General features: G+C 45.5%; 5 protein-coding genes across 8 annotated transcripts in view; 1 reads left to right on the top strand and 4 right to left on the bottom strand.

The window, feature by feature from the left end:
- The window catches only part of MAP2K5 (mitogen-activated protein kinase kinase 5), a 133,695-nt gene extending 109,955 nt beyond the window's left edge, over positions 1-23,740 (bottom strand). For all 3 annotated transcript variants that reach the window (XM_058846791.1, XM_058846790.1, XM_058846792.1), the window contains exons 1-6: positions 23,515-23,740; positions 16,359-16,407; positions 13,139-13,206; positions 8,516-8,585; positions 3,536-3,576; positions 2,786-2,853 (exon numbers count right to left, since the gene is read on the bottom strand). In XM_058846791.1, coding sequence (XP_058702774.1) covers positions 2,786-2,853; positions 3,536-3,576; positions 8,516-8,585; positions 13,139-13,206; positions 16,359-16,407; positions 23,515-23,649 — 431 coding nt within the window. In that variant the 5' untranslated portion in view covers positions 23,650-23,740. The remainder of the gene's footprint in view (positions 1-2,785; positions 2,854-3,535; positions 3,577-8,515; positions 8,586-13,138; positions 13,207-16,358; positions 16,408-23,514) is intronic.
- An 8,448-nt stretch (positions 23,741-32,188) lies between these two features.
- C11H15orf61 (chromosome 11 C15orf61 homolog) lies at positions 32,189-35,095 on the bottom strand. Its single transcript, XM_058846915.1, has 2 exons — positions 34,724-35,095; positions 32,189-32,859 (listed from the first exon to the last, which is right to left on the bottom strand). Exons 1-2 carry the CDS (start codon positions 35,061-35,063, stop codon positions 32,732-32,734), a joined length of 468 nt encoding a protein of 155 aa, XP_058702898.1. The 5' UTR covers positions 35,064-35,095; the 3' UTR covers positions 32,189-32,731.
- A 4,642-nt stretch (positions 35,096-39,737) lies between these two features.
- Positions 39,738-90,287, bottom strand: IQCH (IQ motif containing H). Its single transcript, XM_058846913.1, has 22 exons — positions 90,062-90,287; positions 89,807-89,948; positions 89,488-89,601; positions 89,043-89,140; positions 88,611-88,719; positions 86,979-87,101; positions 81,261-81,372; positions 80,451-80,597; positions 79,852-80,066; positions 77,784-78,308; positions 77,076-77,142; positions 72,248-72,331; positions 69,956-70,131; positions 66,550-66,822; positions 64,359-64,550; positions 53,485-53,605; positions 52,247-52,533; positions 46,726-46,884; positions 44,282-44,407; positions 43,689-43,750; positions 41,110-41,218; positions 39,738-39,869 (listed from the first exon to the last, which is right to left on the bottom strand). Exons 3-22 carry the CDS (start codon positions 89,575-89,577, stop codon positions 39,768-39,770), a joined length of 3,177 nt encoding a protein of 1,058 aa, XP_058702896.1. The 5' UTR covers positions 89,578-89,601; positions 89,807-89,948; positions 90,062-90,287; the 3' UTR covers positions 39,738-39,767.
- Positions 90,288-90,421: 134 nt separating this feature from the next.
- On the top strand, positions 90,422-108,660 carry AAGAB (alpha and gamma adaptin binding protein). Its single transcript, XM_058847142.1, has 10 exons — positions 90,422-90,536; positions 95,840-96,030; positions 96,548-96,644; positions 97,299-97,388; positions 99,628-99,711; positions 104,392-104,474; positions 104,864-104,957; positions 105,623-105,727; positions 106,012-106,061; positions 106,626-108,660. The coding sequence occupies exons 1-10, from the start codon at positions 90,461-90,463 to the stop codon at positions 106,701-106,703; spliced, it is 948 nt and encodes a 315-aa protein (XP_058703125.1). The 5' UTR covers positions 90,422-90,460; the 3' UTR covers positions 106,704-108,660.
- A 1,422-nt stretch (positions 108,661-110,082) lies between these two features.
- On the bottom strand, positions 110,083-178,240 carry SMAD3 (SMAD family member 3). 2 transcript variants are annotated; one of them, XM_058846835.1, is made up of 9 exons: positions 177,728-178,240; positions 129,814-130,007; positions 128,017-128,121; positions 127,243-127,317; positions 126,431-126,481; positions 120,938-121,150; positions 118,994-119,131; positions 116,682-116,826; positions 110,083-114,346 (listed from the first exon to the last, which is right to left on the bottom strand). In XM_058846835.1, the coding sequence occupies exons 1-9, from the start codon at positions 177,931-177,933 to the stop codon at positions 114,223-114,225; spliced, it is 1,251 nt and encodes a 416-aa protein (XP_058702818.1). In that variant the 5' UTR covers positions 177,934-178,240; the 3' UTR covers positions 110,083-114,222. The 2 variants fall into 2 exon arrangements, with proteins under 2 accessions (XP_058702818.1, XP_058702817.1); XM_058846834.1 differs by having other exon boundaries at positions 127,987-128,121; positions 177,728-178,238.
- Between the last annotated feature and the right edge of the window lie 106,885 nt (positions 178,241-285,125).

The following is a 285,125-nucleotide window of genomic DNA, read 5'->3' on the forward strand; positions in this document are numbered from 1 at the left end:
GACTGCACAGGCTGGTGAGATACAACCTGCTGGTCACCAGCTCTGAGAGGGGAAAGTTTAAAATAAAGCTGTTCTCACATGTCAGGCGGTGCAAAAATTACAGGGAAATGTGGTTTATGCCCAGTTTCCACGGGCCATATCTGGTTTTAGAGCTCCCCAGGGTGTTATTCCTCAGGAATTCCTGTGGATCTCAGCTCCAGGCTGAGAATCCTGAGCAGAATTCCTGATTTAGGAATCTCAGGATGTGGCTGAATCCCTCAGCTTTCCGTGGGCACCCATTCCAGGCCAATCTGCTTTTCCAGGAGGATCTACTCCCAAAACAACGCAACAAAACTCGTGTTGATTTACAGAACTTCACCAAACCCCAACTCCCAGCTTGGTGAATTAAAGGGTAAAACCTTTCATGGCTTCAAACTCCTTCAAAAACTCACAAAATCCTGGTTTTTGGGGTTTTTTTTTTCCTCCTCTCCTTTCCTGACAAACTCTGTTCCTTGGAGCTTCAACACAACAAACTGCCCGGGCAGCAACATCTGCAAAACTTTATCTCAAAGGGACATTCTGCTCTTATTACTGAAGTTAAAAAAAAAACCAAAACACAAAACAAAAATAAATAAATAAAAGTACAAAATAATATATTCTTGAAAGGCCTGTGCACGTGTCTTGATCACAGATCATTATTAACAGGAACAGTGAAAAACACAGATTTCATATTTGGTGGCTTTGTTCTTTAATAGGCCTCTTGTTCCCACGACTGCTTTAAAGAAAAATTAAGTTTTCCAAGGAAACATAAGTTGATCTTGTCATCTTTCATGACTAACAATTTGTGAACATGAAACAAAGAGAGACTTTCAATTACTTCAAAAACAAAACTCCTGGTGCAGAAGGTTTCGGAAAAGGAACGGCAATTAACCACCAGATAAGGTGACAAGAATCTTCTAGAAGCTTCATTTTCAATGCACTTGAAGAACAAGCTCAAAGTACAGGGAGTACTGAAAGCCAAGCACGCAGCAGTGACAGAAAAATCAGCTTTATTTAGCTTGGACTGCAGAGCACAAAGATATTCAGATTTATTTTCTTGTTTTAAGAGTTTTGTGTTGGCTCAAACGTTCCCTAAGGGATGGGGCAAACTTGGCCAGGATTGGGTTTTTTTTTAAATTTCCACCATTACAGAGCCTACAAAACCCACAAAACTGGGTTTTAGTGGTTTTTTTTGGATGAGATTTCCAGTGGGGAAAAAAACTCCAGCCCTGCTGTTGGAATCTCCCGCAGTAAAAATGGGATTTGTGGCTTTATCCACCCAAAATTCACCTTAAAACCGTGCCCAAAACACCACAAACCTGCCCCTCTCTGATCATCTTAATCTGCTGAAATTCACCTTTTTAATCTTTACAACATTTCTTTTTTTTTCTTTTCTCAGAGAGAAAAGGCAGCAGGATGCTGATGCACAGATAAATGGAATATTATATGCTTATTAGAATAATTTAGGTTGAAAGGAGCCTCCTGAGAATTCTATTCCCGTGGTTCAGATATTCTCTTGTAGGAAGAAGATGGAGCCAACCCCTGCTTATTCCTTTTTAAGAACACAGAAAGGTTTTTTGGGAGGTTTTTACCATCAGTGTTACGACTTCCTGTAACAATTCACGTAATAAAAAGCATTTGAAAAATTAATCTTTAGAAAAAAAACAGAGAATGAATTCTCTTGCATTTGAAGACCTTAATATTGAGTTTTCAAATGAGGGCTGGAATGTAAAAAGCAAGATAAGGGGGATGGACTCCAAAATTTTGCTGGAATTGTAGGAAGCGGGCACCTAAGTGGAAAAGATTTTCAAAAAATCCTACCCCACATTAATAAACCTGAGTAACTTCATTATTTAGGCTATTTATTATTACAAACCTATGAATTCTCACCAATTCCTCATTTTTTTTCCCTGGAATTCCCATCAATCTTTCATTTCTCCAGTACCAAACCCTCCTTTTTCCCCTGGAATTCCCACCAACCCCTCCTTTTTCCCTGGAATTCTCACCAACCCCTCATTTTTCCCCCACCAACCCCTCGTTTTCCCCCTGGAATCCTCACCAACCCCTCATTTTTCCCTGGAATTCCCACCAACCCCTCATTTTTCCCTGGAATTCCCACCAACCCCTCGTTTTTCCCTGGAATTCCCACCAACCCCTCATTTCTCCCTGGAATTCCCACAACCCCTCATTTTCCCTGGAATTCCCACCAACCCCTCGTTTTTCCCTGGAATTCCCACCAACCCCTCATTTTCCCCCTGGAATTCCCACCAACCCCTCATTTTTCCCCCACCAACCCCTCGTTTTCCCCCTGGAATCCTCACCAACCCCTCATTTTTCCCCTGGAATTCTCACCAACCCCTCATTTTTCCCTGGAATCCTCACCAACCCCTCATTTTTCCCCCACCAACCCCTCGTTTTCTCCCTGGAATTCCCACCAACCCCTCATTTTCCCCCTGGAATTCCCACCAACCCCTCGTTTCTCCCTGGAATTCCCACCAACCCCTCATTTTTCCCCCTGGAATCCTCACCAACCTCTCATTTTTCCCTGGAATTCCCACAACCCCTCATTTTTCCAGCAGCAAACCTGCGGGAGGAAGCCCCAGCATCCCCACCCCGACGCCACCCGCGAATTCCGCCCTTTTCCCGGGAAATCCGCTCAACCCCCGGCTTTCCCCAAACCCCGCCACGCCAGGGCTCTGCGTTGGGTTTTAAAAAAACCGGGAAGCGAAGGAAAAAGCAGGAAAAGGAAGAGGAGCTTGGCTCTTACCTATTGCTGGGGAGGGCCTCGGAGGCGGCCGAGGCGCCGCTGTTGGCGGCCCCCGCGCGCGTGTTCACCTGCGGGCAGCGAGAGGAGCCTGATCAGATCCGAGGACACCGTTCTAATTAACCTGTAATTTGCCACGAATTCCTCGTTTGGCTGGGAAGGTTAATTAGCTGGTTGCTAGGCACGGGTGAGGGCCGTATGTAGGTTAGCAGGCTGCGCCATCGCGGCGCCGCGAGGAGCGCGAAGCTGAAGGGAAAAGGCGGCAAAAGCCGTTGTTTATTGGCGTTTTAACCACTCCAGAACGGCTTCACGCGTTCGTGGTCGTCTCTGTGCGGTTACAGGAGCAACGAGAAATCAAAAAATATCTAAAATGATTCCTTCTGCACACGGATAAATGATTGGAATCACGGGGATGAGGTGGGGGTTTAAAAGCTTTGAAGTAGCGGCAGACAGCAGTTGATAAATGGACTAGTAAAATTTAAGAACATGATTAGCAGAGGTTAAAAACAAAAAGGCAAACGCATTTTTAATAAAATTATATATATATATAAATACAGATATCACGTTTTTGCAGATTAATCCTTCCCTCACCAAAAAAAAAAAAAAAGAAATTCAGAATTAAAAAAAAAAAAAAAAAAATCAAATCTGCTTGTCAGAGCTCAAGAAAGTGCAGTTTTATTTGACATTTCAATAAGTGGAACACAGCATTACAAATCCATCTAACTTTCCTGAAACAATTATTGAAATTCGTACCTTGAGGCCATGTATGTTCCGTTTCCCGGGAGGTTTGCAGGCTGAAACAGTAATTGACTAAATTGTAGAACACATCAGGGCCATTTACAAATTTGCTCCAAATGAATCTTTTCAAAAGAAATGAGGGTGACACCAAAATTAGCAGAGAGAAATGATTGAAAAGTGCCTGGCGAGACCCAGAGTGGGAATTACGGCCCAGGATTTTCAACTTGCAGGAGTGAGCGTTTATAAATGCTAAGAGCTTTTTCTGACACCGCGTAATATAAATTCTAATTTCTGCTTAAAACACGTCGCCATCGAGAGAACCGTTGGCTCAAACATTGGGATTTCTTTTGGTAATTCAAATTCCAACCTTGTTGGCGCCGTGTTTTTGCACAGTTGGGTTGGGTTTGGATTTTTCCCTGGAATTTCACGGTTATATTTGGATTTTTTTTTTTTAGGGAATCGGTTGCCAAGCGTCAGGAATTGGTTGTTTTGGTAGAGGCGCTTTGGGTGAAATGGAAAAACATGGAAAATGGGGAAATACGGGAAAATCGCGGGGAAATTTATGGGGGAAAACCAGGAGGGAAACACAGAAGGGGCAACAGCCTCCAAAAGGTAAATATGGAAAAAAAGAAAAAGGAAATATGGAAAAAAGAAAAGGGAAATACGGAATAAATAAAAAGTAAATATGGAAAAAAGGAAAGGTAAATATGGAAAAGAGGAAAGGTAAATATGGAAAAAAGGAAAGGTAAATATGGAAAAGAGGAAAGGTAAATATGGAAAAAAGGAAAGGTAAATATGGAAAAAAGGAAAGGTAAATATGGAAAAAAGGAAAGGTAAATATGGAAAAAAGGAAAGGTAAATATGGAAAAGAGGAAAGGTAAATATGGAAAAAAGGAAAGGTAAATATGGAAAAAAGGAAAGGTAAATATGGAAAAAAGGAAAGGTAAATATGGAAAAAAGGAAAGGTGAACATGGGAAAACTAAAAGGTAAATATGGAATAAATAAAAAGTAAATACAGAAAAAAGAAAAAGTAAATTCAGAAAAAAGAAAAGGTAAATACAGAATAAATAGAAGGTAAATACAGAATAAATAGAAGGTAAATACGGAATAAATAAAAGGTAAATACAGAATAAATAAAAGGTAAATACAGAATAAATAAAAGGTAAATACAGAATAAATAAAAGGTAAACACAGAATAAATAAAAGGTAAATACAGAATAAATAAAAGGTAAACACAGAATAAATAAAAGGTAAATACAGAATAAATAGAAGGTAAATACAGAATAAATAAAAGGTAAATACGGAATAAATGCCACCAAAACCATCACTTTTTGGGGACAGAGGTACAAAAGCGGCACTTTATGGTGATGTCTGGGTTTAGAGGGATAAACTGCTGGAGAAGGAAGATTTTCCTGAGGTGTCTCCAGGTGAACATTCCCTGTTCTCCACTCAGGGATGAGCTTTTGGAAGCTTTTTTAAGATGTGGAAGCCCCAAAGCTGCGTGTCCCAGCCCCAGCGCCCTACAAACGCTGGGTTAAAGGGGCTGTCACTGCTGATTGATGGCAGAAATTTGATTTTTTTTTTTTCCTCCCTCCTGTTTTTGACAGCAGGAAGCTGAACTATTTATTAGGCAGAAGGCCACAGGTGATGGTTATTAAACACAGCACCGAGGGCCACGTGCCTTTTAACAACATCAAAAATTACCACGTGCAGCTTCAGCAGGGGAAAAATATCATGAAGCTCTGGGTAATCAAAGAAAACCAACCCAAAATTTAAATTAGAAATACATATGAGCACATTCTGGTTTTCCAAGAGATTAAAATGGATGTTTTCAACAACATTTTAAAGCAATAATGGTTTTTGTGGTGTGTATTTGGATGATGTGCTCACCTTGCATTCCACAAATGGGATATAAATAACATAGGGAGAGGATAGATATATAAAAACATATAAAAATATATATATACACATTAAAATACCCATAGATATAGAGAAAAATATATATTATATATATAGTTATTTATATATTAATATATATTATATATATGTGTGTATAAATAGATATATGTGTATAAATATATGTGTGTAAATAAATGTGTATAAATAAATATATGTGTATATAAAAATATATGTGTATAAATATATGTGTATATAAAAATATATATGTATATAAAAATATATGAGTTTAAATAAATATATGTGTTTAAATAAATGTGTATAAATAAATATATGCGTATAAATATATATGTATATAAAAGACATAGATAAATAAATATATAAAAATGCATGTGATATATAATTATTAAAAATAATATTGTTTTAATATTATTAAAATTAATGTAAATTAATTAAACATCTGTGAATATACATTAAAAATATAAAGATATGTATTCAAAATATATGTAGATGTATATAAAATATATGCAGATATATATAAAAAATATATAAATACATGTGGATATATATACAATTATATGTGGATATATATAAATATATAGATATATATCTCTGTACACACATTTTTTATATATACACCACATACAGATGTTTATTTTTAATATAAAACTCTCTCTGGCTTTCACTACCTAAACAGCAATAATAAACCTACTAAAAAAATAGGGAAAATACCGATTTTTAAATTTTTTTTCCCCTTAAAGATATTTTTATTATGACACAAATAAAGCACAGCCCAGGTAAGCCAAGTTGGCACATGGAAATTTACTCCTGACAGGATTTTTATGGAATACAGGAGTTTCTGGGAGCTGACTGGAAGCGGGAACTGAGGCTTCCTCAGAAGTCAGAGAGGCAGAAAAGGAAAAGAATTCAAAGGACTTGCAAAGAAATCTCTTGAAAGGGAAGAACTGGGAATTAGAGGCAGAAAAGCTGCACGGTGCTGATGGGGCTTTCAAGTGGGGAACGTGGAGAGCCACGGCCAAAAGGGCACGAGAGGAAAGTGCTGGTGCTGACAAAATTTGGGATGTTCATTAGAGAGGCAGGACAAGAAGAGAGGGAAGAAAAAAAAGGAAAAAAAAAAAAAAGCAGGAAAGCTAAAAAAAAGAGCAGAAAAGTACATTTTGTTTGGTATTTCAGAGGAGCTGCAGAGCTCAGGGGTGGGTTTGGGGAGGTTTTAAAGATCTAATCTAGGAAAAAAAGGGGTTTTTGAGGAGGTGGTTTGGGAAGATGAAATAAAAACTGAGTCATTTGGAGGGAGTGGGAAGGAGGAAATACCCAGCAGAGAGCCAGAGCTGAGCCAGGGGTGAGAATTTGGAGGGGATTGGAGGGAGGGATTGAATCTGGAGTAGGACAGAGAGAATTCTGAGTCTGGCCAGCCAGAGGAGATTATCCTCGGAAAGCAAACAGGAGAAGGAGAGAGCAGCAGGAAAAGGAGGTTCCAGGTTCCTCAGGAATGAGCCAAAGGGAGAAGGTTAAATCTCAAAATATCCCTTTGAGCCCCAGGGCTGAGCACCTCCTGCCAGCCCTACCCTGCACTGGGTGGTTAAAGGGAAATGTGAAGGATTTCCAGGATTTCCAAGATTTTCCCAACCTACTCGGATCATCCACAAGAGAAGGATCCAGGGAGCCCTTCCAGGGCCTCCAAAGGGCTCCAGGAGAGGAACTGGGATGAGGGATGGAAGGACTGGGCACAGGGAATGGTTTAAACTGGGATAGGGCAGGGGAAGGTGGGATATGGGGAAGGAATTCCTGGCTGGGAGGGTGGGGAGGGGATGGAATTCCCAGAGAAGCTGTGGCTGCCCCTGGATCCCTGGAATGTCCAAAGCCAGGCTGGACAGGGCTTGGAGCAACCTGGGACAGTGGGAATTGTCCCTATCCAAGGAGTGGGATGGGATTTAAGGTCCTCCCCACCCAAACCATTCCAGGATTCCATGATCCATGCCTGGGAAGAGGCAGGAGACCCTTCCCTCTCCTCTCCCTGCTCTGAGGAGGTCCCAGCTCCTGGCTGTGGTGCCACAGCTCCAACATCTGCGAGTCCCCTCTCAACCAGAGCCACACAACTCTCCACATTCCCCCCAAATTCCACAGGATCCCACAGAACTTCCAGGAAACCCACCCAGCCTCCTTCAGAGACCTCGTTTTTGAGGAGGCTCCTGGTTAATTGCCCAATTCAAACTTCAGAGATTTGTAAGTAACAGAAGCGTGGAACGTTTCATTGGGAGCCTCACAGTAAGATTATTTGTGTCGTACCAGTTAAGCGAGGAGAGTTTAATTTTTAATTATTTCAATTAATTTATTGCTGGGAGATTTACTTGGAGAATTTAAACCTTCTCTGTTCCATCAGTTAAGAGCCAGAAATTCAGAGCCTGGCTACTGAGATCTGAATGAATTATGTAATGCACCAGGCTTTTTGTTTTGGTTTTTTTTGAGTCTGAGTTCAGAGAGAGCATTCCCAAAAACCTCACCAACTGCCTCTGGACTTTTTTCAGGTTGGAAATGACCTATTTTTTAATTGCCTCGGTCCACAGAATTGATTACATCTTTCCCTGTTCAGAACCAGTAAAGAAAGTTGTGAGTATTTGTGAATATTCACATTATTTGTGAATAATACCCAAATCTCAGACTAAAACGAGCCCTGGCTGGAGCTGCTGTGACAGACACATCCCACGATGGTGACAGTGACATCCCCCAGCCCATCAGGCTGGCTAATGATATTAAAACACCTCCAAAAAGCCAAATTTCCGTAAGTATCCAAGACTTCAGTTATTCATCTGCTTTGCTTGGAATCCAGGCAGAGCCATCACCAATGAGTTCCTTAAATGTACTCTGCAAACCTCGTTAGTCTAATTTACTCCAGGAAATCAGCTATTTCCTATGCAATAAATGCACTTTTCTCCACCTTCCCCAGCAATAATGAATTCTCCCCTCCAAATGAAGAGGTAAACACGAGGCTCTGTGCATTTAAAGCTCCCCAAAAGGTGCCAGGGAGCTGTTTCAGCAGCAGCTCTTGGGGTTGTTGGTTGGGGTTTGCTCGGTGTTACCTCGTGGGTAGATCTGGAGAGGTTCTATCAACTGTCCATTCACTTGCTGCTCCATCACAGTGGAGTAATACTGCAAAGAAAGCCGAGAAGGAGATGACTCAGTAATCCAGGTAAAAGTGCTTTTGGATTGTTTCATTTAATTGTTAATTTGGATTGTTTTCATTTTCTTTCTCACTGCCACAGTAAAGATCAGGTTCCTTTCCATCCTTTCCATTATTTCAGGTTCCCACAAGAAAGGGGGACGGAGGAATTGAAACCAGGAGCTGCCACGGGGATCTGCTCCTGGCTCCAAAGGCTCCCTTGAAAGCTGGGAATGCTCCAGCAGGTGAGGAAATGAAACATTTCCAGCAAATGCAGCAGCTGGAGGAGCCAGGAAAACCAAACACAGACACAAAGACTTGACAAAAATACACCCCAAAACTGCAGCCAGGAGAGCTCCACGGGAATCCCAAAGGGATCTGGAATTCTGGGCAGTGATGAAGGATCAGGGATCCCAGAAAGTCTCAGCAGACATCCTGAGACACCAAAAACTCCACAGGAGCTGCTGGAGTGAGCCAGGGGATGTTTATTGGGTAAAAAAAATACTCAGAATAGGCAAAAAAAGGCTGGAAAAGGAGCTGAGAACATCAAAATCAGGAAGATGCTTCGGCCATGCAGGGCTGGAGCCAGACTGGGAATGTTCACCTGGAGAAGGGAAAAATCCAGGGAATGCTCAGAGTCCTTAAGGGGCTCCAGGAGAGCTGGACAGGGATTGGGGTCAAGGGATGGAGGGACAGGACACAGGGAATGGCTCCCACTGGGAAAGGGGAGATTTGGATGGAAAATGGGAAGGAATTCCTGGCTGGGAGGGGCTGGACTGGAATTCCCAGAGAAGCTGTGGCTGCTCCTGCATCCCTGGCAGTGCCCAAGGATCTGGATCATCCCAGGCTGGACAGAACCTGGGATAGGGAAATGAGATTTTAACTTTTGAATTCCCATTTTACCAACAGAATTCCACCACCAAATCTAATTCTAAAGATGCAGCCAGCTTTACACACAATATAAACATTCCTGATCACTCCCTCAAATAAAATAAACTAAAATAAACACACCTGAGAGCATTTCCCCCCAAAAAAATATAGGAGAGGGGGAGAGAGAGAGGGGGAGAAAAACCCATGGCCCTCCCCATTACTCACCAGTGATGACAAGTAAATGAAATATCAATCATGTAAGCTGTCAACCTTTTGGGACAGCAATAACTGTTAACAAGTAGTCTGGAAAAATTGTCTGAAAATGACTTGTCCTCCACACACGAGCGTTGGAGGTTTCCATGGAAAATTAAGATGCCAGTGGCTATTTGGAACATTGTTCAGGTATTCTTTTTAATGGGAAATTTGCCACTTATTGATCCAGAGCGTGTAGCCCTTGCTTTCAGAGAGCTGCAAGCAACTTTCCAATCAGTGGCTGTCAAAAAAATTACTGCCTTTTTATACAGATACAAGACAACAGCTCCAGAGCAGCTCCCTGGCTGTCCTTAATTAACTGCAGTGCCCAACACTGAAAAAAATCCTATTTACCATCCCCCAAAATCTGCCTCCTTCAAAGCATTTTGGCATAATCTGAAAGAATTCCAGACCTGAATTAACTCAAATTCATAAAGCCAAGAACCTAAAGGGAAGGTCAGGCAAAATTCAAAAAACTCTTCCTAGTTATATGTTCCAAAGTCTAATCTCAGGGAATTATTTTTTCACCTCCTCAAACTGAAAAAAATCCACTTTATTTATATTTTAGAGAACACCTGCACCATGTTAAAATTTCCTGAAATACTTTCCCAGCTGGCCACTCCTCCAAATTATTTGTTGCAGCCCTCAAAATGAGTCTTTTTTCCCCTCAATTCTCCAAATATCTGTTGCAGGCCTCAAAAATTAGTATTTTTTCCCCAAATTCTCCAAATACTTGTTGCAGGCCTCAAAATGAGTCTATTTTCCCCTCAATTCTCCAAATTACTTGTTGCAGACCTCAAAATGAATATTTTTCCCCTCATTTTTCCAAATTATTTGTTTCAGGCCTCAAAATGAGTCTTTTTTTCCTTAAATTCTCCAAATATTTCTTGCAGGCCTCAAAATTAATATTTCTTCCCCTCAATTCTCCAAATATTTGCTGCAGGCCTCAAAATGAATATTTTTTCCCCTCAATTCTCCAAATACTTGTTGCAGGCCTCAAAATGAGTCTTTTTTCCCCTTCAATTCTCCAAATTATTTGTTGCAGGCCTCAAAATGAGTCTTCTTTCCCCAAATTCTCAAAAGATTTGTTGCAGGCCTCAAAATGAGTATTTTTTTCCTTAAATTCTCCAAATATTTCTTGCAGGCCTCAAAATTAATATTTCTTCCCCTCAATTCTCCAAATATTTCTTGCAGGCCTCAAAATTAGTATTTTTTCCCCTCAATTCTCCAAATTATTTGCTGCAGGCCTCAAAATGAATATTTTCCCCCTCAATTTTCCAAATTATTTGCTGCAGGCCTCAAAATGAATATTTTTCCCCTCAATTCTTCAAATTATTTGTTGCAGGCCTCAAAATGAGTCTTTTTTTCCTTAAATTCTCCAAATTATTTGTTGCAGGCCTCAAAATGAGTCTATTTTCCCCTCAATTCTCCAAATTATTTGTTGCAGCCCTCAAAATGAATATTTTTCCCCTCAATTCTCCAAATTATTTGTTGCAGGCCTCAAAATGAATATTTTTCCCCTCAATTTTCCAAATTATTTGTTGCAGGCCTCAAAATGAGTCTTTTTTCTCCTCAATTCTCCAAATTATTTGTTGCAGGCCTCAAAATAAGTATTTTTTTCCTTAAATTCTCCAAATATTTCTTGCAGGCCTCAAAATTAATATTTCTTCCCCTCAATTCTCCAAATATTTCTTGCAGGCCTCAAAATTAGTATTTTTTCCCCTCAATTCTCCAAATTATTTGCTGCAGGCCTCAAAATGAATCTTTTTTTCCCTCAATTCTCCAAACATTTTTCTTCCCCACTATCTACCCCAAGATGATTAAATGAATTTATTTTCTAGGCTCAGAATATTTGTTTTCCTTGCAAACACATCCCCCAAACCAAGCCCATAGGATGTGAGGGATTTAAACCACCAGTTCAACACTCAGATGAAAAAACTAGTTTAAAACCAAAGAGAAAAATTTTTTTTTCGGGGAAGAAAAGCTGCTGAAGCAGAAAGAAGTCATTTAGAGGCATCCCATAATTTTGAAGGGAAAGCAGAGAGTTGAGCAATCAGAACTCTAATGTACTGAAACTTTAACAGTGAGCTTGGAAGCATAGCAAAAAAATGACCTTCCCAAGGCATGATTAATCTGGAGGCTGGGAAAATCCAAAGTTTTCCACTTTAAAGGGAAAAAATGACTGAGGTTTTGTAAGGAAAAGAGAGAAACTCGAGGAATTCTGGTGGGGAAGGATCTCCATGGATGCAGAGGGAGGAGCTGGACCTAAAAAGGGTTGGAAAAGGAGCTGAGAACATCAAAATTCAAAATAAACACCTGGACCATGGAGATGCTGGGCTGGGAGAGCTGGGAATGTTCAGCTGGAAAAGGGAAAAATCCAGGGAATGCTCAGAGTCCCTAAAGGAGCTCCAGGAGAGCTGGAGAGGGATTGGGAACAAGGGATGGAGGGACAGGGAATGGCTCCCACTGGGAAAGGGGAGATTTGGATGGGAAATGGGAAGGAATTCCTGGCTGGGAATGGTGGGAAGGGCTGGAATTCCCAAAGGAGCTGAGGCTGATCCCTGGCAGTGCCCAAGGCCAGGCTGGAGCAGCGTCCCTGGAGGGGATTTAAGCTCCTCCTCACCCAAACCAGCCTGGGATCCTCTGAAATCCCACCAAAATCACCTCTGGGTGGTCCCAAACAGGGCTTGGATCCAGCAAGCCCCAAATTCCTTTCTAGGGATTCACATCCTTCAGGCTCAGAGAGAAAATCCCCATTTTTCACCCTCTTGCTGATTAATTTCCTTGGAAAACAGAAATAAAATGATTTTTTTTTCCACTATATTCAAACAATTCTGTTCCCATCAGTAAGTGCACCCTTCCCTTCTGCAGGAAATTGATATTTATGGGGATCCAGAGAGGTTTTTACACACCCCTACCTACACAAAGCCACGCACAGCCACATCTATCTCCCCTCGAAAAACACAAAATACATCTTTAAATCCTCTATGAATATTGAGCCTGCAGCTACAATGAAACTCCTCTGCTTAGGAGGGGTGAAACAGTCTCCAGATGAAAGTAGATTTTGAAAAATTTTTAGAGCCCAGGGGTTCATTTTTAATGAGCCGTTACTTTAAGTACTGCATAAAAAATACAAGAAATTGATAGTCCATTTAGCCTGCACTATACCTAATGCAAAAGTCATTAAGATGCATTATTCTTAATGTTTATGATATGATCAGTAAGTGAACAAGTCTTTTATCTTTTTTAAAGTCGAGCATGTCCATGTATCTGGTGTGAAACACCTCTGCTGTATCCAGGAGTATCAAAATCTGAATTTAACACAGTTAAATACTTTGGAAACAGCAAAAAAAAAACCACCAAGAAAAATAAAATAAATATAAACACAGGGGGGGAAAAGGATTTGTTGCACTGGACTTACATAGGACAGCATGGCCTTCATCTCCTCATCGCTCCTGACCGTGATCCGATCCCCATCCTCATCCTCATCTGCCAGAGGAAGGCACCAGGTGAGCAAGGAAAACGTTAAAATTGACAATTTGAACATTTATAAACAAAGCTGGGCTTTCAGCAGCAAATAGGAGTGAAGAATCTAAAAGAGAAAAGCCAGCTGCAGAAATAATAATGATGGAAAATGGTTTCAAGCATGGATCAAGGAGAATGGTGATTTCTGCCTAAAAAGGGGCACAAAGTGCTCAGAACTTCACTTCCAGCAGTTTTTTTACTGCCAGAACCTCTCCTGGAGCTGAGCATCTTTTCCAGGCTGGAATTCCCTCCCTGATCCCATTCCCAAACTGGAATTCCCTCCCTGATCCCATTCCCAGGCTGGAATTCACTCCCTGATCCCATTCCCAAACTGGAATTCACTCCCTGATCCCATTCCCAAACTGGAATTCCCTCCCTGATCCCTTCCCCAAACTGGAATTCCCTCCCTGATCCCATTCCCAAACTGGAATTCCCTCCCTGATCCCTTCCCCAGGCTGGAATTCCCTCCCTGATCCCATTCCCAAACTGGAATTCCCTCCCTGATCCCATTCCCAGGCTGGAATTCCCTCCCTGATCCCATTCCCAAACTGGAATTCCCTCCCTGATCCCTTCCCCAAACTGGAATTCCCTCCCTGATCCCATTCCCAAACTGGAATTCCCTCCCTGATCCCATTCCCCAAACTGGAATTGCTATTACTATATATTATATAACTATATATGATATTTTATTATATATTATATAGGATCTATTATATAGGATCTCTTAGATAATCATATATCATATATTATCTAATTATAATTATATTATTGTATATATTATATATCATTATGATATATAGTTTATTATATATAGTTTATTGTATATGTTTATTATTTATATTATTATATATTCGTGTCTTATATTGTTATATTTTTCATATCATATATTATTCATTATATAAAATATATCATTTTAGCTAGAATAAAAAATATTTTATTCTATTTAATACATTTTAAGATATTATTTTCTCTTAACATAAATTCTATGTATTTGTTTAAAAATTACAGCCCAGAGAAGGGAGGGAAAATCCAACCCCAGAGCAGAGGAGCCCAGATGGGAACGCTGGGGGTGAGAAAATCAAAATAAAAAGCACAAAAAACCAGCGATGGTGACGATTATCCCCACCCAAAGGAGCAAAACTTCAAGCAGAGAAAAATCCAGAGAGGGAAAGAGGGAAAAAAACAAACCCCCAAAAAATCCCTTTAAAAAATAAAAATAATATAAATAATAATTAAAAATAATAAAAAATAAAAACCAAAAATAATAAAATAATAAAAATAATATAATAAATAATAAATAATTAATTAAATAATAAATAACAATCAGAATATTAATAATTAAAATATAATAATAATTAAAATAATAATAAATAAAATAATAAAATGAAAATAATAAAAAATAATTATAAATAATAATAAATAACTAAAAAAAAACTTCAAAAAACCTAAAAAAAACCTTCAAAAAACCTAAAAAAACCCTAAAAAAACCCTAAAAAAACCCTAAAAAAACCCTAAAAAAACCCTAAAAAAACCCTAAAAAATAACTAAAAAATAACTAAAAAATAACTAAAAAATAACTAAAAAATAACTAAAAAATAACTAAAAAATAACTAAAATAATAAAAATGATGAAATAATAATAGAAATAATGATAGAAATAATGATAGAAATAATGATAGAAATAATGATAGAAATAATGATAGAAATAATGATAGAAATAATGATAGAAATAATGATAGAAATAATGATAGAAATAATGATAGAAATAATGATAGAAATAATGATAGAAATAATAATAGAAATAATAATAGAAATAAATCCAGCCCATCTTTTAGCTGCCAGTTAAGTGGCAGGGGAAATGCAGCTGGAAATGACAGAGCAGGGAAGGCACAGCAGCAGATGTTGGGAGGCACAAGGAAAGGAAAAAACAATAAAAATCCGGATTTTCCAGGAAATTCCACACATGGCACCATGGGCCTGATGGCAGCGGCTGCTGCTGGAGCATGAAGCTCAAACAAAGCTTGTGTGGGATGGCAAACAAATATTACATCAAATAAAGCTCAAAAAAATAAATAAAAATATCAATATAAACGGAGAGGTTCTGGAGGCTGGATTGGCTCAGCGCCAAAAAGGCTCAGAAATGAAATTTCTCTGCTCTTGTGGTGTTTTAGGAGAGGGAAAATCAACATGTGGAAAGAAAAAGAGCATTAAATGGGACTTGAATAATGAATTATAAATCAATATTTGATTGGATGATCTACAGACAGAGCCACAAAGCTCTAAAAAGGGAGAAATGCTAAGAAAAATGAGAATTTTTGTCACCCCCAGCATCCCCTCCTGCATTTTCAGCTCTAAAAAGGGGGAAATGCTGAGAAAAATGAGAATTTTTGTCACCCCCAGCATCCCCTCCTGCATTTTCAGCTCTAAAAAGGGAGAAATGCTGAGAAAAATGAGAATTTTTGTCACCCCCAGCATCCCCTCCTGCATTTTCAGCTCTAAAAAGGAAAACTGAGGAAAAAAAAATGTAATAAAAATTAAAAAAAAAACTGAGGAAAAGAGAAAAACTTTAAAAATTAATTCAATTTAAAAATTAAAAGAGAAAAGGAGCCTCCTCCATTTGGAAGAAAACTCCACTTTTTCAGTATTTTATCCCCTTTGCTCTCCAGATAGGAAAATCCCTTTCAAAAATCAAGATAAAAACGGTTGAAAGAACAGCTTTAATTCTTATTTAGTCATTTTAATTTTATTAGTTTAAAAACTTGCTGGGAGGATTAGAAAATCACAATTTTAAGCTCAGAGCTACAGGTAGTTTATATTTTTCATTTAATTTGAGCAATAAAATTGCACTGAGGAGTAAGAGCATGGTAAGGTCAGGCTGGTAATTAAAGCCACTTCATGGAAATATTTCAGATGTGATTAAATAATAAAATATGACTTGGTTTTGTGCCATTATTAAAGTTGCATTAAGGCATAAATATTTAACCGTGACACAGAATGAATATTGTGTATTTTTAAATAATAAATATAATAACATAAAAATAATAACATCAATATTATGGTGGTTTTGTTGGGGTTTTTTTTAAATTAAAAAGGAATTGGTTGATAAAAATCACTTACACTCAAAAGCTGTGGTTGTTGCATCTGGTAAAACTTGACCAATGACATCCTAAAAAGGGAAAGAAAAATTAATTAAATATCAAATTTAACTGATTTATCAGTATCAAATTGATCTCATTTGCATTAAATCACTTTAATCCCTCCCTGCTGAAGAGAATGAGAAAGTTTTTAGGCACAAATCTGCACCAATCACGATGATTTTCTCCTCCCCCTCCACGTCACCTCCAGGAAAACTCCTTTTTTTCCCCAAATAACTCCCTCAGAACTGCAAACAGCTCCGTTTGCAGGTGTAAAAATCCATTTTTTCCCTTAGGTTATAAAAAAATGGATAATAATAATAAAAACCAGGCACCAAACTGATCAAAACCAGTCATAAAAACAACTTTATGAATTTTTTTTTGCTTTAAAAAACCTGTTTTCTCCTCTTTGGAGGGCTCTGTCAGCCTCACCTGGGATTGAACTTCTCCAAAATTCAAATATTGGGGGAGAAAACCCAGATTTGGAAATTTGGAAACACCCAAAGCAGCAGAAACACAAAATACAAAAACATTTCCAGCCACACATCCCTGCTCCAACCCAGATTTTTTTGCTGGTACCAGAGAAGAATTTTTCCCATTTTTTCATCCAAACCACACCAAAATTTCCATTTCCAATCCCTGCTCCAGCCCAGCCTTTCCTGCTGGTACAAAAAGTAAATATTTTACAATTTTTCAGGCAAAATTTCCATTTCCAATCCCTGCTCCAGCTTTTCTTGCTGTTACCAAAAAATAACTTTTCCCATTCTTTTTGCCAAAACACACCAAAATCTTCACTTCCAATCCCTGCTCCAACTCAGATGTTTTTGCTGGCACCAAACTTTAATAAAAAACTTTTTAATTAAAAAAAATACTTGAATAGTTTTTTCAGCTTTTCCCATTTTTTCATCCAGACCACACCAAAATTTCCATTTCCAATCCCTGCTCCAGCCCAGCCTTTCCTGCTGGTACAAAAAGTAAATATTTTACAATTTTTCAGGCAAAATTTCCATTTCCAATCCCTGCTCCAGCCCAACCTTTCCTGCTGATACCAGAGAAGAGTTTTTATCATTTTTTCAGCCAAAATTTGGGTTTCCAATTCCACTTCCAATCCCTGCTCCAGCTTTTCTTGCTGCTACCAAAAAATAACTTTTCCCGTTCTTTTTGCCCAAATCTCCACTTCCACACCCCTGCTCCAACCCAGATTTTTTTGTGCTGGGACCAGAGAAGTTATTTTATATATTATATATTCTATTTTATCATTTTTTCCATTTTTTTCTCATTTTTCCAGCCGTTCTTCTGCTGCCAGGGAGGAGCCACATCAGGGCATGGCCCCAACTCCCATCACTGTCACCGAGAGAGCAGAAATTCATCAACTCCAGGTCTGATTGCAATAAATAATTGATTTATTTCTATTATTTGTGATTTATTGCACATCCCCTGGGAGCTTCTCAGGGTGCTGAACACCTCCCCTGATGTTCTGTCACTTCTGCTCTCCCCATTTTTCCTCTCCCATCTAAAAAGGGAAAGATTTAAAAAAAAATAAGAAAGGAAATTAAAGATTCTGTGCCTTGCTATGGAGCACATAAAAATATAAAATAAAATATAAAAAGATATAAAAATATAAAATATATAAAAATATAAAATATATATAAATATATAAAAATATAAATTATAGAAATATATACTTATACTTATATATTATTTATATGTTATATATAATATATATTTATATAAAAAATAATATTAAAAATACAAAATAAAATAAAAATACATGAAGGCAGCACAAGATTTCTGCAGAGCCAACTGAAGCAAGTAATAATTACAAAAAAACTTTCTCCTGCTGCCTTCTGGGTTTAGATGCCCAAAAAAATCCAGAGGTGAGGTTCAAGTTATTAAATTGCACACAAGAAATGCAGAGTGTGGCTTAATTATGGGATTGTGAATTTGTAGAGGTAAAAATAGGGAAAAAAAACCTAAAACCCAAAATATTTCCATGCTGATAAAAATTCTTCCCTTCTCCAGGGGTCAAAAGAATTTGTCAAAAAAAGTCAAAAAGAATTCCCTTCTCCCTCTGTCAAAAGCCACCATTTCTAATAAGAAATAATAATAATAAATAATAATTGTTTCTAATAAATTCTGCTTTAACAAAAGACTGTACTAATTATTTCTAAATCCATTCATTTAAACATTGAAAATTCCTCAGCAAACACACTTTAATTGGGTGGGATTTAAGTAAGAACATTAAATAAATGTTCACATGTGAGCACACAGATGCTTCTACAAAATGGATTTAAAATTTGTTTAAAAATTGGATTTAAAGGGTGTGGAAGCCTCAGATGACCCCAAAATCCAGCTTGGAAAACTCCAAACCTCCCAAAGAGCTGAGAAAACTGAAATAGTGATAAAAAAAATTCTTATTTTCCCTGCACCCCCTTCAGAATAACTTTTTCTGCATATAGAGACTTCTTTAATATGAGCAATGAGCAATAAATGAATTGTTATATTTATATTAGATATTGTTGTTTATATTAGTATATATTATATTAATGGGGTCAATTATATTATATTAAATGAATTTATTATTATTATTATTATTATTATTATTTTGGAGCAGCAGCTCCCTCCCATTTCCACACTCCAGCATCCCCCAGACCCCGGCATGACCCAGGATTAAAGGATTATTCTGAATTTCAGAGGATTACACATGCACAGGGATTTTCTACTACCACAACAGAGACCAGGAACAATAAAATACTACAACTTGTAGGCTTTGCTTAAGTGGGTTTATGTCAGGGATACAGAACTGAAAAGCCTCGAAAAATGAGGAGGGAAAAATAAAAATAAATCAGGGAACAGCAGCTGCAAAAAGAAATCCAAAATTTAAATTTGTTCACTGGAGGAGCACGGGGGAGAAAGCAGAAAATGAGAAAGCTCTGCTTAAATACTGAACCCACAATTAACTTAAATATAACTTAAATATTGAACCCACAATTAACTTAAATATAACTTAAATATTGAACCCACAAATGAACTTAAATATAACTTAAATATTGAACCCACAGCTCTCACCTTGCACTTAAAACTTTTTTTTATCTCACTGACAATGTGAGGTTACCTAAAATTAACACTCAAATACCTCAGTGGCAGAGGGGATGCAGACAGCTTGAGGGGAAAGAAAAAATAAGCTTATTGTAATTCATTTAGTGGGAGGGAGGGCTTCAAAATAAATCTATTTACTGGTAACTTCCAGGCCTGCAAAGCTGATACTCAGAGAATTTATTTAAGGTGACATCATGAAGAAGATGACTGAAAATGAGGGTGGAAATAAACTTAAAGGCCTTAAATGCTGCAAGGCTGCACCTGCTGGGAGGCAAAATTAATGAAAAACTGCTTAAAAATCGCCTAAAAATGTAAAAGAAAACATCAAAAGGTCATTTGGTGGGGTTGTTTTAATATAATATTTTTTAATATAATAAGCAGCCCGTGGTATACCCACCTTGAAGGAAGAACAGCCTTCCCTGCATGGATAATTCAATTCCCACGGGTGCAAGTTCTGGGATGTGGAGCTGGATTTGGGATTGGCCCCAAAGGTGGATCTGCAGCTCCAGCAGGAAAAAAAACTCCCAAAACTTTTCCCAATAAAAATTCCCAGGGCCACGGGAAGAGGAGTGGATCCAGCCCCTCCTGGGCTGCTGAGGAAATTCCTGGGCTGTGCCTGGATGGGTTTTCCAGGGATTTACCTGATGTGACACCTGAGTTGTTCCCAGGTTCTCTGACTGTTCCTGCAGCTCAGGAACCCTCGGGAATTTCCTGCCAGGTGGGAGGAATCAGCCTGAGGAGGACAACACAGGAGGGGTCAGCCCCATTGCCACCCTCCCAGCCCCAGCTGCTGACAGACACAGCACCCCTGAGTGGATTGGAGCTTTATTTAATTCAATTTAATTTCATTTATTTCATTTCATTCCTGTATTTATCTGAGCCACCACTCCTGAGTGGATTGGAGCCCTATTTCCTTTAATTCCTGTTTTGTTTCCTTTCATTCCTGTATTTATCTGAGCCACTACTCCTGAGGATTGGAGCCTTATTTCCTTCAATTCCTGCCTTATTTCCTTTCATTCCTGTATTTATCTGACCCATAACTCTTGAGTGGATTGGAGTCCTACTTCCTTCAATCCCTGCACTATTTCCTTCAATTCCTGTCTTATTTCCTTCAATTTCTGTCTTATTTTCTTTCACTCCTGCCTTATTTCCCTTCATTCCTGTATTTATCTGACCCATGACTCTAGAGTGGATTTGAGTCTTATTTCCTTTCATTCCTGCCCTATTTCCTTTAATTCCTGCCTTATTTCCCTTCATTCCTGTATTTATCTCACCCATGACTCTAGAGTGGATTTGAGTCCTATTTCCTTTCATTCCTGCCTTATTTCCTTTAATTTCTGTATTATTTCCTTCAATTCCTGCCTTATTTCCTGTCATTCCTGCCTTGTTTCCCTTCATTCCTGTATTTATCTGACCCATGACTCTAGAGTGGATTTGAGTCTTATTTCCTTTAATTCCTGCCTTGTTTCCTGTCATTCCTGCCCTATTTCCTTTAATTCCTGCCTTATTTCCCTTCATTCCTGTATTTATCTCACCCATGACTCTAGAGTGGATTTGAGTCCTATTTCCTTTCATTCCTGCCTTATTTCCTTTAATTTCTGTATTATTTCCTTCAATTCCTGCCTTGTTTCCTGTCATTCCTGCCTTGTTTCCCTCCATTCCTGTATTTATCTGACCAATGAAGTGCAGTGGTGGCACCTCCTGGAACCACCAACACCTCGGTGCCAGAGCCTGGTGGGGAGAACTGAAATTTTCCATCACCCCCACGGGAGTGACAGCACAAAACCAGCGGCACAGAGAGGCTGTCCCCGATCCCTGGAATGTCCCAGGCCAGGCTGGAGCACCCTGGGACAGCGGGAGGTGTCCCTGATGGGAATGGGATGGGATTTAAGGTCCCTTCCAAGCCAAACCATTCTCCAGTTCTGTCGTTACTGATCCTGAGCGTGGCAGAAATTGTGATTTTTAACAAAAGCCAGCAAGGGACGATCCCAGCATGGTCCTGCTGCCTCTTCTCCAACAGATCCTGGAAACCACCTTCAGCTCTGAGATGTTCCAAGCTCAAAGTTTGCCTGATTTTTTTCCTCCTTCCTCATCTTCTCGCTCCTCTCACGCTCAGGAGCTCTCAGGAAGCTTCGCTGCCAGGAGACTCGAGATCCTCTGTCACCCACTGGCCACCACTTCTCTACTTCCCTTTAAACAACCAACCTAAATTTACATTTATTCTACAATAGCAAAGGATAGTCCAAGTATCAGGGGTTATTTCACTTTATTTTGGGGAGGGAAGAAAATGGAAAACACAAAGCAGAGACTTTATTTGCTCCACTTTTGTTTAAGGGCAGAGTCGTGCAACCACCAAGGGGAAATTGTCCCTCTCAAAAACCTCCCTGCTCTGTCAAAAGCTCTGCTCCCACTCCTCTGTCTACAGAAAGTGCTGGATAAAATGTTGGAAAAATGAAAGTTGGAATTTCTGTCATCCCTTCCAGTTACCTCTGCAACCCTCCAGGCCCAACACTGAACATTTCCCAATGAACCAACTCCTTAATCCCCGCTTCTTTTCTACAGAACCTTGAATCAACATCTGCAAAACCTCTCCCAAATATCAACAACAGAAGTAAAAACCGAGCTTGCACGTGAAGGTTTTCTTTAGAGAAACAGGGGCACCCAAAATCCTGCAGAGGTGAGGAGGGCAAGCAGCACCTGCTGCACTCTTCCTTAGCGGTCCAGGAGATTTGGGATCAACATCCCCTCCCATTTCTGAGTTAACAGAGCATCCTTGTGTGCAGATGGATAAAAAACACAGCAGGGAAGGGGCTGGGGACAGGGACACATCACGGAGCACCAGTTTGGGTGGGGGAAATGCCACCACGAGCAGCTGTGGCCAAACCCAGGGGCACATCCTGGTCACTGTTCCTGAGCTGGGAATATTCCTTCCCTTTTTCCATCCGTGCCTCGAGCACCCCAAGGCACGGAGGGGGGATGCCCTGACCTGGAGGGGTCCCTGCCCACGGCAGGAGGGCGGATTTTGGGGGTTCCAAAGGTTCCTCCCAGCCCAAACCATGGCAGGAGGCTCCTGCCTGGCACCTGCGGGACCGCCCGGGATGCCCCGGCCCGGCTCCTCCCGAAACCTCGGAACACCGGCGATGGCCCGAATTTTTGTCAATCCCTACAAAAAAACACTCTCCCATAAAAACTTTCCGCCAAAATACACGCCAGAAACACCTCGCGCCATCCAGGGAGGGATTTGGACACAGAGAGGGGGATGCTGACATCTCCCGCATTCCCCGGGATGGCAGGGGGGTCCGAGTGACATTCCCCGGGATGGCAGGGGGGTCCGAGTGACATTCCCCGGGATGGCATGGGGGTCCCGGTGACATCGCCCGGGGGTCCCGGTGCCATTCCCGGGCCGGCAGGAGGATCCCGGTGCCATTCCCGGGGATCCCGGTGACGTCCCCCGGGGATCCCGGTGCCATTCCCAGGCTGGCAGGGGGATCCCGGTGCCATCCCCAGGGGATCCCGGTGCCATTCCCGAGGGTCCCGCTGCCATTCCCGGGCTGGCAGGGGATCCCGGTGCCATCCCCAGGGGATCCCGGTGCCATTCCCGAGGGTCCCGCTGCCATTCCCGGGCTGGCAGGGGATGCCGGTGCCATTCCCGGGGGTCCCGGTGCCATTCCCGGGGATCCCGGTGCCATTCCCGGGGGTCCCGATGCCATTCCCGGGCTCGCAGGGGGATTCCGGTGCCATTCCCGGGGGTCCCGGTGCCATTCCCAGGGGTCCCGGTGCCATTCCCAGGCTGGCAGGGGGATCCCGGTGACATCCCTCGGGGGTCCCGGTGCCATTCCCAGGGGTCCCGATGCCATTCCCGGGCTCGCAGGGGGATCCCGGTGACATCCCCCGGGGATCCCGGTGCCATTCCCGGGGATCCCGGTGCCATTCCCGGGGGTCCCGGTGCCATCCCCCGGGGATCCCGGTGCCATTCCCGGGGATCCCGGTGCCATTCCCGGGCTGGCCCGGGGTGCCGCTCCCCGTCCGGACCCACTCACCAGCACATCCCTGAAGAGCAGCTGCGGCGCGGAGTGCACGGTCCAGTCCACGGCGGCTCCGTCGGGGATCTTGATGCGGATGACGAGCGCCTGGCTGTCCATGGCACCGGAGGGGCCGCAGAGCAGCCAGAGCATCCCCGCCCCGCGGGCTCACATGCTGCGGCCCCCGGGCCGCGCCGGGCCGGCCACTGCCTGCACCGCCCTCCCGCAGGAAGGAGCCGCTGCCCCGGAACCAAAACGGAGCCCCGGGAGGAGGGGATGCGAGCGGGAGGAGGAGGAGGAGGAGGAGGAGGAGGAGGCGCCGTGGGCGGGAGGAGGCGGCCCCGGCAGCGCTCCGCTGTTTGTGTTCTGTTTGTTTTCCGCTCACTGTGCCTTGGGTTTTGGCAGGAAAAGCCAAAATGCAAATTCGCAAAAGCCAAATTCGCAGCTGAATGGCGAATGCAGCCGGGCCGGGATGGGATCCCCGCTGGAAGCGCTGCACAGTTCCTCGGTGCTTCCCACGCTCCGGGCTTCGGTCCGGGTTGTGCCATGTGTTATAGATACATTTGATATTGTTGGCTTTTCGCAAATATTAAAATGAATGTTATGTGTATAAGAATGGAATTTTTTGTTGTATTAATATAGTTTTCTTTATTTCTGTTATTGATGAAACTTAGTGGTATAATACATATATGTTAGGCTATGACATAGCATTAAAACAAAAACTGCTTTTGTCTGTATAACCCAAAGACTGAAAAAGATAGCTGGAGACACTTTCTTTTTCCTTTTTTAAACTCTCTTACCCAGATGAAGACAGCAGTGACCAGAACTCTGGGGGGGAGGAATTTATTGCATTTCTGGTATCAGAGAATGTAAATCTCAATGGCACCAAGAAGATTGATCTATTGGGAAGGGGGCAAGAGAAAACTGAACAGAAGAACCCCAAAGATCCTAAGAAGAATGTCTGAATATGGATGAGAATTTATGGATATGTAGTAGGGTTCTATTTTTAAGGGACAATCCTTCGTTAGTAAGGTGTGCTCTCTTAGCTGAATGCAGAGACACCCGGCCATATCTGTATACTTTATTTTTTTCTCCTAATTGTTTTTTATTAAACTTCTAACTTTTATAAAAATTATGTGAACCCCGTTTTTCACACATGGCACACTAACAAACACAAACACAAATACAACACAAATACACAAATACAACACAAATACACAAATACAAACACACAAATAAACACAAATACAACACAAATACACAAATACAACACAAATACACAAATACAAACACACAAATAAACACAAATACAACACAAATACACAAATACAACACAAATACACAAATACAAACACACAAACACACACAGGGACTGTGCCAGCTGTGCTGGGATAACCTGCCCAGGGAATCGCTGCTCCTGGAAGTGTCCAGGGATGTCCGGAGAGGACACTCAGGGACCCCCAAGGTCTGTCCCAGCCTCTGTGCCCGGCTCTGCACATCCCTGCCTCGGTGTCCCTGCAGAGCAAACCGGGAATGGGAACCGGGAATGGGCATTGGGAACAGGCACTGGAATGGCACTGGAATGGGCATTGGGAATGGCACTGGGAATGGGCTCTGGAAGAGGCACTGGAATGGGTACTGGGAATGGGAACAGGTGCTGGAATGGGTACTGGGAATAGGTACTGGGAATGGGTACTGGGAATGGGAACGGGCATTGGAATGGGTACTGGGAATGGGAACAGGCACTGGAATTGGGTACTGGGAATGGGAATGGGCACTGGAATTGGGTACTGGGAATGGGAACAGGCACTGGAATTGGGTACTGGGAATGGGAACGGGCACTGGAATGGGCACTGGAACGGGTACTGGGAATGGGAACAGGCGCTGGAATGGGTACTGGGAATGGGAACAGGTGCTGGAATGGGCACTGGGAATGGGTACTGGGAATGGGAACAGGCACTGGAATTGGGTACTGGGAATGGGCACTGGAATGGGTACTGGGAATGGGTACTGGGAATGGGAACAGGCACTGGAATGGGTACTGGGAATGGGAACTGGGAATGGGTACTGGGAATGGCTCTGGACAGCCCAGCACCTGCCCGAGCAGGTGAAGGAAGGAGCTCAGAGCAGTTGTGCCAGCAGCTGTCCCACTCCTCACCGCTCCTCCTCATCCCAGATCTCCAGAGCCGATGTCCAGGTACAATTCTGGCATCACCGAGTTCCCCCCGTCTGTCAAATCAGCCCTGTCCAAAGCACGATCCATCTTTCTGATGGAAGGAAATCCCTGTCCACCTCAGCAACAAAGAACGTGTTTTGACAGCTCTGCAATCACAAACCACCAAATTCAGCTTTTAGAAGAAGCTTTTCACTGCCATAAGTCACAGGGAAAGCTCCACACAGCTCTGCAGCATAAAACAATCCACTTCTTTTTTTTTTTTCCTTCTTCTTTTTAAGAGAACAGCATTAATCTCAATTGTGGGCTATTGATCTGTGCATTTTATCACACTCTCTCACATTATCATCTCTGACAAACTGGACTATTTGAGTTATTTTATCAATTTAGAGGGGGGGAATGGGAGGTATATTTAATTCCTGAAACGTCTTCAAGCTTCTTCATATTCGAATTCTACTTTGTTTGAGCTTGAGGAAAAAAAAAAAAAATTCAATGGCCATTAACAGAGATAAATTCTCTCTCTGTTCAATAACTTTATAATTTAGTTCCTATACTAAAAATTAATAGAGCCCCGGCTCCTAAGGATCTAAGGGACTGGTGGTGCCCACACAGATGTCTTTCTGCTCAAATGAACCTTTTACCTGCAGTCCCTGTGTACCTTTCACTCAGCTCCATTTCAATCAGATTCATTTTCTATTAAATTTTAAAGAATAGGACACAAAATGATGGAATTTCTATGGAAGTGCAATTTTTCTAAAATGTCTTCTTCATTTACGAGACTATGGGGAAAACCAACTCAATTTGACAAATTTGCATAAATATTACGTCGATTTTCCAGGGCTAATCATAACCTTAATCCCCCATTCTGATTTGTGTAATCAAACTTGAAGGGTTTTTATATCTTAAGAAGTACAGCACATTGAGCACAAGTTTATTGATACAGGTTTGATTTTGCCACAGACTTCTTTAAAACCCAAGTTTAATCAGAAATTTTCATTTGAAATACACCATTTGAAACAAATCATTGCTGTTTATTTTATCATCCTGCAGAAGTTTTGCTATGAGATGTCATCAACATTTATTTTCATATATCATTCCTTAATGATGGGTGTTGTGACAACAAAATTTTTAATATAAAATATTCTTGAAGTCCTGTGTTTGGCTAGCCTGAGAATCTCCCATTAAAAAGTTCAAGTTCCCAGTACAAGGATTCCAGAATCCCCATTAAAAAATAACAAAGCACATGACACAATATACCCAACCACACCTCCAAAGTCACTGTTCACCCACAAGGAAACACCACCCCAAATCCACAAAGGAACCACGTGTGGATGCTTTAATTAGGGGATGGTGAAGCCCACAACTTGTGTAAATTCTGGTTTTTATTTGTGAGGGGGAAACATCCTCTCCCTTGGTGGCTCCCAGCAGCTGCCACTTGCAGTGTGCTGCTGCTCTCTGCTGCTTTCCAGCGCCGCTGGAGAGGACTGAGAGCATCCAGAGGTGGCCACAGGAAGGAAATAAATATTTATTTCCAGCCAAAAGCAGAGTGCTGACACAGGAGGGGAGGAAAATCGTTATAATCTCACAGGAGTGAGGATGGAAAAATGCTGTCTGGCAGTGATTTGCTTAGCAGGATAATTTGCAGGGCCCTCCAAAAGTCAGGAAAGGAGTTATTACTTGTGCAATTCCCACTGCAAAGGAAGTTGCCCAACACGAGCGATTTTCTGTCTTTGCTCTGTCACAAACATCCTGAAATGGAATTTTGGGTCCCTCCAGCAGAGCTCTGTCAAAAGAAGAGGGAGGAAAACAAGAGCTGACTCCCCTGGCTCTGCCCTTGAATATTCCCTGTCCCAGGGTGTGGATTCAGGTTTTCCTCGCCCCGAGGAGGGAGGTGGGAGCTCATTTCAGGAGAGGATCAGGTGAAAAATTCCCAGCAGGAGTTGCAGTGAATTAAATCCAGCATCAGGATTCCCAATTCCCCCAGCCCTGCACTCATCCCCTCGGATAAAAGGGCAGAGGCACAGGAAAGATGCTGAGGATAGAGACAGAAAGTGCTGTGATTTCATTCTGGATCCCACCCAGCACCTCCATTCACCTCCTTATTCCTAGAATTCTTCCAGCTATGACCGAGGAATAATGTGTCTTTATTATGGAACAGGCTAAATAATTCCCATTGAACTATGAAAATATTAACAGTAATATTAACAATAATATTAACAGTAACTGTGCCACCTTACCTCTAATCCAGAGTATAAAACACACCTGGAGGAATCAGGATCTCTGTGCCAGCCCTTGGTTCACCAAATTCAATTTATCTGCACCAGTTTCTAGGCTGGAATTAGAAATAAGAAAGGACAAACTCTCAGTTTCTTAGAGAAAACAGCAGCTGATGGTTGTTTTAGGAGCACACATTCTCCTGTCTTTTTGGAAAGATGTTAATACCTAACTTTCTATGTTGATAAATAACATACCATGGTGAAATTCCCTTTTTTTCCTTTCCTTTCAATTGCCTGTGAGTGCAGCAAACTGAATTCCCTCAGGCTTGTGAAAAATAGGTCAGCAGTGCCCAGGCTTCCTGGAGATATTCTTCCCTGAAATGCATCTCCTGCAAAGACTCACCAAGTGCACCATGGATAGATCCAGATTCCTTAAAAATGGCATTAAAACTTCCCACTGCCCCTCCCAGGAACTCTGCATTTTCTCTGGAATGAAAAAGGACTTTTTGGGACCCAAATATCAGGAAATAAATTCATCTTATTTTTAGTTCACAGGGAAATTCACTGGCCTCAAACAGATCTTTTAAAGCTCTTTTTTTCTCAGTAAACTCACCTTGGACTGAAAGAAAACACAACAACAGTAAACTTGATGTAGGTTAAATCAGTAAATATTTAGTTTTTGCTTTAAATTACGAATAAATTTGGGAAAAAAAGCGGATTAGTGACAAGGTAACTCCAGCAGTTGGACCGTGAGTGGTTAATGATGCTCCTGTACCCCTTCAGACCAGCTCCAGGGGCTGCATAATTGTTTTTCTGTCAACCTATAAATTCATGAGTAACAACAAAATTATTGTGATTTTTCTTCCTAAATAATTCATACCTCACAAAGTAGATAAGCAGGCCCATGAATCACTGAGCATGTACCAGTCACATCTAATGGCATTTCTTCTTTTAAGGAAAAAAAAAAACCTGGTTTGACTTTGTAATCTTGTTCAAAAAATCAGTGTTCTAATCTGATATTTCCATTTTAAACTTGAAAGTTCCCTTGATCAGAGTTTTTGTCTGAAGGACTGCTTTTAATCATGTTTTCCACTTTTAATTCTATTAGGATTATTAATATCACTGCAAGTAATAAATTTGTTTTATAATGAACTACATCAGGGCTCATAAACTGTGCTTAAAGTGATGCAATTACTTTCAAAATCCCTCTAAGTTGTCTGTATTCTGCTTTTTAGGACTTAAATGCAAAATTAACATCTTATTCGAGAAGTAAAATAAATCTTTTAAGCAAACTTGCAATATATTAGTGACAATTTTTATTCTATATTCCCTGGCTGCAATGCTGAAACTGCCACTTTTTCTTAGGTGTATTTAAACTGAAAAATACAGCCCAAAATTTAAATCATGACTTCTATTTCCTGAAATAGGGAAAGAAATGGAGATAACTCTCAGAATTATTAACTTACTTTTCTGTAGTGAACATGATTAAGGGGTTACAGCAAAAGCCAATATAAATTAAATGGCCACAGTAAATAATACATGAAGCAAAATCCCCTTTGTTTCAGGAAAAGTTGCTCTAAACCAGAGGCCTAAGGGCATTCAACTATTAAAAAAATCCCTAAATTTCATTCAATAATAATAACATAGATCAGGGAGATCTATAATTATGGCTTGTGAGGAGATTTAGGTCAACACACAAGGTAAGGTGAGGACAGATTTAAATTCTGCCCAAGTCAATGGAAGGTCAGCAGGAGAAAAGCTCTGGATATTGCTCCAGGGAAAGAGAGGGGAGCAGGAAAACAGCACAAAAACTGATTTTTCCGGCAATATGAAAGTACTAATCATAAATATTTAGGAGTTCCAATCCAATCTTTAAATCCAGAATTAATTTACAGTGGGGGGAAAAGAAGTTAAGAACTTTTGTGTTGAGCTGGGTCCACCCACAGATATCATCAACTGGTGATTAAATCTAAAAATATTTAAATAAAATGAACTGCCTGGACCACGTTTGCATCACCAGCCTCAAAACTTGAGGAAAACAAACAAACCCACCAAAGTCTGACCACAATTTGGAGGAGCCAAGAGCAGAAAAAGGCTTTTCTTGGGGTAACTCGTTAGCGCCACGGAGTTTCTGATGAAACATTTATCAAGCATACAAAAAGGTCTAAAAGTGAAATATAGTAATTAAGGGCTGGGTTTTATCGATTGTGTGGCTTAAGTAATTTTTCAGAGGACACGTAAGATTTAATAAGTATAAGTAGTTAAAGATCCTGCCTTGGCTCTGCCATTAGAGTGTAATTGAAGCGGTAAAAAAGATCAGCTGAACGTGCGTTGATTACCACCTTATCTTTGAAAGGCAATTAAGCACCTCAATCATTGCAACAAGATTTGATTGTGCAGCCTTTATTGGACATTGATCTTTCAGCAAAGCAGCTGCATTTCCCATTAATTTACAGTAGCAGAGTTTAACTGGGACACCCGAGCCCGCTGACCCGGCCCAGGGGTGACACCAGCAGCTCCTCCAGGTTCAGGTGCCCCCAATAATCATTATTATTTAAAGAGGTGCTACAAGGAGGAGCCACCTGATCCTCGGGGTTTCGTTTCTCTGGAGTAGTTAAGGGAGGTGAAACAAAGCTCTGGGACGTCATCTCTCCCTCATTTAAACATCAGCAAAGGGATAATTAAGGCGAGGCTTGCGAGGGGAACTAAACTTTATTTCAAATGGGAGGCGGCGCAAATCAAATCTGTCCAAAGTCAGGAGGGACATTTTGTGGATCAGTTATTCCTCAGTGCTGCAGAAATTTTTGAGACATTTCTTGTGTTCAGGCCAAAACCTGAGTGATAAAGAATAGATGCTAAGGAGTTGAAAGAATAGATGCTAAGGAGTTGGTACTCACAGCAAAACAAGAGTGAATGTCAGATGAAACGTTTTACCTTTGAAAACAAGCAAGTGGGTTTATATCCATCCATGCAAATGATTTCATTGTGATTTAATAACTCAAGTTATCCTGACAAACAGCTCATTTTCCCTCTGAAGAACTGCAGGAGCTGCCACTCGAGCCTTAATGAAAGGAAGGAGCGATCCCATATTCGCTCTGTGCCCTCAGCCATCTCCCAGTTCATCCTTTAGCACCATCAACTTCCCAAGAGCAAGAGGTCCATTGATTTTCATGTAATACAAGAAAATATTACATTTGCTTAATTGTTACACAGTGAGATCATTGAACAAGAGATCAGGGCTCTATTTAATGCTGCAAGCAGCACGGAATTGCAGCAATCAATAGGGCAGTTTGTCAGAGATGTTCTCCAAGGAGCCCTGCCCATCACTGGGAGGATGGGGGGGTGCTGCTGCATTTATTGGAAAACAGGTAAGCAAAGTCAGCAGTGCCCATTATCAGAAATCAAACGAGCTGCAGCTCCAATGAAGAGCTTTATTTATGGTCTGGTAATTAAAAACCATTTTATCAACCTTGTGTTGAGCCTAAACCTTTACAGCCAGGTATTGATGAGCTCTGCGGCAGTGAAGGAGCAGGATTTGACTTTAAACTTATGAGCTGCAGTGAAAATCAGCTCTAGGAAAACGCTAACTGCAATTTTTCTTATTAATGAAGGCTCTTGTAATGCCATCTCTTCATCTTGGAGACATTTAACTTGTGGCAAGAATTCAAAATTTAACAGTGCAAGCACTTCACTGATTGAAGTGTTCAGTGCTGCTTTTAGAAAAGCCACGTGTTGCTTCACTGAGTGGGAAACGCTTCTATGACCTGGAATGAAGTTAAAAAGTATTTAAATGACATGACACTGATGATAATCATTTACTGAGGAAAAGTGATTACCCTTCAAAGCAGCCCCTACCCGTCTGACATTTATTTTTGGATTTATGAAAACTGGAATGACCAACTTCCACCACCAGCTGTGGCATTTGGAACTGACAGCATTAATTGCTGGCACTAAACCCCAGCAATAGATCCTGTACAGGTCTTCCTGTTTCCATAATTCCGGATTTTCACCATCCAAAGAGTTTCCCAAAAGCATCTTCTTCTTGCCCAGGTTTCCAACTGATAGGAAATCATTTTGTCATGGTGCCTGAAGCTGTGCTTGGTTACAACTGGAGAAATCAGTTATTTTACCTCCAAAAATTGAGATATTCTTGTAGTATTCTCCTCGTTAATTAAAAATACCAGCAATTTGTCAATTACCACAGAGGACTAAACCTTTTACATCACTTAGATTTTGTACTTACCTATAAAGCAATCAAAAGAAAAATAACAACACACAGCTGGAGCTCAAGAATTGCAAAAGATACAAGCACCAAATGTATTTTGGATATTTTATTTAAATATCATTTCAAGAAATGTGATACAGCCATTTTGCACTTCTTTTAGGGTGGGGTTGTTCTTTTTTTTTCCCCCAAAGGCTCTTCCAGGTGATTGTGATCACAGATTCAATCACAGTTACACCTGTGACAATTAATTCATTATGAAATACCTAGACAGGATCTACACCTGAGCAGCTTTATCTTTTCAGGGAGAAAAGACTTCTGAAAATTCACAGTTTCCTTGCCCACAGGCCACAACTCAGTTCTCCAAGTTGATAAATGCATCTCTTTAAATCATCACAGGTTTGTCCAGCAGTCCCTGACTTCCAGACATACCCTCAGAAACTCTAATTCTTCAACTTCACAGACCTCTGCAAAAATAAATCTCTCACGACCACAAAGTCCCAACAGCTTCCTGAAACAGCACAGTATGAGAACACAGTGTAAAAACCAAGGTTTTTTAGTTGTTTTTAGTCAAAAGCAGCAGGTGTTTGTAGCACAGAGCCCACCAGAGGACAGATACTCAGTTCAGTACATGGCTCCTTCATCTTCTTTATTTAGAAAATAAATTGTGACTGGGCCATGGCTGGTGTGAACAGTCTCTGTGACACGGGCAAAGAACCAGGAGCCAATTCCATACAGTAAAGTTGGGATGCCTAAGGAGAGATAAAAACATGTTACACACACCACAGCGAGCCAGGGAAATCAGAGTGAGGAATGGGAACTCCAAAATGAAGTGAGAGGGAAGGCATTCCTGGAAAAGCTGCCTTAGGAAGAATTTTGTCTTTATTTAAATGCAGCAATTGGTGTTTAACACCTTTCCTGTTGACAGGAGGCAGGAAGCAGCAATATGCAGGTATTATTAGAAAAATAAAATAGGATGAAAGAAGTGAAACATTGCCATGTACATGTGATTTCTACTGATTAAAATATGTGATTTCTACTGATAAAAATATATATATATCCAAATACTAAACCCAAAGTATTGCAGACAATATTCTATTTATTATAAAAGGAAAAACAGAGGTGGATTTAGGCCCTGAATTCAGAAACACCAAATTTAACATGCTTGAAGCTAAGTGCTTCAAGCAGGATCCTGAGGGAAATAAACTGCCTTTTTAATCATGTTTTATCATTATTTAAATATGCAACATGAAGAGTAGTTGTGAGAAAAACAAAGGTGTGACTGGGTGGAGGGAAAAAGAAAATCATATTTAAAGGTGCTACTAAAAAATCAATCTTTGTGATCATAACTTGTCACTGCGTAATTCTGGAAAGATCAGAAAATTAGGACCTGCACACAAGTTTTTAAAAAAAGTCACTGAAGACTTGTGAAGTAAAGGAAATTGTGAAAAATTAAATACAAAATTAAAGAACATATCAAATGTTATGGCACTGTCACTGCTGGCATTCAAATAAGCTTCGGATCTGCAGCCAAAGTTTTGAAATTATACACTCCGAAACTTAATATGATATATTAAAATTTTAATATTAATAATTATATCTACTTTAATATTAATAAGGTACTGATAAAGCCTTTTTATTTTAAAGATTTATATTCCAGCAGCACATTAGGATCAAAGCAGCCTGAGTTTCCTGGATCAGAATTCTTGTCCTGTCAGACACTGCCTCAAAGTTTCGCTTCAGGATTGTTTAGAGGACAGAATCCACAGCACCCGGATTTCCAGCTGGAAAATGCTCCCTACCGAAGGCTTGAGCTGTTTAAATACCGAGATATCTGATCTGTGGCTGGCCCAGGCGGGCAGAGCAGCTCGAATTGGTTCAAATCCTCTCCTGAACCACGGCTCTGCCCCTGCCCTGCGGCCACAGCTCGGGAATTCCTGAGCACGGCCGGGGGGACAAGGAGAGAGGGAGAGGAGGGGAGAGAGGGAGAGGAGGGGAGAGAGGGAAAGGAGGGGAGAGAGGGAAAGGAGGGGAGAGAGGGAAAGGAGGGGAGAGAGGGAAAGGAGAGGAGGGGAGGGAAAGGAGAGGAGGGGAGGGACAGGAGTAAGGAGAGAGGGGGAAAGAGAAGGAGGAGAAGGGAAAGGAGAGAAAGAGGAACAGGGGATAGAGAGGGAAAAGGAAAGAAAGGGGAAAGTCAGGAAGAGGGAAAAGAGAGTGGAAAGGAGAAAAAGAGAGGAACAGGGGATAGAAAGGGAAAAGGAAAGAAAGGGAAAGTCGGGAACAGGGGAAAGAGAGTGGAAAGGAGAGAAAAAGGAATAGGAGATAGAGAGGGGAAAGGAAAGAAAGGGGAAAGGACAGAAAGAGAGGAACAGGGGAAACAGAGGGGAAAGGAGTGAAACAGAGGGGAAATGGGGAAAGCAAAGAAAGAGAGGGGCAAAAGGGAAAGAGAGGGAAAAAGAAAGAAAGAGAGGGACAGGCGAAAGACAAGGTCAGGAGGAAAGAGAGAGGGAGAAAGAGAAGGGAAAGGAGACGGAGAGGGCTCGGGGCGGAGCTGCCCGGTCCGAGCCACCGTCCCGGCCCCTCAGGCCGCCCCTCACGGAGCCCGGCCGGACTCACCGGCGTTGAGCACCTTGAGGGCGGTGAAGAAGGCGTCCTGCAGCGCCAGGTCCTGCGGCGCGGAGCGGGAGCAGTGGTACTTGATGAAGGGGAAGCAGCCGGTGCGCAGCACCAGGTAATTGGCGCCGTCCACGGGCCAGTTGAAGTGCGAGAGGCCGAACTGGTCGTTGTGCACCGCGCTGTACTTGACGCAGAACGAGGTCCAGTGGGGCAGGCGGCGCTGCCGCAGGTGCTGGCTCAGCACCTCGGAGGCGGCGGGACGGGCCGGGGACGCGGCCGGGCCCCGCCACAGCAGCAGCGCCACGGCCGCGCCGTGCAGCCGCCTCAGCAGCGCCCGCATCCCGCGGGGCTCCGCGCCTGCGCCCGCTCCGCGCCTGCGCCGCCCGGGGGCGGGAACCGAGCGGGAGCCCAGAGTCAACGGGCCCGGGAATGGAACGGGAATGGAACGGGAACCCAGAGCCAATGGGCCCGGGAATGGACAGGGAATGGAACGGGAACCCAGAGCCAACGGGCCCGGGAATGGAACGGGAACCCAGAGCCAACGGGCCCGGGAATGGAACGGGAACCCAGAGCCAACGGGCCCGGGAATGGAACGGGAATAGAACGGGAACCCAGAGCCAACGGGCCCGGGAATGGAACGGGAATGGAACGGGAACCCAGAGCCAACGGGCCCGGGAATGGACAGGGAATGGAACGGGAACCCAGAGCCAACGGGCCCGGGAATGGAACGGGAACCCAGAGCCAATGGGCCCGGGAATGGACAGGGAACCGAGCGGGAACCCAGAGCCAGTGGGCCCGGGAATGGACAGGGAACCGAGCGGGAACCCAGAGCCAACGGGCCCGGGAATGGAACGGGAATCGCCCGGGGAACCGAGCGGGACAGGGGCCCGGGAGTGGAACAGGAATCTCCCGGGAGTGGAGAGGGAATCGCCCCCGGGTCTGGGCCCCTCGGTTCAGGGAGGACACTGAGGGGCTGGAGCGTGTCCAGGGAAGGGAATGGAGCTGGGAAGGGCCTGGAGCCCCTGGAGCAGCTGAGGGAGCTGGGAAAGGGAGAAAAGGAGGCTCAGGAGGGCCCTTCTGGCTCTGCACAGCTCCCTGGCAGGAGGGGACAGCCGGGGGGATCGGGCTCTGCTCCCAGGGAACAGGGACAGGATGAGGACATCGTCTTAAGCTGCACCAGGGGAGGCTCAGGGTGGACAGCAGCAGGAATTTCCTCACAAAAAGGGTGGTCAGCCATTGGAAAGCGCTGCCCAGGGAGGTCTGGAGTCCCCATCCCTGGAGGTGTCCAAGGAATTCCTGGAGGTGGCACTCAGTGCTCTGGGCTGGGGACAAGCTGGGGGTCAGTCACAGGCTGGACTCGATGGTCTTGGAGGGCTTTTCCAACCTCAGGGATCCTGGGATTCAGTGACAAACACACCAAGGCTGAGCTGAGGGGATGGGTCACCCTGAGCCCTGCATGGAGCGAGGGAGGAGCGGGAGAATCACAAAAAAATGGACAATTACATTTTTAGAAAGGTTTTCTTGACCTCTTGCTGAGGGAGCACCTGCAGCATCACCCAGCTTCACCTGTGCTCAGGAGAGAATATCCCACTGCACTGGGCTTACCTGGCAGACATCCCTAAAATCAAGTGTCAGACCCCTTCAAAAGAAATATTTTAAAATCACAGCCTGTATTCCGTTTTTCTAATTAAAAGCTAAGGTTTTGAACCATTTAGCATTCTGATTGAGAGGGGGGAAAAGTCCAGAAAACTGAGAAATGGAAACAGATTTTTTTTCTTTCAATAATTGCAAGCAATATCTCAAACTCGGCAATCTTGGACCATTGAGCTATCTAGTATGAACACGTTAATTAATCAATTATTACCCAACAATATGCCCTGTTTACTCACTATACTACATGTGTGTAGAACAAGTAATTATTAATCATCACCAGCAACAAATTTCCCCTTCAAGTTCACCTCCCTATAATTAATAGAGCATACAGTTTAGCTTTAATATCTTTCTTAGTAGTGATAACAGTGGCTGAAGATAGAAAAGTTGGAACCTGGTGCTGTGCTGAAGGGCTGAAATAAAGTATTGAACCTTAAGAGTGATGCAATGCTGTTGTATTTCATTAATTGCATTAATGAAGGTTGTCAATGATTGTAGTTCTTCATCTTTTGTTCCTCAATATAACAAAGTCTAGTATAACACAGAGGATCTGTACAATGTAGCAGGGGGTGCCTCAGATCTACATTATCCCACTGTTAAGTGGATTTGATAGGAATGTTTAAGGATAGCCTTAAAAATTCAGGGATTTATTACCTTAGCCAAGGTTAAGGTGGTGAATTCTCCTGATCTTGAGGTACTGGAGATCTTCCAAGAAAGAGAGAAGGTGAACATTTCATTTCAGAAGACATCTGGAAGTGGTTGTGTTGATAAACTGCTTTTTTTTTGCTGTGTGCTCAGAGTTGTCATTCTAAATGTGGAAATGTGGGCTAAAAGCTTCTTTTTTTCTTTTTTATCCAGGGCTTTAAACCCAACTACCTAGAACAGCAGACCCAGTTTCCAGTGTCATCAGCTCCAGGTAGCTCTTGACCTGAAGAGGTCTGTGCTACACTAAACTCTGGCTGAAACAAAATCCACCAAGTGCTGCCAGTTAAACATCTCCATTTCCAGCTCTGACTCCTGGGAAGCACAAATCCTTTATTTTAATTGTCTGCAACCTCTGCAGTTGCTGCCAAACCTGCTGTCCCTCACCTCCTTCCTGAGCATTCCTCCACTCCCTGCAGCTGAGGAAGCAGCTCCAGCTTTTGCCCAAATCTGGCATTTTTTGGGGCAGTTTCTGATGAGAAGCCACACTTGGGCCACCTTTAATCTTTTGCTTCACACTTGTTTTCTTCCCAGCTCATGTTCTGAAATTCAGTCTACAGTTCAACAACTCTATTATCCTTTTAATGAGTGGGAATAAATAATGCAGTAGTGTGGAGAGAATTACATTCCTGACTTTTTACCAATGTTATAATTTCATTTTCAGTCTGCAGCATTGCTAAAAGAACACACATTTTTGGCACCAGCAGCATGGGAGCTGAATGTGAGACTGGATGTGAGAGCTGAATGTGAAAGCAGTTTCAATCCTTCCATCAGCTCAAGGCTCAGAAGTGTTAGTAGTAATTAAAAACTTTTTTTTTTCCCCCCCTCCTCAAAATACATTTCACACTTTGCACAGGCTGAGAAATCTCTCTCACCACGGGAACTTTCAGGTCGCTTGTTTCCTGCAAAAACAGGTACAGTTTTCTTTTGTCAGGGTAGAACAAAGGCAGAAGGAAGTGCAGGTTTCATTTCCTCCTAGGACACTGCAGTCTATTAAGTGCCAGTGAACTAATGAGCCTCTCAGACCTTATGTTGTTCTGGCTTGGATCAAGGCTTCCTTTTCCTTAACCCTTTGCAAACCAGCTCAAGTGCAGCTAAATTCCACCTTGGGAAAAATCTCTGTGGCCTCTGGAGTATCCAAACCCAACACTGCACTGCTGTAGAACAGCGATAAAAACAGGAATTAAAAATACTCCTGTGGATTTTGATTTGAAGCAGGAATCGGAATTTATGCAAATGTTTTCATCTGCAATGAATTAATTCTGTGACCGAAGTAGAAGAGGTAAAAATCCCACAAAAAATAATGTTTCATGCTGAGGGATCAAAGATTTGCTATCAGAAAAAAGCTGGGTGCTGATCTCATGCAACTGCTTGCTCTCATTTAGTGTTTGTGTTAAAACTGGTTTTGCTTGAGCTTTTTGGGAAGTAATTCCAAGGATACTTGCAATTCCTAGGATAACAGTCTTCATTCAATGAGATCTGCTCTTCCATAGTAAAATGTGGAATGTGTTGTCTGTTGGGATATTAAGGATTTGATAGATAAAGGTAATTTTACAAATATAATATTGTCCTTTAACAACAGTGCACAGCAGCTGTGACCAAAAGGATCACCAGTATCTAAAACACAGATGGACAGACCTGCAAAAGTCATGGAATTCTGGGAATCATAGTGCAAGTAGAATTCTATTGATGAATTAGTGCTGTTACTGTTCTTCCTGATAATTTGAAAATGACCAGAAAAGAACTGCTGCAAAAGTCTTTAGATAGCAGAAAAATCAGCACAACAGCAGAGATGGCTCTGCAGAGGAATGTGGGATTACTGATAAAGTGGGGTTAAAATTAAGGCATTTATAGGCAAAAGAACCATAGGATAAATTTGGGCTGGGATGGACCTTAAATTTCATCCCATTCCACCCCTGGATGGGCAGGGACACCTCCCACTGTCCCAGGCTGCTCCAAGCCCTGTCCAGCCTGGCCTGGGACAGTCCCAGGGATCCAGGGGCAGCCCCAGCTGCTCTGGGCACCTGTGCCAGGGTCTCACCTCCCTCCCAGGGAAGGATTCCTTCCTAATATCTCAACTAACCCAAATCTCCATCCATTTGAAGCCATTTCCCCTTGTCCTGGCACTCCAGGTCCTTCTGAGTAGTCTCTCTCCATCTTTGCTGTAGCCCCTTCAGGGCTGCAGTGAGGTCACCCCAAAGTTTCTCCTCTCCAGGTGAACAATCCCAGTTCTCCCAGCCTTTGCTCCCAGCAGAGCTGCTCCATCCCTCTGCTCACCCTGGTGGCCTCTGGACTGTCTCTGCCAGGTCTAACCCTGCACCTCCTTTCCTGCCTTTCAGTGCTCAGTATTTCAGCCCACAGCCTGTTGGAAAATTTGGGCTCTCAGGGCTCTTTTCAGTGAATCTCCTGCTCCGAGTGACAAAGACAGCAGAAGCCCATTAATGAGATTTTTAACCCACATGCTGAACTTCAGGAGTGACAACAGGGACATGAGGAGCCTTAGGATGATCCTGTGCTTTTCAGCAAGAAAGGTGGGATGCTCCCAATGCCTCAGCCAGGAATCACGGAGATTTTCTGTCTCAGTTAATGTTACTTCACACACCAGCTCAGAAGGAAAACCAAACCTGTTCTTACAGATGAGGAAGCATTTCCAGAAGCATAAGGAATGAAGCACTTGAACATTTTCTGTTAACTATTCTTTCAGAGCATCTGCTTCCCGAGGTTTCTCTTCTTCCAATCCCAGTTTGTTTTCTGCTGTAACTCCTAGAATTGCTTCAATATCTTGAATTGCCATCTGTAACAGATTCCAGGAATACAAGTTATTTAATGGGCATTATAATGGAATCCAGCAGCCAGGGTGCACAGCTGGCACTGCCTGCCTTGAACAGGTAACAGGGTTACACGGGACAGGATGCACCAATTAAATTTAATATTACTTTGGGGACACTTGAGGGAATTATTAGTAAATATGTACAAATCCCAGGTAAATAAAAATGCAATTTGTACTCCTAATTAACTAACAGGTGTTTTATTTCACATATGTTCAGTCACAATGAAGAAAAGTTCTCTTTTATATTTTTCTTCAGTGGTTGCTTTTCATCCCCTCATATTGAAAAATGGGAATTTTTTTTCTTGTTGTTTATTCTGTAACATGTTGAAATTTAATTATGTCTTCCCCAAAATCTGTCATTTCACACTCTACTTGAAAATCCAGTCAGGGTGGAAAGAATCTGCTATAAATTATGTGACATGACTGAAAATACAAATCTAACACAGCGTTCCCCTTTCACAAAACACACACAGCCAGGATCCTGCAAAGTTTTTATAAAGTTAAAGGTGATGCAGCTCAGCAAAAGAAGTCCCTGTGGGAAGCTGAGCAATTCTCTGGAATCCAAAATCAGCTTTGTCAGGAGGGCTTGTTCCAGGGCACGGGGTTGGATCTGTGATTGCTTTCCTGGCAGAGAGCTGGGGGAACCTCCCCAGCGTGAGCAGCCCCTCTGCTTCGTCCTCCCCCCTCCTCCAGGGATGGGGACACTCAAAGAGCAGAGAAAATTTGGGAACAAAATCCCTTTGGGAAATGGATGGTGAGGTGAGGGATGGGAATGAATGGATTAATGGCTGCCTGCTTAGAAGAAATCAGTGTTAATAATCCAAGCAGTTATTATCAACTGAGAAATTTGTTTCTAATTTAAGATTCTTACCTTGATGGTGTCCCTTTAAAATAAATCAGGCAATTGTGACAGAACTGTGTGAGGCAGTGCCAACAGCTCCTTTGCTCTTCCAAAGGACACTCAGGAGCATTAGATTACAAATAACTTCACGCTCAAGGATGTCTCTTTTCAAAGAAAAAGTTTCAAACTTAAATTTAACTAACGGGTTTCGTGGGAGACCGACTACACTGACCCAGACACTGTAAACCACACACAGCCAGTGATAAAAAAGGAATGGTTTAGCACTTGTTTATGATCCAGCATGAGGTATTTGCAGGCCTTGTACAGAAATTAACCAGGATCGTTAGTTAATTAACACCTCACCTTAAAATTGGTCTCGCCTTGCATATTAGGTGCTGATATTTCTTGATGGATGATGAAGAGATTGCGAGCAAAGGTCAGGAGGACCCCCTGGAGATCCTCTCCAATTGTTCTGTTAATGATATCCAAACAAATGAGTTTACCAATGATTCCCTTCACATGCTTAAAAACAATCGCCCTCTCATTTGTGCCTGCCTGGTGCTGGAATTTAATGAGGATTTTCAATCTCACAAGGTGAAAATCTTCAGGGAGATATGAAAGATGAGGCTCCATTTTAACTTGTCAACGGAAAGGATTTGTGTAATAAATAATTTTTATTAATCAACTTAGCAGAAGTAAGCAGAGAGGTTTCAGCTACTCCAAGTAAAAGGTGACTGCTGAGGTAGGACTGAGGCAGCAGAACACTTGAAACACCCACATTAGTTGGGAAAAACTGTTGCTTCAGCCTAAAATTGGGAAAGACATTTCAGCAGGATCAACATTTCTGAGATTGCTGCAGCTTTTGAGGCTTTACTTTCCCAGTGGTACACACAGACTCTCCACACTTTATGGAACAGGGAATTACACTGAGGAATAATGTGCCTCATTAACTGGAATCGACCACAGATCTCTGATGGAATAAAATGGGTAATTCTCAGAGATGTTTCAGGTATTTCAGTTATTTTATAAGCTCCAGCTCCTACAATCTTGAAATTATTTCCCAATTAAGGCTATGAAATTGCACTGAAAATGTGATGGCAGACAACAGGAATCCTCTTTGCTGCAAGCTGAGTTTATTTCTTCTTGTCCTACTACCAAAAAATCAGATTTTTCCTTCCTGCAGAGGCTTCTTCTGTGCTGGGAGATCGTTAGCAGATCCCATTTCTGCCCTCCCTCTCCTCTGTAGTCTTTCCATGTCAGTCATGCTCTCCAGAGCTCTAAACATTTTCATTGCCTCCCTCTCACAGAACAGCAGGATTTCTTCCAGCATCTCCCAGGATACACATTTACTTTTTTCCACAGGATCAGGACATCATTTGATTCACAGATCCTGTTCCCAAAACCTCCTTGTTCCTCATATTCATTACTGCTCTCTAAATGTAATTTCTTCCACCTGGTTCCAACCAAACCTAATTCGATTTCTCATATTGTTCCTTCAATTTGTGGAGATCATTTTGAATTCTATTCCTGCCCTCCAGAACACTGTGCAGACACATCCAGCACTTGAAGAAGCTGTTTTGTTATCCAGGTCATTAATGAAATAGCTGCAGCATCAAAGGAATACAGAACAGGCTGAGAGCAGAACGCTTCAGCTCCTCACTTATTACATCTTATTTTGGCAGGAAACTTGGGCAAGAACAATATAAAAAGGCATTAAACCTCACCCTCCTTTGCCTGGTGGAAGTCAGGTTTTTAATAATGTTGCCTGGAAGAGTAAGCCTGTGCTAATCCATGGGAGAGATTGCTCCTGACAGGGAATGCAGCTCTCCTGAAGCCAATTCCAGCTGGTCCTGAGCCTGCAGTGCCACCAGCCCTTGGGCTCAGCACATTCCTGCCCTTCTTTTATTACTGAAATGCTTAAAACCACCCCAAAACTCTCCCAAAGGCCAAGCTTGGGAGAAGTCAGGGCACTTCTGTGAGCAGGAGGTGACAGTCAGGTGTTCTGGCTGTTCATTCCCTGCACACTCAGAGTGTCCCCAGGTGTTTGTCACTCTGGGTCAGGGACAGTCCACACTTACATCATTCCCAAACTGTGTCCCAGAGTGTCCCCAGGTGTTTGTCACCCCAGGTTAGGGACAATCCACACTTACATCATTCCCAAACTGTGTCCCAGAGTGTCCCCAGGTGTTTCTCACCCCAGGTTAGGGACAGTCCACACTTACATCATTCCCAAACTGTGTCCCACAATGTCCCCAGGTGTTTGTCACCCTGGGTCAGGGACAATCCACACTTACATCATTCCCAGGCTGTGTCCCAGAGTGTCCCCAGGTGTTTGTCACTCTGGGTCAGGGACAGTCCACACTTACATCATTCCCAAACTGTGTCCCAGAGTGTCCCCAGCTGTTTGTCACACTGGGTCAGGGACAGTCCACACTTACATCATTCCCAGACTGTGTCCCAGAGTGTCCCCAGGTGTTTGTCACCCCAGGTTAGGGACAATCCACACTTACATCATTCCCAAACTGTGTCCCAGAGTGTCCCCAGGTGTTTGTCACCCTGGGTCAGGGACAGTCCACACTTACATCATTCCCAAAATGTGTCCCAGAGTGTCCCCAGCTGTTTCTCACCCCAGGTTAGGGACAATCCACACTTACATCATTCCCAAAATGTGTCCCAGAGTGTCCCCAGGTGTTTGTCACCCTGGGTTAGAGACAGTCCGCACTTACATCATTCCCAAACTGTATCCCAGAGTGTCCCCAGCTGTTTCTCACCCCAGGTTAGGGACAATCCACACTTACATCATTCCCAGGCTGTGTCCCAGAGTGTCCCCAGGTGTTTGTCACTCTGGGTCAGGGACAGTCCACACTTACATCATTCCCAAAATGTGTCCCAGAGTGTCCCCAGGTGTTTCTCACCCCAGGTTAGGGACAGTCCACACTTACATCATTCCCAGGCTGTGTCGCTTCTGGTCTTCATACAACACAAAAACTGTTCCTTGTTTTTCCTGTTAATTAAGATAAAATTGCTTTATTTATTCCTGAAAGAGTGGTAATTGCAATGAATGTGTTACAGTACACACCCATAGCTGAGAAGGGCTGGTTTGGAATTGTGTGTAAGGAATTATTGCTCAGTTTAAATAGATTATTGCTCCAACCTATTGGAGAGAACACAGTAAATACAGCAGAGTCTATTCCAGAGCAAATCCTTGGGTTTCAAAGCAGTAAGAGGTGGTCAAAAGTAACTTTAAAATTATGTCCTTAAACAGTTATTTTTATCAAGAAGCAAGTTAACCCCTGAAAGTCTTACACACACTTAAACTGAAAGAAAAATAGGTGTATGTGGCATTTGAGAACATGGTTTAATGGTGAACATTGAGTGGTGGGTTGATGGTTGAATGATCTTAAAACCCTTTTTCAACCCTAACAATTCTATGACTTATGATTTACATTGCCAGAAGGGGTTTCCTCATAAAATAATTTACAAACAAACCTTCTGCAGAAGGAATTTCACATTTTCTCATCTTTCCTGTTCATACCTGGAGGTCAAATCCAACCCCACGAGCTTTACAGGTGTGGAGGAGAAGGTTGTAGGAGATCCCTGAGAGGCTGGAATGTCTCAGCTGGCTGCTGGCCACGGCACACCGGGGGCTGCTTGGGGCAGGCTGCAGAGAACAAGCCAGCATTCCTCATTTTCACACCGCTTTACATCAGAACCTAAATGCTAAATGACTGACTTTTCACGAGGGATGGAGGCACAGGACAAGAGGAAATGGCTTCAAACTGATAGAGAGTAGGGTAAGGTGGGATGTTGGGAGGAAATTGTTCCCTGTGAGGGTGGGGAGATCCTGGAATGGATTTCCCAGAGCAGCTGTGGCTGTCCCTGGATCCCTGGAAGTGCCCAAGGCCAGGTTGGACAGGGCTTGGAGCAGCCTGGGACAGTGGAAGGAGTCCCTGCAATGGCAGAGGGTGGAATGGGATAAGCTTAAAGTGCCTTTCCAACCCAAACCATCCTGGGATTCTGGGATTCTGTAAACAGCTTTTTGCCAGAGCACTCAGTGTGGAGTAAGACTCCATTTGGAGGAATTCCTGTTCCTCACAGGCTCTGCTGGACTCAGACATTTCCCTAAACCCCTGTGTGATAAATCAGATCCACAGAACTGCTCTTTCTGAACCACATTTTGGTGTTTTCACAGCTTCAGTGGTCACTGAGCCCTGTGAGAGCACTGAATCCAGCCTGGCCTTGGGCACTGCCAGGGATCCAGGGGCAGCCACAGCCACTCTGGGCACCCTCACCCTCCCAGGGAGGAATTTATTCCCAATATCCCACCTGACCCTGCCCTCTCTCCCCCTTGGAAAAAGGTCAGTGCTGCATCAAATTTAAACTCTGGCTCAGGCCAGAAGCACAGAGATGTTGCTTTGAGGAGCTCTGAGCAGAGCTGTTCTAAACCAGGGCTTTCCTGGTGTTATTTTTAATGTTGGACTCTTCCCTGGGAGCAGGGGCACTGCACATCAAAGCCTGTAATTTACAGTATTTCCCCTAAAATGATATTTGTTTTGACGTTGACTCATTTAAGTTGACATAGCTGAAATCCTGATCTAATACATCTCTGCCTGAAAATTAATCATGTTTATAATATTCTGAGAATTAATAACACCCATTGCTCAAGTCATTAACTTAAAAAAGGAGCTTCCAAAATCTGTTTCTCTGCAGTAGGGGACCACAAATAAATGAATGCTTGATAAAATAATCCAAGCAGCAGTTTAACAAGCGTAAACTTGAATGTGGCTGCAATAACACAGAACTATTGTTTAAGGGTTGGCATCAGGTTGATGAGGTGCTTATTTCAGCTACAAAGCATGCATACACATGCATAATGAACTGCAGGATGAATTATTAATGTGTTGCTTATTTAGCCTCATCTGTCTAGAAGATAATGTATCCTAACTATAATGAGTGATTGGTTTTGTACATAATTACAGGAGCAGCAGTATCTAGGAAATTTGTTCTTTCAAAGAAGGAGTTCTAAAAATAAAATCCTCTCACAAACTCCGGGGCTGCTCCGTTTTATCAAAATCAACCCTACCAGCATGGAGAATATCTAATAAATTAAAAGGGACAGAATCATTATTAACATCATAATTTTACACAAAGTGTTTTACTTAATCATTCATTACAGATCATGTGCAGTAAAAACATTTGTCTCTTGGTTTGTTTCTTTTTCTCTTTTCCTGGGAGACTGCAGTCTTGTAGTTAACTCTTTAGGAGATAAAAATCGAAGAAATACAGAAAGAATTAAAAATAAAGCATATAATGACAATTTATGTTAATTCTGACAGAATTTTAATTAAAAAAAAAAAGTTGCTACTTGATTACTTTTCATTTCTAAAACTTGGACTACAGGGACTAATCAGATGTAATTTACTTCTCTCCAACTAAAAGTGGTTGCTTGATGAGAACAATGGATCAAGAGCTCGTTAACCTCTAAATTACAGCTCCATGACATTTTTGGAATGGTGATACATTCCCTCCTCTATGGATGGAAAAAAGGGAGCTGTGAATCTTCTGTCAAAATATGGCAAACAGCTTTTGTTTTCTATCCCTATGTGTATGTACACAGACATACATTTATTATGCTGACTTTTCTAAAGACCTTTCTTCCCATTTTATAGAACCTCAGAACATTTGGGTTGGAAGGGATCTTAAAGCCCATCCCATTCCATGCCCAAGCCATGGCAGGGACACCTTCCACTATCCCAAGGTGCTCCAAACCCTGTTCAACCTGCCCTTGGACACTTCCAGGGATGGGATTATTCCACTTTAACTCCTACTGTGCTGTTATCCCATGGCTTTATTAACCTGAATAAAGGTAAAATCCAAGAGTAGCAGTTTAAAACCTGAAGGGATCAGATTCAGCTCCTCTAGAGCAGATGAACTGGCTGTTCCATGCAGGATTATATTTGGGACCACATCACTGCTTACAGGTTTTGTCCCCTCGTGCTGAAGCTGTTGGCTTTTGCTCTCCTTTGATCCCAGAGGTCCTTGCAGGCCACAATCCAGATTTCCATCTGTCAGGTACAACAGGAGCTGAGTCAGGGCCAGCTGGTCACTGTAGCAAAGGTCAAGGTCTGTTGCCCACACCTAATCAAAACAAAGAGGGACATCCAAATAAGTTAAAAAGAACCACAAGAACAGTAAAATTCAGCAGTTGTGAAGGAACATCTCTGCCTTTTTTTTGTCCTGTGTGTTGGCATTCCTGCTTTTGGCTGGTGCTGGGGCAGGGCTGGCAGTGATAAAGATGTGAGGAAGGAATTCCTGGTGGGAAGGGAGGTGAGGCCCTGGCACAGGGTGCCCAGAGCAGCAGGGGCTGCCCCAGGATCCCTGGGAGTGTCCAAAGCCAGGCTGGATGGAGCTTGGAGCAGCCTGGGACAGTGGAAGGTGTCCCTGTCCCTGGCAGGGGTGGCACTGGATGGGTTTTAAGGTCCCTTCCCACCCAAACCATTCTGGGATTCTGTGATTCCACAAACCACTTCCAAACAGGAGCAAGCAGAACTCTTCTGTAAGTTCAGAAATAATTTCTCAGGCAGGACTCACGAGGCTGAGGGAAGCACTGTGGATTGCTTCTGCAAGGCTCCTCCACCCCAATAACCAGAGCTTGGTTTTCCCAGAGGTTTTTCCCACTTAAAAAAATCCCTGTGCCTTCCCTGCCAGTGAGCAATGTTCCCACACACCAAGATCTGCCCTACAGAGGACCCCTTAAAACAAATCTCCCCGTGAACAACTTGCCTCAGCCCTGGAATGGTAAATGGACTCATTATAAGGATATTAAGGGGTCAGGCAGCCAAGGCCTCTTGGAAAACTGGAGTCAATTTCAGAATCATATGCACAGAGTAATGCCCTTTGGATAATGGGGAATAAATCACCCCAGTAACAGTTGTTAATGTCTAACTGCCAAGTATCTGTTGCTGTATTAAATATCCTATTTGTCAACTTAAATATTTCCTGCTGCACGGTCTAAAATGCAAATTGGATGCTAATGGCTGGCTTTACTTAGTAATAGGGGAATGTTCCCCAATTATAATACTTAATTTTCTTCAATAATTTATTGTTTATCATCACTTCTGCAAGACAGGAAGAACTTTGCTGTCCATTTCTCCTTTTCTAGTGTGTGCTAGCCTTTTCAACGAGCCAAATAATAATTAGAAACTATTCATATGGTGGGAGCATTCCATTAATTTTGATAAATATTATCAACAAATCTGTTGTTGTCAATGTGTTCTAGATCTTATCTGGGCTGGGTTTTACACTCCCAATTAAAACTTTGCCCTCAGCAGAGCTGCATGAGGGAACCAGGGACTGAAAATCTTGGGTATCTGAGGGCTGCTCACTGGCTCCAAGTGAAGTGTTTGCTCTTAATCCAAACCCTGATATTACACCTGACCTCAAAATCCACACCAGGAAGCTTTGCTGGGCACAAACTGAGCTGCAGGAGGCAAGCTGGACTGAAGGGGAACTGTAAAAAAAGGTTAAGCAAAAACATCCCTGCGGCTGAAGTGAGTCCCAGAGCAAAATGCTCTGAGGCTGAGGATTTAACAGCAGATAAAACATTTAAAAAGCAGCCTGGCAAAGCTAAGCAGCCATCAGCAGTGGGTAAATTCATTCCACCCTCCCAGGGATTCACACAAACCCCACCAGGTGTGGGGCAGCACCAGCATCGTGCAGGAGTTCCTCCCCAAATCCCACCTGGACAGTACCTACAATTAAAACACGTGCAAGTGGCATTGTTTTAATTTCAGATGTAGAGAGAAACCCATTAATTACTTGTGTGATCCTTTTCACATCATCTAAACAAAGCCCCAGCATGCCAGCCTGGCTCCAGTGCCCGCTGGCACGTGCCCAGGAGCTGCTCTGGGAAGGACAGGAGCTCTCCTGGATCCCCTGCTCCAGGGAATGGCTCCAGCTTGCCCAAGGAAGGGGCTGGGAGAGCAGGGAAGAACAGAAAAAGCTTTTAGCAGGGCAACTTTAATGCTGGAAATCACAAGATTGACCAAATACTGGTTTAGGGTGTTTCTCTTTGCTTCCAGAGGGGACTAAATAGCTTTTGGACGTGGTTTCATCACCTCAGCCCAATTTCTGCTGCTGTCTACAAAACGAAGAGTTTGGATCTCCAGGGGGGATAAGGAAGGTGTCCATCCCCTCCCCTGCTGTAACAAGGGAGAGCTCCAAAACCTCCTTAAGCTTCACGTTCTCTTTAGCTAAAGTCATTGTAATATTTTACATTTTCCAGCGTAAGGTGTGAGGAGGAGGAGGAGCAAGAATAGGAGGAAGGCAAACATGGCTGGAAGCCACCTGTCCACCTCCTTGCATCCCTGAGCCTGGGGCTGAACCACCCCTGTTGGAAGTGAGAGCAGCCAAATGGTCACTCCTTGGTGCCAGCTGGGATCACCCCCAAGGATGGTTTTCCTGGCTCAGGACTCTCTGAGAACACTTTGATTGTGGCCACGTCCCCTCCTGCCCTGGATGTGTCCCAGAACATCCCTAAGGTGGGGGGGAAAGGAAGAAGGATCAGATGGCACAAGATTTTCCAGCTTTTTCCTAGCAGGGGATTCCCTTTTGCCATGGAAACACAAAAATGCCCTTTAAATCTCCTTTGTGCTGCTACAGAAATGGGAGGACACAGGGCCTGGACAAGGGCCCTGACCAGATAAATCATCCCCTCCAGGAGCTCTTAGGAGATGACCTGTGCAAAGGTGAAATTGAAGTAAAGGATAATAAAATCCTACAGATTATTCCCCATTTTCTGAGCACATACAATAAGGGCATGGATGTAATTGTACATATTTATGATTGGAGGTGTAAAACCCTGATAGGGTGCGTGGAAAAATTAGCAGAACACAAGGAGTTTTCATCTGAAATGTGGGGATTTTCAGAATTTATGTTCAGAAATTAAACTGGAACAGAACAGTCCAGAACTGATATTTGATTATCAAAGTTCAAAGGCAGGGGGTAGAGGCAGTAGTTAAGATTTTAAATCGATTTAAGACTGGTTTTAGGTCAAGCTAGGCAGAGAACAGATTAGGACTCTCCAGAATCCCACCAATGGAAAAAATAATAGTTAGAAATACATCCTACAAGACTTGCTGGCTGTTTATCCAAGGAAATATTTGCTTCCAGGGGATTCTCCTTTGGCACACACAGCTTCAGAGCTGGTGCTTCGTGGTGAAGACATCTCCAGTGAATAAAGTCACAATTATGCTGGAATTCTTTACAGCTTCCATAAAAACGCTTCAGCTTTAGAATGTAAACTTGAGAAGGGAAGGAAACATAAATTCTTAAAGAGTTACTAAATTACAGCTCGGCTCTCTCCCGTTTAACTGTTTTGTCTGCAGCTGGTATCGACGGCTGCGTTATTGTAAAGAGCTCCCGTGCTATTTTTAAAGAAGTGCTTGAGTGATACTGTAAAAATGTCAATTAGTAAAATATTAATGCAATGGGGCGTTGGAAAGAGAGTGGCTTTTACGACTTTTAAAATCTGCAGGAGAATTGATTGGGGCGGTGCTGGCAGGCTCTCATCCGGCTGCCATCTCGTGGCAGCTGCTGGGATGGGCTGGGGCTCACCCAAAAACTTCAGTTTTAGGGCTCTGCAACTCCTCTGTCCTGCTGGATATAAGGTTGGGAGATGGCTGATGACAACACCGTGGCTCTTGTTGGAAAAAAAAAAACAAACATAAAAAATGTTCCATTGTCCAGAAAGATCTTCGGACACGTGTGGGAATTGTTTATCCAATGTTCCCTCATTAGTGCTGGGAAATGCTGGGGCTGTGTAAAACCTGTCAGACCCATGGAAAAGGTGGATTGGGATCCTGCTTCTCCAAAGTATAATGTAAGGAAGTTGATGTGTTGAAATATTCCCACTCAATCCAGTGGATTTATTTGGGTGCAGCTCCCAGCTGGGATCTGACGCTCAACACTGGGCAGGATTTCACTCTGGTTTCACTCACATTTCCAAAGCTTTGCTTGGAATGATCATCTTGGAAAATAAAGTGGGAATCAGGAGTGATTCACTCCAAATTATGCTTTTCCACTTCTTCTCCAAGACACTGAAAACATCATCTCCATCCCCCTTCCCCTCAGGATGAAGGCACAGGTGTAACTGAGATGGAAACAAATTCCTGAGGCAAACAGGGAATTGTGAGGAGCCCCAGCTTTCCCTGCCCCTTGGATCTCTTGGCTCCCACTGAGCTGTGTGACAACACACATTCCTTATCCATCCTTTCCTCCTAGTGCTCCAAAGATCAGTATTTCCTGTAAAACATGCTTGGGAAGAATTCCTGAGTATCCTGTACTTCCAGGAAAATGCATCTGATTCTCCCACCTAATGCATTTGAGTGGACACTTGTGAAACGAGTGAGCAAATGTTCCAAGGGTCTGAAAGGATTTCTTGTTTGCCAAAAAAATGGTGTTTTCATGGGCCTTTGTGTGATCTCTCTCTCCCAAGACAGATGGCCTCATTAATTGCCTCCACATCCAGTTAAATTTAAAAACCTGTGCTTAAATAATGTTAAAGTTGTGGTACAGGCTGATAAACATAGGAAATGTTAAGGTAAAAATCAGCTGGGAAAAAGGGAAGAAAACCAAGATGGAACAGACAGGAATTCTAGGAAGACACAAGAATCACTAAATGATTTAATGTGTCCTTGTTTGTGCCAGGAAATGTCACAACAATTAATAATCCAGGAAGCATTCCTGCATTTCAGTTATCTCCTGGCTTGAGTGAAGCAATTGGCAAAACTCCCATGGACTTCTGTGGGTGACAATGTCATCCCTTAATCTTTCTAAAGCAATTTCCATGGAACTTACCCAATATGTCTTATCCAGAGCTCTGATTATGATGCCTGTGTACATTTTGGGAGTCAAATATCGCTGGCATGGGAATTCCAGAGCTCACAAACCACTGTGAGGGTGAGGCCCTGGCACAGGGTGCCCACAGAAGCTGTGGCTGCCCCTGGGATCCCTGGAAGTGCCCAAGGCCAGGCTGGAAAGAGTTTGGAGAAAGCTGGGATAGTGGGAGGTGTTAGAATGAGGGGTTGGAATGAGATTATTTGTTAGGTTCCTTCCTACCCAAAGCATTCCATGATTATTCTGATTTTCTGGTGCACCACAGCCACCCTGCAGTGCTGTCAGTTACCAAAAACCTGAAAGTTCCCCAGTTCCCCACAGCCTTAAAATCCAGGGATGTTCCCTTTTACACTGAGGTGTCCTCAGCAAAGATTCCAGAAGAAAACAATGTCAGGAAGGTGAAAAACAAGGAGATGCATCAGGTCTGCATCTGAGGCTGTCAGAACACCCCATGTGCTTTCCTCAGCTCACACGCCCCAGAGTTTGGAAATCGTTTGTTCCAAAGGACAAAGCTTTCTCCTGATATTTTCTGGAGTTCCATAGGAAAGTTGGAATTTCTCAGTCTCATGGAGACAGGGTGAGGTAACAAACCTGCCCCACTCACCTGCTGCTCCCTGGTTTGGGGATGGGTGAAAGCCACAAAGTCCACGGAGAAGTAGCCCAGCACTCCTTTGGATTTACAGGCCTCCCCAATTTTCAAGCACAGCACTCCAAGAACCTCTGGATCCACGGAACGCTGTGGGATGGTGGTGCCTGAAGATCTGAGGGGCCCCTCAGCGTGGAGCTGATCTCCAGATGACAGCAGTGTCACCTCCCCCGTTGGCTCTATCAGCAGATCCACCGTCAGGGTGGCGACGCGGGCCGAGAACGGGAAGGCTTCGATCACTCCACCTGGAAAGGAATTTTCCTGGAATCAAATCCACAAGTGCTGCCCTTTGGAGTGCACAGGATGGAGCCACCAGCTCCAGCGGGGATTGGACACACAGCAAATAAATCAGTGGAATGGGAGCAGCAGAGCCAGAATCGTGGATCTCTTGGAGGAGAAAGGAGTTTAATTAGAGGCTTTTCAATCCCACTCCAAACTGGATAAATCCCACAGCTGACTGGAGAAACAGGCTCTGGGATAGAGGGAGTGAATCCAGCTCAACACCAGGCCCACAACAGCTGGGAAATTCAATGTTGGGATTGGGGGGAGCTGTAATTCCTGCTGTGAGCTCATCTTGGAGACTCCCATCCATGTAATGGTCTTAGATAAGAGTCTGCCTGTGGCATTCACCCACAAGAGGAATTTGGCATGGAAATAACAACTTCCAGCCTGGTTTTCCATAGGAAAACCACCAAGATTTGGCATTCTGGATTTGCTTTTTCATTGCATGTAATGCCATAACCCAATTTGATGGGATAAACTGCTATGTAATAAAATTGGTCCTAGATGTGTTAAGTGGCATTATTTAAAAAGAAAAATATCTTCAAGGCTTTGATTCATCCGTGTCTCTTCCATAAAGAAATCTATATATTAAATATTCTCACATTTACCTCACGTGCTGGAATTGCCTAAAACCTTTCCCCAAATGCGACAGCCTTTGGTGCAGCACCCAAGGATTAAGGAGCTGGTGTTTATGGATTCAGAACCCAGGATTAATATGGATTAAAAGCTTGGATAGGACAAATGAATGATAGAACAGTGGCCTATAATTCATTGGTAAATGAACATTTGAAGCGTAATGGAGAAATAAAAGGAGATAAATATTTAAATGGGCCCAAGACTAACAAGAATATGGCAGACAATATGGCATAATTACCCCTTCTAACACTTCCCAGCGACTTTGCAGTCTTATTTACCTTGAGTAAGAAATGTTTGGAGGAATTTTTCCCATGTAGGGAATCGTTTCTCATTGACTGGCTGTACGTGCTGTGCTAAAAGGCCCGGCAGCTCCTGGGAGATCTTCACCAAAGCTAGCTCCTGCAGAAACAAATTAAATAGAACCACAAGCAATTTTACTACAGAAATGAAAACTGCTTGTGGGGTGATTAAAAACCAGGCCTCCAACAGGCAAAAAAAAAAAAAAAAAAAGTGGTTACTGTTTACCCACAGTCAGGAAGCCTTTTTTAATTTTTCTACTTGCTCTTCTTCCCTCCTCCTGCAAACTGTCCTTCTCTGGAAGCCAATCTCCCCCTCAAGCACAGCATCTCTTGCATTATAATTTATATCAATAATTGGATCTGGCATCTGAAAATGCCAGGTACTTGGTAACTGCTTTGGGATCAATAGCAGCAGTCAATAACTTGTACATTGCTTGTATTTCGAAGCAGCATATTGAAATAGTCACATATGCCAGCAATAGTTTTACTGGTTCTATGTTGAAGCTCTTTATCAACCCAAATACGCTTTAGTTAGGAAAAAAAAATTAGGAATAATCAAGCAAAAGCATTTCTAAAGCAGGAGATATCCTTTTAAATCTGTAAAATATCTGTAACAAACTCCCAAGTGCCTGTGTCTTTGGTGGAATTTGATTAGTCACTCCACAGCTAAAGCAGCTTTTTTCCTAGTTTTAAATTCTTTATTATCACACACACAGCCCAGCCCCATTAAATACAGCAAGTAACTGCTCTGCTTTTACTGCTCCCCAAAGTCCCAGAAGAACAGGAGCATATAAAGTGCAAGGACCCTGACTGGATTGCTTCAGGCTCCTTTTCTTGCTGCTTCATGAGCCTCCCCCTGCTCCCCTGGGGCTCTTTCCTCTGTTTTCCATCCTCTCTCCTCAGCACCCCGTGCTGCAGAAATGACCAACCCTCCTCTGATCCTGCCAATGTCCTCAGCCACAATCACTCCATCTCAGGCTCTGGAGGAACATGAGGAAACCTCCTGGCTGACAGCTAAGAATAGCAAGTAAAAAATTAAAGCTGTTTTTCCGGAGCAGTGAGTTTGTAGAGATGGGCTTTGTCAAAGAGCACATGATGTAAAGTAACCAAAAATGCAAATTCCAAATGACTTCGCTGTGATTTGCCTACCAGAACGAGGAGGATGGAGAAATGATTAGAATCACTGGATGGTTTGGGTGGGAACTTAAATCCCATCCAGTTCCACCCCTGCAATGGGCAGGGACACCTCCCACTGTCCCAGGCTGCTCCATCCAACCACGGACATTTCCAGGGATCCAGGGGCAGCCACAGCTTCTCTGGACAATTGAGGAATCTGGGATTAACTCTGCATGCAGGAGAGCTGGATAAACCCTGGTCCTGCCTGCAGCCACCCTGAGACTTCAGGAAAGGGATTTTCCACCTGTGCCTCAGCTGCCCAGCCATGGAAGGGATCTGTTGCTGTCCCTGCCTCACATGGAATTGAGGGAAAAAATGCATTAAAAATATTGAGGTGCTTAGATGGTGATGCTGATATGGGATATGTGGGCTGCTATCATATAATAGGGAGAAAAGGATGTTCTTGACTTAAAAAATATCACCAAAAGGGGGGTTAAAAATGGTTTTAGTCAGTAAATCAATACACTAAGCAGCACAACCTCATGACAAAAACAAAGGAGCACAAAAACCATGAGATCCAAGCTCAGAATTTACCCAGAAACAAAGGAACATATAAAACATGAGATCCAAGCTCAGAATTTACCCAGAAACAAAGGAACATATAAAACATGAGATCCAAGCTCAGAATTTACCGAACTTCAGTCTTTACCCTGCTCATTTCCTCAGGATCTGAAGGAGGAATTTTGGTTTTGGATGGTTCAGCTGACTGGAACAGCAGAGCAGTGAGCAAATATCCATTGGCCTTGTGTGGGTTTGTGTTTGTGCTGAATTATTGCTGAGCCAACAAGGCACAGGCTGAGGTGGCCCGTGAAAATCACCGTGGCTTTGGAGAGAGGATGTGAGCCATGATGGATGTGCTGGAATTGCTGCCCCACAAATCAGTTCACAGCTGGCAGTGCATCCAGCAACACCTCTGTCACTCCCATCTCATCCCTGAGACCTGCTGACTTTGGGTATTGAGCAATTTCAACAAAAATATAAAAACAAACAAAGCGAGAGGCGTGCGGTGGAAGATTTTGATAAATCACAGAGGGTGAAAAGCAGGAATGTCTGCTGGATGTGGAGGCATTTGGGAGTGCTGTGCCCAGGCTTGTGTGAGTAACAAACTGGGACACAGCTTTCCAGTGCAACAATTCCGAGCTGTCTCTTGGAGCTGGAGGATCACACGTGGCTGTGGAAGAAACCTCCCCAACCTGGCTGCAAAATCAGGCAGAACTTCCAGGGGACTTTTCCTCTGCCTTTTCAAAGTTCTTCTTGCATATCTAAGGTGATGGATAATAAATCATGGAATCCTGGAGTGGTTTGGGTTGGGAGGGAGCTTAAATCCCATCCCATTCCACCCTTTTCATGGGCTGGGACACCTGCCACTATCCCAGGCTCCAACCTGGCCTTGGACACTTCCAGGGATGCAGGGGCAGCCCCAGTGCTGGTGATGTGGAGGATGTGAGCACCAAACCCGGCTGTCTGACACAAACAAAGCAGGATTTTAAACAAATAATCAACTGAGGGAAATCTGGCACACTCCCCTGGAGCTCCAAGCACACGTGGCAGGGCTCTGAACACTGCCTGGGCTATCGGGGTGCTCACAGGAGGGAGTCACCCTTTAAGGATCAGCACCTGGAATTCTGGCTGGAGGGGTTTTTTTGCAACTGTAAGCTCTAAAAAGGCAATAATCCTGATTATAGGGAGTTTTAGTAGGCAAATTCAAGCCTGGATCCAACATTCACTCATGAAGTCAAACCTTTTAAAAGGATCAGTGCTCAGCTGGCTAATTTCATTTAAATTGGAGAGCATCTCCAGCAGAGCCTACCAATGTTTTATCTCTTGATGTGGTCCAAAACAATCCAGGACCACGGGCTCAGCTGAAACAGGGAGCATTTGTTCAAATCTTGCAGCTGATGTTTCTTAGCAGAGAAATGAGCAGCCCTAATATTCTTTACATCATGTAGAAATCTTTACATCTCTCCAAATTGGTTTTGCACCCTTTTATAACAATGAAGAAGCACCCCAAAAAAAGTTAATAATAATAAAAAAAAAATACAGCTTTTTCCCACTAGATGAGAAATAATTTCTCACCCTTCTGCAAGATGAATTTTGAAAGGTTTTCTTAGGCAGTTGCAACAAAATATTAGGATCAAGCATGGCAGATGTTGAAGGCAGTGGTAGGAAATCTGCTGGAGACAGATCAGTCAGCAAAGAAAAGCCTGTTGAGAAGAGAAATAAATAAATAGGAAGAAGAAATAGAAACAGGAAGAAAGATCTGGGGCAAGAAAGAGGCTACAGAGCAGGATGCGTAAGACCCAGGGCTTTTTAGCTAAAAATCAGATGGAAAGGAAATTATTTAGACCTTGCAAGCAAATAGAGTGAAGAAAGGAACTCCGAGTAAGTAAAGCTGAGTGGGCCAAGGAGGAATAAAATCAGCAGAGAGCTCCTGAGCAATACAAAGTGCCACGACTCTGCTGCAGTCAGTGGAGCTGTGGCAATTTTTGCCACTTGGATGACACAATGACAATTCCTACCATTTATAAGTACATCCTTTCTCTTGTGATCAGTGGAGCTGGGATAAGTTATTCCAGTCTGGATGGGATGTGATCCAGCCCAGCTCGTTCTGATGTTCTCAGTGACACAGAAACCATGGAAGAAGCCAGTGACTGCTGCCCAAATGTCCAAATAACTGCCATTACTTCCTATTTTGCAAATTAAACTGATTGGACACTTCTTTCCTAATTCAGATAGGTCCACCCTGGCCAGAAGCACAAAGTACCACAGTGAACAGAATAAATGGAGAGATCTATAAAACTGGGAATGGCTTTGGAAGCGACACACTGAGCACCCTCTATCTATCTTGAAGTTTGTCACCTGATTTAAAGCCTGGGCTTTTCACTGTTAACTGCAAATTTTAAAATTAAAAAAGTGCCAATTTTGCCTTCCCCAGAGCTGGAAAGGCATGTTCTGAGCTCAGGTCCCATCATGGCAAACAGCCGTCATTACCGCCTCACACAAATGTTTTTCCTATGTAAAATTGCTTTGTAAAATATTTGCTCCATCTGCTGAAAGGAGCAAAGACAATTTTCCCTGATAGCTAATGGCCCATTTCAGCTGCCTGGCATTGAGTAGGATGCTGAACACAGAGCCCAGAATCCTGCACTTCCCTGGGCTCATCCTCGCTCGGAGCCGGACACGGGGCTGGGATTGCTCCCACTCGAGGGGTTTTTGTGGGGCTGAGGCACATCTGCCACGCTTCAATAAACCCCACAAACAGCCCCTTCCCACACTCCCAGAACAAGGAGCTGAGTTCCCTTTCAAATCTCCAGCCCTTCAAGTGCTGTTCCTTTTTTCACACCACATGGGGCCACGTTTCTCCGGCCGGGCTGGCGCTGCCGCTCCGCACGCGGAGGGTTTCGGTACAGAAAGATCAAGCGCTTCTTTCAATTCTAAATTCAACTACAGACACACAAAAACCCCACAAAACCCCCCCTGCCCTGCTCCAAACCCCCTCCCAAGTGCTCCTCTCATTGTGCACTTTCCTATTTACCATCTATTGAAAAGCACATGTTTACATTGTGCCCTGAACTACTTCAACATCTGCTAACAGACCAATAAAAAATAAATAAACCAGGATTGTTTAGGAAGAGAGATCCTTCCTATTTCCTGCAAACACTCCGAAGCTGGCAGCAGCAATTTGCTGCCAGATCACTGCTCAGAAAACAATCTATGCAGGGAAATCAAAGATCAAATCTGTGCTGCCAAAAATCAGCCAGAAAATGGATCTTGGAAGTGCTGTGAACTCCTCAAAGAATTCTGCTTGCTTATCCACTGAATGGTAATTTAGGATTAGGATAATTTTCGTTGTTAGTTGGCTTTCTTATCCAAATAAATCTTCCAAACTGTGTCTTTTGCAAGGTGCATCCTGCATGTTCAAGGTTGCCCACATCTTCCTTCAGAGCAAAGAAAACATAATTGTCACGATCTTCAAAAATCTCTCTTTTAAACAACGATCACATATTTATTTCAAAGGCAGCACCTGGAAGTTCAGGACATTGGGATGTTAATTCTCATACAAAATGAGATCAGGAATGTTTGAAGGCATTTGCCTGTATTTTAGTGAGATTTCTGCAAATGCACAACCAATTTTGATGCCCTCAGATGAAAATTATTTTCCCAATTAATTGAGTTTTCTCTATTTCAATCTCTATAAATTCGCTACCCTTCTGTGACTTGCTCTCCTTTCTGGTTTGTATATGTAAACAAAATATTCTAATGAATTCCAAAAATGTGGTTTCAGAAAGAAAAAAACCTTGTACAGAAAACCCACAGTCACTTCCCAGGAATTTTATGGAAATTGCTGTAATGCTACAGGAATTGTCAGACAAAACCTGCATTGTTTTTCACAAACAACACACACTTAAACTCCTTTTATTCCCAGAGTTGCCTATGTGTTACTTTTTGGATTTTAGCAAAACAAACATTTTTAAAATAATCCAAGCAGGCATTTTATTGGCTGCACCAACATTAAGGCATTTCAGATTTCTTTAGTGCTCTTGCTTTATCCTCTCCTTCCCCACTGTTATTGCTACAAACTGGCACTTAAATTCAATTGATTCAAAATATTCTGGATCCATATGGCCTCAAACCCTGGAGCTGAAGTTCTGATATTGCCTCACTGCTGTTTTCTAGCATTTGCCTCTCCTCCAGTCCCCAGATGGTGGAAGTAACATTTAAACCTCCTTTTCCTCTGCCTTGTACAATAGACCTTGGCACCATTTCAACTGTTTACTCCGGTAATTAACAGCACTGATACCACAACAATTACAACTCCTACAATCTTAGCACAATAATGCTATGAATTAGTGAGAGCTAATGGCTGGAAGGTATAGTGGTTCCAGACTGCGAGATCTGTGCATTTTTCGAATAAAATAAAAGGTAGGAACAGCACGCTGGCGGTAGACAATGATTACCTAGTAATTAGTTTACACAAAGCTTCCTATTTAATGGCAAAACGCTGTAATTAACGCGTGACAGAAAATCAAAGGGTACTTTGTAAGCATATGAAAAATTAACACTGCAGGCCTATAGCTTTATGTACTGATTAGGAGCATATTAAATCAATAGGACACACAGCCCAACAGCTTGCAGAGCCCCTGCTTGTGGTTTAGAGATGATATCTCGGATTTCACCAAGCCCAGGGATGCAATTCTGCTTTATTTCACCTCAGATTTCCTCATCACACGCAGATAATCTTAATAAATAAGGATTGTTTGCAGGTTCGATGAATATTTTAATTATTTGGAATAATTGTTGTGCTCACACTAAGAAACCTCCGGCACTGCTCCTTTCCATCATCGATCTCTTCCTGAAGTCTTTGGGCTCCTTTTGTTTCCCTGTTAAACATGTTATTGGTTAGAAGGAAAGCTAAAATGCTGGAAATGCATTTTCTGGGGATCTGTCAGAGTTTCTGGCCCTCTTCAGGCTGGAAAAATACCACACCTGCAATTCCACGTGCACAACAAGCTCCTTCAGAACCCCCTCCGTGGGCTTTAGGTGTTACATTAAGATCAATTAATAAAAAAAATCAGGAAAAAAAGCAGTGCTAGGAAGCTCTGTGTTCAAAGGAGGTCAGAAAGGAGGGTGCTGGCAGTGGCAGGTTTCTGAAATTACATTTTTGATGGATTGGTTTTATCCTGATTTGTTTGCAAACACATCCTACTCTGAATTCCTGAACTCAGTAAAGAAATAAGGTGTGGGAACTCCAGGTGTGCTGTAGTGCGTGGAATTCATCCAAGCACGACACAATCTGCTCCCCATTATTCCTGATCTCCAGCTAATCCCAAAATTCATCTGTTACTTAGTACAGGACTTTTAAAAGCTGACCAAAAAATGGTTCATTTAAAGGAACATCCAACATTTTGCAGCCCTATTTTCCAACAGCAATCAATGCCAAGTCCTGTGAGCCGCATCCCAATCTTGTTTTAGGTGATTCAGACCAAAAGTTGTTCAGATTTGTCACCTTTTGAAAAAATTCTGATTTCCTCATTGTAATAAATTAACTGAATTGCAGCCTGTAAGGAAAAGAAACTGAGACAAAAACTTCTGACTCAACTGGAGGAGTAAAATCCAAATATTTTTCTAGCAGAGGCTGCCCAAGAGCATTAAATCCTTTTTTTTCCCTTTATGACAGATATTTAATGGAGAGTTTTGGGATGGTTTTGTAGTTATCACCAGTTTTAAGGGCTTGTTCAGAGAGTATTTGTTGCTTGTTCTTCTGTGTCTTGCTCTATCCCTAGATTTTCAGCTCTTCTTTATCCCTTTTTGTCTTCAGCCTGATCTCTGTTATTTTCAGACTTGCTGCTAGATAAACTCACATCATGATGTTGGTCCTGGTGGTTAATTAAGTCACAGGGTAATAAAAGATAATTCTAAAATTAATTTCAGTAGTAATTTAATCTAGTGATTTACTACAGCTCCATAGTTATACAACAGGATGGGATCCTACAGTCCTGTGTTATTTATATAAAAGGGAATTGTTAAAAGGAAAAAAAAAGGCAATGCCAACAGGAAGGTGATGTTCTCTTTGCCCTAAAAGGGAAGAGTTTTGGAAGTTTGAGTTCTAAGAAAAAGGAAAATATGAAGACAGAGTGAGCGTAATCAATCCTTGGATACTCTCCCAGCTCCAACAAGATGGGATCCCTCTAAACCAAAGATTGTGAAAGCAATAATGAGAATTTTCCATGAATTTAGAGCCTCCCACCAAGGGTCCATAAAAGTTTGGGTGGGATTTTTGAGTCTGAGCTGCTGACTTTGAGCTGGAGTGAGATGCCCATATATTATATAATAATATATGTATAATATCCATATAATATACCATATATTAATAAGGATTATGGATGTCTTCATCTAGATATTCCAAACAATTATTCACATATTCTTACAGCAGCAAAACCACTTTTTGTGCTATGCATGGACTGACTGAAGCTTGAATTAGTACAGAAAACCTGCAGATGTTAAAAATGAATTGGTTTGTTCCCTACAATCATCATTTACCCTACAAAACACAATTAATCTGATAAGGACACTCAGTATTTATTCACTTTTTTGTGCACAACTAGGGCTGGACCCTGATGTTCTTTTCCACACTGGAAGATGTCTCCACAACCAACCCCACAAAGTTCCAAATGTTCTCTGGACATTGAGCCATTGGATTCTGGGCCTCTGGATGAAATTTCTCTGCTGACAAGACTTGAGCAGTGCACAGGAGGCTGATGGACTTCGAGACATTTTGCAGTTTATGAATTCAACCCTTCCTGCAGTTGCAAATTAATTGTTCAGATAACTCAGAGACTGCATTAACAAAGTGAAATCCATCCATAATCTTGTCATGCATTTGGGTCTGCCCCAATGTTGTATTTGCAATGAGGAATCTAAAATCAGCCTTGTTTTTAGCTGGAATAGATTTTTACACAGTCCAAACTCACCAAGTCCATTATTTTTAATCTGTTGCCTACTCCACGCCACTGAGGAAAATCTGGGTGGCGTGTCTTGAACTGCTATGCAAATGATGCTATTTGTAAGTATTACCATAATTTAGTGCTTACAGTCATGTTCTCATTTCTAATAATTCCACCAGAATGGAGAGGCTTTTCACTGTGCTCCTAGCCTGCAGGATAGTCTTTCATCAAGAAGCTGAATTTTTTAATAACCTGCCAGCATCCGTTTGTGTGTGGCAGGCGCCGCCGTGACACGACGTCTTCATTATCAAAGGAACCAGGTCCCCACACTGCAGCAGGACATTAAAGCACAAACTCCTGCTTTGATGTTTAAATGTGGATCATTACAATGGTGTTCCCTGACAAAGGAGCGTTTTAATCCTCTGCTCTCCCTGCTGAGGCTCGGGGAGGCTGCGATTCCTTATTTCAAAAGAGGGTAAACGCGGAAGGCAGGGAAATTTGAGAGAAGGTTCAAGGTGTTCAAAACAGCAGCGAGTTCCAGGCTTTGGAATCACAGAAAGGTTTGGATTGGGAGGGATTTTCAGGATCATCCCATTCCAGCCTGCCATGGGCAGGGACACCTGCCACTATCCCAGGCTGCTCCAAGCCCCATCCAGCCTTGGATGCTCCCAGGGATCAGGAACCCAGAGCTTCCCTGGACAACACTTTGCCAAATCCCACTTCGATATTGGCCTGGATTTGTCTGCTGACTCTGGGAAATGAAAATTCCAAAAAGCCAAATTCATTATTCCATGTTTGTTTCCCAACTTCCAACATGTGTTTATATTTCAGGGATTCTCACTGGTTGTATCCAAGCTCGAGGTAAATGGACTAAAAAGGAAAACCAAAGGAAGTCAGTGAAAACCAAAGGGCTCACAGTGTCCTTTATGCAGAAACACTTGGGAAAAGAATTAAAAAGGCACAGAAACAGGGAATGCCACTCCTGTCAGGGATTTAGAGCAGCAAAGAACTGGAGCTGGTGACTCCTGATTCTGTCCTGACTCAGGAGCAGGACCTGGATACGTCCTGAGCTTTGTGTCCCACTGGGATGGATTTCCAGGGCTCTGCTTCATCCTGCCTGACTTGCAGAGCAGAGAAATTATCCCCTCAGCTTTATATCAGGAACTCTGTTTTATAATGTGGATTTCTTTCGTATCAGTCAAATGCAGCAGAACCGTAATCAGCCCAATTTGAAATTTTAATATACAATATAATTCAATCAACCCCAAATTTCAAACCCGTTTTGATTGAATTAAAAAAAATCAGGGAGCTATAATGAGTAGTTTATGTAAATGAAACAATTTTTCTGGATACATTCCTTCTGGCTTTAAAGCCATTACATTAGGAATGAATTTGGCAAGATATACAGAAATATCAAATGCTTATTGAAATTAACGCATTTAAATACCAATGAATATTTAAACTACAAATAGTTCTTGGAATGCCAGAATAATGAAGTGTGCTTTCAATATGGATTTTTCTGCAGTTCAAATCATCTTCCAGCCTCTCAATCCTGGGGATTCTTAGGAATTCAGGAGTGCCTGAGTTCATGTTCTAATGTTTCCCTTAGTCAGATTTTTATGGATGGCTCTCCTTACCTGAACACACCTGGTAATGAAACTTGCAGGACTTTAATGATCACCAAGACCTCAATTGTTGTCTCATACAGGTTTAAAACTTATTAGTGAGACAAAACATCCAGAAAAAATAATCCATAGAAAACCAGCTGAAAAAGCAATCAGTTTGTATGATTTCAAATTAGTGGTGTTCAGCTATTTTAATCCCAATTCATCTTTATTCCAATAATTCCAAATGTCTATGTAGAGATTAGGCTGTGCTGTCCATAAGCTTTCCTTTATATGTCCTTGCTTTAGCTATAAAAATGTATAAAATGTATACAAAAAATGTATAAAATGGATACAAAAAATGTATAAAAATGTATATACACTTCCATTATTGCATAGGAAGTGTAAAGACACAACTCATTCCACAGTTGGCTGCCAGGCAATCCTCTGTATTTTGGAATATTTCCCTGTTTTATTTGAATTACTGCTGCCCATTGCTTTGTGAAGCCAGGCTGGGCTGGGATATCAACATTTTCCTTCAAATGAAGGCTCAGGGAAGAGATCTGCAGCGAGGAGGAGGAACACTAAAGAGCCAAGACAACAAAGAAGATGCAATTCTGTTACTCACACGAGCCTGGCTCTCACTCCACACCTCAGGGCCGTGTCCCTGCCATTCCCTCTGGATCCAGGGGTAGCATTCCAGGTGGGAAATGACATCACAGAAGGCAGTGCCGTTTCCTCCATGCTCATCATCCACCTTGAAGAGCCAGCGCTGCACTTCCAAATTGTCCAGGATGAGCTGGCTGAGAGCACGGAGCAGCTGCAGAGCAGAGACACAAAATCCTTTGCACTGAGACACCACCAAAATTCCCCCCTCAGACTTCCAGCTCCCAAATATTTTATTTTCTAAATACGGTTTCATTCTCTCCGAGGTTGTTTGTGTTGTTACAGCAGTTTGGGTATGGATTGAAAGCAACCTTTGAAGACTCCATGGTCTTCATCCCTGTTTTCTGCAGAGGAATTTGCCTGCCCAGGTGTTGTGGGTTTTTTTTTTTGGCAGAGGTTTTGGATCACCAGAACTGCTCCCATAAACGTTTGTGACGGGGAACGACGCGGGATGGACGATGCTATTTGCAAAAATGTGCCAGGGTAACACCAGCCAAAACAGCTGGGAAATTTTCCTACTGGAGAGTGCATTCCATGGTTATAAATGCATGGAGGAGGTACCAGGCAGGCTTTATAAAAATGCTAATTATTTATTTGTGTATGTACACAGATTTAAATGGCTTTCAAATGCCTTTTGCCCAGCTGGCGCAGGATGCAATTAGCTTCTTAGAAACTGCAAATGACTTTGAACCTGGTAAAAGTATTCTCAGATCTTGTTGCATTGGCTGGAGTCTTTTACATTTCACAGAGTAATTTGAGGGATTTTTGTTTCTTTTTATTTTTTTCTTTATTTTTTTTTTTTTAAAGATTGACCTAAAATACAATTACATGTGTTCCATTTGTAGCTTTTGAGAATGGCATAAATGTGTTTTTCTTGAGAGCTCCCTTTACAGTAATGAAAAGGATCAATAATCCTGTAAGGACTGTACCAATCACAAAGAATTATGTGCTATCTTTAAGTGAAAATTGAATTGTGCTTTACCATGGTGTCACCTCACTTTGATTATTTAACCTAAAATGTCAATATTTCATACAAGCAAACAACAGAAGGAGAAATGCCATAACCCTGTAGGATGAACCAGAAGTATTGTTAAATAATTTACGTGAATCAAATAAATCAAACGGCTGTTTTGCAGGTCATTGATCATATATTTATTTCATCTACTGGAGAAGTTGCAATGGATTTGTGTAGCTTAGATTGTTCAGTGCTAAAGGTGATTAATAAAAGCCAAAGCAATGTGAAAAGCCTCTTGAAGAAGCAGGAGAACCTACAGAAAAACCTTAGCAATGATTATTTTCCTGGATGAAAAGTAATACCACCATAAAAATGTTTGGGTTTTTTTAAAAGAAATACTTAGATGTATCATTGTAAACTGCAAAATCAGCTGTGAGAATAAAACACCAAGGAACTGGCTGCGAAATAAACACGTAAAATCAAAGTACAGAAACCTCTTGTGCCTTGTAATTTTAGTTCAATAGGACTTTGTTATTTTCCTACTGGTCACACCAACAAGAGAGATGAATTTAGCAATGACAAACTGGGTACAAAGTAAAACTGCAAAGGTGCTCAGTGAACCCCAGTAGGAACAGGCTGGTTGAGGGAGAGATTTCTTCCCCTCAGAACAGGATTTTTGGAAAATGTGCATCTTCAGTCACTGGTAAAATGGATTTATTTCATGACTTCACCCATGGGGCAGCAGCACAAACTGTCTCAAATATTGGGCCTAACACTTTTACATCCTCAAGCCCATGAAGAACCCCAGAAGAATTGTGTTCCTTCCTTCCCTGGGCACAAACTGCATTTAATTGAGCCTAAAAAGGACCCAACCTCACCCAAGACTTGATCAAACCCACGTGGGTGTGGGAGTTACTACTGGAAAAACAGTTGGGAGTTACTCTTGGAAAAATAACCCAGCAACCAGAGAAAAAACCTCCTATGATTGTCAAAGTGCAATTTAAAAAGAAAAAAAATAGCAAAACCAGCAAGAGGGCTTCAAGCAAAGCCTCTAAACGTGCCACTAAGTTTGATAAAAATCAAATTTCAGCCAAGACACTGTAGGTTTAATATTTAGAATATAAAACTATTATTCACTGATGAGGATCTCATCAATGGAGTTACTGGAACGACACAAATCCTCAAGCCATCAGCTCACCTGCTCCCTGCTGTGGATGTCCCGCTCTCCAGGAGGGGTTGGCACTCCAGCACTGGCAAAGATTCTCTTGCTGCCAGACTTGGTGCTGTAGAGCTGAGCCACTGCTGGCTCTGAGCCCAAAATTGGCACCTGGAGCTCGTCAGCCACAGCCAAATCATCCAGGTGGGGAACTCCCCCAACCAGGTAGGCATCCCTGCCCTGGAGCAGAGCCTGGAGCCTCTGCATTGTCCTGGGACTGTACTTGAGCACAGTGGCCAGGCACATGTGATGCTCCTGTAAAAAAAGAGAATATTTATTCTTATGAAAAGTGGGTTTTTGTTGGTTTTGTTTTGTATTTTTTTATCCTCCCCCTAATTCCTAATGTTGCCCACAATAAATACATTATTAATAGCAGGCTGGGTTATGACCTATCCTGTAGCTTAGCAGTTTAAATTGATAAAAGCTGTTGGGGTGAGGCTCCATAATCGTGCACATCTTTAGTGGGTTGGAAATGGCCTCATTGGGAATAGAACTAATTACTACACATCTGTATTTATTTGATCCATGTGGAATTATCCTTCTGTCAGTCGGCAGAGAGGCTGGTGGCCTTTGGATAATAGTGATTCATCTCAGCAACACTCCTGGCATGGTTTAACTCCAGAGCTTCTAAAAATCAATAAAAAAAATGAAGAATCCCCCCCACTCCCTATAGCAGGGAATGTATTTCACATACAGTTCAGTGGTACTTGAAGTGATTCTCTGAGAATAAAACACTTTGATTTACAAAAGCTTTCAATGCTTACATTAAATTACTGGGGATGCACATTTCCATTCCAGAGGGGCTCTGATAGCTGATCTAAAGCACCACTTATGGAGAGGGGAGCAGTTTTTTAATAGGTTTTTTTTTGCTTAAAATAAAAAAAAAAAAAAAAAAAAAAAATCCAACTTTTTGGAAGGAGTTTCTCATTTCTTCCCAAAAAAGATCTATTGCTGTGCAAGCAGTTCATGACATATCCTATAAGCTCTGAATTTAAATTAAGAATATCACTCATGGCAGGTGAAAACCTCAAAAAATGTTTTAAACAACATACCCCATGCATGGCCTGTATATATTCCAATTATTTTCCCAAAAATACACTGAGGATGAGACAGGGATGAAGAAATAGCCCAAGAGAAATCCATTGCAATAAATTGTCAGGAACAAATCATAATCCCAACAAGAAGAAAATCATCCTCCTATTGAGATTTCATCTCATTTAGGCCCCAGGAAAGCATCCCTGTATTTTCAGGATAATGTAAATCCTGGATTTGCCAGGGATTTCCAACACTGAAGAACACAGGACATTTTCCTTCCAAGTCCTGGATGTTCATTGCCAGGGACTGAAGTAGAGAAATCCTGATTTCATTGCTTGGATAGGGAGGATGATGCTGGAAAAGGACACAAGGAATCCCCTTCTGGCAGTCCCCTGGTGCTTTCTCACATCAAACACAGCTCCAGAAAGTGCCCAAATCTCTCTGTAAAGGAGCTGGACACACTGCAAGGACAGCAGGAATAGGACACTCTCCGGAGTTCCAGCAGGAAAAAGAGGATTACAGGAAGTTTAAGGATGAAAAGAACAATGAACAAGTTACCTGGAGCCCTTTTCCTTGCATCAGTTTTAAAGCCAAGACGTTTAAAATTCTGGTCCATGGCCTCCCTTTGCCTGAGCACTGCTCCAAAAGCAGGGAGCTGGCCCATTCCAGAGTTCTGGATGCAGGGAACAGGATCAGCTCCCAGCCTGGGGCCACAGCAGGGCTGTAAGGAGGAGATTTGCTTTGTGCCCCTCAATAATGGATTTTACAGTCAATTAAGGAGGTCAGGCTGTAAAAGCTGTTTCATTCCTCCTTTTTGCAAGTAGCAGAGCTGCCAGGATCTATGGAAGTGTGAGGGAGAGCAGGGAAAAGCAGGAGAACTGAGGGATTCCAGCAGGAGAAGGGAATATGGGATTAACCAAAGTGCCTGGCTCTCAAACCTGTTGATTTTTGTTTTGTTTTCAGCTTCCCAAGATCCCAGATGTGCCTGTGGCATCAGGATCACCAGGAGAGCAAAGCTGCCTCCAGCTGGGACACACCTCGAGTGGAGGATCAGGGACAGCTGTGCCTTTTCCACACATTTTCCTCCCATCCAGTTCCACCAAAATAGCTGGGAAAAGGTGCAAGGCTGATTTGTGCTTCTGGAATTGCTAAAAGGAGCCCTCTAAAGTGGCCTTCAAGCCACACTTCCATTGATTGGGAATAAATTTCGATCCATTAGGTGCAATAAAAGCTTTTTATTCAATAACCCAGGAGAAAGATCCTGTGAAACAATCTATAAAGCTCAAACCCTTACACAGCCCAAATTGTCACTGAAGCCAAGGAGCAGTTCTGAGCAGATTCCTCTCCACACAGAGTATATATTCATAAAAAATATTAATTATATATGGCAAAGAACACATATTTATGTGTTAATGGCACTAAAGAGACATGGTTCACCTCAACCTGCTTCACCTCAAATCTGGTGTTGCCCGTTCTCCTGAAAAATTTTGGTATTAAAACATAGTTGGGAGTTACTACTGCAAAAATAACCCAGCATCCAGAGGAAAAAAGCCTGCTATGATTGTCAAAGTGCAATTTTAAAAGAAAAAAAAATAGCAAAAGCAGCAGCAGGGCTTCAAGCAAAGCCCCTAAATGTGCCTCGAAGTTTGATAAAAACCAAACCCCAGCCAAGACACTGTAGGTTTAATATTTAGAATATAAAACTGTTATTCCCTGTGGAAAGTCTCCACTGCACTGCAGCACTTGCAGAAACACTGTACACACTGTACATTAATTAGAACATGTTTTAGCACATGGATTTAAGCCTGACTTGACAGGTTTGGAAGCAGTATTTCTCTATTATTAATTATTTTTCTGGAACTATCACTTCTGTATTCCTGGAACTAATATTTATGTGTTACTTTGATCCGTTTGAAACTCATATTTCTGTATTATTACCCAGCTTTGTTTAAACCTTGTTCTTTAAAGAGCTCTGCACTGGATTTACTTGCAAGAACCACTGCAAACACAGGAATGATTGAATGCTGGGCTAGCCAGAGATAAAGTTGGAGTAATAAGAATGGTTTATTGCTATGATTTGCTTAGAGATATAAATCTATCAAGTTCCCAGTCCCAAGCACAGAGTCAGAAGGGACAAGAGCCTACAAATAGCCAATCTAGGACTATCTCAAGCAAGTCCATAAAGCTAAACCAGGATATTTATTTCCAATGCTCTAACTAGTAGTCTAATCAGTAAAGCCCTTAAACTTGCAATAATATTTCACTGATGTGTACCAGAGCGTTGCAAGTTATAAAATTTCCAATTTAATTTTACTGCATCCCTCAAGCTGTAGTAATTAGAAGACAAACTCACGGGGAAGCTGTTTATAGCTTCAGGGGTGAGAATTTTGAACCTGTCCTGCAGGTCAGCCATGTCCTCGGGGTTCCCAGATCTAACAGCTGCCTGCAGACCCAGGAGTTTATGGTAATACTGCACTAACTCCTCACTCAGAGCAAGGGGGCAGATGTAGATGACGTCCACGTTGGCATCTGAAACAAAGGGGCACAGTGTTCACTGCTGGGAGAAAGGTACAACCTTCCCAACAGCAATCCCGGCACTCCCGACCCTCTGCTCACAAACAGCTTTCCTAAAAAAATAAAAAAAAAGCACTGGAAATAAATAAAAATGAGGTTTCATTCCCAAATCTTTTGCTGTGCTTCAGCATTTCTCTGTGGACAGGTCAGCAGCCCAAAGGAAGAGCTGCTTCCTGGGGTTCAATCTGTAGAACATATTGGGGGCAGGATTTGGGAAGTGGTGCAGGGGGATTTGTGAGCCCGACTCTCCTTCGCATCAATGGGAATTGAACTGCTTTAAAAATATATCCCATTAACGGCAGTAAATTATAAAACTGAGCCATTCAGTTGAGAAAGCTGAGGAAATTGCAATTTTCTACGCTGCCTGGATTTTCCATGGGCTGTTCCTGCTCCTGTGCTGTCCACACAAAAGCTCACGGTGGGGTATCATTAATAACCACTGCTGGGGATGGGAGTGTGCGGGGCAGCCACTCCAGCACGGTGTGAAAATCTGCTCTTCCTCATGGAAAATCAGCTTGGCCTGAAGGGCTGTGTCCACACAGAAGGAAAATCTGTAATACAGGCAGTTTTGGAAAACTTTAACCACTCTCTTCTGCTAAAATATTCATGTTAATAGGTGAGCTAATAAATTAATGGGCCTTGAAGCATCGATAGGCAAAGAGCACTCCAAGATTTTGATCCACATCAGTGGGAAGCCTTTCATTGTTTTATTGTGCACAAGTGCCAGGGCTAACTGCTATTCCATGGAATGACTGCAGCAAAACAAGGATTGGATAAGGAAAGCCTGAGCCAAATGTAAGGAATAAAAGATCCTATTGCTTGATTTTGTTTTGCCAGAGCTGCAGGGAAATAATCCACATTAAAAATGTGAGGCCAGAGCTCACCTGAGGCATTCAAGTACCACAGAGCCCACAAGCAGAGTCTTTATATAATTTTACATAATCATTTACCAGATTACTTTAAAAAATAACTAATAGAAGAGTTCAGCACCGTTCACCAGTCAATACTCAAGTGAAAAACTGACAATTCCAGTGAATTTGGGGAATAAAAAGCTGCAGAACATTTTACTGCTGTAGCACTGCCCTATAAAGAGAGATAAAGTCTCCTTAGGACACAGTGAGGCTCCAGGGACAGCTTAACTCACAGGAGGTCACAACCAGCAAGGAAATCCTTTTCTAGGGAAAAAACAAACCAAAATGGAAAATCTCAGTGCTCCTCTGCCAGGCACAGGTAAAGCACCTGATCCAGTTCACAATTTAATTAATATTTTGCTAGTTTGTACCTTCCTCATGGTCTGCTTTACAACAGAAGCAATTTCCATGTTCAGAAATGAAAAAAAAAATCTGTTTATTGTGTGACTTTGTCCCTTTAAGTTTCTGTCATTTAAAAGCCAAAAAAATTCACGTAAAAAAATAAAACAGTACAGTGGAAAAAACCACTATTAGTGCCTAGATAATATATAAAGGCAATTACATTATTATTTTAGGCAACTGTAAATTTCTGGGTCTAATATATTTTTGTTCCAAACTTACTAAATGGCATTTATAAAATAATCATGACCCTGAAATATATATGAATCATGTAAAATCTGTCATTCCAGGCAGCCAGTGAAGCTGGTCACTGCTAAATATCATCCTTCCCTGCTTTGCTTAAAAGAAACCTGCCAGGAAAAAAAAAACAAAACAAACTTTTGAATAGATGCCTTTTGCCTCATTTAAAAAAAAAAAAAAAAAATTGGTTTAAATAAGGGCTTGCTCTTTTGCAGCACATCTTTCTCTCCGTGTGAGGCTGAATGAGCACTGCCAGAATGAGCTCCCTCATTTTGCACAACACTGAACACTTTGTGGTGCTCAGCAGCTCACAGGATGAGGCTGCTTTACCTCAGCACAGAGGTACAGGGAAGCAGCGGGATTTTTTTATGGATTAACGTGGCCAGGAAATGCCACAATTCCTTCTCAGCTTCTCCCTGCTCTATATTTAATAGTAATACAAACAAAAAAAAAGTCCTTGTGTTGTTTTCTTTTGCTCCCAGCTGGGGGGAATAATCAAGAAGCAGGAGCTGATCACGTACCCAGGATGTCACAGAGCCTCCCCATCTGCAGGTTCTGCTGGAGAGAGAGGTCAGGGATGTGCTCACGGATGTGTTGGGAATATCCTGGAAAACAAGGAAAGCCCCCCCTCAAACTGCAGTCAGAAAACCCCTGGTACAGATTTGGGAAAAAAAAATAAAAATAAAATTTCTGGATTCAAAAAAGCTGGAAAAAAAATCCTATTCGAAATCTCACAGCACTCATTGCAGCGTTTTTCTGAATTTACTTTTATTACTGATGTAACTGCACGTTTTTCTGTCATTTTAAATACAGACCTAAATGTTACAGCCCTACAGAGCTCTCTAATTTAACCATGCAGACCATTTTGTTGGGAGTCTTTCATGTTGCTGGATTTTTTTATTTTTTTATGTTTTTTATTTTGTAAACACTGGGGGTAGAAAAAAAAAAGAAAATGACACCATCATTAAGCAAGAATCCTGGTAATTTTGTCCTTCACACAGATAAAAGGCACCAAAGCCACTTCATTAAGGAGATGTCTCAGTGCTACCTGCTCACTTTGTTGCAGAGGAAAGGTGAGTGACAGCCTGTCTGAGCCTGGATTATCTCTTTGCAGGTCAGAATTCCAGCTGATTCCATGCTCACGTTCAAAAAGACTGCAGGAAATGACAGCAGCACTGTAACTATAATTTTTAAGCCTGTAATTTTCATATTGGTGTAATTCAAAAGCAATTGTGGTGTCTGTGCAAGCAGCCACAGCTCCACTGGCAGTTACCTCCAGTGATATTAATTGTTTAATCCATCAGGATTAATCAAAATATTCAGTGTTTGGCATAAAAATCTGACTGATCCAGGAACAAGATCCTTACATTTCTATGTATCTGCACAAAGAAAATTATCAGAAACTCGGGGAAAACTTAATTTTGGCTAAAATCTGCTCAGAATTTCAGTGCCTTCATGTAGAAAACAGCAAAGTAGATATTTCAGGCTAATTACAGAGACAATTATTACAAGTGATCAGCATTCTAAGGTGCATGTGGCAAATGCACAAAGAACATGAGAAAATACAGAGAAATTAAAATTACCAGTTTAATTTTAGGTCATTTCTTACCAAACTTACATATTGCAGTCAGCACAGTGGTACCAGGCACTTGGAGAACTCATCTAAGTAAAATATATTGATTTTATTTTTATTTTTTTACTCCTCTGGTATTAAGATACAGTAATTAGAAAAAAGCTTGCTCTGAGTATTTAAACTTTAGTCTCAAAGCTTCATTTTGTTCTCTCATCCAATTTTAAGGCACTAAAAACGCTGCCTAATATTTTCAAACCATTTAAATATCAGCCTAAGAATGCAGCTGATTTCCTTACCCTGAACTGTCCTCTTGAAAACACCGCGTTTTAAGAACTGGGCCAAAAAAAATAACATGCAAATATAACTTGGAAAACCAGGAATTATTTGCAAGGAAGAACAAAGTGGCAATTAAATAAGTGAAAATTTGCATTTTGCTCTGGCTCTGCAGATCCATGCCAGCATTGTAGCACTGCACTTTTCACAGGGAGGTTAATAAAACATATTAATTTACAATATATTAACTTCCACTGGCATGACCCCATTAGATTTAATGAGGAATATTCACTGCTGGTAAATCCTTGCCCTCCCACTGGACAGGATGAACCACATTCCTCATGATCCACCTTGAACATTCCATACTCCATGACTGGACACCTGATAAAGATGATTAAATGGTTAATAACCCTTTTCTTCCAGTTTAAACAAAACCCAAGCCAAATAAATTCAATATATTGTGATCACAGCCTGCCTGTTCCAGTGCACCTGTGCCATCAGTTCTGCTTCAGCCTCCAGTCTGGGTGAGAAATTCCAAATGGCAGCTGGAATTTGGGATGTGGACAAAGGAACACTTGGGAATGGGATTGGGTTTTGCATTAATGACTCCAAAATGCTAAAATAAGAGGAATTAATTCATCCCCCTTTCAACCTCAGCCATGACCTAACACCCTTTAATTGACATTTCCTCAATAAATTCTGCTCATCTCCAAGTGGCTTCTCCCAACAAAGAATCCTCAAACGTGCCTTGGAGAAAAGGAACAGCAGAGAGAGGGACAGGACACGAAAGGTTTGTGGGATCTGAAGGGGAAGGAGGAGAACGAGCTGGGATCACTCACCTTGTGCTCCCCAGACCTGGGACAGCTCTAGGAAATAATACCCAAGGTTTCATAAATAAAACCGAATTTTTCTCTCTGTATTTGGCACACATTTGTAGCAGTAAATCTGATTTAAAGGTTCAAATTCATTTCTCCTCGCTCTGCCTGACAACAATCCTTGAACACTGGAATCTACTTTGTTTTTTTTAGCTATGCTAGAAATTCCAGGTTTTTGTTTGGGTGAAATAAATGGAACTATTTGCTTCTCCCAGCAGTACAATTTAAGCCCTTCACACTATCCCTTTTCCTGGATTATTTCCAGAAACTTGACATGGGTCTGAAACTGCTGTTGTGAAATGAGAAATTCACCCTCCTGGCTCTGTCACCATTTCTTGGAATTCCACCTGCAAGGGAAGAAAAATCAGATTCTGATTTGTCCCAAATGCTGAAATCAAGGACACTGAGCAGAGAATTTCAGGTTTTCTTTCTGATTTACAAAACTGAACACAGAAATCACTGAGTATCATTAAACGTTGGTGTCTTCTTGTTTATCTGCTCTGTCCCAGGTTTCGTAGCTCAAAATTTTTTTTATGTTGCAAAAGGCAGTAAAAAAATAAAAATACTGCTGAAATCAGCTAGAATTTTGTATATTTAGTCCCTTTTGACTGAGCCAAATGTTTGTTGTTTAAATTTTCCAGCTTCCTCCAAGTCTATGTCAATAATTCTGAATTTCAAAATATTAAATGTGTGGGAGCAGAATAATTAAATATATAAAATTTTTATTGTTAGATCTTAAAGGTTTTTAGTGTTGGGTATTTATGTTTTCACCTTTTCAAATTTTAAATATCAGCTGTTCTTAAAATTAGATCAAACCAAAATTGCTCAATGTTAATAATTTTGTGTTGCTGTTTCTCAAAATCAGTCTAAATCTTAACATTTCAAAAGGAAAAAAACCCCACCAAAACCCAAATATTTCCATTACATTTTAATAAGTTTATCATGATTTAATCTATGTAAAATCCCTATGAATACTGGAAATATGCAGATATAGCTGCATTTAATAAAAACAAGCAGGAATAGCACTTTCAAATCCCTCTTTTAAAGGGAACCACTTACATTTTTTTAATATTTTCACCTACTTAAATAGGTTTGCTAAATTTCTAAAAAAAAAAAATCACCTGCACTCAAATTATCTTTCTTACTTTTTTCTTCCTCATTAAGGGGGAGATTCCACTCGGATCCTACATCTCCAAATTCCTGTATTTACAGCACAAGGCTGTGTAAATCCTGATACAGAGTCAGGGCCTGGGCTCCCAGTGAAATGCAGAATAAAGTGGAATTTCCCTGGAGTTTTATCATTTACTTAAGAGGTCGAAATCATGTTGAAAAACTTCTATAAATTCCCAAACCCAGCAGAAGAACAGGGACATAATGATTAATTTTTGATGTCAGCCTATTTTGATTATACTGAGGATTATTTTAATACGACTTTGAAAACATCTGGTGTGCAACAACTCTGCTGACTCTTGAATTCACACACCTAATTAATAATTGTTTGGGGTTTTTTTCTGGCTAAATGTTCTCCTCCATGTTTTTATCCAGTTTAGAACACTGGAATGTCTAAATTATTTTTAAATTATCCTGGTTTAAAGTAGGATTCAGTCGTGATTTAACCTGGGATGGTCAGGGGTAATTAAAAGGAGTTGTTGATCAAATGTATTTTTATGTTAAACACAGTCAGCAGGATCAGGGAATAAAAGGCTATCTGGGCTGCAAAACTCAAGAGTTTAAAACTTATTTACCATCTTCATTAATTCAGGTCTTAACCAATTCACTTTACAAAATCCTGAAGCTCTCAGGTCAATTAATTTGCCGTGTAAATACAAATTATAAATCCAGTTAGGAGCGTTTTGACAAGGATTTCATGTTTTAGGAGATTATCAGTGCGTCCTAGAAATTCCCAAGAAATCATCCTCTTAATTTCTCAACACCTCCACTTTGCCATTACATGGCAGAAACCAGCTTTTCGGCTCCCCCAATTCATAAATGTAATTAAATAATTACATTAGTGCTAATTAACATGAAACTGCAGATTATTTAAGCGCAAAAAACACTATTCAACTTCTTAATTATTCTTGTTCACACAGCATTTCCTTTTGCTCAGGCGCCCTAGGTGCAAATAAAGCATCCCATCTGCTCGTAATTAGAACTAAATAATTTCAGAGAATGTAGCTTATCATTTTGACTGCACATTTGATTAAAATCAGTGTACAAGCAATATCCTGCCTTATTGCTGCACCAGCACCGGCGTGCATGGGCCCGGCTTCGCCTCTCATTAAAGGAGCCTGCAAACATTATCTGTTATTTCAGAAGGGGAAAAAAAAATAAAAAATAAAAAAAAAAATACACAACTTTTTAGTTCATTTCATACAGATGAAAGCAAATTACAGCAAATCACCTCTCCACTGAATAGAGGCCCCCACATAATGACTTTATTTGCTTAATCCCCAAATTAAACGGCGTTTCGAGCGAGGGCCCTGTGTTATTACTCTCATCATGTCGAGAACATTTTCCTGCCGAGACCAATTTGAATAAAACAAGGGGCCTTCCTTGAACTCAATCAAGGAGTCATAATGTGGTGGGTAATAGAGGTTGCTGATAGATTTGCAGGCAAAAGTGTTATACCTAATGATGGGATATGGATAATAGTCCTCCTGGAGGTCCTGATGCGATTCCAGTTGGCTGCCAGATGCTAAAAATCAAGAAGAGCATTGATCAGTGACAGGAAGCTGTAGTGGATTCATCTAGTCAAACTTCAGCTGTTTTTCCACTGTACAGTTAAGCCAGGCATAAATTATATTAATTGATTTAATTACATACTTAAAACATCTTCCCCAATTAATTTAATTAGGTGGCTACATGAAGCTACTGGCAGGGGAAGATTAGAGGCTGCTCACTTAATTAACAGAATATGAATGAAAAAAAAAGAAAGCAAACATAAATGAAATTGTGAGCACTAATTAAGAGGCTGTCTGCAAACTTAAATACTTTCTGACAAAGTGGTGACAGGAATGCAGACAAGAGAGGGATTTTTTTTTTTTTTTTGCAGCAAATTAAGTGCCACAAGGTATATATAAGGAACTAAGGTAATGCAGTTAAAACATTGATTTTCTGACAGAACCACTGAAGCCAAAGAGAAGGGACATTTTCACCAGAAGCACTGCGACAGATTTTGCAGCCACAGAGGCTGAATTGCTGATGAAGGATGAAATATGATCCTCGGACAAGTGGATGGTTAAAGGGGGAAAAAAATGGGAACAGCTTCTCGCAAGCACTGAAGCAGGAGATGTTTAGAAAAGCAGCGCTGCAGTAACAGCTGGTAGCACCACACACCTTGGCCCTGCTGTAGAAATTCTCCAGGTGTCTGTGGCGTGCTTCCCTCAGGGCGTTCCTCGCCTGTGCCAGGTGATTCCAGGAGCGCCAGGAAGCGCTGATCACACCTGCTGCCCGCTGCTGCTGCTGCTGCTGCACGGAGCCCGGCTCGGCTCCGAGCCGCCGCCTTTGGATCTCTGCAGCAGCCCCTGCGCTGCCCCCCTGGCCTCTGCAGCTCTGGCCAGCTCGGCTCAGGATCTTTTCCACAGCTGACTGATTCTTCATCACTGACAAAACCTCACTTTTGGTGGGATTCTCTTTAAAATTCAAGTCCGAGGTGGTTTGTGCCAGCTTTTGGCCGTGGATGGTGGCCAAGGGGACGGTGTGGTCTCTGAGGAGCTTTTCTGTGGGTTCCAAAAACCCCACGATGCTCCCCCAAGAGGAATGATGGTGGTCTTGGAGCGCCAGAAAACCCAGAGCTTTCTGCTGAACAGCAATGTCCCAGTCCAAGCAGGGATCCTGGAAGGGCTGAGCTGTTTGTGGGGGCTGTGGGAAGAGAAGAGCCACAGATGGTGCTGTAAATGAGGGGTCAAAATGTACTATTTTGTTAATTTTTGTGGTTTAACTGTGGGGATTTGTGCATCTGAAATACACTGATCCTGGTTCTGGTCATCAGAGCCAAAAAACCTGCCCAGTTCTACCATCAAACCACTGCCAAACAAAATCCTCCAAGGTCACGCAAAACTATGAGCAATTTTAAATAAATATATCAATTGCACCAAAGGAATGCTTGATTTACCAAATATAAAAATTAAACTTTACACTGATTCACTGGACTAAAAGCAGAAAGTAACTGCAGTGGCATTTCTCCACTGACACTGCCTCCCACCTTTCCCAGGAGAATGGGAAACATCCTACCATAAAAATGCAAATGGGGTAAAGCTTGGAATAGAAACATTCCAGCACTCCCTAATTCCCAGCAACTTCAGCCAGCAACTCATTAGCTCTGATTTTCATTCTAAGGACACTATACTCATATATATATAAATATATGTATTTTTAGGTAATTATTGATATTTATTTCAACATCTCACTGATAGGAAGACAGACTGGCAGAGGGTATTGCAAGGCTCTGGAGTGAAAGGACACAGGGAATGGCTTCCCACTGCCAGAGGGCTGGGTTAGATGGGATATTTGGGAAGGAATTGTTCCCTGTGAGGGCAGGCACAGGTGCCCAAAGAAGCTGTGGCTGACCCAGAATCCCTGGAAATGTCCAAGGCCAGGCTGGATGGGACTTGGAGCACCCTGGGATGGTGGAAGGTGTCCCTGAGCTTTACAACCCAAACCATTCCATGATTCCACGATCTCCCTTTCTCAGGTTTACTTTCTCCTTCATTTTCACACATTCTCAGAGGCACAAAAGTCAAAAACCCTGGAAAGATGAAGCAAAACTCCAGAGAGCTTGTCACAGAACACAGTAATTATCTGTAAAAGGAAGAAATGTCCCTTTTCCATGGGGATCAAGAACAAAGAGCAGGCACTGAGCAGTCAAGGTCAAGGTCCCTCAGAGTGTTCTGTAAATATAAAGGGAAACACCACATTTGCTTAACTGCAGTGAGGGAAATGGAGATGAAACATTCAAAAACTCTCTTATAACAGTAAAGACAGTTAGTTAAGCACTGGAACAGATGGCCCAGGGAGGCTGTGGAGTTGCTATCACCCAAAGTTTTCAGAACAGGTTACAAAAACAGCTGTCTGCAACATTACAGGTACAGGTAATTCTGCCTGGAGGTCTGGATAACCTCCTAACATCCTTTCTAAACTAATTTTCTAAGATTCTGTGAAAAAAACAAAAAAAAAAAACCAAAAAAACCCAACAGACAAATTTATGTAAAAGACTTGAAAGAGCAGAAATTTGGAATACACAAAGTATTGGTTATTTTATTTCAAAATTTACTATTTACTGGATGTGGTTCAAAACCTCCTGTGATTTATACTCACTTCCTAACCCAGCTCTGGTGAAGAAAGTATTAAAAACACAAAAAAAAAAGCTCATTATCCTCACTGAGTGATTCATTCCATCAAATACCTGTGGCTGAGAGGGAATGTGCACCTCAGATTCCAACTGCTGAGCTGGATACCTCCACTCTGGCTTTGATTTCCTTGTTGAAACCATGGAATTGCTGGATGGGAGTGGTGCAATGTTCCCTTTAGCAGAGGAAGATGTGCCATTAATTACTTCCTTTGGCTTTGGGAAGGTGATGGTGTCTGTGTTCTCAGGGTCCAGCCTGCTACTGATCTCTCCTGCAGAAATAAAACATGGATTGAAGGTTTAATTTACTTATTACCAGTAATTAATTTAATCCCATGGCAAACAGAGGCCTGATCAGCAGGTGACAGTCATGACTTACAGCACCACTGGCTTAACACTGGGCACAGCTTCAGATTTGGGTGCTTAAAATTTTAAATGGGCAGGTGGGAACCCAGGAGGAGCCCAGAAATGAACCAAACCCTTCCAGGGAAGAAGAATTTCGATTCCTACCCAGCTGCAAGATGCAGGATTTTCCTGTGCTTTACGCCCTGCAGAATTTGGTGACTGTTCATCACAGAGCTCTTTCCTTGTGAGATAAAAGCTGAGAGTGAAGCTGGAGATGCAGCTGAAGGTTGTTATCAATGCTTTGCACTCACCTACAGCTGATTTCTTGTGCTGCCTGGGGAATTCAGGGAAAGGTGCTGCTCTGGACACAACAGGAGGGGCTGGCAGAGTTCTCTTTGCTGCTGGAAGGATGAGCCTTTGGCCACCTACAAGAAGGTGACACTCCTGAACAATTCCAGCTAGAAATAAAAAGGAATTCTTGGCAATGAAGAAAGAATTAAGCAAAGGCAGACCCAAGTTCTACGTCAACACTACAAAACTAGCAGTTTCCTTTAATTGAAAGATTCCTATCTTTCAACAGACAATATTTTACCCTGGAGGAAGGTGAGCTGTGCCAATAAAAACTGACAAATACATGCAAGGTATTGATCCAGTGCTGATTCTGAAATATATTTGTATATCTAAAATGATATGCTTGTACAGTGCAATTTAATATGCAGAATACATGAGAATTAACTCTTGTAAAGCACAAAATAATAATGTAATTATGACTATAAACTGCTTGCTAGAACAGTCCAAGCCTAGTTAAGACTGAACAATTAATAACCAGCTGTTAATCATGATAATTTCTCTGGTATTTATACAAGAACCTCCACCACACACACAATTCTTCTTTGCAGCAGCAGCTGAAGCCTGTGGGTTCCAAGAACTGGCTCAGGGTGATGCTCAGCAGGACACACTCTACACCTGCAGAAAGTGGCCTAAACCTCATCCCTACCCTTTGCAATGTTTAAAATCACAATTTTTGGTAGTCTGGAGGTGGCAGGAATGAACCTGCCACCCCAAAAAAATTCCCAAATAAAGAGCAGCCCAGCAGCACCCAGAGGGCCTTTGGGACTCACCTTTTGGGGTGTCTTCTTCTGCCAGGGGTAAGGGAGAACCTGGGGAGTGAAAGGCAGGCAAAGCCCAAGGGCTGGAGACTGTGGGACCTTTCCCTGCCTTCTGACTGCACATCTGGGAAGAGACAGAACCTCCTTTAACACAGGGAAATCTGGGATTTACAGACACTCCTCTACTCCTGCAGCAATAAATAATAAATATAATTTCTGCCGTGACTGTTTCATTAAGATTTAACAGTGCACCACTCCTTTTATTACTTGTGAACATGCTACAGTATTGTCTACTGTTGGTACTTCAGTAATTTAAAATAAAATTAATTAAATTTAATTGATGTCTTGTGTACTATTTAATGAGGGAATCTCAGGCAGTTTGCTCAGTTTTAAGGAGAGCAGTGTAAATACCGTGTTTCTTGACAGAACACTGTTAAAGAATATAAAATGCATACACAGGCAAGGAACCAGAAGGAAAAATAAATATTTTAAAATATTAGCTTTTAAAGAATGATCATCAAGCTTTTAGCACAATCCAGGCCATCACCAGGATCTTGGAGCACTGTTGTGTCCTAATTATTGAATAACAGCAGCCAGCAACTTTCTAGAAAGGGAGAAGGAACCCTCAAGAGGGAAATGAGACAGATCAAAATTAACTATTCTAATCTTTCCTCCCAATTTGTCTAACAACACTGCCCACAAGAGATGAGGGAGAGAAAATCTGTGCTTTTTATTGTAATAGAGAACCTTTCAGAGAAATCCCAGCCCTTCATTTTAGGTTATGGCCATTATGGAGCATTCTGTTTTAAGGGGTGGAGAAGGATGAATCCTCATGTCCTGGTCTTCCAAGAAAATAGCAATAACCATGGAACAAAGGTTAACTTTATGTCTACTGCCATGTAAGTGGTTTGATACTGAGAAAATAAAATTATAAACCACATTTTCCTGCTCACCCTCAGCCCCAGCAGCTTGGTGAGGCCACAACAAAAATATATAAAAGGCAAGAAATTGAATTAAACAGTGATTCCTCTTCCAGACTGTTGCTGGTGTAGCAGTAAGGCAGAACTGATTTTACTCCTGGTCAGTTTTATCCTAATTTAAATCCCAGTTATGAGGTTTGGTTATGATAAACAGCACATGAAATACATTTATTTTCATTGTGTCCACAGAGATGTAGTAAGCTGCAAGGAAAAGCAGTTCAGGTGGAGTGTGTGAGTTCAAGAGCAGCCTGGAGGATTGTTTGTTTTTTAAATTGGAGATAGATATTTAATTATTTTTTGCTGTATCCTTTAATTTCTATTAAATCCACGGCAGGTATGATGTTAAAACAAGGACTGATGTAACAGAAATATAATTTAATCTCTCATTTACACTGCCCAGTGCCATCATTCAGTAGGACAGGCACCACAGTGGAGCTGATCCAAAACAGCTCCCCACGGAAATTCCACCCAACCCCTCCACCTTTCCACATTCTTCCAGCACCCTGATTGCTGCACTGGCTCCCTCTTGAAGAATTCAGGGAGACACCCAAGCAAAACTGCCTTCATTTTGGGAGTTATTGTCACTAAAAGTAAGCCAACACGATTATAGTAAGACCTCAAAAATAATATTAAGTACTGCAAGGGAAAGGTTTACTTTTAACATCACTGCTTCATCATGAGCACTTTTAAAATTCAGTTTTGCAGGGCTGGAAGGGAGCTCTTAAATTGCAGGGCAGACCAAGGCTGACTTGCCTTAAAATATGCTTGGAGTGTGCTAAAAAACTATTTTTTCATTTCAAGTGCTTCTGAGTGTAATTAACCTGGGACACAAGAAAAACAATTCTATTACCCTTTCTAAAGTGTTTTTCTCCTGTGGATAAACCTCTCCCACTTTATTTTTTCTTTTTGCTTCATTTTAAATAGGGCACTTGTTGGAACACCACAGGGATTTTTCTGATTAGTTCTCTATTTGTTTTCTTTTTATCTAGCAATATTTAACTAGAACATCTTTTTCTGTGGTTGGTTTTTTGGTTTTTTTTGGTAAATATCTTTGTAAGTATTTTTTCCTCCAATAAAAAACAGAGCCTAGTATTAAATACAGGGAAAAGATAAGTAGAGTGTGTACCAAAGCAGGAATAGAGAGATGAGATTTAGTAAATAAATATTAGAAAATTGAGGGTTTGATAGTGATGGGAAAAAAGGGATATAACAGATTAATTTATAGTTCCATCTATCTTCTCCAAACTGTCATATTTGTCGTTAAGAAGTTTCTGTCAGGATTTGATGGACACAGCACTTTCTCCTATGAAGGGAAAGAGGAAGCACAGCAAAATAAAATCAATGGAACTAAGGTCACCTTTCAGTATGTTCAGAAGAGTGTCAGGAAAGTGCTTGGAGAAGGCAAATTTAATTGGAAAAATTTGGAATTGCGTCTTTAACAGCAGTTTTTGTGTTATTCTTACCTTCTCTAAGCTCTTAGAGTAACCAGAGATAACTCTGAACTGTCAGTTTTCCACATATTTGGAAAAATCAAGCTTTGCCCCTTTTCCTGGCCCTCCCAGAAATCCAGATCCATCAGAATTCCCCCCTAACAGGTGTGAAAGAGAATAGAGGGAGAACTTTGGTGAATCCCACATCTGCTTTTTGAAACAGGCACCAGCAGCAGCACAGAAGGGAGCGAGGGAGATAATTGCTGGCTTGAACCACAATATGTTTTACTGGTGGGCAGAGGGCCAGCTTACACCAGGCAGGATTTGTAGGATCAACTGATTGGAATTCAGGGATGAGCCTCCGTTCCTGTCCAGAGCCAGCTGCAAACCAGCAGCCCATGGCATCCCAATCAGGCACGGAGTTTTGTCAGGGAATGCTGAGATGCACACAAACAGCTTCAGCAGCTCTGGCTGCACCCCTGCCTTGCAAAATGACACTCAATCTCCAATTCCAGATGACAAGAACTGGATAAAAACTTAAAACAAATGGTGACCTTTCCAAAGATTAATTTGTTTACCAACAAAACGTTCTGCGTTTGTCAGAAGAGATGGGGGTGACCTTCACATTCCCATTTCCAGGTTGAGAGGATGCTGACTGCACTCATCTGTTAACTCTCTCTCACCAATTATTTCCTTTTTATTTTTAGTGACAAGAGGATTTTATTCAATCACCGTGCTGCTTATTATGATTACACACAGTAATACAAATGCAAGGAGCTTCTTTTGATTTACTGTAGTGTGACTTCAATTTGTTTAAGTCTCATCCTGCCACCACTGCCAAACTCTGCTTTGGCTGTAATTAGAGCCAAAAACACAATCAGGTGTGGGGCATCAAAAGACCTGGTTTCCTTCTACAACTTCTTCTAGTTGCTTGAAATTAAGGAAATTCCCTGTCTTGCTTTATAATTTTGAAAATAAATACACTTTCAGGGATAAGCATTGATGATTAGCAGCATGCAAATGCTGAATAAAGAATGAATAATTGAAGATTTGATTAGAATGGTTGTGCTCAAACAAGTGAGCTTAAAAAAAGCCCCAGAATCACTGCCATCACCATTAGAGCCACACTAGATAAGATGCAACTCATAAAGGCTAGAAATCATCACCGTATTAAATTCTACCTCATGAATAAATGAAAAGGTTCCTAAATTTACAGTATAATATACATTTATAAGAAAACAAGGACCCAAAAGTGCTAGTATAATTCTATAACAGAACAGCACTCCTATGAAAACGGAAGGCAGAGCTGTGAATCTTTCCTACATTGCAGCAGTGCATCAGAATTATTTTTACTGCAATTCAGATTACTGTTCCTTTGGCTGAATACTCCATGGGAAGTATACATATTTAATAATTATCCACTCATCATTTTTCATCTCTTATCCAGATATAAGCTGCAAAAGAAAGGGTTGCCCGGTGTGTGTTTCAAACAGAATTAAAGCCCTCATTTTAAAATAACTACAGAACTTGGCAGAGGATGAAGCATTATTATTAGACCTTAAAAAGTCCAAAAGGGCAACAGTTAGTTAATTGTTCTTAGTTTCTATGATAAAATCCAGCATCAGCAACTTTATAATACCAAAAGAGCAAGAAAAGACATCATTTTTGGTGAAACAATGAAATCCCGACTAATAATTTTTCCAACTACTGGAATAGCAAGATAACAAAAAGTCCGGGTAGATTTGTGCTTGACCCCTCAGGTCACCTCAAACCCCGACTTTTTAACCTCACCTCGCTTTCAACCGCTCAGCCCTCGTCGAAGACTCCTGGAATACGCCTGAATGGCGTGAGACAAGCAATTAGTTTTTAATTTACTTGGGTGAAAGGGGATTTTTCCAGGGATTTTTTTGTGGGGAGCCGCTCCTTGACCCCGCCGAGGCCTGAGGGACGTGCGCGTACGGACAGCGCCCCCTGCCGGCCGCTCGCCGATTCCCTCAGCGACTTTAATCTAAATTTTATCCGAATTAACGTCATTTTAGACCCGCAGCTGCGCACAGATTCATTGGCGGTACTACGAATAATCATATATATCACGTATAATCATATAGATCATATACAATCCCTCCTTTAGCTACTGGTAGACGCCACCTTTAACAACAAACGTGTCTCAGCAGTGGATTTTGCAAATACCAACTGCAAAAATTTTATAGCCAGCGAAGGCAGAACATCCCAGACCATACATTATGTCCTAAGATTCGAAAACTCTGAAGAGAATAAATACGAGAGGAAATACCTGCTTGGTTTTTCAGCCTGTCAGCTCCTCAGAAACTGTAAATATGTATCTGGGAGCCTGAGTAATTCATATTAAATGATTGTAATTTAAGGAAGTTTTCTGTGCTCAGTGCATGTTTCAGGGAGAGTGGTAAAACACATGGCTCTCTGCAGTCGGATAATATTCCTCTCTGTGAGTGTTTTAGAGTGGTTCTAAAAAGCTATTAGCCATGATGCTTTTTTCTAATTAACTCTATTATCACAGGGTTAGACAAATCACCTCTTAGTCTGGGCAACAGCTTTCCAAAAATCATTTTTTATAAGTGGCAGCTCGCAACTGTGCCATTCACAGATTCTCTTTATGTTGTTTAAAACCAAACACCCCAGAATCTCTCCTAGAGCACCGAGCTTGCTGCAGGATGCTTCTGTCACATAAATTAAATTGTAGAAGAGCATCCCCATGTGAGGCCATTGGCTGTGTGGACCACAGTGCTGTGCTAAATTTGTGAACATAATTGATTTTTTGGAAGGATGGCTGTGCCTACTCTTTTTTTTTTTTTTTTTAAAGCATTCTTTGCTAAAAATATCATCTTTACATTCAGCTGCAGAATTGGCAGCAGAACCGAAATTTGCAGTTGCAGGAGGGAAATTTGGAAAAACCAAAACTTCATTTTGCACGATTTGAACATTCCCAGAGCAGAGAGAAGAATGGTCTTTTATTTCTTCCTGCATCTTTGGGTCAGAAGTCCCTAAACTCCAGTTTATCTACTCTGCCTGATTTTCCCGAGATTAGCAACCATGCACATCCCATGTATATTCATATTTTTGCTGGATTGGGATCTTGGGACATAAACCTGTTACATTTCAGATTTCTTTTCCCCAGTATTACCACTGAAATTGTTTTGATCTTTAAATACCCATGTGAAAAAGCAGGAAATTTTGAGGAAATTACTTTAATGTCAGTATTTTATTTAGGACTGATAAGTATTAACTGTAATAGTGTAAAAAAATGCATATAATATACTCAGAAAATAATAAAAATTACTTACAGGAGCAGATTTTTTCTTAGTTATAAGTGGCAGTCTGGTCTCATCATTGGGATGTTTTAAACCAGCTTTATTGTCCGTGTTCTCTGGGTCAAGCATAATTTTAAAATCCATTTCCACCTGCTGCTGAAATATACAATAGGGATAATCTTAAAATAACTGCACCAGGGCTGAAATGTTTAGAAGCAGAAACATGATGTAAATTTGCAAAATGATGACAAAAATTAACATTATTTGACTCCACACAGAACTGGGCAAACCAATGAAGTGCCTTTATTTAGATGGAAGACTTTGTAAGGACTTGAACTATTATCCACACAGACACTTTTATCAGACTTTGTTCAATCACTTCCCTTCCCAGCTCTGCAATTTCCACACCTGCACACTTTTGGGTTAAATTTGGAGTGGGAAGCCCAGTCAGGCTTGACTCCCTGGCTCTGTGTTGTGGTTTGCACACTCCTCACAGAGGATAACACGGATCCAGTCCACCCTGGCTGGGTCTGGAATTCAGGAATCGCTGCCCTGATGGACCACAACAGCTCACTGCAGGCACAGCACTTGATTATTAGTAAATGAGGAATTAAAAAACCCTGATAGTAATCAGAATTAAAACATAGTTCTTAATGCGTTCTGTGATCTGCATGGAATGAGTTCAGCTATTCTGCTAATAAAAATCATGATGATTTAAATCCCAGTGGACAGAAAATTACAAGTTTCTTCTTGTTCTAAGAAATATCTAAAGCATACCTGTAAAACCCAGAAGGATGCTCCATGTTTTTAATACAGTAGAAGTTTAAGTTGAAAATACTTTGGTGCATATTCTTTTGTATCAACATAAAAATAAATCCAGGAAAATTCCAATTTTTACAAATAAAATATGCTATAAAAAGTTCAAGAATCATTAGATGTGTACTTGAACTATTGAACAACTGTGTCAATTTGTGAAAGCACTAAAAATGGTTTAATTTATTTATCTTCACTATATATTCTCTCCTCTTTTGATGGTAATTACAAGCAAATGTATCAATGAGATGCTCATTTAGATTTGGGGTTGTAAGAACACAAGTTATTATCCAAGCCAATTACTCTTTTACCCACATGGCTGCACAGAGACAGAAAGTTCAATTTTCACCTCATCAGTGCTTTTGTGGTATTTATTTTATTACTATAACACACCGTAATGCAGGGAGGAAACTGCTGGTGCTATTAAAAAAATAGAATTGGGGGGAATTGGGCACCTTTCAATTAAAACAGGAGATGATTCCCAATGCAAACTCCTCGCTCAGGCTGACAGGGATGTGATCAATGCACGGGGAAAAAGTGCCACACAGGATAACAAGAATTGGAATTATTAATAAAAAGACACCTGACAAAAGTGGCTTTGTCAGCTTGGAGTGGGAAGTGCCAATTCCACACCTGCATGGATGGAATCTTTCCCAAATGAAATGCAATCCTGGGCTGGGAGAAGGTTCCTGCCTCAGCTGCTCCTTCTGCTGAGGATTTTTTAACACTTTCAGTCGTGGGGTGTTATCAAAGCCTGAATCCATGGGCAGCCAGAGCATTAAGGGATGCACAAGGCAGGGAGCACTCATGGAATGTGGCCCCTGGCAGAACAATCAGGGTGTGATTTCAGACCTGAGAGCCCTGGCACACACGTGGGGCTGATTTGCTGCACCTCTGGACAGTCACGGGCTCAACTCGTGGCAAAACCAGCTGCTTCTGACAGGCACCAAAAGGGAGACTCCTGAATGAGAGAGAAACAGGCAGTGAGGTTCCTAGAAATTACTTGGGTTTTACCTATTAAAGCCACTCTGCTTTCATCTAGCTCTATCCAAACAATTGTGTTTTTATTAAAATTCGTGTTTAGCAAAAGTAAAATCACAGGAGTTAGCAGAGCCACTCAGAATTGCATTTACATTTTTATTTTTTTCAACTTAAAATCAAAAGTCACTTTGATTTTAATAGGAAATTACTAACTTTTTCTAGGTCAATACTCCCATTTGCTTGACATGATTATGTCACTCCACTTTTTGTGTCTTGCTGCAATAAAATATCTGTTTCACTTACCACTTAGGGGGCTCTTTGGAATTTTCTTCGTTATTACCAGCTGAAGAAAGAGTTAACTCTTGGCCATTTACAACATTTGTATAATTTTCAGCGTGCTTCTGTCAGAGGGGAAAAAATTATATTTAGCCTATTACAAAGATATAAAGGATATTAATTTTATTTAACTGGGTTCATTAAGCACTCCAGGTCTTTGCTTGACTGAAAAGTTGATAAACTTTGTGCCTCTGTCAGACTTAAAATCTGATTTTGGCTTATGGGCACAAGATCAGCTAATTCTAATGACCCAAAAGAGGGAGCCATAATTCTGAACTGTAATGTCTGAGTAATCTCATCAGCTGCTGATTGGAAAGGGCTCTTATAAGACAACAAATAAGTGGCCCAAGTGAATTATTAACACAGACTTAAAAAACTGAATAATTTTCTGGATCTGCTCTGTTTTACTTACTCTCAGCCCAAGTTCAGTCCTTTCAGTTGCTTTTCTGAGGTCACAAATATCCACGGCTTCTGCATTTCCTTTCAAGTTGTTTTTTTCCATTTTAAGCTTCTGAAGGTCTTGAATCTAAAAAGCAAGTTAGGACAAAAATCATACCTGTAACCAAACCCCATGGGGTTAGGTAGGATTTAATTCAAATTAAATTATTCCTAAATACAGGAAAAAAAAGATCCATGCGGCTTCTGTACTATTATAAATCAGAGAATACAAAGCAAATGACTTGAAGTCATTGAGTGTAGAAAAGCTGGAAAAACTCAAATTTAAAACAAACCTCACAAAGCAGTGACAATAAGCTTCAGGACTGAGATTTAAAGGAGTGATGTTTCCTCACACATCTCACACTCATGGCACAGCTGCTTTCACAGGGCAGGGACCTCAAAAGCCTTTAACAAGAGATAGAAACTCCAGGCAGCCTGTGAGGAGAACACACCGGCGCATGTCAAAACCGTGTATTTTTGTTAACTAAGCACCTCCGAGGTCTCAAAACTCGCAGTATTCAGAGTCCAAGCGCTGTTCCGACACGCACCAGCCGCTGCCCCTCAGGCAGGGCCGAACCCCCGCGCATCCCCCGGCCCCTCAGCACAATCGCGCCTCAGCCGAGAGCTGACCCGGGGTGCTGAGGGATAACCCGGGGTGTCCTGGCTGCTCTGCCGAGGCAGGAGAGGCCGGTCCGGGGAGGGAGGTGCCGGTGCCGGCGCTGTCCGAAAGCACCAGCCCGTGCCAGCCCCGCTCCGGCCGCGGCCATGGCGGCACCGCCGCACCCGGCAACGGGACGCGCCGGCCGGGCCGCACCATCCGCCCCGCAGCCGGGGGGGGACGGCGCATCCAGCAGGGGCCGAGCCTGCGCTCCGCTCGCTCCCTCCCGCGGCCGCCCCCCCCGCGGGCGGTGGTAGCGGCGCGGCGGAAGGGGCGCGGCGCGGGCGCCATGGCGGCGGGAGCGCGGCCGCTGGCGCTGCTCACCAGCTGTGCCGCGGGCTTCGCGCCCGAGGAGCTCGTCAAACGTGAGTCGGGGCCGCCGCGGCGTCCAGGCGGGCGGAACCGGGGGCCGCGGCCTGCCTGCGCCCCGGGAATCGGGCTGACAGCGGCTCCCTCCAGCCCCGGCCTTCAGGGCGGCTGCTTTCCCCTCAGGATCGCAGTTTTCCCCTCAGAGTCGCTGCCGTCCCCTCACGGTCCCAGTTTTCCCCTCAGGGTCGCTGCCGTCCCCTCACGGTCCCGATTTTCCCCTCAGGGTCGCTGCCGTCCCCTTAGGGTCCAGATTTTCCCCTCAGAATCCAAATTTTCCCCTCAGGATCTCAGCTCTCCCCTCAGGTTCTCGTTTTTCCATCAAGGTCGCAGTTCCCCCCTCAGGGATCACTCCCAGGGCAGCCACGCAGTCCCCGACCCCTTGCTGAGGGTGTCAGGAGCCTCCTTAGTGCTATAAGGAAATAATTCACCGGTTTCTCAATGCGGGGGGACTAAAAGGAAAAGCTAAAAAATTTGTCTGTTCTGCAGCTGGTAGAATTGCAGGTTACACTTCGTACTGAATACATGGAATTAATTCGGTAGGAAGTGGTCTTCCTGGGAACCACTTGCCATTTTTATGGCTCAAAAGGGGAACGCAAGAATAAGATCTGATAGCGGAGGAAACCATGGTGGAATTTCTGGTAGTTTTAAAATCGGGGGATTCCAGGAAGAAGCTGTTCAGATCTTGGTGAGTTCCCCGTGTTAGGACCGCCCTGGTTTTTAGGGAATTCATGAACAGTTTGCTGTGCTCACTGAGATGTAGAACTTAAACTGCCTCATCCCTTCTCTGGATTTGTTTTTATCTCTTTCTGAGCAATTCTTCCTTAGGACCTCACCAAGCATAGGGCTGCTCCCAGGAACTGGCTCCCTCCACCTCATTAAAGCACATTTTGAAACAAAAGTCACACTACAAGATCTGCAGTCAAAGGCTTCTCTGTCAAAGCAGCGGCATGACACTGAATTATTTAAAGATTCCACACCAAAAAATATTATTATTAGCTTATTTTTGAGGAAGGTATAAGCAAATTAGAAGGAATTTTTCAAGATTCCTCTAGGCTTTGATTATTTTGTATAGTGAAATGAAGCAGGTAGAAAAGGTAGGTGGGCAAAAAGCTATTCAATCTGAGAGTCATACAATTTAAACTCAATTTTTTTTTAAGTAGTACTCACTTTGAAACGTCTCAGCTTCCACTGCTCCCAGTACCAAAACTGGAGTCCTGTCTGCATGTCCTCTGACTGGGTTACATTAAAATCCCCCTGAAAGAAGTCAAATAACTTGATAAAATAAATACCATCAGCATTTTATGTCCTTGCTTTGTATAACAAGTGAAATTAAATCAGATGCTGCAGATTGTAAAATGTTCAAGGACACACTGGCAGGGACAGCACAGCAGTGGGAAGGATTTAGTGAAACACCCTGTCAGAACTTTCCAGGTCAATTCCAAGACTTTTTCCAGGGTTTTCCTCCTGTTAAATGTAAAATGGCTTGAGGATGAGAAGCAGCTGATGGTACATTTGCTAGATATAATTGTATTTGTGCTGGTTTCTGAATGCTTTAATTCATGGGACACTGTGGCTAAACAAAGCTGTTTAAAGTGCTCAACATCGATCTGCCTGCTATTATTGTGATATATTTATCACAAAACAGCAAATAAGATTGGCTCAGTTTTCATGCTTTCTGATGTGATTGTTCTTCCTCCTGTTTTTGGGTTTTTACCACTCCCCTCCTCCCCCTCCCCAGCATGTTTGGGTTCTCTTTGCTCCTTGGTGTAATTTTAGGGGTATTTTTTATGGTTTATTCCACCAGGTGGCTCTCAAGGGCCAGAATGTGGGAACTACTCCGTGTACCTGACAACTCTGAGATTTGGGAGCATTTAGGGCATTATGTTCTTAAAATATCTATTCAATCTGAAAAACACCAGGAAGAGTGGTCAATACCTTAATCCCTTTGGGGAAAAAAAAACACAAAAAGAAGTTATAATAATTAAAAAAAATATTATTAGGCAATGTGCTAAAATTGCTTAAATACCACTTGTGTGTTAAAGAACAGGGCAACTATTGCAAGAGAGCTACATGTGGTTCTCTGATTGTTTAAGTCTTCTGAAAAGTTATTTTTCAACTCTCCTTTTTCAAAAGTTTAAGTTTTTGCACTTTCAGAAGACTTAGTAAGATTCAGCATTAAAAATGGGATGTGCAATTTTATAATATTGCCATGTCCTCTCTTGTGTTCAAAATCATAATCTTGTCTGCATGATAAAATATGAAATTAAAAGTCCATTAAGTCAATAAAAGGAGCAAACATTTTTGTAAATAGCTGAAAATAATTTCCAAAAATATTGGTCATAACTATTGCCTGCTTTATTAAAATTCATAAATACTTGTGAGTGAAGAAGGGACACAACTGATGGACTTGCTGAAAAATAAGCCAGTGACTGATGCCTGATGAAACCTTTTCCTCTGGAGAGATTCCAGAGAAGTTTGGAAGTTCTGGGGCTGTGTGACACCAGCCAGGATCGGTTACTGGACTGAGCCATGAACTGATCTCGTGTGTCAGTTGCTGTTTGTTGTTTAATGGTTTTCTGATACAAAAAGAGCAAAATCAGTCGTGGGATAAAACTGGAGAAGGGGAATTATCCAGCAAACGTGGTGATCTTAGTGCAGGACAGGGCTTTGGAGGTTATGACCCAGGGATGATGCTGGAGCAGCCAAAAATGGCCTCAAATCATTCCCTGGGGTGAGGCAGCTTGTGCTGCTCCAAATGCATTTATGCAGTGTGGGACACAAACCCAGCCTGTCTGCAGCCACTGCTTACACTGGGAGCCTCATTCCAGAGTGTCCAGCAGGCACAGGATTGCCCAGGGGACCCTGAACTCTGCTGGTTTGGGTGACACCAAGCAGCTCTGTCAGTGCCATGGAGTTTTCCAGGCGTGTTTTTGGCATTGCTGTCACCCGTGGAGCTGCTGCTGGACCTGGCTCCTGCCGTGCTCACACAGTGACTCACGTGGCTTTCCAGGCTCTGTGCATGGCAAACCACTGACACTTTCAATGGCTGAGCAGTTTCACATGAAAAAAGAGTTATAAGGGCTCACTTGGACAAGCCATCTTTTGCCATATTAATTTTCTAGGAGTTTATTCTGACCAATACTCTCTAAATTAGATACCAAACTATTCTGGCTGAATTTTCTGCTTTCATTAAAATCCAGGCTGTCTTGGAAGGAAATTTCTGGAATGCTGGTGTGGTAAATACAGCCCTTAAAACTAATTCCAGCATCAAATGAGAACTCAGTTTGAGTTGCAGTGTGTATTTCTTTTGTAGTCTCTGCTTGTTTGCTCTAAAGACCAAAATCTAATTGTTCCAAGTGACTTTTCTTGGAGAGAACTCCTGACAAGCTGCTCAATTTCCTGCCAGGAGTGATCAGGCTGTTGTACAGCGATTTCTTACAATCCCACAAGCAGCCTGAGACACAAATCTGAATCCTTTCCCCAAGTTCCTGAAACCCTTTGAGTTTAGTGTGCAATATCCATTTTTACTGGGAAAGAAGTTTCACAGGGAATTGGCAAAATCTTGGGATGAAGGATGGGTAATCAGCAGCACAATGGGATGAAAGAAAACCCTTTAAAATACAGGAACAAGTAGCAGGTAATAGGAAATGGGACATGGCCTCATTCTAGCAGTGCTTTGAGACCTAAATTTGTCCATGAACTCTTCTAAAAAAAAGTATCCCTTACAAAGCAAATGCGAAATTCCTATCAGCTTTTGAAAACCTTTTATGAAAGTTCTTTCCCTTTGTATCCTTGTTAGGGTGACTGACTCAAGTGACTTTAGAGCTGATTTTCTTCCTCACCCCATTTTCGTCCCTAAATCCTATTGCTGATTTTCTGGGTTTCAGTAATTTCTGTGGACCCTTTTATTCTTAGCCTCTTGTGGCATTGACTTGCAATTCTGTTAGCTCAGACTGATTTTAATTTAGTTACTTATTTTTAACTGTCAGAACATGGGTAAAGGGAAATTTATATCATATTCAAAATAAAACCTCTGAGAATACAAAGCTCAGAATCCAGGTTTGTTTGGTGGTGGCTCAGGATCATTGTTCCCCAGCTCCAAAGTGAGGTGGGTAATCTTAGCATGGAATATCACCTGATTAAAGACCAGTTACTCTGAAAAATAATTGCCATCCAAAATAAAATAAAACTTGAGCCTGGAAAAATCATTTAGATGTGGCACTTCTTATTTTAAGAAACCCAGAGAGGAGACTCCTGTTTCATCCTCTTAAGTAGGAAATGGCTACAGGTTTCTGTTTCCAAGGTCACATTTCTCCCCCAGATTCCATCTCCTCCTCAGGGCTGCAAATAATCCTGGTTTACAGCCCTCCCTGCCTTGTGCCCTGTGCTCATTCACCAGATCTATTCCTCAGCTTTGCAGTTTAGTTGTAAAAATCACTGCAGCCTTGGCAAGGAGGTTTTCCTGTCTTTATACTAATAAGACACAGATAAATTCAAATTCATCTCCAGACTATTCAGGGAACAGCCTGTTCCAGCAGCTCCAGGAACTCTCTCTCAGTACCTTAAAATACAAATCCTTGAAAAGCCATGTACTTTATCCTTTAACTCTTCTGCTGCCCAAGGCAACTCTGCATGACTCAGTCCATTTTATAAATAATTGACCTGTGTTCCAAAGTGTCCACGAGTTCATCCAGCCTGAACAAGATATCCTGGCCTTTCCCTCAAGGAATAATGGGATGCTCTGCTTCCAGCTCTAATTCAGCTCCAGGAGTGTTCCTGGGAAGGTTCCTACCTTGAAGGGCTTTTGGCAGCACCTGAGCAAAGCACTGGATTTTAATGGTTGAGCTCCTACATGGAATTTAATGGGAATTAAACTGAATTGTAGGAACTGGGTTTATTTTCTCATTAGTTGCCTTCAGGTTTTAGTCACAGTTAAACAGATCTTTACATCTCAGTGACCATGCATGGTTGTAATAAAGTTTAGGTTTTCTCTCCATACATCCTGTTTGCAGGTACTGAGTTTGAGGTTAACATTTGAAAAGCCGTTTCCAGGAAAACAAAAGGCTTTCTGCAACTCCTGGGCCATATTTTATATTGAAAACTAGAAAATAAACTCTTTTGAAAGCTAAGCAATAAAATCTGGGACAGAGTAACAAATTGAGTTGAATTTTTAAAGATCTTAATTATATACTGGTTTATTATAGTAAAGACACATCTGCATTGGCACTGTACTTCTCTAGACAAATTATTTTCTTGATGCTGGTTTTACCCTCCTCCTCATCCATTTTCTCTCCTGCAGGTATCACAGGAAAAGATGACCTTACTGTGGGTGCAATAACAAGTGGAAGAGTGAATTTCTACCCCTGGACGATAGATAACAAATATTATTCTGCAGATATCCACCTCTGTGTGGTCCCAAACACATTCCATGTGACTGGGGAGATTGCTGAGGCTGTGCAGGCATTTGTTGTGTACTTCGACAGCACAACAGTAAGGCTCTTCTGCTTCATCCTCCTGCTTCATCCCTCATGTGGCTGCCTTATCACAGGGAGAACCATAAATCACATTCTCCATCCATCCCCTTTGGGCTGTTCTATTCCTTGGCAGAAGATCAGTGTTAAATACTCAATATTAAATTTCCCTGCTAACAATAGCAGCAGTTTCTTTCTCTCTTACTACTCTCCTCTAGCTGGAAGAGGGGTTTTCAGGAGTCAGGATGCCACCGTGGCAAATCCAGCTCAGCATCTCCAGCTTTATTCCTAGCTGGTGCTGCTTCTTAAAGGCTCCTTTAGGACAGACAAAATTTAGGGAGCTAGACATAAAATTCAGTACATTTTACCCAAAATTGCTTCTGCTAAACCAGCAGCAGTAAAAACTGATTTAGCAGAAACCAGAAAGGTTGAGACAAAAAAAAAAAAAAGCCTATTTCTTGATATAATTCAATTTTAATACCATTAAAAACTAAAGTATTGTAGGATGTATTTCAAAGAATTCTTTTCCCCTGTAGAAAACTGGACTGGAGGGGGTCTCTGAATGGCTTCCCCTGACAGAAGAGTGGCTGCCAGAAGTGATGATCCTGGTTTGTGACAGAGTGTCTGACAACGGTAGGAGACCCAAAGAACTCCCATCCTCACTTAGAGCCATTAACTTGCATAATAATTGACTTTCTAATTACATCAACAATTGCTTCTCAGAGTCTGGGTGAGGCTGGCCTGGAGAGCTGATAGAGCACAGCCAGGTGACTCTGGGAGCTGAAACCTTCAGTGGGATGTGGTTAAAACTGAATCAGAATTTTACCTGATTGCTCAGCTCTGTGTCCTCCCACTGCAGGGGCACTAAAAGGCATTCCTGCTGCTGCACTGTGCTAAAAAATGGGGAGGACTTGGTTGCTTAATTCCATTTGGAGATTGAACACAGGTTTGCTGTGGTTCTAGACAACAGCACTGGGAGGTGCAGATGTGTCCCTGCAGCTTCATTCAGTGTCAAACCCAGATTTAACAGAAGTCTTCATTCACACTTACATTGTACCCTCTGCAAAACCATTTGGTTCTGTTCCTCAATTCCAAGGAGGAGTGCAACTGTAATTTTGGAATCCACAGTGAATGGAGGATCCATGCCAGCTGCTATACACTTTCCCATACACTCCAGAACAAACAAACTACTTTGAGGGAGTAAACCACAGCTAAATATTCTGATAAATATGCTGATACCAGGCTCAAATCTGCACCTTTAATACCCATTTTTGTCTCCCAATTTAGGTGTAAACAGACAGAAAGCTCAAGAGTGGTGCATCAAGCATGGCTTTGAGCTGGTGGAGCTCAGCCCTGAGGAGCTGCCTGATGAAGATGGTAGGTCTGCTGCTTCTCTTGCCATTTTGAGAATGAAAAAGTGCCCCAAAATATCTTCTGAAGAAAATAATGCCCCTTGTAATTGTTGATGTGCCACATGATTACAGCATGGAATGCTCCCGGGTGGTGGGGCTTAGTCTCAGCTATAAAAGGTCAGGAGGAGGAGGAGGTTATTTCCTCTGAGAAATTCCATTTGTCCCCTCCCAAATCCAGCTGCTGTTTATGCAGCACCTACGTAAAAATAATATCTGCTCCTTTTGCTGGCACTGCCCTAGGGCTGTATTGATACATCTGAAGTTTGTATTCCACTTAGAAAATCTTTGTGCAAGAGGGCAGAAAAATACTGTTTTTAAGAAGACTTAAAAGCTATTTTAATACTATGGTGGTACAAACAGTAGTGACATGATAGGCTGAAAATGGCAGGTTGTTAAAAACATTTCAGAGCAACACGAGCTGTTAAACAGGAAATAAACCAGTTTCAGAATCACTGGTTGCCCAACATTTATAACTTGAAAAAGAAAAAAAAAACCCAGCAAGAAGAGTCAGAAGTGTGATGTTCCACTCTTGAAAAGTGACTGTGCATTTCCTGACAGCCTTATCAGCATCAGCCTTATCTCCTCACTTCAGTGACACAGAAAAGCATTTACACCTTACCTCTCTGGAATAAAATGAGATAACTGAGTGCATTTGCAGGCTGGAGAGGAATTAGTCACTAACATTTACTCTGTTTCAAGTTATCCAAGCACATTGCAATCACCAAAAATAATTCACTGTAAAATCCTCAGCTAGAACACATCCCACCCCTTTTCCCCCTTTGAAGGCCTACTAAAATTGGATTCTGAGTAGCTGAGAAGTCTCTCCCTCTCTCCACACCGTCCTTTAAAAATGTTTCCTTTTTTTCTTTAGTCAAGGAGGGAGATTCACAGATTCGATTCACAGAAACTGGGAAAATCAGAAGTAAAGACTCCTCAGACTAAACAAATACTAAATGCTTTAAAAATAGTAACCTTAAATCAAGTTATTTTCCTATTGAATAATTGTTGTAAAGAACAAGCTCTTTACCATTTAAATAATGGGAATAATAAACAACTCAGGATGTTAATTTTTGGAATATTGGGATACATGTTCTTTCCAAACTGTTTAATCTGGTAGTTGATTCACTGTGACTCATGCAGAGGAGGAACTGTGTTCCAGTGAGTAACTTATTTACCCCACAAACATTCTGGGTGAGTTACAAAAGGCACAGCAGATGCTGTAAACACACTGGGCCAATCTCTGTTCGAAATTCTGACATTTCAGGCAGCTCATCTCAAATAAACTGGAACTTTTGTTTTGACTCATTGTCAGTTGTTTGCACAGTCAGGACAAGAGCTCTAAATTGAGATTCTTGATAATGATTCTGATATCAAACCAAGCAGCAGCATCACAGAGGACAAAAAATCTGATTTCAGCCTTAAATTCATTTCTAAAGGCAGTTTCAATTACTGCAGGTGTCCCTGAGTCACTTGAGATTGATTTCCAAACAATCACATTTTGTGTTCAAAGGATTGTTTGGGTTTTTTTTTTCCCTTTGTCAACCTGCACAAACATGGGAAGCTGACTAAACTGAGGAAATGGGAAAACTGACTTGATCCAAAGTGGTATCAGATCTATTCAGTAAATAAATTAAAATCTGAATAATGCTTCCCTGGGCTTTCAAGTTCCTGTAATTCCCAGGATTACTGGAACTTTCAGAGATGGATATTGTGGTGACAGTTTTACAATACTCCTTTCCATTTTTTACAGGCAATACACCCTTTTTAAATGGTTGTCTCAAGTTCTTTACTTTTTAATAGAAAAAGTAATTCTAATATCTATTTTCTAAAATATTTCTGTGCTATAGAGCATTGTAAAAGATCTTGGGGTAAAATATTCAAGTTCCTTGTCTGTTATTATAAAATTTACTCAGATGTTACTTCATGTAGGCCTCTTGGTAAATATTTAACAAAAAGGATTTAGACCTCTGCAAAGTGCTGAGCTCCCAGTTCATTAACTCTGGAAGCTCAGCCCAAGAAATGAGGCATTAATTTCCATTTCCTTGGCCTCTCACGAATCAAAGGTGAAAAATGTGTGTTTTGTACCAGAATTTAAAATGATTGTGAGAAGATGGGCCAGGCCTTCAGCCCCACCTCTGGAGGCACATTATGTTTTTTAGTTATTTTTAGGAGTTTTTAGAGTTGTTCTTTGTGTTTTGGTGCAGATGATTTCCCCGAGTCCACCGGAGTGAAGCGCATTGTGCAGGCCCTCAATGCCAACGTCTGGTCCAACGTGGTGATGAAGGGTGGTAGGTTCTGCTGGGGCCTGGGGGTTATCAGGAGCTCAGACTGAGCAGCTGGACACAGCTGGAGCACTCCAGACACAGCTGGAGCACTCTGGCACCTTCCCAGGGAACAGGAGGGTTCAGGCATTGCTTTCATCCTCCCTTGATGGCCTGGTGAACTCTTAGGCCGTGGGTGAGATCTAGCACAGAATCCTGGGATGCTCTGGGGTGGGAGGGACCTCAAAGCTCATCTCATCCTCTGTCCCAGGATGCTCCAAGCTCATCCAGCCTGGCCTCGGACACTTCCACCCACGACTTCTCTGTGCCAGGGCCTCACCACCCTCACAGGAAAGGATTTCTGTGGAAAACTTCCTCCTGTTCCAGCACCTGTTTCTGTTCCCTCTCTAACTTGCACTCTACCAATAATTTGAGTTAAATATTCCATTGATTTTGCAGGTTGCAATGAAAACTCAAAGTTTGTTCCAGCAAACTCTAGTAGGAAATAGGTTGTAATTATCAGCTTTATCAGACTGATCCATGATTCAGTGTAGAAGTAAAGGTTAAACTCCACATTTGTTGTAGGGGATTTTTGTTTTGTTTTTTTTTTAAATTTTTGAACTAGGGATGAGAATAGCAAGTGCAGAGATGAGATTTGGCAAAGGAGCCGTGTCAAAACATTTAAGGAGTGTTTTTGCTACAGAAAACCCCACTCAAGTACATGGAAACCACAGAAATTTTTGACAAAAGTGCAAAAAATGGGCAACCCCAGATAATTTCCTGAGAAAGCTGATTATCAGGTAGAGTTAGAATTTTGGAAAAATCACTTTAGCCTTAGACTCATCAGAAAATGAAATGCTGTGGTTGCAAGTGTAGATCCTTCCATTTACTTGAAAACTTTTAATTACTTTTCTAATCACACAAACTGCTGCAGAAAATGTAGGAAGATGAAACTCTTAAGGAGTGCTTAGCCTGAAATGTCATGTTCACAAAGCCTCATCCCACCACCAGCCTTCCAACACCTCTCTGCTCCCTGATGTCCCATTTCCCACTGCTGTGGCTTCTCCCTTCCCACAGCAATTAACTGTGGGATGATTTACAGCACTGAGAGAGAGGCTGCTGTTAATTTCTGTGTCTGCAAGGTGCTTGCTGGAACTCACTAAAAGCAGAATGAGAATTATTAAACTCCATTTTTTAATGCAGCTTTTTGAGGACTTCTCATTCCCCATCAGGTAAAGGTGGGGTCTGATTCAGTGTAACCATTGCAGAGAACCAGGTAACTTTGGCAGATGGTGTCAGGTTGTGCTAAAAATGGTTTTATAACAACTTATTTCCTGTATTTGGCAGATGCCAGCGTACAGAACAGCAGAATTTAGTCACATGTTCAGTTCTTCACAGGGGGGAAATTCCTGCACATCACTGGTGTGTTCTGTAAAGGTCAGACTCCTTGAAAAATCCAGATTTTCTCTGCACACAGCGCTGCTGTATCACCACAAAGCCCTCAGGAAGTGAGCTATATCTGGAAGGTGCTGCAGCCTGACTGTGCCTTCAAAGGGAAATCATTGAGCTCACTTTGCTTAAAATAAAACTTTTTACAACCTGTAACATATCTTTTGTTTTCAGCTTCCTCCAGATCCTAGAAACTGGCTGCCATGTCAATCCAACTTTAGCTTTTCTATCTGCAATTCCTGGCTGGTTAAAAACCAGGCAGGGAAGGGTTGTCAGAGACCTTGAGAGAGCTCCAGTAGTAAATGTGTAGTAGCAAATACTCACAGCACTGTTAGGTGTAGCCTTAATTCTACAGCATTGCCTTAATTCAAAAGCCTGTTTCCTTGAGAATTTAAATTTACAGACAGAGCAGGAATAACTTTCTTCAAGCACAAACATCAAACCCCACGTTATTTTATTGCATTAAGCCCCAACACAGTTCTCAAGCTGCAGGTTTTTTTCACACACCTATTAATTAAAATTTTAAACTTCAGATTTTTTTCCTCTCACCACCAAATGCATTGTTCTCGCACAGATCCATAAAAAATAATTATTAAATGTAACACAGTTGAATTAGAAACGAGTTTACATCAAGTAACCAATGCCAGGAGCTTTGTGAGTAAATAGAGCAGCATTTTCTCTACTCAGAGCCAAATAAACAGTCTTACCAGGAGTCTCCCAGAACAAATCCTGTCTGGAGCTGGTGGAAAGTTGGTTCTCCAGGCCTTGGAGCTCCCTTCAGTCTCTGGAAGAATGTGAGGGATTCTCCAGGTAACACATTTCCCTCCCCACAGCAGTATTAAACTGCTCTTGCCTCCTCTGTCCCTGCAAGAACCTCTGTGGCAAGAAGAGAAACCATTTCCAGCCCTCTGGAAGAGGCTGCTCAGCTTCTTTCCTGCTTAAATCCCAGCTTGAGTGATGCCAGGTGAAGCTGCTCACCTCAGGTGGGGCCAGGAATGAGCCTGGCTCTAATCACAGCCAATTAACCTGAGTTAGGGAGGCCATTTAAACAAACTGTGAAGTTTGATGTGTTAATTCCAGTTTTATGTGTAAGGATCACCATGTGTCAGCTGGAGACAGACTGGAGGAATAATAGGTAAAGGCAGTGGAAAACACTTGGCTATGGAACAGGAATCTGGGAATGCTGAATCCATGCTCAGAACATCATCATGAGTGATTCCTATGAAACCACACAGAGTATGGAATCTGGAATGGCTTGGATGGGAAGGGCCCTTAAATCCCATCCCACTGTCCCAGGCTGCTCCAAGCCCTGTCCAACCTGGCCTGGGACACTGCCAGGGATGGACCAGCCACAGCTGCTCCATCGTAGCCACTGACTCCTCCGATAAATGGATGAGCTAATTTTTGGCTTTGCTGCCTTAAGAACACTGTGTAAGGCATCACCCACTTCCTGAATTGCACCCAGAAGTTGAAATGACTTTTACATCCAATAAAAGGACTTAATAGGAAGGGTTTTTCAAGGGTGTGCCTGCAACCAAGTGTTGTGTCTGCCTCCTCCCTAACCACAGATCCAGGGACAAGTAGCTGCTGTTCAGAGATCCCTGCTGCACATTCCAGGTTTTTCAGAAGGGGATGACATTTGTAATAATTCTGGCTGAGGTTCTGTGGTGCTGGAGGAGGGAAGATGGAGCCACTGCCATTTTTCTGTGCAGGACAAACTAATCCCAGCTATGAACGAGGTCCATGATTAGATCACTGCATCCACCCTGCCAGTGTGGGAATGTTCTCTCCCCAGGACATTCTGCACTGCAGTGTCCAACCTTGCTTGAGATGACTCAGAAATTGGCTCCATGTCCATCTTCACAGCTTCCCCAAAGCCAGCTCTCTGCTCAGTCCCATGAAACTTGGGGAAGCTGCTTTGATTTGGGGTGCAAATCCCAAACTTTCATCCTCCAGTTCCTGTTCATTGACCTGATGGAATTCAGGGGCAGCTGAACGTTTTCCAGGGAATTCATTCAGCTCCACTGATTCACTTCTTCCCACCCCTTGGGCTGAGGATCTGTTAAAGCAGCAAAAGGGGATAAAGCAGAGCCAGTGGCCCCAAATCCCTGCCAGGGATGGAGCAGAACAGATCAGGAGCAGGGAACTGGGAATGGGGGCTCAGGAATCCTCTCATGGAGATGTGTTTATGTGAGTGCTGGCTGGGCTCAGTTACACATCCAACCCCTCAAAATGAGAGTCTGGAGAAATGGCAAGGAAATTTGGACAGAGCATCCAAATGACATCACCTCAACAGTTGAGTCTAGAGCTTAGTCATGAGTGTAATAATTTAGAACATACTTCTTTTAAAAAGCAATATTAAATCTTTCTTCTGGCAGGAATCATTGTTTCCTGGCTATTTCTGGTACAATAACTTCACATTATTTCAGTTTTAGTTGACTAAAATACAAAGGTTTGCAGAAAAAAATCTCCTGAGTGCCTTGTGTAACTGCAAATATTTACTACTCAGTGCAAGGCCAGTTTGTATTGAGTAGTAAACTGACTTAGAAAAATCTGACTTAGTAAAAAACACCTCATCATATCACCCATTATGCACATATTTTTATATAAAACAGGTTTAAAAATATAGCCAGTTTAAATTAAAAATACTGCACCACGTTTATTATCTTAGATGACTGTTTAGGTTTGAAATCACTTTTTAGGTTGGGTTTTAAAACAGCATTGAGGTACACCCTGGGCCAGCAGTGGGGAGAGCCCAGAGCACCTTGCAGTGAGAAGAAACCCTGGATTTGATGGATGAATCCAGCCAGGAATTCTGAATTAAATATTTAACAATTTTCTTTGCCATCATTGTGGTGCTCAGCCCATTCAGACCATGTGTGAGAAAAGGCTCTCGTTTTCCTGAATCCAGCCTCAAACCTGGTGCTGCTTCCCATGGAGGTTAAACCTGAGCACCAGGAACAGCAAATTCTGCTGCTGCATTTTCCAGCTCAGATCCCAACGGAGCAGACACTTCCAACAAGCTTTAAAAAGATCCCACATCTCCTGTGGCTCACACATCTCTTCTTTGGGGGCAATATTTAGCAGCAAACGTTGCTAATGCAGTTTAAAGCTTAGAGATGATGTGAAATTTTTGCTTAAAATCTATTTTCAAGTGTTTCAAAAGCGCAGTTTTCCGTGGTGCTGGGAAATACTCCCTGTCCCAGCTGGCCAGTGCCAGTACTTGCAGTAATTTTGCACTTTGTGCTTTCTTTGCAGACAGGACCCAGGGCTTTGGTCTGCTCAGCACCTTGGCAGGAGCAAACAGGAGCCGTGGCTGTGAAGAGACCCCTGAGACAGAAGTAAAGAGTAATTCCAGTAATTCCTGGTCCCTGCTCTGCTCAGGCCCTCCCTTCATCCATGGGGGGGTGGCTGGGACCTCCCCACAGAGCCACAGAGCCACAGGAAAAAGCACTAAAAGCTCCATTCACGATGGGTTTGATTATACCCAAATTATCCCCTCTTGGGCAAAACAAAACCTGTCATTTCATGGTGTTATTTGAAAAAAAAACAACAAATCCATCCTGAAACCCCTTCATGCAGTGCCAGAAGTGGCTTTTCATGGCACAGGTTTTGCAGTAACACTTGGAGATAAAGTGCAAGGTTTTGAAGGAAAAGCAGGAAGCACCTGATTTGCTGCTGATGTTTTCCATGCATTACTGGATACTGAAATATCTTTGTTTCCTGGCAGTCCAACCCATCCCCAGAAGACAGGGAAGAATCCCAGTCCGATGGTGGAGAGGATGGAGCAGGCACAAACAGCCTGGAGCCTGACAGTGCTGCAGGTGAGCATCCACACCTGGCAGGGACGGGCCCACAGAGCCCCTGGCTCCTGCTCAGGGAAACTGAGGCACTGCCAGAGCCAGGGGAGTCCTCAAATCACTGCAGCATTCCAGGGGATGGGAATTCCTTTCCAGCTGTGTGGGAGAGCTGAGTGTTTGCTGTGGTCCCAGCACAGCTCATCACTCTGATTCACTCTCTGGCTGTTTCTGGACAGAGCATCCTGGAATCAGCAAGAAATCTTAAATACTGGATAAGTTCACATGGAATTTATCACAGAATCATGGAATCTGGAATATTTGGGGTTAGAAGGGACCTTAAATCCCATCCCATTCCACCTCCTGCCATGGCAGGGACACTTCCCACTGTCCCAGGCTGCTCCAAGCCCTTTCCAACCTGGCCTTGGACAATTCCAGGGATCCAGGGGCAGCCCCAGCTGCTCTGGGCACCCTGTGCCAGGGCCTGCCCACCCTCACAGGGAAGGATTTATTCCATAAAATTAATCACCACAGTAACAATGCCATGATTTATCTGTATGAGCAATCAGTAAATGAAATGTTTCTTTCTCTCCTGTGACATTGGAATTTGCAAATGGGATTTGCAGCTGTTAAAATCCTGGTTTTCTGCTGAGAAACCAGAATAATTTCCCTTCAACCAAGCTGTATTTCAGATCCCATGCTGGATATGGACATCCAGGAGCTGGCCAGCCTGACCACGAGGGATGGGGACCTGGAGAACTTCGAAAGGCTCTTCTCAAAGCTGAAAGAAATGAAAGGTAACACACCAGGAGAGATGGGCCTGAGCTCTGGCACCTCCTCCAGGGGCTCAGAGAAAACCATTCCAAAAACCAAAGAAAACCAGCCAGGAGTGAGTTGGGAAGCTGTGAAATTCCTGTTCTCCTGCCTGAAGTCCTTTAGAAGTAACTGCTCTTTCCATTCATTTCCCCTTCATCTTGATTGTGCTTTTGAAAGCAGCAGATGTTGCTCTGGGAGTTCCCAAACCCAGGTGCAGGAGGAGTTTCTGTCCCTGCTCACAACCCAAATCTTTCCTTCCCCACAGACAAAGCTGCCACGCTGCCTCACCAACAGAGGAAGCTGCACGCAGAGAAGGTGAGTGAAATCAATAAAATGGGTTTGTTCTTTCCAAGCCACAGTTCCTGCTCCTGGAGGGTTCCTGGATTAAGAGTAGTGAGAACAAACCACACAGTCCTAGGGAAGACTTGTCAGGTATCTCCCAAAAATTGAATTACCTGGAAGTTTGAAATGTCAGAAAAGCATAAAATCCTGGAATGGTTTGGGTTGGAAGGGACCCTAAAGATCAGCTCATTCCACCCCCACTGCCATAAAAAAACAACTTTCCCCTTTCTGCATTCTGAACTGAGAGCCCTGGGGGTGCTGGCCAGCTTCCACAAGCCAATGGAAAAGTCTGGATCTCCTGGAAGATTTAATGAAGCCTTAAATAGCACAGGTTTTGTATCACAGGTGTCTCCCATGACCTGAACCATCACCTCTGTGTTGCTGAAATTCCTTAACCTCAGAGAGGATGTGTTACATTTACAGACCTGGCTGCCAGATTCAGCTGCTGCTCAGCTTCTGCTCTTTGGATGGGAAATACAAAACCTTCAGTCATCTGATGGGAATTCTCTCCTTTTCCCATCTTTTTTGCCATTGTAGGTGGCCAAAGCCTTCTGGATGGCGATTGGAGGAGACAGGGATGAGATCGAAGGTCTCTCCTCGGATGAAGAAAACTGAATTCCTCTGTAGCTGGAAGTGCCAGAGCAATCCTAAAGGAATCATCCTTCCCTGAATTAGTGTTCATTGCCAAAAATCCCATTTAGCTGTAGCTGCTCCCCTTGGTGACAGCATTCCCCATATTCCACATTCCATCTCCTGGCTCCAGAGGCTTTGTCTGACTGGCCTTTCTCCTCTCTCAGAGGACTTTGGAAGGTGACACGTGTGTGGTTCAAGGAAATAGGGATGAGTTTACATTTTTCAAATGGACATTTTTATGATTTCCTCTCTGGGGTTTAAATAAACAAATGTGCTCCCAGTTATCTCTGCACACAGGGCTGGGGCTTGGGAAGTGACTCCTGAATTCCAAACTCCATTTTTCAGCTGTGGGGCTCTCGGGTGGTTTCATGGAGCTTTTCCCAGTTCTGGGAGCCGGATCTGGATGAGCCATGAGGAGGAAGTTGCTGTGCCAGGGCTGGGAGCTCCGTCCTGCCAAGTGCCAAAGCCATCACAAGTGGCCCCAGGCTCGGATTCTGCTTGGAATTTGCCTGTGGAAGGATGGGGGCCTTGCCTGGAATGTCAGGTGTTGTCGTCACTCCCTGGATTCCCATTAGGAACTAAACTAGGGATGAAATGCTGGATCTCTGCTCCAGGGGTGGAACCTCCTGCGAGGCCGGGCAGAAGGTGCAGAGCTGCCCGGGGAGCTCTGTGCTCAGCATCCCCAACCCTCCTGCCCTGGGTGTGCTCAGTGCCCACCCTCCTGCGGGTCCAGCAGCAATTCCCTTTTCCTGGGATCACTTCCACAGCAGCACAGACCCCCCGGAGTCACGGACACGGCAGGAAGGTGGAGCCTGGGGAGGAGTGAGAGGAGGAAGGGCAGATGCCACCCTGGCTCCTCTGCTGCAGACACAGGCAATGCATCAGTGGGAAGAGGATCCAGCAGATTCCCAGATGGAAGAGTCTGGCCCCAAGAATTTGTCCTTATCAATCTGAAAATCCACCCTGTTAAGCACCCTCAGTCAGGAATTTCAGAATGAACTTTTCCAATGTCCCCTAAATTCCCAATTCCCAGGACACGGGTTTGCCATGGATTTTTGATGGGTTTACATTCTGCAGGCTCTTCCACAGTGAATTCCCTTTTAATGATGAAGCAAAGGTTTCTCGGAATGCTGGGAATCCTTTCCTGGGTGAAAACTGCAGCGTTTAAGGACAAGAACTGAAGCCTCACTGGCAGTTTGGGAAGTGTTTCTCAGCTGAAGCAGGAGCAGGAAAAAACCTGGTTTGGGAAGAATTCTCCTGGAATACAGAGCCAGCCAAGGAAAGCTGCCAGGGACACCTTCCCAAGGGGGGAACTCTGCCTTCTCCCATTCTCCACATCTTTTCCCGGCACACTGAATGTAACACAGACCTGAAGGTGGCTCATTCCAAGCAGGGAATGGTTTCCACGTTGGATTTTGGGAGATGAAGATTCTTTCTGCCCTTTCTAAATCCTTGTTGTGCAATGGTGATAAATGGCCAGAGTGCCAAGGGAATAGCGTGGAGGCAGGGAAGAAAACAAGGGACTTGGACACTTTATAAACCCGTTCCTCAGACATGTGATAGAGATGTGTTTTTAAATTTAATGAGATCATATCAATTAAAACCCAATGCTTTGCTGCCTTTTTATGAGGAGCAGCAGCTCATTCCCATACTCAGAACTCTTTCAAACATGATTTATTGTAAATATGGGTCTTGTTTGTAGGGGCACAAATCATGGATGCAGGAAGTGTGGCTGGAGACACTGGGAAATAATTTAGTAATCCTTTGAGGTTGTTGTGCTGTGGTTTAAAATCAAGATTTACTTTGCTGGTGGTTAAATTTTTTTTCTGTGGGTTGTTTGGGGTTTTTCTGAAGAGACCCTTTGGTTTTGGCTATGGAATTTCTTTACAAAATAAGAAGTTACAGAAATGAATAAAAGGGGCATTAGCGGAAGAGCAAAGCTGTGTCTGTCACTCAGTTTCTCTTTGTGTAGCAACAACAAAAGAATTCCCAGTTGGTTTCCAGAGAATCCCAGAGTGGTTTGGGTTGGAAGTGCCCTCAAAGGCCACCCAGTCCCACCCTGCCAGGGGCAGGGACAGCTCTGGGTTTGCCATCCTTGCTCCAGGTGGGAGCTCCAGCTCCAGAGTCCTGGGCTGGCATTCCCAGCTCCAGCATTCCGTGTTCCTGGCCAGGCCAGGCTGCGCTGGAGCTCTGGGATGGCAGAGACTTCCCTGCCGCTCAGGCAGCCCTGTCACCCAGCTTTGGCCTGAGCCACACGTCCCAGGCAATGGCAAAGTCACTCTTTATTCTGGCTGAGGCTTTGAGGTTTGTAATTGCTCCCACCGCCTGTTTGCAGTGGGGAGGATTGGGACACCGGGATCCAGGTGACACCAGCAGAGCCCCCAGCTCCGCACGGATCCCCTGCTCGAGCTCTGGCGAGCCCAGCACAAAGCCTGGACCAGACCCTTCATTACCACACGGTTGGAAACCCGAGTGGAAAAAGCGTTCTCGTAAATCCTGTCAGGAAAAACAACCCCAAAGCAGAGAATTCCAGCGAAAGCCTCAGGGGGCCGTGAGGAGTTCACAGCACGGACCGCGCTGTGCCTTGGCTCCTTCCCGGGGCTCTGTGCCCTGGAACGCCAGGGCTTTGTCACTGTCCCCCGGGATGGCACCTGCCCTGCCCACCCTCACCCATGGGCTGGTGGAACTCTGCCCCTCAGCAGTGACAGCCAGAATTCCAGGGGGTTCATCAGGAAAACTTCCACCAGGAGCACAGCACAGCCACGGCAAGGCCCTCCCGGGAGGGAGGGGGGAAGGTGGAGTCTCTGTGCCTTAAGGTTTTTCTCCAGGATTTGCTGGCTGGACTCGTGTCTGCAGCACGGAACTGCAGCTCCTCCATGGAAACACGGCAGGAATTCAGGGTCTGCTCCTGACAGGACACTGCAGGCTGAGCGCTGAATGCTCCTCTGCAGCTCCCCTGAGCTGGGAACAGCTCCCCAGTTCCAGCCCCAGGGAGGAATTCCAGGGGCAGTTTGAACACGGGAATGCTCAGCTGTGTCTGACTTCCCCAGCAACTGGACAGTAAATCCTCGGAGCTCGGAACTCCACTTCTACTCACCCTTGAGTCCCGTTAAAAGAACTAAATGCAATTTTAAAATTATTTTTTATGTATTTGGCTTTAAATTCTTGAACAAAACTGTCCCAGCTGTAAAAAGAACGAGGCTCTTACCTGTCACTGAGCTTTTGTGTATTTTCCTGGGAATGACCTTCTCTGCACAAACCTAAGGAGCTGCTGTGTCCCAATTACCGTCATGGCAACACCCAGACTGTCAATCTGTGCCCTTAAACACATTCCTCCAACAGCCTGATTAGCTCACGAGCCTCGGTTTTCAAATCAAAGTTTATTAAAATGTCAGAATCAGACCTTACAGTTCCACATGGAGAGGGGAGGGCGTACATGGGACAGTCGGAGTAACGAAGGCAGGAACGCTGCAGGGAAAGCAGGAGGGGGCACAGCAGGGGAGGAACTCACAACTCCGACAGCTCCTGGGGATCCCTGCAGGGCCAGAGCTGCACAGACACCCGGGGCTGCAGCCAGGACAGGAACCTGGAGGGGCACACCGGGAACCAAGCAGCTCTGGAGCAGGACAAGATGAGCCAGCCAGGTCTGGAGGGGGCACAAGATGAGCCAAGCAGCTCCAGAAGGGGCACAAGGTGAGCCAAGCAGCTGAGGAGGAACAGGGTTTGGTTTTTAAAGCCTCATCAAACCCCCAGGAACACAAAGGGCCTGTCTGGGACCCTGACTCGGTGCTGCACCGCGGCTCCCGAGGGCTCGGGGCACTTTGTGCTCAGCTCTGTTCTCACATCATCAACTCCTCATTTCCAGCAATCGTCAGCAAGGAGCAGATGGAGTATTTAATACTCTGAGTCCTTAATTGCCCCTTCTGCTAAAAATTAAATATTGGATTCATCTGAATATTTGAGAAAGACACATAAATACAAAAGCAGATACACAGTAAAAAACATTGAGCTTCTCAACCACACTGGTCAGGCCACCACTAGAGAGGGCCTGGTTCTTATCCCAGCTCAGCACAGCCATGAAACTCCATCCTCCTGCCTCGCCAGTACCTCAGAGACCCAGGAGAGCTCCTGGATGCTGTGGGATGTGGCTGAAATCCTTCTCTGGGCTGGGTTCTTCCTGCTTTTCCAGTCAGGAAGCAGCTCAAGGCACAGGTGTCACCACTCGCTGCCTGAGCTGAGTCCAGAACATCCTTCACCCTGCAGGCTTCAACTACGCTGATCCAATGGGGAGGAAGCTGTGAGTAACTCAGGGGCTCCCTCAGCCTTTCCCTGGCACACAGGGGCAGCCAGAGCTCCTGGGAAATGCCTTATGAAGGGATTTCTCCATCTTTGTGCATATGCACACTGATTGCTGGAGATTAGTTCAAATGGGCAGCACTGGATTACTCCTAAGACAAGCTTAACACAAAATACAACCTGCAATTCAATACATGAACAATAAACAGATCACCACAGCCTGGAAAGCACTGGGTGCAGCCACACCAAAGAGTCAAAGGTCCTGCTGCTGACTCTGGAGGAACAAAAATGGGTGAAATCCTGTGAAACGAGCCCAGCCTGCCATGAAATGAGAGGATATTCCAGCCTGGAGCTGCAATCTGCTCCCATCCCTTTGAGCTCCACACCAAAGCTGCTTTAATCAGGTTCTAGGAGAAATCAAACAAAGCCTCCCGTGCCCTCAGGGCCCTGCTGCCTCCAGAAATCCCAGCCCAACCCTTGCTCCCTGTCCTTGGAGGCCACAGGAACGGGAATTCACTTCCATCTGCAGCCCCTGCAGCTGTGACCATGCAGGGCAGCGTGGACTCAACTCCTGGGCTCACCCCAGCCCAGCCTCATCCCCTCCTCTTCTGTCACTCCAGAACCCCCAGAGCTTTTACAAATCAGGGAGCAGCAAACAAAGGGGAGAGAGGAAATTAATGCTGCAGTGGAGATGATCTCCCCTCGAGCTCACTGCACTGCTGGACCAGCTCACATTTCCCACTGGAAGTCATTTTACTTAAGGGATGATGAGGGGAGAATAAAGTTTTTATGCATCATCTGAATCCTGGGTTTCAAAAGGCCTCAATTAATAATGGTCAGCAATTAATTATCCTTTAGCAAGGAGCTGCAGCTCTGGTTCCCAGTGGAAGTCCAGGTTGGCTGAGGAGGTGACTGTGTGCAGATTTCATATTAAAGTTGGGATTTATTCCCACTCGTGGCCTCTGGATCAGGCTGGGCTCCTGCTCACAGCATCACCTGTAATCCCTGGCCCTGGAATTGCAGAGGACATTTCTGTGGTTAATGCAGGAGGCACCGGAGCCCAATTTCCTCTGTGATTATGGGGACAACAACAACAACAACAATAACATTTGTCATCAAAATAAGACACTCGTGGAGAAAACCTGGGGCCATTTTACAGAGCAGATCTTTTCCTCTCTCATTTAAACAACCAAAAGTCAAATATTTCTACAAAATTCAGGATAATTTTTTCTTTGCAGCTATGACAGAAACCTGCATTTGAACCAATCATTGGTGACAACAGACCTGCTTTGTAAATGGCCCAAAAAAATCCTATTTTACACAGACCCCTTCTTGCCCCAGTCTGTGCAGTCAGAGGCGTAACTCAGATCAGACACATTGTAAAATTTAACAAATCAAACACCCTAAAAGCCTCCAGCGCTGCTTGTGCTGCACAGAACATCTCCAGTCCAGACTCAGCCAGAGGATATTCCAAAGTCCTGTGTCACCAGAGCACGTCCACCACTGAGAGTCATTTAAGAATTTACATTTCAGATGTTTTTAACAAGAGAATTCCTCGTTTCTGGAAGGAAACTCCCCGAAGCATCCCTTCATCTGCATTTCAAGCAGCAGCAGTGGCCTCTGGGATCTGTTCTGCTGGCACCTGCTCCCCTCAGCTCCGGGAGTGGTGGGGTTTGGCAAACCACGAGAGGCTGGCAGAGGTCTCAGAGGAACGAGCAGGTGGAAAAGGAGGTGCCTGGAAATTCCTGGTGGGTCTTTGATCCAATCAGTTTCCCCAGTGGATCAGGGCACTCCCACTGAAGTTTACAGGACTAAAGCTTTATCAAAACCATCCTCAAGTCCATCCCAGTCAGTCCTTCCCACAGCCACATCCAGCTTGTTTGTCTTTCATAGATAACAAAAACAAGAAAAAAAAAAAAAGATTTCCATAGGAAACTGATTATCACTTTCTCCCCTCCCCCTCTAATATTTTGGCACAAATGCATAAGATATTCACTGCAGATATAAAGAAACAGATAATTGGACAGCACTGACAAAATTATGAGACTTATTTGGCAAATGTGAACCATAAAAACAAGTGCTAAGGGTTTTTTTTCCAGTTGTGGAAGTTGTTTGCCACGACAGTTGCTGCAGGGATAAAAAATATTAAACAGTCTGGAGCATGTATGTTTAAAATGAACATTTTATAATACAAGTAAATACACACTCTCCCGATTTCTCCAGGCAAAAACACATCTTAGAGCATTTTCATCAGCTGGAACAAGTTTCTCACAGAGGGCTGGTTGTGTCTGAGATGTCCTGGCTGCTGCATGTGACAGCACGGGATCCTCCCTCCTCCAGGGGTGCAGCCAGGCCTGGACATTCCATCCCTGCTCCCCCTGGACACCCCTGGGGCTTCGGGAGAGGAAGGGAACACAGCCCAGCCCTGCTGCAGTTCATGCAGACAGGCTGCAGAGAGCAGAGCTTGGGCTGCTACAGCCAGGGCTCCCCATGGGACAATTGCCCCTCTGGGAGCAGCAACACCAGGAGGAGCCTCAAACTGGGCCTTTTGCTCCGTGTGAATCCAGGCTGATCCATGAGGGCACCAGGAAAGGCCTCCTTGCTGCAAGTCCAGCGTGGAAATTCCTTCCTTTTCGGAACCCTCCTGGGGGAATTCTTCTGGGTGTTTGAAATGCCTCCTTCCCCCTGCTGCTGCTGATCTGCTGTGGATCAGGTGGGTGCTGAAGGAATGCACGAGCAGGAGCCATCCCGCAGTCCCACGGGCTCTGCTGTTTCCATCCTGGAGTTCCACGAGCTCTGCTGTTCCCGGGATGCTGCAGGAGCCTGGAGTTGTGTGAGGGAAGGGGAAGTTCCTTGGAGCTGGGACGGCTCCTGTGTGCTCACACAGCCCCAGAGCCAGGTGGGCACTGCCTGCTCTCCACTGAAACAACTTCTCCAGCTCCTCATCCTCACCAACTCCAGCTCCAAATTCCAACTGCAGCGGCCCCGGAGCATCCCGACCAAAGTGCCGACAGTTTCAGTGGAAGTGGCTTAAATGGGTACTTAAAAACAACAACAAAACAAAGAAAACCCACTTCTTTTTTTGTTTCTGAAGCAGATTTTCTTTCTCATCGCTTGAGTAACTGGGGAGTTGTTTACTATGCCTTTGCTAAGGGTTTTCCCGAGTCTTTGCTCCCCCCTGGGAGGGCCCCCTGGAGGAGTTTCCTTAGGAGACGCTGGAGCAGCGGATGCTGGGGGAGCCCATCTGTGTGAGGACCTTGTCCAGCCACTGCAAGGGGCCGTTGAGGTGCAGCTCGATCCAGCAGGGAGTGCTGGTCACAGTCTGCCTCCTGCCAGGGGGAGAGAGCACACAACACCAATGTGACCCACACAACTCCACAAATGGAAAGGTTTCCCAGCTCCTGAGAGTTCCTCCCTGCTCACACAACCATCCTGGCCAAAGGAATGTCTCTCCCCTGGAACAGCCTCTGGCCTGCGCTGCTGATTTCTTTTAAAAACCCACCTTTGTCCCTTCATATTTGTTACAATCCCACAGGAGCAACTTGCTATTTACTGCTCAGATTCCTGGGAACAGGCAGCTGATTCCCTGAAGGGAAAGGAAGGTGTTGATCTAAGCAAAATCCATTTTTCTTTGCAGACCTTTCCTAGTTAGACAGCAAGGTCTGTGTTTACCATTTATGTTCAGTTTCCCTATGCACAAGACAAGGATATTCACTTTTTGTTGTACCTTTGGGTTTTAGTAAAACATGGAAAAGCTGGGAAGAGCTCACCCCAAGCCCTTTGGACACAGAGATGGGGAGGAAAAGAAAGAAGGGGAGACCAAGACATGGAGCCAGGGGCTCTCCCTCCTCTGCTGAAGCACGGCTGAGGTCTTGTTCCAGGCAGGGACAGCTGCTGTGGAGGAGGGAGATTACAGAGCAGGAGAAACAGCCTTGCTTTACACCCCAATTTCCCACAGAAGCTGTCCTTGGAATCTGGTGGTGGGAGGGAGAACCTGAGATCTGTGGGACCCAGGGACAAACCAGGGGTGAAAAGGGGACGCTGTGCCTGCAGGGCTGCCCTGAGCTCCCACCACCATCCCTGTCCCTCTCCATCACAGGCTGCTCATGGAATTGGCTGCTCCCCCTTCCCTGCACCAAACCCCTGGCACAGAGGAGCCCTAAACACCCCCCATCCAGACTGCCCAAGGGTGAAGCAGGGATCAGGGAACAGCACTCTGGATGCTCCCACAGGAACATCTCCATCTCTGAATCAGATGTGGCACAGAGAGGCGGGATGGGGAGAGCAGCTCCGGTGTGAGCGCAGGCTTTCCGTGCTCCGGAGCCCCACGGGGATCCCTGACTTTCCGTAAGTCACGCTCGTCTGGAGCTCATTAGGGCCTGGCTGGGAGCCAGCCCTGAGCTGCTCTGGCCCGAGCTCAGGACGATTTCAAAACAAAATGGACTCCAAACATCTGGAGAAATGAAGAAAGTGGCAGAGCAACGTGCAGGGCCCGGGCTCCAGCTGATCCTGAGGCATCTCCCCCTCCTGCACAGCCGCAGGAGCAGCCCTGGAATGGCAGCGACCCCACGGAGCTTCGAGTAAGGCCACAGCTTCAAAGGGGGCAGAGTCAAATATTTCCACATCACTCTGGGCTTAAATCCTCACCAGCTTTCCCTCTCAGAAAACAACACCCACTTTCCACTGAATTTCAGTTCCCCTGCTTGTACCATCCATCCCTGATTGCTCTCCCTCAGATTGTGCTCACCAGTGGGGTGACAGCAAAGCTGTGGAATATTCTGTTCCCACAGCATCTCCAGTGTCCCTGCGGGGTCAGAGTAACCACATCACCCACCCCACACACCAGACCTCCTGCATCTCCCTTTTAGCCTCAGAATTCACTGGGAAAAACAGTGATCCTGCTGCTCCTACATTCTCCTACTTGCCCTATGGCAAACCCTAAGGAAAGGATCAGGAGATTTAACTATCAATTTAACTATAATATTTAACTATAATTTTGCAGCAACTCTCACTGTTTTTCCAAATAGAATTTTTTTCAAGCCAATCTGCTTTTATTTTAATCCCATTAGTCCCTGATGAAAGAAGCATTAAATCCAACCCATGGGAAGCACTGACCCTACTTCCACAAGAGCATGTAGGGACAGGACACAGGGAATGGCTTCCCACTGACAGAGGACAGGGTTAGATGGGATATTGGGAAGGAATTCCCTTGAGGGTGGTGAAACCCTGGCAAAGGGTGCCCAGAGAAGCTGTGGCTGCCCCTGGATCCCTGGAAATGTCCAAAGCCAGGCTGGAACAACCTGGGACAGTGGAAGTGTCCCTGTCCACAGCAGGGGTAGCTTTAAGGTCCTTTCCAACCCAAACCATTCCAGGATTCTATAATCCTATCTTGACAGAAGTGCAGTCTTAAGGCACTCAAACTAACCAACACACATCTAATTTCAAGGAAAAAACATGTATCTCCTACCAGGACCACATGGATTTATCTGTGTGCTCCAGGTAAAGCTCTTAGCTCCTCCCAGGTGTACCCCACAAAGACCAACCCATTCCCCAGAGCCACAGCCCCCCGTGCTCCTGCCCAGGCTGAGGGGGCTGAAGGGGAGTGACAGTTCTGTCCCAGCTGGAGCTGAGGGCTGCAGGGGCAGAGCCCTGCTGGGTGCCCACCTGTACTCGGCGCCCCAGCCCTTGACGAAGCTCATGCGGATGGTGCACATGCGGGTCAGCTGGTACACGGCCTCGAAGCCCTGGTTCACCGACTGCGCCAGCAGGGCAGCGAACTCCTGGTTGTTAAAAATCTTCAGGTTACAGCCTGGGGGAAAGGACACAGCAAGGACAAGGCATTGGCTTGGTGGGGTTGAGAATGCTGGCTTTTTTCAGAGGAACTCCAGGCTGATTTCCCATGTCCTCAGAGCCCTGAGACAGGAACTGAGGCTGCCACATTTTAACAGGAAGAAGGAAAAGCTGAGAATTCTGAATGCTGGAGCTCCCCAGCAGATTGTGACTGGAGAGACCAGGCTTGGGATCCTCCTGTGGAACCTCCTTCTCCATCCTGGACACTATTTCCCTCCTATTGTAATTTAAAGCCTGACTGTGACTGATCACTCAGCAGCAGAGATCCCTGCAGGGCCTGGAGGGCAGGAATGCACAGGTTAAACCCAGGAGCTCCCTGGTGCAGGACTGACATGGAGTCTGTCACAGAACGGGGAAGTTGTGAAGTGAAACCACTCTGACACAGCTCTGAGGGTTAAAGAGGCTGCCAGGGCTGGTGGCAGGGCTGCTCCTGCTAAAATCCTCTCTCCAGTTTCACTGTCACGTGCCAAAACACTTCCCTTTTAAAACTGAAGTTTTTCCCCTGATGTTTAGCCCCAGCTAAACAACTGAGAACAACTTATTCAACTGTTCTTAGGGGGAAAAGGTGAAATATAATAACATCCTTCATAGTTTAGATAAATAAATTATGCCCCACTCTTATAAAAAGTGTTTCTCCGTTTGCTTTCTCCCAGATAACCATAAACAAGTTAAAACTCTGAAACCAGGCACTCAGCTAAGACTCATTTGGGATTAAACACGGGCCAAGGCTGAAAAACAACATTTGGAGTGGGATGAATTGTGTTTTGCTAAAAATCACTTGTGAGCCTCCTCTCCTGGGCTCATCTGGTGTGGAGCAAAGGGTGACCACAGCAGCTGCAGGAAGCACTGCCCACTTCTGGAACCAGGGAAAAGCCCAGGGGCTGCAGGCTCAGGGAGTTTGAAGGGTGAAAGTGTCAGGGCCAGGCTGAGCTCAGGGAAGGAGGAATAAACTCCAGGAGGATCCCAGTGCTGGATCCCAGCCCCCAGGAACGCTTGGGAACAGGTCTCTCCATGGGGAAGTGTGGGAATGACTCAATCCTGTCAACAAAGCAATGAAGAAACTGCTTCAAGGCCAGCAAACATTTGAAGAAGAGGCAGCAAAAGGCTGTGGCAAAAGTGGGGAGAGCTGGCATCCAAAAACTGCGCCTGAGCTGGGTCCCGAGCGGAAATGTGGGCTTTTCATGTCTGCAGATGCTGACTCCAGCCAGGGTGGACTCCTGTGATGTGGTAGAGAATTAAGTCATAATTTGCAGCACTGGCAGCTGCATCTGAGAAAGGAAAGCCATTAAGATGGGCCAGAGCTTGGAGTGTATGGATCTCCTCTCAAAAGAAAAGAATTCAAATATTTTTAAACAAAGAAGTTCAGTTTTTAAATATATACAGGCTTTTAACCATAAAAGTCAGCTTGTGTAAGCTGAGCTAAATAACCAAATTCCATTTCAAACAGCATCTCCTCTCTTACCAGTTTTTTGCATTTATATAACAAAAAAGCCTTTTCTTCCCAGATAGGTGAAATAAATTAACTTGTAATCTTTCAGCAAAAACTTTAGACTGTAACCAGAACAACGAGCTGTCTGCAAATGTGATTTCTTTAGAACAAACTAATTCACACAGAGGAGGGAGAGAGACCAGAAAAAAGGGAACAATTTACATCTATTATGGATGAATCTAAATTAAGAGAAATTTCTTACCATTACTTAGAGGAACAAACTAAATTATCAATGTGTCTATGAGATAATTACAATACAACAATGGACTGATAAAACACTGAAGGAACAAGTGGCAGATTCTGCTCTAGATTCTGTTCTGTTGGACGAACGTAGTGCAACTATTGGAGCAGCTTCCTTCGGCAGCACCTCCATCCCTTAGGATATAAAAATGCCCTGTTGCAATTGCCAAGCAGCTTCTAAAAGAGTAAAATAGATTTTCCAGGGAATTTGTGGACTCCCCACCCCTGGAAGCGCTGCAGGCCGGGCTGGACAGGGCTTGCAGCAGCACGGGAAGGTGCGGCAGGGGATGTTCCCACCCAAGCCGGTGGATGATTTACGGAAGGCTGGGTGCTCAGAGCCATCCCCACAGGTGTGAGGAGCAGAGCTGTCCCGGCAGGTGCCACATGTCGCCCTTACCTGGCGGGATCTTGCAGACCGTGGCCGGGTGCCAGCCGTAGCGCTGGTTGCAGTTCGGGGACTGCACGAAGATGGCGCTGTCGCTGAGGCACTCGGCGAACACCTCCCCGCCGATGTAGTACAGCCTGACACCGCGGCCTGCGAACACAGCCTGGGGTCAGAGAGGAAACACCGGGAAAAGCACCGGGGAAAACTGAGCCCGGGGCTGGGAGAGCTCCCTCATGGGGAAAAAGACCGGGGAAAACTGACCCCAGGGCTGGGAGAGCTCCCTCATGGGGAAAAAACTGCCCCTGGAGGTGGGAGAGCTCCCTGAGGGGGGAAAACACCGGGGAAAACTGACCCTAGGGCTGGGAGAGCTCCATGAGGAGGGAGAAACTGAACCTGGGGCCGGGAGAGCTCTGTGAGGGGGAAAAAATGACCCCAGGGCTGGGGAGAGCCCCCTCAGGGGGAAAACACCAGGGAAAACTGCCCCAGGGGCTTTGAGAAATCCCTCAGGGGGGAGAAACTGTCCCAAGGTGCTGGGAGAGCTCCCTGAGGGGGAAAAACTGACCCCAGGGCTGGGAGAGCTCCCTGAGGGGGAAAAACACCAGGAGAAACTGTCCCAAGGTGCTGGGAGAGCTCCCTTGGGGGGAAAAACTGACCCCAGGGCTGGGAGAGCTCCCTGAGGGGGAAAAACACCAGGAGAAACTGTCCCAAGGTGCTGGGAGAGCTCCCTTGGGGGGAAAAACTGCCCCAGGGGCTGGGAGAGCTCCCTCAAGGGAAGCAGTCAGGGGAAGATCTGTGGATATCTGCCCCCAGGGCTGGAATAGCTCCCTCAGCCAGCTCTAAACCAGCAGCTCAGCTCCCAGTGATGGAAATTCTGTCCCACTGGACATTCCAATAAACTGCTCCATGGGCCAGGTGAGCTGAGGGAGGCAGGAGCACCAATTCCAGCTGGAATTGTTCCTCCAGCCCCAGCCAGGTCTCTCCAAACACACGCACACACTGATACTTTCCATATGAATGTTCTATCAGTTAACACATGAAGATCATAATTCCTTCTGAAAGTCATCCCAGCTGGACACAACTGTTTGGGGAATTACTCAATGAAAAATCCCAAAGCACTTCCAAATCCTTGCCTTTTGCTGGAGATGACTTTGTGTACAAGGACACATGAATTGCCCATAGGTGTTTACACAAATCGTTAAAATCTCAGTTAATAAAGGAACAAAGTTGAATACATTTTGTTCCTCAAAATAAACATTTGCTGTGGTCTCACATTCCTGTTTGAAAGTGCTGTTTTCATCCTTCCACAGAGCAGAAGGAGTCTGCTGCATTTAAAATCTGATTTCTGAATCTTGGGTTTTGGGGATTGGAGAATAATGATCTTCAAAACAAGTGAGGAAAGATCCTCCTGTGCAAGAGGGAGGATTCTCCTATTGCTCAGGAAAGGGGAGCAAAATTAGGACAAAAATCAGGTTCATTTTTGATAGGAGTCAGCAGAAAACAGCAATTTACTTTTAGCAAAATTGCAGAAATTTGGGATGTTCCACTTAATGCAAGTTTCACTGAAAACAAATTGAGGTCCTGGGACCTTGCAGGAAAAGTGGAAATTGAGATGACAATCAAGTAACTCAGTTTCCACTTATAAAAGGTCAGTCAGAAAATAAAAGTGCAGGGGGGGAAAGGAACACACAAAATTATCCCTGACATCCCTCCAGACAGAGTGTGTGAAATGGTTGAAATTCTATGACATGCAGTAATTTTAGCGTTCCTCAGTGCATTTTTGTATTACTACGTGCAAAAACACAGATTAACGTTTGTTAATTTGTTCCAGCAGGGAGATCAACCTGCTGGAATCCATGGATATTCCCACCCAGGGCTCTAAACCTGCTGGTTTTGGGGTTTTTTTTGAGGTTTTTGTGGAGGGGTTTTTGTGGGCTCTGCCCACGGAGCAGGAGTTACCGATGTGCCGCCTCGTGAGCTCCACGGCCGCGTTCCTGTTGACGTTGGACAGCAAACCCAGGCAGAAACGCTCTGAGTTGGAGGGGTCAGTGAAGCCATCCACGGTCATGGAGGGCTGCGAGGCGTGGAAAGTCTCTCCCACCCTCTGGTTGAGCTCGTAGTAGGATATGGAGCACCAGAAGGCCGGCTCGCAGTAGGTCACGGGCTGCAGGTCTGCACCAAACAAACACCAAATCAGCAAGGGAAAAGGGGATGAGAAAAAAACAAACCCCAACTGGTTTGGGATATTGTTCTGCTTCATTCCTCAGGATCACTTCAACCAAAGTTTCATTTGAATGGATGGCAGCAAGGAGGTGACATCACCCCTGGAGCTTCTGGTATGTGGAGCAATCACAAACAAAGGCATTACTCATTTAGTAAGTGGGGTGTCACTGAGCGGCCTCACACTTGGGGGGAATTAAATAAATAAACTCAGCTTTACTATGAAATGTGGGATCACTTTTAGGTAACCAATTCCTTAAAGAGACAAAGAAAAAGAAGGAGCAGAAAATGTTGGAAAGAATAAAGCACAACCTGCTGTGGATAGCACAGGTGTGCTGCACCCTAAATCTGTGCACTTCCAACCAGTAAATGCAACTTTCCTTGTCACTCACTCTGCTGTGACCTCTCTGGCACTGGTGAAACCAGTGGAGTCTGAAATATGCCCCAAACCGCCTTTAACACTGGCATCAAATTTAAAAACCTTTTTCCCAGTGCACTGGATCTCAAACCACCGCAGGAAAATCCATTTTTCCAACAGGTGAAGGCTCAGCTCTTCCCCTGGGGTCCTGGTTTGCCTCGTGGACCAAAGCCAAGGGGCTGGAGCTGAGGAGCAGAGGGAGCTGAGGCAGCCTCAGGAAGGCAGGGTGGGCACTCAAACAGCACTGAATGATTTCACTGCTCCCACTGAAGCTGAGGAGACTCCAGCAGAGCTCAAGTCAAATTTCCTGGAAATGCAGCACAAGGAGGTGCCCAGCTCTGCTGAGAGCCAAGCTGAGCAGGGGATGTGCAAAGCAGACCCAGCCAATTCCTAAGTGCTGTTCCCTACATCCAGTGCAGGAGAAGAATTCCCTCCAGCCCCAGTTTATCACTTCATCCCCATTCTAATGGTGCTTAAAGACAGAACAGAAGAGCTCCCATCTGGCCAAGGAGTTAAGATCAAGCAGCAAAACCCAGCTTTTTCCATGGGTTTTCCCATCTGCTGCTCCTGCAGGGCTTAGGAGAATGTGGGGCTTAAGAGATCAACTCCAAAAAAATCCAAGACAGGTTTTTACCACCCCAGCCTCCTCTCACACTGACCAGGGTCTCTGCAGGCCTTTGGGAGTCTTTTCTCACCTGTACCTGTTACTCCATAACCTTCAGGCACAGGTTGGAGCAGCTAAAAGACACACTTGGCTTCCTCTCCACTGCTGGAAGAGTTCCCAAAGTAGCCAATAATTAGGAAAATCACTTTGGTTTCTGCTTTGTTACAAGCTTTGCTGACAGCAAATAAGGAATTGAATATAAGTGTGTCTGGGGAACTCTGTAATCCTTAGCAGGCTTCAAAATCCATGAAATTTGGAGCTTCCACCCATTCCCAGCTTCTTTTACCTGCCACTTCCTCACGTTTTAATTTTACAGCTCAAAGCAAGCCCCTCTCTTGATAGAAACAGATTATTTCACACATCCAGGAGTGACACAACTTTAATGTCCCTGCCTTTTTCTCCTGCATGCCACGTTTGGTTTTCCCACTGGAAATGGCCACACCAGGCAAGTTTTTCCAGCTCATTTCAGCCCCAGCAGCTGTGGCCAGCTCAGGACTGCTCTGGGCTCTGTGGCCCCAGCGCAGTTTGGAGAGAGGCCCAGCAAACACCAGCTCTGCCCAGAGCCTCCCAAGGTGAGTCCACCCACCAAAGAAAACAGATCAGTTCCACATGACTGGGCTCTTACTCCACAGCAAGTGCTTTTCTAATCAAAAGGCTGCTCAGCTCCAAAAAATCAACTTGTGTTGATCCTTAAGTAATATCCTCAGGTTTGTGCTATTCAAGTTATAAAAACACTGAAACCTGTCCAAGGTTTTGTGGTCCTTTCCTTCAGAAACCATCTCCACCTGGTTGGGGCTCAAGGGAACTGTGGATTCCTCACTGAAGGATGTACAGAAATTTTACTTCTGGCTTATCTGCAGCTTGAGGAAAGACATAAACCAACAAATCCTGGTTTGAGGAAAAGCTTGTCTCTAAAAACTGCAACCAAGTTTTTAATGATGCTGCTTTCTCCTGTGATTTGTAGTTTTAAACTTCAGCTTAAGCTGCTGTGGGATGGGCAAGTTCCCTTTTGTGTTAGAGCTGTCCTAAATATTCATTTTCAATTTATGGCTTCAGTGTTCAGGGAAAAGGAAGAGAATGCAGCTCTGCTAAAGCCAAAGAACCCTGTGGGGGTACACAATCAATGAAACAGGATACATGAAACCCAGGCAAATCCTGCCTGAATCATCTCTGCACAATTTCAGCCTTGACTCAGAAACAGCTTTGCTGTCAGAAGTGTCCCCTGGGCCCTGGGATGGTCCCAGTCCTGCATCCTCCCTGCCAGATGAAAGTCCTGGGAAAAATCTGCTGCCTGCTCTGCTCCCCCCCTCTGAGCACAAGGGAAGTTGTTACCCTCATTTCAGGGAATGTGTTTGATCACCATGTGGCTCAGAACTCACTGAGAGACGCTTCCAACTGTACCAATCCCAGCTCCCTCCTTGGAAACGAGGAGATGCAGAGAGCTGAGTGCTCCCAGGGAAGGGCTGGCTGTGCCCTGGGACAGGGGGACAGAGGGACCTGGATGTGACCGTGGCCATGTGCTCATTCCTCTGACAGCTCCTGCGTCAAGTCCTTCTGTGGAGCAATCCCTGACAATGGATTTCCTGCGCTCCAAGGGACGGCCCCCTCGGAACAACAATGTGTGTGTGACCACAGGGCTGCTCCTCAGCCAGCCTGAACTCCCTCACTTCATTCCCAATGGCCACAGAATGCTGGCAACTCTCCTTTCATTTTGTTTTTAGTATTTCCCTCAGTTCGTGTTTCAGCAATAGGGAAGAGATCCTTGGGTATCTGTGACTTCCACTTAAAGCTTGTGTTTGACAACTGAAAACTCGACAACTGCAATTTGGAACCAAAACTCAAACACTTCCAACTCCAACACACAAACTGAAAGGAGAATGGAGAAAAAAAAATCCCAGTATGTTACCTTGCAATGCTTTTATGCTTGGGAATGAGAAGAAGAAATTCCCTGAGCTCCTTCCATCCCACGTTTCTGCCTGACATGGAAAACCTGCCCTGCTCCTCGAGGTAACCCTGGTGTCACACTTGCTTTGCTCTGTGCTGCTTTATTGCCTCTGGAACTCCCTGGAATATGGCCATGGGATTTAAGTCCAAAGTTCAGTTTACACAACATGAACTGTCTTAAAAGCTTCAGGTAGTTCTGCTCAAATAAACACAGCAATCCTGGGATATCGTTTTCTTCACGGCAAAGCTGGAAATGCCCTCCCTGTGCTCGAGAGCTGAGAAACTCCCTCCTCACACACACTGCTGTGGGGTTTGGATTTCTGTTTTATCTTCTCCCCAAATACACAGAGACAGCCTCATTAGACTCCTGCAGAGCAAAGTCCAGCCCTAGACAGTGGAGTTCTGCTGAAAGTCATCCCAACACCAACAGCTCCAAGTGGAGAGGACAGAGAGCTCCCCTTTCCTGGTCTCTGAGCACCAGGCTGAAGGTGTGGTTTCCCTGAGAGCAGCTCCTTGCTGCAGATAAGACATTTACAACACTCATGTGATGACAATTTTGCCCTTGGAAGCTTTTAAGCGTGGCTCAGCTGCTCTTTCATTTATTATTTCGTAGCTTCCTCAAAGGCAAAAATTTAAAATAAAATTAAAAGCAACAAGAAGTTCTTCATTTGTGGAAGCTCCTGCCTGAGAGCAATAAATATGGTTTGCAAGAATTTAAAGGTGTTTTTTAATGCTGGTAAATTAAACTGCTTCTCTGCTGTCTGCTCCTCAGACTACAAAGAGATTCCTTGTGCTTTACCAGCTTCACCTGCTCCTTTTTTTTTTGTCCCCAGACAGCACCTGAGACATCTGATGTGTTAACAACCAGTGTCCCTGTTAAGAAGGATATTGGGGGGCTGTTTCCTAGGAACTCCTTTCTGCCTTATGTAAGGCAGATACCACTTGCCAGGTTGAGTTTGTTACATGGAACTGGCTTTTTATTTTTAGGTTTGAAAAAAAACAGAAAAGGAAAAATTGCAAGAAAAATCTCATCATCTCCCAGGCAGCACACTGGGAAAAATGAAATAAAAATGTCTCAGTCATGCATTCTCTTCTTGAGCTGCAGCAGTTAAAGAAATAAAAGTTTTGTGTCACCATGGCAATATTAAAAAAAAGAAATCCTCTGTTCAACAGACCCAAGATATCCACAAGTCAGCCAATGACTGACAAATTTTGGAGCAGTGTCAAAGTCCTGTGTGCCAGGATTAAAAGCATATGTAAACTTTATGGCCATGGTTATTCCAGAGGAGTCTCAAGTGGGCTCTGTCTGCTGCCTTAATGAACAGTTGGGGAGCTGATCCTGCAGCCAGGCAGAGCTGGGAGGGATTTTTATGGCAGAGCAATTCCAAACAGGGCAGGAGCTCAGAGTGATGGAGATCAGAATGAAAATAAAGGGTGGAACTTTGGAGATAACAGAGGTGCAGCAGAGAGAGCCACAAAAGCTCTGATGGTGTCTCAGGTTCAGCTGCTCTCCCTTCTCCTCCGGGTTCCCCTGTTTGGTGTCACAGGTGTGGAATGAGTCAGTGCCAGCCATGGTCTGACAGAGCCCTTGGGGCTGGAATGTGCTCCCTGTGCTCAGGATGGAGCTGGGGGGAAAAACAACTCCACATTGCAGAGGAACTTGAGTTTGGGTGAGGAAAAGCAGCCAGAACAATCCTCCCCTGCATTTGTGCTTTGTGCATCTCCCCCACCCACAAACACCTCTGGTGCTCCAGCAATGTCCATGACCAGTCCATTCACAGCATTCCTGCACATTCCCCACTCATTTGGACTCTGCAAGCCCACACCTACCCATCTCCTCCACTTCTCTCTGCTCAGACCATGCTCAGTCTCACAGAATCACAGAATTCCAAGATGGGTTGGATTAAAAGGGACCTTAAATCCCATCCAGTTCCATCTCCTGCCATGGCCAGGGACACTTCCACTATCCCAGGCTGCTCCAGCCTGGCCTTGGACACTTCCAGGGATTCAGGGGCAGCCACAGCTTCTCTGGGAATTCCATCCCAGCCTCTCCCCAGCCTCCCAGGGAACAATTCCCAATCCAAAGCTGCCCTCTGGCAGTTTAAAACCATTGGAGTACTGTAAGAAGTGCACAACCTCAACAGCATCATTCAAATGTCACCCTCTTGACTGTAATTACACCCAGCTCCCAAGATCATGTGCTTACCCAGATTGTTGTGTGCTGGAGACATGGGGTTTGGTGATAAGTTTGGAGAACCTGAAAATCAAGATGGGATAATTATTGCTAAGGAATCTGCACCAGGAAAAAACATTCACAGGATCTGCAGTGCTGCCCAGGCTTGTTGGAGGGACAACCCACTGCTCACTGCAGTCTCATTTTTGACACTGCAGCTTCTCTGATGTTTATTACTCCTTCAAATATCACCTTGCTGCCCCTTCACAGGGAATTCACTCAAGTTTAACCCTTTAATTTTCCAAGCTGAGCAGCACTTGGCTGTTTTAGTTTCAGGTATCATCCTGACAAACCCAGTTAGCTGGGCATTAAAGAGCTTGGGTGTACAGTGCCAGACAAAATAAATTAAAACCAGAACACTTTAATATCCCCAATCCTGCTGGGTTTGGGACAATGGAGTATTGGATCAGGTTACACAGATCTGACCAAAAAGCTGTCAGAATTTTATCCCCACTCATGTAAATCTGCCACAAATTCTGGGCCTGTATTTTCAATATCTGCACTTGGATGTCATCCCATGGATGCAGACAGGTGGTGCAGCCCATTTTCACTTTCACACTGTTCTGAGCTCGTTTCTTTCTATTTTTTTTTCTATAATGAGGGAAATCCATGACATCTGAACATTAATATGGGCTATTTGAACAGAATACATGGATTATTTGAACATAAATTAGGTACCCTCATTCCAAACCTGGCTACTTCTTTTTGTGGCGATGAGAGAAAACCTGGACGTTCAAGTTCCTTTGGGATACAGCCACTAAATTAAAACCCCAAAGGTGACTTACCTGCATCCATGCTGGGGTTCATCTGGTGGTCACTGGTTTCTCCATCCTCACTCAAATAGCCTGGAGGAGGGGTCTCTGGAGGCACAAAACCATCACACTGTCAGTGCAACTGAAAAGTCTGGATTTTAGGCACCAAAAACATTCACTTGTCATTCACAAGGAGCTCAAATTCTTTTTTATTACTTTTCTTTCTCAAGCTGCTGGAGGGAGGAGCCAGCACAGCCAGGGTGATATCCATATTTGTGAATAACACAGGAGGGGGAAAACAAAAAAATCCGGATTTTCAGTCCCATGAAACTTTAAGCCATGGAGGGAGTTTTCTGTCCACATATTTCTCCTCTCCTGGAGTGCAGCTGCATAACTTGTCCATGCAAATAAGGTGTAAATTGCTTGTTAAAGAGATACATAAATAGAAGAGCTCAATTCCATCAGAAATTTGGAGAGTTTTACACAAAATGGCTGAATTTCATTCAAATCTCAACCTGGTAAGGGAACATCCAGTTTAGATTTCACAATAAACCGAGGCTGTACCACCGAATGAAGAGGTGAGTTTCAAACCAACAAAACAAAGCCACAAACAGCCCTGCTGAGCGCCCACATTTACAATTTCCAGCTATTTCTACACTCTGTAGCTCCAGAAGAACGATGGAAAGGAAGATTCCCAGAAAGTCTGGGATTCCCAGTTAGGATTGCCAGTGTTCTCTGACCCTTCCCTCTGCTCCCTGTATGGAAGACACAAGGTACCTGGAATGTAGTTGCTCTGGGGCTCGATACCTGCAGGGAAGTTAGTGTTCTCTGGGATGGAGTGGCTGTAGTCATCCAGGGGTGGGAATTCGGCCGGAATCTCCGTGTGCCGAGGCACCAGCACCGGAGGCAGCACTGGGAAGGGAAGACAAGGAACAGCTTTAAAAACAAAGTGAGATTAAGAGCAGAAAACGAGGAGAAACCAGTTTGGAGTAAGAGCTTTAAATACACGGAATACAAAGGGGCTCGTTAAGGGACAGGATTTGGTGTTTGCCTCTGGAGTAACAGCAGCAGGTGAGGAGGCTGTTTATTCCCAGCTGGGAATGGGACAGAGCTGATCTGAGCACATCTGGTCTCTCTGCCCCCTTGCAGCTCTGCTTGAAACACCGTTTAAGAGACGCTGCACCCCAGGATTCCCAAGGAATGAGTTTCCCATAGGATGGAGCAGGCAGGTGGGATTAGCATAAACATCCTGCCTGGCTCTGCAGATCTGTGCTGACATGCAGCAGAGGCTCCTGCAGCTCCAGATCAAAGTCTCTTCCCGAGGCAGGAGGAGACTCCAGAACAGGAAGTTGGGAGCTGTTCTTAGACCCAGCTCAACAGTTAATCCTTAATTTAACCCCAGCAGTGAGGGAGGCACAGAACACTGCTATGGTTCCTTCTGTGAGTTATGTGCACACAAGGCCACACTGGGAACCTGGAACCTGCTCTCTGGGGTTTCATTGATTCCCAACGGCGTTTTCCCTCTGACTGCAGGTTCATAAAATATTCTACTCCATACAGTAAGGGACTATCACCAATAATAGAGCCACTTTGGGAATGCCCTTGGAGATGCCTCCTGCTGCAGGAGAGGCTGAGGAGGGCAGGGATCTCCTGGGAACACCCTGGAGAGGCTGAGGAGGGCAGGGATCTCCTGAGAACACCCTGGAGAGGCTGAGGAGGGCAGGGATCTCCTGAGAACACCCTCAGAGAGGCTGAGGAGGGCAGTGATCTCCTGGGAACACCCTTGGAGAGGCTGAGGAGAGCAGGAATCTCCTGGGAACACCCTGGAGAGGCTGAGGAGGGCAGGAATCTCCTGGGAACACCCTGGAGAGGCTGAGGAGGGCAGGGATCTCCTGGAAATGCCCTTAGAGAGGCTGAGGAGAGCAGGGATCTCCTGGGAACACCCTGGAGAGGATGAGGAGGGCAGGGATCTCCTGGAAATGCCCTTAGAGAGGCTGAGGAGGGCAGGGATCTCCTGAGAACACCCTCAGAGAGGCTGAGGAGGGCAGGGATCTCCTGGGAACACCCTGGAGAGGCTGAGGAGGGCAGGGATCTCCTGAGAACACCCTGTAGAGGCTGAGGAGGGCAGGGATCTCCTGGGAACATCCTAGAGAGGCTGAGGAGGGCAGGGATCTCCTGGGAACACCCTGGAGACACTGAGGAGGGCAGGGATCTCCTGGGAACACCCTCAGAGAGGCTGAGGAGGGCAGGGATCTCCTGGGAACACCCTGGAGAGGCTGAGGAGAGCAGGGATCTCCTGAGAACACCCTCAGAGAAGCTGAGGAGGGCAGGGATCTCCTGGGAATGCTCTCAGAGAGGCTGAGGAGGGCAGGGATCTCCTGAGAACACCCTGGAGAGGCTGAGGAGGGCAGGGATCTCCTGGGAACACCCTTAGAGAGGCTGAGGAGGGCAGGGATCTCCTGGGAACACCCTGGAGAGGCTGAGGAGGGCAGGGATCTCCTGGAAATGCCCTTAGAGAGGCTGAGGAGAGCAGGGAACTCCTGGAAACGCCCTTGGAGATGCCTCCTGCTGCAGGAGAGGCTGAAGGCAGGGCTCTGGTGCTACCTGGGGTCTCCACTCTCTGGTAGTGGTAGGGGTTGACACAGACTTCGTCCTTCTTCATGTTGAAGGCGAACTCGCACATCTCCATGGCGCGCAGCTCGTGGTGGCTGTGCAGGTCGGGCCAGCGCCACAGGCGGCAGTAGATGACGTGGGGCAGCCCCTTCCTGTGGGACACCTGCAGCCTCCCATCCAGGGACCTGCAGAGGAGCACAGAGAGGGTTGGTGAGCCTGGAATTAACACAGGGCCATGGGGGTGCCTCTATCCCAACGCGGTCACCAAGCCCTGGTGCTGCCAAGGGCAAGGATTTACCTCCAAAAGCAGAAAAATCATGGAATCCCAGCCTGGTTTGAGTTGGGAGGGATCTTAAAGTTCATCCAGTGTCACCCCCTGCCATGGTAGGGACACCTGTCCAACCTGGCCTTGGACACTTCCAGGGATCCAGGGGCAGCCACAGCTGCTCTGGGAATTCCATCCCAGCCCCTCCCCACTCTCACAAGGAACAATTCCTGCCCAATATCCCACCTAACCCCACCTTCTTTAAGTCTGAATCCATTCCCTGTGTCCTGTGCCTCCATCCATCCCTTGTCTCAAGTTTTTCTCCAGCTCTCCTGGAGCCCCTTTAGGCACTGGATGAAGCATCCACAACAAATAATATTTGTTTCATACAACAGCTCTGCTCTGGATTTACTTTTGGATATCTGGATTTTTTAATTTTTTCTTTACTATTTTATGGTTGATTAGGAGGCAGAGACAAAAGCTATGGCCAGGAAGAACATGACAGTTCAGTGGTACTCCTTGAACTCTGGCAGGTGTCCTAAACAAGCAGGGTTTGCACAGCTCTCAGCCATCTCTGCTGGCTTGGAAAGGTCTTACATCTTAAAATGTCTCTCAATAAACCTGGACTTTGAAAACACAGATAGTTAAATTTAATTGTGACAAAATAATATAGATACCTTTTATATAAATGTATCTACTATGTCTACATAAAGTTCAGGAACCTTACAAACAACCAAGACTTCCAGTTTCATTTTCCAAGTTGCAGTTTAAAAGCAAATAAAAGAGTTTTTCCAGCACTGCTTATTTTTATTTTTACATCTACCCTGTGTCTCCTCCAGCTCGTTTTTCACCCAATCCCATCCTCACCCCAGAAGAGCCTCTTCCTAGCACTGGGAAGCAGGACAAGAGTTTTCAACTCCTCTCCAGCAGAGGAAAAAGCTGGAGCAGGGTCTCCTCCACCCTGGATGAATGGGAGCTGCCCCCAGGCACTTGCTTTGAAGTCTAACCCTTCATTTCCATTGCTTTTCCTAATGACCCAAATGAAACACTTCAGGGCTTTGTTGAAATTAAATATTTCTCTTTTTTAATTTGTCAAGGAGAGAGAAAAATAAAGAAAATTGAATTTTTACTCAGAATTATTTCCCCCTGGTTCTTTGTGTTGGCAGCTGAGTTAGAAAAACAAAGCAAACCCAAAGCAAAACACACAAACAATTATTCCAAAGAGGTTGGGCTCATCTTGGCTGCCCTGAGAGTTTTCCCAGAAGTTCCTCTGGGGCAGAGCTCGGTACCACACACACCTTTGCAAACACTGCTACAACAACAGGGAAGGCAAAACACAACTGATTCCAACCAAACTGGGGAATATTCCCGAGGAGAGTGCCAGTGGATAGACCTGAGCTTCTGGGAAAGGTGGGAATTTTGGTGTTGATTTCACTGGAGCCAAGACTGGAGTGATGTGACCTCAAAACAAAGCAGGTTGGAAATTTTTTTAAAGAAATATGAGACAGGAATAAACCACGAATGCTTCTCCATTCCCCTCATCTTTGCCTGCAATATCTTGCATCCAAGTGAGGAAAAAAGAGAAAAAAGAAGACTCAGAGAGAATATTCTGAGTGTCCCACAGGAGAGGCGTTATTCCTGCTCCCAGCCTGCAGCAGCACACAACATCAAGGATTTGGGTTGAGCAGCTGAAGGAATAAACACAAAATGTGTTTGACTTTGGGGTTATTTTCAAGGATTGGGCTGTCCCTACATTCCCCTACAGCAAACTTCCCAATCAGCTGGAGGGGAGAGGGCTCTTCCTGCCACATCCTGGGCTCTGCCCACAGCACAGAGATGGAATTCTCTTTTATCTGAAGAGACTTTTTACGATGACAGAGCCATCTGGTTTATTTTCAAACCCAGCATCCTCCCCCTCTCCCTCCATCAGAGATAAGGTAAAAGGAATATTTCCCCAAAGCCCTGGGGGTCTGCTGGGCTTTGCTGCTTGGGAATCTCTCCTCAGGCTCCTCACTGAGGGACCTGGGACAGAATCATCATCCTTGGGAAGGTGGCTGAGGAACAGAACAGCTCCACATTACCTGCTGTCCTCCCCAAACCTCCAGGAGCATCTTCCTCAGCCCTCAAGGAATGTTTTCCCCCACAGAACACTCCTGGTGTGGCTCAGAGGGGACAGGAGATGAGAGGAGCCAGCCCTGCTCAGGGCAGTCACCCATGGTGACCCCAGCACATTTCACATGAGCCATCCCATAATAAACACAACTTCTTCCCTCTCCTGGTCCTGTTCTGAAGCACAGGATGATCCCAAACCATCCAGATTTCATTAAAATTAGCAGAATAACCCCAAATTTCCCTTGGGATGCTGAACTGTTCCTCCCTTTTGCCTTTCCTCGAACCAGCCTGGGCTGAGCAGCTCTCCCTGTACAGCTGCCTTGATACATTTATTATTCCATATGATTTAACAGGATTTCTTTTGAAATCACCAATATATTTGGACCAAAACTTAGCACTGGATTGTTCTCTAAAAAACCAGCATCATGTATGTTTTGTCATCCAAATATTCCTACACTGCCATGAAGTCCTTGAGAACCAAAATCCCGCTCAGGCTGAGCACCTTTAGGATGGATCCATCCTTAAAAGCCATTTCTTAGGGAAATTTAGCACACAAATCTGCCTCTCCAAGGCCAAAAACTGCTCAATGAGCAAAGGGCAATGGTGAAGCTTTAATAACAAAAGCAGAGAGGGGAGGGAATTAAATGACAGAAACATTGAAGCTTTATTTTTAAACAATCTGAATTAAACAGGAGAACATTGCACAACCTGAATTTGATTTCCAGTCCTGATTGGGGTTTTTTTTTCTGCTTGTTTGGGGTTTGTTGTTGTTGGGGTTTTTCTGTTGGGTTCCTTTTGTGGTTGCTTTTTTTAAGTGTATTTAATTTGTAAGATCCTGGATTGCGAAAGACAAAAAACCCACCCCACTTTCTGAAAGATTTTGGTTATTTTATTTGTTCCTATTTGAGCATTTTGCAGCTATCTTTAGATGGATACTGAAACTCTTCCTTGCACCCATTCTCCTGCTTTAAAAGCCAAGCTGAAATCGGGAGTGTACAAAAAACAGGAGTGCAAATTAAGAAAAGTGATCTAAACAATCAAATATTTTTACCCAGGTTGGAAAAATTCAGATTTACTCCATTACAGATCCAATCCCTTCCCTACCCCATCACTTTTATATCCTTATCATTAATCTTACAAGAGAGCAAAATGCCTGAAAAACTCAAGTATTCAGTAACACCAACATGTGCAAAAAGGGAGAAAGAAAAAAAGAAAAACCATCAGGAAGAAAAACTGAAATTCTTCATTTTAAAAGCCACGAGCAGGAGCTGGTTTTTAAACCCATGACTAATAAGTCACCAGTTGCTCTAAAATTCACCAAGAACTGTGGCCACAGGCTGTGATTTTCTCCTGAACACAAAACATGATAAGTAGTTCCTTACTGGCCCTGTATCTGAGTTACAGCAGGAAAATTAGCATTTATTCTTGTAGCAGAACCTGGCTTTTGTGTGTAGAGCTCTGCAATATCCACAGGGCTTCACTGAGCACTTGGATAAAATCTCAACTTTCCCTCAACAGCAGCCAAATCAACAAGAGGCAATAAAAAAATGACCCATGCAGCACATTTGTAACTCCAAAGCCGATCCTTTGCCATTCCTTTCCCCTCAATTTGCTCAGCATCACTGAATTTTCCAATTTCTGGGGCACTTTTAACGGTGCTGTCATTCAAAGTCTGGAAATAGAAGTTCCCTGTGTCAAGCTGAGGTTTGCAATGTGCTGCCAGAGAGGAAACTAATCATGAACACTCCTGTTTAAAATTGATGTATTAAAATAATTAATAAATGCATAATTTTCAACATAAGAGAGTTTTTACAACTTTGAAATGAATGGAGTTAAAGGAATTTCCCAAAGCAAAAGAGAGAAGTTTGTGGCAGAGCCAAGACCAGAAGAAAAGAATGAATCTCTCCCTCAGTACTGTCAATGATCACCCCAATTTTGTTCTTCTAACTCTCTAATCTGGTTTTTTTTTCTTCCCACTAAAATCCTCTTTTGGATTTGGAAGGAAACCACACATCCTTTACAAAACCACCTACAGCATCAGCTAAAGATTTTAAAGAGAAATTCCTGTTTTCTCTGCTCAAGTCTATTTTGTTCTGGGTTTGCAAAGGAGCTGATTAACAGCAAAATTATCGATAGCTCTTGTGTAAATGGATTTTTAGCTGCCCCTTTCCATCCCAGTCTTTGCAGCCTCCCCTTCCCCCTCTGCAGAGCTGAAGAACTCCAGCCCTGGGAGTTGATGTCAGGATCAGATTATGACAGCATGAGTCATTTATTAAGATTCCAGTAAGCTCTTTAGCAGGTGCCTTGAGACCGTATTTTTCAGAGTCTAATTTCACATTCAGACATAAGTACATTTTATTGGTTTACCATAAACTCTCTGCCCATTGTTGCTGCTCCCAGATCCACAGAGCCTTGTCCCCCTTCCATTCTCTGTTTAATTTTGATTTCTTTAAAGCTATGGAAAGATCTCATTTTCTCTAATATCAACTAATTTTTCCCCTGTATTTTTTACTGATCTCTGTTATTTACACCCCTTCCATTTCTCCCCCAGCTACAGGATATTGGTTGATGATTACCAAACCCAGCACCCTCTCCTCTATTTTTAGCCATTTTGAAATTTTATGCCCCTCTTATTTCTTTCAGCTCCTCCTCTTCCTGATAGCCAGGAGCACAGCAAACAAATCAGATACCCCAGAGACCCAAACACACCCTCCTACCCCAGAAATGACAGAATATATCCTAATTCTTAATTAAGACTTAATCATAAACCCAATTCCAAACTTCCTTATATAAATTCCATCATTTCTGCCTTTTCTCCAAAGAAAATAGGGGGTAGAAGTGGAATTTGAGGCTGTGTTTCTGAAGTTATTGCATCCCTGGTACTTCTAACTGTGAAACCCAGTTTTTCTAAGGAGTCCTGGTCCTCTTATTTATTTCAGCTAAGTTTATTGGCCCAAATCTGTGTCAGACTCATGGAAATTTATTTGTGCTTGAGCCTTAAGGGTGCAGGGAGTGGACACAGGAGAGGTTTCTGAACGTGCCTTTTTGAAAAGTCATTTATCAGAGCTCGTCATTTCTTCCCAGAATCCCATATTTAACTGCAAAGCTGAAATCCAAAACCCAACACACTTTCATCCAAGCAAACCAGCAACTTCCTCTCTCCCAGGAGATTCCAGGCATCCTGGTGGGGGCCTGTGCTTGGATGGGCAGGGCACTTTCATGAGGAGAAAAGGGATGGATGGAAACACCAAGGAAATTCAGATAATCTTCCATAACCCAGAGTGCATCCAAAACAAAAAGCATTTCAAGGAAAACTGAATTACTGCAGCACATGGCAATCAAAAAGCAGAAAAAGGCAAAAAAATCCTGCTGTAAAACTCAGTTATTCTGTCAGCCTCTGTGGTACACTAATTTACATTTAATATCTAGTTTCTATGTGCATCTTCTTGATGCTGTAGGGAAAAAAATGCTCCTATTTTCACTGAAATCAAGAGAGTTCTGCAAATCAGCATCAGCTGTTGATATAACCCAGATAAACCAGAGCAAGAGAACCCAGGAAAGAAAGGAAAAAGAAACTCATGTGCTGCACAGTGCTTGGAGAGAAGCCTCACACCACCAAGAACTGCTGCCCCAAATATGTGTGTGCTAACAAAAGGGATTATCAGAGGGAGTGTGGAAAAATGACAGTTTTAAGACCTTGGCCTCCTCTTCACAATATATACAATTCCCAGTGCCTTCAACAGAACCTTCATATAAATACCAGAGTCAGAACTGGCTCCTCAGACAAATGTTTGTGCATTCTATCAAGTTGGGACAAAGCCAACATTTCTTATGGAAACATTTCTGGTGGTCCTGGACAAAGAACATGTTTACTTTATAGCAGATATAGCTAAAAATACATTGTGCTCCAGCCTCCAATTATCTTGTTTGGAATAGTTTGAGGCTACTCGAGGCTCGTTGCTGTTATTTTCTTTATTATATAGTGAATATGTTGCTGCTTTTCCTGTAATTTGAAAAGCAGCTATTTCCAGGTTTGTCCATCTGTGTTTGGACCTCCCCCGCAAGGATAATGAGATCCAGGGTGAAATTTTCCAGAGTTCCCATCTCCCATTTTCAAAAGCAACTTAAGGCAGAGATCAATGCATTGCTGGAATTACAGAGGCCTTTTAAGTCTTCCCTTAATCCCACCGGCTCTGTGTTCTATTGCTTTTCAAGCTGGGTTAGCAGCCACTCAGATATGTAATTATTTGCACAACCAGTAGCAATTAACAGCACACCACAAACAAGGGGACCTGGTCCCACAAACTTCCTCTTCCCCATCCCCTCTGCAGGGATGTCCTTCGGGATCCATCCCACACGTGCTTGGATCTGATCTCCTTTCAATAAAATCCACTTTGCTTACAAAAAAACTTTCTGGGTTCTTTATCAGCCTCTCCCCTTTTTCCCCAAAGAATTATTTATGCACCTCTCTTTTCCAAATGAGCTTTCCCAGCTCCAGCATGGCAGTGAATCAGCTGGGGGTGAATCATTTCCCATGTGCTTCATCCCAGAGCAGATTCCCACAGGTTTTCCCCCCTAATCCCGATGACACAGAGCGACCCAAACAAACCCTGGAGTTTCCAGCAGGAGTTTCCACCAAGAGTTAACACAAGGTGTGTGCTGAGGTAAAAAGGATGCTGGAAGAAGGTTCTGTTAATTTTACAACTTTGAGCTCCTCTGTTGTAGGAGAAATCCAGCTCCAAGAGTGGGATGCCTGCAGATTTCAGATGGAACAGGCTCATTAAAAGCTCACACAAGTTAATATTTTACAGTCCCTTCTGTCTGTAATTACCAGTGAAATCAGAGCCTGGGTGTGTTTGGAGGAAGTACTTTGTAAACTCCTCCATCTCATAATCAGCTTTTACAACACTTCTGAGGAGGCTCAGGGCAGACAGGAGGTGCTGCTACTTTTGGGGTTAATTACTCTGATTTGGGGCTGGTTCTGTACAATAAGAAAAAAGGGTTCTTTGGACCAGAGAAGTGAAAAAAACTTCAGCTGAAATATTTTTTTCCCCCACCTCAAACTCTCAGCAGCAAAAAGGAAGCTGTGTATGGGGCCTACCTGAAAGGTTCCTTTTTTCCTGTGACTCTCCAGAGCAGGGGCTGTTTTCAGACAGAAGTCACTCCCTTAGCCACCCCCTCCAGCCAAGATAATTATCTTATTCACAGAAGCCAAATTCTGCCTCTCTAAATTACAGATTATGTTTTTAAAAACTGAAAAACTTTGAGACAAGGGAGGGGGAAGAATCTTCCCCATGCTGCAAGACACAAGGAATTCTCTGCTCGCCAAAAATGTGATTTTTCCACGGTGCTGCTGTCTGGATGCACCACTTCCCTCTCTCCTTCACTCTTCCCTGCCCTGGTGCTCCTGGAGTGGGGATGTCTAATTCCAAAGCTGAGCTCTGACTAATGCAGGATGTGTGGGAGAGCAGCTCCATGAATAAGAGCTCTCCAAAGCACCAGGATCACGCCAAGTCACTCTTATCACCCAAACAGGATCTCCAGCGTGCACAGGAGCCTTCCTGGGAGTGTTTGATCATTGCTACTGCTCTGTAGAAATCCAGCTGGGGTGACAGAAAATGCAGCAGGAAAAAGCAAGTGGCTGAAATTCAACATAAACAAATACCTTATTTTCATGTAAATGTCAGTAGTAATAAAAGCTTGACGCAAGAAGTGATTAAAGAACAGTCCAGAAAAAACCCCAGTGTGAAAACAGGTCACCTTTCAACCACCACAGGACACAGAACTGTTCCCAAATGAGATGTTTTTCAAAAGTTTTCCATGAGGTGTCCATTACGAACAGCTGAAAATATCAACTGCATCCAAGCTCACATTTAAGGAACAGAGAGCCATTTCAGGTACCTTTCCTGCTGTCAGCTCCCCCTTCCCTCCCTCCAAACTCAAAAGAATATTTCATATTCACGTCCTGGGAACCTCACTGGATAAATGCTTAAACATTGAGCTTAAACCAGATCTCGAGCTTGCCAAGGAGAGGGAATGAGGAGGGAAGCAGACTCACAGGTAAATATTAGTTTGTACTTGAAAAAGCCAGAGCACATTTTAAAGCTGCTTTTGATTTTCAGGCCAACCTCACATCATCCTCTATCAACCCCTGGAAGGCCAAGGTGACACGGGGGGACAAGCACCTGGTGTCTCTGGCAGCTGCTCCAGAGGGACAGTGACACAGCCAGGGAAATGATGGAAAACAGCCAGCAGAATTCCAGAAATAAGGGATGTTTTTCTTCCTAATTCCTTCCTTTCTGGCCCCTCCTGGCCGGTGCCAGGCACACAGGAGGTGGGCTGGGCTGTGTGTGTGGTTCTGGCACTCTCCAAAAGGGCAGGGAATGCTGTTTGGGAATGCTCTCCTCCTCTCTGCTCCCACACAGGCCTCACATTTTCCTGGGCAATAATGCCACATAAAGCCTGGAAGGTTTTTGAAGCCACAGGAGAGATCCTTCCTCCTGTCCTGAAGCAGCAGCCCAACACCCTCTGCAGTGCCCAGAATGGGAATCCAGAGCAGACAAAACAATTGCCAGTTCTTTCATATCCTTCAGTGTTTTCAGCATTCTACAAGTGCACAAATAGATCTGTCCCTCTCTGTGGTGCAGCCAGGATGAGAGGGACACCAAAACTCTGCGTGACAGCCAACACCAACACGCCAGCACTTTGATGTCACCATGAGACCACCATGGCCAGCTCCAAATCTGAGCTCTGGGGGAACTTCTGAGCCAGCCACAATCACTATGCAGATGAAATTCAGACAGGAGACCCAGGAACACCACCCAGCTCCTCTAAACCAACACGATGAGGCACAGAGGGGTAAGGGTCAATTATGGCCTTTTTCTGTCTCCTCTGGAGCAGCAAAATGCACTTGCTGGGTGCCTGGGTCAGCAGTGACTCACAGGACAGAGGGCTTTCCATTGAATCATCCACATGGCTTTAAGCACCCTCCAGGAGAATTCTGTTGATTGGAGATGTCTCACTACCTACACCTTTCCTAAATACTGCCTGGGCTGTCCAGGGCAGGAGAGTGAGGGACACAGCACAGACCAAGGGTGCAAAAGAGCAGGAACCCTGTGGGAACACCTGGATGCTACAAAAAGGAGAAATGGGCAAACACAGATCGAGCAGCGCTGCTCACTCCCACAGCATGTGAGCAAGGACAGAAACTACACAAAGATAGGGAAACAATGGGATAAGTCACAAATATTTGACTTCACAAGTTAAGACAGTTTTCTTTCCCCTCCCCTTGTGACTAAGCCTTTGGTCCACACGCCCACTCCATCCTCAAAAAAACAACTCCGTGAAACAAATGTGATTCTCTAAAATACACAGAGGCAATGACCAACCACCCTCCCCCTCACAGCACTCAGCCTATTTACTTAAGAGTCTGCACCGTCTGCTCTGTTTGTAACAGGATCCAACTCCCCCTCTCAATTAGGCACTAAACACCAGCAAGTCCAACCCCTCTCCACTTTCCTTATCCCATTCCCAAACCTCCGAGTCTGCAGACATCCTTCTCCCAGCTGAACTTGCTGCAGTCACTCCTGCTGCTGCCAGGGGAAGGACACTGCAGTGTCCAGTGTGCCAGCTGATCCCAAACCAGCGCTCAAATCCACGCTGAGAGCTGTGCCAGGGGATCTCCCCTAGAGGAGAGCACTGGCAGCTCCATCCTCTGCCTCCCAACATCCCTAAACCCATCAGCTCAAGCTCTGTGCCACACCTTAATGGGTTAAACTGGCAGAGGGGAGGTTTGGATTCAACTTAAGGAAGGAATTCCTGCCTGTGAAGGTGGGAAGCTGGCACAGGGTGTCCTGAGAAGCTGGGGCTGGATCCCTGCAAGTGTCCCAGGCCAGGCTGGACAGGGCTTGGAGCAGCCTGGGACAGGGGAAGGTGTCTCTGCCATGGCAGGGGTGGAATAGGGTGGGATTTAGGGCCCTTCCCACCCAAACCTTTCTGTTATTCTCTGATTCTGCTCCTCACCTGTCGTGTGTCTCTCTGTGCTGCCCCAGCACTGCTGGGGGAATGGCAAAGCCACTGCCTGCACCTGCAGCCAGAAACCCCAGGCTCAGCCCCATCCTGGCACAGACTTGCTGCTCCAGACCACACCTAGTACCCTTCCCAGCCATTTTCTGATACATTTTCTTATGCAAAAGCTAAAGAAAGAAAAAAAAAAATTCAAACCTCTGAAGAAAGTGAAGACCTACACCTTCTTTTTCCTTTTAGCAATGAAAACAACTTGCCTGTCCTTATGTCATCCCAGCTAATCTCTTCCTCCTCTCTGGCACATCAGATAAATATCTTGTTCCTCCAACCCATCAGAAAACACAGCTGCTAAAATTATCGCTCTGACCCATCAATCACCCTCCTGTCTCACACTGTCCCATACCTTCTCAGAGGTATTAAGTTGAAAACCCTGTCCTCAAGGCAGTCCAGCCCTTTTTTATAACACACTTGAGAGCTCATACCAACAGCAGCTTCTCCCAAACTCCATGTCCAGACTGGACATCCCCCACATGTTCCCTCTGGCTTCTCCTTCCCTCCCACCCGGGCCCCTCTCCCTGCTTTTGGCAGCTTTCAGCATTACAGTGGTGTAGAAATTCCTTCCAGCCCTGAAGAGATGGAAGGATGATCCTTCACCATCTCGTTTCCTTGGGAAAGCTGATTAAACTGAGAGCACCAAGCAGGATCAACACCATGCAAGCAAACAAAAAGGTTTGCAGGGAGCAAATAGTGCAAAATTATTGAAGTAATTAATACAGCCCATGGTTACAGTTTTCCCTGGATATTCCCAGGAGTGCTGCCTTGCATCTTTGAGCCTGCCAGCTCCTCAGTACAGGGACAGTCTGTATTTTTCCCCCCTCTTTTAAAGCAATAAGCACGTTCCTGGCAGCTAAATTATTAATAAGGAACAAATGGTAATTGATTTATAGATGAGCCTGAAAAAGAGGATTTGTCTTCTTCAGTCTTTTAAGTCACTATGCCCACATGGCTTAGTGCTGGTTCTATCCCCTCCAAAATGTCCCACCCAGACCTTTAATGCAGCACATCCAACTGCAAATGATCTGTGGTTATGTGACCCCTTTACCGCTGCTGTATCTGACCAATGACCAGATATTGCAAAAGAGAAACAAAGTGCTCATTGTTCCTCCTGTCTCCCTCTCTTCTCAGCCAGCAAGAAAAAGCTTAACTGGATTAGTTCTTAAGATTTTATTTTTATCCATTGTGAGCTTGTGAGCAAAAAAAAATTTTAAAAAAATACTCATGGAAAAGATGAGTTTTGAATTCAGGCTTTGAATATGCTGAGCTTGGGGAATTAGCTCTCAGTGCTGGTGGAAAGTTCCACAGTTCTGGCTCAGGACTTCACACCAGAAGTCTCTGTCCTGCTCCTTAGAGCACGACTTTCTCACATTTCAGCTCCAGCTGAAACTCACAACAACAATCTGCACTCCTGTTCTGCTGCCTGAGCTGAGGATCTCCGGGCAGGTCTTCCCCTGTGAGGCAGGAGGAGAGCAGCTCCTGTACAGGCTGCTCTGTTTATTGTAATTACCAGCACCACACACCCTCCCCACTGCTTTCACAACATTCCCCACAACTTGTTTGGCACCGAGGATTGATCAGCAGCCAGCCTGCCACAAACTCAACCTTTCTTTACTGAAAGCAACCCAAAGTTTGTTTCTAGAAACGTTATGGAGATGACATGTAAAACACACAGCGCTGCTGCTTAAAGGCTGGCTCAATCCCAAACAAAGGGAGCTCTTCCATGAGGCAAAAACAGACCTTCAAAGGCTTGTGGGCAAATATACTGTCACTGAATATTTTGTCATGGAAGCAAGAGCCTAAAAATATACCAGGAGCAGATAATGCAGTGCGACAGCCCGGCGCACATCCTGCCTGCGCTCTGTAAACAGCCCGATGTGAACTGGCACCATTGTACAAATCAGGCCACCCATACCAAAAAGTAGGACAGTGGCTTGTGACCAACTGCAGCCTCCATCCCAGAGCCTGTGCTCCTCCTGTAGCCTCCATCCCAAACCCCTGTGCTCCTCCTGCAGCCTCCATCCCAAACCCCTGTGCTCCTCCTGCAGCCTCCATCCCAAACCCCTGTGCTCCTCCTGCAGCCTCCATCCCAAACCCCTGTGCTCCTCCTGCAGCCTCCATCCCAAACCCCTGTGCTCCTCCTGCAGCCTCCATCCCAAACCCCTGTGCTCCTCCTGCAGCCTCCATCCCAAACCCCTGTGCTCCTCCTGCAGCCTCCATCCCAAACCCCTGTGCTCCTCCTGCAGCCTCCATCCCAAACCCCTGTGCTCCTCCTGCAGCCTCCATCCCAAACCCCTGTGCTCCTCCTGCAGCCTCCATCCCAAACCCCTGTGCTCCTCCTGCAGCCTCCATCCCAAACCCCTGTGCTCCTTGCCCCGCAGATCCCGTTGTTTGGGAGCAGTGGTGGGAAGCTCTGGTGGGAGCGTGGCTGGGTTGTCTCAGGAATTGGGAGAGTTGAGGAAGGGGCACTTTGGGGCCCATCCCTGCACCCAGAGCTGCACCACGTCCTGCCTACGGCAGGAAACCCAGCCTGGGGATGTGCTGATTCACCACAGGGTTGTGATTCTGAAAATACTTCTCCTCCTCCTCCTCCCTAGCAGGGAAGGGCTGTTGGTATCCCCTTTCTCTCAGCACAAACCAAAGATAAAATACGAGTGCCCTGGGTAACTTGAATACATCATATTCTGCATTCCTTGCTCCCATTTGCAATATTTAGGCTTGAAGGGGAAAATATTTTGTTTAGCATAAATGAGAGAATGGTAAAAGCCACACCAGATTGAAAAAAGTGAGGCTCTGGGGACACAGTTCTCCAACAGAGCAAAGTGAGATGAATTTCTTGTTCTAGAACATAAAGCTTAGCTGGATTTGGTAATTAAACCCAAGTTCTCAAAATCTTCAGGTGTTTTTTAAGTGTTTCATCCTTATCAAAATTGTCCCCATTGCTCTCAATGCTTTTCTGTAAATACAAGTGACAGGTCCCTGCTGTGCAAGTAGCAAGGACTCTGGAAACACTCCAGGAGTTCCAACACCACAAAACTAGATGTCAAAACTTGAAATCATGAATGCAGTTATGCATAACAGCTCCCAAAACAAAAAGCCCTGAAGGATCCTCGGGCAGAAGCCAGGAGCATTCAGACAGTTTAATCTGTGTTCAGAACCTCCCCTGTGCCCAGAGCTATGGAAAGTCTTCAGGAGGAACAGGGTGTCCAGAAAGGGAAATAAAAGCAGCCTCCCCAAACCTGAAAGGTTTGTTTCCTTCCAGGAGAGCTCTCCAGCTGAACCTGAATTTGCAGATGGAACAAATTCAGCAAATTCCATTGCAGCCCTTCACACCGATGCCTCTTGAGGATGCGATTGTTTGATGGCAGCACCCACTAATCCCCCTTAAAGCCCATCCAGATATCGGGGCTAAAACACAACCAGCAAAGGAGAGAAAGTCCCTGAGCCAGGAATTTCCATTTCCAGCAGGATGAGCAGGTAAATGAGATGGACAAACAGGAAGGAGCAGTTACTGTGCAGCGGGGTGTGAAGTGGCTTCGTGGGGAAAAGAAATTAAAAACATCCCCATCCCATTCTTCCTGGAGCAATTAATCAGATTTCACTTTCAAAACATGGGTGCTAAAGTCCAGGTGAGCAAATCCTGGGAAATACACGGTTTCTTTTTACAGGCAGGGGATGAAAAGAGAGGAAAATATATGCTAAGAACTGAAAATGTATATTTTTTCTGAAAATCAGAGTGGCATCAGGAAGGGAAGGCTACGGGGAAATGTGTATGAGTAAAGCAAAGAGCACCAATCCTTTCTGCTTTCCTCTGCTGATCACCCTTGATAAATTATCATGACTCTTTAGGGATGCTTTTAAAATCTGCTTTTTATTATTTACTCATATTTTTTAGGAAGATAAGATTGTCTCTGCCTTTGAAACTTCCACAAGGGCCACACACTCCCACACAGGATTTCACTGCTAGAAAAGCTCTGGCTGCTCAGCCAGCTACTACTTAGTAATGAAAAAAGCAACATGGATGGCTACAAGAGGCACGGGTATGGAAACCATGCAAAAAGGTGACTTTTGGGTTTTTTGAACACTTGATGTTAATAATAAAATAAGAAATAAGTGAAATAAAAATGAAATTAAAAAATAAATAAAAATAAATAAAAATAAACAAAAATAAATAAAATTAAACATAAAATAAAAATAAAGAATAAAGATATAAAAATTAAAATACAAAATAAATAAAACAAAAAATAAAATAAAAATAAAATTAAAGTAATTAAAATGAAAAAGAAAAAGAAATAAAAAGAAAAAGAAATAAAAAATAAAAAGAAATAAAAAGAAATAAAAATAAAAAGTAAAATAGAAAGAAATAAAAAGAAATAAAAAGTAAAATAGAAAAATAATAAATAATTAATAATAAAAAATAAAATAATAATAATAATAAAAATAATAAAATTAAATAAATAAAAATAAAAATAAAAATAAATAAAATAAATAAAATTACTAAAATAAAAATAAAAATAAAATTAATAAAATTAATAAAATTAATAAAATAAAATTAATAAAATAAAATAAAATAAAATAAAATAAAATAAAATAAAATAGCTGGAGCAGGGCCAGAGTGCCCAGTGGGGGAATCCTTCCCTGACCAAGGCTGCTGCATTCCTGACTCACAAGTGAAGGTGCATCCAGTGGCTGTGTCAGGTGCTGGCTTGGCAAAAGCTTTCCTGCTAATGGCTTCTTAATTGTTTTCTGACAGAGTGAGACATTCCCCAGAGGGCTGTGGAGCCAGGAATTGGGAATTGACGGTGCCATTTGTCACAGGGGTGTGGAGCAGCAGCCACCTGCTCCCCAGCCCTGCCATCCCCACCTGCAAAGAGCTGCCCAGGGAACGACCCCTCCTTACCCACCCTGGCATTCCAGAGGCCTTGGAATGTTGGGGGAATTTGCTGGACTTTGTGCATCAGCTCCATTCATTTAACTGCTCAATCCAAGCATGGCCTCACAGGGCCCTGAAGAATTCCTGGATTGAGGCAGAGCTTTGCTGTGCTCAGCTAGGATGAAAGAGACTTTGAAATCTTAAAACACTGCTGTTCTCTTAGATAATGAAGTGTTTTAACAAATAAAAATAACATTTTATTTCAGCCCCAGCAGGCAGCGCTGTCTGAGGTACCTCAAGGCAACAGCTATGAATTCTGATTTAAAGGGAACACTCACCCCACTCTGCTCAATCTGAATAAAAGCCAACTTATTTAGCATTTTGCTTCCTGCTGCAAAGATTCCACTGTTGCCTTCGAGATGAGGAAAACCAAGGTGGAATATCATGTGTCACTTCCTTTTCATCCCATGCAAAGCTGGGCTCAGCTCAGGGGTGGGGACAGGCACCCTCCTTTCACCTCAGCTTTCAGGCACAATAAATTAAGAAGGGTGGGCCTCCACTCAAAGCAAGTTTTCTTTAAAGCTCCGTATTCATCAAATCCCTTCAGAACAAGTTCATTTGAATGTATTTAATTTTACTTGGAGACTGATAATAGCTCGAGTGTATTGCATCATCTTCACTAGAACAGTAATGTCTTTTAAGTTTCTTTTTAGTAGCTGCCTCAGACATGCCTTAGATAATTTTGTTGGCCAACTGAGGACTAATGCAAGACATATTCTATGAATAAATGCATTTCCAGAGCGTCAGTCTCAGAAGGTGATTTTGCAAATGGCCAATGAGAAGTGCCTGCTTTGAAGTGTTCCTGGAACTTAAACCACTGATCAAATTCTACCAAAAAAAGGCTCAGAGAAATGTTACTTCAGACTGGGTTTACCTTTCCTATAAATGCAAACTACTGCATTAAAACCAGAACTTTCCCCTATGAAATGTGCACTTTCACAGCTTGGAGTATTTAACTGAGGTGCTTAAAGTCAACATTTCATTTTCTTTCTTGGAGCAGTTGAAAAAACTTAAAGCCAAAGTTTTCACTGAATGGAAAAGGTAACTCCAAATGTACTTTCCCTAAAAATAAAGGATGAACTTGTACCAGCCTGTGTGAAGGACCCAGTGACACAGAGTTAACACCACTCCAGCCTGCTTTGCTCTAGAGAGGATTTCCCAGCCAGCAGCCTCCTGTTTTTTCCTTATCCAAAAGGCTCCTGATGTTTCCTCCGGGGCTGAGGATCCAGAGATTTCTGCCCTGCTGGTGGAAATCATTGCACAAGGAAAGGGGGAAAGAGACTTTGAGCTCTGTGGGAGCCTCTGGGCACTGCCCAAACCCCCAGCAGGGCATTTATTCTCTTGTTTCAACACGTTTAATTTGATTGTCCACCTCCTGAAGCAATCCTGGCCCAAACTGCCCAAGCCCTGCTGGGTTTGTTCTCCACCAGTGAAATTCCAAATTGCTCTGCCCAAAATTCAGCACAGCACAAAATGCACCGGGTTCTCCTATCACAGCACTCTAAAAACAGCCTGGTGGATATTTTGGGGAGGAAAGGAGTGGAGCTTGGTACAGAGAAGGATTCATTGCATTTCTTTTCTAAGATTATTTTGCTCTGCTTTGTCACAACATTAAACTTCTTTGACTTTACACAGAATGTTTACAACACGTCTGGGCAAATTTAGTGATGCATATTTCTCAAACTTGATTCCTTTCACACAGATATTCCTTTTTGAACAGTAAAAATCCCAGGACTTTCCATATGCCCAAAACTCCAGAATGGCATTGCTGGCTGATATTAATGCACATCGAGCCCCTGCATGGTTGAGGAGAACCTTAAAAAAAACCCAAGAATAGAAAACAAAACAGATATAACACACCTATAAATAATCAAAATCAGCAAAGAAAGGTGAGCAGAATACCATTATTTTCTCTATGCAAAAGCTAGAGAAAGCTGGCTAAAAGGAGTTGAGAATAATTTTTCACAGTCAATGATTAAGATGTGCAACTCCTCGCCATAGGGTGTTGTGGAGACAAAAAGTATAAGCTGAGAAAAGTGTTATGAATAAATTTTTAGATGAAAAAAAAAAGCCATCAGAGCTATTAAATACAAAAATATGGATTAAATCCCTCCCTCAGGTAGGCCCTAGCTAGTCTGGTAGGATCTGTGAGGCTATACCAGAGGAAGTATAATTGTGCATTTGCTTTATTCTTACACTCTTTTCCTAAACATTTGCTACTGGCTGCTAAGGGAAGCCCCAAAAATACACCAAAGCAGCCCAAAACTCAGCAGAGATCAGAAATGCCTCCCTTTAAATCAGCAGACATTTCAAAGAAAGCACACACCGGTGCTGCCAGCTCGCTCTCGATGGAACATTTTGTTTTAAAAGGCTGTTTTCTGCTGTCAGGATCACAGGAATCCCCAAGACACCCGTGCTGGGAAGTGTCAGCAGTACAAAAAGAGGCTTCAAGGAGGATGGGAGGCTTTCAAACACCTCCTCAGGGAAAAACCACCTGGGTTCTTTCCAGTGGTGCTGCAAGAGTGCTGTTACTCCACCTCAGATGGCATTATTAGTCCTTGGGCACACGGCTTTGCTGCTCTCATTTTACTGTGGTTTTCCGAACATTAGGTTTTTATAGGAGAGTTTTGCAGCAAGTTTGTGGGAAATGACATCACTAGTCCTCAGTTCAATTGGTTTAATACAGAAAGCTGCCATCAAAAGAGCTTTTAAAATGCTTTTTTTTACTGGTTCTTTAGGATTTTGCAAAAAATGCTAGTGCATCCAAGGCTGTAAAGTTACATAAAGAACTTCCAATTCAAACATCTGAACACTGATCCAGCTTCATTCTCTGTGCTGCTAATTAATCACAAGCTGATTTCTTTCAGCACTGTGTTTATTTTAGCAGTGTGGCTGTCCAGGATCCACCTTCCAGAACCCAGCACTAACCACGTTCCATAAAACAGAACATTCACTGCCACACTGGAAAAAATTCCCATGGAATCACTGGTTTGGCTTCTACCAACAGCACAAAAGGCAAGGGGCTCTGGAAGTCTCCGCTCACAAAGAGTGAAATATTTCTCAAGAAGCTGATAATGATAATTTGGGGAGAATAATCAGGTTTTTAAGTAGAAAGCAGAAGCTGAGGGAGCGTGTGGGTAACCAAGGGAGGGCCAGGCTGGGAGGGAGGCTCAGCCTTCCTGTGCCACTTGTCACAATTTGTCCCCAAAAAAGCAACTAAAGCCCGAGGGAGCATCGAGTTCCAGAGGAGCCCTGTGGTCCAACATCTGGAACAGGAAAAAGGCACAAAGGAGCAGAGACAGGAAGGCGAGAGGCACAATGGGCTCTTTTTAGAGCGGCGATAAAACAGCACAGAAAGGACAAATCTCAGTGCTGGGGCTGCAGCTCCTGGGCAAGGAGTTTTGGAGATGATAAATCTCAGGTGCCTTGAGAGCTGCACGTTGGGAAGGAGAGCTCAGCTTCCCTGGCACTGAGAGGGTGTGAAAGGATCCCACTCTCTCTACTTCCCTTCACAATTCTCTTTATTCCTCCATGAGATATGAAACATTCCTTCCCTGGAAAAGCCTCCATGAAGATGCAGAAACAGAACACACTTCTAAAGAACCACTGCTGGGCTTGCTTTGTTTTGTTTACAGCACCAATTGCTTTTTAAATGGCATTTCGTGATAGATTACAAACAATGAAATCTTGATGACTGGGTATGAAGGGTGATAAATGAAAGTCAGTGTCACCATGAGCTTAACTGGTACTAATGGCTCAGCAGGCAGCAGTTCCAGAATATTCCAAGCTGGAAGGAACCCACAAGGACCACTGAGTCCAACTCTTAATTAAATGGCCCTTATGGGTGGCACAATCCCAAAAATATCAAAGTGTTATGTTCTCCATTGATGAAAAAATGCGCATTTCCAGTCACGATACCCAAAAGTCACAAAGTAAAAGCAACTTGCTTTGCCAAAAAACCAAACCCCAGCCCCCAAAACAACAAATAGAGAACAAGCCTTGTGAAAAATGGATGGTTTGACCTTGTCAAAATTGTGGGCTGCATGTACTCACCACTCCTTGTAGGACCACATTCCCAAAGAACAAGCTCTCCTTCATGTGGGGTGTTACTGATTAAAATGATTTAGGAAGACTTTTTTTTTTTTTCTCCTTGTTCTTTCCCCTAGCAATTGTTCCTTGTGCTTTGGTTCTGTTTATGCAACCAAGGCCTTTCACTCTTAACCACCACCCAGCTCCAGCTCCATTGAACATTTGGGCTCTGTTATTTGCTGGTGGCCAGGGGAGCACAGGGCTGGGTTTCAAACTGGCAAAAATCCCATACAGAGCTTTGGAACTCTCCTCTCCCCCCATTAAATTGAATTAAAGTGTGTTTCTTGTGATGCTTTTTTTGCCAGAAGCCCTACTGTTGCTGCAGTATAATAATAATATATATATATCACTAAGGATATATATTTTTAAAAAGTGAAGTTCTAAGTAATCCTGTTTGATCATCCTCAAGCAACCTGCAAAGTATCCAATGCTTTTCCAACTGCTAACACCCCTGCTGGCACATCCCAACCCATTATTAGCAAGGATTTTTCACAAGATCAATCCTACTTGAGCCACTCCAGGAACCAGTTTGGGTTTCAGGTGAGTTTTCTCTCCAGTTTGCTCCCTGCCATGCCACAGGGATGCTGCAATGAAGCCTCTGCACCCTGCTCTATCCCCAAAAAGAAACATTGCTCCCCACACTGAAATTCTACACAACGTTTTCAAGAGCATTAAATCTTCCCTCCTTGCACCATTACACAACTTAATGCCCACAATAACCTGAAAAATACAATTTTATCTTAAATGTAATTATGCAATTCTCTGGCCCCCATTTCAGCAGACACATCTGTTTCAGATAGACTTTCCCTCACTTGTCTCAGTGCCCCAAGCAATGATTTGCCCCATTTTAAAGCAAGGAAACTGAGGCACAGGGACACTCACAGACCTGGAGGATGGCAAGAAGGAAGTGCAACTCCCCCAGTTCTCTCGTGTCACATGTGTGTGGTTTGAGAAACTAACTGCAACAAGAAATAATTTATCTTATAAATTTATCTAATATCTCACAGTGACAAGACAGGAAATTCTTCATAATAACTTCCAGCAGTTAAGATGAACATTTCTTACATGTATTCTATTATAAAATAGACATTTCTAATTTTTTTTTCCCCTGGTTGTTACAACTCCCCTGCCTAAAACCTTGGAGAAATGTGTTTAGACCAAATGTGCAATCCTGACATCCTTTTCACAGCACAGCCACCCCTGCTGCATCAGCCAGAGCCCAGGGCAGGCACAATCCCAAAAAACAGCTCCCTTGTTCCTCTCTGCAGACTTAGGATTTGATCCAAAGCTCAGGAGGAGTTTGGGAAATGCACACAGGCTCTGGATCAGGCCAGTTATGTCTGTGTATAGATTTACTTACTATAACTTAAAAATAATCATTAAAAAAAAAAATCTTCTCACACTCCAGGGCTTCCACGTCATTGCCATGTTGCTCCAGTAGTGAATTCTGTAGATTGCCCTTGACCAGTCACCCTCTCTCTCACAGGTCACTGGGAAAATGAAATACTGACTCCTCCCTTGCAAAGGTTCATATCTCTGTCCCATCTATTCTGTGTGGTTTGGCAGAATGGAATACATTTTGAATGAGTACGGAGTGAGTCTTTACAGCAGCAGTCTCTAATTAATTGGCTGCTATTTCAAAAAAAAATTCTTTTGGAGTGTCTCTTGTGGGAATTCCATGTGCTCAGGCTGTGCAGGAGGCCTCCAGGGTTACTCAGAGGAGAAGAGCTTCACTGGAGCTTCTCCAAGAAAGTAAACACAAAACCAAAGTGAAGTGCCCACGTTGCAGCTTCACACTTCACCAAAAAAAAAAAACCTTCCCTCTCTGCTGACACACAGCACAATTTTCCCTCCAAGGAGTCAGGAAAACACACGTGAAGCACACCCAGAGTGAAACCACAGGGCTTGGACAACCTCTGAGTGGCACCACTGAAACCCAGGAGTTCATGGATCTGCAGAGCCAAGGTCAGAGAAGGAGGACAAGGGGAGAACTCTCCCCAACATCCTTTCCACCCTCCTGGGCACATTCCCCACCCAAGGCCCTCAAAGGCACCAGGCTGGCAAAAGCTGAGGCTGTCCAAGCTCTCTCCACCTGGGGATGTCCTGGGGACTTCCCTCCTCTCTGAGTCAGTGACTCCAAACCACCCAGCCCCAACCTCAGGGGTCTGGAGCAGCTTCACTTTTACACCCTGAGTTACTCATCTGCAAATTCCAGCCCACAAACACCTCTGCACCTTCTGGGCTGCCCTGGGGTTTGAGGTTTTCTGGTCAGCCAAGCACACCAGGCTGCAGGCACAGCTTCCTCTGAGAAGGATTTGCCTGGAAGACTTTTAATAATTTGAAGAGCATCAGTGAGGAATCCCCCCATCAATTCTGGTTAAACCAAAACACCACTGGAAGGGACAGCAGGCACCAAAAGCAGAAGGGATCTTCCAGCTGAAAAAAGCTCTGTAACCTGCAGGAGTGACAGGGAAGGTGAGGTTTTTGCCAGAACAAAGGAAATAAGGAGGTTCCCAGCATGGAACTTCAGCCCCCAGATCACCTCTGGTGGGTGCAAACAGCCTCATCTGATCACACCGGGGTAAAACTGTGATGGGATGGAGCTCATCTCCCCTTCCACAGCCTCCACCAGTGCTGGGAAGAAGGCAGCTGGCACTCGTCTGGACACCAGCGCTCAAAAGTCTGATTAAAAACTCCTGAAGCCAAATCTGAAAGAGCTGCAGCACCTGTGAGAAAGGCAACACTCATTAACTCAAGAATTTCCCGGCTTGTTAAGTGCTACATTTTTTGACAGTATTTCAAGTGCAGGGCCAAAACACACCAACATCTGTAATGAAAGTCCAAATTAGCAAAAAAACCCACTGAAAAACCTGCCCCCACATATATGTACACAAAAACCAAGATAGCACAACAAGAATAGGAACAAAAACCATCGAATCACCAGCCATGAAAATAGAGCAGAGAAGTTTAATGGTGTTTAATAAGAAACATTTATCAAATGAAGTCATTTAAAGCTTAAAAGTCTAAAAGTTTAGAGGAACAACAGAGTATTAACTTCCAGCAGGAAGATTATTTTGCTCATATCCTTTCTCTGGAGGAAAAAGCAAACAGAAAACCTGGGAGTTTAAGGGTATTTTTACTTTTCTAATAGGCATCATTTAAATAGGCACATATAAAACTATTTGGATTGCTTGGATGCATAAAATTGATGATTTTGAAGTATATTTTCCCAGAATTGTACAAACTATACAGGACACAACTTCAGTTTTAGACAGGGTGCCAGTAACCTTTCTCTTCCTGCTCTGCTAAAGCCTCTCTAAAAATTGGAAAATATTGCATAGAAACTGTGTTGCAATTCCTAAGCACGTCAGGGTCAGAAAAAGTTCACTCTCAGAAAAAGTTCACTCTTCCCTTTGAACTTTCTTGCCTCTGTGGGCTATAGTCAAATTCTCGGTGTTATTTTAACATGGTTTTTAAAGTTTAATTTCCTTTTTGTGGCTTTGCATTATTAACATCACTGACGTTAAAAGCGATAGGCAGGCCCCTTTTCATCTCTCACAAACCAGGGAAATATTTGTGAATTCCTCCCCCCCCCCACCACCAAAAAAATTAATTAAAAACTTGATTCAGTGACCCTCTGCAGTTGCTGCACGGAAATCAAGAGGAAGAATTCTTTTCCCTTCAGTGGAACTGGGATTTTTCTAATCCACTTTTGCCAGGATGTTTAGAAGGGCAAGGAGTCAGTGTTCAGCCTCATCCAGAGTGTCCTGAATTGGTTCCCTCTGGATCTGAGGCTCGCTATTTGACACATAATTTAAAATAAGCAAAGCCAAGACCAGTTTTAAACAAGTCTCACTGTTGGGGCAGAGAGGAACCAACCAGACCAGCAAAGATTTGCAAGGATCTGTTTCAAATCAACATCATCTCTACCCCCCTAAACCCCTTTGTGCCCTTCTGGCAGCTGCTGCAGTGATGAGGTAGTTTGGGTTTTATATTTTTTGTTTCCACAAAGGCAAAGCCTGTTATTGGATTCTACACTCTGGGGTGCTTCTTTTGGGATCTAACACCAAGTTAAGGCAGGTGCTACAGCTGGGAATTCTGGGCACCTGGCTGGGAACAGCAGGAGAGCAAAAAATACTGGATGCAGAGGAAGTATTTCAGTGACCCAGGCTCTGGGATTAACCTCAGCCAGGCAGGAGCACTGAGCTTTGCTTTTTTAAAGCAGCAATAACAGCAAATCAACAATAAGTAAATAAAGTGTTTGAAAACCAAAGTCATCTGGAAAATAGAATTCCATTCTCAAATAAGTTCTATGCCTAACCTGCTCTTTGTTTTTTTCATGTAGAACTCTATCCTCATTGCATATTAATGCACTAAAGTAACCTGAAAAAATCAGGTTAGTAGAGCATGAGTAGAGTGTGAGAGGGGCTGGTGAGCCCTCAGCACCTGGGGGAAAAAATAAATATCAAGGTGTTCTGTCAGAGATACTTTTAATACTCGAGGAATACAGCTTCAAGCATCTGATTTTGCAGAATATTTGATTGCAGTTTGAAAAAAAAAAAAACCCAAAAAAACAAAAACCACCAAACCAAAAATAACCCAGCACATAAATCCAGTGAAGATCCTCGAAGCTTTTCTGTAGCAGCCACTATGTGCCACAGGAAAGCAGAAATTCATCTGACTCTGAAGCACTGAAAAAAAAAAGTCATTTAACAGAACCAAGTTAGCAAGGACAGTTTGATGACAGTTTTTCCGTGATGACAGGCTTCTAAAAGATATGCCAGTTACAATAAATATTTCCAAATTAGATATCTGGCATTAAGTCGAGAGAGCCAAAGGCTTAGAGATGTCACATAACATAAATGCAGCTCTGTTTAATTTGCAGCTTCTGAAGCACTGAAACCCTGGGCTTGCTCTCTCTTTTCCCTTTCCCCTCTCCCTTTTTTGATATGCCAAATCCATGACCAACACAAGAAACTTCTTTTGCTCGGCTGTGACTAACATTTATCATTTGTGTATAAAGTAGCCATTATTCACCCAAATGCGAATTCAGCAAGTGCTTTTAAAAATCACCCACCCCCCAGCAAGAACCGCAAACCAAACAGCCGCCCACACCCCGGCTGGAGCAAGGCTCTGCATTCCTGAGCGCTGAATAACAGGAGCCTCTTTGAATCCAGAATGAATCCTGAATTCTTGCTGCTCCTAAAGCTTGGGAGAGACCTTCCCATAGTGCAGAATTGATGCAGCTCGGGTCACACCTCAGAGTTCACCTTCAAGATGCTCCTGGTGTCTTTTTCTTAACCAAAAAAATAACAAAAATGGGGAAATCTCTCAAGATTTTTTTTTTTTTAAAAGGTAAGTATTTGTATATATGTGTGCATCTAAGCAATAAAGGAACAAGACCCTGAAAGACTGAATATAAAAAGAGCTCTCGGCTGCAGCTGCTGGGTGATCCAGCTCCAAACTGATGCCAAGGATGATGCCACTCATGGTCAGTGACCCGGGCAGGAAAAGCCAACCCTGGCACCAACAAGGACCAGAGGCACCCAGAGCTGATTGCTTCACCCAGAGGAAGAAGGGATTTGTTCCCCATCCCCGTTCCCAGAGAGGCCGGTTTGGGATCCAGGATCTGTCCCAGCTCTGCGGCTCCTCCATCCTGATTCTCCCTGCTCTGCCCATCGCCCCCAGGCCCCCTTGCAGTGCAGGACAGGACACAGCTCCAGGGACAGCACACGCAGCTGCTCCAGGCTAAAATGGGACAAAAAGCCTGGAAAAACCAGTGGCAGCTCTGGCTGGAGAGCAGTGAAGGCTCAGGGAGCCTCTGGCAGCTGTAGAAGCAATTTGGGGCAGTTCCCCCCCTGGAACTCCCCTCGGAGAAAAACCACAAATATTTCAAAAAGATGAAATTCAGCCACAAATAAATCCTCAACAATATGCAGATAAATTGCTTGTGTTTGAAATCACTTCTTTACCTACCATGAAGCTGAGTCAGTTCTCAACTTCCACTTGCTCTAGCCAGGAGAGTCCAGCCCGTGGGGCAGGAACCAAAGCCTCACCCCAGAGTCCTGGAAATGCCGATTTTCCATACAACACCTTCCCTCCACACTTCCAGGGCTGAAAAGGGACCTGGAAATGCTGATTTTCCACACAACACCTTCCCTCCACACTTCCAGGGCTGAAAAGGGACCTGGAAATGCTGATTTTCCACACAACACCTTCCCTCCACACTTCCAGGGCTGAAAAGGGACCTGGAAATGCTGATTTTCCACACAACACCTTCCCTCCACACTTCCAGGGCTGAAAAACCTGAGTTTTGCTGCACACAAAAATCATTTCCAGATTTACATCAGCAGCTGAATTTGAAGATCTTTACCAGCAAACCTGATATCACTCTTGACTTTAAGTCCTGTATTTTCCTTTTATCCAGTGTTAATGTAACATTTCCATGCTAGTAAGTAGTCATGGATGGAGTAAAACATCACCATTCAAACACTGCTGTACAACACTCTGCATATCCATTTAATTATTTATTAGGCTGGGGAGAGCACCAAATGCTTTGGGGTTGCTGCTCTACTCCATTCATGTTATGCCTTAACTGTTTTTTTTTTAATTCTTTGAAGCAAAAAAAAGAGCAAATAAATCCAATACTAAAGACATTTAAAAATGTGATTGCTATTCTGAGTAATTGACTAATACTAGGTAAAAATTAATAAATTTTTTTGCTGTAAAAAGTAATCAAACATCTTATGCTGGTGCTGTATCAAGGCTCAGAAAGTTGATTTTCTTTTGCTGCCACCTTTGCCAAGAGCTTTCTGGGAAGGCCTGGAAGCTCCTGTGATGCCTCACATGGCAGCAGGTACCCAAGGTGCCGAGCCAATATGATAATCCTGAATTGCTAAATCTGCTATTTCCCCGAAAAACCTTGAATCACACTCAGGACTCACTTGGCCAAAGGCACCGGATATTACTTTACACAAAACCTGTCACCACCGCTTCCAAGTCAGCAAAAAATTGCTGGAGAGAACCAAAATCCCTCCAGGCACTTCCGATGGGAACGTCAGGGCCTCTCTCCTTCCTCCCCTCACCTCTGAGTGCCTGAATGTGAACAGTCCAGGAAAAAACAACAAAAAATACAAAAATACAAATATTGGCTATTGTAAAGCCTAGGAATTTTTGTCCATAAATCAGAATCCAGGTCTTACACAACAAGTTATTTTGGTGAATAAAAGAACACCCAGAGAAAGTGTAAATGGGCGGAAGAAAGAACTGGGGATGGGTTAACTGAGGGAAAGATTCCAAGAAGTTCTGTTCTGTATTTATGGAGTATCTAGCACTTTACCCCCAGAAAGGGCCCAGCACAATCAATGGCTCTCCAGAACTGTCAGCTGCTGCTAATTTACACTTCCATAGCTGCCATCTGCTATTCAGCCCTTTGTGACACAGCCACCAGCCCAGGACCTCTAACCAGTACTCAAAGACACAAATTTTACCCGTGTCCCCCCAAATAGGAAAGGAAAACATTTAATCCAATCATGGTTTCATCACTCCTAGTTTGGGTCACACAGCCAGGAAATCATGTTGCAGTATCTTCAGCTATTGGCCCTGAATTTCAGGGAGAAATCGAAGATTCGCTGATATTTTAGGTAAATTAATGAAGACCTGAGAATTCCAGGCAAGAAAAAAATGCTAAATGATCCTCAGGTGCATGAGTTCCTGATAGCTTCCTATCATTTCCAAAGTACATTTTATGTACCCTCATGGAAGGAGGAGATGCTTAACTTATATTAAAAGCAAGTGTCACCAGGAGGATTTCTTTGTTCGTTTCAGAGTATTCTGAAAATTATTTTTTAAATTCATGCTATTAGTCTGCCATTAGAAATTTTTTTTAATCTGCATATTATTTCCCTTTGAAATCCCTGCTGGTAAAACACAGCCCCACGAAAAACTGCAACAGAACTAATTGCTTACACTTAGTCCCAGCACCTCTTAGTGCTGGAATTTCCTCCTTCAGAACTGCCTCCCAACTCCAGCACAGGATGCACATCCCAGATTTGATCAGAAAAGAAGGGCAGAGATCAAAGATTCCGCAAACTGGATGACAAATATCCAACTGTATGAGTCACTCCCAGCAGAATCAGCATGATAATGCTGAGCCCTGTAGCCAGGATTATACCCATGGTGGAAAACAATGGGACATATGGGCACAAGGAATATTCCTCTTTCTTTAAAAATCTCTATTGTTTAAGAACAAAGCAAACCACATCCAAATACATCTGGCATCAACATCTAACAGTTTTGCAAGCTGATCCTTCTTTTCAAAACCCAAAAAAAAAAAAAAACCTGTACATCCGAGTATGCCATAAATTTTGCTGGAGCACACGATGAGCTTGGCCATTTTCTGGAGGAGGAAGTGAACTCCTGCATTGTCCTGCTCACCCCAGGCTGCTCCTCTGGGAGCCAAGTGGCCCCATCCCACCTCCCTCCTTCCCTTTCATGCGGCCTCGGGCACACTTTCCCTGGGAAAGATGGTGGCTGGGAATGGGCTGTTTGTCCCACGCTTCATCCCATCCCCTGCTTAGATGTGAAGAGTGGCTGGGAAAGAGGGCAGCTGGGAGCTGGAGGAGTTTCACCCAGAGCTGCTTTTAAACCACATCGTCCCTCCTGCTGCCAAAAGGAAGTGGCTCATGTGCTGCACAGAGGAGGAACAGCGAGGAAAATGGGAATGTGCTCCCATAAAAAGCTGGAGGCACCACCAACTCCTGCGTGTCAGCACCCAGGAAATCCGGAGGTGCAGAAAATGCTGGAGCGCTTCCCTGTCCATGTATTGCACCCTGGATGTGATTTCTGACCGAGGAACCCCAAATAGGAAGGAGCCAACCCTAAAATTCCCCCAGAGAAATGAAGCATCATTAAATGCACATCAGGTTTACTTAGGGACAGGCTGTGACAGTCCCCCCACCCTGAGAGAAAGAACAGGGCCCACTTCAGGTCCAGTTAGGGCAAGCTGGACAGCAATTTCCATTTGTATGAGCTATTCTGAGCAGAAACAAGCCAAAAGGTATGTGAGCAATCTCCTTTCTTCTCAGCTTGCATTTAAATGCTTGGTTCCCAGGGCGCAGCTCTTGTCCATCTATTGACTCCAGCTGAAGAAATGAAGTGGAAATTAATCACTTTGCCATTTTAAACAGCTTCCAGGTTTCCCCAGATTCATCCCCCCAAAAAAAGTGTTTGGGGCAGAGCTTGAAGGTTTTCTACATTTCTTTGTGCCTGGTCAAAGCTACAGGTTGTGGTAAGTCCAGAAAGTTCCATTAATGTCACTGCACACAGGGAACAAGCCTGACCCTGGAGAGGCATCTCAGCTCCCATCATTTTTGTGGAGTCAATTCCCACTGTGAGAGCATCCAGGCAGCCTGAAAATCCAGGGCTGAACTTTCCAAAGCTGCCAACTTTCTCTGTGTGTGCAACACTACAGCTGCACACCCATTTCTGTCCCAGAAACCCCAAACAGAAACAAAATTGCCCCGAGCTTTGCCTCCAGGGTTTGCATCACAATGAACAATGCAGCTCTGTGTTGGCCACTGGCCACACAATCGAAGTAAATAAACAGCTTCCAGCATTAATCACCTTTTGACAATTTACACCACAACAGTTTATAATCTTGCCTGCTTTAATGCCTCAGAAGTGTCAAGAGTTCATTCTGCACTAGATTAAACGAAAGAATAAAGTAAATAAAAGATTCCACAGAATGGCAACCACCTCAGAGCCCTTTTTATCAAAACTCACAACAGTGCAGCCCTGAAATAACAGGCACAGGGAGCTTCTTTTGGACCTCAGAACCACTCAGGTAAATTCTAAATAACTCATCCTTCTGCTCATAGACCTTTAAGCTTTCCAGGGGCATCAGTTTAGCAATCAGTCAAAAGGAATACTTCTGATTATTCCCTGGAACTGCAGCATTCCAGGCACAAGAAGCTCAAAGTACCAATCTTAGTTCAGCAGAATTTACTGCTCAGTTGGTGTTCAGCAACTCTGGGCTCCACCTGAGGACCATTCTGCCATCTGTAGATGTATTTAAATACATTTTCCAGTGCTACTGCAACACCTCCCAGCCACTGCTGGATGCCAAAGGACAGTCAGATGTCTTCTGCTGCCTTAAACCACAAGGGATGAAGGAAAATTCCTTACATCTCCTCAAGAGTGTGTGCTCCTCACTGAGACTCCAAACTGCTTTGCTTTGCTAAGCACTTGTAAAGTGTATTTCAAATAATTATAATCCTGGTTGTTCGAGGTCTCCTCAAACATTACCACAATGTATATTTATTAAGTTAAAAGCACGAACTGCTCCCAAACAGTTATTTCACATTCATTGCAGCTTGTCCAAGCAAGCCCTGCTCTTCCCTCAGGGCAGAAATGCTAAGTGTAGATTGAAACAAGACAATGTTTTGTCCTCAATTTACCCATAAAAGAAATATTTGAAGGATTGGTAATATCTGTCTTTCCCACACCCCTTCTGAAATTGTAAAATCTTACTAGATCTTAAATAACAACAAAGATAAGAAAGTAAGAAAGAAGATAGATGATGCTATATTTCTATTTTACCCATAGCACAGGTGAGCTGGTTCATCACCCAGCACTGCTCTGCTCCTCAGGGGTGAGGAGTTATTTAATGAAACTTCTCTGGACAATCTGCCCCCCTTCCTTCAATAGCTCTTACTCTCCGAAACTATTTCTAGGCAGAATCAGAAGTGCCACAAATAACTACAGGGCTTCTCCAGGTGGGGAGAAGGAAACCTCAGTCGTGTCTGGGCTGTTCCCACATCCCATCCCTCTCCAACATGAGGGAAAGAAATCCCAGGCTTTAATTTAGACTAAATCAGCAATAAGGACATAAATTCTCAGGTGCCTTTACCCTCCTGGAGCTGGGTTCAGAAAAGTCCTTTGAAGAAGCACAAGCTACAAGGGCACACAACCCAAAATATTTTAAAAAACCATAATGAGACAAAATTTACCATCACTTGATTTGACATCATTTGGTGGGAGACTTCTACAGGCAGGCACAGGGTTAAATTTTCTCTCCAGTGAAAAAGATAAGTTCCCCACAGAATCAAGGTGCAATCTAGCTTTAAAATCTTCTCAAATTTACTTTAATTCCCTTGTTAGAGGAGAAATTTGGTTGATTATGCTTTTAGACTTCTGTAAAGCAATGAGCTGTGTACAGCTTGGTAAAAATAAACCCACAAAAACAGTTTAGAGCAAAAGAAAACATCTTAAAACAAAAGATATGAGAGTTTCAATCCATTGTTTCTATTAAGACAATGAGGAGTGAGGTCTGAATCCCAGCAGGGGAAGAAGTATGTTTACTGGGGAGAAAAAGGGAATAATGCAGGATTTGTCAGTCTGGCCAAGAGAGGTAAAATGAAGTAATGCTGTAAGATGACACAATTGGCCAATTACAGTTGAAATATGGAATTTTTTTTTTTAATGTGAGGAGATTATTAGCTGTTAAAAAAAAATAACATAGTGGAATCTCTGTCTTTATTTAAAGACAGGATGCATTTCTGAAAGACACACTTGTCCAGGTTACTAATTTCAATAGAGGTCAAAACTCTACCCACAAACTCTGATTTAAAAGTGCCACATTTACAAGGTATTAGAGTGGGTGGTCTTGTTGCCATAAAGATAAAAAGAGACTCAGAACTGCAGCAAACTCAGAGACAGCCAGAAATGGGATTATGCCTTTTAATGGTGTTCTAGCACTGGGTTAAATCAGTGCTGTAACATGAAGCCACATCCTCACTCAGCCCCAGAATGCCTCCTTTTGTTTTACATTTGCTGGCCCAGAGAGATGTGATTACTGGAAACAAGGAGTTAAATTGATTATCTGATGTTCCACTTTCTTTAAAACCCAAAGAAAAGTAGTAAGTAGATATTTAGTAAGAGGACTGCAGTCACTGCAAGCTGAAAAATCACTTTAGGAGCAATCCTGTCCAAAATGCTTTTAGAGTCCAAAGAAGCAGCAACCCTGCTGTTAAACAGATCTGCTATGAAGAGTGAAAAATAAAATTGAAGCAATATGACTGCAGGGAAAGCACCTCTCAGAAACACAAGCAGCTGCAGACCTCAGGAAGGGAATTACATGGTTAAACTCAGACATGTGAGCAGCTCCACTGACTTACAGGAGGCTCAATCTGGCAAAATTCTTCACAACATGCAGGGTTTGGAGCACATGTGAATGTGCTGGGACAATTATTACTCATCCTAAGGCTGCACAAGGCAAAGGAGATTCCTCCAGCTCTCCATGGACACAGGAGTGGCCATGGGAAGGTTTGCAGGACTGAATTTGTGGAAATCTTAATTTTAAAAAAGCGGTTCTTAAGGTGAGGAAGGTGATAAAACAATCCCAGAACAACAGAGTGCAACATCCCCAACGAAATTTCAGTGTTCGTGTTTAGAGATAAATCTTCACCACACACCTCCCTCCCCCAGAGAAAAACGAAAGACAAAAATAAACCACGAAGGGAAGGAAGGAAAAACCTCACGATTTTTAAAGTTTGTTTTAGGCCTACTGCAGCAACGGCTTCACTTGGCTTTTATCTGCTTTTGTGGTGTCCCTCCAGCCCTGGACTGTAAAAGCAAAGTGCTCCACACACAAACAGCAGAGGGTTTTATAGAGCAGAGTCCTTTGTTAGTGCTGGAAATTAGAGACAGGTGTTGATCCCAGAAGGGACAGGAATTGCAAGGCACAGGGAACCTGGGAAGCAGAAATAGCAGAGGCCCTGAGCCTTTATTACCAAGATAGCTGTAAACTCCTGCCCCAGGCACAAACCAGACCAGCCCGTGAGAAACTTGGCTCTGGTGATGACTCTGCTTCACACACACATTGGAATAAACATTTCCAGATTTCATGTCTCGCAGCACACCATCGCTGTTATTCATTATTTGCTAAGACATGACAGAAAGCAAAGTATCATCAACAAAAGAACAGAAAACTCCGCAGCTCCCCCCCAGAATCCTTAGCCTGGCTTTGCACAGCTCCCTCCAGGGTGCAAGTCCAGGCTGTTTTTCCTCTCTGCCTTTCCAAAAGAATAAATGAACAAGCTGAACAGCTTGTGATATTTGCATGACTGCAGCGAGAGCATCGGAACAGTTTGAACAGCCAAAGTCTAAAGAGTTTGCAAGGAGTAAAAAGCAGTTTGTGACAAAGCCCCCTGTAGACCCTCACCTTGCTGGAGTTACTGCAAGTATTATTATTATTAAATCTGTAATGACAAGTAAGCCCTGTCATTTCCACAGTAGGCTCTTACCACTTATTTCCAGCTCAGAGATAATCCCACTTTTATTAGGTGCTGATCTATCACTTTATGTATTGCAGAGGAAGAGCCCAAATTCCAGGGAATAAGAGGTTTTAGCTGAAACAATTTCATGAGTGGCTTCAGTGACAGCAAAAGGACAAAGAAAGTAGTGCTACATTGAGTAGAGCCGCATATGGACACTACCACCCGATGGCAACAATATGTTAAAATTAGACAAGATTCTTTTGATGTAAATTAAAGGAAAAACATTTTAAGGAGTCTATTTTCAGTACACTCCAGGCACAATTCCTGTCATTGACATTTGCACGTCCACGTTCTGAAATATTCTCATCTCTGACAAAACCTGAGGAGCTGCAGCTGATTTTCAGTAAATTGGGAGTGCCATAAAGTTATAGCATTTCACATCTGCATTGTCCAACACATCTGGATCACAGCTTATTGCACACGGGGAGGACGATTAGGCAACTGCCAGGTAATGTTGCCTCTTGTTCAATTAATTCTCTTATCTGTGTGCAAGGAATGGCCAGAATTGCAGAGCCAGACTCGTTAAGAAGATGGAGCAGGATTTCATTTATTCATTGCACAAGGGTCACTCGGCTCCTCACGTTCCTCACGATGCCAAATCCCTGCTACACCCTGGCAAGTTCTGCACCCACGTTTGACTTTGTTGTAACACCTTGTTCCAGCACAGGAACGCTTTCAACACTCAGGAAAAGTGCCAGACTAAGGATAATGTGAGAGCTCAAGTTCTTCATTAAAGGACATGGCCACTAACAGGCCACTCACCTCACACAATAAACAGCATTTAGCGTTTTCTTTGAAGGGGACATCAAAAGGCATCTGAGTTTGCATCTTCAGCACTTGTCACCTTCAGCACAGCCCCCAAATGGCCAAGTGAGTTGTCCTTTTGCGAGTGGTTAGGTTTCATTCACCATGAAACCATGACAAAGCCATGTGCTGCTGAACACACAAACTTGTATTGAACAATCTCTGGTAGTGATGGTGACAGGAAACTGCCAGTCCCTGGCGTGGGATGTGAGAAAACAAACCCCTTCAGCACAGTCACACTCTTCAAAGACGAGTGGTTCACCAGTGAGTAACATTCCTGCCGTGGTTTGTAGGTAACAGGAGCTACACTCATTGAAGTGGAAACCAGAAATAAAATTGGTAGTGATGTATCACTATCATAATATGTAGAGATGTGATGGTATAAAAGTACGTGGAAATCGGACAATTTAGAGCTGTTATTTCTGTTAAGATTCATTTGGCTTCAAAACAACTCAGCAACACAGCCAGAGATGGCTGCTGTGTCCAAACTCTGCCGTTTACTGGCATATGAAGAAAATATTTGGGTTTAAAGTAAAAGATAAAAAATTATTGACAAATAAAAGTACGGGGTTGTTGTTATCTCAACTTCCACCAAGATAATGCCCCTTGCTACACCAAGCTGCATCTGCCAGCCCACTGCACACATTCACAGTGGCTTTTTGGCTTCTACAACCTGGGAAAAATTTCATTTAAAACTTCCCAAAAGACACCCCCAGGAGCACTGTCACCCCCGTGAGCTGCTGCACAGCACACACATTCATGGTTTCCTCAGCCACCTTCTTCAGGCCTGAAAACCACTGCAGGAGATATAAATATAGACAAATTTTAAACATTTGACTGGCTCTCTCCTCCCCTCTTTTGTGCCAGGAGATAACACCAGAAAACTAAACTGGACAAAGGTTATCCTATGGGCAAGGCTGTACACTGAATTCCCAAAGGATTGCCAACTTCAGATTAGGCAGCACTCCTCAGTGGCCCTGATAGCCATAAAAGAAACTGGATCAGCTTTTGTCTAGTACAAGACTTGTTTGTCTCCTGTTTATTCTAAAGAGGGTCAAACACCTTGGAGTAACAACCTCACTTGCTGGAAAAAATAAAAATTAAATAAAAAAATATCCTGCAAACTGGCACTGGATCCAGCTTGATGTGAGGTGCAATTTTTAACCAACAGGAGTAAGCTATTGAATCACTGGTAGAAAAGTTATGGGCTGTGTTGAAATAATCCTTGTCTTCCAAAAATAATTCCTGGGTTGTTTAATTTATAGCAATACATTACATGTGCAGTTACACTGGACCAACTTTTGGCCACTTTTTGACAACACTCAACCCCCAAATGGGCCTAGAAAAATATCTTTCAGAACTCCAAGTAGCACAGGGACTGCAAAGCAAAATTAAGAATTAAATGTGATAGGAGTTTTTAAAATCAAGAGGTGATCTTAAAGCACAAGTGTGACCAAGTCGTCTCTGTGCTTCCCCAGTTCCTCTCTCACAGTGATGTAAATTCAGAGCTGCTCTGCACATGCAGAAATGATGGCCCCAAACTCACACAGGTGAAAAATGAGACTTATTGAACTAATAACAAAAATCACCCCCCACTCAGGCTTCAAACCCAAGAACCTGTGGCTGGATTGTTTTACACATTCACACTGAGTAACGCCCTTTGCTTTCAAAACAAAGAACATTTCTGTTCCCTTCCTTGCCCTCCCAATAACCATCTTTCCCTGTTGTTTAAGGTTCTCAGCCATGGCACAAGGGAAAAAAAATAATATTTAAACAAAAAAAAACCCCACCCCAACCCCTAAACAAATAAACAAAGACAAGCACACACACAGGAGAATGCAAGTCACAAAGGCACAAATGAGCCAGGAGCCTCTGGGCAGCTGCAGCTCAGGGAACAACTTTTAGCAGCAGGGCCCTTCCACCAGGGTATTCCTGAAAATTCCATTCCCTGCTTTAATGCCCTTAAAGCAACTCTGATCAGAGTTAGAGCTGACTGGAAAACCATTATCCCATTATTTTATTTATGTGGGTATATGGAACACAAAACAAGTGGCTTGTTCCAATGGTAATAGATCGTTAACATTTTTTTAATTAGGTTACAATACTTTATTTCTCCATAGAATGATTAATTAAATGCCATGTTCCACTTGAAACTAATTCTATGGGACACGAATTTTTACATATATATTAAAAAACCTAAATATATACATAAACATAGAGAAAATATAAAATTGACTTAAACTTTAAACTCTCTCCAGTCCTAAACTTCCTGCTCTCCTCTCTTGTCAAATGTGCCTGATCAATGGCTTCAAGCACAAACAGATCTTTCACTGACTGTCAGATAAATTGAAAACATATAAACTTTGAACACAAAATCAAAAGGCAAATTACTAACAGTGGTCATTAGCTCTACCTCCCACCTTCTTCTGGAATAGCTGGTGTGGCAGTAGAGCAGAAACTCTGAAATGCCATCCTAAAAATAGAAAGCAAGAAAAGAGGAAAAAGAAAATGGGGCGGGAGGGGGGAACAGGAACTGAGAGAATACAGAGTGAGAAGCTCTGTAACATAAAACTGTCTCCAGCTTCTAAGTCATCAGCCAATCATAACCCAATAAATGCTTTTTTTTTTTTCTTTCTAAAATCAGAACACTCCAATGGCTATTTTTATTCCTGTGTAGAAGCAGCTCCCCCAACAAGGCCTTCAAACCAGCAGAGCCTGGCATGCAGAGCAGGGACTCACAGGACCCCACTTCAGCACTTCCAAGACCTTCAGTGGCTCCACGGGTTCATTTGTGTCTGGCACCAACTTTGTTTGGTACCACAAACCCCATCAAGAACAAATGGAGAAGTAAAGGGAGGAAACAGAGGGGATGTTTACATGGAACTATTCTTTCAACACTATTTAAGGGTGCTCCTTTTGTTTTCCATTATCCATCCAAATGAATTTCTATCCATCCAAATGGCTACTCTGTTCTTCTAATATCCCAATACACACATTTTCCACCGGGAGCTGCAAAATAGGTTTGAATTAAAGCTGGTTCTTGGGTCTCTCAGACACTCCAAAAAGAATTGCTGGGACCCTTAAGGTACTGAAAAATCACGGCAGAAATGCTCATCCTAATATGGAAATAATAGGGCAAATATGGACATAAAATGAAATAACATCTCCTGAAGTGTATCCTCACCACTTTCTTACTTCTTTTGTGTGGAGAAGCTGTGAATGCCCCACCAGTGGAAGTGTTCCAAGGGAGGCTGGAGGGTGCCCTGAGTAACCTCAGTAAAAGATGTCCCTGGACACCCAGGAGGTGGACAAGATGAGCTTGGAAGGTTCCTTCCAATCCACACTGTTCTGAGTCCACGATTCTAAAATGCTACAGGCTTCTTCCTCTATTTAACTGAAAATTAGTTTTATGAATATAAAATCCCCATGTTACAAATTACTGGTGTAACACAGAGAGAGCAGCCTTTGAACTGATTCCTGTTTTCCATCCAGAGCACAGGAAGATCCCACTTCAATCCTGGATATGGAAAACTGCAGCAAATGTCTGCACCAAAGTGCCCCCATTAGCCTGAGGTAAATCAGCCCCATTCTCAGGACTTCAATCTCCCCATCAGCAAAAGAGGGCAAAAAATCCTTCTGCTATAAATGATTTAAGATCAGAACTCTGGTATAAAATGAGAGGCCACAAATGCTCCCCCTTCAAAAGCACATAATGAAAAGGTCTTTAAGAGGACTCAATGAATATTGTATAGTAAAGATTTATTATTATTATTTTTAAATGGGACTAGCTGCCAGCATTGCCAGCTTAATTGTTCTCCTTCAAGGAAAGTAACCATGTAAAACACACAGGGAAAAAATCCAGAAGCTGTTTTGCTCCCACAGCTTATCTTAAGTAACTGTGATTTCAGATGCTACTTCTCCATACTTAATTTTAGTGAAGAGCTACATTAAATACTCTGTTTTCCACAGCGAGACTTCAAATTCATCTTGCTTCAGTAGCTTTGAAAAGAGCATTTATTTCAAACTTGTAAATGATTTAAAAGAGAACGTTTAATTAATAATGTTGTTTCCAGCCAGATGGCCAGCTATTAGTTTCCAGTCATCTCTTTCAGAACAATTCCCCATAAAGTCTTCAGATGCAAAAGAGCTTTGAAGCAAATAAATGTGAGTGCTCAACACTCAGAGCCTGCCAAAACATTCAGTAAAAGACACAGCTATAGGTACAGAAATTACATTTTTCCAAGTGGTTTTGCTGCAGGTCATGGTTGTAAAAGTCCACCAGCAACAGACACACATTTCTTTCATTTACCATCCTGTATTTGGATGGCATTAAATTCACATATGGCTATAGAATATTACTTAACTGAAAACATGAGGCTACATGTATAGAGTTTCCCCTGGACTTGTGCTAACAGACTTCAGACTGGAGCTCAGGAGCAGAACTCTGTGGTATGATGTGTATCAACCAGTCAAAATATTCCATGTGTACAGGAGGCACTGCTAAGGAGATGAATAGATAAATATTAGGCAAACCCAGCCAAGGTTTACCACTAAACATCAGTGGAATTCTAATATTCTCACTGACGTAGCACCTACATATTTTGAAAGAGATTTTCCAACAAAAATTAAAATTGCTTTCTTAGTACAAATGAGATGCTGGGCAGCAGAAAGCTTTTTAAAGCAGCAAGGTAATGGGGTTTGCAACAGGTTTTTAAAATCCTGGGATTTTATGAGCTTTCCCAACTGTAATTAAATTCCCTGACAGGCAAGGACTGCATTTGGGAGGCAGTAAAGGCACAAGCAGGGTGCAATGTTTTGCTCACAGTTACACAGTGCTGTGGAACAAACCCTGATATTTCCAGTCTTCCCTAACCACAATGTGCATTCATTATGCAGCAATCCACAACTGAAAACCCATCTTTATTCAGTTATGATTGGGGAAAAACAAAGATACAATTGCAATTCTATACCTGACCTTTCAGCCTGTAGTTCTCCCAAACAAGCAAAACCAGGCTTGGGGAAAAGCTTCAATGATCAGCTGTCTACCTACACACGAGTTATTTATTGCATCTAATTCAGAGCAAAGCTCAACTCAGTTTGCAGAGTGCCAGCAGACTTTTACTGGCAACAGCAACCAGCTAGAAAGTTGTATCAGCTCCAACAAGTGCACTGTGGTTATCTGCTCTTTAAAATTTGTCATTTTGCTGTATAAAGCTTCATTCTACCCCAGTGGTTTTATATCTTCTGGTTTGGACTTTCTACCCTTCTTGTGCAAAAACTGGTTGTTAAAAAAAAATAATATTTTTGAACAGAAAACAATGACATGAATCAGGACAGATCTGAATGATGGTGAAGCATATACTGAGTAAGTCAGGTAAATTTAGGCCCAAGAAGCAGATATGGAGGAAGATTAGCCAAGTCATCTCTAAGTCTGCCCATCCCAGGCCTGTGAAACTCGTACATGGTCATCAATCCAGCATCTCCAGTGCTCACTGGAAGGTGAACTTGAAGGTTCCAGGCCAACAGCAATAACTATTCCAGACTTTTCATCCCACCGCCTGCTGATTGTTGGGAAAGCAGGGACAGATGTCATTAGCAGACCTTGTGCTCTCCTGAGTTCAAGGCCTGTAATTGTGGAGGGCTTTATCTAGAAAACATTTCTGCTTCCTGAGCTTGGGGAGCTGTGGGGCAGGGGAGGGGCACACTGGAATAAGGGCTTCACCACTGGTTTGAAAGCTGGTTAACAAAGGAAGAAAACACAGAACAGCCCAATGCTGCCTCCTGCCCAGGCACAGCATCACCCACTCCAGAGGTACCTCAGCTACAAATGTGGAGGAGGCTCTCTGCCCAGCCCCACCAACGCCCCTCAGCAAACCCTCACTGAAATATGAGCGAACTCCTCCAAAAATTAAATGTTTTGCAGAGAAATATCATTTTCATCAAACTTCCAGCTCAACTCTGCCTGGCTTCCTGCCAGATTTCCAGCCTCAGTCTTCCTGGGGCTGGAGCCCCCAGGTCTCACAGGCTCTGCTTGGCAGGCTTCAAATCCTGCAAAGAACCCACAGAAGCCACTAAATCCCTGAATTTAGAAGAGAAAAGTGGACAATATTCAACCTACAAACTCCTCTCCCCTGTTTTCAGTTCACTGCTTTCCTGTGCTGGCCTCTCTCTTCACTTGCCTGTAAATTGGAAGTAAATTTACTGAAATCCATGTAACTACACAAACACAAAAAGAGTAGGAAAAGCCTCCAGCTGCTCATTAGCCTTTCATTTAGACTGAGAGCTTTTTCAACACTGATAGAATTTTTCAGATGCTGTTTGTTACACATGTGCTACAAACAGGCTCTGCATCCTGAGTTCAAGGGAATAACAATTTGTTCAACAAATAATAAGGGCTTTTCTGTACAGTTCTGTATATATGGAAACCATGGACTTCATATCCCTATGAAAAAACCACACATCTGGTCTTCCTCAGAATAACAAAATTAAAGGTTCTTATAGTTGGGTCTTGGTCTTCCCACACAGCAACACTAAAATTCCAGTTAATGGAGGGAAAGAAATTTGGGGAGAAAAATAATTCTCCTGTTAAGCAGATAAAGCAACAACAATCACACATTCAACACAGGAACAGAGGCATCCTCACATGCCACAGATGTCTTCCTCTCAGCCCAATATTTTTGTGAACTTTAACTGTTCTACACATGTGAAGAGTACATGCATTTCTCTTTCCATGTTCAAGCAACTAAAACAGGAAGGACAAAGTTTCTCCTCTTTTGCTGTGAAAAAGGAGAGTCAGTGTCAGCGTCCATCGTTCAACCACTGCTGCCTGCAGCTTCACCACAAAGGAGGAAATTTCTGTTTTGACTTCCTTCTTAAAGAAAGATTGAGTTATGGTTAATGAACGTCATTAACCATAACTATTAATGTCACCATTTCAGAGAGAAACTCTGACCTTTCCTATGATGCAATTTGTAAGGAAAACTTACTGAAATTCTCAACTGCAAATTATAAAGTTAGCTAGAGAGGGTTCACCCACTATTTTCACCCTGAGAACCCTGGAGAAAGCAAGAATGCCAGGGAGAGGATCCATCTCCTGACACACCACCCACTGCAATCCTCTCTGCAGCATTCACACCCCTCATTTTCCATGGGCTGATCCATATTCCTGCAGGGCTGGAAAAGCAGATGGTCCCTTCACAGGGTCAGGCAGGTGTGCAGGTGCTCCAGGACAATTTGGGCACACACAGATCACAGCTGCACCACCTGAAACCACCTGAAACCCCTCCTTGCCCTCAAAACCCAGTGCTGAACAGCAAGCAAGCTAAAAGGTATTTCTTGTGACATACAAAATTTATCAGGATCACCTCTTCACCTTTCCTAGACTCACACAGGTTACATTGCTCACAGGTAGGTTTTACTGGAGTTTTAAGCAGGTTCTTTCATGAGCCTCACCACTGAGAGATATAATCCATGTTTTCCACAGCAGCAGAATCTGCTACTGTCAGAAGTCTCTGCAGCACCAAAACCTCTCTTGCTGCTGAGGGAACAAATCTGGGTATCTGGAACTGTGTAGCTACAACATCTTAGGTTTCCTTAGCTAACAAAGATTTCCTGCTGGAGCTCAGATGATCCCTGGATAACCCTTTGAAAAGCAGGGTCATAAATAAAATAACTAAAATACATAAATAAAAGTGTTATTTCTTACCTGGCTGGGCTCTTGTGAAGATAAGGGTTACTCTTGGTTTTATTTGGTTGGGTTTTTAATAGAGTTGCTATTACTATGCTGGAATAGTTTATTCCCACTCACATTTCTGTCCTCTGAGGAGCTGAGACTAAGACAGAAAAAAAGAGCTCTGGCTTTTTATTCTTTCTACAGAGCCCCAGTACCTGGAGCAGTCAAACCTCCCTAAGGGAAAGTCCCTGCACCCTGGGGGCAAAGAGATGCCAGCCAATGACGATCAGGTCTGAAAAGCTTCAAAACACCATTAAAAGCAGCATTAACTGCAACAATCCACACATTACTGGCTCCTCAGCTACACAAAATTGTGCTAATTATCACCAATTCCAAAAGGAACTGGCAAACAGCTGCTGGACCTGGTGGAGTAACTGCAGGCTCTGGACAAGAACCTCTGCCCTGGCTTCATCCCCCTCCTCCTGTCCCTCCCTTCTCCGCCCATCAGCACAGGCAGCTCCAGACTGGAAAAGGATTTTTACAAACACATCAAGGCAGACAAGGACAAAAGTTAATTAGGACTATTCATAAGCCTGGCTGGAGGAGTGCTGCATCCCATCCCTGAAAATTTAATTGCACTCAGTAGAGGAAAGCTAAAACATAGTGATAATAAAAAAATAACCCAAACAACAGAAAGAGATAATTTGGGAATAAAAACTGATCTCAATTTAATTCAAGCACTTGTTGGCCCTATTTATTTCATCAAGTAGTTCATGCAGGATAATGGCATTACTGTGCATCTAACAGCATTAGAAGTTCCTAATAAATTAACAAGTGAAAATTAATGGCTGCTCAGTCCATTAAATCTTGTTAATTTTATTTTTGTTGTAATAATATAGTAATCACAAGTTTACATTATTAAACCAATATTTATTAGAAGAACTCATTTTAATTGGATCCCTGATGTGATAATCCCATACAGTGTGTACTTCTTTATTTCATCAATTTTTTGCATTTATTTCTCATTATATTTAAATGACTGCAATATTCAGGGTCTTTTCCTAATACTATGAAACTTAAGCAACCATTTTAAACATTTTATTTCACACAGATTCAACACTTACTACACAATATAATGAGAACATCATGAGTCCCTTCAGAAGCTATTTTAACTCTTTTAGTCTCTTGAGAAAGGGCAGAGGAATGAAAGGCAGAGATGTGAATATCTGAAAGCATCTTAACAAATGGTAAAATCCATTTTTTCCTATTAGCCCCTCAGTGTCCTGGATAAACATTTTGCTTGTTTTTCAAGACAGAAGGAGTTTTATCACTGGTTTTAATACAAAGTGTGAGCTGGCTTGCACAACTCAGGTAAAAAAAAAAAAAAATAATATATATATTGGCAAATTTGAATTGCAGTGACTGCATGAGAAATCACAAAACTTAATAAAGGGCTGCTGTGCTATTCCAGCAGCAACTCTTTTGAGGGGAGAGACCACAACTCCTTCCCAGCCTCCCTCCTCTCCCAGTTCCTCGTCTCTGCCATAAGAACTGAGTGTGCAGTTGCTCCCTAACTGGTTGTACCAACATTATTGCTCCAGCCTGACAGCAGTGCTTTGTTTTTGGGAATACAACAACTCCACACACATTAGCCAGGCTGATGTAAGAGGCAGGAACAAGCTCGAGGGTGGGGAGAAGAAGTTGGAGGGGTTGCAGGGAGCAGAAACCTGTGCCCAGAGAGGAGGGATTGACTTGTGGGGAGATGAAAAAGGCACTGATGGATGAGCAGGACAGCAGGCAGAAAGTCATGGAATCACACAGAAAAAGCTGAGTAGGAAAGGGCCCACAAGGACCACTGAGTGCAGCTCCTGACCCACCTCAGGACCATCCTCAAGAGTCACAGCCTGTGCCCAAGAGCGTTGTCCAGACACTGCTGGAGCTGTGTCAGGCTCAGGCTGATGTACACTCCCCACATCTTCACCTTCAGAGCTGCCCTGCAAAGTCCCACAGAGGCCACAACAGCTGGGCTGTGGAGGAGCTGATGAGGGCACTGCAGCAGCACAAAGGTTGGGGCAGGGCTGTAAAACCTGCCCACAAAGCTCGGGCAGGACAGAGGGCACAAACAGAGGGCACAAACAGAGGGTTTGCAGCAGGAAAAGCCTCAGCAGGATGGAGCTGAGCAGGGTGATGGCAGCCAGAGGTGTTCACACACAGGGACTGGGCTGTAACCACCCCTGCAGGCACTCCCAGACAAGGCCAGGAAGTATTACAGCTCCTCACACTCAGGGACAGAAAACTGAAAATAAGGTAGTTTGAAACTGGCATTGAAAAATATATATATATATATATTTGGACATAGACACACAAAACTGTGACTGGTCCTTTGCTTGTTACTGCAAAGAGATGGGCATGGGTCCCAAAAGAAAAGCATGGAATCAAAGAATATCCCGAGCTGGAAGGGACCCACAAGGAGCAAGTCCAATGACCCCAAAATCACACCGTGGTGTGAAACCACATCCTCCTGTGCCACTTAACATCCTCAGTTTTCCTATTTTCCTGGTATCACCTCAAACCTAAGAACATCATTAAATCCTGTAAATACTGCGTGGTCAACTCCCAAAGGAACAGAAGCAGTGCTCAGACCTGAAAGGTGTGAAATATTTATGTTCCTTCATTATTATCCTTATGCATTATGTTCCTAGTGTATTATCCCCGGTTTTCCCCACCAAAATGTAAATCATTTAAGGAACACCTTGTTCAGTGGCTTTTAAGAAGCAAATGTGCCGTGTTTGCATTTCAATTGGTACAATCCACCCTTATCAGATGAGTTCCACAAGAAATAACACTCATCTCTCTACAAAACTGTTTTCTAAATTAATAAAAAAACCAACCCACTACTTAAAAGAAGGTGCTCCTTACATACAGGAATCCTGGCTCCCCTAAAACCACTGGTGATACCAAAACAAATAAATACAAGTCCAAGAGAAAAAAATGTGAATATGAAAATATATTACAAAATGTCAGGAGATTTATGTCTTTGTGTGTGTAGCACCACTAAAGCTCTTGAAACAAACAAAGCATTTACTATCTCATATAGTGAGACTATAGACGCTGCACAGCTTTTAGAAATTACTGAGTGCCCATCACATGGGCTGGTTTCTACATATCAGACCCTAAAAATGTTGAGTTAAACACTCATCACACTTCATCTCCAGGGCAAATGCTACTGGTTTCTCAGGTGCACAAAACAGCCTCTCCCCTGCCCAGAACAGTGTTAGAAACACAGGTTTTTTGCAGGTTTGTATGAATGCCAGATGTAGATGCCATTCTTCCCATATTTTTGGGTCTCTGAAGAGAAAAGAGCCACCAAAAATTCAGAAATCCTGCGAGCAGCTGGAGCAGATCTTTGCCTGCTCACAGAGCAGAGAGGCCACAGCTGGCTGTGCTGGGTAGGTGCTAATGGCACACTCATCCTCAGCTTGGTCTGAAAAGAGCTAAAAATGCTCATCCTGAAAGCTGGGCCTTCAAGATAACACAACTGTGATAAAGAATGCATTTTAATGGACAGAAGAATGTGTGTTCTCAACTTTATCACCCAATACAGGGTGAAAAAACCTTTCTGCCAGGGGGACCTACGACTCACTGAGTCAGCTCTGACACCCAAGGCCAGCAGCTCAGGGCAGAGGTTTAAAGAAAGGTCCTGCTGGGGAGGGATGGGCTTTGGAAGCTGTGCCCAGGGGAGGAGGGAAGGAAGATCCTCTGAAGGAGCCGTCCTGTGCAGCACCAGCACCACCAGAAACCATCAGATGGTCTGAGATCAGAGTTTTTCAGGTGGAAATGACTCCCTCCTCCAGCAGTAAAAACAAGAAGGAAAGATCCTGTCACACTGAAATCCTTGAAGGCCTCTCCAGACACAGGTTCTCCCAACAGAAAACCTGGGGTGTCTGTCACACCACCTCGGAAATGGAGCACCTGGAGAAGTAATACATGCTGAGCAAATACACAAGCAAATAAACGAATGCCTGTTTACTAATCTGTCAGGAGATAGCATGTAGTACATGTTTCCAGATCCCAGCAGATAAACATGACAGCAGGAATACATTTGTTATTCTAATTCCTTAGCCCTACAACAAAGCAAGTCTTTTTTTCCTGTCCTCTCTTCAAACAGTCCCCCACCTGATCAGTCCAGGAATTTGCTGTGTAGCCCTCATTCCCACAAGCAATGTTTCTGCAAAGCTCGAGCCCTTTTCCATGTGAAACTTGCTCGTCTCATGGATACAATAGCTAATTTTGGACTTACCCTGCTCCTGCTGGGCCAGAGTCATCACTGGCATGGCTCCACTGTAATTCAGTCTACTGATGCATTACAGACAATGCACAACATGAGCTAATCCTTAATGATGCTTTCCCCCCCTTTTCCCCCTCCCCAACATATTATTTGAGTAAATAGCAAAATGGCATACGTAACAATTATGAAATGAAAAAAAAAAAAAAACAAACAGGAAACTAAAACCACGCTAAAATCGTCTTGCAAACACTAATTTCAGATGACACAGTAATCAGATTCACAGATACATTAGGACAAGCAGTGCAGCCCAGAGGAAAAGGCACAGCTCTTAAAGTCACAAGGCCTGGTCAGAGCTGTGGCTCTGCACTGACTTCAGATTGTTCCATGTTCCCACACCATTCCCCAACCTCTGACACACAGATGTTAACATCTCAGCACAGAAAACCTAACCACGCTTATTTTTAAACAATAATAAAAGCACATACAAAGTTATGTTTAAAAACTAATGTCAAGGTGTAAGGGGCTCCCACCAAAGCAGGCTGATGCCTCCCCCATACAGAGGTTTAAGATTTGCAGGATCCCGGGTCAGTGTCATAAATTACCATGAAATGTTTTAATTTCTGCACAGATCCTCTTGAACAGAGGAGGAACAGTCAGGAAGATCTCTGAAGGTGAGATATCATATTCATATGATATCCATATTCATGACTTGTGATATCTGTTTGTGTTATTATTTTCAACCTTTACTTTTTCTGTTTGTTTTTTTTTTTTTTAATAAACCATTGTGTTTGGCCCAACTCTTTTCTTCCTTTAAATCATTCAATATCGAATCCTTCCTTATCTAAACCACCTTGTTCAGAGTCACAGAAGTTCCAAGGGACTTCATGCTCTGCTCCCTAACGGGTCAGCATCAGCCACAGACACAATACCCAGGTCACAGCAGCAGGGCTGCTCCAGCAATTTTCTTCTTTTGAAATGGTAAATATTTCAGGGAAGTGTTTTAAACAGGGAATTATCTACGCGGAAAGCACGCTGCTTACCAAGAGTTTTAAAAATATAGGTTTTAAGGCATTTGTATTGTTTGGTGGCTCTACAGGTTTTGATTTCTGCTTCAAGTAGAAGCCGGAGCAACTCTAACAAAGGCTGAGAGCTCCCATTTGCATTACTGGCCAAAATCTTAGCCACAGTCATTCAGCACCAAAAAAAGATAAGGAGGCTTTTTTTTTTTTTTCCTTTTAAAAAAACACTACAGTTGTTGGAAGAAAATTTTAGGAGCTCCAAACATCCACATTTCTAAGCTACTTGCTTCACTTTTTCATGCAACAGATGCTGCTTTGTATCAGCTCCTGCATATTAAATCATTCTGACAACCAAGAAAGCATACATTTGTTTGTGCCAGAGAGAAGCATGAATACACACACACACAGAGATATCTTCTCACGCAGAAGCACACAATTATGCAGCATTCAAATATTTGGGATGAACTTTGGCCTTTGCTTTAAAAAAAAAAAAAAAAGTACTCTCAAACAACAATCAGGAACAGACCCAGCAGTCATCTGGCTGAGCTCACAGAAATCAACAATCTGTAGCAATAAAACACCACTTGTGGGCAGCCATTTGAAAGTTATTTGGAAAATTAATCTTAGATGGGATAGTTTTATACATGTCTTTTATGATTTATGATGGGCCTATGGATGGAGCTCGGAATGCAGACTAAAAATAAAACCTATGTTCATTCAAAAAATGAAAAAAATAAGTCATATTCACCCTCACACGTGTGCGGTTTTGTTTTTTTTTTCACTCCAAACAACCTCCTTCAGCTCTGCCATTTGTATTCCCGATTTAAAAAGTAATTCGAAAACAGCAGCAGAGCAGGGCTCTAAATCACCCCTTCAGAGGAGTAACATGGAAGAAGCCAAACAACCCAAACAAAACCGTTTTCCTGAAGCATTAATCACCAGAAAATCTTAATACAACAGCACTTGAGAACGCGCTGAAACTTCTGACAATGAGGGTACCCTCAGTGAGTGGAACTGATCCGCAGCGCTTCCAACTTTTTTTTTCTTTTTAATAACCTCGGCTCGAGGTGTATTTTCTCCACTACGTTTTCTCTCTCTTTACTAGAGAGTAATTCAATTTTGTAGCCAGTTACGGGGTTTTTCTTAACTAGGCAAGGAGCGGGCAGAGAGGAGCAGCACGGCAGCGAGCGCGGCAGGGCCGGGACACAAAACGAGCCGTGCCCGGCCGTGCCGGAGCTCGGGGGTCCCTGAGGGTCCCGCTGCTCCCCCGCAGGGCCCCGGGAGCCGCGCCCTCCGCCCCCCGGTACCTGGGGATGGTGATGCACTTGGTGTTGATGTTCTGCGTGGTGATCGCCTTCTCCAGCTCGTCCAGCTGCCCCGTCTTCTTCAGCTTCTTCACCAAGCTCTTCACCGCCTTCTCGCACCATTTCTCCTCCTGCCCGTTCTGCTCGCCTTTCTTCCAGCCCAGGAGCCGCTTGACGATGGGAGGAGTGAAGGGCAGGATGGAGGACATGCTGGCTGTGCCGGCAGCGCCCGCCGCCGGCTCCGCGCTCTGCCCGCCGCCCCCCGAGCTCTGCCCGCCGCCGCCGCCTCACACCGGGCGGCCCTGCCCGGCCCAGCCCGGCCCGGCCGCTCCCCGCCCCGCCGCTGCCTCAGCGCCGCGGGCCCGCGGCTCCAAACTTTGCCCGGAGTTCGCCGCTTCTCCCCGGCGGCGGCGGCGGCGGCAGCTCCCTCCTCCTCCCCCTCCTGCCCCGCTCTGTGTGCGCGGAGAGGCGCCCACTCCAGCTCATTCCCAGTCTGTCTCTCATGCAAATTGCCTGCTGGCCGCCCCGGCCCGGCTTCCACCCCCTCCTTCCCTCCCAAACACGCCGCTGAGGGAGGGAGGGAGGGAGGATGGAAGGAGGGCGGGGAGGCGGCCGGCCCGCCGGGAACTCCGCGCCTCCGTCGCCGCCCGCGGAGGCCCCGGCTCCCTGAGGGGGATCGCGGGGCCCACAGGGAGGGGAGAAAAATCCCAGGAGCAGGATAAGGAGAGGTGCCCGGACAAACCCCACCGAGGGGAGGTAGGAAAATAAGCACAAGTGTAAAGCCCCACAAGTGTAAAGCCCACTCAGTGAGGGGAAGGGGATAAGAGGCTCCACAGCGTGGCTGCAGCTCCTGCCGCGGGCATTTCATCCGTGGAAAGGTGCGTTCCCACACAGATACCTGAACAAAACTTGGCCAGCCGTGCTCAGACAATCAGCTGCTTTTTGCTCCAACCCCTTTAATTTACTATTCCATTCCCTCATCTTTCCACCCCGAGCAACAGGTACCCGAATAATTTTTGCCCTGTATCAGACAAAAATGACACCCTGGAGGTGTTTACCGCCGGAGCTGGTCAGAAATTCTCAGACGGAATATTTTTGTCAGAGGACGGTAGTTTGTTCACATCTAGGTGTTTTGTAGAGATGCTTCGGTTTGGGCTGACTCAGGGTGGCATCCAGGTACATTTCCAGTTTCTAACTTTCCATCGCTGGGCAGACTGGGTTGTCACACTCCCCGGTCTCAAGCATGCTGAAAGGCAGCCCAGCTCCTAAAAAAACATTTAATTATAAACTTCAGCTCCTCAAAGCAGCAGCTCTCAGTTAAACTACCCCAAAACGGTGCTGAGCAAGGAGGCTCAGAGGCACCTGCAGAGTCACCAGGTGTCTCCAACCAGGCTGGTTCCTTTTCTCAACTCCAGCTGCTTCTCATCTCCCTGCAACACCTGCCCAGGAGCAATGGGGTGAAAGTTTTGTGGGACCTGGCTCCCGAATTCTCAGTTTTCAAGCTGAGATACGCTTCCCAGTTTTCTCTGCCCTGTCAGAAGGGACGATGGCGAGCCTGAATTTTGGGAAGCCTGCAGGGCTGCTTGTCAGCTCCCAGACGTGCAGGTTCTTGCCAACCCACATTCTCATATTCCAGGATCCAGAGTAACCCAGTGGGGAGACTCCTCGAAAGCCAGCATCCCAAACCTCCCTGTGCCTGTGGATTTGGAGCAGCCAGCCACCCAGATTGCCTCGTGGCAACTCAGGAACCGATGGCATCAGACAGCATCTGAAGCTCTGAGTCCTTGGCTTTCACAGGCATTTCAAACATAGGCTTTTATCCCAAACTGACAGTACCAATTTTTGAAATATTAATATTGGATACAAATTAAATACGCCCTTCTCTCTTTTTTTTTTTTTCCTTCAGCATTCTCATATTTTTCCCCAACACGCATTCCCTGAGTGTCTTGAATTTTGGAGGCTCACCACTAAAATTTTGGACTGTTTCCCTGGCCCAGTTTTTGGCTGCTTTGGTTGAGATGCCTGAAGCACAAAGATGTGGAACCCCTGTAGATGATCCCAACATCTTTTGAGGAAATATCTCCTCAATACCTCTGAAGCACTGCAAAAAAAATTATTGATACTATTTACATTAAAGCAGGATGCCTCAATAACTGACTTGCTAGTGCTGTTGACTTGCTGTATATTTGTGTTTTTCTGTAAAGGCCAAGTTTCTGATAGTTTGTGATTATTTAACAATCTGAACTCTTATTTAAAAGTTGTTGCTCACAGCTTTAGAAAATGGCTTGAATATGTGAATCAAGTGAAACACAGATGGGGAAGTTAAATACATTTTTTTAATGCAGAAATACATTCTTACTACATTTTGAAATGGGGTGAAGTGAAATAATCTTCTATTTTCTCAATTCTTAGCCCAGCACATTTTGCAAGCCCAGAGGCAGAAGGACCTGCCTCAGACCTGGTAAGTCCATGTTACATCAGGGTGATATCAGAGCAGATTTCTGTTCTGGGGACCAACATTTCTTTTTGCCTGCTTTAGATAGAAAACCATGGGCACCATTCCATGCTTTTTCATCCAGAGAAATTTTGATAATACTCAAATCTCATGGCTACACTCAGAATTCATGCTGTGACTTTGGTTCAACAGAGCTTCCAGAATTTTCTGCCCATATTCATGGGCAGATCTTCACTCCTCACAGTCATATCACAAGTCATGGCCTGGGTACATTTGAATAAGGGGAAGGAGAGGAAGAGCTGAGTGGTTTGCTGGTGCTTGTACAGTGATTTAGTGGCAAGAGGGTGAAGATAATTTGCTAAACACTAAACCAAAATGGGTCTCACTTGATTACAACCTCTAAATGAGGTATAGGCAGCTAAACCACTGATCTAAACTCTGGGCCACAGCAGCACTGAGAACACTCCTGAAAACAAACAGTTTGGCTTGGGATGTGGGATACATTTTTAAGCTTAAGGCCATGACATTTAATGGAACAGCTTGTGTGCTTGCTGGGGTTACCTGTCAGAATGAACTGTTCTATGAAAGTACGACTTTCTGAACCCCTTGACAGTAATCCTTTATTTCAGAGAGTTTTGGACACTCTCATAGTGGAAAAATTAACAGGAAAAGCAGGACCGTCCCAATTCTGGATCAAATTGCTGGTTTACAAAATGTCTGATGTCTTGGAAGCCACCACTAGCAGGAGAAGTTTATGCTTCTTTTTGTGACAGAGCTCATTTTTCATGGAACTATTTGTTCTTTACTTTCAAAAAGTCACTATCTTTGCTTGTGTTTGGAATTGTAGAGGTTCAGGACCACAGTTTGCTCTTACTGAGAAATAAAGATTTAAGCAGTCTGCAATAATGTGAGGAAACCAAACACTTCAAGAAAAAACCCAAACGCTTTACAGCTATTTTGCATTTCTTAATCTTTTAATAATACACCAGCACCTTAAAATTACTGAAAAATAACATCTGCATACCTTGGGTTTTGATATGATTAATGAATAGGACCAGAATTAAAATTCTCCTTTCACAAAGAGAAAAATCAGGCTCTGCTTCAGGAACAATATAAAATTACCATGAGAAACAAGAAGGTGTTCACTGGAGCTCAGCTGTGCTTATTAAAGCTGTACCTTTATCAAAAATATTTTTAACAGCTTCAGAGGCTGAAGAATTGTTCTGTGCTTTGCCCCATGTTCCCTTTATATCCTTTGAGTAGCGAGGAGGGATTTTTGGGGCAGACAGGCAGGCGGTTCAGGGCGAGCTGGGACAGGCAGGATGGAGGCAACGTGGCCAGAGCACGCTGCTCCCTGCCTGGGCTCGGGCTCTCAGGGAGCCTGGTGTCTGCTCAAACAGCTCCCAACGTGCCACTGTGGCTGGGTTGAAAATCAGGGAGTGGTTGAGAAGCAGCTTCTGAGGTGCTGCCCCCATTTCTACCCCACTGGCTGAAATATTAAATGTGATTTCCTACCTGTGCGTGGAAAGGGAATTTTACAATTCCCAGGTGGACAAGCTGGGAAGCTCACAGCAGACAGTGGCCTCGACTCCTCTCGTCCAGTGATCTCCATGAAGGGTGAGATGGGCAGCACTGAAAATGAGGAGTTTTAAAATGGGTTATCTTCATTGCTTACCTTGTAAATAAGGGCTGTGACATTTAATTTGGAACCTATGTCATGTATAATGTTAATGAACAAGGGAAAGTGTGGGAGCTTTCCCTGGTGAAGGTAATGTATATATCCATATGTGTAGAACAGAATATATACGCAAGCAAACCTATCTTAATCACTCAGAACAAACCTACAGGAAAATAACTTCTGGCATGAGTCATGAAAAAAGCGAGGCCTTTCTAAGTTAATGTCTTCAGCATTAATGTCAGCTCTGTGAAATACTCAGCTCAGTCAAATCCTTGCAGGGTACCACAGCTATTCTTCTCTGCAGATGAGAAAACACGCACACACAATAAAAAGTTGTTTCCTTGGAAATTCCTAATGCTTCATGCACACAAGCCAATTCACCTGCGTGTTCCAAGAGGCTCAGTGGTGCAAAAATCACACAACCACTTCTAGTTAAGGCAGAATCCTTTCTGTTACCACGGCAGCACCTCTTGCCTAAGGAAAAAACACAGGGCAGCAGCATGTCCAGAGTGATCCTTCTAAAACACTCTCCCAGATCCTGGCAGTTGTTTGTGTAGGTGCTCGTGAATTAGGGCTGACCTCCCTGGAGAGCCATGGACAGGCCATTCCTGCACTCCAAAACCTCTCTGCTTCTGACTCACATTTCTGAGTAGCCTTCCCCAGGCCCCCATCATGGGCACAGGACAGAGTTACTCTGAAGAAGAACTGAAATGATCCACTGAAAATAACGATTCCCTCCTTATTTCCTTTAGGACCTGCAGGGGTCTTGGTGGGAAGGGAAAGGGCGATGTTGAGGTGGGGGCAGGTGAGTGATCTCCCAGGAAAGGTGAGTTTTCCCCCGTGTGTCATGGTGAGATGTGAGTGCAGCCTCGGGGGTGTTTGTGGTGTGCAGGGAGCTGGGGGGCCCTGGCTGCTCCCCTGGGCTCACTCGGGGCATTCGCAGCTGCATGGGAAACAGCCCAGCTCTGCTTCACTGGCATGGCACATCCTGCTGGGCATGGCCTCAGCCCTCCTCACAAACACCTTCCGAGCTGCCCAGGGAATCCCAGCTCTGCTTTTCCCTCTTTTTCTCAGAGGCTTGGCTTTGAAATCTTCATAGGCCCCTACATGGGAACTCCTGGCACGGTTTACAGGTGTCCAGTGTGTGAAGGGAGACAGAAGGCAATAGTCTGGAGGACAGTTCTTTGTTTATTTTTGGAGTTTCATGAGAGAAAATAAAACATCTTGCTGAGGACACCACAGCATCTTTCCTGCATGGCTGTCAGAGCACAGGGAAGGGACACACAGGGACACAAGAGCCTGCTGAGGCCGAGCCCTCTCCTGAACCACAGCCACAGGGATAAGGCCTGATCTAATCTTTCCAAATGTGCTAACAGCCTGAAATTAATATGCTTTTAATTAAGCTGGAGATAAAACTGTCACTAGGGTGGCCACCCAGAGGGATGTGCTGACATCCTGAGGGATGGAGTGGAGGATTTTCAACAGCCGGGTGTGAGGAGGCAGCACCTGCAAGCTCAGCTCTGCCCAGACTTTGCATACAAGGAGCTGCTGTCAGGCTGCTCTAGGTGTGACTGCACACACACACACACACACACACACACACACAAACATGACCCTGTCCCAGTGTGGAAACCTGGAATTTCATGGGATTTAAGCATGGCTAAGAAATAAAATCCAAATTCTCCATTTCAGGGATGGTCCTCCTCATGAGATGTGTCCCTCCTCTGGCTCCTGGAGGGAGTGAGCTGCTGGTGAAATTCCACACTGGCTCCTGTAGTACAAAAAGCACCAAAAGCTGCAGTCAGGAAAAAAGAGAGGAACAGGCCAGGCCCCAAAACCAGAGGCTCATTACAGGTAACACATAAACTCCAGCTCCCAGCCACAAACATTTATTTGAGATTCCTTTCCCGTGTCCATATATGACTGTCTGTCCTTTCTGAATTCCTTGCTGTGTCTGCACCCTTTTCTTCGCCAGGGCACATCTGTTAAAGTCTTCAGTTTGGTTTTGAAGTGGGCATTTTCTATCCAGCTGAACTTTAAAAAAGCTCCTGAGCAGAGGCTTTGAAGGAGTAAATATAAATACATTATTTTTATGAATAGGCTCCTGTTTTCACATATTCCACTTGCAATGGCTTCTTGTCCACAACTGCTGGCATGTCCAGCCCTCTGCAGGAACAATCCTCTTCGGGAGGAACACACTTTTCCTTGTGCACAAGGGATATTCTCAAGGAACATTTTAATGAAAATATTCACCTGTATTAAAGGGGTCAATCCCACCAGCGTTGGAAAACAGAAACCAGCTTGGCCAAACTGACCCCCCAGTGATGCCTGGAGAAGGCTGACCTAGAAGAGAGACAGAATTAAGAATAAAGTAGGTATTTATTGAAAGGCCTTAAAGGACACACCTTGGGCAGTACAAGAGCCTGGCCAGGGCTACCCAAGATGGACCAAAAATGGTCACAAAATGTAGGACTGGTCATGAGGCCTCACATTTTTGTAAGTTTTGGTCTATGTGCATATTTGGTTTAATTGTCCAATTACAGCTTCAGGTTATGGAGTCCCATCCTTGTTTTCTCTCTCCAGCCCAGTGTTGTTTCTGCTTTTGGGCCTGAAAGTTGTAACAATTGTCCTTGGTACCAGCCTGGAAAAGGAATTGTTTTGTCTGCCTGCTCTGTGAAGAGAGCTCACTAACACTTCATATGCAGCTCAAACTACACACCTAGGCAACAAAGAATATAAAAAATATGAAAACTAAAACTTAAGGCATCACCAGCACTGCAGGGAGATCCTGGTCAGGTTCACACTCTGTGCCTGACATTGTTTGGTCCAAGGCTTGTGCTGAACCTGGGCAGAGCTCGGGGCTGCTCACAACATCCATCCATGCACACATCCCAGCAGGGAACAAATCCTTTGGATCCCAGCCCTACCTCACCCCAAGTCAAGTGGGAGTTGACTAATTTCAATCACTATAGAGTTTAGTCAGTAGTTTTTATGTGGTGGTGGCTCCCCTACATTAAAACCAACAGTTAAAGGCCACTTCTTCATTTTTGAGGTTTACTTAAGTTACCCTTTCTCTCTTTTCTTTTTTTTTTTCTTAAATTCTTTTAACCTAAAATGCATCTAAGGCCTCACAAAGGGACTGTCATTCTCATTTAAAGCAAGAATCCTCTTTAAGGCAGCAACAAGGAGTGGCATGGAATTATTTGCCCATGAATAATATGTTAATATTTATACATAGCTTGCTTAGATAAGGGCACCTTGGAGATCTGTGGGAGAAGCTCTGCATGGCCATGCTCTGTGGAGCAACGTTTCAAGCTCTGTGTAGAATCCCAAGTGTTGATTTTGCCTCCTGACAGTTTAATGTGTAACTCAAGAAAGTGCATTCTTCAAGATAAAAAAGGGGGAAATCAAACCACCACAATCTGCCTGCTTTTCCAGGGGTTTCACTGCATTTTGAACAGAGCACAGTCCCTTTAGTGTTGGGATCCTCAAACACAGCTGAACTGGAGAGAGTCCACAAGCTGTGCATGTAAACACACAAAAAACCTTGGGTTTATTTTTTACTTTTGAGTCCCTACTATTGCAAAAATGCAGCTTTGCCTTTTCATAACATTTTCATAAAGATCAAGTCCTGCTTGGGCAGTAGAAATGGCACAAATGGGAAGAGAATGACAAGGAAATGTTCCGTGTGTGTGAGAGCAGGGATGTTTACTCCTTGTTTATTTGTTCTGGGGAGAAATAAAGTGCTTTGTGTGAAGGCTCTTTGCAAGAGAGGCTGAAATGCTCTCTGGGCCCTGTAAAAGCATTGCCAAGTTTGTCAGCAGAGGGGAAAGAAATCTGGGCAGGCTGCCCTAAATTAAAACTAAACTTAAACCAAATTCAGTTTAAATACACAGAGCAGTGCTTGGTGTGGGGGCTAAAGGCAGAATTACCAACACAAACACTGAAAACTCCCGAGTAAAACCTGTTCAAACGGGTCTGAAATTTAGCAAATAAATTAAAATAATAATGTTGTTTCCTTCCTTCAGCTTTTGCTGTGTCAAAGGGGTCATGTTTCCTACCTTGTCTTGGCCCAGGTAAGAGATGAGATGAACTGAGCTGAAAGTGGAGGTTCTGATGCAATTCTGTCCTTCTGGAAGTTAAGGATTTAAGGAACATCACCTGTGTGAGCTTGCAGACAGCTCCTGAGGGGTTGGGATAGTGCAAAAGAAACCAGAGCTGTGGAGAAAGTCCAGTTAATTATTATTAATTTTTAATTTACCTGAGATACTGAACAAATTAAGGATGCTGCTTTATTGGAACACGTTAGGATCCTACACATTGATTCTTTTAGGATAAACTAACCAGCATAACTTGGATCTGGATCGAGATTTGAAACCAAATCTCAGGGCTGCCTGCACAAGGCTTCTTGTTGGCTTTGATATGAGATTTTGGGGATCTTTCTAAATGAAAATGTCACACCACTAGTTACAAGGCTTTCTGTAATGTATCAAAGTCATTTTTTCAATATTTGTGGTCTTTCCCCTCCCAAGTTGTTGGGAGTAGAATTGAAAATCACGTGCTCCAGCACTTAGAGATACCCTGTGAAGTGAATGGAAGCCAATTCAGACAGCTGGGTACAGCCTTGATAAAAATTTTCAAAGGCACACGTGATTTTTATGACCTTAGGACTATTTCTTCTTGCCTTTGGAAATCTTTCATAGCTTAACTTCAGATACCTCTTCACAAAAACCCTGTCCTCTGTTTGTTATCAGCACTCACAGATGTCCTTTACAGATTCACCTATTTGAAAGTCCCTGAAACAAACTGTGGCTACTGGAGGGGGGAGTGCAAAGCACGGAGAAAATTTCAGTTACCTAACATTTATTTGACTTAGTCATGCAGAACTGGATCAGTGCAGCTGATAGGGGACGATGATTAAACCAAAGCCTGAGTCTTTATTCCCATGTGATCACTGCCATTATCTCTGCTATCAAGGTTGATCTGACAGTAACTTTTATTTAGAATCAGCCACGTTTCTTTTCTCCGCCTACCCCAAAGGCACTAGAGTTGTTTGCAGCTCCCCAACTTGCAGAAAGCAAAATGTAATTTATGCCTCCAGTGCAATGAGGGAGCTGGGGAAAAGAGATCTGGCGTATTTATTTTGGGGGGCCTGATACAAAACCCATCACAGGCAGGAAATCAGGGTTTGTAAAGGATCCCAGAATCCCAGAATGGTTTCAATTGGAAGGGACCTTAAAGCTCATCCCATTCCACTATCCCAGGTTGCTCCAAGCCTTTTCCAACCCAGCCTTGGACACTTCCAGGGGTGGGGCAGCCACAGCTTCTCTGGAAGGTGAAGAGTTTGGAGGTCCTTGGGTTGAAAAAAACAGAATGCTGTATCTCATTTCTTAAATGTCCATTAATTCCTTGCTTTCTCATGCACATTCATATTTCAAAATACATATATATTTCATTATCCCTTGCAATATTGCATAATTATTGTGGTGCAAGCCCAGAACCTTTGACCTTTGTAGGCAAACTCCTGAAAGTAAGGATATTTTTATAACAAGAGAGTACAGAAAATATTAACAATGACCCCTTTAGGCAGAAATTTCATTACCCACTTATAGGATATGAATGTGCTGCTAGATAAAGGTTAATGAACAGTCCATACCTCAGCTCTGGTCCATAGGGTGTGACCTTTTAGTGAAGCTGCCTCAGGAGAAGCAAAATGATTCCCTCACCTCCTGTGCCATCACTGCCCAGATGCAGCAGAGACAAAGCAAAGGGTTCACAGAACTTGCCAAAAGAGCTGCTCCATTCCTGAAAGAAAGGAAGCCAGGTTAGAAACTAAATTTGCAAAGATTGTTGTCTGCAACTCTGGTTTCTGGTTTGGGGTTTGCATCGCTTTCTGGGTTGTTTCTTAACAACCAGGCTTGCTGAGGTGGAGATTGAGGCATGTTTGAAATGAGTCAGCTTGTTTTTAGGTCTTCTGGCAGTTCTGAGAATTGTGACTTTTCCTCAAAGACTCGTGAGCTGTGACCTGAGGGTCTCCTGGGTCTGCAGCATCCAGATCTCCGTGGTGACTGCAGAAAGGGGGCTGGGGAGGAGGCTGTGAGCAGGGAACAACACCCAAAATCAATGTCATTTCTTCATCAGCAGCTGGGCTTTGATGGAAGGAGAATCCTGAAAAGGACCATTGCTGCTGAGGTGTGGAGAGCTCTGCCAGGCAGGATGATCCAAAAGCTGCTGCAGTGCAAGGCAGGATTTGAGTGGGTTTATGGAAACTGAGAGTTCAGTCTTTGCTCTGCTTTGGGTTGGCACGTGGTAACCTGAGGAACTCTTCTACAGAGTGATTTGGATATTCTGGGCCCTTTATTTTATGAGTTATTTGCTTCATTTTATAAAATATTGGTTTCATTTTATAAAATACTCTGGAGCAAGAAGGGAGATGGGGCAAGTTGGAAAATAATTCTCTGATCAGCCACTCAAAGCCCCATGAGATCCATTATTGTGACAGCAATCTCCCCATGGTGTGTGCCAGTTCAATCCCCACTTCTGTGCTGTCAGGGCAAAACTCAGATCCATCACACCCTCCCAGCCCCTCTGGGCCTTGGCCCATTTTGGGGCTACCTGAGGCATGTGAAATAATGTTCTTCCCCTGCTTTTGGGATGTGGAGAGGCCTCAAGTCAGGGCAGAGAAGTGAAGGCAGCCACCCAGATGTTGCTGCTACAATGAGGGAGACAGAGCCTTTTGTCTCTGCTGTCACTACAGCTACAGAACAATTCATCTGATCTGTGCATGGATGATCATGTTATGTGTCTTTCCATTGTGTGCAAACATTTCTCTTGCTTAAAATGCTGCACTTTATGGAGCAGTTAGTCCTGAAAGCTACAACGTTTTGTATTTCTTCAGTGTAATTAATGCTGGAAGAGACCAAGTCACCAGTTTGCCAGTACAGAGGATTAAACTTCCTGTTGCTACTTGTAGAACTCCATGGATTATGTGCAGCACTTTGCACAAGTACAGTGAGACCTAAATACCTTACAATCTATTCATCTCTATCAGATAGAACTCCCTCCTCAGCCTAAATCATTAATAAATGTTGTCTGAGTCATTAATGCACCAAAACTGATGAACACTGGAGAGTTGAGATAAATTCAAGGAGCAGAAAATTGACAGCAAACTGTCCCATTCCCATCCACCCATTGTCACCCTCCCAAAGGAAAAAAAAAAAAAGAGAAAAAAGGAATGGATTGTTCAAATGACAATGGGGTGAGGATGAAGGCATTAAGCCCTTTGAGAGAGAAGGAATTCCTTATGGATAGACTGGAAAAGCTGAAATTCTGCAAAGGGAGAAGGGCAGGGCTGAGATGTTGCTGAGCTCCACAGGGTCACAGAACTTTTAAGAGAAGATCTCCAAGATGATGGGGTGTGAGAGTTAACCCAGCAGCACGGGGAGAGGCAGAGGGGAGGAGGAAGGGAAAGATGAGGGCAGTCAGTGCAGGGATGGTGGTGGGATGTGGGGAGGGTACCCAGTGCTCTTCCCTATCCAGAAGATGCTGCAAGGCAAGGGCAGGAGTGGAAAAACAGTGGTGGAGGAGAAGACCAAAGTCAACAGAGTCCCTGACAGCAGTGCTGGTGGAGCAGGGCAAGGAGGAACTTCTCAGAGGGAAAAAAGGTGTGCAGACACAGAGGAAAAGAGATGCTGAGTTCTTCCAGAGCTAACAGTCTGTGCTGGCCTGGGGACAAAGGGTGATGGACAGACAGGAGTCACAAACAGGAGTCTGACAACAGGCAGGGTCCAACCTCAGGGTCCCTACACAAACAGAAAGGTGGGTGGCAAGATTGAAAAGCAGAGAACACAGAGGGGCAAAGGTGAAGCTGAGGAGGGGTTGGATTTCTTTGCCTTTAAGAGATTTTATAGCCAATGATATGTTAATCTTGTGTGGTGCCAAAGTCAATATAAACTGCAGAGAAAATCAGATCTGTAGTGGTCGAGGATGTGGAGAAACAGTCGATTGTATATTTAACAGGAAGCCAGGGAGATCAAAGAGTTTTCAAATGGTTTTGTTTTTAACTGATACCCTGGCTTTATTTTGTTTAGATTGAGCTGGGGGCCTCTCTGAAGAGGATGAAAGGAGAACAGAAATGTGTAACAAAGACATTTCCCCTCTCCCTAATAGTCAAGGGAAGCTGACATCCCTGTCAAGCAATAGCACCATTATATGCAGGGCTGCAAGAAAGGAAGCTATTTTATCCTTGGGAGGAAAGAGAAATGTTATCTTCTAGCAAAGAGGTGAAGTTCTGCAGAAATTCAGGGCTGTTAATAGCCTGCTATGACAGGGTGCAATTTGATTTCCAGTGTGTGTCCCAGGCCTGAACACTCCCCAGTGAGCACAGATCAAACAGAGCACAGCCTCCTCTCTGGTAACAGATCCTTCCAAACACTCTGCTTCTTTTAAGGGTTAAATCAGATTCTTGCTTTTAGCGATTTTCAGCTCGACATGAAGGGATGGTTTTGCATTAATGGAAGTGGCAAAGTCTAGCCTGTAATGAATTAAGATAGAATAACATCAGACTCTGCAAAGAGAATTCTCTAAAAGATCTGTAAAAAGGAACATCTTATAACACTTTTGGAGCAGGCCTTGGGCACAACATTTTTGAATTAATTAAGTGTATGCTTAAATCTGCCTTTGCTGATCAAAACACTGAATCATCTTTGTACTTTTTCTTCTTGATACAGAATGAATTTGAGTGAATACTTGAACATGTATTTGTTTTGCAGGACTTTGAACTTGATGTGCATCAATGCCCTGCTTCAGTTTCATCCTCCCAGTTTGTAGGCAGCCTTGTGAAGCTAAAAATCTTAACTTCCAGTTAAAACAGGATATTGAAGATTACAGATTAGAGGATACAAGAGGAAGGGGCTGTGCCACGGGAGGCACATATGCCCTCCCTGCTTCAGAATGAGGAACAAACAAGAGGCTGTTTCCCATTTCTGCAGCCCCAGCTGCTCCGAGTACCAGAGCCTCAGCAGCCCCTGCCACTGTTGCTGCACTTAAGGTGGTGCCAGCCTTTCCATCAGAAACCATTTAATAATTTGGCCACAAACACCTGCTTCAAGCTTAGCACTGAAAATGATCAGTCCTTCAGCAGCACTGAAGACATTTCTCTCCTCCCCTCCCAAAATTCCACAAGTATTTTCAAACAAAATATCTATGATTGGTACAATTTCCTTTTGGGTCGGTACCCCCATCATTTCCAAACCACTTTGTACCTCTGAGTGCCACAATCCTGCTTATGGAGAGCTTGCACTCCTTAGATGAAACCTTCAATGCACAGGGCACGACAGGAATCATTTATGGAAGGAATTATGGCCTCTCAGGTAGATCCTAAATCCATCTATATTCATGATTTTCCTCTTGCTGTATGGTGCAGCTGACAGAGCAGAGTTCAGAGTGAACTCAGCATCATCTTCACCACCACAGGCCCTTTCTCTCTCTGTTCAGGCTGTCAGCTAAACCTGTCCCTCCACAATTCACTCACTTTGTTCTTTTTCTACTCATGGATGACTTTCCATTTAATGTAATGGCTTTAGGGATGTGGGAGGCAGCCATGCCTCGATGCCTTTGCCTGCTGGCAGAGCCCTCCATCCCCATCCTTATCCAAATAACAGGAGCATTCAGCTCCATCGGGGCAATGGTGTGAGGCTGCATCCCAGTCCTGGGAAACGATTCCAGGCTGGGAGCAGTGTGGGATTACCCCTCCTTGCCTGTGCTGTGCAGCCCTCATGTGAGAGCAGAGAGGCTGTGAAACCCCATCTTCCTTTCTCTACCACAGCTGTGGTTGAGTTGATGAGTTTTTGTTCCCCTTTCTGGCATGTGCTCCCACTCCTGGCTCGGAGGGACGAAGCTGCGCTTCCCTGCGCGCTCCCCTGCCATGGGGGCAGGCTGGTGAGTCAGGCAGCCTCTCTCAGCCACAGCCAGCTGCCTCTTGGCTTTGTGGTCTGTGCTGAAAAATGTGAGGAGCTGTAATTTCACTGAGCCTAACCCAAGGCTTTCAGTGCTCCCCGTGGCACTGAGCTTGCCCTCGCTCCGTCCTTTTGTTTTCAAACCCTGAAGCCTCTCCAGTTTGGGGATTACCCGTGGCTGTCTCCAGCAGCTGTTGTTGATCACCTGGGGATCTCCTGCTCTCCTGCTCGAGGCCGAGCCCGTGGATTGTTTGATCCATTTGATCCATGTTTGGATGCAGAGAGGGCAGAGCACGGGGCAGGAGCCAGCAGGAGACATTCCCTGCCCTGAACCAGGGCCAGCACCTGCAGGGCCCAGGCTGTGCTCAAGAGCTCCCATCCCTTCCCAAAAGGGCATTTCTTCCACACAAATGCTCAATAATTGTTTGTGGCCACTGGCAGCTCATTTAGGCCATCAGCTGGAGGGAGGGGGGCCTGAAATTGCACTGGAAATCCCACAGAAATGCTGAGGGAAACAAAACTACCCTCAGAATACTTGCACTTTTTTTTTTGTCTCGCTGAATAAAGGAAATTTTTTTACTCTCATCGGAGAGGGGAAGAAATTACATTGCCTGTAGTAATGGTGCCCAGAAGGAGGAACTAACCTGGTTCACTCTGGTGGAACAGAGAGCAGAAAGTTGCTGAGGTGTGGAGGACTCCTGTGCTGCTCACACCGGCTCCTCTGAAACAACATTCACCAAATCAGCACAGAAAAATGCCTGGCACCAGGCACTAACCCAGGATAACACAGCCCAGCAGGAATGCAGCCCTCAGCCTGACATTCCTCTGAAGACCTGCAGCATTCCTTAATTCACCTGACTTGATTTTAAGGAATAAAAAGCAGATTTAGAGCCTAAAACACACAGTTGTGCATACATGACGCCTCTCAAGGGGCTTTGAAGCAGTGACTTTGCTGCCTGCTCCTGTCCAATTCCCTCCTCCCAGGTGGAATTTCCCTGGTGACTGCACAGGCAGCACAGCTGTGCTTGTGCCTGGGGGCTCCCTGCATGCCTGGGAGATCCTGCTGCTTTGGGAAGGGTTGGATCTACCAGGGATACGATGCTGAGAGACAGCAAACACGTGTCTGGGAGATCCTGCTGCTTTGGGAAGGGTTGGATCTACCAGGGACACGATGCTGAGGCAGAACAAACACGTGTCTGGGAGATCCTGCTGCTTTGGGGAGGGTTGGATCTACCAGGGGCACGATGCTGAGAGACAGCAAACACGTGTCTGGGAGATCCTGCTGCTTTGGGAAGGGTTGGATCTACCAGGGACACGATGCTGAGGCAGAACAAACACGTGTCTGGGAGATCCTGCTGCTTTGGGAAGGGTTGGATCTACCAGGGCACGATGCTGAGGGACGGCAAACACGTGTCTGGGAGATCCTGCTGCTTTGGGAAGGGTTGGATCTACCAGGGCACGATGCTGAGGGACGGCAAACACGTGTCTGGGAGATCCTGCTGCTTTGGGAAGGGTTGGATCTACCAGGGCACGATGCTGAGGGACGGCAAACACGTGTCTGGGAGATCCTGCTGCTTTGGGAAGGGTTGGATCTACCAGGGACACGATGCTGAGGCAGAACAAACACGTGTCTGGGAGATCCTGCTGCTTTGGGGAGGGTTGGATCTACCAGGGGCACGATGCTGAGGCAGAACAAACACGTGCCTGGAGTTTCCAGCCCTCCTGCTTTGGGAAGGGTTGGATCTACCAGGGGCACGATGCTGAGGGACAGCAAACACGTGTCTGGGAGATCCTGCTGCTTTGGGAAGGGTTGGATCTACCAGGGGCACGATGCTGAGGGACAGCAAACACGTGTCTGGGAGATCCTGCTGCTTTGGGAAGGGTTGGATCTACCAGGGGCACGATGCTGAGGCAGAACAAACACGTGTCTGGAGTTTCCAGCCCTCCTGCTTTGGGAAGGTCTGGGGAGCACCAGGATCCTTCCCTGAGCTCAGCAAGCCTTGAGGGATGGCCATGCTTTGTCTGGAGGGGTTTTACAGCTCACAGGGCCCAGCTGTGCTCCCCAGGGACCAGGCAAGGCTGAACAGGTCACAGTGTCACGGGGAGACCTGTCTGGAAGTCAGGAAAGGGCAGAGGAGCCCGTGGTCTGGCTGGGGGCTCAGGAAGATGACAATCTGTACACTCAGGAGTTTATCATTTCCGAAAGAACACCTTACTCTATCGCTTCCCCCTCCTTTGTCATCAGAGAAAAACTCACACTTTCCTAACTGAAAGTTCAGTCTAAACATAAATGTCACTGAAAGCGCAGCGAGACCTTTGCTTCTCTGATTTCACTCTCCTGAGCTGTGGGGAAGATTATGCAACAGGAACACCGGGGTGACTCACCTTCTGGCATTGCAGTCAATTAGGAAATGTTTGCTGCGATGTTGTAGGGCTTTCTACCGGCTATTTGTGGGCTGCTTTTTTCTTTGCCAGTGTCTTCAAATCCCAAGTGTTGCCTGTTGCCCTGGTCTGAGCTAGGAAAAGGCTCCTCAGTAGGTGCAGCTCAGCTCTGGAGCAGAGGGTAATGACAGCAGCTGTCGGAAGGAAGTTATGTTAAAGAAATTCTGAATGTCCTTGCTCAGCATTCCCCCTCCCCTTAATATTTCTTGCTTTGTTGAATTTCTTGAATATTTCTGGCTTTGTTTCTCTGCTGTTAACTCTTAACAACACTCTCAGCCATCAGGCACTAAGGGAGTCAAGGAGATTTTCCTCCCATGTTTGTTCCCGAAGCACAAGGCTTGTCAAGATCACAGAGACTCTTCTAAGAGAGTCTGAATATGTCAGAGGAAGGACAAATTGAATGTAAGAAAAATCATGTCAGGCTCATCCTTCCTTCTTTGCAGCTTCTTTTGGTTTAAGGTTCAAAATAAATGTGTACTTGTCTTGAAGCATGAGAATTCTCAAGGTGAGCCTTCCCTTTCCAAACCTATGGCAATAATTAATTTTTGGAAGGAAACTGCAGAATAAAGAGAAATATTAATATTGTGAGATTGAAAGTAAAACCATGAGGACTGGAACCACTATGAAGGACATTAACCAGACTGTTGGTTAAGATGTGTAATGCCATAAATAACCCTGATGTGAGCCTTTGTTTAATTTAATTTCTGGTTACTCTTGGTACATCCTTAAAGGATTAGAACAGAGAAAGCCTTAAAGCTACATCAGAAATTCCACAAATGCCCTCTTGTTGTTAAAAGGTCTAGTCCTGAGTTAGGACTTTTCTAAGCTACACAACCAGTTGTGGTTGATATAAACTGAAATTTCAGGCAAATACAAAGGGGCATGAAGTTCTCAGCTTGCTCTGTACAGTACCTCATTTTTCCAAAAAAGAAAGCATGAACTTACTTTGCCATGGAAATCAAATAAGGCATCAAAGCCCAATTTTCTAAGGACAGTATCTATCAGTTTCTTTGAAGCAGACATTTTTATGACCAGCAATGTTAACAAATCCAAACTAAGTATCCAATCTGTCAAGGAGAAAAATAAGTTTAGAATGAAAGTAAGTATTGCTCGTTAAAGTTTAATGGCGAGGCATTTAAAAGAAGAAAACCATCCATTATAACATTGGTGGAACAGTGTGTTGTCAAATTCCCCAGAGAGGACTTTTATCTTGATGTTTAAATATATTATATTAAGGGATGGCTGTTACTCTGTTCTCTAAACAGGAGGCTTTCTAGAGGAAAAGTTTAAGAGCAATATATATCTAGTGGTAGAAATTTCCCTATTGCCCAGCAATTATAAGGAGCTGTTGGATATTAATCCCACCTGTCCCAAAGGATGTGCTGAAGGAAGAGTTGTGCTGAGGCAAAGCTGAACCAAGCAGTGTTTTCCCGTCCTGAGGGGAGCACAGAAGAGCCTTGAAGGGGTTATTCCATATTTTTTGGGATCTGCAGGATCAAGGATTTCTGTGATTAGTACTTTTCACTGGAAAGAGAGCCATTGCTTTAGGCTTGGTAATGAGTTTAGACCCACAGTGATAAATCCTGAAGCTGGAGAGCCTTTCCCTGCTGATCACATCCCAGTTTTGTGTCCCAACTTTTCTCTGCAGGTTTATTTTTGCAGGTGCACACAGCCAAGGCACCTCACCAGCATCTCTTGAGCAGTGTTTCCTACTTTACTGGAATGTTCCCCTTGCCATGACTCCAGCCTGACCTTTTGCTCTTAGCACAAGATGGAAGCTGAATGATCACCAGCCCTATGTTAAACACACCCTCTTCCCTGACTCCCATTGCCTTTTTCAAGGCTTTTCAAGGCTTGTTCCACGTTTCCTTTCCTACCCCCTCACTTCAACAATCACATCACAAACCTCTGACTCAAGCCAGCCCCACTTCTGCCAAAGCAGAGCTTTCCCTTTAAGGTTTATTTTTAAAAGATACATGGGAGGGACTCTATTTTAGTTATAAACTACTTCCACACCCAGAAATCCATCATAAGAAATGAAAGGAGAGAGCTGTGGAGCCCCAGCCCAGCTTTCTCTTGGGGAATCTCGGTGCTGTAAAGGCCAAGAGCACAGCAGTGTCCCAGCTGATGGATGCAGTGCTCAGCCCTATCTCCAGCATCTCCACCAGCCTTTGAACCAAAGATCACCACCTCTGCAATCTTTAATGATTTAATACCTTTAATATCCCTGTCTCATCTCACTTCCTTTGGCTGCAGAACACTATGAGGTCATTCCAGCAGTCAAACGTGGCTCTCAGAGTTGGTGCTGCAGCTCTGCCCTGATGCCAAGACTTGCTGAAATCTTTGCCAATCTTTTATCACTCGAGCTCAAAATTTCATGTCAAAGGCCTGCCCTAGTCTGGTTTGCCTTGAGGTTTTATTTACTCTTTTGATTTAGATTAATTCAAGTGAAACCATTCTGGAAGGAACCAGAGAAGACACAGACCCGATGACCTGGCTGTCAATTTACTATGGCCCCCACAAAAACATTTATCACAGATTTTATCGCCACGTCCTTGTCTTCTCCTCACTTTCTATCAACATGCAGGCAAGATCTTATTAAGGGGTGAATAAAGGCTGCAAGGTGATGGAAGCTATAACCTGATAGTTCCTGCTCTATTTGCCACAGGAGATGGGAAGCATGTAGGGAATTAAGGAGGAAATCAGAAAGAGAACCAGTTAATGCAGCTGAAAAACAACCTGGAAAAAACATCTGTAAAATCTTTGCCTCTGCCACAGGATTTTTGAGCAGAATTAGACAAGTCACTTGGATAAAAGATTCCCAGATCATCACTAAATATGCATTCTGCATTCACCAAGTTCCTGAGGGGACCTGAAGATTGAGGGGCTTTAAGACTTTAAGAAGCTGCAGCACTGCACGATGCTCACACATCGTGTCCAAACCCAGAGCTGGTGAATACCCTTAAACATAATTTCTCTCTGCCTCAAATGCCATCTAGAACCCAAGCAAATGCCACCCCCACACCTCACAGGGGAATGTGAAGAATAAAATTTGCTACTGCCTGTCATCAATGCCCGAAGAGCGCTCCCAAAGAAATGAATAATTCTGTGTTTGGAGCAGGATTTGAATAGTGAGCAGTAAGTGAGGCACGGGGCCTCACATTGCACAACCAGGAAGAGCAAGAGGGTGAATAATGGTTCACTGAGCAAGTTGGTACATGGAAAGAGACAGGAGCCCTACGAGGAAAACTCTGCAGAGCCAGAGTGGAGAATAACACTGTAACACAGAGGCATGGGAACATTCAGACTCAGGGAGCATCCTTCCTTCTCACTGGCACTTCCACTTCTGAGAACTTGACTGCTGAGTGCTTGATTTTGATGCTTTAGTGCCAAAAAAGTCTTTCTCTGAAAAAGAAGCATTGTTGAGATCGGAGACAAGGTAAGACACCTTGCACACAACAAAAAGGGTTGGGGTCACTTTGGACTGGAAAAGATTTCTTGCTTTTCAGTCTCTGCCTACAAATGGTGTCCTGCCTACACCTCTCTGAACAATTGTCTAGAGAGTTTCCTGTTCTCAGAGCTGCCACAAACCTGGGCACAAGCTGCTGTGTTTTCCTGCCCTTGTGTCACCCCTTAGGGGACACCAGTGGGCAAAGGACCCCTGGACATGTTCCACACACGGATGAGACTGAAGGCCCACAGCTCCTCGCTCAGCAGTGACACAGGCTGGAGTTCATACAGCACATTTCATTTCTTCTCCTTGAGATTTGAGTAGCTCTGTTCCACCTCCATCAACAACAGCCTTGATCCTGCCCGTGGCAAATGGCAAAGCTCCCACTCGTTGCACAGGGAGCAGTGTTGGAGCTCTAGATTTTCCTTTTTTCAGCTGAGTTCTGCAGAGACTTTTTGTCAGGCTCAGCAGGAGCATTGGGAATATCCAGTCATCTGTGTGAGTCCAAAAGCAGCCAGATTATGGGCAGGCAAGGGATCTGCTGCTGTGACCCACTGTAAGATTTTGGAAGCAGAGAACGATGCCTCCCTTAAGCACCATCCACTGCAACTGTGGAGCTGTTCCCTCTGCAGCTCCCATTGTTTCAAATGGATTTCAAAGTGCTCATCATCTGCCAGGACTGGACTTCTGGTCCCAAAATAAAAGCATGAAAAACAGAGTAAATTGGAATTATCATTTATCACACATCTGGCAGCACGAGGACTGCCTTTCAGGATTGGAGTTCCTGGAGAATACGCGTTCCTGCCCCGCTTTCCTTCGAGATGCACACAGCGAGTCCCAGCCACTTACATATGTGGAAAAAAATTGATTTTTAAAGCAAATGACCTTAATCCAGGGAGACCTGTCAACCTTGGATGCATCTCAAGTTTCCCTTCCAAGGCTGCTGCAGTAATCCCCAGTTCATAAAGCTGAAGGCCAGGGAAATCAGAGACTCGTGGTCCTTGTGCGTGGCCTCTGCACAGCTGCACAGTTGGCTTTTCCCTTCTGGGTCAGTCTTTAAAAGGACTTAACCAAGGCTGACAAACCTAAAATTAGATTTGCCAGCTCCAGGAGGAGTGTGAACATGTCCCTCCCCTCTCAAGGCTGCATCTGTATCCAGCCAGGGCTGACTGGAAACCAGAACTGTTACACATCAAGGAGCTGTGGGGACAGACAGCAGGAAAGGGGCACAAATAAATGTTGGTTTGAGTTGTGTCCACGCTTCCACTGACTCCACCAGGTTTTAGATCCAGCTCTCCATGGGAATCAGGGTAGTGGGAGACTGTCCTTAGCACAGAAGTGCTGTTACACTCACAATAAATGCCATAAAATGACAATTTCCTGTCCGCTCTGGTCCTCTGTGTGTCTTCTCTGCCAGCAAATCCCACGGGGAAGGGAGTGTCTGTTATTCCATCTTTGTTTAGTGCCTCGTACAATGAGCCTCTCTTCCAGTTGGGGCCACTCGATGCTGCCACAATACAAATAATAACGATTCTAATAATAAAATGCAGACTTCAATGGGCCAAGCTGCTCAGCAGCACTGGCCTGTCTTGCTGACTTGCTTCCTCCCACTTCCTCGCTTCCTCCCCTGCTAGAAGAGCTCTTCTACATCACCAATTCCCAAAGGTGGTTGTCCCCACTGTTGTTTGGCTTTGCAGGAAGCACCGCTGCTTAAGACACTTGGCTTTCTTTTTTTAATTCTTTTTTTAGTTCTTTTTTTTTAATTCCTTTTTTTTTTTTTTCCCCCCCACTGACGCTCTGCAGAAATTCTCCTTCCACACCCTTCACTTCCCAGGAACATCCATTCCTTTGGATCATCCTCCTGGCCACAGCACCACTTGCACTTTCTCCAGCCCTAAAGCTGGGGAAGAAGTGGAGAGAGCAGCCAGGGGCACAGGCTGGGAGGAGCTGGCAGGGAACACAACAGAATCACGGAATCACTGAGCTTGGAAAAGCCCTCCAAGCCCATTGAATCCAACACTGACACTGAGCCAGGTCCCCAAGTGCCACATCCACAGGGTTAAATCCCTCCTGGGATTCCTGCAGCCCCTCCAGCTGCACTCTGGGGTTTCTCAGCAAGGACAACACCCTGGGCACAGCATTGGGGAGCAGCGAGTGCTGGGGATAATTCCTTCCCACAGCATTTCAGCCAGTTTAGCTTTGTGTCCAGGGCTGGTTTCAATTTGGCTTCTCACAGAGCACTCCGTTGACAAAAATGGCTCTTGGCTAAAGTTCTTCTTTGTTTTGGTTGGAATTTTCCAAGTTTTCGGACAAAAATGCACATGAGGAGGGTTTTGATTTTCTGTCACTTAATCTGTTCCTCTGTTGGAAAAACGGAAGCTTGGTGGAAAAACTGACAGCTAAATGTATGTGAGCCCTCAATAAAAAGTTACAAGAATCAAGGAATAAAAATCTGTGAAAAAATTTTAACGGCACAGCCATTTTTGCAGAGAATATATTTAACATTTTCCAACCAGCTTTAGCAGTGACCTGTAATTAAAGAAGAGTCCAAGCCACAGAGTTCAGAACCAGACTTTCCCAGAATTTATGGGTGTCTGGGTTTGGTTGAGTCCAATATGAACCATGGCAAGAGTCGGGATCTGGCTCCCACCTCTCCCAAGGCTGGACAGAGGTGGTTTGGAGGCATCTCTTCATTCAGGATATCCTGCCACCCTGCCCAAGGCCTGGCTAGGGACAGCAGGACAGACAGAAGCATCTGTGCAGCTCCCAGCATCATCTGGGAATGCTCCACACCATAACACAATAACCCTTTGGAAATTAAAGCCAACTACAGAAAAAAAATCAAGAGTGAAAGAAAAAAGGAGAGAAAAAAAAAATAAAATAACAGAAATTTCACAGGTATTTTTCAAGAAATGACAGGAATTGCTGTCCATCCACAAGCTGAGTCAAGGATAATTCCAAGAGATTCCTCACTCACCTCTGGCTGGGAGTAGGAGAGGTGGTTAGCACTGCCAGGCTGTGTCCAGGGGCTGGAGAAGGGTCTGAGCTCTCCTTGCTCCTGCTGCAGTGGGAAAACATTTGTGCCACCCTCAAGGTATGTATTTCTCTGCTAGATATTCTGGGACAGGTTTTCACACCGACTCCACATCTTGGGTGCTGACCTCCTTAGAAAATCTGTCCCAGCCAGGTGCTGCCAAGATCCTGAAACACTGGCCGGGGGCGATTTTGGAAATATGGCCACACCTGTCCTCGTTTCGCATCACTATCAAGCCCAGCAAATCTTTAGATTGGCCTGATTTCAGCACTGCTTTGAATCCCTGCTGCCAGGTGTTGTTGGGGGAAACATGCTGTCCTCACCACAGCGCATTCTGTCTCAGAACAACTTAATCTTGTGTTTTGGCCCCAAACCAAAGGGGCCATTCCTACAGGCTAATAGAAATGCTTGGTTTATTGTCTTGCTGGGAACACACCGGGGTGGTTGGAAGGGGATCCCAGAGTCTGATAAAACCAGGCTACCTGTCTTGCTCCTTGTTGAGACTGGTTGGGGCAAGCTGCCAGCAGCAGCTGTTCCTTAATTGCACAGACACTTATCTTGTTCTGACACCACATGCAAACATTAATGTCTTTCTGCAGATTATGAATTTGGAGAGTCACTCCGTGGGCTTTCAAAAGCTGTGTGTATTTCTTGGTCCATCAGAAGAGATAGATGGAGGGGCAGAGTCCTGGGGACACATCTGAGCAGGGACACACACCTGGTGTCACCTGGTAAGCTGCTGACACAAAATGGTCTTGTAGCACCGTTTCCAAGCAGAGGTGGCAAAGGCCAGATGCCAAAATCAAAACAATATGGGTCAATATCAGTGTGTTTGAAAGAAAGAGGTTGGCCTTTGGTGGGCTGCACACAGCCTGAGGCTGTGGGAGATCATTGGATCCCAGAATGGTTTGGGTTGGAAGGACCTTAAAGCCAAGGGCAGGGACACCTTCCACTGTCCCAGGCTGCTCCAAGCCCTTTCCAACCTGGCCCTGGACACTGCCAGGGATCCAGGGGCAGCCCCAGCTGCTCTGGACACCCTGTGCCAGGGATGTTTGGTTCAGCCAGCAGCACTCAGCTCTATAAGCACCCACATGGCTCTCCCTACTGCCTCCAGGCTTTCCCCCTGGGCTTGGCCAGCCCCCAGGCCCTGCTGGTGCTTGTCCCAGTGTAGGGCACCGGTTCCTGGAGCTCCAGACGTGTCTGTGTCAGGGCAGCCTCGGTTTGTGTGAGTCCCCCATCAGTTCCCCTCCGCCCACGCCTGCTCAGTGCCCATCTCTAATTTTCCACCCGAGGAAGCCCGTCTGGCTGCTTGGGCGGGAGCCTTTCTCAAGGTTCCCAGCTCTGCCTGGCTTTCAGCAGAGAGTTTTATTTTTGGTGCTGAGCCCTAAAGCCAAAAGCCCGCTCCTCCCTTAGCTCTGACCGCTGGTGCTGGGAGGCTGCTGTAAACAGGCTGGGGAGGGAGCAGAGAGGAGCAGAGCAGAGCCCCTGCTGCAGGGGGGCTGCAGGGATGGGGGGATGAACCCCCCTTGCTGTTCCTAGGATTTGGCATTCAGGGCTCCCCGGGGCAGACATGAGATCACCAGGAAAGGGGACCTGGAAGTGTCACTGTTCCTTGGGGGAGGCGTGACATTTAAGATTGCCCCTACTAAAGAGAGGCCTTGAAGAGAAAACAGCAGCTGGAATAGTCAGTGTTGGTCATCAGCTGTCTGTCTACCTCTCACTCATCCTCAATCCCATGAGAAATCCTATGGAATTTAACAGCTTAAACAATAGCTTCCACATAGATTAAATTGAGGCATTGCTCTAAAAAACCCCACAATGTATGAGGGTGATCTTTCTAAAGCTTCCTTTCAAAAATCTGTAGTGGGTTAATCCCTCTGCATTACATTAAATGTATGATTTAAATGATTCATAAACAAAGGTCAGGGCTGCTCTGGAAACTTTGCCTTGCACAGCTTCTCTGCTTGGGAATATGGATTTTCATCACATTTATGGACCAAACCCCCACTCTGCAGTCTTGCCACCAAGCCAAGACAGACTTTTGGTGCCAGACTTTATGGTGTTCTGTAAGGAAATATTTCCTTTATCTGTACAAAAGGCAAAGGATCTGATAAACCCATTTCCCTTCCAGACCCTGACACATGGTGTATAACCCCAGTGGGCCTGAAATGATCTTCACTCAGATTTTATTTCCCAATTTCTGTTTTCTTGGTTGCACTGGGCTCTTTTGCTTTTCCCTTTCTTCTAAATGAATGAATGAATGAATGAATGAATGAATGAAACTCTCACCCCGCACATGGCCCACTCTGTTTGCACAACGTACAACTTCCTAATTTCTCTTAAAAGCAGGAGTGAAATTTTGCAGCTGGAGCAGAATGGGGTTGAGCAAGAATTTGCTGCCCAAATGATAGAAAGGAAAGGAGGCTAAAAGGGAATGGCACTTACAGCAACTCTGGTGCCTGAGCCACACTGAGGCACTAAAATAAGCAATTTTGAATTTTGAGTTGGTGTTAAACATACACCGAAGGACTTGGTTGTACTTCATGATCTTGGAGCTCTTTTTCAAGCTTAACCATTCTATGATTTTACTGAGTGCCCTGGATGACACAGGGAAGCAGCAATTTGCCTTATTCCTACCCAAAGTGGTGTTTGGTGGGTGGCTGGGAGCTCGGTGCCTGCTGGTGATGCTGCTGTCCCTACAGCACCTGTGACCCCCTGGCAGCACATCCCTTTGCACTGGGACTGTGTGCTGGGAGCAGATCTCTGCTCTCTGCCAAGCCACAGGGAGCTGATGCTTCTGAATGGCTCCACTGACCAGATGCACTGAACATCCAAATCCAACAACTTGCCCAAAAATCTTGGTTTTCCTCCTAAACCCAAATTTGCAGCCCTGCTAAAATCTGAAGGATAACTCTTGGGCAGTTTTAACCCCTCAAAACTACACTGTGGTGGAAAATACCTGGGTACTGGCTGCTCAGCAAGGCAGTGTCAGTCTGGCTGCTCCTTCCAGGCTGGAAAAGGTGCAAATCTTCAGGTGCAATCCCACTTGGAAAGCTTTGTGTGCTTCGAAGCCTCCAGCCGGGGCCAGGAGCCGGTGTCAGCGCATCCCCAGCAGTGCCAGCAGAGCCTCTCTCACCTGGCTGCCCCACACACTTAGAGGAAATATTATTGTTGTGTCAGTCAAACACTGGGGCTCCACTGAGGAATATTTTCCAAGGGAAAAAAGCTTCTGTGAGTTCCAGCCAGCCTGCTCAGACAGAGGGGAGTGATCCAAGGTGCCAGGTTTCCACACACGCACATTTCCATCTTGCAGTGCCCTGCAAGGGACAGGAATTATCCTGGGCTTTGTGTGTGCCAGGGGAGTGAGGAGAGCACAGGCAGGGCATGAAGGGGATGGGAAACAACTCCTCTGTTGTATTCACAGCATTTTTATCCAAATCTGCCCCTTTTCTGCATTCCCAGCATCACACAGGCTCGGGCTATATGGCTTTACTGGAACTGGCTTGCCTGAAAGTTTCTCATTAACGTTTTACCGTGAAGAAATCCACACATCAGCCACACAGGCATGTGGTTTCAATCCCTTAAAACACTGATTCATGACGTGTTTAGCAAACATTTTCTCCTGCATCTGCAAACAATAGCTACTTCCAGACTTTCACTGGCCCGTGGTCTCTGCTGCTATAACGCCTTGGCTTCCCTGAAACCCTGAAAAAAGGTCAAGTTTCTTTCCAAAGGGCAGCTGGTCTGTCCTTCTGCCTCTCAGCTGGGAATGCAGCCATCCCCAGCAGCTCAGACAGGCTGGGATTTATTCCTCTGTGCTGTCACCCTCAGAAAATGGGAGAGTCCCCAGTGTCTTTGGGATATCCTTTAGGGCTGTGGTGAGTGAGAGGCTCTGAGAGCTCTGTAAGGGCCTCGGTCCATCTGAAATCCTTCAAAGCCAGAGGTAAATAAAAAGGACCTTTTGTGGGTCAGGCACACAGCTCTGGGGTAACTGAACACTGGCAGCACCCCTGAGCAGCCTCTCACCCTTGGCATCCCCGCTGGCTCTGTGCTTTGTCCCTGGCAGCGGAGGTGAGTCACCGGCAGCGCTGAAATCCCAGCTCGGGGCAGCTGTCCAAATAACCTGAGACCAGCAGAACCCTTCATTCCCTGAAAAACAACAACAGCCTCCTCCTCAGGGCTGCTTTCAGGGGTGGGGTGGCACAGCTGATGGCACAGGGACAGGGTAACCCCCGAGCCACAGCAGGGAGGGCCCAAAGGCAGCGAAATTCCTACAAATTCCCCAAAAAGCTGAAGTCCTCCTTCCCTGCACAGCACACACACACACACCGAAGCAGATTTTACTCACTCTGAGGAGGCAGAATTACTCACAGGTGGTTCTTTTCAAAAATACATATGGGCTGAGGCTGGGAACATATGGTGTGATGGCATATTAATAACAGAGAGCTGAGGTTCCCTGTTACTCACACGGCAAAAAGCAGATTGAGAGAAGGACACCTTTCAGGAGGAATTCCTGCTGCCCTGGCTGCATGAATCATCCCCAAGCAGGTCACCCTGTTCCCAAAGCCTCAGAAAAGCAGCCATTTATGGGTATGAGAGATAAGGGGGTTTTTATCCCTTGTGTAGACGCCAGGGATAAAACCACAGACTTTCTCCCCCGTTGTTCTGGGATAAAAGCACATTTTTGTGGGATACATATAGCAGAGGCCATGATGTCTGGAGGAGTTTTGGTCACTGTTTTCCTATGGTCACCCCCAATGCTGATGGTTGTGAATAAGGAGGATGCTCCACCACAGTTCTCTATGGGGCTCACAGTAGTGCCAGTCTGGGTATTCCTTACTCCAGAGTATCCTTCCTCCCCTAAGTCACCTCTTCCTCCTCTTTCTTCTTCCTACTTAAAAAGGGAGCAGATTTTTTCTAGGGGAAGGTGTGATGATTTTGTAGAGATTTTCCTTGACCAGCTCTGTTCTTAATTGCCAATTACAAAGGAAGGAAGAGGGCAGAGCAGCCCAGCTCCCACAGTGGCACACACAGACCCAACTCTGCCACTCCAGGGCATGCTCTCAGCTCTCCAGGATTAAAAACCGCTCCACTGACCCTTCCCTGCTTTTCCCTTCTGAAAGAGCAGCCTTGGAGCTGTGATTTATGGGACTGTAGGAAAAGCAAGCCCTCCCTTGAGGGTCCCAGTCCTGCACAGAGTGTTCACCTCACTCTGCAGAGCAGGGAGGAATTCCCAGCTCCCTGAGGATCCTGCTCTTATCTCCTCAGTCCTGGAAGAGATCAAACACCGCAGCTGGGAGCAGCGCTGCTTCATCCAAACAAAGCCTGGAAGGAGATCCTCATCCAGCTCATGTCTCCCAGCTGGGGCTGCACTCCTTCAGTGGGATAAACAGCTGGCAAATCCAAGGGGTGGCCTGTGGCTCTTCTGCAGGAGAATTGGGATAGGTCAGGCTTTTCCCTAAGGAGGGGCCCAGCTCATACCAGCAGAACCCACCTCTGCAGCAACAGCTCCGAGATGCTTCTTGCAAATGTGCCCAGGATCTCACTGCTGCCAATAAAACCAGCTCAGGTTGATGCCTGAAGTGCCCTGACGTGCATTTGCCAAATTTATAAACTGGATTAACTGTGCTGGAGTGGGGAAAGAGAATGGGGACTGGAGAGGATGCAGGAAACAATACAGGTTTTATTTTTCCTGGGTTAAAGGCAATGACTTGGTTCAGGTTGCACTGTAAGACAGGAAGAAAGAATAAAGGAACTGCAAGCTGGTATTTGTTGTGGAGAACCCCAGAGACACCCAGATCAACCAAACCAGGAAGAAAAGGGGCCACAGCTCCAGAAACAGCACCAGGAATGGGGGGCGAGCTGCTCCCCTCATTACTGCAACGTTAGACCGATATCCCCCACTTCAGCTAAATGTGTCTGCACAGCCAACTGATTTTCCTAAAAATAAAATTATTCCAATAGTTTTCCAATTCCAGCCTAAAAGAGAAATACAGAAATCCCTGCCCAGCATCCTCTTCTAAGGGTCTGTATTTCCAGGGATCTGGAATGCTGGTGGTGGGACTGGGCTTCAGGAGAGCAAAGCACAGCAACCTCCCTCCCTCCTGTTCAATCCATCCTGTGGAAAACTCAGCATGCCCCGGGTGAGAATCCAGCTGGATAAAATAAATGTCTAATCTCTTACAACACCCAGTAAAACAAAGGTACACGGAAGATTGACTTTTATCGTGAATTTGCCACAGTTGATTTTTCCACCTAAGGATGTTCCTTCTCTGCTGGGCCTTAAATTTGTCTGCACAAAAGGACTGCAGAGAGGGAAGGCAAATGAGTGAAGGTGTGAAATCAATGTACATAAACTCAATGGCCCTGAGCCTTGATGCTGAGGCTATAGTTGGCTGCACTTCACACAAAACGAGCTGAGACCCCTCTATTTGACTCCAGGTGAGCCTGCAGAAAGATTTTTCACCTTCAACCTCTGCTAATTCATCTTGGCTTTGTGTTAATGGGACAACAAATCCAGGTTTTTGTCCCCACAGGAGCTGGAATCATGGCAGGTGTGGGAGAGACAAGGCCTGCTGTGCTCTGCTGCCAGCCTGGGAGGGCAATCCCTGTCTCAGATCTTGGGCAGGATATTGAACTTTAATATCAAGTTTCCTTCCAGCTCAGAGGATACCACAGTATGTCCTCATGTGTGCCCTGAACTGGAATATTTCAGTGAATTCCCATGAGTTTTAAAAGACAGGTGTACCCATTAATGTTCTGGCTTATCAATTAATTTTTTTTTCATTTGTACAAGTGGCCCAAGTTTAAATAACTTATGTTTAATACAAGGAACTGTGAGCAGGAAGAGAGGAGCCAACAGAGAAGTTTCCAGGGAACCTCTGGAGCCTCTTCCAGTGCCTAAAGGAGCTGCTGGAGAGGGATTTGGGACAAGGGATGGAGGGACAGGACACAGGGAATGGCTTCTCACTGGAAAATGGGATATTTAGATGGATAATGGGAAGGAATTGCTGGCTGGGACAGCAGGGAGGGGCTGGAATTCCCAGAGCAGCTGTGGCTGCCCCTGGATCCCTGGCAGTGCCCAAGGCCAGGCTGGACAGGGCTTGGAGCAGCCTGGGACAGTGCAAGCCCATGGCAGGGGGTGGCACTGGATGGGCTTCAGGCTCCCTCCAAGGTAACCCCTGATGGTTTAAATGCTCCAGGAGCAGCCCGGGCAGCAGAGAGGCCCGAGAGGCCCGAGCCGAAAGCCGCGGGCTCTGTGGAGCCCCGGCCCGAGCCCGGCCGCTCCCTCAGGGCCGCGCCGTTCCCGGGCTCCGCGCGCCCTCCCGTGGCCGCGGGCCCTCAGCGCAGCCGGGCCCGCCTCGGCCCCGCTCCCGGCCCGGCCCGCGCCGAGCTTTCCTCCTTTTCCTCCTTTTGCTCCTTTCCCCCCGCTAACACAATGGGCAAATCTGCTGCTCCCCCCGCTCCCGGCTGCGCGGCAAGGCCTGCCAGGAAAAGCCAAAGGAAGGAGAGTGGCTGCTCGTTTTGTCACCGCGGGGGCCTAGGGACGTGTCCCCCTGAGGGAGAGCAGCCCAGGGCCTATTTCAGGGGGTGAGCGCACCGAGCCAAGGGATGGAAGAGCCTGCTGAGAAATGAACAGCAGTAAAACAGCGATGGCAGCGCCTTCCAGGGCTGGGAGCTGCTGACCCCCGAGCTACAGCTGGGCCTGAGCTAATTGGAGAGAAAATAAACACTCCTGAAGTGCCACTTGCCTGGGCTTTGGATGAGATGAGCCATAAGGCGCCTTCAACTCAAACCATTCCGTGATTTCATAATTCTCTACAGCACCAGGGAGCTGGGAGTGATTCAGAGACATCAATTTCTCCTTGTGTCCTTCCAGATCCACATTGTACATCCTTCCAGCTCTGCTCTTCCCAGCACTGGGTCAGACAGAACAAATGGCCCCTCAGAAGGTGAATTTCACACCCACGACAAGCTGCTCCTCAAAAGATGAATTTCACAGCTGCCCGAGCTGCCCTTCCCCTCTTGTTTGCTGTGAAAAAGCTGCACTGGATATGCCAGGTGTCCCCAGTGCCCTATGAAATGCCAACAACATTCCCGTGCCTCCATGGAAAATACCTCTCTTGATGTGTCCTTGCTTTGTGTTTTCCCAGCCATGGGCAGGCTCAGAGCTGCCCTGGAGCTGGAGCATTCACGGATGGTCTTTCTGTCCCACTCTTGCTCCCAGCAGAACCTTGCAGGAATTCATATCCACCCCTAAGCGCTGCATTCCCAGCACTATCAGCAGAAACAGATTATCCTGACTTGGAAGAGACCCACAAGAATCATTGAGATAAACTCCTGGCTCTGCACAGAACACCCCCAAAATCCCACCACGTGCTTAATAATCCATGCCAGGCTTAAGAATAGTTATTAATATTCACAACAGGACTATAGACCCTACCAGAGAGCCCCAACCCTCCCTCCTGGCACCCTTGCAAGGGTTAACAGCAGGGCTGATGCCCAGGAAAGGTGGAAGGTGCCCGAAGCAAAACAAGTGATGTTCCAGGATAGTTTTGTCTGATCAATGCTATTAGACTGATAGATTGTTTGGGGAAGCTTTTTATCTCAGCCCTCACATCTGTTCTGCATTTGGAGGCAGCCTAAGAGGCTGGGGGTGCAGAGCAGGTGCTGTGAGTGTCTGGTGAACATTAGGGAATGTTCACTCAGAGGCTCCAGAGCTGCCAAAAAGTGCACTGATTGGACAGATGTTACTTCATTACTGTCAACTCGTCATCCTGGATGTTTTAAGGGAACAGTTGTTTGTTAAGGAAACACAGCTGTTACCAAGAAATTTGTTTTTCCTTTCCTTTCCTTGGCTGCAGGGCAGCGAAAAGCCCAAGGTAGCTGGGCACCTGCAGAGCCCCTTTTTGGGCAGCTCCCTGTGGCCGAGGAGGAGGAACAGGACTGGAAGGATCTTGCCTGGTCACCTGCCACCCCATTGCCCCAGGGCTGATCCTTGTTTCATCTCTCTTGGATGTGTTTTTCTTACCTGGTCTTCAGAATTCCCAGTGCTGGAAGTTGTCTGGCACTGTTCCTGTTGTGGGGTCACTGCTGGAGCTTTGCAATGGAGGTGGTTTGGACCTTCCTCCCATCCAGCTTCAGGGCAGATCTTCCTGAAATTATCCCCAAAGTATGACTTGTTTCAAGGAACTGCACGGGAGGGGAATTGGAGCAGAGTTTGCCATAGAAAATGGGAATTCCCACCTGGAGGGCACAAGCAGGAGGATGGGGTCTGGTTTATCTGATTGTATACCTTCCAAAAAAAGGGTTCTGTAGGCTTTCCTCTGGTGTTCAAGCTCTGTTTCACCCAGAAATACTCACTGGGAATGTCAACCCTGTGCCTTCCAGAGCAGCCTGGGGCAGGAGGATTCCTGTCTCATCCCACAGCAGCTGCAAACACTCTGCAGAAAATGGGAACAGCTTTGGTGCACAGCTGGTCTCCTGATCTCTGACCTCCTCTTGCAAGGTTCAGAAGCAACCAGCTCTTCTCCATCCTCTGGATGAGACTCGGGTACTTCACTGTGCCCATGCCTCAGTCTCCTCTCTCCTTTGGACAGAGCCAATTCCAGCCCACAAAGGTGTCAGGAGGGGGAATTTTCTATCCCTGATGTCCTGTGGTGCTCTGGTGGGAGGCAGAGGTTGCTCTAAACCCTCAGTGGAGAAGGTGGGTGATACATGGATACAGCAACAGCCCCTGTTGCCAGCATGGAGTGGGCAGTGGAAATCTGCTGGAATATGGGAGCACTGATTAGCAGAGTCCTGCTTTTTGAGGGATCTAACCCAGAACCAGGCTCATTTTGCTTTTCCCTGTCAATAAACCCCTGCAGCTGAGCAGGTTGGGAACAGCTGATCCGAGCATCCCTCTGTGAGATCTCCAGAGCAGGATTCTGGAGCCACTGAGTTGTATCAGCTCAGGCAGCCTCTGATCAATTCTGAGTTATCATCCCGCCATCAATTAGCACAATAACTGATTGCCCTGCCCCTGCCCAGCTCTATCCATACATCTTCCCACACACCCCTTCTCCCTTATCGATCTTTACCCTCCAGCTTTTCCGCTTTGATCGATTCCAAGAGGAACGTGCAAATGAGGAGTCAAACATCTTTATGACCTGAGAACTTATCAAAGGAATTCACTGCTCCTAATAACCCTCCTCCCGCTGCTGGGTAAGCATTTAACAGCCGATATGTGCTGGCAGGAGGAGCAGAGCTCTGTTCATCCAGAGGGATGGAATAGATCCTTCTTTTGCCTCATCCCACGGATGCAGGCAGGGAAAGAGGGTGGCTTTGTTTTACATCTCTGTTTTCCCCAGAGTCTCCAGCTCAGGTGCTGCTGTGGGGGTTATGTGGTCATAAGTCCCAAAAAACGAAGTTTTATCACTGGGGTGTCCTGGAAAGCTCCCAGGAATGGGTGGGATCCTGCTGCTGCCTGCAAACAGCTCCCTGCTGTCGGGAGAGGCTGGAAGATGATCCTCAATATCAGCATTTGTGCTTCAAACACAGCAGGAATCAGCCTCTGGAAGGTGATGCTGAAAGAAGAGAGAAAACACCAACAGAAGTGTCATGCAGGGTTTGCTAATCACAGAAACTGAGTCATAAAGTCACAGAATCACAAAATCACAGAATCACAAAGTCACAGAATCACAAAATCACAGAATCACAAAATCATAGAATCACAGGATGGTTTGGGTTGGAAGGGACCTTTCAAGGTCATCTGGTCCAACCTCCTGCCATGAACAGGAACAGCTTCAACCAGAGCATCTGCACAGATGAACCACTGAGTGCTTTGGTGGGACTGCAGCTATGCCAAACTTCTCCTTGCCAAGCAAATCATGGGTTTAAATGTTGCTGAAACCGATGGTTTTATAGAAATACAGACATTTTGATGGAGGCAGAAAGCTGTTGATTAAATGAATTAATTAAATCTCCTCAAAACCAAGACACAAGCAGCCAAACCTGCCACGGGAGCAGCTCCTGTCCCAACACAAATCACCTTTCAAATGTGAACCTCAGCCAGGTCACAGCCTGCAGAATCCCTCTCCTGGAGCAAGATCTCCTACAAACAGGGAGAAACAGCCAGGGAAAGAATCCCATCAGGCTTAGAATGAGAGGTCACAGCCCCCTCAAACTGCTCAAAATTTGCAAAACCACTGGGGATTGTTGATTTTTAGGAGTCCCCAGTGGTTCCCTATTGAAATTAAACAGGACACTATGAGCCAGTGTTCCCCTCCAATCCTAAAATCTGGGAATTACCAGCCTGATGTTCTCCCCTACCCGTGTCCCTGGAATGGCAGGCAAGGTGCTGCAGCACCTGAACACCAGGATTTCCTTGGGTTATTAATGTTAAATAAAAGTTGAAAGCTCTTTGCAGTTACAGCTGGAGCCGGAGACTTTCAGGAAGAATCTGCTGAAAATGAGTTTTATATACTGACTGGCTAAATGGATAATTAAACAAATAACAAAAGTGAAATGCAATTTTGTTCTACCTCCTGGGAACATTATTGTTAGTTCATTCTTTTTATCAAAAGACTTAAGGAAAAAAAAAAAAAACAACAAAACAACAATGCAATTGAACAATATTGCTTTTGTAAACAATTTGAAAATCCAATAACTGTAAAACTTATGACATGTTATTAAAATGTCTTATTTTTTCCCCCTACAAGTGAGAAAGCAATTCCAATCTCAGATGTTATAATTTAATTATACACTTTCGGTTCTAAAGATACCATAATTCTTAGCACTGAATACATTCCATTTAATGTCCTTCTGGCACGTTTGAGAAGCTCAGGCATTGCTGAGCGTGTTGGTCCAGTTTCCCAAAATCTCTGCTCACTGGGTGCCTTGTTCTTCCCAGGGAGAGCAGGAGGCCACCACAGCTCCCCAGTGCTCCCCACACCTCGCTGGGCACACACACACAAAGCCCTGGGTGCTGTGGGAGGAAGGTTTTGGGGTTTTTCCTAAAACATCCAACAGGCGAGGGTGGGAAGCGCCAGCAAAACAGTGCTGATGACTTCTGGTGCTGCCAATAAAAGATGGACATGGAAATGTTGGAGCAATTCCAGAGGAGGCCATGAGGTGGATCAGGGCACCTCCTTTTGGAGACAGGCTGGGAGAGTTGGGGCTGCTCAGCCTGGAGAAGGGAAGGTTTTGTGGAGACCCCACAGCTCCTTCCAGGATCTGCAGGGAAGCTGGAGAGGGACAATTCGTTAGGAACCGGAGTGACAGGATAGGGGACTGTGGGTTCAGATTGCCAGAGGGTAGGTTTTGATTAGACTTTGGGAAGGAAATCCTTCCCTGTGAGGGTGGGCAGGTCCTGGCACAGGGTGCCCAGAGCAGTTGGGGCTGCCCCTGGATCCCTGGAGTGTCCCAGGCCAGGCTGGATGGGGCTTGGAGCAATCTGGGATAGTGGAAGATGTCCTGCCCATGGCAGGGGGTGGAACAAGATGATTTTTAATGTCCTTTCCAACCCAAACCATTTCAGGATTCTGTGATTTGGGAAAGTGGAGTGGAGGTGGTGACGAGCCCTGGCTCAGGGGGTGATGGGGTGGGGAAATGGTGGCTGAGGGAAGCAGGACAGGAGAGCTCATCCAGGGCCACCCAAATTCCACAACGCCAGGTCCCTGTCAGTGCTGCCATGATCCTCCTGATCCCTGTCTACCATCCCTCATCCCTCTCCCTTCCCACTCTCACACACTTGAGCAAAACACAGATTTGAGGGTCTTCAGCAGGACCCACCCCTGCAGCAAGAGAGTTCCCAACACAAGAACTAATTGGAACAAAATTTAAACGCTAACAAATAAATAAAGGCAAGCTACAGTGAACTAGTAATAAGATACCTTTGGATGTTCATTACGCTGGATTTCCAGGCAGTTAAATAGTTTAATGCATTTCCCTTTGGCTTGCATATCAATCTCAGAGCCTGTCTGGAAGCTGTTTCCCATCCTCCCCAGTCCTACATTACTGGCAAATGCCTCGGTGGCACCAGCAGTGACTCCCACCAGGTAGGGGCTGTGATCCACTGACAGCAGCAGCGTGGGGATAATTGATGGCAAGTGATTGCCAGCATGTGATGATTATCTCGTCGGGTTGTCTGCAAAACAATTAATGGCAATGAAAAGAATTCCTTTAATTAATCATTTCCTGTAAATAAATGCATCAGAATAAAAGAAATCTCCGAGCTGTTACTAAAAATGGGTTGCTGGCAAAGGCTGCCACACGTTAGCGATGGAGCTGATGGTGTGGAAGAGGCAGCAGAGAGGCTGAAATGTACGTGGGTGTCAACTGTCCTCCCTCCAAGGTTTGGGAATGTGGGAATGGACTGTTCTCGGGAATGGATTCGCTTTAGGGGCTCCAGAATGAGTGGGATGATGGGGCCTGTGTGGCTGAGCCATGAAAGAAGAGCTTTGCTTGGGTCTGAGCCCTCCCTGCCCGTCTCCTGCGGGAAGCAGGTTTAATGGGGAGCTGCAGGGATGTTCCTCACTGCTCTGCCTCTGTGGCAGCAGAGCCCATGGCAGTGGGAGCACAGGCTGGTGTCGGCTGCTGCACCCCACAGGTTATTCCTGTCCTGACCACAGAACCCCTTTGGCTTCTGGCCAAGCTCCAGGCTGCTCCCAGGACTCAGATTTCCACACTGTGCTGCTCTCAGCCCAGATCCTGCTGCAGCAGAGCCCCTGTAGCTGCTCTCTGTGCCCCTGAGGCTCAGCTTCACCCTCCTCAACGTTACCTTGTTCCCTTCCAGAGCCTCAAACCCTGCCACATTCCCTTGGAATGCTGCATGTCCCTGCTGGTACCACATGGATGAGCCCCATCCTGAGGAGGCAGCACCACCCTGCATCCCCAGATGGCCTTTGGGGCTTTGAAATGCCTGAAATTCTCCTGCTTCTCCCTCAAATAAAAGCTGTGATAAAGCCTCTCCTAGGGATGAACCCACCTTGAGCTGCTGCCAGGTTATGGGGCGTAAATCAGGGCAGAATTCAACCTTCGGAGAAAACAATGGGAAGAGAGAAAAAGAAAACAGGTAGGTATTAAAAAGAATCATAAATAATCCTGACCAGAAAACCACACAGAACGTGTCACAAACTGAGAGCGTTTTAAGAATGCTGAAAGTTTCTAAAATTAATTTTCTTCATTTTACTTTATTAAAATTGCTTTCATTTATCTCCCGTGTTAAATATTTTATTTTTCCATATTAATGGCTGCAATTTCTACTGCAGCTTGTTTCTGTCATTAACACTGTACAAACTTAATATCATTAGTAGTTTTTTCCCTTAATTATGTGAGTGGAGAAGAAAAACATCAAAGTTTCCGTGAAATTGGAATAGTATATCTAAATTGCCTCATGTTTATTTTAACATTAACAGTAAATGAAGCTAATGGGCTTTTATATTATTAAAAGCAGCCATTTGTGTCCTGCCTGCTGTAATATATAGCAAAGCTTTAAAAGATGTTAAATAATTAGTTATTTAATAGGGATGCGCAAAATAGATCAAACAAAAGGCAAACTTCCTGGAAGCAGCAACTTCGGATGGAGCCGGGGCCCCTTTGTGATGCCTCAGAATTGTTTCCTGCACACGGCTCATGTCCCACTGTTATTCTGATTGCTTCCATCTCCTGCAGGCCCAGAGGGACAGCGGAGCTGCGTGCCCGGAGGCGATGGAATGATGGCATCCATGGGAATGATGGCATTGATGGAATGATGGCATCCATGGGAATGATGGCATCCATGGGAACAATGGCATCAATGGAATGATGGCATCCATGGGAACAATGGCATTGATGGAATGATGGCATCCATGGGAATGATGGCATCCATGGGAACGATGGCATCCATGGAATGATGGCATCCATGGGAATGATGGCATCGATGGAATGATGGCATCGATGGAATGATGGCATCCATGGGAATGATGGCATCCATGGGAACAATGGCATCAATGGAATGATGGCATCCATGGGAATGATGGCATCGATGGAATGATGGCATCCATGGGAATGATGGCATCGATGGAATGATGGCATCCATGGGAATGATGGCATTGATGGAATGATGGCATCGATGGAATGATGGCATCCATGGAACGATGGCATCCATGGGAATGATGGCATTGATGGAATGATGGCATCTGTGGGAATGATGGCATCCATGGGAATGATGGCATCCATGGGAACGATGGCATCCATGGAATGATGGCATCCATGGGAATGATGGCATTGATGGAATGATGGCATCGATGGGAATGATGGCATCAATGGAATGATGGCATCGATGGGAATGATGGCATCGATGGAATGATGGCATCCATGGGAATGATGGCATCGATGGAATGATGGCATCCATGGGAATGATGGCATTGATGGAATGATGGCATCGATGGAATGATGGCATCCATGGGAATGATGGCATCCATGGGAATGATGGCATTGATGGAATGATGGCATCTGTGGGAATGATGGCATCCATGGGAATGATGGCATCCATGGGAACGATGGCATCCATGGAATGATGGCATCCATGGGAATGATGGCATTGATGGAATGATGGCATCCATGGAACGATGGCATCCATGGGAATGATGGCATCCATGGGAATGATGGCATTGATGGAATGATGGCATCTGTGGGAATGATGGCATCCATGGGAATGATGGCATCCATGGGAACGATGGCATCCATGGAATGATGGCATCCATGGGAATGATGGCATTGATGGAATGATGGCATCCATGGAACGATGGCATCCATGGGAATGATGGCATCGATGGGAATGATGGCATCGATGGAATGATGGCATCTCTGGGATTGATGACATCCATGGAATGATGGCATCCATGGAATGATGGCATTGATAGAACGATGGCATCCATGGGAACAATGGCATTGATAGGGATGATGGCATCCATGGGATGATGGCATCCATGGAATGATGGCATCGATAGGGATGATGGCATTAATAGAACGATGGCATCCATGGAACGATGGCATCAGTGGAATGATGGCATTGATAGAACAATGGTGTCTATGGGAGTGATGGCATGGATGGAATGATGACATCTCTGGGAGTGATGGCATTGATGGAATGATGGCACCTATGAGAATGATGGCATCCATAGGGATGATGGCACTGGGACCAGCTCCTGCCCACACCCGGCCTCTCACAGACAGCAGTGACCTTCCCTCATCCCTGGAAAAGGCTCCTCTGCTCCAGGAGGTGAAGGGGGAGATGCCAACAAAAAATCCCACAGGTTTTCCCCGCAGGATTCCAAGGGCAGCCTCGAGATCTGGGGGTGCTCAGTGTCTCCAAGCAAGGCAGTGCTTGCCAAGCACTGTCGCCCTGAAAACTCAGCTTCTGAGCTTGCTGACATAGTTTTCTAAAGACTTTCCCAGGACAGTAACTGTAAACATAGATATGTGTACATTCTTTCTGTTCCACGTCTTGTGATGGGCATCTTTCATGGCCAGTGCTGTGAGAAAGTGTTATCCTGACCATCCAATCCCTGGCTGTGGTCAGGAGCCTATAAATCCTGTAGGGAAAAATAAACCTCTCTCTTCTCTTCACCACACCTCGACCTGTGTCCATGTGATCTATTCATCTTCAGCGGCAACATAGCACAATCCAGGAGTTACTCCAAAATTCCCATTAATAAATTCTCCCTTCCTGGGAAAATCCTCTCATGGTGTGAGCAGCAAACAGCAGTGGCAGGATCACGGATGAGCGCTCCCTCCACCACTCCTCCCTTGGATGAACCTCTGCATTTCAGCACAAGCTCCAGAGCAAGCTGCCAAACTGTGGCCAAATAACAACATTTTAAGACAATCTTTGGCTAATTGGGCTGCGTGTCTAAAGGGGAGGAGCTGCAGGATCAGCACCACTTTCCTGGGTTCCCATAAGGCAGATTCCCTGATCACCTGTGATGGCACAGGATGATCATTAAACACCTCCTGGTGTCACCTCTCACCCCCTCAGCACTTTAAACCCACCCTTAGCAGCCTTTATCTCCCTTTCCCATTTCTTTTTTTCTGTCCTGGGGAGATGGATGGACTTAAATCACCTCCAGAGAGAAGGCGTGTGCAAATGAGAGCACTTCTCTCTTCCAGCCTATTAGTGCTGTTAAAAATGTGCCTGGAATTAATAATAATAACAAAGTGCTGCAGCTTAAATAAAATCAATAACAAATGGCAGATTAGCAGAAGGCCTCGGGAAAAGGCTGGAAGAAGGGAGGGAGGACACAGGGAGGGGAGCACACCTGGGACTGACAGAAAGCTCCGGTGCTCCCTGGCTTAACTGAAGAAAGAATTGAGTCTCAGGGGTTATTTTTAGTTTGCTGCTCATCTCAAAACATCTTCCCAAGGGTTTTTTGAGCACCAAACCACCCCCAGCTCCAGCCTCCAGCGTAACTCCAGCCCTGGCAGGCGAAGCAATGCTATTTCCTGTGCCTTGGAGAGATGGAAAACTGTCAGGATAGGGATCACTCTGCCTCTCTGCAACATGGGCTGCACATGTAGGGCCGGGAGAAAATAAATAAACGGGCCCTGTACTGCAAGCCACAGGAATCTGTCATGTGAGGAGGAGTGGAGAGGGGAGAAATCACCGTGTGGTTGTCAATCCCATCAAGGAGAAGTAGTTCACACCAGCAGAGCGTGAGTTTGCACCCGGCTGAAGGGCCCAGTTGCTCTTTCATCACTCACAGGCACATGGCTGGACTGGAAAAAGGAGCCCCAGAAGGCAAACACAGCTTGGACAAAGCGGCCCAGCAGAGGAGGGAGCTCGGGGGATCGGTGTGGAGAGAGGAGAGGCTGTGCCAAGTGGTTTTGCTGCAGGGAAAGGAGGAGGTGGAGTGGGAGAAGGGAGGAATTTCTTAGGGAGAGATGAGGTTTCTCTAAAACTTCCTCATCCCTGGAAAAGGCTCCTCTGCTCCAGGAGGTGAAGGGGGAGATGCCAACAAAAAATCCCACAGGTTTTCCCCACAAGATTCCAAGGGCAGCCTCGAGATTTGGGGGTGCTCAGTGTCTCCAAGCAAGGCAGTGCTTGCCAGGCACAATCCAGGAGTTACTTACTCCAAAATTCCCATTAATAAATTCTCCCTTCCTGGGAAAATCTTGGATCTTTGGATGTGACCACGCTTGGAGCTTGCAAGCCAAGGAGTTCTCTGAGACTTTTGCCCTGCCTGGAGTGCAGCAGGGTCAGGGATGTCACGGGCTCCTCACTGTGAGCCAGGTCACGCTGCTGAGGTCCAAACTTCAACCCCAGCAGCCAAGGAGACCCCAGGAGCAAAAGGACACCCCCATCACCCCTGGTGTGCAGAAACTCTGAGCATCCTGAAATAGTGCAAGGTGTCCCTACCCATGGCACGGGTTGGAACGAGATGAGCTTTAAGGTCCCCTCCCAACCCAAACCATTCCATGATTATGACCTGCTCCTGTTCCCAGCTGCAATTTCTGGGGAGATTCTGCACCTCCAGCAGCATCTCTTCTCTCCACCCTCTCCATCCCACAGTGGGAACCACTGTTCCATCATCCAAGGCAGCAGAAGCCACCACGGGAAGGCAGATTTGTCCCTCTGTCCCACACCTCGGGGCAGGAGGCACGGGAGGAGCGTGGCCCGATGGCCAAGGGAGAATAATTACAGGGAAGTGGCAGCTTTCCTTCTGCTTAACTTGCTTTGGAAGGAACAGTTGGGGGTACTACAGAAACTAATGTAAGGTAATGTAATCATTTACAGAAGATTTGTGGTAAATGAATGTTTGGCCTCCGTCCAAGCGCGCAGCCAGGGCTCATTACGCCCGAGGAGATGGCAGGGAAAGCTTTCCAAGGCCACTGTTTGTCTTTCATTTCATCTCGTGTCTGACCCTCCTGACCTCGCCGAAGCCGCCGAGGACTTTGCTTTTCCAGGGCTGGGTTTCAAACGGGATTTCTGAGGGACAGCTCTGCAAAGGCTCCTTGTGCCGGGCCCTTGGTGCGGTAACGAGCCGCAGCTTTCCCAAACTCCGCCACTTTAGTCAAGAACAGATTTTTGATTTTTTTATTTTTTTTTTTAGATGATGATTATTTTTTTTTTTCCACATGAAAACAGCAGCGAGGGCCTTGGGATAGGGTAACTTAGCAACTCCACCGCAGGGATTAGGAAAATTGACTCCAGACCAAACTAAAACAGCAGAGTTTCCTGTTTTGAGCCACTCTGGACTATATTAAAATTATTTATGAAAAGAGTAAGAAGGAGGGGAAGGATGGAGAGCTGGGGCTGCTGCTGGGGGAGATGAGCCTGGGGGGATTTTTCCATCCCAGTGCTGAGCTGACAGCAGAGACATGAGGATTGTCAGGGGATGCTGAACTGGGGCTCAGCATCAGCAGCAGGGCTCACCTGCCCAGGCAAAGGTTGGGACAACAAATCTGTCCTTCCAACCCAGTCAGGAAAAACCCTGGGAAACAGCCCAGCACTGCTGTGTGGGGCAGATCCAGCCAGGTGGTGAAGGAGGGGAGATTGGGTGGATCTGAGTTTGTGGGATGAAAGGGATGGAGCCCATGAGCAAACACTGTTCCTTCACCCTCTGTGGGGATCCCACCACCCCGGGGTGCTCAGCACAGCATTGTTGAGCCAGGGGCTGCAGGAGTGGGGCCACAGAGATTTTGAGGGAGTTTTTACACTTCCTTTGGCAGTTTCCATTCCAGAGACCTGGAGATGTGTGGGGAGAGCCGAGGCTTGAGCCCTCCCAACTGCAGTTGTGTCTGGGAACCCCCCCAGATCCCAGAATCCCAGGAAGGTTTAGTTGGAAGGGATATTAAAGGGACACTTTCCACTATCCCAGGTTACTCCAAGCCCCATCCAACCTGGCCTTGGACACTTCCAGGGATGTGGCATGTGGGGATGCTCACCAGTGGAGTGGCACAGTGCCTTTGCTCCTGGTTTTTCCCTGCTGGAAATTGTTCTTCCACTTCTTTCCTGTGGTCAGGATGTGGCAGCTCCGTTATTTTGGCACTGCCTTTTTAATTTTATTGTTAGAGATTTCAAAGAGCAGCTTTTGTTTGAGGCTTTTTTTTTGTGGGGGCAGTGGGAGGAATGAAATTGAGCAAAAAGCAGTTCTGGTTTCAAACTTCCCAAGGGAAGGGAACTTCCCAAGGAGAGCCACAGGCAGCAAAGAGCTTCCTTGAAATTATCAGATGGTTTGAACCAGGAATGTCCACATCCCAAACCTTCCTGTGAGATATGGGACCCTCTTCAGGGTATCTGAAAGGTGCTGAAAGCCCCAGAGAGGAGAAATTAGCTAGAAAATGTCATTTCACATTGGCTAAAGTGGGCTGAGGACACTCCTGGTATGGTCAGAGCCCACCTGACCACAGGTCCCTGCTGGAGTGTCCAAGGCCAGGTTGGAGTGGCTTGGAACATCCTGGGATAATGAGAGGTGTCTCTGCCCATGGCAGGGGTGGAATGGGATGGGCTTTAAGGTCCCAAACCACTCCAGGATTCCATGATTTATTATCCTAAAGGAGCCACGCCTTAGACGTGCAAGAAGCAAATTCAAAAGGCAGAGAAAAAGTCCCTTGTCAGAGCCCAGCTCTCCTGTCATTTATCTTTGAGTCCTTAAGACATATTAAAATAGATTTAAAAGGACTTTTAAGGTTTTTTTTTTCTCTTTAAGGAACACATTAGTGGCTTTTGTTTTAATTAAAATAGGTATTGAAATCCTCCACAAAGCTTCAGTGGAATTGTTACAGACTGCAGTTTCCTTACGTGCAGTGCAGCCAAAATATACTGTAGTTGTTATCTTGCAACAAGGCAGAAGCCTTATTAATTTAGTTCAATCAAATCAAAGCTGCTTTAATTTACAAAGCAATAAAATCTGCAAGCATCGCTTTAGATCAAAGAACTAAAAACAGCCTAAACACAAGTGGAATGTTTATTTTGTACAATGGTCCATAACTGCATTTATGTGATTTAAAAGCTTTTTGAAGCATGTGATAATATTACATGCATATAGAATTGTGTCCTTGTTGTGGATCATTACTCCCCACAGAGACCAAAAAAGCATTTGCTGTTCAACTCCTACCTAAAATATTTCCTTTTACATTATTTTTTTTTCCCCCCTTGCCTTAAATGAGATCTCTATGGTAATTTTATTTTACTTTTTTTCTTTTTTTGTGGGGTTGTGATGCAAAATCATTTACTAAAAGGGATGGGGATGCTGGATGGCATAAAGAAAACTCAGCCAGCTTTTCAACTTTTATGAAGGGCATATTTAAGATTTTCGGAGATTTCGCTCAACCTTTAGGAGCCCAACCTCACCAGGGCTGTGAGGAGGAGCCCAACACCAAACAAAAAGCAAATTACACGTTGTGGGGCCAAATTCCTCCCTCCTACGGATCTCAGCCATATCTGGATGAGGTTCAGGAAGAATGAGGAGAGGAGGGTGGTCCCATCCTGCTGGGATGAACTGGGATGAACTGGGATGAACTGGGATGAACTGGGATGCTCCAATCTCTCGGTGTCCAGTGTGGCCACCAAAAATGACCAGAAAAAGCCCCGTGCTTTTAGATTTCATCCGTGTGTCTGTAAATAATCTGGTGCAACAATTCCCCCTCTACTGTACTCTGCAAGGAATGAAAAGTATTTGCACGGTGACAAAGGAATTTAATGGCTTGGGAAATGACTGGGCTGCGTTTGAGAAATCTGCACCAAGCGCTGAAAAACTGGATGTGGGTTCTCACCTAACCCCTAAATCCTTCCAGATGTGGGCAGGAGGGAATCTCTGGGGCACTGAATGAGCCACCCCGGCAGTGTTTGCCAGCATTGTTTGTAACACCAGTGCAGCATTTTCTCCCTCTTGCATATTTTTGTAGATTTGGGATTATTTCTGCCAGACTTTCTTGGATGGTGCTTCACACCGACAATCCCCGACGGTTAAAAACCCAAACCCAGAACTAAACATTTTCTCCTCCTTCTTTCCCTTGATGTTTTCATCAGACCAGGAGATGGTGGCAGAAACTGCCGTGAAAAAGAGTTGAAATCCAGACCTGAGTGTTTATATATCAAAAAAAAAAAAGAGAACTGAGAAAATCAATTGCAGTCGAACGATGGAAAACTCATGGAACTGCCACGGCTTTCTAAGAAAAAACCCAGCTCAGCCAGAGTCCTGTGTGCCATGGCTGGGTTTGTGAGCTGGAACTCAGCCTGCCAGAGCTGCAATAAAGGAGAATATACAACAAAAAAATGCTTTTTAGCATTTTTTTTAAGCAAAGTTCGGTGTTTTTCTGAACTGTTCCCGACTACCCCGACCAGACCTGGACTTCCAGACGTGCTGGTCCATGGTTTTTGTGCCTTTCTGGCATCCCCACGGCAGAAAAAGGCAATTAAACCAACCGGATTTTTTTTTTTTTTTTAATTTTAGAGTCACTGTAAATAATCTGGAGCATGAGTTACGCGATGAGGGCGGCAGTAATTGCCGGCTTCTTCACTTTTTATTACCAGCAGCACCCTGGGAGCTGCTTTATTGGCCCATTCGGCTGGGGAAGAGCCGTGCTGGGCACGTTGTGCCGTCCCTAAATCTGCCTGTGAGACTCCCGCTGCCTTTACCTGGCTCCCATCACTCCTGTCCCCACCCCAGCCGAGATTTACGCTCTTCTGGCTCTTCCCTGAGCGATTTCCCTGAGCTCTGGAGATCTCTGGGCATTTTCATCCCGTTTCTCCAATGGTTTGACCTCGAGTGCCGCGATCGGGAGTCCCATCCTGCAGGAGCCAAGCTCCCGTGCACGGATCTGCTGCCAAAATTCCAACCCAAACCCTTCATCTCCCCCCACTCTGGGTTTGGCTGAGGGGTGAATGAGCCGTCAGCACCATCCTGGTGTAAAAACAGAGGAGCAGCTCCGCGTTTGCGCCGCAAAAAACCTCTCCCTGTGACGGTGGCCAGATGGAAATCCCAGAAAATTCCACTTTCCCTGGAAGCACCCAGTTGTTTACAGCGCTCAACCTCGTCCTGGTCCGCTACCTATTAATAAAAACAGGAGCATCTCCTCCCTCCCCCTCGCTGTCCTTGACTCGGATCCTCTCCTCCAAGATGGCTTTATAAAGGAGAGCAAACTTGGGTGGCAGCAGATGGCAGATAAGTAGGAATGGTAAATAGTTTTAATTACTGCATAATGTAAGTGAGACAATAAAGGGGAGAGAGTGGGAACAAGCTGCTGCCATGGCAGCCCTGGAACTGTTGCGGGACCCAATTTGTCTGGGAGGCAGCATGTGCTGCTCCGAGTCTTAGGAGGGCTTTAAAAGAGAACGCCGAAAAATATTAATTGCACGGCTCATCTGCCCATCCATCTTCGCAACCGAGTCGCACGCTTCCTTAATTTCAGGGGAATCGTTTTCAAATGGGAATCATGCAAATGAGTATTTTAGCTATTCATTTGTTTTACTGCAAGCGCTTTGTGAGCAAATGGCCTACAGCTTGCAATGAATTAAAAGACACGGGCACTGGAGACCGATTTTTAATACAAAGTCTTGACACAGAGACGACCCCGACCGGCAACACAGAAAATGTTGGCATAGCAACTTTGGGCATTTTCATGCAAATTGGCTCCTGTATAGATGATACCAATGCAATGTTTTCCTTCAACTAATCATCATAAAATTAGTTTCACTATATTTAAATGCTCCTACTTAATGCATTATATCCATATGCATGAAATTGCCTCCGCTAATGCAGTACATAAAATGCCAAAGATACAATGAATAGCCAAATTGCAAACAGTTATGTTATCTCCCATAAAAACTCCTTTTTTTTTTCCTTTATTGAATGCCTGGGCCCCAGAGGCATCTATCACAAATTGCTATTAATGCACAAACACACACACCCCACACACGGGAGCGTGCACCCACACGCTAAACACCCACATTTAAGTAACACTGAGGCTGTTATGCAACCCAAAACAAGCCCAAAATTTAATCCAGTGCTTGCTGCTGCGTGGCTGTGTGTTTGTGAACGTGCTGCCCATCAGAACCTGAAGTTCTGTTGTTATAAACTCAGTTTTCTAAACTTCAGGAAGTGTCATTTTGCATGAAACGACCCCTGTGCACATCCCTGGGTTGCATCCCACTGCTTCTTGCAATGCTCAGGTTGCTGAGAGGAAAGGAAAAAATTGCTGCTGAATTTCCTTGCCTTTGACTATTTTATCCCAAGTTCTGCTGCTAAACTGCACTTAGGGGCTTTCTTAAAAAAATAAATTTATCTTTTACACCTAGACAACAGCAACTGAAGTACAGGTTTGTCCTGCACATGTCTTTGTTTAACATTTGCTCTTCAATTTGGGATAGAATCTGCCAACAGAGGAATTCCCAGTGACTTCCCAAGGGGCTCCTGGATGTCTGCAAACAAGAGATGTTCCTCTCTTGTGGAGGGCTCTGTGCGCCAGACAAGGTTTGCAGTGTCAGCCAGGACAGACTGCCAGCATATTTTGTCTGTCTAAAACACTGGGGACAATAAATCACGAGGAGAACTTTACATCCTGCTAAATGCTGCTGGGGGAGTTGTGCCTTTGGAAGCACTCGGCCATTCATCTCCTTCTCCAGCAGAAAATCCCAAGGGAAACGAGTGGGGAAATCTCTGTCCCACCTAGGAGAGGTTTTGGGTGGATCTCTGCCTTCTGTGTGTCACCGTGGAAGGGACAAAGGGGACCAGCAGACCCACACTGGTGTGAGGGGCTGACAAAAAAAATCTCCAAAAGTGCAGAAGAGGAGCAGAGCCAGAATCTCAGAACTGGGAAGATCCCAAGGACCAAATCCAGTATCCAGACTCAATATTGTGCATCCTCCTCGTCACAAAGCGTCTGATTGATGGCATATTTTAATTTCTCTGGGTATTATTCTATAGAATCAGAATGCACTTCCAGGAAATGCACAATTTTCATGGAATCAGTGCTGGAAATATGGGGGATCCCAAGCCAGCAGCAAAGAGCTGTTTGGAGGCTTTTAAAGAAACCTCCAATTGTTGAACAACTCATCTGATTATGAAATCATAAAATCATGGAATTTTTGGGTTGGAAGGGACCTTAAAGCTCATCCAGTGCCACCCCTGCCATAGCCAGGGTCACCTCCCACTGTCCCAGGGTGCTCCAAGCCCCATCCAGACTGGTCTTGGGCACTTCCAGGGATCCAGGGGCAGCCCCAGCTTCTCTGGGAATTCCATCCCAGCCCTCAGCATCCTCCCAGGGAACAATTCCTTCCCAATATCCCATCCATCCCTGCCCTCTGGCAGTGGGAAGCCATTCCCTGTGTCCTGTCCCTCCATCCCAAGTCCCTCTCCAGCTCTCCTGGGACACTGGAATGCCGCTGTAAATTCTGGAATTCCCTCGGTGTGTGTCTCCTCGGTGGTTTGGTGCCGCTGCACGGAGATAAACCACCTTTACCTCATCACTCAAGGACTAATTGCAAGATGATTTAATTAAAGTATACCTCTCCTTCCCCCAAGTTAGTTATATTTCATATTGCTCTAGTAGGAGTAATTTGCAGAAATTAAGCATTGCATGTCGCTGGAACGGTACAGGTGCAGCGGAAGAATAAAAAGCCCTTCCTGCAGCAGCAGGCAGTGCCACCAGAGCTCAGTGAAATATCTGTAATGACTCATTAATTCAGCAAATGCTGCACTTTGCAGCAAACATTCAAATTAGCCACAGAGAGGCTGTTTTAAAAACTTGTAGGTTATTCATAATTGCTCAATGAACACTTCATGCAAATGTATTTTAGCCCATTGGGCAAAGTGCTGCCTTGGAATATTTCCTGCAGAACGCACAATTAGCCCCAAGAATTTATGACATCATGGGAGTTTTAAGGCCAAGAGCAGGATGAGGAGAGGAAGGACATGGACAAAGGAATACTGAGAGCTCTTTAAGGGAGCAGGAAGAGGCACAGACTCAGGATAAAACCAAGTTTTGGCCCAGCAATTGGGCAAGAGGCCGGGAAGAAATGACTTTGTGGCGCTCACAAAAGTGACCTGAGGATGCTCCTGGACCCGACCACTGGGAGCTGATTTGCACACCCACAGATCCGTGCACAGCTACATCTGCCACCTCTGAAACACTCCCAACAGCCCCAACACCCATGAGGAGGAGGAGGAGGGAGAAGGGAAACGATTCCTTGTGGGACCCACAGCACATCCCACTCTCACCATCCCCTGCTGACAGCTGCGGCACGGGGGAAATAATCCCGACATTCACAGCTCCGCTTTCTGCCAGCGCCAACAATTTTTCAAGCTGTTAATTCTCTTCCTCTTACGACTCACGGGTGCCTCCCAGATATTGGCAATCGTAATTTTTATTGCCAGCTATTGCAAGAGCGTTTTGAGAGTGGCGTTTTGTCTCCGTGTCAGCCCGGAGAGGCGGCGAGGGCAGCGGAGCAGAGGATGCTGATGCTGCTCTCAGAGCTGCCTCCTCTGCCACATCTGGCACTGCCAGTGTCACCTGCCTGTCCTCCAGCACGCAGGGGGTGAGCAGAGATGGGATTTTGGAGGATTTTCCATTCCCATTTGGCCCTTCCCAGTTCCTGAGGCAGCGCAGGAGGAGCTTTGCCCTTCACTGACACATTAATTCCTTTCTCTCCTGCTCACATCTTTAAAGGCCACACAAGTTCGAGCCAAATTTTGCTGAAAGTCCAAAAAGAGCGTTTCTTTGACTTGCTACAAGCCACGTTTCATCTGCAGGCTGCACCAAGTGAGAGAGCTTGGCAGGCACCTTTGCAAATGGAATTAAATCCTGACACGGGCTGGGGCCAGGCTGGAATTCCACAAACCCAGGAGCCCAGGGTGCCCAGCCCCGTTTGTCCAGGCAGATTCCCTGCTCCAGGCAGGCATTTCTGAATATGTGAATATTTCTGCATTCCCAAGCCCTTGATGTGTGAGCACTTCACAGCTTCCGTTCTGTGGAGTTGGGAATGTGGCATTTTCCAGACCCTCCTGGCTGTGGGCTCTGCAATTCACACAATCAATGTGCCACTGCCACCTAAGGCAGGGAAGGAACGACATTTCAGGGAAATTTGGCACGAAGAGAGTCACTTTCTCTAAGATCTGTGTCTCCCTGGCTGGAGAAAGCACCTCTGCTCTGAAATGTGCTGGTCAGGCTCTCCCCGTGGAATCAAGGATGGGGAAGGAGCCTGGAAAGGGAAGTGCTGCAGGGTGAGGATTGGCACCCTGAGCTCTTCCCATCCACCATCCCCACCAAGGGGTATCCAGCTGCTCAAGAGACCCTGGAAAACTCATTTTTCCATAGGCAAAAATGAGTAAAACCGAGCCAAGTCTCTTCCTCCCACCCCTCTGTTCCCCAGCTCAGGTGACAGGAACGGGGCAGCTCCCAGTGAGGCCTCTCTGTCACTCACTTAAAGCATAATTTGATATCTAGTAGCTCATTAATCTCTTTTTTTTTCCCCTATCCCCCCCTCTCCCCTCCCCCAGCCATGGGAGCGCTTCTGCTTCTCCTCAGCTAAATAACTCAGGTCATAAAAGGTAATACCATGGGTAGCAGAATGTAAACAAACACATTCTACCTCAATAAACATGCTAATTTCCAGCTCTAATATTCACAAGTAAAATATCCATCACACAGCCCCTATTTGGCAGAGGCAGCAGCCCTCATCAGTCAATGAAGTAGGCTCCTGCCAGTTCACTGCGGGAGGCAAATAGTACAACTTAACTCACTTGATGATGCCCTTGGGGGGAAAACATGAGCCTCATAAATGAGTCTGGAAATGTGATAAAAGGATAATCTTGCATAAATGAGCCTAGATCATCATTACCTGAGCAAACACGAGGTTGTTTGAGTGATGCTGCTGCTGTTTGGGAGAAATGAAGGCGGGGAGGAAGCGCTGCCCTGGTCTGGGGGGTGCTGGGGATGGAGGGGTTGGGATTTCCCTGGATCCCCCAATTCCAGGGCACAGCTCCACCCCGAGGGGCAGGGCTGGGATGGGTCCCTTTGGGTGGTTGAGGTTCCTGTGGGGTCAGACCAGGCTCCTCCTGCCTCTTGGACATATCTGGATGTGCCTTTAAGTCCTGCTTCAACCAGAGGATGAACAACCAACCTCCCAAAACCAATTTAACCAATTAACCATTTAACCAATGGTTAATTAACCAATGGAAACAAGCCAAAATCACCTTGCTGAGGTGTTGAAACCCCATAAAACGAGAGATGACACCAAATGGCCAAAAATCTGGACTACAGGGACTTCATCTCCCCTGCAATTCCAAAGGCACTTCCAGCAGCACATCCCAGCATCTCCCCCTGCTCTCAGGGCCCACCCAGAGCTGCTGGGAATTGTCCCAGCCCACTGCAGTGAGATGGGATCACCTGGAAAGGTCCTTTCCACCCAAATCATTCCCTGATTCTGGGATGTTCTCCCAAATTCAAAGCCTTTAACACCCAGGAGCTCCACGCTGGCACAGCACGTGCCAAAAGCTGCTGAGGTGCAACGCTCCTGTGGCCAGGGGTGCACATTTTCCCTGTGTTTCCCAAAATAAAGCATCTTTTTCACCCACTGTGCCCCATCCCAGAGGCCAGGGGTGCACATTTTCCCTGTGTTTCCCAAAATAAAGCATCTTTTTCACCCACTGTGCCCCATCCCAGAGGCCAGGGGTGCACATTTCCCCTGTGTTTCCCAAAATAAAGCATCTTTTTCACCCACTGTGCCCCATCCCAGAGGCCAGGGGTGCACATTTCCCCTGTGTTTCCCAAAATAAAGCATCTTTTTCACCCACTGTGCCCCATCCCAGAGGCCAGGGGTGCACATTTTCCCTGTGTTTCCCAAAATAAAGCATCTTTTTCACCCACTGTGCCCCATCCCAGAGGCACACGAGGATTTTGCCCATCTGAGCATCCCTCACTGTGCATGGGGACGGGCAGCAGGAGACAGGAGAGCTGCCAAGCCACCTCCTTATCAGGTTTGATTTTCAGGCAGTTGCTGTGGTTAAATCCCTAACAGAATATCCAAACAGGATTATTTTCACATCAATAAACAAAGGAACATCCAGCTCATCCCACCAGGCCGCTCAGGTCATTCTCTGCTGGAGCACCCTGAGGGAGAAAGTTGCTTTTGGGAAGGGTTTTAGTCCCACTGAGCAAAGGGAAAAAGAGGCAAGGAGGGCTCAGTGCTCCTGCTCCCCTCCCTGAGCCCATCCCACAGGATCCCTGTGCCTCAGTTTCCCCAGATACCACAATGCTGAACTCACACAGGAGCTACAAGAGTTTAAAACCATTTGATTCCTCCAAAACCACAGAACTTGGAAGGAAAAGGCCCAAAGCCTTCAGAAGGATAAAATCAGTTGGGTTTTACCTTCCTTCCCAGGTTCATCTCTTGGATATCAGACAGAGATGGGTTGTGGGGATCCCCCTGGAGCTGCCAAAAACCCTTCACAAGCACGAGGCACTCTCTGGAATTGTTTGGATCAGTCTCTTTGCAGCTGCAAACACAAATCTATCCCAACTGTTCCCCACATCAAGAGCCACGCAGCTGATTTAGGGAGCATTTGAAAGGCTTGTTGAAAAGGCACAATTAAAAACACGATTCTTAATTATTTGGACTATATCTTGATCTTATGGTTCCATCTGTTGCTCGCTGCTGCAGTGTCAGTGGAAATTCAGGCTCAGACCTGACCTGGGAAACAGCAACAGCAGGAGCCCTGGGGATGGGGAAGAGGGGGATTTGCTCCCTGGTTTGCAGGGTAAGGATTCTCTTCCAGGTGTGTGATATTCCCAATCTGTGCCCTGCAGCCACCCAGACACAAAACCAGGAGCCTCAGGCTGCTCCCTCTGTTCTGCTGCTCAGGATCAACCCTGAGCTCCACCGAGGATGCACTTCCCCATTTTGGTTAATTCCCAGTGAATCTGGCTGTGTATTTATTACCTGAGAGTTCCAAATTCAGCAGAAAAGCCTGGAAAAGCCCTAAACCACACAAGAGGGCTGTGTTTTGTACTCCACGTGCTGGGAGACAAAACATTCTGTGTGCAGGATTTCACTGAACCCACCCCAATCCAACCTCAGCATCCCAATCTCATTTATCTGCTGGGATCTTCCTATTACAACAGCCTTGAACAAACACAGTGCAAAATACTGTTTTATACTATTTTTGTTGTTGTTGTTGTTGTTTTTAGCTGCTATTTGCATTTGCAGCCACAATCCCCCTTTTAATTACACCATGCACTAAAGACTACAACACTTGAGAAACTCGGAGCTCCTTGGAAATGAGATGCAGGATTATAAATTAGCCTCTATTTCTGAAGATTCAGACCTTTTTATTTAAGAAACCCACATTTGCAACTGGGAAAAGCCAGGACACCTCGTGTGGAGCTGCTCTCACCCCAAACTGAGGGATCTGAGACAACTTGGAGAAGCTGAGAAGCTTCTGTGAGCACCACCACGGTGTTGGGAAATGCTCTGCATTGGCACAAACCCCGAGCCCCAAGGAAGAATCTGGAGCAGCTTCTTAGGGGTTAAATCTATTTTTGTTAAGTGGCTATTTGGGCTTGTGGAAGAAAAATAAAATAAAATAAAAAAGGAATCAATAAAATAGAGGAGCAGAAATCTTAGTTGAGAGTCTTGGCTGAGAAACGAGGTGGTTGTGCCAAAAAGTGACACATTTAAGCCGGTCATTCTGAGCTCACGTCAAAATGTGTCATTTTGATCTCCATGTTTAAAATAGTTCCCCCCATTTTTGTAAATGGAGGGTTTGCACGGGGCAGAGGGAGGGGAAGAACACTGAAAATTCACATTTCTAATCACGACAAAGCCCGGGCTGGAAAATGTCCTGGCTGAAAGGGGGGGGCTAAATAAAAGGGGGTGGAAAAGGTGACTCACGAGCGGAAGGATGGGATGAAATGCTACCAGAGGTCTCCTGAGGAGCTGTGAGGCTTTGGAAAGGAAGCCCAGGAGCTGGGACAGCCCCAAGGGGCTGGGGGTGACCTGCACAAGAGCTCTGGGTGCTGCTGGTGGTGACCCCTGGGTGGATCCTTCTATCCCAAGTGCTCCATGCGTGGAGTTCTTGGCCACGGGATCCCAGAGAGCTTCATAACACAGACCCAGGCAGAGAGAAACCACAGATCCCCTTCTTGGTGGTGATGATGATGATGATGAGCTGCAGAGAGCCACCAACACGATGCTCTTTTGGGTCACTCCCAGGAAAAAACGAGGCTTTTCCCATGGAAATTCCAGGAATTCCCAGGCAGTGGCAGCATGGATGGGGTTGCTGGTGCCATCACAGCCCAGGCACAGGCAGGATGCAGGGACAGGGGCCAGGCCATGGTGGGTGACACCAGAGCCTCCCAGGACATGGTGACAGAGACCTGGAGCAGTCTCAGATCAGGTGCTGAGGATTTTTTAATAAGATATTTTGCAATATGGGATCCTGCTGAAATGGGGTTAAAAACGCTGCGCTCTCATCCTCCCATAAACCCCCAGCAGCTCTTGCCAGGCTTTTAATTCCTCACATCAAGAGCCAAACCAAGGCAAAGGGAACTGGGCATTCCCCAGGGCTGATTCCTGCTTTTAATTCCCATGTGGGCAGGGTGTAAATGCCATTTCCCAATGAATCCTCCCCTCTTGCAGCTTCCTTCTTGAGGTTTATTTTTTTTCAAGTTTTCCTTCCTCCCACCATCTCCCATTTATGATGCCCTTTGAATTCTGCTACTTCACCCAAGTGGGTTCCAGCATTTGGATTTTTGGAGGGTTTGGGTTTTTGGAGGTCCACCATCACCGCAGGGTGGAGATTGCTCGACGTGGAACATCCCAAAAATTCCGTTTGGATCGGGATCCCAATTGGAAATTCGCCGCTTGGGCCCATCTCTAATTTTATTATTTCCGTTGAAATAAATTATGGACTTAATTGGAATTTCTGATTTGATCTGTCTGCTCCCCATGCTGCATAAATATCCCTCAGCATTTATTTTTTCCCCTTGCCCATAGCTCATTATATTTTCCCATCTTGGGATTCGGGTTTTTTATAGCCATTTTCTCCCATCTGTCAGGGATGGTCCTGGAGGAAATGAAGTTATTTGGGGGCTCTGCTTCCCTCCCCGCTCTCCAAGGGCTCCCCAGGAATGTGCTGGGACAGGGAGGTCCCCGGGGAGCTGCTGGCCTCGGCTCCTCCTCGTGCAGAGCCACGATTAATTACCATGGAAATGAGACTGTGCCAAACCCAGCCCTGTTTTGGGAGCCCTTTTCTGCAGCTGCACCCCCGAGTTTGCTCTGTGCTTTAAGGAAATTGTTATTTTGGGTACCAAAACACCGATTTTCTCACCCACTGCTGCTTTGTTGTTGGAGCCTCGATCTGTCTGGCAGACACTGCTCCGTTTAAGTGCCCACTTCAGCTTTAAAATCCCATTTAATGCCTTTATAAAAGCTCCCCCTGTGCCTCAGGAAGCCGACAAGGCACAGCAGAAGGTGGCAGGGGTAAGGAGGATGATGAAAATACCCTAAATACCACTTTTAGAATCATAAAATGTCATAGAATCATAAAAGTTGGTGAAGAAATCCACAAAGATCATCTAACCCAGCTCCTGGCCGTGCACAGGGATCCCATCCTGTGCCTGGGAGCATTTCCCAGCTCCTCATTCCTGCACATCCCAGGGAAGTTCTTGCTGCTCCAAGCACACATGGCCACCACCCAGTGCCATTTCTCCAGCAGGTTGTGACACTGGGCCCTGGAAAAATCCCCATTTATCCACCCAAACCTGGGACTTCTCTCACTGCAGCTTTTCAGATCCTGCAGGCCTCACATCCATAAATCCTTCCTCCAGCTCCCATCATCTCACTGGGACCTTAGACCAGCTCTTGCAGGGTTTTGGGGGATGTCAGCCTCAAACTGAACCTCCTGAGCATCTCTGCTCCTGTCTGAGGCATCAGTGCCCTGCTCCACATCCCTTGTGCTCCCTTTTCACCCAGCACACCCAGGATTATTCAGGATGGGCGCAGGAACTTGCACTTTTTGCAGGCTGCCTAATCCCCAGCCCCTTTGTCTTGGCTGGAAGCTGAATTTTGTGATTTTGTGCCCTGATTTCACTGATTGCCCCCCTCAGCCTCCAGCAGCAGCACCCAGAGCCACATTCTGCCAGTGACAGCCCGGCCTCGTACAAACCACACGTTTCACCCCATCCCTGTGTTTTACTGAGGCAAAATTCCAGCTGTCGGGGCTGAGGAGTGCAGGGAGGGGTGGGGAGGCTTTTTTTTTTAATGAAAAAAACCAACAAATCCATTAAAATAATGGATACAAAGCAATGCCAGCAGAGCCACGCTTCTCAGCCTTTAATCTCGGTGCGCGGCCCTCACGGAGGCCTGACGGGGTATCTGGTGTTCCTGGCATTTTTCTTAATGAAAAATTAGCCAGCAGAAGGAATAACTTGTCAAAAAGAGAGGGGAGCATTTCATGCACGACAGATTTCTGCAGACGCTGTACCAGCGAGGGAAGCCAAGACAAATAGTGAGAGGAATTTTCATTGCCTGGAGTTGAATATGATCAGGATAAACTGCAGCCACATTTTCAGGAGAAATTAATGTGCTGGCAGTAATCAGGCGGTTTGAGCTCTCCAACCACCTCCCCTTTTCCAAATGAAAATCCAATTAATTAGTCCATTTCCCCCCCTCAGAACAATCTGTGACACAAAGCTAATCCCCAGCTACCCTTTGCTTGGGGATGAAATGAGCTCCCTGAGGCTGCCCAGAGCGGTTCTGGGCATCTCCCCGTTGGTTCTGTTGCTCATTTTTCCTTTTCAAGAGGCTTTTCTCGTGATCCAAAGAATATTGTGGCTGAGCTGGAGCTGGAAAGTACCAGTGTGGAGACTTGGGAAGGGTTCCTTGGCTCAGGGGGAGGCAGGAGAAGCTGCTCAGAGCAACTTGAGCAGAAGCTTTGCACTTCCCACAGACCCATCACGGACTCAGAGAGCCCTTGAGGATGCAGAAAACCTCCAAGATCCTCAAGTCCAACTCAGAAATGTCCACCTGAGGTGGGGAAACACCCAGGCACCCCTTCTGGCCCAGCACTGCCTCTCTTTGCTTTTCCAGGTTGAAGGAGAAGGCTGCAGACACTGATTTTCCTGGGAACAGGAGGCACACAACCTCTTCCCAGCATGTCCAAAGCTGTTGGCAGCAGCCAGAGCTGAGCCTCCCATCCTTGTTGGGATATAAATCATGGGATGGGATGGTCCCAGCAGCTCCCCAGCACGGCTGTGCAGGTCCTGCACTGCCCAAACTGCTGCCAAGCCCTGTTAATGAGTCTCTGATTGACCTCCCGAGCTCACAGAACCCTTTGGACCAGCTCTAAATTAAATTACCGAGATTTGTTTCATGGATTTTTTGGGTTTTTCACTCCCAGCTGGCAGAGGAGCCTTTGTTTCACACCAAAATGCTGCAGCAAGGCCTGGGGTATCACATCCCTGTGCCTCCCACACCGAGTCCTGGCCAGGGATCCCACCAACACCAGCACACACCCCCAATTCCCAGCCTGGAGGTTCTTCCAGTGCCCTTTTGGGTGGCACATTGGGTCGAGGGCTGGCTTTTCCCACTGCTGGAGCCACTTTTGACCTCATTTTCTCTCTCAAACATCATTCCTTGGGAGCAGCAGCACTTTGTGGGGATGAGCACGGCCTGCTCCGGCTGATCATTCCTCAGAACGCCTTTAGTAAATCTCCTTGGAGTGGCAGTTTAGTAAATAAAGTTTAGTAAATAAAGATCCACCATGCCCACAAAATTCCTGCACAGCCAAGCCTGGCAGTGCCATCTGCTCCTCGTTTGGTGCCACCTCGTGCCACGCTCTGGTGTCAGGAGCTCCCAAAGGGCTCTTGGGGCTGGAAAAGGCAGAGCCCAGAGAGTTCTTTCTCCACCAGCCCTTGGAGAACATCACTGGGTCTCAATGGCTCTGATTCTGATCCAGTTTTAGGATTTAATTCCAAATTGAATTGAATTGAATGCCAAAGAGAGCATTTCTACAGCAGGGCTGGAGTCAGGAGTGAGGGCTCAGGATAACACATCCAGGCAGGAAGATTGATTGGAATTGTGTGAGATAGCCCTTAGCTCACCCATGATTATAATTACCTTAAATTGCTATTTAATGGTTTTCACATCATCTTTGACAGTAGGTTATTTTTGTAATCTTTATTTAAAATAAACTCTTTTTCCTGCCTTGTCGCTGAAACCCTTCCCTGCTTCCTCGTGCGCTCGGTGCGTGAGGAAATCAGTTTGTTTTCATTATCCCCAGACTTCTGTGCCATTCCTTTATTAACACAGGATTAGAAAATAAGTAGCTCCCCCAAAAGGGCTTCTGGGTGAACAAACTTTCTGGGTAGAGCAGAATGAAGTGGAGCCTTTTCCTGCTCCACAGCCTGGCATTCCCTGCTGCTCCCCTGTCAGAGCAGCAGGAAAAGCCGGGCTTGGATGGATCATCCTCCCTGCAGCTCCACTCTTGTGGTGCTCCAGAGGGAGCTGGGAGCTATGGGAAGCTCTGCCAGCTCTCAGGGTGGGAACACAATCCAGGAATCCAGACCAGTGAGTGGAAAATTAACATTTCAGCTCCAAAATGCCGTGTTAAGGGCTGGGAGATGTGATCCGTCCCTGCTGCTGTGACATCCAGACCATCCCAAGCAGAATCTGCTCCAGCCATCCCTGGGGTTTGGATAAAGCCCAGCTCAAAATCCAAAGGTCTTTATATCTGTCTGAACCAAAATGGGAGGGGAAAAACTTCTGGGTGGATTTGTCAGCTGGGAACTGCTGAGTTTGAGAAGCTGGAGCATCCTCACAGAATGCTGAGCCCCCAGCAGCGTCCCTGCATCCACTCCTTCCTCAGCATGGAGCAAACTCTCAGCTGGGCTGGGAACCTCTCAGGTCAGAAGTTTCATCACTTGTTCCCACTTAGGGAAATGAAAGGCCCCCTTCTTGCCCTAAGTTTATCTTATTTCAATGATTCACTACGAACGATGTGATTTATTTAACACGTAGCACTGGTTTTAAAAGGGGAAAAAAGAAATACTTATGGTCTAAGGATTTTATCCCCTAATTCCCAATAAAAGACCCAGATTTAAACAATCATTTTCTTCTAAAAGAATTACAGGAAAGTATTTTAGGGACTCCTCTGACCTCATGCTCGAGCATTTTTTGCAATGAACAATTTACAGGGTTGAATATCTAAAGAGGCTTTTGAAAAGAAGACCCAACCACCCGACACCTCAAACCCCCCTGAGAAACAAGCACAGCCCATTCTGGGACCTCTGGGGTGGAAGATGGGATTTAAACCTTTCCTGTGGCCCCTCAAACCACCCCAAAAGGAGCAGCAACATTTCCATGGAGGCAAAAAAAGACTCAACAATTCTGGCCAAGAAAACAAAGCAAAAGGAAGAGCTTGTGAGTGAGTCAGGGGTTTTACAGCACCGGGAAAAGCAGCACGGGGCACCTGGAACTCCCAAAACCCCGTGGGGAAACACACCTGGCATTGCTCCAGAGGAAGATTTTTACACTGAAGGTGGCAAAACACTGGCAAGGGTCGCTTGGAGAGGTCAGAATCCCAACCTTGAGGAACAGAACCCCGAGATGTTTTACACGAGGCCAGGCTGGATGGGGCTTTCAGGAGAGCGTTGGACACTTCCAAAGAGTTTTCAACCCAAAGCGTCCCACACTTCCCTGAGGAGGAATTTTGGAGGATTTGGATTTGGGATGCTCAGGAGCACCAAGAACACCTCAAAAGAGTTTCCATGCCAGGTTCCCTGAGGAGGAATTTTGGAGGATTTGGATTTGGGATGCTCGGGAGCACCAAGGACACCTTGGAAGTGTTTCCATGCCAGGCTCCCTGCAGAGGAATTTTGGATGATTTGGATGCTCGGGATCACCATGCTGTGGGATGAAGGATCCCAGGTTCCCTGAGGAGGAATTTTGGAGGATTTGGAATCTGGGAATCACCGTGCAGTGGGATGAAGGACAGACACCTCGGAAGTGTTTCCATCCCAGGTTCCCTGAGGAGGAATTTTAGAGGATTTGGATTTTGGATGCTCAGAAGCACTGTGCAGTGGGATGGAAGCACCCAAGGAAGAGTTTCCATCCCAGGTTCCCTGAGGAGGAATTTTGGAGGATTTGGAATCTGGGGATCACCGTGCAGTGGGATGAAGGACAGACACCTCGGAAGTGTTTCCATCCCAGGTTCCCTGAGGAGGAATTTTAGAGGATTTGGATTTTGGATGCTCAGAAGCACTGTGCAGTGGGATGGAAGCACCCAAGGAAGAGTTTCCATCCCAGGTTCCCTGAGGAGGAATTTTGGAGGATTTGGAATCTGGGGATCACCGTGCAGTGGGATGAAGGACAGACACCTCGGAAGTGTTTCCACCCCAGGTTCCCTGGGGAGGAATTTTGGAGGATTTGGAAGCTGGGGATCACCATGCAGTGGGATGAAGGATCCCAGGTTCCCTGAGGAGGAATTTTGGAGGATTTGGAAGCTGGGGATCACCGTGCAGTGGGATGAAGGATCCCAGGTTCCCTGAGGAGGAATTTTGGAGGATTTGGAAGCTGGGGATCACCGTGCAGTGGGATGAAGGATCCGAGGTTCCCTGAGGAGGAATTTTGGAGGATTTGGAAGCTGGGGATCACCGTGCAGTGGGATGAAGGATCCCAGGTTCCCTGAGGAGGAATTTTGGAGGATTTGGAAGCTGGGAATCACCGTGCAGTGGGATGAAGGACAGACACCTCAGAAGGGTTTCCATCCCAGGTTCCCTGGGGAGGAATTTTGGAGGATTTGGAAGCTGGGGATCACCGTGCAGTGGGATGGAAGCACCCAAGGCAGCCCCATGCCCCAAGCCCATCCCTCACTGTCGCAGCCCGGCTGTTCCAGCGCTGACCCGGGCTGGGAAACGCGCGGGGTGTAATTAGCGGTAATTAACAGCCCGTTCCCAGAGAGGGACAAAGCGGGATCCCAGCAGCCCTGAATCAGCAATCCCAGTCACATTTGTCACCCACACTTCGGGCTGCATCAACAGGCGGACTAATGAGCAGAAAATGACCTCATGCGGGGCAGGACCCCGCCGTGAATTTGCTCTTTGTTGTTGCAGCCGCCTCCCTCCGACCCGGAGTAATCCCCTGGTATCCCCGAGCTCCCCTGTGTGTTTTACACAGCCGAGAAATCGCCTTTGTTTGTGCACTTTAAATTGCCGGGCTCCATCCACCCTTAACAGTTTGTCCGGCCAGATGGAAAAATAAAAAAAGTGTTTCCCACCTGTATGGAAATGTGTGGGATATACACAGCTCTTTCTTTTCAAGCTAATGATTAATTTATCACTTCTCAGCTAGGCTTTTTTTTTCTTCTTCTTCTTCTTTTTAATGTGATGGAGTAATTAGCAGGGTTTTTCTTTTTTTTTCCTAACTAAATGTTTCTCTGTGTATGGTCACTGAGAAATACCTGAGATGCCAGCAGAAGGCAGGGAAAAATGGATTAAAGTGGGAGGAATATTTAGAAATATTAAATATTTCTAAATCCCTGGTTTTGGTTCCATAGATTTATAGAATTCTAGAATGGTTTGGGTTGGAAGGGACCTTAAAGCTCACCCAGTTCCACCCCCTGCCATGGCAGGGACACCTTCCACTGTCCCAGGATGCTCCAAGCTCCATCCAGCCTGGCCTTGGAAATTCCAGGGATCCAGGGGCAGCCAGAGCTGCTCTGGGCAAGGTCACCAAGCCAAGATTTGACTGAGCACCACCACACCCAGCCAGAAACCACAGATCAGGAGCAGCGAGGCCTTTGCTGTGCTTTCCAGGGATGTCCCTCCTTACCCCAGCACCCCTCTGACCCCCAAGAGCTGCCCAGTAAAACCCACAGCAGCCCAGTTTCACCCAGGACAGCACAAACACTCCAGGAGCTACCACAGCACCTCCTGAAGGTGATTCAGCAGGCTCAGAGCTGCTTTTCCTTAAATCCACATCATTTACAGCACCTTGGCTCCTGTTCCCTAAGCCCAGGGAGCACCCAGGGGAGCTGGAGACCCTTTGCTCCATGCTTTGAACGGGAAGGGTCCATAAGCAAAGCCCCTTTGGTTTGATCTTGGCTTAAGGAGCTCCCTCAGGCTTTGAGAGCCCTGGAGGGGCTTTGGATGCTGCCCTGGCTCACACCTTGCCCCTTCTAACCCAGATCCCTCCACAAATCAACTCCTTCCTCCCCTTGGCTGGGAGCAATCCCAGCTCCTGCCATTCCCCATCCCAGCCTGAAAAACGCCCAGGCTGAGGAGAGGCTCCTGCAGCTCACCTGGAGCCCTGTGGGGATGGAGCAGCTCCCACCCCTCACCTGCCATCCTCAGGTGGCAGGAAATGGGAATTTGGGTGTTGTTCCATCATCCTCCCTGCTGTTTGGCTCTCGAGTTTGTCAGCTTCTTGTATTTCCACCAGGATTGGCAGGGTTTGTGCTGTGAGCTGATCCACAGCTCTGCAGGAATAAATGTGGGATTCACTGCCCACCCCCCAGCCTGCCTTCCATGAAAGGACATCCACAGCTGAAAACTCACTCACAAGGCATCAAAACCTCCAAATTCTGCCACGTGAAGGCTTTTCAAAGGTGTTTTTTTTGCAGAAGTGATGTGTTAGAGCAAAAAGCTGAAGGCTGCTGAGTGAAGCTGGATGGAAGCACAGAATTCCTGTGCTGTAGCCTGAAACACGGGATGGAGGCTCAGGAATCACCAGGAAAGGCTCCACCAGTGCATGTGGCCACAAATTCTCTGTTTCCATGGGATAAAGGGCTTAAAGGAAAACCCTCATGGTTTTCTTTCCCACCTGCTCATGAGCTGAGCAGCCACTGGATTGGGATGTGCCAAAACCCACGGGATTGGTGCTCCTAAACCATCCTTTGGGAAAAGCCAGGGCTGAAGTTTCTGTGTGCTGCTGAGCCTTCATCTTTTAAAGTGAATTCTCAGCTCTGCACATCCAGAATGAGGAGTTAAGAGCAGTGAGGCTGGGCTGGAACATTTCCCTCCAGCCACAGAAGCTTTAGGACAGGCCCTAAATCACCAGCATCCCACTGGGCACAGGGCTGATTCCTGACAGGTACACAAATGATAACCTGATCCATTAATTACTGCTAATTAATGCTTGCAGGGCTGAGTGCTGGGCTCCATCCATTGGGACTCTGGTTAGAGCAGGATTGCAGCTGGAAATCTCTTCTCCCAATAAATTTAATTCACTTTTACACCACGTTCCTATTATTTGGACAACAAGCCCCTGCTATTGATGGGATCCTGCCTCAACTCCCCCAGCAGGACCAGGATTTTGGCCAGAGAACGAGGTCATGGCTCAGCCATGGAGCCACCAGCAGCAGGCCTGGTTTTATCTCACCTGAAGTCCTATTTTTGGGACAGTTCAGCCTCCTCAGCAAGGTGCAAACTTCACTTTTAAAGCACAAAAAGCTGGGCAAGGGCACGGGATGCTCCCGGGGGCAGCTGAGGGGTTAAAAACAGGAGAAAACTTTGGAGGAAAATTGCTGATGGGCTTGAAGGAATCCTTTGAGGACAGGGGACACAAACCAGCTCCTATCAAAATGTTTTTTCAATGTAGTTTACAGACTGGGCCCGTTGAGAGGAGCACCAAGAGCGCAGTGGGAGATGAAAGCCTCTCTCCCTGCTCCAGCATCCTGTCTCCAAGAGCAGCCAGCGCCGGATGCTCCGGAGGAAAGGAGCAAAACAATGGGAGCACTCAGACCTGGGATAATCCAGCCTCTTTCATCCAGCCCTCTAAGAAAGATCAGTTCATTTCCAGCAACCCAAGATGAAATGTGCTTTAATGGTTTGCCTGGTTTTCTTTACTGACAGATCCCTGTGTTCCTGCCACGGTATTTTCCACTTCTATTTCCATGCAGTGGGGTCACAAAGTAGCAATTCACTGTTTGATTTTTGGGGGAGGCCTGGCACTTTTGGTGCAAAGGGGGGGGAAAAGAAATGTTTGCTTGCAGGAGCCTGAAGGGTGACTCTGTGGGCTTTTAGCTTGATAAAAATAGGAATTGGTTCCTTTCCAAAGGGAAAAATAAACTGCAAAGTTTCCACTGACTTGAAGTTGCAAAAATGCAATCTTGGATTCTGGAGCACTTGGTAAAATATTGTGGTTTAGGCTTGGTAAATAGCAGAGAGCATTAGTTTGGAAATAGCAGTGTAAATACCCAGCTTAATGGGATGGTTTGTTTCGGGTTCTTTTTTTGGGTTTCAGACTCAGCAACCTGTTTTAGCTTTGTGTTTGAGGTTTAAGGGCAGCCCCTGGCTGGCCACACACCTCAGGTGCTCATCTGCTGCCCAAAAAGAAAAATAAAAGAGAATTTATAATACCTAGGAGAACACAGGGAAAAGGATTAAACTGGGAATCTTTACACATTGCAAAATGCACATGGCCAGGTGGGGTTTGTGGGGGATGGCCCAGCTCAGGAGCTCCAGGGATCCAGGGATCAGAGGGAAAAGCAGGGAACAGCCTGGAGGCTGTGTCTGCTGTCCTGCCAGGCTGCAGAGCCTGCCCTGTGCCCACAAAGCTCTGATTAAAGCTTCAATCACATCCCCAAACTCAGAGATGTTGAAAAGTTGAGTTCAAAGCTTGGCAGAGCTCTTGGATGTTCTCCCACTGTGGGTGATTCCCACCCTGAGGTCCCCCAGGGACCCTCCTTTGTCACCTGCTGCCAGCCCCAGGTGCCACAGCGTCCCCTCCACGCCGAGCTGCACCCCAGGAATGGCAGCTGGGAGACCCTGCTGCCTGTGCAGGGCACTCAGATACAAATTCCAGCTTGTGGTGTGCAGTAAAAATGTCAAATTTCAATCTTTTCCCCTTTCCTGTCTCAGCACATGTCCAAAGCCCATCTTAGAGCAGGGCAGGACGTGGAGCAGGCGGCCACCAGCAGCTCCTGGCTCCCAGGTCAGGGAAAACCAGAGGCAGGGAATGGTGCAAAGGCCACACTCCTGATCCTGCAGCTCCTGCAGAGAACACAGGAGACCCCAGAGCAGCAGCCACAGCCCCAGGGGGCTCCCCAGCCCCATCTCCCAACAACCCAGATTGATCCCAGCAATCCAGGACTAATCCAAACAATCCAGACCTGTCCCAGCAATCCAGAACTGTCCCAGAAATCCAGAACTGTCCCAGAAATCCAGAACTGTCCCAACAACCCAGACTGATCCCAACAATCCAGAACTGTCCCAGCAACCCAGAACTGTCCCAGCAACCCAGGGTGATCCAAGCAATCCAGGACTGATCCCAACAATCCAGAAATAATCCAAACAATCCAGAACTGTCCCAACAATCCAGAACTGTCCCAGCAATCCAGAACTGTCCCAGCAATCCAGGACTAATCCCAGCAATCCAGAACTGTCCCAGCAATTCAGACTGATCCCAGCAATTCAGAACTAATCCCAGCAATCCAGACTGATCCCAGCAATTCAGAACTAATCCCAGCATTCCAGGATTTATCCCAGCATTCCAGGATTTATCCCAGCAATCCAGCTGCTCCCAGCACCAGTCCCAGCCCCGGCTCCAGCCCTGCTTTGCCACTAGATGGCACAGGCCATTGAGAAATGTTGAATTTCACCGATATCCCGCCTGTTCCCTCAGCCCTGGTTTGGGATGCAGCCACAGACACCCGGAGCTCACAGCAGGGATGAAGGGGAGGAATCCTCGCTCAGCCGGGAGATGGAGAGCTCCAGATCCCACCTGGAGCCTCCCACCTCTGTCTCAACACCTTCCCCATCCTCATCTCCCTGCCCGGCTGCCAGCCAGGAAACCCTGGCTCAGATATTCCCAAAACCCTTCGAAATTTAATTTTCACAGTGCAAAAAACCGAATTAACAGCTGAGTACCGAACTGGTTGTTTCAGTTTTGGGGTTTTTTTTCCTATAAATCCTAAAATTCTGGATTTCACGTGCATGAATTGGACTCGGGGCTCGGAGTGTCACACCTGGCTCAACACCTGGGCATGACTCAGGCTCGGAAATGCTTTGTCCTGATGTGCAGCCAGTGCCTCTCCCAAGGGAAATCACATTCCTTTGCTATCAGTCTGCATTTCCAAGCGAATTCCCCCTCACTCTGCTCCCAGAGACCTTCTCGGGATCAGGTTTTACCAGAAAATGAATTTCCAAGCCACAAAGATTTGAAATTCATTCCAAAACTCTCCCCAGCATCATCCAAAGCTGCTCCTGTGCTCAGTCCCACCCAGCCCAGCACTGCCTCTTCCCCAAAACACTTCTTGGAACTTCACACAGCCCTAAAATCAATTTGAAATCAACTCCATGAATGAATTTCATCTCTTCAATCAGTCCCTGCTCACTGCTCCTGAGCTTCCACAAAATTCAGAGTTTTAGGGAAACGCAGGCAGGGGATGATGCCACTTCCAAACACCTGAGAGCAGCTGAGAGGCAAATCCAGGTGCTGCTGATGGCTTTGAAAATACTGCAAAAATAAAAGAAGTTTTCTCCTCCAGCTGGGAAAAAAAAAAATGGGATTTGTTTGGCTGTGATTTGGATTTCCCCCCCCTTTTTCTCTCTCTCTATAAACACAGCACCCAAACCTTTCTCTCTGCCTCGGAGGGAGGAAGGAAAATGAACATTTTGGTGCTTCCTGAGCAGCAGGACAGTGGCTCTGCCATCCCTGAACCATTTTCCTTCCCAGGGCAGAGCAGTTCCACCCTCACCTGTCCCTTCCAGCCCAGCCTCTGAGCCCTGGGGGCAGGAGGAGCTCTCTGCAGCTCCAGACATCTCTCTTTGGTGGAAAATTGCTTTTTTCTCGAGGCCATGGCTCTTTGGAAGGCCTGCACAACCCTGGCTTTGAGCTAGCACGAGTCCTTGGCACAACATTGTACCAAAGACATGAAGAAAACCAAGTGTTAATAAGACAATGAGGAATGGATGAGAATTTAAGATGAGAAATCAGCAAAAATATATCTTGTGAAGTTTGTCAGGATGTGAATTCTGCAGAATGTATCTTATAGAACCACTTAATGTATCTTTTAGAACCACTTAATGTATCTTATATAATTTCCACTAAAAAGTATCTGATAGAGCTCGGGTGTTCTGAGCTGGACCAATAAAAATGTAGAAGTTAACACGTGAAAAACAGCAATTATCCAATCATAATAAAATACAGATTGCATGTTACCTTTTCAAAATACTATAAAAATGGAGCTAAAATTGCAATAAAATGGAACAAGTAGTAAACACATACTGAGTCCTCTTTTATTTCCTGAACCCATCTCCTGCATCTCTTCACCTTTTTTTCCTCAGCCTCAGCAAGGGGCTGTGAAGGTCTTGCAGAGCATCTTCCCTGAATTTGGGGCACCTCTGAGCCCTGGGATGAGAGTTTGGGGCACCTCTGAGCCCTGGGGTGAGAGTTTGGGGCACCTCTGATCCCTGGGGTGAGAATTCAGGGCACCTCTGAGCCCTGGGGTGAGAATTTGGGGCACCTCTGATCCCTGGGATGGGAGTTTGGGGCATCTCTGAGCCCTGGGGTGAGAATTTGGGGCACCTCTGATCCATGGGGTGAGAATTTGGGGCACCTCTGAGCCCTGGGGTGAAAATTTGAGGCACCTCTGAGCCCTGGGGTGAGAATTTGGGGCACCTCTGAGCCCTGGGATGAGAATTTGGGGCACCTCTGATCCCTGGGGTAAGAATTTGGGGCACCTCTGAGCCCTGGGGTGGGAATTTGGGGCACCTCTGAGCCCTGGGATGAGAATTTGGGGCAACTCTGAGCCCTGGGATGGGAGTTTGGGGCACTTCTGATCCCTGGGGTGAGAATTCAGGGCACCTCTGAGCCCTGGGGTGAGAGTTTGGGGCACCTCTGAGCCCTGGGGTGAGAATTTGGGGCACTTCTGATCCCTGGGGTGAGAATTCAGGGCACCTCTGAGCCCTGGGGTGAGAGTTTGGGGCACCTCTGAGCCCTGGGGTGAGAATTTGGGGCACCTCTGAGCCCTGGGGTGAGAATTTGGGGCACCTCTGATCCCTGGGATGAGAATTTGGGGCACCTCTGAGCCCTGGGGTGAGAATTCAGGGCACCTCTGAGCCCTGGGGTGATGCAGGAACCCCAGCTCAGCCCAGAGCTGACCTCAGTAGAGCATCAGGACCCCCCAAATCACTCCCTTTTCATCTGAATTCCTGGCACCAAACGCCCTTGCATTTAAAAGCAGCCTCCATGCATAGTATCCATCAATTACTTATGCATAACATCTCAATGAGCACAAGAATTGGCTCATTTGGAGGCAGTAAACAAACACTGAGTAACCGAATTCCTGATAAATCTGCTCTTCTTCGGCTCCATTTGCATCACTGAAACGAGGCAAAACAAAATGCACAGAGTCCCCCTGGACTTGGCTGGGAAGAATTCACCCAAGAACTCTGCTTGGTGCTGGAAATCAATTTTTGTGAAGGGTTTTTTGTGCTTTCTGATGTTTGGTTGTAGAGCAAAGGAGCCCTGAGCAAACCTGGCTGTTCTTGGTGATGCTCTGGTTCTGTTTTGGGGTGACTCTGAGACACCTCCACAGCCCAGCAGAGCTTTGAGGGCTCTGCAAGCTTTGCAAAGCAGCAAAAATATTAATTTTATGCACCTGAAGAGCAACATTTGCAGATATTCTGGACCCACAAGTAGAAATTCTTCCACGTGCAAAGTGCAAATGCTCTTTAATATAAAATAACTGGATTGAATGTGTTTTAGGTTAGCTGGGCTTGGGTTTTGTTTTGCTTTTTAATAACCCTCCTGCCAGTACCATCCAGTGCTCCGTGAGAAATGTTTGTGGCATTAATTGAAAGTGAAAAAGAAAAGGGGAATAGAAAAAGAAAAAAAGGAAATGGAGAAAAAGAAAAAGAAAAAAAGAAAAAGGGAAAAGAAAAGGGAAAGGGGAAAGGGGAAAGGAAAAGGGAAAAGGGAAAAGGGAAAAGGGAAAAGGGAAAAGGGAAAAGGGAAAAGGGAAAAGGGAAAAGGGAAAAGGGAAAAGGGAAAAGGGAAAAGGGAAAAGGGAAAAGGGAAAAGGGAAAAGGGAAAAGGGAAAGAAGAAAAATAAAGAAAAAGAAAAAGAAAAAGAAAAAGAAAAAGAAAAAGAAAAAGAAAAAGAAAAAGAAAAAGAAAAAGAAAAAGAAAAAGAAAAAGAAAAAGAAAAAGAAAAAGAAAAAGGGAAAAGGGAAAAGAAAAAGAGAAAAGGAAAAGGAAAGCAAACATTTTCACAGCAGTGTAATTGCACAGACAGCAAAGGCAGGGAAGGAGGAAAATCAAAGAACGGGGGATTAGAAAGGACACAGCGTCAGAAACCTGGAATTAGTGAGCAGGGCAAAGCACTCATTGGAAACACATTTCTTTGGAGTCACAAATGAATTTCTGGGGTCTGAATTGAATTTCTCAGTGAATTAAAGCGATTTTCACAGGGCTGGTGCTGGGTCCTGTCGGTCAGAGCTGCCCCTCTGCAGATCCCAAGGCTGGGGCACGAGGAGCAGAGCAGCAATTCCTGCAGCTTTGGAATGGATTTGCTCTGACAATTCCTGCAGCTTTGGAATGGATTTGCTCTGACAATTCCTGCAGCTTTGGATTGGATTTGCTCTGACAATTTCTGCAGCTTTGGAATGGATTTGCTCTGACAATTTCTGCAGCTTTGGAACCGATTTGCTCTGACAATTTCTGCAGCTTTGGAACCGATTTGCTCTGACAATTCCTGCAGCTTTGGAACCGATTTGCTCTGACATTTCCCTGCTGCAGCAGCCTCGGGAAAGCAGCTGGGGCAGGATTGCAGCTGCACTGCCTCCATCCCTGCATTTGGGATGCAGGAAAGGCAGCTTGGGGGCTGGTCTGACGGCAGCTGTGCACAGCAGCCACTCTGGGAAGAGCTAAAACCCCTGTGGAAACCCCAGCAAATACAGGGAGATGAGAATTTCAATGTTTTGCTGCTGCATGATCCCAAATCCTCGCCCATCCCGATCCCACCTGTCCATCTCTGCCCACCACAGGCACCAGGCACCTCCCAGCCCATCCCAGAACTTCCTCAGCCATCAGCCAAAGGAAGGACTGACCTGGGGAAAGGCTCAAATCCAACTTTTCCTGCAGATTCCTGCTGGAGCCGGAGCAGGGAGATGCTGCAAAGACACCGTGCTCAGGCCACGAGCCCCATTTCATTTTCATTCTCCATCAGTGCAGCCAAAAGCAGAAGAAAAGGCACAACAAAGGGAGATGTGAACCTCTCCTGATGGGTTATCCCCAGCTCCTCTCAGATTTTCCCCTGCTGATGCTTTGGAGAGGGAAAAGGGGGCTTTGCACCGAGCCCAGCGCTTCCCACGGCGATGGAGGCGATGCCTGGGAGCACCACCAGTGTTGGGGTTATTACTGGGATATTTATTATTGGGATATATTTATTGGGATTATTATTTCCTTCATTGATGCTGCCAAACATGGGATCATTAAGGCTGGAAAAGATCTCTGAGATCATCGAGTCCAACAGTTGAGGCAGCCCTGCCAAAAAGCTGCTGCTTGTTTTTTAACCAAAATAAAGGTGGGACACACGCAGGGAGCCTTGAGGGAAAGGCCAACTCCCTTCTGCACAGGAACAGAGCTTGGGAGATGTTGGTTCATCATCATTAATCTCTGCTTCAAGAGCCTGATCTACACCCTGACACCTCAGAGACCATAGACACCCACAGCTCAACCAGCACAAGGGGAAACTGAGGCACGAGAAAGCCAAGTTATCCCCCTCCACATCCCCCAAATCCAAACCCCAACCCCGGGGAGCAGCCCCAGCACCCTCCCCACAGCCAAGTTCTAATTGTTTAGAGGCTTAATAAGTTGTAACTTAAAACTGGTTTATGGCTGTACATAGGGAAAAAAAAAAGCAAAAAAAAAAAAAAAAAAAGCCCTGTCGTAAAGTATTTATTACACTTCCTTTGGAAATGATGACAGTCCTCCAGTGAATGTTTTTATTGTTATTCATCATCTTTCGAGAGGGTTGGACAGCTCTGAAATACAGCTTTAATATGAGAGCCAAATGAGAAAGTGCAGATTTAAGGGAAACCTCGGCAGATCAGGTTTCACTCGGTGCCTGCAGCACTCACAACATGTGGTTCTGATCTGCAGCTCCGCTTTGTTGTGCCCAAACTGAAACTGCATTCAATTCGCTTCCAGGGGATTGGGAAAGAGCGAGGAACGCTCACAGAACCCGGCTCGTTTTCCACGTGCTGCTCCCGCCTAATCCATGAGCTGGAGATGGAAATGGGATTTATCCGACTGCATCCCCAGTTCACACACCTCGGCCACGATTCTCTCTGATCCTCCTAACCAGGGAATCTCTTTGGGAAAATACACGGAGTTTTCCTCGTGGAGGAAAAGCCTGTGCACGCACAGCCCGGGTCACCCTGCCACAAAGAACATCTTAAAGCCCAAAGCTGAGGAAAAAGGGTTCAGCTCACACAAATCCTCTGTCCCTTCACACCAGCTGCCAGGAAAATGGGGAGAGTGGAGGAAAACCCAGGAGAAGTGAAGAAACAACCTTGGGATTAAGATGCCATGAGATATCGTGGCTGTTTATTAAATAGATTTAGTGTTAATTAGTGTTAATTCAGGAGTGCCTGTCTGGGGAATGAATTCCTTTGCCAAATCCTGGGAAAAAAAGTTTTCCCTGGCAAAAATAAATCCAGAGAAAGACAGTTCAGCAGCTCCAAGGAATCCTGTTGCATTTATCAGCCTCTCCTCAGCAAGGACTGCAGGAGGTGCAGTGTGTGTGCCCCCAGAGCCAGCTGTGCCACCCACTCCTGCAGAAAAGGAGAAAATTCCTGCACAACTCACTGGAATCAGGGCCAGAACAAATTCCTGAACTTTATAAACACTCAGCAACATAACCCTGCTCCCCTTCCCTGTAACATCCTGCAGTGACTCCTGTCAAGTGTCAGAGCAGGCAAACCTGGCTGGTTTTCCCCTTATCTGGATGGATAAATACAGACCTGGATGGGGCTTGAGCAGAGGATTGCCTGGATAAAGAGGGAAGGGAAAACCCTTTAACCTGCAGAGGTTTGCTTGTGGGAGTGCACAATAGGAAAACATTCCAAGAGGATTGCTCTGGGTACCACCACATCCCAAATGGCATCACTTGGGTTTGTCACTGCATCCCTACAGCATCACCCTGGGTACCACAGCATCCCTACAGCATCACCCTGGGTACCACTGCATTCCTACAGTGTCACTGTGGGTACCACAGCATCCCTACAGTGTCACCCTGGGTACCACAGCATCCCTACATCATCACCCTGGGTACCACAGCATCCCAACATCATCACCCTGGGTACCACAGCATCCCTACAGCATCACCCTGGGTACCACTGCATCCCTACATCATCACCCTGGGTACCACTGCATCCCTACAGCATCACCCTGGGTACCAGAGCATCCCAACCCCTTCACCTGGGTCCTGTTAGAGTCTGAGACACAGAGTGTGTGCCCTTATCTCTGATACCTGGCTCTGACACCCAAGAAAACACTGAATTTCATAGAACACCATGAAAACAACTGTTAAACAGAAAAACTAAAAGTGTGAGTGTGTAAATTATAGAGTTTCCTTAAGTCACTGAGTGAAAAAGTTGAAGTTTGGAGTTTAAACTAAAGACAAAATGGAAGATTTAGAGTGTTGTCTCTTGTCCTTTTTCCTTCTTCATCTTCTTCTAGAAGTTTTTAAGTAACATTAAATGATTGGATAGAGAATGTCACAGTGCAGCACACAGGTGTTAAGTCATTAAGTCACTAAGAAAAATAATTTACGTATCTATTGTTAATTAAGTGAAAATAAGTATAAAAATAAAAGAGCTGTGTATCTCAAAGCCATTTTGTGCCTTTTGAGCCAATTTGAGCCAGGCAGTGGTGGGTTGAACTTGAGCAGAAAGTCTGGGGAAGAGCTGCCAAGTCTTTTGATAATATATTAATTATTAAACATGAAAAACAAGAGTTTAACGAGCCTTTAGAGTATCCTTCCTGAACTAAGATAAATAAAACTCCCCATGAGGGAGTATCCCCGAAAAACTCAGCCCTAAAACGACTGAGATTGAGCAACAGGTACCACAGCATCCCAAACCCATCACCTCCTTCATCACTTCATCCCAACTGCAGCCTGGTTGCCACGGCAACCTGGCCACATCCCTGTGGGTACCATCCCATCCCACCCCCCCAAAGCTCTCAGCTCCTTTCCCTGTTTTCCCAAAGGCCGTGCTGGGGGAGGGAGGATTCCCTGGGGCAGCCCCAGCCCTTGTCTGTTTTCACTTTGTTTAACAGCTGCCCTTTGGATCCTGCTACTTCCCAGGCCGTGGACAGCGGGGCCGGCACAGGAAACGCAGCCAAACATTTACCTACCCCTCTTTGATTTAAAACAGCTTCAGAAGGGCTGGGAGCCTGTACATCAACATCCAGCTAATCCAACCTTTCCTCCTGCCAGAGAGAGCCAGCACTGAAGAGTTAATGAAAATAACTCTGCCCTAAAGAAACCAGAGCTTGGATGTGGAGTCATGCAAACTCCAAACACCCTCGCTTAACACTTGCACAGAATTATTTTAACATTTGATTTGACCTTAAATAAACACTCTCAGTGTTCCAGGCAGGGGTGTGGGAGCTGCCTGCTGCTGGGCCACCAAAAAACAAGGCAGGAGGTGTCTCCCCTGCTTGGACAGGAGAGGCCGGTGGCAGCTGGGGCACAGACACCATCCTCAACTCAGGAGCTTCGCTGTGGCTCCACTCTGTGACAGATGAAGCTTTTTTTTGAGCTTGAAATGAAAAGAAAAACTGCCTGGTGCTAGCCCAGAGTTTTGCTGCGCTGATGAAAAGATGCAGCTCATTCAGAGCCACCCTGGAGACATCTGCAAGACGAGAGGTCCCCGGTGACTTCTGTGTCCAGGACAGTCCCAGCCGCAGTGACCCGCTGAGAAACGCTGCCCTGACGCCCTGGCCTGCAATTTGTCCAGGGATTTTTTTGGGAAAAGAGGGGTGGAGGGGCTCATCTGGCTGCCCCCAGCACGGGGCTGCTGCCAGGGCAGCTCTCGCCTCCCATCTGGGCTCGGGCTCCGAGCGGAGCCAGTCGGTCTGACGGCCACTGGCTCTTCCTCGCTCATAAATGCTGAGAACATCAGATAATCCAGGGAGGTCGGGGTCAGCTGCTGTCACTGCTTTATCTCAGCCCTGCAGCAGCTCTGCATGTGTCCCAGCACCAGCCTCTGCCTCTTTATGCTCAATATTATTTTCAAAATGCTGCCTTTATTAGCTCTTCTCACACAGTCCTGCTACAGCTGAGCGAGCTCCAACCCAGGAGATTTCCATCCTTTCCCTGACTCTGCACAAGAGCAGGAATCCTGCTTCTCTCCCATCTCCCAGCCCTGCTCCTTCCTTTCCCTTTCCTTCCTTTCTTCCTTCCCTTTCTTCCTTCCCTTCCCTTCTCCCCTCCCTGGAAGCAGATGGCAGAGGATTCTGCATTTCCATTGCATTCAGGCATGAAGGAGAGCGTGCACTTCACTAACAAGAGATCAGCCACTATTTATCTTACACGGGTGACTGCACTGGGGAAACAGCGCCGAAGAGAGGTTTAAACCTTATTCCTCACCAAAACTCCTCTCCCAGAGAGCAGCTGGGAAATGAGCAGAGCTCAGAGAGTAAAAAGGAGAAATCCTTACAGATGGGTACGTTCTCGAGCTGTTGTCATTTCACAAAGTTAAGCCTTTTGTTAAATATTCAAATAGGGAAGGGAGAAGTTGACAATGTTGCATCACTTTTTAAAACCTTTCTATCCCTGCTCTGGGTCCTCCAGCAGCAGTTTGGTTTCTATTTCTCTTCCCTTTCTATTTTCTCTATTAACCATTTATTCAAGTTGCCCCAAGTCAGGGCTTTTTAATGGAGCAGCCCCAGCTCTGCAGGTGCAGCAGGGGTCACCCCATGGCTCCTGTGATTATTTTTAATGCTTCCTCAGGGCTCAGCAGGATGGAGCTGCTGGAGGATGCTGATGGATGGAGCTGTGGGCAGCAGGGCAGTACCTGCTGGCGGTGCCTGGCCCCGGGCCAGCCGGGATGCAGCGGGAGCAGGGAGGGACAATGGTAGGAAGTTGTTGATCAGTGACTCGCTGCTGGCTAATGACATTGGCTTCCTTTATTTCTCTTTATTTCCCACCTTTCACTGCCCTGCTGCAGTGACAGCATCGGCCTGGCTGCTGCTGCTGCCACAGGACAGCCTGAGAGAGCAGCACTGAGAGCAGGCTCTTCAAAAAACCCCACAAACCCTACAAAATCCTACAAAAGTGCTGCCAGACTGGATTTTGATTTTGCAGGGAGGCAATTCCCCCAGCTACAGACACAGAAGTGCCCTGGACTGAAGTCACTGTGGCACAGGGACACCAATTGTGGATTTTCACAATCCTCAGCTCCTGGCCCTGCACAGACACCCCAAAATCCACCCTGGGAGCACTGAACAAGCTCTTCTGGAACTCTGGCAGCCTTGGGAATGTCACTGTTCCCTGGAGAGCTGTTCCAGCACCCTCTGAGGGAAAAATCCTGTCCTAAAATCCCACATAACCCTCCCTGACACATCTTCATGGCAAGATCCCTGCCACAGGGTGAGGGACTTGCAAAAGAACTGGGGAAGGTTTTAAACCTTTTCCACAATTCCCTGGCACTGAGTTTGATCCATGATAAATCTTTTTTATCATCCCAAGAGACTTAGAGAAGCACAGACAGCCTTGCAAACAGGCTGAACATTCACTGAGAGCAGAAGTTTGCTCAAGACAGAGAAGAAAATAAAGAACACAAAGCAATATCGATTACCTCAGGTAATATTGAATACCTCAGGTATCATCTCCTTTTGATCTGGCTCACTCACACACTACAGGGTACACAGCTGTGATACCAGCCAAAAAAACCACACAAAACATGCTTTTAACAGGCAAAAAGCAACTCAAAACATGCTTTTAACAGGCAAAAAGCAACTCAAAACATGATTTTAACAGGCAAAAAGCAACTCAAAACACACTTTTAACACTTTGAATCAACAGCTCCATTTGAAATTAAGCTGAAGCAAGTGAAGAGCCCCATCCACCCTCCGCAAGGCTCACACCAACTGCAGATTCATCAGGTGGCACCATCACTTTGGGAGGAAGAAAAGCAGCTTGTTAGCATTTAAAAGAAAATGTATATGAGAGGAAAGAAAAAAAAAAATCTCAAAAAACCACAAGGATTTCAGCATTTTAGCAAAATGGAGCTGGGAGGGGAGTGAAAGTATGGATGTGTGAACAGGGGCAGGCAGAGCCTGACAGCTCCATGGCACATTTCCTCCCTCCCTGATTTCTAGAGGTGCCTTGCGTGGTCAGAGCAAACCCCATAAATCTGTCAGTGCAGGATGCTGGAGAGTTTCCTCAAGGAAACCCTCCTATATCATCCTCAATCACCCAGCAAAACCTGGCAGCTGCACTTCCCCAGCTTAAAGGCATCACAGAGGTTTAAATGAAGACATCCTTGGCTGGACTCTGCTCTGCTTTAATTGAAAGATTACGGCCCCCATCCCCTGGGGAGGGATAAAAACGAGGCTTTGGAAGGATGAAGAACGCAGCTGCCACCACCATGGTCAAGGTTTGCCTGAGCAAATGGGTGAAATAAAGCTGGAAATGGTCTCTGGCTCCCTCTGCCAAATCCCTGCCCCTGGACTGCTGTGGAAGACCCCACTTCCAGAGGTCCCAGAGCCTCAAAATCCACATTGGAAAGAACACAATTAGTGCAGGCTTTATGCATCTGACGTCTTTCTGACTGCTGGAAGACTTGGAACTGGCTTTTGCATATTTTGGATGACCTATTTATCCCAGAATTGGCAAGGCTGGGGAGCAGTTTTCCTCACCAGGCAGGTCTGGGTCACGGGGAGTTGGTGGGAAGGAAGGAAGGAGGCGGAAACTTTGAGTAAATAATAACTCTCAGCCCCTCCCAGCTCCCTGCTCGTGCCCATTCCTTGGCAGGGAGGAGATGGGACATGGGCCTTTGGGTTGAAAAACAGCTAAATTCCTTTTCCAGCTGAATTACACAGCCAGCCCCTCAGATCTCTGGCCAGAGGCCTATTCTCATTGTCAGATAGGCTTCAAAAATAAATATACCCCACATCTGCCAGTGGCAGGGCTTTTCTAATTAACCAAGTGTCCTGATGGGCTCTGCTGAGCAATTTGGGGTCCCTGGTGCTGGGCACTGGCTGCCTTTGGGCTGCTCCTCATCACACAGGAGCCCAGCTCCTCTTCAGAGCGCTGTCCCCATTCCCAGATAGGAAGGAGATGCCAGGAATGTGCAAATGGGGTGGAAATCCATCGAGTGTCCATAAAGAACCCTCCAAAAGGGTCTGCCCTCGGTCATGGGTCAGCACCTCGAGTCTGAGGTGTGACATGCTGGGCCTACACAACATCTCAGGGTCATTTTTACACACATGTGCTGCATCCTCCTCATGGATTAATTATTAAGAACAATTTGGCTTCCAAGAACCCTCCACAGCAGGAATTCCCTTGCCCATGGATGGTTTGTGCCAAGGAGCAGGACTGCACTGAGGAAAGGGCTGTGCTCACCCCTCCTCCTGGAAACTCCTGACAGGGACACAGAAAACTCCAGGAATCAGCCCAAAAAAGCAGGTCCTGACAGACCACACCACCCCAAAATGCTGTCCTGCCCCTGCCTTGGAACTGCAGGAGAGACCTTGCCCCACCACATCAGCTCCAGCATCCCACTGCCCAGCCCTGACATTGCTTAAAAACAGCCCCACACATGGCTCATGACTTTGTCCTAAAAGCTTTTCCCATTTGTTTTTATCCCCAACTCTGCCATTTCCCCGTTCTTTGCTCCCTCCAGACGAGCCTGGGAGCTGCAGCTGCTGGATCAGACATTTACAAGCTTTGGCCCCCAAAACCAGTTTAAAAACTTAAAGGAATTGATGAAGGACAAAGCCCCTGCAGCCACAGGATGCTGTGACCATATCCTGCTGTGGCTGCTCAGTCCTGGACCAGCCCCACTCCTGCTATTTTTATATTCTTATTTAACAGCTCATCTTTTTCTCACTAGTTACACTCAAGGCCTTCAAGTTTTGGAAAAAAAACCCCATTATTTTCTAGGTGATGAGAAGTTCAGCGTCCTCAGCTGATGGGTGGGATGGACACCACAGCACAGGAGAATCCACTGAGAACAGAAACAACCAAGCTCCTGTTGTTCCAACACCCAAAATAGAGGGAAATTATAATCCCAGAGATAATAAAGAGGCTTTATTCCAGCTGTCAGTCAATCTGCCTCCACTCCTCGCCTGCCCTCCGGAGAATACTTTTAAAGGCCACAGCCTTGTAGGCGATGATGTTTTATTACATCTCAAAAAAGAAAGAGAGCAAAAAAAAAAAAAACAAAAAAGAAAAAAGACCATCACACAGAGGAATGCAGTTTCATTTGCAGTTTCCTGAAACCTGAGCAGAAAGTTTATAAAAACTTTGGGTTGTGTTTGGAGTTAGGAAGCAGAATGAGAAATCACTCTCCTTTTCCTCTTTCTGTTTGCTGAGCAGCACCACCAATCCCACAACTTTCCCTCCACTTCTCCCTGCTTTTTCCCCGGCAGCATCAAAGTTCCAAGCCTGGCTCTGTTGGCTTGGACATAAATCAGCAAGTGAGGGGCTGAACAAGATCCTTCTTGTAGTTCACACACCCTCATTTTAAAAAAAAAAACCTCACAGGATTAGGAAAGAAATTTGATTCCCACTTCCTAAGTCTGAATTGTCTGAAAACTGCTGTTCCTTCAGGTAAAAAAAAAAAATAAAAATAAAGCAAGCAGAACCTCCCTGCCTCAACCTCTGAACATCAAAACAAACAAAAGATGTTTTCCCTAAAAAGAAGGGGCTGGTGGAAAGGGAGACAGGAGCCACTCTGAGGTGTTTTACTCACTCATGATCCTCCCTCTGGGTAAAAAACCAACCCAGGAGAGCCAGTGCTGGAACCCCTGTGCACCAAGGAGCGGCTGTACAGCGAGAGGAGGGAAAAGGGACACTGCTGATGGGATTTGGGCACCTGCCCCCCCAGAATGACCAACCCTGGGCACACAAGCTCCTGCTGCAAGCTTTGTGAGGCCTCCCAGGAGCAGCAATCAGCAAAGGAAGCCCAGGAGAGTGGCCAAGGGGAGCCAGGTCCCTTCATGCTCATGGTTGGGCATCACCCAGCCCAGCTCCATTTCTCTCCCAAACGCTCCTCCCATGTGCTTTGAAGCCTCCAGCTGTCCCAGGGCAGATGCAGAGCAGCCAGGAGACACCATCTGCTCCCCTGAGCATCTCCCCACAGCCACCCCAGCTCATCACCCCCCAATCCCATGGCTACACCAACAGGAGCTCCCCTCCCCAGCCCAGCTCCCAGCATGATGCTGCCAAGCATGAAAAACAGCAGAAAAAGGCCAGATGGCCTCTTCCTTCCATCACTCCTTCCACTGACAGCCAGCAGCAGCAGAGAGGAGAAAGGCTGGAAAGCAGGGTGGGTTATTGCACAAGGAGGCTGAAAGAAGTTTACAAAAGCAGCTTTATTTTTACTATTTCCCAATTTTAAGACCTAAACTCTGCATCCTTCACATTCTTTTTGATAGAGCTTTTTATTTTTTAAAGTGTGGTTTTAAAGCAAACACTTTGGAGGCAGCACTGGAGCCGGGCCAAGAGGGGCTGTGCTGGGGTGAGCACATGAAGGACCTGTGATATTTTGTTTTGGGGAGGAATGTCACACTTCTCCTTCAGGCCAGGAGCACCTCATTCTGGAGACTGATCTGGCCAAGGAGGCAGAGCTACTCAGGAAAATTAATTTACTATTTCTTGTTGCTAAGCCTTAAAGGCCAGAGCAGCAGTAGCCACAATCCCAGGGCCAGTTCTACCTGCCCCCACTGCCCAGCAGCCAATCTCTAGATAACAAGTCAAGCTCAAAGATGCCAAAATGCCAACTTTGGGAAACATTAGCTTGGAAAAATCTTTGGTTTTCCACTCCAGCAACTCACCAGCACTGGGACAATTTGCTGTGCCCCTGGGCACATGCAGTTTTTGCTGACTCTCATGGGGGATTTTGGGCCTCAAGTCCCACAGCACCCCTGAAATCTCAATTTCTGGTGCTGCATGACTTCAGAGCCAGGGCCATGTGAAATCCCAGCCAGCCTATTCCAGCAGGTGGATGCAGAGTCCAGGTGCCTTTGGATTTTGTCCCATTTTGCCACATATTCATGACCACTTTACACAGAGCTAACAGACTTTAATGACTCTGTGATCACTTGGTCCACAACCAATCCTTGTGGTTTAAAAAAAAATAAAAATCTGAAAATAATCAAGAAACTCTGTGCCACAACTGTCCAATCCAAGGAACTTAATGATCCCTGTAAGAAAAATGTATTTTCACCTCCTTTCCCTGGAGGAAGGTGCATCAGGCTGGCTCAGAACCCGTTCCTTGGCACGAGTCCCACCAGCCTGGGCTCATCTTTGCTTTCCAGCTTCCTCAGGTTACACCCAATTTCCTCCCACTTTCCCACCCTGCCAGAGGAAAAGCAGGGTCTGGTGCTCAGGTTTCTGAGGGACAGCAGAGTTTTAACTCTGAGGAAGCCAGGCCAAGCTCAGCTGGAGAGCTCCTGAACCCTGAGAAGCAGAGGCAGAGCTAAGCCAAGCTGGGTAATTCCAACACAGCCTCCTTCAAAATCACTCCCCCAGCAGCCACATTGGAAAAGTCAGGGTGCACCAAAATGTTCACGTGCCCAAACACCCACAAGAGGCTCCAGCAACATCCAGTTTTTCACACTGAGGGACCTGAACTCCATGAAAACAGCTTGGAGCTGCTCACAGACATCCCCTCTTTCCACAGGGGTTGAAAAACTCCAGCTGGTTTTGAGTAAGACCAGCCAAATTCAGATATCCATGAGGGAAAAGCAGCATCCATTTCTCAAAACTCACTTTTTTTTTTTATTACCACCCCAAACACCCAACCCACCAACGCAAGGAGCAACAGGGAAATGAAACATTTCCATCTCCTCCCCTCAAAGGCTGCATTACCCCTCAGCCCCTGTGTTGATTTCTAGGGATTTTCCAAGTGTTTTCCCATGTAGGGTTGGAAAGGCACTCAACCAGCGCCGTGTGCCTCGGATTGCTGCTTTCAGATGGACCACAGCTGTCTCCAGGAAACGAAGCAAAACCCAGCATGCCTTAAAATGAAAAGTGTTTCTGACATGACAATATATTTTGCTTTTAATTCGTTTTTCGTCTCGGATTATTAGTTGCCAAAAGTTCTGCCGCCTGAACAGGTCCAACCAGCTTTCCCTGCATACCTCTCCTGAAACCAGCTCGGAATGGGGATGGTAATTATGTGTTGAGGGCAGAGGAGATCATTAAAATAAATGACTTGGATTCTGAAGCCTATAAACTGTCCTCCTCTGCAATTAAAGTAATTTCATATTTCAGTTCACTTTGTCACCTTGTCTATCTTTCCCCCGAGTTGTAAATTAAGCTCAGGAAGGTTCATTAAAAGCCTGTGAAGTTGTCTGTAATAAATGGGATTCAGCATTGGCAGGAGGAGGGGATACAATGCACGAGTCACAGTCTGGGGGCTGCAAACCCCCTCACTCTGGGCAGCTGGCACAAGGGCCACCAAGCTGGTGGCATTGGCCCTGGCACAGTGCAGGGCTCTGGCCTCACCTGCCCCAGGAGCACGTTAAAGAACGTTCATGGTGTCTCTGCACCACTCAGATCCATCTCAGAGCAGGGATTTCAGCACATCCTCCATCCACAGGGTCACAGGAGCAGCTTGTACCATAAACCATGTGGAAGCTGCATGGACACCTCTCCAATCCCACCACTGGGAATGCTGAAAGGCATTAGGATGCACAATGACATTGATTGCTGCGCTGCTTAAGTGAAGCCTGAGAGAGGGTTTGAGCAGGAATGGGATCCTCAAAGCACCAGCTAAAACACCACCTGTCACTGGCCCTGTCCACAGCAGGGGCTTGGAACTGGGTGATCTTTAAGATCCCTCCCAAGCCAAACCATTCCAGGATCCTGTTCCCTCTGGCTTTGTGTGAGACCTGGTTGAGGCCACGAAGGTGGCACAAAAGGCCCAGGTTCTCCAATCTCCATCCCAACGCTCCCACAGCAGCCTTGGCCGCTCGGAGCAGGAGCGGAGGCCTCGGCCTTCATCCCACCGCGCTGTGGAAACCCAGAGTAAACATTTGACATCCCCTGCCTCAGCTCATTCATTCCACCACAACACATCCCTTATTGTCTGCCGGACAAGCTGCGCTGTGTTGGCTTTGCCCAGAGACCCCGGCCGCCCTCGGTGCCACCCCGCCCCGGGGCCGCATTCTGCCCGTCCCCGGCCATAGCGGCGCTTTGTCACCAGGCCGTGTGGCCGGACGTCACCGCGGGCAGCCCGGCTGTGCCAGCAGACCGGCCGTCGCCACCACGGCCGGGCCCGCCGCGCCGGCGTGGGCAGCGGCCTCGGAGGAGCCCAGACCCCGCCGGCCCTGGGACAGAAATGCCCACGGGTTTGGATGGAATCAGCAAGGCCGGGCTGGCAGCGCGTCCGTGGCGTTTATTGTTCCAGCACAAGGGCTCTTTGGGGACACGAGTTCCACGGAGGCCTCTGAGGAGAGATTAGATCGGTTCCCTGCTCTGCTCCCAGATAAAACTGCCCATGGCGGCCGAGGCAGCGGCGCCGCCGCCTCTGTGTGCTCCGGCCCCCGCAGCAGGAAAAGCGAGCCCACAGCTGGCAAAAAGGGACATTGTCCCCCTGGGTGACAGCCAGGCCATGGCTCTGGGGTGGCACTGAGCAGCCGTGGCTCAGCCACAACAGGAGGGACAGCACTGGTGACATCTGAACCTTTCGGGAATGCCTCCCTGGGAGAGGGGACGGGAGCTCCTGGAGAACGCTGCTCTGAAGGCTCAGGGGGACATTGGATGGAATATCAGATGGGATTGTTCAGGAACCTCAAGGTTTGGTAACTTTAGAGCAGTCACAAGGGGGATGGAGCTGGGTAGCTCCCTCTCAGTACATCAAAACATTTTCCTTGCCCTGGCTCACTAACAAGCCAGTGATAAATCATTCCAGCCATTTCTTTTCTGTAGAACACGCACATCACTGACCTCCTTCATCGAGGTCCATCACAAAACCCACTTGAGAGCTATTTTTTGGCTTTACCCCCAAAATGATCCTGTATTAGCAGATGCTGATGGAGTAAAAGCACAAATCATCTGGGACACACCAGCCCCACAGCACCAGCTGAGCTCCAAGCCCCTGCAGGGACCACAGAGGCAGAAGGACACGAGGTGGGAACGAGGTCCAGAGAGGAGACCCCTGCCAGGAGCCACCCCACCGCTGATTTCTCTTCATGGTTTTGCCTTTCAGAGCAATTACAGCCCAGTCATGTTCACAGGGCACCCCATGAATGCATCAAGGCCAGGGCTCCTCACAACCCCATCTCCAGCTCAAAGCCACCACACTTCCCCTGCTGCACCAGGGAGAAGAACCACAGAGAGCTTGGATGTCTGCAGAACAAAAGCCCTACACAAAGAATTCCTGCCCGACTCGAATGGCAGCCCGGGGTGCTGATACAGTCTCAAACACAGTAATTATTGCTGGCTTTGAAGCCTAACGTGTGCAGAGTGCACTTTCCACACCTATTTCACCCAAACGACACCACTTACCTCATCCCCTGCGTACCTGCTCCTCCAGAGCTCTTTGTAGTCCTGCCAGGGCCGCTCATTACTGCTCCCAAACGCTGCTGCTGCTGCTTCTGGAGCAGGAGACAGCAACTTTATGCAGGGGAAAATGTGAAATTAAAAAAGGCTGCCCTGAATTACAGCTTGAGAAAGCTTTTGTTATATTATTTTGACCCACTTGATGGGGGGAAGTTAAAGGATTAAGTTGCTGAATGTGTTTCTGTTGTGTGCAGCTCCCACATGTCCAGCCCTGGCTCATCCTTGACCTGCCACCCTGAAGGATCCTTCACTCCCAGGCCTTTCCCCATGTCCTCTCCCACCAAACCCTCTGTTTGCTTCCTCAGTGCCACTCAAATCCAATCCAATTCCTTGTGGACACGAAGACTTTCTTGCCATTTTACCGTGGAGGTGGCAGATCCAGAGGAAAGCTATAATAAATCCAAGGTGGGCTTTCCCAACATCAGCCCTGCAAGACAACAACCAGACACACAAATCCCCCCTGCCAAATCCCTGAGGCAACAAGGAAGGGAAACTAACTCAGAGATAACATCAGAAAGCCCAAATAGCTCTGAGCTGGTGATGAAGAAGCAAAGCCTGTTTGCCCAAGAAAATGCTCCAAGGATATCCTAAAGGTGGCCTCAACCACGTAGAGATGAGCCCCAGCACGGTGTCAGCAGTGGAAATAAGCTCTGCAGGGTGGGCACACAGCACCAGGGAGAGAGAACAGGGCTCAACAACCTCTGAACAACCCAATTTCCCTTCCCAGGGTCTGGTCAGGGCCAGCTGATCCCACCACACTGCTCTTCTCCCCAGCCAGTGCACGGTCAGACACACAGCATGGTACCACAGATAAATCCACCATCAGATAAAACAGGACACACAAATTTGGTCTATCTCGTTCTCCAGGAGCTGGAGGAGCCCCTCAGTAAAGACTTGGTGTCCACACACCAGAAAGGGCAGGAGGTGACACACAGACCTCTAAAGGGAGGGGAATTTTGGAATTCTGGTTAAAAAAAGAGCATCACTGCCCACAGCTGATGCTGGCAGAGGCTCAGGGCTCAGCACAACAAACAAGGTTGTGTCTGTAAAGCTCTGATACCTGGGGGTGACACAGGAACGACACAATCCCTGCAATTATTGCAGATTCTTTCCTGGCTCCATGGAGCCCTGGTTAGGGAATAAATCCCACAGGGGTTTTCCCCATCCAGGCTGATGCCTGGCAGAGTAAGAAGTGCCCAAACTCTGCTTTGGGGCTGCACCAGCCACCTCTGATTGTGAGTTCCAGGGCTGAGCCCCCGGACCCTGCAGGTCTCAAACAAGCACAGAGGGCACAACACTGTTCCCAAAAAACAAGAAAGGGAATTTGGGGGAAAAGCCCACAAATCCCTATTTAAATGGAAAGCACTCCATACAGTTTGTTGTTTTTCCTTTTGTTTTTCCCACACTGGGTTTTTTGAAGTGGTTCAGAAGGGCAGAATCAATTGTGTTTGAAGGGACCTTAAAACTCCCCTCATTCCAAACCCTGCCATGGCCAGGGACACCTTCCATAAGCCCAGGTTACTCCAATTTATAAAGGAGAAAACAAAACAGATGCTCTTGAACATCATCACCTGTCCTCAGCATTAATAACTGCTGGCACATTAATGAACCAAATTAACAGAAATGCTGCCCCATCCACCACTACTTGGCTCTACATTTTCAAGTCCTCACTGATATTTGGATTTTAGAGGAAATTTAAAATCCCCTCCTAACGCCATACACCAAGCACACAGTGAATTATTTAGAGAATTATAGTGAATTATTCTATTTAGAGTATTATAATGAATTATTTTAAACCAGCTTTGAGGCACAGCTTGGTTTAAAATTTTAGGGATGGCACCTTCAGCTCTCAGAAGTCATCTCTGCTCTCTCATGCTCCCCAAACCAGCTCCCATCCCTGCAGCTCTAATCCACACCGAGCAAAAAAACCCTTTGGGTGTCTCTGTCAATACAATTTCAGCCTCAATTACAGAGCACTATTAAGTAACACTATTGTTCCCTGACAAAACCCATTGAGTTATTTATTAGGGAAGGATTTGGCAAATTGAGCCCAACTGCCAAAGCTTTGATAAACTGAAGCCTCGTTTTCCCTGTGATCTCAGTGAAACAGATTTTCTTTCCATGAATGCTTTGAAATCTGAAGTCTGGGTAGTTGTCACTAAGTGATGATGACAAAGGGCTATTCTGCTGCCACTCAGAAAATCTGAAATCTCATCTTTACAGTGACAAATGACCAGGCCAAGGCCAAGCTGGGCATTTCTCTACTCCACATCTGCACTGGGCAGCTTTTCATGTGTGGGCAGGAGAAAGCACAACTCACTGCCACTGCTCCAGGAGCTGGGAACTGCAGAATAAAGAACCACAATCTGTTTTTGCTGAGGTGGCTCCTTTCTCAATTACAGCTTATTCTGACGTGTGAGAGCAGGGCTGCCCTTCATCAAACCCCATGAGGAGCCTCCCAGCAGGACCAGGGATTCTCAGAATCCCAGGGATTCTCCAGTGGCGTCAAACTGTGGCTGGCACAGCCCAAACCTGGCTGAGCTCCTGTCAGGAACCAGTCCCTGAGTCCAGGAGACATCACAACATCACAACACAAATTGCTCCTGCTCCCACCAGCAGCAGTGGCTGGAGACCAAACCCCACTCGGGGACTGCTGGAGAGATTTCCCAGCAGGACAACAGTTATTCCATGGATGTGCAGCACGAAGTGACAATTCAGCCTCCAGCATTCTTTAAACACTTTTAGTTGTGAATTTATCTCACCCCCATCAGTGAGTGCTGGGATGATTATGACATTCCTAACTCGTGCTTGATCCAGTCAGCATCCCATGAGGAATCCTGCAGCAGCTGTCAGGAAGAGAAGTGGGAAAGGCTGGATTTCCCTTCCTGCACTGCCCAGGATGGACCCTGATGGGCAGCTCTGCTTCCACACAAGGAGCTGCTCTGCACTGCCAACAGCTAATTCCTAAGCAAATTCTTTTCAAATGTTAATTACAGTCGAACATGCTTGAATTTTACTGACCCCATCAAATTTGACAGGCAACTTCTCATGTTACCCAGAGCCACTTAAAAGCAAAATCAAGCTGAGTATATCTTCAGGCTAAAATATTTGTTAGTCTAAAACCCTGCAAGCTTCAACCATAACCTTGCAATTTCCCTTGCATGTATCTGTGTTGATAACAGGTCCAGGACAGCAATTACTGGGCTTGTAAATACAAGCAAATCTCAGGTCTCAGGGCCAGAGGCTGGAACCAGAGCGTGTCTGGTGCTCAGAACACTGGGAACTGATTGTGCTCAGTGACACACAGACAAAGGATTTCCCTCCCAGATCAAGGCAGAGGACAAGATAAGGAGTTGCCTGAAGATCAGGCAATAATATTTTTAAGAGGGTGCTCTTGGAGTCAAATCTTTGCTCTTTTAGGAGCCAAAACCCCACAGGCTCAGGTCCCTTTCTCTTGAGGGCATGGAAGGGGTAGGCAGAGCATCCTTTTGGGGTTGTATTTTTTTAAACAAAATTTGCCCTCCAGCCACCTGCCCATTTACCAGCAGCATCTCACTGGGCTGTGAAGAGTCCATGTGGTAAATCCTGCAGGAAATACAGGGGGATAACCAGGACCTCAGTTCTTCTGATATTAAAATCCACTAGACTGCTCCAGGGAGAGACTGGGTGCCCCAGGGACACTCCAGTGCTCTAGAAACAGGACAAGGACAGGACAAGGAGTCTCTCCCAGTCTGACAGCAGAGGGTGGCCCAGCTCCAAACTGGTCCAGCTGGGCCCTTCCCATTCCTCAGCACTGTCACACAGGCAGCTCTCCCAGCACAGCCCCAGCATCACCCTACAAACCCCAAAATGCCTCCAGGAGTTCACTCACGTGCCCACATCTGACAAACGGAGAGCAGGAATTTCCCTTCCTCCTTTCCCCCTCTTTGGAAGAAGCTGCTCTGTGCAACCACCCCAAAATGTCCCCATGACCCTGAGGCTCACCCAGAGCTCCCCACGCTCTCTGGGGTGCCTCCAACGCCTCTCCCATGCTCAGGGTTCCAGATCAAACCCCAAAATCCCAACTGCAGTCCTGCCCTGTGCTTTACCCATGTCCTTCACCCTTCCATGAGACAAAGGTGTCTGCTGCTCTCCCCAGAGCCCCCCTGACCCTGACAGATGCAATAAAACCCTGCCCCAGAGCAGCCCTGCAGCTGCAGTGACAATTCCTCATGGAAATTCATGGCTGACAAAGGTTTGGGAGCAAAGAGGACGCGGTATCACTGGAAACAGCTCCTCTGATGCTCAGCTCCAGGCTGCAGCCTGCAAATCCCTCCATTCCCAGATTTTCCACCACTGGGGTTCAAGGCAGGAGCTGCTGCCCCTTTCCCAAGGCTCTCCCACCCCCAGGGCAGCACAGGGAAGCTTTTCCTGCTGCCATCCATCCCCTCCTCACTTCACTCCCATCTTTTGGGAGAGAAGAGCTGCAGGACTGCCATGACCATCACCAGTCAGGTTTCTCCTGATCCCAGAGCCCAGGAACGCTCCTCTCCCAAAGGAAAAAGCCTTTTGTGAAATTGAGATTATTTCCCACCCCCCAACATTCCCAAAGGCTGGTGACCAACATCTGTCAGGGCCTGTGGAATCCCAGCAGCTCAGGGTTCCCACCTCACCCTCCCCTTTGGATCAGGAAGAATTCAAACCATCTGCAAAGTCACCGCCTGTGTGCTGATGGCAGCTCGCAGAACACGTTCCTGTTTTATCTCAAAGGCTTCTGGGCTCAATGTGGAGTGTTGAAACCATCACCAGAGCTTCCCACCAGGCTTCCTGCACTGCCACAGCACAGAAAAGCTTTTCCCACCCAAAAAAGGCAGCCCAGCCCCTCCTGTGCACATCCCCCAGCCAGGTTTGCTCTTCTCCCTCCACGGGGAAGTCGAGCTGAGGTTTGGGAGCATCAGGCACTCACTGCTTTGCCTTCTGATCTCCTCAAAATCGAATTTTTAGCCAGACCCAGCCTAAAATCCGAGCTCCCTCCAGGCCCTGAAGGCCAACTGATGACATTGACCCAAAGTGAGCTAAATTAATTATTGCAACTGGTGCACGGAGGCGGGGCCTGAAAATGGCATTTTTGGCTTTCTGACAGGAAAAGGGAAATGCAAACCATGAGGTGCCTTTGTTTTGAAGCTTGATAGGAACGAGTTTGGGAGTGGTTTATCAGACATATGCACGGCACGTGGCCTCTGGGATTTCTCGTGGCTGAATCCTTTCTTGAGGTTTTGGGTTTGGGCTGAGCAGCCTTTGAAGGCTGAGGCTGCTCGGCAGGAGGAAACGTTCAGGACTCAGAACCTGGGGGAGCTGAACCCGTTTTGTCAGGGAAACCCACATCAGACACATCCCAAATGCCACTTCCATCATCCTTCAGCACAGGGATCGCTGCCCTTGTGCCAGAGGTCCCCTCTGTCCACTCCATGTCTTTATCCAAGCTTCCCCAAAGACAGGAGCATTTCCTTGAGCTCATTTCCAAAAGGTTTCTCAATGCTGACCACAAGTGAAACAGGGCAAGAACTCCCCAGATTTATTCTGGCTGGTTCAAGTGTTCACTTAAGGTTCAAGCTAAAAATGGGAAAACTCCCAGAAACCTGTAAGAAATGGTTCCACTCTGGAGTTTTCCTCTCTAAGCCCTGAGTGGCCTTTCTGGATTGGTACCCAGGTGCCTTTTTGACCTCCAGCTGCAGCTTGGTTGTTCACATTTAATACAAAAAGTGCCAATTTTCATCCCAGCACCTTGATTTTCCGTGAGGATCCCTAAACCCACAAATCAGGAAGCAGAAGTGGCTGCCTCCTTCCATCCTTGCTGTCACTGCTTTGCTTTCTGACATTGTACAAATAAATCCCGCTTCCAACGCCGCTGAAACGTTTTGTAAACATCTTCCAAGAGAAACAGAATGTTTTTGCTGCTGATTTCATCTGAGCTGTTTGTACACATGAGCGAGTTCCTGGGGACTGCAGAGCTCTGCAGCCTTAAATAGCCCAGATTATTCCTGTCAGGCCCTCAGTGAATCACTCCAGGGATCACTTTGGTCCAGGAACAAACATTTTAGACTGAATGTTTCAAAACCAAGCCCAAAGCCTTTGGTAGGGCTTTGGCAACACCACCAAGATTAGGATTATCAAAAAGAAATCTATATTAGAAAAGCCAGGTTTATTTCTCCAAAATCACAGAGTCATTTAAGTTGGAAAAAGAGCTCCAAGATCATCAAACCCAACCATTCCTGAGCCTCATGTTCTCAGATAACTCAGGGGCTCATTAACACTTTTATCTTGTATGAATTCATAAAAAAACCCTACAAAAAAAATCATAGAAGAGATTCTGTAAACCACATCAGCACATCACTTATAACATCATGTTTAAAAAAATCCTCTTGGGATTTTTGTGAAAGTTGTGAAAAATCCCCTTTGGCATTATTGGGATTTCACCCTGAGCCACAAAAGCCAGGACACCACAGTTTTAGGCTCATTCACATTTGCTCAGCAGTCAATTTCTTCAACTCAGTTTGGGCTGGTTTATATTCATTTTGGGACCAGCATTTTCTGTGAGGCTCCATTTTTATCATCAGATAAAATCCAGCATGGATCCTGAGCTTCAGGATTCACCCTTGGAAAGGTGTCAGTGTTCCCCTGTTTGTGCCACAGCAAAGGCAAGTCCTGGAATTGGTGAAATATAAATGAAAAAATATAATCTGATAAAACCACTCAGGTTTGGCCCATGGATTTGCCACTCATGCAGCATCCTCCTAGGCAGGAATTGTAAACCAAAGGTGACATCCTCTAAAAACCCTGCAGGGCAACACCCTGACCTGGGGAAGAGGAACTTTCCAGGGATCTTTTCCCAAAACAGGGAGAAGCTGTTCCCAGGAAAAATCTGCTGGGTCCATCACAGCCTCTCATGCTCCCCTCTCATTCCTCTCTGCCCCATCCCCTGACTTTCCAGCTAATCTGCCAAAACCTGCATTAGAAATTCAGAGTATTTCTCTTAATAAATGGGATTTTGTGTTGGCTGTTGAGAGGAAACTGCAATAAAGAGCACAGAAGGTCAAAGCCCAGGGGTCAAACCCCCTGGTCAAAGCCCAGCCAGAGAAGCCACCTCAGCAGCACAGCTTTGGAAATCTGTGAGAAATCAGAAAGTTTCCAGTTTCCAAGCTGGCCCTCTCCACCTACTGAGCTAAACAGGATTGTAAAGGGAAAAAAATCAAACTGAAAATGAGGATTTCAAGCCCCTCCAGAGGTGTGATCCCACCTCTCCTGCCCACACCCAAGGGCTCCATCAAGAGCAGAGCTGATGGGCAAAACCCACGGTGCTTTTCACCAACCCTAAACCTCATCCATCTCCTGTCCCATTATCCCCTTATCTTCCCATTTATTTCATACCCACTCTGCAATCAAACACCTTTAGGCACTCGTGCTACTCAAGGGTTAAAATATTTGCTGCTCACACACCTGATGAGGTTAAGACAGAAACTTTGGTGCAGATTAATTATTAGCAGTTTCCTCAGCACTGTTAAAAAAAATTCACACTGAAATAGCTGCTCTAAGAGCTTTTGTGGTGCTTTAAGTAGTGAAACATCACAAGTGCAAGATAAACTTTTAAAATGTATTTTTATATTTTTATAATATAAAATTTAAAGCAGATTTTTATAATTTTAGATATTATATTTTTTAAGCTATATTTTAAATAATTTAACCTGGATTAAATTCCCTGCAGGGCCACCCTCAGGTGCAGCAAAGTTGAGATAATGCAGTTTAGAGCAAGTGGCTGCTCCATGAGGGATTTTGCACTTGGATTCTCATGGTGATTTCTGTATAAAAACCCTGTGAGATGTCTTTTTTTTTATTGTATTGATATTGTTACCAAGGACGATTGTTCCTGGCCTACAAGCACAAATCCTGGCTCCAAAGGGGACCTTCAGCATCCCTGGAGGAACAAAAGTGTCTCAGTGGATTCGTTCCCATGACAAAATTAAGGAAAAAATGATCTTTGGGGGCAAAAGCAACAAACAGAGACTGGAGCCAGCATTGATAACCAGGCACAATGATCAATATTGCCAGTGCCTAATGGTGATTTATTAAACCACCCTTCCTGGGGCTGTCCTGAGGCACTGGATGTCCTGAAACCTGGGAGACAGAGCTGGAAAAGTTTCATATCAGCAAATCTTCTGCAGTTTTCAGGAGGAAACAGCAGGCTCTGGCACTGACACCAGCACACTCTGCCCCTCCAGTGCCACAGGCTGCACACAGGACAGAGCTGGAACATTTACCTGTCCCTACAGGCACAGGAAAAAGGTGACTGATCTTATGAAATCTGCTAATTAATGTTTGTGAGGATGTTGAGATGAGAGTCCCTAATTATTTCCCAGCACACCCAATTCCTTATCACGGGACCTGCTCCTAACCCCACAGAACGCTGCTCTGCTTTAACCCAGCCCTTCTCCAGCCCAGTTTGGTGCAGAACAGGACTCAGCCAAGCCCTTGAAGAACAAATCAGGGTTTTAGAGCCCAGCCTAGGCAGGAAGATAAAACCAATTTCAAAACACGAGATCCGCTCTCCGTGAAGAGCGCTGGGACTGTGGAACCTCCATCCAAACCCACCAAACTCCTGCACAGCCCCTTCAGCCCCAGCCTGGTGGGAACTGGCAGCAATTCCATCGTGCTGCATCCCTGGAAACCTGCACAGCTCCAAATCCAGCTGTTCCAGCAGCTGTGAGGAGAGCAGAGGCTGGAGCAGCCACTCCAGAGGGTCCCAGCAGGGAGGAGAGCCCATCCCAGCCTGGCATCTGCTGGAGTGGCCAAGGAGGGAGGGCAGTGAGCAGGATCCTGCACAGGGGGAATCACTGTGGGCTCCTGTCACCCTGAGAATTCAACCTTCTGATCCTGTTTTTATCATTTCTAGCCACTTTCCAAGGAAAGTAACAATAAACACAGATATTTTTATACTCCATTCAAGAAATGGCTTTTGATGGACGTTTCTCAGCACCAGTGTGGTTGGGAAGGTGGTGACCTGACTGTTCAATCCCTGGTCCTTGTCAAGGATCTATAAATACTGAAACCACAGAACAAATCTCTCTTTTTCCTGTCACACATTGAGCTGTGTCTGTGTGAATCATTTTGTGTCCAACAGTGATGGGCTCCCAACCTCCTCCATGCCCTGGGAACATGGGATGGACACCCTGGGAATCATCAGAGCAGGGATGGACACAGCAGCCAGGTGATTTTGAAGGGGAGGTGGTTGGGAAGTTTAAATTCCTAATTCCCAATTAATTTTCCTTGCCTTGCTCAGGGCACCTCTCCCCTCTGCTCTCGGAGGAAAAGACATCACCAGATTTTCCAGCAGGACAAGGCCTGTGTGTCAGGAAGGTTTTCTTTCAGCAATGTGCTAAAGAAGTGCAGAGGGTCACAGGAGCTCTGGGATGACATCAGCCTCTTTACTATTAATCCTGTGTTGAATATTATCCAGGAGAGAGTAATTTTTAATGGGGCCCTGGTTTGTCTTGTTTAAACTTGCACATACCTGAGCTACTTTTAGGCCTAAACCCACAGAAAAGAAAATAATGCAGCTTGGCTTTAGTGCAAGCAAGAGAAGTGCTAATTCCACCTTCTTTTATCTGTACATTTACTCAGGAGTACAGAGTAAATAGACCCAAATGGGGATTGTTACACTGAGTGAGGCACACCTAATAATACTGCACCATCCTTAATGCCAATTAACCCTGGGCCCTTTCCCCATGGCACTCAGAGCACACTTCAGGTGATACAGCTGATAGAGGAGGTGAAAAACGTGGTGGATCAGCAGCAGTGGGGAAAGCTGAGCTTCCAGGAGAGGAATGAAAGCATTTCTCCTGCCAGCACATGGAATGTTTTGTCCTGCAGGTCTCCAGGGCTTTATCAATCTCCAACCCGTTTCCAACCCCCCCCTCCACGCTGTTATTAAACACCAGAGATGAGCCCCAAGGTGCAGGAAAGGAATTTGGGAGCCCAGTTTTGGTGCTAATCCCAGATTTATAAATAAAGCTGGGTGTAAAGGAGCTGAGCAGCTGTGCTAAGCTTGCCCAGAGAGTCCCAGAATCACAGCCTGGCTTGGGCTGGAGAAAACCTCAAGAATCAGCTCATTCCCATCTCCTCTCGTGGCCAGGGACAACTTCCAGTGGCACAGGTTGCTCCAAGCCTTGTCCAAGGTAGGAGGGAATCCCAGAGATTCTCTGTCCCCAGAGTTCTCTTATTCCACAGGAGCAGAAACTTCCAGAGGAGCCAGGACCATCTGTGTGAGCAAAGGACCAAACTCCAGCCGTGGAAAGGGCACCAGGGATGGGTTTTCCCTGCCAGGATGGAGGTCACACCCAGCTCTCCAGCCCATTTGTTAGCAATGTACCAACACAGCCCTCTCAAGGTGCCCCAGAAAAGCCTCCAGGAAATGTAAAGTTGTGTTAATGAGCCAAAGAGATTTAAAAAGGATTTTTTTCTAAAATTTTTTTTTTTTTTTTGGAACCATCTGTCTGCCAAAAATGGCAAAGAGTCTCCCATGGAATTCAGCTCCAGTACTGATGCCCAGCTGGACACCAGCAGCAGTGCCAGCAGAGGAGACTCTGGTCCCCACAGCTCCTTCCACACATTCCAGCTCCCAGATAACCCCAGGATGCCCAGAGCTGACCAAGAGGAACCCACAGCCAAGTGGGGAAAGGCTGCAGGGTCTGAATCCCCACGGTGAGAGAGGGAGTTTTTAATTTTCATGCTCTAAATTAAGTCATCATCGGTTATTTCTGAGATGGAAGGTATGATCTCCTGTTCTAAATATACACCTGGAAGGCTGCCAGGGGAACACAGGCCTCCAAAACCAACAGGCAATCCAGCCTGGAGGAGAGGAGAAACCCTTGGAGACCTCAGGAGCTGCTGGAAAGGTTTTTCACAGCAGGGAGGGGAAACCTTGGTTGGATTGGGGATCAGGAGAGGTCCTGATGCAGAGCAGGGAGGAGCTGAGGAGACACAGATCAAAGGAGCTGCAGAGCCCTGGATCCAGAGGGCTCCTGGCCATCCTGAGCCAGAGCTGCTCTGGGATGAGCTCAGCTCCTCTCAAACCTCATGGCAAGGCTGATGAAAATCCAGCTCCCAGCAGGGACAGGAGCTGCCTGACACTCCAGGCTGTGACAAAACCCACAGGAGGGAGCCCCAGGATCCCCACAAAGGTGGGATGTTCTGGGAGCCAGGAGCAGCAGCACCCACATCCTGGGATTTACCACACCAGGGGCATTGCAGGAGGCCCTAAAAAACAAAACTCCCAAGGTTTTGCTTGCCCATCAAGCCCCAAGAGTGATGGTTAATTAAGGGGACGATCACTAATGGCAACACCCTGCAAGGATCCTGAAATTCTAAAGCTCATTTTACAATTCCTTAAAAAGAAGGCACTTGCCTGAAACCAGATTTAGGATGTGGACCACAATTTGGAGCACAATTATTTCCCCATTTACCAAACTGGGGCATGGCTCACTCCACATTTCCTATCACAGCAGCTCTCCCATTCTGCCAAAAAGTTTCTCCTCCATGCTTGAAAATAAATTAATGTAATGAAGAACACGTCCATATTTCCATTAAAAAATAACGATTTTCCCAAAAGATTGCTGGATTTATAAAAAGCTGCCCCAAACACGGGTAAGAGACAGGGCCATTCCTGCTCCCTGCTAATGGGGTGTTAAATTATCCCAATTACAAGCCTTGCAATGTCACATCTTTAGCTCCATAACAAGCAGCAAAATCTCAGGCAGGGCTTTTGGCCAAAGGCGATTGCTTATCAAACCCAGTGCCAGAGAAAAATGAGAACTATTTCCTAATGCACCAGAGGAATGCTGCAGTGGGATGCAGAGCTTCAGCAGCCAGAGAAGAGCCCCTTGTGGTTTGTGTGGTGGCAGGGAGGGCTGAGGCTCCTGCTGGAAATCCAGGAAGGATTTGTGGGGGCAGGGGATTTGGATTTTGATCTTTCTCCCTGCTCCTCCTGGTTTGTTTAGGAAGCTGAGGGTTGTGTGCTCACTGAGCTGAATTCACACAGAGGCTCAGCAGCTGCACGGTGAGGATTTATGGAATTACAGAATCCTTTAGGCTGGAAAAGACCCCTAAGGTGGAGTCCAGCCATTAAACAGCACCGAAAGCAGCCTGGCTGCAGGAGGAGTCAGCAAAGCTGGGATGGGTCTCCAGAAATCCTTCAGCATCAAGCTCAGCCACACCTGAACAAGGAGGGATGAAGATCTGCTACCCTGAGCAGCTCTTTGCAGGATACTCAGAGCACAGATTTACCCTGCTTGGAGCACATCAGGATTGCTCTGATCCCACAGATTCCCAGGTTTTGTTTGGAAAGCCTGCAGCAACAGCTCCAGCACCCCAATCCTGCTGGAACCTGGATGAGCAAAGCCTGCACTGAAGGGAAAAATAACACGGGGGGAAGAAGAAAGTCAGCTGAACTCTGCTTAACCCCACAACGAGTGCAAAGGGATTTCTTATTTTCTTCCCTCTGGTTTGTCCATCCCTAATTAGTATCTCAGAGAAAGCCACGTCAGAGTTTCGTAACCCCACCAGAGCAGGGAGGCTCAGCCAGGACTGCCTGGGCTTGCAGAAATTCAGAGTTTTTGCTCCATCCTCCCAGCACTTCTCCCAGGCCAGAGCACGGCATGTGCCAGGGACCAAACTGCCAGACATCACAGCACTCTTTGGCCCAAAAAATCCTCAAAAGGCCACCAAAATGGGATTGTCTGGGAGCTGGAGCTGCCTGGCCTGAAGCCAGCACAGGGAATGTGCTGGATGGGACCAGGAATGGAGGGACAAGGACTTCATCACCCAAAGATTGGTCCACAGAAGATAAAACTACAGCCTGCAGCTCCCTGTGGGGACAATTCCCCCAGAATTTGTCCATTTAATCTCAAGGGTGAGGAGCTCAGCTCTGGGAATTGCATCCACCCCAGGCACAGCTCCTTGAGGCACAGGAGACTGAGATGGAGTGGGAAGGATGCAGCCCCTTCTCCATCCCAAAACCCCCGGGCCAGCAGCTGTCTCAGGGGTTACCCCTACAAATCCACCACTAAAATCCAGGATTTCTCATCCCAGTGGGTATTTATGGCAGGGAACCACGCCTGGAAAGCTCGGGGAAGGCTGAAGCACTCTGTGCTGCAGTTGGATTTTAAGGGCTAGTTCCTGCCAATGGGTGTGTCAGGAATATTCATTCATAACAGCCAATTCACACCAAAAATCCCAGACTTGCCATTAGATATCCACAACAAAAGTCAGGTCTGAGAGCTCAGCCAGGCCAGGGAACAAAATCAGTGCTAAATGATCCATTATCCAGCCTGGGGAGTTACATTAAACCACCGTGACTTCCTAACAAGCCAAAATATGAGGCTGCTCATGTAGAAACTTTTGATCCTAGAGGACAACAAGTGCTTAAAAGGAATCTCTTCCATTCACCAATTCCTCCCACTCCTGGGCCACCAAAGGCTGGCCAGGACATTCCTTGGTGGAGAGATGAAGATTTTACAGCAGATGTTGGAGACTGAGCTTCAGAGCACCGCAGGGTCTGGTTCAGCAGGGCTTGGAGCTGCCTGGAAGGTTCCAGGGGTGTCCTCAATGCTCCTCATCCCCACCCAGGGCTCACAGCTCCTCCTGGAGCCATCAACAGCCAGAGGAGGGGGCTTCATGGGAGGGATTTACTCCAAAGGAGACACATCCTTCCTGATAATGTGTTCCAGCTTCCTTTTCCCTGTTCACATCTGGGCTCTATTTCTAGGTAGCCAATTTAGCTCCGTGCTTCCACACATGGCACTGCAACATCTCTCAGAGAAAACCCTTCCTCTGCTGAGAAACAACCCCCAGCAGTTTGTAAAGCTGGACAAGGAGTGGCCAACACCAAGAAACAACAAATCAGGGAGGGGAATAAAAAAAAAAAAAAAATGGAATAAAACACTGAATAAAGCTGTGTGACAGCTCTGGAAAAAACCAAGCAGAAATGATCCCGTTTGTATAAGATATTCCGAGAGCCGGTGTCAGTCCATCATGGTTTGTATTAAACCCAGATGGAGATCATCTCCTCTTCAAAGAGAAGTGGCTGTAGTTGTTACAGTCGGCCCAGCTGGTTTTAAGCTCCCCTTTTCCCTGCAGTGTAATATATCCCGTGCTCGTTGGAGCTCACGTCCCGTGGAATATCTGTGCAATTTGTAACCAGCACACAATGCGGCTCAGCTGCAATTCCATAAATCACCCCGCAGCCTCCGTTTAATAATAAATCTTCTGATAGCTCTGCATTGCAAAGGACCGAGCAAAGGTTTGAAAGGGTTTGGGTTTTGTTTTGGTTTGTTGGTTTGTTTTTTTTTTTTTTTCCTCGCCTTTCGAGGAGAAAATGGATTCAAAGACATTTGCAAAATCCACAAGGGGTCAGTGTCTTGGCAGAAATCCTCCTCCAGCGCTGAGGAACACAGGCATGGCCCCAGCTCCAGGATGTTTTTAATACTCCCAGACAAGGGAAGGATTTGTGGGGGCAGGGGGTTGATTTTGATGTTTCTCCCTGCCTCCTTTTTTTAATGAAAAAAAAAAAAAAAAAGCAACTCAAGCAGCAATTCTGCTTTGCTGCGCTGTTTTTCTGCTTGGGCACGAGTGACCTCTGAGGAGTGGGAGAGCTCTGGAGGGGGATGCTGACCTTGGACCTGCATTGCTCAACCAGGGGAGGATGCTGGGGCCAGGCAGGGAGGGGGCTCAGCCCCAGCAGCTTTCCCAGAGCTCAGAAATGTCCCCTGTGGGATCCACAAAGGGTCAGTGGCATCACAGCCCCTCGATTCACCCCACACTGCTGCAGCTCCATGCTGAGCTCAGGGCTCCCCACTGCTGCTCCCCAGTTTTTGGGGGTTTTTGGGGACTTTGGGCAGGCAGGATGGAGCAAGGGGAGGCTGCACAGCAGAGTGGAAAGGGTAAATAACACCCCAAAGCCACATCCCAGCACGGGGCTGGCGTTTCTGCACACACAAAGCCTCAGAGCATGAAGTAAAGCCCAGTCCTCCTTCCCTCTCCTGATCCACCTGAGGGCTCTGACACCAAAAACAGGCCTAAAGGAGGGATGGAAACTGCAGCATCTTCCAACCCAGCCTGAGGGGGAACAGGGCATTTCCCAGCCCTGATCAAAACAATGCCCCCAGAGGTGTTCCTAAAATAAAGAACACGTCCAGTGTTGCTGCTGAAGTTCATTCATGACCACAGAAGGAGGAGGCTGAGCTTTCCCATCTGCTGCATTTTCCTGCCCACACGGAGGATTCTGAGATGTTTTGCTGATTTTTTGAGTGCATCAGGGGCTGCTGCCCCCAGAGGTGATGCCCAGGGGCCTTGACTTGGCCTCCCTTTCTCAGGTGTGTGGCACCAGATCAGCCCAAAGCCCCAGGAGGGGTCTCAGGGGGAACTGAGGGTTGGTGAGAGAGGAAGGATTGCCCAAGTCTTACTCAAGGAGCAGCTCTGACCTCCACACACCACCACTTACTTATCTTAGAGGAAACATTTCACAACATCACATTAAAAAAAAATTCTTTCACATTTAATAAACCAAAGTTTGTGACCATTAAGCTGCTATCAAAAGCCTTCTGGAAATCTCATCTCAGCTTGTCTAATTTCAGGCTAAAAAGCTCCAAGAACATTGGTTAACTCCAAAAATCACCACAGAACTCCCTTCATCCTGCTTGATCCCAGCTCACATTTTTGTGAGAGGCTTCCTAAGCAGGAATTCAAGGCTATCAAAGTTTTTATGTTTTAAGGGAAAAGCAATGCTGAGCTCAGTTCCCATCAGGGCACCACACATGAAGCCACCTCAGGTTCTGGGAGGTTCCTACAGTTGTGATTCCACAGGTTACTGATCCCAGGAGCAGCAAAAACCCTGCTCATTCAGCCCCAGCACAGGGGACAGCTCTGGCCCAGCTGGGTGAGATCTCCAATTTCAGGGACTGATGAAACTGGGAAGCAGAGAGGAAGAAAGTTCTCCCATCACATTCCCACAGATGGAGGGCGATGTCAGATGTTCCCTGCAGCCACTTTCTGGAGAGCAGAGCTTGGATCCTATCGGGGATTTCTCTGCCAACACAACCAGCTGGAGGAGGGGAGGATTTGCCCTCATGAAAGAGCAGAAGCCACGACCAGAGGGGATTTCGTGCAGCACAACTCAGCTGGGACTTTCCTGGTGGGAGACTCAGAAAAGCAGAAGAGCCTTTGTGAGCATCCTCATGTACCTGCCCCTGCAAGCACATCCAGCACCAAACCTCACATCCAGAAACCCACACCTTTGGCAGTTCTGAGAAACAATAATGGGTTAATTATGGACTTGCCAAAGCTATTTTTAAACTGCTGCTGTGACAGAAGAGCTGCAGAAGCTGTTCCAGCACCAGCTTCCCTGGGCTGATGGTCCCACTCCATCCCCACCATGAGAGCTGAGCCATGGGCTGGCTCACAGAGTCCTCAGAAGAAAGAGAAAAACATGCTGAATTCCCCAGCATTTGAATCACGGAAGTGTTTGCCAAGAATGGGCCTCCCTCGTTACAGTTTCATAATTCTTCAATGCTCTCAGCCCCGCTCAGACCCCGTTTGGGTAATAATTAACTGTTCCCAGCACAGCCCTGCGTGCTCCGGCTTGGCACACAGACCTTCCCAAATAACAGCACTGAGGAGTTGATTTCTGCTAATTGCACTGTTTTGGAAGGAGAAGAGGAAGGAAAGCAATTTCCAGAGCAGTGTGGGGGTTTTCTTCTCACCCTGCCCCCCGGCATCCTTCGGGAGAAGGCGCTTCACACCCACCATGGAGCTTCCCCAGAAATGGGCTGTGCTTTCAATTCTGCATCCCCAGAGTGAACACAGATCCCTGCTGCCAGGGGAGGAGGCTCAGCCCTGCTCCACACACGGCCCTCAGGGGTGGGGATTCAGTTCCCTCCTCAGAGGGGTTGGTGCCACCAGCCTGGAGAGCCTCGTGTCCCAAATGCCACCCACGACCTGAGACCATCAGATGGACAATGAAATGTTGGATGGGACCAGCAGGGACAAGCTGCAGAATCTGCTCCCCCCAAAACCTGCAAGGGAAGCTCTGGGGACTCTTCCCTTGGCTCCCATCCCTGTTCTCTCCCACTGCACGTGCTTGTCCCTGGGATGCCAGGCACACCCTGGGGACAGAGCCAGGCTGTGACCTGCTGCCACTGGGACTGAGGCACACAGGCAGCTCATCAAAAATCACACAGGCAGCTCATCAAAAATGTTTTGTGGTCATTTCTGTAGGTTCCTGCCCCACCACGGGGTGCAGAGACGCTGGGGGACTGAGCAAGTGCCACTGTCTCCTGCCCCACTCACACATTCTATGGCACTGGCAATGGGAAACCCATCCTGGACATTTTGGGAAGAGGCAAGAGATCAGAGGCACTTTATTATTAAAAAAATAAATAAATAAAAATTTAAAAGATCAATCAATAAAAAAGTTTCTGTGAGTGTTTTGTAGGAGAGAACAATCTCCTTTCCTCCTCCCTGTGGCACAGGCTGGTGCCCACTCCCTGTCAGTGCAGTGGAGCACCCAGAGAGTCCCACCAGCCCTGGCACGCCTCAGCCAGCCCAGGCTGGCAGCTGCAGGGTGCTGGGGCTCCCAGCACTGCCAGGGCTGTGGAGGGAGGGAGCTGGGATGCTCCAACCTCTGAGGAAACTCCTGGCAGCAGTTTTAGAGCAGCAGGGAAACCGTGAGCTCCGGGGTTCCTCTCTGTGACCACCAGCCCATGGCCCTGGCATTCCCAGAACAGCTCCCAGTGCCAACCCCTCCCGCAGATGTGATCATAAACACAATCCCATAAACAGCATCCAGATGTCATTTGGGAGGCTCCAAAAACCTTCTTGATCTCCTGACAATGGTGCCCAGAAGGATTTGGAAAGCTGACAGAAAGCTTTGAAGTTTTATGTGATGTGCTTTGGACATCCACAGCAACAGCTCCACTGCTCCCATCCCACCAGGCTGAGCACCCTTCCCACATCCCAAGGGGCTGCTGGGGCAGAGACACCAGCCTGGATTCAGGAATTGGGGAGTTTGGAGGCTGCTCCACCCTTTATCTCCACCCTGGGGGTCTGGGAACGTTACCTGAGGAAAGCAGCACTTAGGACATTTCCTCTGCTTCCCTGTCCAGGCTGAAAATACTGTGGGAAAAAATATTCCCAGGAATAAATCCGGTATCTCCAAGGCTGGCAGCGAGCAGAACACGAGAGGCAGGAAAAGCAGCAGAGCAGCACATCCCAAATCCAGAGAGGAGCTGGGGGGGTTCATTTTCCAGCCAAGTTTCCTAAGGAAACACGGGAATGAGCCACCCTGCCTGTCAATCCCCACAATTCCTGAAGCACTGACTGGCTTTTAACCAAAACTGTGTGAGGATGAGCCAGAGACATTCCCTGGGGTCTGAGGTGCCACCCCCTTCCTGCCCCTGCGCAGGGAAACGCAGCAACAAAATCCAGCTTTAATAAGGAACCATGAGAGATGTCCCAGCCCCAAATCCCACAGCCAGAGCCTGCAGCTTCTCAGGGAAGCAGGGAAATCCAACCCTCACCTGCAATTCCACGGCAGCTGGAGCCCCCTGAGCCCCTCCCCAACAAACACCTTCATCTTCTCCAAAGCTTCCCCTCTCCACAGGCTGGGGACACTTCCCACCACCCTCCCAGGGCTCCATCCCACTTCTCCAAGGTCCATCTGCAGCTTTGTCCCCCTCATCCCCGTGTCCCTCGAGCCAGGGCTGGAGGGAGGCTGAGAGAGTCACATTTCCCCAAGAAATTCCGGGAAAAGCACTCCTGCTTTTAATGAGAAGAGTTTTTCCCCCCTCCTTTGCTCTCTTCCATAGCCAAGCTAATAAAAATGGAAAGCAGTAAGAAATTCCAGCAGAAGGGAGGTGTGGGGGAGGAGCAAAGGGAAGACACCACTCATTTAAACCTATCCTAAACAGAAGATAATTAGCCACATACATCCCAGAAAGAATAGCAACAGTATATGCAATTATTGGGAATGCACACTTTAAGAGCATTTGCCAAAAATGCCTGTTTTTATTAAAAAGGAATGGTTTCACAAAGGCCCAACTGTAAGAAAGGTTGTAATTTGCCCAAATAAAACTTAATTTGATCCATGAAATAGCTGTGGTTTATTGTGTAATATATGTGCTATGTGTTTTAATTTAATAGAATCCAATATAATTGTGAGCCAGTTGAGTTTCAGAGCAATTTTGGGTTGTTCCCACAGTGTGCAGAGCACAGATGCCACTTTGTGCATCGCACCAGCACATCCATAAATCAGGAATATAGGAAGGATTATCCACAAAGCAGCAAGTAATGCTTCATCACGCTCCAGACAGAAAATGAGACCTTTTCAGGGAAACAAAAGGAGTTATTTACAGGAAATATCTCGGGATGCTCTGCGCTCAGCCAGCTCCTGGATGCAGTTTTGGGGTATCAGCCATGGACCCCGCTGCAGTGCCCCCAGCCCAGGTGAGGGGAGATGAGGTGAATCCTGGGGGTCCTTGCAGGGCTGTGCTGTCCCAGCAGGGACACACGGAGGGGAAGGCACCAGGCTCTCTCCTCTCCCATCTCCTCACAAAGCTGAGCCTAAACCAGCCCAGGAGCAGCAGATTGGCCACCAGCCTCTCTCCCAAGCCCCAGGCCATGCCCTGCAGCAGGACCTGTCCCCACAGCCAGCTCCATTTACCTGCATGAGACATTTTATCCTGGTGTTTGCCAGGGAAAACCCCACAGCTCCATCCTCCAGCCCAGCAGCACCTGGGCAGCTGTTAAAGCTCTTCCTCCACCTCAACCCCACCCCAGAGGAGGCAGAGCCCCAGCCTGGAGCACCCAGAGGTTTGGGAAGCACAGGTTGATGTGTGAGCAGCTCTGCTGAAAGCATTAACCCACATCCCAAAGAGCTGGAGACCTTCCACACACACAGCCCGTGGAGCTGAGCACCATCACCCCCCAAACCAAACCAAACCTCCAGCTCCTTCCTCTGCACCAACGGGGATTTCTGTCTGAGCCCTGAACGTGAATTCCAGCTCTGAATTACACACTGAACAAACCCCTCTGCTTTTACTGTGGAGATAAAGCCTTGAGGAGGAGGATTATGGCCCAAGGACCAGCAGCCCCCATCAAACTGTGGCCAAACCTGTGCCCCAAAGGGCTCTCAGCATCTCTTTCTAAGAAGAGCTGAGAGTGGATGAATTTAGCAATAATTTCTTTTCCATTCTGGCTGGTGGAAAGCATTTCTCAGTCAGCAGCAATGCAAGTGGAGGACTGGGATGATGAATGTCTGCTCACAGGAGGAGCAGCAGCCTCTGGGACCCACCAGCAGCAACTGCCTGCTCCCCCCAGCCCAGCAGAGTTTAAAACCCATCACTGCTAAATGAAGAGGATCTTGTCAAATAAACACACTCCACACACCAAAGGGCTCGGGTCCAACACCAGAATTACTAATTGAGGACTTGCCCTGGAGTGGACTCAGGGTACACCCACGACACCAGGAGAATCCAGCTGGTGCCTCCACCACAGCCTTGGCACTCACAGAATTGTCCAGAAGGTTCCAGTGCCTCAAGAGCAGCTCTGAACAGCTCCCCCTGTTCCACAGAGGATCCACGAGGAGCCAGGGGACTCACAGCACCCATCCCAGGCCCTGATGTGGGAGGCAGCCCAAGGGCCTGGGGCAGCTCCACCTGCCTTGTCCCTGCCCTGGAGGGGCGACAGGAGCAGCTGGAGCCCAGCTGAGGCACCAAACCCACCCAGCAGCCCTGTCCTGCAGCAAATCCTGCAGCAAATCCTGCAGCAAATCCTGCAGCAAACCCTGCAGCAAACCCTGCAGCAAACCCTGCAGCAAACCCTGCAGCAAATGCATCGCCTCTCACACGGTCCCTGATAATCCAGAGCAGCTCTGGGGTCAGTGCCCGGCTGGGGCCCTTCAGCACAAGGACAGAGCTGGGTTTTTGCTCAGGGATTCACTGCCCTGGCACTGAGGAACAGCAGAAGGAGCTCCCCAAGCTCAGTGTGACCCCTGTGTGCAGCACAGCTGCTGCTCCAGCACAGATACAGAGAGAAAACACCTCACTGCACCACTGCACTGCCCAAAACATCCCCCCAAAAAAACCCTGGTGGTTTGCAACCACAGGGATGACCCAGCAGCCTCCTCAGGACAAAGATGAGCCAGCTCCAGCTCCAAGGGAGCCACACAAACCCCACAGCAGCACCAGGAGCTCAGTCCAAGCACAGCCCCCTCCTGCCCAGGGGGTTCTGTAATGCCCACCCTTAAACTGCTGGAACACCACACAGACCTTACAGAGACAATGGGGGATGTTCAATGTCCACCCTTAAAATGCTGGAACACCACACAGACCTTACAGAGACAATGGGGGATGTTCAATGTCCACCCTTAAACTGCTGGAACACCACACAGACCTTACAGGAATGGGGGAATCTTCAATGTCCACCCTTAAACTGCTGGAACACCACACAAACCTTACAGAGACAAAGGGGGATGTTCAATGCCCACCCTTAAACTGCTGGAACACCACACAAACCTTACAGGAATGGGGGAATCTTCAACGCCCACCCTTAAACTGCTGGAACACCACAAAAACCTTACAACAAGGAATGTGCCACTTACCTCTGGAGCTGGGAGACCCCAATTCCTGCAGGAAGGAGGACAAACCCCACTGGGAGAAGCTCAGGAGACCACTCAGAAAAGAGTGAGGCTGTGCCCACCCTGCTTTTATAGGGGCTGGAGCAAAGAGCAGCAGCTGTTGGTGCTGTACAGCTGAATCCCATCAGCTCCTTCATCAAACCCAACCATGCCCAGCTGCTCCTGCAAACCTGGCCGGGAATTAACTCCTCTTTCCCCCTGGAAGTGCCCTCCACCCACGGCCACCACCCCAAGGTGACAATTCCCAGCTCCCACAGGGATGCAGGGGATGCACAAGGAAGGCTCCAGCTGAGCTCTGAGAGGGTCCAGTGTGGAGCTCAATAGCTTTGAAGTCCTAAAGCTCCTTGAAAGAGTTCTAAGTTTCAATGATTAGAAGGTATTAAAGGGGCAAAATGAGACAGAAAAGGATACTTGATGTCTTATTTCATTGCCTCACCATAAAATCCTTTTTTATTCCCTTTAAAGCCCCGCTGTCAACTGAAATAAAACTCCAGATTTATTCCTGGGGAAGTGCATGAGTAATGAAAAAAAGAGAATTAAGCACCATCAGTGGATTGCACAAGGGAAAGCCCAGAGTTAACCCTCAAATCTGTCCTTGGTGCTTTTTTGCCCAAAATCTGGATGAAGTGGGTAGAAAGTGGAAAATGGTGGCACTGCTGCACAAGAACAGGGAGCAGAGGTGTGAATGTGGTGATGGGAAATGCTGGAAAAAAGGAAAGAAAACAGGGAAAACAACTTTTGCTGGTGTTTCCCAGGTAAACTGAGGACAGTATTAGGAGAAATCTCTTTAAAAAGCCCCCAGAACATAAAAATGGCCTCTTGATGGACGGTGTGAAAGCGATACAGAGAGGGAGGTAGGTGGTTTGGCAGGACCCACCAAATCTAAGGCAAAGGGATAAAAAAACCCCTGCAAAGCTCTTTGAAAGCTGCTTTAAATGAGAGTGACATGTTTTGACACCGTTCCCTAAGAGTGGCTGTAACACAAACAAAAATTGATGATGTCAAGTATTAATACTGATGCTGCAGGAATTCAACCAATGTGGTCCCAATTAAACATCAAATATGGTTATAATTTGAAAAATGACTGCTGGAATGTCATTGCCACATTCCCTGCCTGGATCCCACCCAGGTTTCTGTGCTTCCCTGTGGGATGCAGCCCTCACCATCCTCCATCCCTGGAAGTGTCCGAGGCCGGGTTGGACACAGGGCTTGGAGCACAATGGGATGGTGGAAGGTGTGAAAGAAGATGAGATCTCAGCTCTCCTCCAACCCAAACCATTCCAGGATTCCACAATTCTGTGATTCCCCACCCTCACTCACGGCTGTGGCAGGAACATCAGGTCCAGGTGCCAAAATGCAGGAGGACACGCACCAGGAAGGCTTGAGGAGCAAATTTAGGCCCTGTTTAATTCTTTGAGGTCTCATTGCATCTTTTTCTCTGCAAAAATGATGGTGACAAAAGCATCCTCTGCAACCTCGAAAGCTTCCCAGTCCCTGGGCTCCAGAGGCTGGGATTTTATGGGAATCAAAGGCACAGGGATTTGCAGCAGAACTCTAGAGGACTTGGCAGAGCCACTCCCTGGCAATAAATAACTTCCCTGACCACGCAAAGCCCGTGTCCAACCTGCCCCTGCCAGGCCCAGCACAAGTCAGAGCAAAATCATCCTGATTTTATCCAGGATTTCCAGGGAGAGTAAATCAGCTGAGACAGGCACATCTGACCAGGACATTTTTTTGGCTGCAGCTGCTCCTCAGAGTAAATATATTCTTCCCAAAAACTCCTGGATCATTTATTGCCTGGATGACAGAGTGGGAGATCTACAGGACAAAGCTGCTCACGACTCCTCCGAGGCACTGGAGACATTCCTGAAATCCAGGCCATGCTCCAATGGAGGATCCACCCAACCATGGGCTGTCCAAAACCTCCGTTTGTTTCTCAACCATCAAACACGTCCAG

Source organism: Poecile atricapillus, chromosome 11, assembly GCF_030490865.1.
Source record: "Poecile atricapillus isolate bPoeAtr1 chromosome 11, bPoeAtr1.hap1, whole genome shotgun sequence".
Classification (NCBI taxonomy): Eukaryota; Metazoa; Chordata; class Aves; order Passeriformes; family Paridae; genus Poecile; species Poecile atricapillus.

Coding starts and splice junctions, on each gene's coding strand:
- C11H15orf61 (XM_058846915.1), bottom strand. CDS start 35,063: ATGCGGGCGCTGCTGAGGCGGCTGCACGGCGCGGCCGTGGCGCTGCTG. Junction 32,860..34,723: donor CCTCAAGGTGCTCAACGCCG/GTGAGTCCGGCC, acceptor ATCTCTCCTTAG/GCATCCCAACTTTACTGTAT.
- IQCH (XM_058846913.1), bottom strand. CDS start 89,577: ATGGAAAAAAACAACTTGAAAGGAAATGCAGAAGCCGTGGATATTTGT. Junction 80,598..81,260: donor AGAAGAAGACACCCCAAAAG/GTGAGTCCCAAA, acceptor TTTTATTTCTAG/CTGGAATTGTTCAGGAGTGT. Junction 72,332..77,075: donor TATCCATATCCCATCATTAG/GTATAACACTTT, acceptor CTTGTTTTCCAG/GATATTCCCAACACATCCGT.
- AAGAB (XM_058847142.1), top strand. CDS start 90,461: ATGGCGGCGGGAGCGCGGCCGCTGGCGCTGCTCACCAGCTGTGCCGCG. Junction 90,537..95,839: donor GCCCGAGGAGCTCGTCAAAC/GTGAGTCGGGGC, acceptor TCTCTCCTGCAG/GTATCACAGGAAAAGATGAC. Junction 99,712..104,391: donor CAACGTGGTGATGAAGGGTG/GTAGGTTCTGCT, acceptor CTTTCTTTGCAG/ACAGGACCCAGGGCTTTGGT.
- SMAD3 (XM_058846834.1), bottom strand. CDS start 177,933: ATGTCCTCCATCCTGCCCTTCACTCCTCCCATCGTCAAGCGGCTCCTG. Junction 116,827..118,993: donor GGTCTGCAAGATCCCGCCAG/GTAAGGGCGACA, acceptor CCTTTCCCCCAG/GCTGTAACCTGAAGATTTTT. Junction 114,347..116,681: donor GGCTGGGGCGCCGAGTACAG/GTGGGCACCCAG, acceptor TCCCCCTGGCAG/GAGGCAGACTGTGACCAGCA.